At 46.3% G+C, this 288,358-nt stretch overlaps 3 protein-coding genes across 5 annotated transcripts in view; 2 read left to right on the top strand and 1 right to left on the bottom strand.

Moving 5' to 3' along the window:
* Window positions 1-110,312: 110,312 nt before the first annotated feature.
* Klhl29 (kelch like family member 29) lies at window positions 110,313-241,796 on the top strand. Its single transcript, XM_035447244.1, has 12 exons — window positions 110,313-110,597; window positions 179,814-179,955; window positions 182,525-183,037; window positions 218,287-218,425; window positions 226,199-226,401; window positions 227,576-227,835; window positions 230,682-230,880; window positions 231,010-231,192; window positions 231,397-231,577; window positions 238,168-238,361; window positions 238,673-238,817; window positions 241,613-241,796. The coding sequence occupies exons 1-12, from the start codon at window positions 110,313-110,315 to the stop codon at window positions 241,794-241,796; spliced, it is 2,628 nt and encodes an 875-aa protein (XP_035303135.1).
* A 12,146-nt stretch (window positions 241,797-253,942) lies between these two features.
* LOC113836584 (translation machinery-associated protein 7-like) lies at window positions 253,943-261,465 on the top strand. Its single transcript, XM_035447636.1, has 2 exons — window positions 253,943-254,126; window positions 261,440-261,465. The coding sequence occupies exons 1-2, from the start codon at window positions 253,943-253,945 to the stop codon at window positions 261,463-261,465; spliced, it is 210 nt and encodes a 69-aa protein (XP_035303527.1).
* A 10,468-nt stretch (window positions 261,466-271,933) lies between these two features.
* The window catches only part of Atad2b (ATPase family AAA domain containing 2B), a 126,834-nt gene continuing 110,409 nt past the window's right edge, over window positions 271,934-288,358 (bottom strand). For all 3 annotated transcript variants that reach the window (XM_027424598.1, XM_027424596.2, XM_027424597.2), the window contains exons 25-28: window positions 288,156-288,358; window positions 286,659-286,786; window positions 286,217-286,345; window positions 271,934-275,304 (exon numbers count right to left, since the gene is read on the bottom strand). The exon at window positions 288,156-288,358 is cut by the window's right edge and continues 481 nt beyond it. In XM_027424598.1, the coding sequence (XP_027280399.1) occupies window positions 275,263-275,304; window positions 286,217-286,345; window positions 286,659-286,786; window positions 288,156-288,358 (502 nt within the window). In that variant the 3' untranslated portion in view covers window positions 271,934-275,262. The remainder of the gene's footprint in view (window positions 275,305-286,216; window positions 286,346-286,658; window positions 286,787-288,155) is intronic.

Raw genomic sequence — 288,358 nt, 5'->3', positions numbered from 1 at the left:
ATAAATGGAAGGAGAAACCTAGGCTTGTGAAAAAAAGGGAGAACATATAGTGGGAAATTACCAATATGGAGCCGAGTGAAAATATAAGGGTATTTAATAGGGAAAAGCCTTACTTACAGAGCGACCTAGCCAGCCGGCGTGGCAGCAGTCTGTCCAGCAAGTACCAAAGTGAAACCGAAAGAGAAAACGTAGTTACTCTGTCACCCTGACTACGCCCTCGAAAGTGTGGTCAGGCACACCTGTAGCCAGCCCCTAAGTAGTTGTGGCTACAGCTTCCCCTACAAGAATGAGAGAAGAAAGAGGAGAGAACGAGGGGAACACCTGGAGCAAGAAGACAGGCAAACACCAGGCAGACGCCATGCAGATGCCAGCCAGCCAGACCTGGAGAAGCAGTGAAAGTAAGATATACATAAGTAAGAAAGGTAATAAGGAGGCAAAAGGTAGATAAAGAGAAACAGATTAATTTAAGTTAAAAGAGCTAGCCAGAAACAAGCCTAAGGTAGGCCAAGCATTCAAAAGTAATAAGTCTCTGTGTCATGATTTGGGAGCTGGTTGGTGGCCTAAAAGAAAGCCTGGTATAACAGGGTAATGACGTAAGCAGAGATTAATGGAAGGACTATTAATTCCTCAAATGATTAGATGATACTGCAGAACTAGACCACAGGAATGCCCTGCTTCCACACTGGGAATTGTAGGAGTCAAGATTGAACCATGGGAACTATGGACTGCAGGTACATTCACCTCAGCCACCATCTAGGATGCTGGATGGGTTGCAATGACTGTGTTTGCATATTTCTGTCATGTATGCAGGATCTTTAGCGCTTTTCAACGTACCCATAAAACTTGTGGCTAGTCTCCTTGCCTCTGCTTGCCAGAGAACTGAAAAATCTTCAGCCATGTGGTTGGGTCTACATAAGGGCTTATTCCAGGTGGATCTAAATTCACGTCTGGAATCCAGCAGGTGCAAGGGAGTAGGTGGAGTAGGCTACTGTTGAAGGCACACTAGGAAGACGGTGTAAGAGATGTTGAGTGGGTTAGTCTGCAGAGCCACATGTTAAATACATCCTCCTCCCAACAGTTACACAAACAGTGTTGTAGCAGGATTTGAAGCCAGGGTCTGAGCTTGGCAACCTGCTCTGCCTCTCCGTCTCATATGTTCGGGACTACTGACTGACTGTGGTGTGTGTTATTTCCTGTTTCCTCCCTTCAGCAGGCCTGCAGTTGGTCCTTATGGACATCTGTCTGTGAGTGTGGAGCTAGCCTCTGAATCCCGTGTAGGGCTGGGATTGATGCCCTCTACCTAACATCACCTAGCCAAGTGTATCAGTTACTTACTGTTATAATAGTGCTGTGTATTAAGCTATCCCTAAACTCACTAATTTAAGTAACAGATTTTTATTTCTCTGTAGATCAGCTAGGTCTTTTGTCCTTGTCTGGTTCCATTTATGCGTATGTGGCCAGCTGTGGGTCAGTTAGAGAGTCTTGTTTTTCTTGTCTGGGTCTCTCAAATACTTGGAGTGAATTGATAGATCTTATGCTGGGTAAAGCCAGTCTCTCCAATAATCACAGGAGAGAAGTAGAAGTAGAAGTTCACATGCATTTCTCCCAAGGCAAGTTAGAGGGTCATGCTCAAGGTTAAGGGAGGAAAGAGCCTACAAATTCACAATGTAGGGAGTCATCTCCTGGGGTCCCCAGTGTGAACATTTTGTTCTAATGGGGGACTTTAGGCACAATATTCAACTTCTCAAATGACTCTGTGTATCAGAGCATCTTTAGAAAACAGCCTGGATAGAAGGCATGAAAGGCCATGTGCTTTGTTTGGGAGCACACTGGTAAAATCTAATGCAGACTCTGCACCCAGGCTCTACCCAGTGAGGCTATGTATATAATCCTTCTGGCTCTGAACTGTCTTCAGGCCAGGGCTTCCCCACCCCCACCCCCTCAACTCAGGGACACAGCCATTAACTGGCAGGGCCTCTACTTAACAGAGCTGCTCCTCAGCAGTCATTTGACATCTCAAGTGGCACACTCCATTGCCAATTAAAAGGCCCATGTCCTCAATGTGACAAATACCAGGGAAAACAATTCTACAATTCAGAACACAATCAGGAGAACATGAAGCAAGTTCATCATGACTCCAGTGCTGGCCTTGTACTGCAGCTTTCGTCTGCCTCTCCGCCAGACAGAACATGACACTCCCAGGACTTCCAGGGTTGACTCGCTCCAGCTCAGCTGGGTAAAACAGGCTGCTGCCAGTCTCAGATAGCTAGCCCTAGCCTCTCAGGGTGGTATGAGGGGTCACGGTTGTTTTTCTGTAGCTTAGATTTTGGCCTGTCCATCTCTGATGTTTTCTTAGTTAATACAAAATAACTTTCAGACAGCCACCATCTTCTTTAAAAAAAGAAAGAAAAACAGAGGACCTGCATGAAGTCTGGTCCCTTTCAAGACATCCACAGAGAATGGGGTCTGCCTGGAGGCCTCAGGACTCATGGGGAGGGGTTGGAGGTGGAGGTAGTGTGGCAATTAGAAGCTCTGATACTGGAAAAATATAAAGAAAGTTGAGATTTCTCCTGTTTTTCTTTTACAGCCATTTCCCTTGAAACAAAGTTGCCTACCCTGGCCCTCCACATGGTTCAGTCCGCTCAAATTTGTTTTAAGTAAAATGATGATGATGATAACTGTCCCATTGAGATGCAGTTTGCACAATGTACAATTCTTCCATTTGAAGTTTACAATCCAGTGCCTTTTAATATAATCACAGATATGCACAACGTCATGGACATAGCCAGCCTCAGATATTTTCCTCTCCTCAAAAAGCAGCCTCGTCCCCATTACAAGTCATCCCCCATTTCCCTGGCAACCACTAATCTACTTCCACCTCTGTGATTTCCCTATTGTGGGTCACTGGTGTGAAAGGAATTGTGTAGCACCGGATCTTTTGTTGACCGTGTTCTTCCATAAACTAAGTAACATCTTAGAATTTTATCAGCCTGTATATATGGTGTGTATACATGTTTGAAAGTACATGGGTATACATGTGCACACAGCTTGTGTGTGTGTGTGTGTGTGTGTTGTTGTTGTTGTTGTTGTTGTTGTTGTTGTCCTGTAACTTCCTTTACCCCTTACCACCCTTTATAATGAGGCGTAGTCTCTCCCTTAAATCAAGAACTTGGAGACTCTGCCTGACTGGCTAGCCAGCTTGCTCCAGCCATCTTCAGTCTTTTCCTCAGTTGCTTGGATTACAGGCTGGCTGTCATGCCTGCCCAGCATTTATGTTGATGCTGGGAACCTAAACCCCGGTCCCCCTGTTTGTGTGGCAGTGTGTTGCCTGCTAACCTGTCTACCTGGCCCTCTAAGTAACATTTTTTTTTTTAAATAGATACTTTGCTATGAATCCTGACTTTGCAACCAATTGGCTATGTGGTTTTAAGCAAATGACTTTATCTTCAGTGTGCCTATTTTTCCCCATTGTAATATAAGAAGAATTCAGTGTTCATTCTATGGGGCTTCAGGCTGTGCCAGGGACATGGGAAGGGCTTAGAAGGTGAAGGTCCCTGTTTTTCTAGTAGTAGCTTTATCTGGGAACTCACTTACACACACATACTCTCTCCCTCTCTCTCTCTCTCTCTCTCTCTCTCTCTCTCTGTGTGTGTGTGTGTGTGTGTGTGTGTGTGTGTGTGTGTGTGTGTGTGTGTGTGTAATCCTCTCTCTGTGTTTTCATCTTTCCAAGCAAACATTTCCAGCAGATTTTCTCATATGGACCACAATGTGGCCTAGACAAAAGAGCCTTGTGTATAACTTGCAAGCCCTTGCTTGTCTATAGCCTTCTGCACATATACCTTCTTTTCCAGGGCAATCTTATGGACCCTCTGGCTCTGGGGTTCTGCTGATGAAGAAGTATGAAAATTTGTTTTTCCCGTGTTCTAGATGCCTGGTGGCAACTGATGCCCTATATGTGGCCTTGAGGAGGAGGGGCGAGTTTTGGATTTTGCACTGGTTTAGTCTGTCAGCGTTCTTGTGTTGTATCTGTAGGAAGAGTAGAAGGAATGTCTTCAACTTAGAAAACCTGTCTGTTGTTCTGCAGGCTGCTGGTAGGCGGAAATTTGGGGAAAATAACAGCTGATTCTGAAATAGTTTTGAGACTACAGGCTGGAAATGGACTTGAGCCCATCTAGGCTGTTGACCACTGACAGTGTTCTCAAGGCTGAGGTTGTGAGCAGGGTTAGTGTTACTGCAGTTCTGCTGAAAGGAGCCATTATCACACTGTTCTTCCTCTTGACAGTGTCTCACTAAGTGGCTGGTGACCTACAGCGATGCACTGACTATTAACATCAGCTATAAAAGTGACACCACCACATTTAGGGAGGTCAGAGGACAGAACAAAGGGAAATGCACCCTTCAACCCCAAACACTTGCTGGCCTCCTGTTTGAGCAACCTTCCTATGTGTTGCTGGGTAGAGCTTTGTGACAATCAGTGGACTACACTGGGGTACTCAGAGGGGGAGATCTGGAGAGCTAGCTCTGAGCCACTGAGTAAAACCACTCAGTTTACACTGGAGCTGCTGTTTCTTTGTACATTTTTCTGTCTTTTCTATGTCTAGGTTTGTCTCCCTTGAGAAACGGGTTGTAAACGTATACATACCAAGAACTGTGTTATGTCTTTTTACAGGAGTGTGCGTTTTGTCAGAAATAAGTAAATTTTTAAAAAATATGTATGCCCACACTGTTCTTTTATTGACTTGTGGGTACAGACACTGTCTCTGGAAATGGTCTGGCAAATGTCTGTGTACTGCAGCTTATCAGCTAGTTGACATAATCCTAAGGAAATTCAGCTGCAACCAAAGCAGTGTTTTTGTGACAGTCCTTGCTCCCTGGGACTCCCCACACCTGTGTGATGTGATGGAAAACCTGTCCATATATTTTAGAACCAGGGAGCAAGGTATCTCTGAAGTTTCTAGGCTTTGCTGATGGTGTGGTTCTCATAATGGAACTTTATAAATACTGTTGGAGCATCAGACAGAGCATCTCACTTCTGAATGGGGATTCTGGAGAAAAAACCCATTCAATAGAGCCATCCTTGTCTGGAGTGGGGAGCCTTCCTCAACAATGCCTGTGATCCCTGCCTCTCTGAACACTCTGAGAAATGGAAGTCAACATACCTGATAGGCCAAGGCTATGTTTTAAACTAGAGAAGCAGAATTTATGACCAGCATGTTTTCTATCATAGGTGGTGGCTTAAAAGAAAAAAAAAGTCTGTTTTTTATAAATACTTAGAAAGGACAAGACCATAAAATAAGAACTTGGTATTTTGCTTGTTGGTATGTTTTGTTTTGAGTTTTTTGTTTGCTTGTTTTTTCCTATGAAGAAGAAAATTCAGGCTCCCTGGCAACCCTAAGACTTGTTATTTCAATTATGGCTAGTCTTTTAAAAGGAAGCTGCTGGGGACTGCATTTGAAGAGAACTTCTATGTGAAAGGATTTGACAGTGTTGGGACCCAGGGCAGTGAGTTCTATACTTGGGACCCCTGTTCCTTAATGGCTAATATCCATGGAAGGGTGAGTTTGGAGGCCAAGCTGGCTTTTTAAGAATTCCACTTCCTGCTTAATTGTTCTGTGTTTTGTTTTGGGATGTCTCCTGTTTTATTAAGACCCTTTAGCCTGTGAGCCATCTTTGAATGTGATTGAATCAGCCCTCCTTTTGAGACTTCTGTGGGCTCCTCTTTGCCCAAGCATGAAGTCCACGATCCTTGACTTTGCATCAGACCCTGTAAGCGCTGTCTGGTTCCTGCCTTTCTTGTTAGCCTCCAAGCTCTGCCTCCCTCATCCCCTCCAACCCTGTCCCCAAGTAGGGAGACTCAGTGGATTATGTTGTAGGATGAGCTTAGGAAAAGATTAAGCCGGTATGTTTATTCTTTATTTCATATAGTAATTGTTTTCTTTTAAAGAATCCCATTTTTATGCTTAGTAGAATGGATTTTACTTAAACCTCCAGGCAGACTCTATTTAAATTTGTCTAGAAAATGTATAGTCTTGATGTTTTGTGGAACCTTGATATATGTTCTTTACAAAATCCTGGTTTTATTTTTTAAAAAGATGCAGATTATACATTTTAAAGCAGTTATTTAGTCAGCTCTTTCTGATTCTTCCTATAATCATATCCGAACACAAAATAATGATTCCTTTATTTCATTTGCAGTCTCTCGTGCCTGCTAGAAGTTTCTCTGTCATTTTTGCAATTTCTCCATTCTTGCTATTTTTTGCTAACCTCTCCCTAGCCCAGATCTCTTCTATGATCATTTAAAACAACAACAACAACAACAAATATTTCTTGGTGCCTCCTGCTCACCTGGCCTGTGCCATGTCATGTGTAGATCAAACAACCACACCACCCACCCTTGGCACTGGGCACCCAACTGCCTCTTTAGAGCTTTGTATCAAATTTGACACAATGTAGCAACAGGCCCTGGGGTATGAAACCTGTGTGCAATGAGTTTGTAGCCTTTAAAGATAAACTGATAGTGAATTAAAGACTACCTATAACTCCTTGAATGATCATTTCCCCAAGCCTGGGTCCTCCTCCACCTGCTGACTTGAGTCCCTTTTGTAAATGGTAGCAAAGCTGTAGTTCACTGGTGAAATTGGACCACTTGGTCTATGACCTCTTGAGAATGATTTATTTCTCCATTTAAAAGAAACCATCTGAAAAAATATTTGTAATATTTAATTGTGTGTGTGTGTCTGTGTCTGTGTGTGATTAGAAGTGCTTCTACAGGTCAGAAGAGGACACTAGACCACCCTTCCCAGAAGCTGGAGTTACAGGCTATTGTGAGCTGCCCACTTTGGATCCTGGAAAATAAACTCCAATGGGTCTACAGGGGCAGCAAAAATTATTAACTACTGAGCCATCTCTCCAGCCCCTGATTTTTTTACACAAATGTTATGCATTGTAATTTGGAGTTTCATTTTGAATCTAATGTTTTTCAGATTTTAAGCAACTTGAAAACTATGGTTTTTCTCCGTTGTATTGGTTGCTGGTTGCTATTAGCATTAACACAATTAGTACTGTCATCAACTTTGATTTGTCTGGTTTTCATGAAGGCCTGTGCTGGGAAAAAAATATAGGAATGCAATGCATGAATTTATTTAAAATTTGGAATTTAGTTCCACTCTCTTCTGAGGAGCTTCCTGAAGGCAGGCAGAAGTTTGTCATTATACACTAAGAAGATAGGTAGAAGCTGAATTTCCAAGCCCATTAATGCTGCCATGGCATGGGCAAGCATGCCCAGGCTCTTCTGACTCAACAATGGTTACAAGATGTATCATCTTCCCCAGACTCATACTCTGAAGCCCTGATCTGCTATACCTCACATTGTGGCTGTGTTTGGACAGGGGGCCTTTGGAGAGATGAGGAAGGTTAAATAGGTCATATGGGAAGACCCCAATCCATCTAACTGGTGACAACATGGAAGAAAGACCCTGAGGGACATCAGACAGAAGATCAAATGAAGATATCAGGAGGAGGCATCCAGGAGAAAAAGTCGCCTGTTGACACTGATCTTGGACTCAACAACTACAAGAAAACCAATTTCTGTTGTTTAAACTACCAAGCCTGCGGTATTTTGTTATGGCAGTCCTAGAAAACACTTGAAGCCGACTTGCCCATCTTAAAGGAGCCCCCCTTTTAGCAGTTTTCTGTGTAATAACAGGGGTCAGCATCCTCCCTTTCTTCACAGCTGAAGAAGCTAAGGCAGAGAATCCCCCAGGGCCCTTGGCACAGCAGGGCAGTGCCAGCCACAGGCTGATCAGGAGTCATTTCTGCAGAAGCCCAGCCCGGTCCCACAGGCAGAGTACTTGTGAAGCTGTGTCAGTGGCCTGGAAAGAAGCAAATGGAAGCGTTTGTTCAGGGGTCCTGGGAACAGGGAACCAGTCTTTGATCTACAGGACCCTCTCTCTCCTCTGTGGATCCTAACATCTGAGAACTAATTCTGAGACTCTCTCTAGTGGAGCTGCGTGATGTGTGTCTAGCACTCACGAGTGAGGAGCGGAAACATTCTTCTGCCAGTTGGGCAGGTTTCTGGTGATTTGTGTTCAAGTTGTTCATGTTTTTCCATTCCTGCCACACTCAACGCTTCTGCCTCATGCAGCTTTGCCACCACTATGAGGTTCTTCGACAACTTACGAGGGCTAAGATGTTGGAGTCTGCCCCTGCTATAAAATATAGGAGAGGTAGCTACTTTCAAAGTTTCTCAGGATGGCATCTCAAAAGTAGCCCCATTAGATGCTATTCTTCCACAGGCCAGGTGATGGATGAGGCTGACCTTTCGATCCCCATCCAAATGTGCTGAAGGACTCTGGGTCAAACTAGAATGGGTGAAGGCAGAAGATAGGCACGGGATTCCTCCACCTACAAAAGCCACTTCAAACACAGGCAGGAATACAGGGAGCAGAGCATCTGTGGACATCACACATGTCCAGGGCAGAACCACAATAACAAATGTATTCAAGACCCTTCCCCAGGCATGTGTTGAGCCACTGTTATGTGCCTGGCTCTATGCTATCCTGATCTGGGGTTGGAACCAGAAGGAGCCAGTGACAGTCTCTCTAGAGGACGACCGGAGGGAGAGAGCACAGGATACAGAGTAACCCTGTGCAGAATGGGTTCATAGCAGATGGGGTTGACAAGGCTGAACTTACGAGGGCTCTGAACAAGGAATGGCCAGATTCTTTGGGGGTAGGTGTACTTCCAGTGGGAAGCAGTTCTTGGGAGCCATACTGACCTGGAGAAGTGGCCTGGAGTCACTCTTTCCTTACCATTTTCTTTAGTTCTTCTCCTTGAATGGTTCTGTAAAGTTGAGACTTCCCAGAATCTTGAACTCACTCATTTTCCCCAAGCTTGATGTGGCTTTAGGGCTCTCATAAGGATTGTGACAAGGTCCCACACTGACCTCCTCAACAAGCATTTCCCAAACTCAGAAACAGCGGGAGTAAGGTCTCCATAGTCAAATGGAAGATCTGAAAGGTTTTTCTAGTGAGCTGGGAAATCAAAGAAAATTCCAGGATTCCCATTTCTGGGGAATAGTGAGGGCAGTGCTATGACTTGAATATAAAATGTTCACCATGGGTCCTTTAGCTGAAACCAGGTCTCTAACTGGCGGAGGCACCATTCTGGGGTGGGAGTTTCTCTAGTAACTTCAGTATATGGAGCCATAGCTGGAGGAATTGGTCACTGGAGAGTCCTCCCTGAGGTCCCTATGGCTTCCTGTGTCCTTCCCTCTGCCTTTGGTCTGCGTAAGGTCTGCATAAGGTACAGCAGCTCTCCACCATACACTCTGCCTCACCACACTCAGTCACAGTGCAGCCACAAGACTGTGGAATGTTTGTGTTGGGAATTTTAGTGCAGCAACAAACAGCCAAACAGCACTACCAGTGGCTGCACCCACAGACTTCAGTGCTGTGCAGGTGGCCGGCATTGCCTGAGAGACAGGACACTGAAGTTTCCTACACTGCGGACAAGTCTCCAGCTTGCCCCTTTAAGAGCCCACTTAACAAGCACACCCTGAATGTCTGTTTCCCGCTGGACACTGTTGCTCAGGAGTTGGGAAACAACTTTTGAAAGTCAATATTTTGGGCTTAAAGAACTGCATCATGTCCATCACGACTACTCAATTCTCATAGGTTAAAAGCAGCCATAGGTAGTGCATATATACCTGAATGTAGCTTTGATTTTTTAAAAAAGAGGTATTAAAAAATGGGTGTTAGGATAATTCTGGCCTACAGGATGGTTTACTGATCTCTGAGCTAGAAACTGATATAAACAAAAGAGGACATTGTCTGCATGGAGCTTGAACTGAAGGAAGGAGGAAACTGATCAAAAACAATCATAAGTTATGATCAGGAACAAATTTGAATGGCTTTCCAGAGAGGTTTAATGGAGTTGGGATCTGAATCATCATTAACTCAGTAAAAGGGAAGGGAGACACTGTGTGACAGTTTTGTGCCATGACTACAGAACATCTGGAAACCAGGAGAAGGCCAAAGGGAATAGTGCAGAAGAATTCAGAGGCATGAGATGTTCAGAGGAGGGAAAGTTGTAGCCAGTCCGTGCACATCCTTGAGTCACACCTCTCCTCCCCTCTTCATCTGAGTCGTGTGGAAAAAGCTAAAAGCAGAGAATAAATGAGATTGGATTGTAGTTTTTTAAAAAAAAAAGAAAGAAATCTCTGGCTATCAACATGACAGCAGGATGGGGAAAGACAGGGTCAGAGGGATGAGATAAAGAGACTGTGGCAAAGAAGGAAGTGGCATAGAAGCTAAAAAAAAAAAGGGGGGGAAGATGTGTTATAAAGGCTGGGTATGGAAGACAGGAGTCTGCAGGGGGCTCTTAGATGTTGGGTTAGCAATTCGATGGTTAGTGGTACTGACCTCTAAGACAGGAAGTGCTGGGAAAGCCCATGCTCCTTTAGTTTTTGTTCATTTGTTTTGCATGGGTATGTGTGTGTGGTGTGAATACATATGTATGCATTTTGGTGAGGATGGCTCACATGGACATGTGCACATGTGTGTACATATGTAGAGGCCCACCATTGATGTCAGGTATCTTCCCAGAGCACTCTCCACTATATTACTTGATAGGGTATTTCACTGAGCCTGGGGGCTCACCAGTCCTGCCTAGGAATCCTTTGTTTATGCATCCCTAATGCTGGGATTACGGGCGGCCACCATAGCTGCTTGGGGGCAAGTGCTTTATCCACCTAGCCGTCTCTCAGCCTGCTTTGTGTGTGTGTGTGTGTGTGTGTGTGTGTGTGTGTGTGTGTGTGTGTGTGTGAGAGAGAGAGAGAGAGAGAGAGAGAGAGAGAGAGAGAGAGAGAATGCATGCACATAAATGATACGCATGCACATGGTGTGGTACATGCATGTGTATATGTTCATGTGTGCGTGTGTGTGAAAGCATACACATGCACACGTGCGTGCACACATGTGTGCTTCAAGTGTGTATCTTTTTATCACTCTCCACTTCCTATTTTTGAGACAGTCTCTCATTGAAGCTGTGAGTTCACTGATAAAGCGAGACCAGCCAGCCAGCAAGTCAGAGATCCTCCTGTCTCTGTCTCCCCAGCACTGGGATTATCAGTACACGATGATCACACTCAGCTCCTCTCTCTTTTCTTTCACATGGTGGTGGGGATTAGAACTCTGGTCCTCTTGCTTGTGCAGCAAGCAACTTTACTGAGCCCAGCTCTGCTTCTTTGTTTTGAGTTATCTAGACCAGAGAAGGCCGTGATGGGTTTTAGTCACCTTTGAGACACATGATTAGAGGAGTCACGTAAGCAGGTGAGATGCACGACTGTGGCACTTGGAGGTGGAGCTGGAGACAACACATTTGGGAGGTCATCAGTCTGTGGAGGGCGGCTGTTGAACTCTGTGCAGAAGTTAGATCCCAAGGAAGGGAACAGGGTTTTAAAGAGGAGAGGAGATAAAGCATCCTGGAGAGCCCTGTTACTTAATAACAGGAAGGAAGATGCATCCTAATAGACCAGGAAGTAACTACAGTGATGGAGACAGCGGGCACAGTGCGGGAGTTAGGAATTCCCATGAACCATTCTCCCTGGCTAAGGGGTTCCCCAGTGTTGGTGCTCTGACCATAGCATTAGATAGCTCCATTATCCCCCTTGCTTTCAAGAATGGCTACCAGTGTCAGAGGCTTCTTGGGATAGCAGACAAGCTGAAGAGCAGAGACTGTCTGTTGACTTAACGTGGAGATCACTGCAGGCCTCAGCAAAAGAAAGATGGGAGGCAAGGAGGCAGACAGGAAGCCCAGGCAGTACTGCCAGGAGTTTCATTCACCATGGTGTGGAAGAGCTACATAGGACAGGAAGAAGGAGAACTGGAGGGGACCATGGAATTAGAATTTCATTTTAAGATGATGGAATAAATGCTGGAAGGTTTGTATTTCTTCAAAACACTTGTACACTTCAAAACACTTTATTCACTTTTGCAAACTCCATATCTCATTACTTATTTTTGATTCAACTGGCCCATCTTAACTTTTGAGCAGTATGTTTATTGTGGGCACTAAACTCAGTTTTATTTCCTTCCTTTCCTTATGAACAGGAATTTCTTGAGCATTTACTTTATACCAATCATGAGACAAGGTCTTAGAGGTAGACGTGAATTGGGTATAGCCTGTAGGTTTGTGAGGTCTGCTTTACTTTAATTTGCTTCACTGGCTCTTTGCCAAAGATGGCTTCTTCTTCTTCTTCTTCTTCTTCTTCTTCTTCTTCTTCTTCTTCTTCTTCTTCTTCTTCTTCTTCTTCTTCTTCTTCCTCCTCCTCCTCCTCCTCCTCCTCCTCCTTCTCCTCCTCCTCCTCTTCCTCCTCCTTCTCCTCCTCCTCCTCCTTCTCTTCCTCCTCCTCCTCCTCTTTCTCTTCCTCCTCCTCCTCCTCTTCTTCTTCTTCCTCCTCCTCTTCCACCTCCTCCTCCTCACGCTTAGGGGTATTGAGCAAAATCAGAAGATATTTTTGATTTCTCTCAGAGGGGAAGAGGTACTACTGGCACCTAGTGGGTAGAGACCAGAAATGCTGGTATCTGTCTTCCAGGGCCTAGGGTGGGGAGCCCCCATGGCCAAGAAACAAAATGTATGTATAGTATCTTCAGGGGCTCAGAGAGTAGGTGCTTGAACATGGATAGATAAACTGAAGATGAGGAGCTAATGGGAAAGAGGAAGACACAGGTATGGATGTATGGGCTGTGATATAGAGTGTGGGGCACAAGCCCAGGAGCCTCTAGGAATTCAGAATGGAGCCACAATCCGTAGTGAGGGCAGAAGTCAGTATGTAGCCCTAGAAACCATGCTAGATGTTTTGGATTTTGTCTATCAAGTGGGGAACCACTGCAGAATTCCACACTAGAGGAACCAGATGTACATCTTAAGAACAGCATTTTTAAAATAATTGTTTATTTTGTATTATGCGTGTGCATATTTTGCTTGCTAGTAACTGAAGGAGCCAAGTCTTGACTTAAGATGTTTATAAAGAAACCTGACCTAGCCTGTGGTTCTTTCTGCCTCCCCTTTGGCTCCAGGACCAGCTGCTAGCATCCACAAGACCACAGTTTATAATTCTTAGGTACCAGAACTTCCTGTGGCTGCACCAGAGATGCTACGCCTCCAGATTTTAGAGAAACAGCCACTTTAGTTCCTCCTGATTGGGAGTTCTCATGTAGCGGTTAATTTTGAGGCACTCTAGCTGCAGTAGCCCTTGCACAGAGAAGCACTTCAGGGAAGTGTGCTCATGGGGAATCACTTTCGGCACTGGCTGCCTTGATCTGTGTGTGAACCTGGTGCCCTCCTGTGACCCCTGTCCTGTGAGCTTCATGGGAGGACACCCCATCCCACTATCCAATGCATCCCTTCTCCATCTCAGGGAGAAAGATGACTTTGCATAGTAAATGTGATTGAAAGGAGGCTTCCACTCCCAGATCTATATCCAGCACAGGTCACACTTTTAAGCTGCTCTTCCTGTTAGGAGGGCTTGACCATATTGACTGCCTCTCCCTGCCTAGGACCAACTGGGAGAGACCAACGCTTATAGGTGGAAGGGACTAGTGGGGCCAAAGGAGATAAAAGTTTTACCTAAGTCTCCATTGCTCAGGGAAGCCAAGAAAGAGGATAGTCCCACCTGGCAAATTTCATTGGTAAACCTCCCATTTGGAAAGAAGTACCGAGACAGATTTTCTTGTTTAATAAATGCATCTTAATTCTTTGCATAAGCAAGAGTGGGTTTTTGATAGTAAATGCTATGTGCTCTGTGTTGGGGCAGGAATGACTTTGGAAAGTGAATATAGGCATACTGGCACCCCAAGGGTTAGCAGAGTTCCCTGCAGGTGGAATCTTTGAAATTGGCTGATCACCCGTGAGGCCACAGCCCAGAAGTATCCCTGTCTGGAAATAAAGAAAAGCCATAGGCTAGGAGCTTGATCACAGGGGAGTCCATGGGAGAAGCTAGCTTTAATTGCCAGCGCTTGCTTTCTTCTGTCTTCTTCCCATAATGATCTCATAACAGGATACAGAATTCTCTGAGCTTCAGTTTCCCATATGCAAACTGAAGAGACTGTCAAACTAAAGAACTTTGGTGTTTCTGGTGGCTTTGACAGTATATTAAATTCCAACATGACTAGGGTGTTTAGTCACCCACCTGTAGCGTTGAGAAAATTAATTTTAAGCCCAGCTTACCCAAAGAAAAGGTCTCAAACAATGTTTAGTAACCCAAGTATATGGATTTGGAGGAAGGGGTGGATGGAATTTTAAAATTTTGTTTGTTTGTACTATTTAATTCCTTGTGTTAGATATGTTTAAAGTTGCAAACTACATAAACTGTTAACTTATAAATACTGCCTTTTCCACTTAAATTTCATGAGTCATTAGTCACACTTGGCCTTCCCAGCTTCACCTCCAGTGTGTGTGGTTCTGTGTGCATTGAGAAGCTTCTGGATTCCTCTGGCAATCTCCTACAGCTTCACTAGTGTCGAGAATTAGACCTTCCTTGAAATTTTTACTCCAAATCATAGGTCCTTATTCCCAGAAGTGTATGTTTTGTTTATTGGGGGGTGCCTTATAGATGAGCATTTGCCATTTATTGCAGCAATTAACCCCTGGTTGGGTTGCTTTTCAAATGATCTTTAAAGGTTTGTTTATGGGCATAGGGAGATGACTCAGCATGCCTGCTGCTCTTACAGAGGATTGGAGTTCACTTTCCAGCACCCAGGTTGGGTGGCTTCAGCTGCCAGTGACTCCATTGGATCCAGCATCCGTCTTATGGTCTCTGTTGGCACACATATGTTCACATACTCATGCAGACATACACACATAGATGAAAATAAAATAAATCCCCAAAAGGTTTTTTAATATAAAGTGAATTATATACTTGCATGAAAATAGCCTTGTGTAACCCTGTACAATGTAATGAATAAGGAAAGTGTTTATAGCCATACTAAAATGGTGAAGTCATAATCCCAAGACTAATTAATATGGCTATGTCAAATAAATTAATTAATGGGTCCTTTTTTACTTTTATACATTCCATTAATTGATATAATTGGCCATATTAAACAAAAGGCATCATACTTTTTTAACGGATATTAAGAGAAGGGAGAAAGATGACTATGTATATGGACATAGACAAAAACGCTAATAGGCAGAATTCCCACTTAAAGTACATTAGCTTGTTATATGGCACACTGATGCATTTCTTAATTGGCCCCTTGGTCACTGATGCCTGGGAAATAGGTCTCCAAGGAAGCCAAAGGACAGAGACCAGGCTGGTTTGGCTGGGCCCCCTACTAACTTGGATCTATCTTTCCTCCATTCCAAGTACCAAAAACTATAAACCCCTTGTGACCCCCTTTCTGTGGACCCACCACTGGGCCTTTGTGTCAGTTAATGAGCTCGGAGTCATTTGGAAATATGCACTGTTCTCCACAAAAGGAAATAGTAATATAATCAGAAATGATTATATTTCAGCACTTCAGCACTATTGCTACTATTAATGTCCATTATCACTATATTACCTGAAACGTGTTTAACAATCACAGTCACTAATCAGGGTGCCCGTCCTGGAAAATGTGCATTCTCTCCATCTGGATCACACTATGTATTGTGCCATTTGCTGTTTTAAATGTTTTTCAGATAATTGGAACCTGCTACCTCAGACTTTGAAAAGCAAAGTAGCAGGTGAAGCCCTGAGAGTTTTAAAGCCAGTGCCTCCATCAGGGAAATAATGCAATTTTCATACAAAATGATTATAATATTATTCCATGATTACATGGGGGTGGGGAGTAGTCTGTTTTTGTTAGACTTTTCAAAGTACAAATTGAATCCCATCCAAGTAACCAAAGGTTATGAATCCCCAGCATGAAGAGTTTGCATTTGTCAGAGGCTCTGTCCCCAGAGTCACTGAACCCTTTGCTGACCATTGGGGCAGATACGGAGTGCCAGGGGTTTCATTCCCTGCCAGTAACCCTCGGCCAAGGACAAATGGAAGATGAACAAAATGTTCCAACTTGCTGGCCTCTGTGATGAGACAACAGGAAGATGTACTCTTCCTTTGCTCTCGGAGGCTCCCTGAGGGATTAGCTGGCTTACCCACACTATGAGGTGCTCAGCTAGGGCAGTTCCCTTTGGCTTGCTTCCCTTTTTACCTTACATCCCTAATGCCCTTCTGGAGTATCTAAGAAAGCTCTTGACATAGGCACTTACCTCACATCCTTTTCCCAGTTCTGCCTGACAAGAGTCCACCTGACCTCCCCACTCTCCCCTCTCTCTTTCCGGAGGCACTTAGAGTATTCTGTTCTCCCCCACCCCCCTCCACACCCCCATTTGTAGAGGACCTTGGCAATACCCAGAAGTCTTGGTGTTTTAAGTCATCATCTTGAGAAATGAAAATTCACAATGTTTCTTTGAGTCTGGAAGGTGGCAGGCATAATTTATTTTTCCCCACCTCTTTTCTTAAACATCACTACTCCATTCAAGTGAGGCGAGATGGATTAATCTAGGCCATATGTAAAATGCCCAAGATCAATGCCCTCGTTCTGAACATGTAGCCATGTACTCTTAGATAATTTATGTATAATTTTAATAGATTTGTCAACAGCAGCCCTTCCTCATCTAAACAGGGCTGCTTGCAGACAGACCACTTAATTTGTTCCTCAATGTTATTTTTCATACATGGTTGCTGCTCGGCCGACAGATACCAGATGATCCCATTATAAACACATTTGACATGGCCTCTGCTGAGGGGATGGGCATACTCAAGGTCTGCTACTGTGGGAAGCAGTGCCCCCTCCCACACACATAATAGTCTGAGAATAGACAGTGAGGCCCTAGTCACTACCAGTGGACACCCATGCTGAAGAGAGCTGAAGTCGGCCGTTAGAACTGAGAGAGGCCGCCTGCTAGCAATTCCACCTGCCTGTCTCTGCATATGGGTGTTTAGTTCATCCTCGAGGCTAGGGGTGCAGGGCCGAGCACTCTGCACTGGTAATAGATGCAACACAGTGAGAAGTATCCTGGTTTCCTCATGTCTTGGTGGACAGGTCTGAAGTGCTCTCCACAGCCTTTTAGCAGGGCCCCTGCCGGACTAAGTCCAGTTTGCCCACGTGGTACCCGATTACTAATATGCTCACTGTTACTCTCTGCTGTCCTTTCTCAGGTCCCCATTCTCTTATGATGCTTCCTGAATTCATTACCAAAGAGACAATTTCAATCTAAATCCTTTGTTTCGGGGCATGCGTCCCTCTGAGTAACTTCCTATTGGTCTTCTGGGCTCTCTGACCCTCCAATGCCCGGATTGGGTCCGTGTAATGCCTTCCTGGTCTTTCTGGCCCAGAGCTTTCCCAGCACCAACCACAGTCAGTCTGAATAGCAAATTGGATGGAGGTGGGCCATAAAATGGAGCAGAGGCCAACTGGGCCTGTTTCCAGCTAACTTGAGTGTTTGACTCAGGTGAGGGTTCTCTGTGCAGGTCATCCATTCAGGATGAGGACCAGAAATGGAAGGTGGTAGCTAAGTAATAACAAGACAACGCTATTTAAGGGGGCAGATGTTTCCCTCCTTCCAAAGACTAATGGGAGTGCTGACTGATTACTTGAGCCATTTCTGTCCCTTGCGGTGACTGCCAGGAGTGCCCAGTGTTCCAAAGGGAAGATGTCCTCTGGATGTGGTAATCTTCTACAGAGCCTCCTTGTGACAGAAGGAGCCACATCAACTTCTAAATTTTCTCAATGGAGTACAATGTGTGTAATGCATAATAAAATATAAATAGGCCTTTCAGAAGCATCTATGTGTTTCGTTTTATCAACCTTTAGAAGCGTAAAAGCCAAGTGCGGTTTTATATGAATTCTAGATGATATGTAGTATTTTTATTTGCTACTTCATTGCTAAATGTTTCATATAAAACTGAAGAGGAAAAAAATACACAGTCCCACATATAAAAGAAGAAGCAGATGGCTAAATGTGACCGTGGGAAGAGGCAGAGAATAGAGACCCCCCTCCTTGCTGGGGAGGGGCCAAGGTGGAGTGGAGGGAAACTCACTTATTAGCCATTTTCTTCCACTGTGTTGGGAGTAGACTATTAGTATTCATAAGAATCTACAGGTGTCTTTGTTATTTTTTATCCTTTAAATGTACATATAAATGAGTATGTATTATTTATAGATGTCTTTGCATTTAGAAACATCAAGCTTGAAAAGTAATGCGGCAAGGAATATTTGAATTAATGCTCACCAGAGAGAGGAGAAGGGGCTCTCTATAGGAAGGCTGTAGTCTTACCTAACCTCTTTTGGGGACTTTCTTGCTAGCTCTTTGGTGACAGTCAAGTGTGGAAAGACCCTCAGGTGGAAGAGAACACAAGACCAAGCATTTCTCCTGCCCAGCTGTGTGACCTTGAGTCTCTCTTACACACTTTCTTGCATTTGTTTGTCATGCCTGCATCAGGACACCACCCATGGCAGTCTATGGATGCATTCCTTCAGACTGCCCTGGGTTTGGCCTGACTCCATAGTCACTGCTGTAGTTTGCACAAGATCAATGAAGTTTTGTGTGTGTGTGTGTGTGTGTGTGTGTGTGTGTGTGTATGTGTGTGTATTATGCAGGTGTGTGTGGAGATCAAACCCAGGGCATTGTGCTTGCTAAGCAAACAGTCAACCACTGAGCTACACCCCCAGCCCCGCAGTTTTCCAAGGAGCCATGAAACCCTGCTACATCCAAGCCACTTACCTGCACATGTTGGTAGCAATCAGAAAAAGCGAGTCAGCTTTTCATTCTATTTTCATTTCCTCGGCAGTTTCTACATTGGCCAAGAAAAACAGCATACTTACAGAAATTCCTGGTAATAACTGCTTTCTGATTGGGTATGGAGAAACATGCCTGTCTGTGGTTTATTTTTTTGAATGGATAATTCATCATATCTGGATAAAAAATCTCATAATCTCCATAGACTTTCTTTCACAATTTTGTTTCCTTTGAGAGTATAGGAACAGCCTCCGATCCATTCAAGTAAAATAGTTCTTTAATGGCTGAGAAAGCAATGCCTCCCAGACCCATTTGAGGCTTAAAAGGGGGGTTCTCAGCTGTTGGCCTTAAAGGCTTAGACTCTGGGCCTGGATTTTGGAGTGCCAGTTGCTGGGCTTGGGGTGAGGCTAGAGGCCCAGACTGAATATTAATTAATTTCAGAACACACTTGATATTTAGTGCTATCATCCCCATGTGATGGATGAGACAATGTGAGCGAGAAAGAAGGTTGGGCACATGGAGTCACCCTGCTATTCAATAGCAGGTGTCTTGGGTTGCTGGTTCTCAACCTTCCTAATGCTGTGATCCTTTAATACAGTCCCTCGTGTTGTGACTCCCCCAACCATATGATTATTTCTGTTGCTACTCCATAACTGTAATATTGTTACTGTTATGAACTGTAATGTAAATATCTATGTTTTCTGATGATCTTCCAATGGTCTCCACCCACAGGTTGAGAATCAATTATTTTGGGTGGCATGTCTTCCACACTCTCGCCCACAGCACAGACTGAGCTAACCCCCTGCACCAGTGCATCTGAGACATGAAACTCCTATTATGCCATGCAGCCTGTGAGCCAGGTCCAGATCCTAAACTTGGAGAAGGACTCAGACCTCTTTGTATGTCTTTGAGAATGAGCAATGTGTGGAGCCTGAAGCCCACATGGCATTACCTAGCAAAGGTACTTTCCACTAACACTCCTCTTTAAAGCTGTTAAGAGGCCATGACCCAGAGAGGCAGGGGACACTGAGCAGCACCGGGGCAGCTAAACCAGGGTGACCCATTTCAGACCCTGGGATATTGTCTCTAGACCACTGACATACACAGATGTGCTTCTGCTCCTTTCTAGGGCACTGGCTACATGAGTGCTTGGAGTACAAACTGCAGGCACCCCTAAATAACCAGGCAAGTGTCCCCAAGAAGAGACAGGCCTTAGGTGAGAGGAAACCACTGTTCTCATTGGGCCCAGATGTAAAACATACTCATGCCTAGGCGTGAGTTCCTTTGGGGCTGATGCTAAGCTGAGCCTAGCCAGAGCCCCAGGCCCCTGGAGAATAGGCTAGGGTCCAGCTTGCCTGTCTGTGAGTTGCTTTCCTTCCACCACTTCCCCCTGCCTCCTGGCCTATTGTTTGGTTTCATTCCCCAAGACTCTGAGCAAGTCTTGATTAAATGTTACAGCCTGGCCCCAAGAGCTGTCAGGAGGAATCCAGGGGAGAAACTTGTCCACACTTGAGTCTGAGTTTTAAAGAGACAGCATCCCCAAGAGCTGTGTGGCTGTGTGGAACAGGAGTCATAATCACCCCACATATACCTAGATGGGGCTGGACAAAGGGGCACTACGTATCTCTCTACACAGGAAAAGAAGGGAGCCCACACCCACCCTGGTCTGCCTAGTAGAGCAGCAGCTGGCCTGCCTGTCCATGAATTAGGGATGTTGGCACTGCCCCGCCTCTCAGGGCACTTGAGGCAGTCTAATGAGGCAGAGGAGATGCAGAAACGCTCCAAACAGCCCACAGTGCCAGGCAAATGTGAGGCGTCATCATGAAAAGCTTAAATTTATGGGTCTGAAGGAGAAGCAACATCTGGGAAGGAATTATTGCGATTTAAAGGGAGGATGTGGGCCTGTTTATAAGTGCAGAATCTGGAAGCGATGTCTGGTTTTTTTTTTTTTTTTTTTTTCAAACTAATTCGTATTCCAGTCAGAAAACTATGGTGTGACTATCTTCCAGATGTTCAAAAGAAAATTGTAGAAGATGAGTTACATCTTGGAGGCATTTTCTGTCTTTCAGTGGGTTTCACTGAGCATCTACTATATGCCAGGTGTACCCCCTCCACTGACATCTTTGATGCTGCCATGAGCAAGTCAGGATGTAATAAGTCCTGGACTTGTTGGTGCTTTCAGTGTCCCTTTGCTGTGGAGCCTTTGGAAAGTGAGAGGTCCTCCCAGAGGAGGATCTGCCCCAGTGGCAGAGACATCTGTATAAACGTGTGGTAGGGCCCGAGGATGTGTGCTGTCATTGAGTGGTATGTCTGGGTTGGTGGATGTGTCATTGTTAGATTCTGAAGGGTTTGCTGTTTAACCAGAAAAAAAAATGGTTTGGCTGAGTATGAACTGTAAACTTTTATTACCTGAAATGCTTCAGTCTAGATTTCTGGCAGTCTTGGGGTAAAATTATAGGTCCATTCAAGCCAAGAGCACCCCATTTTCCTTACCTTTACATTCTCTTTTACCCCAAGACAATGAGGAGACTAAGGGGATGCTTCGTGGTTGACACACACAATGTGACACTCTCTGGTGTATTCTCTGGCAAGGCATACTCCAGAGAATCCTAGGTAACTTCTAGTGGGAGGGGCAGATGGGAGATAGTGCAGGGGAGAGGTTTGTGAATGGCAGGTCCCAGAGGAGAGCTGGGGAGTCTGACATCAGGACACTGCAAAGAGCCTTCTGTATCTGGACTCTTCAGGGTCCCAGGACCAGAGTGATGCTTCTTGGCTGGGGAGTTCTGTGATGAGCCCCAGGGTTTAGCACAACCCCTGTAGCAGCAGCAAGGCCACCCTGGGGAGCCTGTCAGTGTGGGACAGGCATGTCTTAGCTCAAGCTGACATCACAAAATGGCAGAGTCTGGGTGGCTTCACCATTGAAAATGACTCCGTTGTTCTACAAGCTGGAGAGTCCCAGAGATGCTCTCATAGTCCTTCTAGTGTGGTACTCTCCTGGTTTCAAACTGAAACCCTCCCTCTGTGTCCTCATGAGGGGGCAGGGGAGACCTGTTAATGACTTCATCTCTTCTGAGGGGTACCAGTTGAAGTGTTCTGTCAGATTGCTGCAGTAAAGTCTCTACCTTCAAATACAGTCATGGAGGGCATTAAGGTTTCAACATAGACAGTTTTGGGAGCACACAAATCAGTCTGAACAGTAAGATGAGAGAGGAAGTGGCCTAACTCAAGCACCAGACATATAAGCCAACGATAGCTAATGTGTCTGCTTAGCATTCTGAACAGTGAGTGCTCCGTGTGTCACAGAGGAGGGAGGGAGAGAGGAATCAGGGTTTTCATGACAGGTTGGTGACAAAAGTCATGCCCTGAAATAAGGATCTAGGAATAATGTCTTTTTGCAAAACAGTCCATGTGCATCTTCGTCCTGATCTTGACGGAGGGAGAGAATGGCCAAGACTTGACCCAAGGAGGGGTAAAAGTTAGTCCCTGGAGGTGGGGGAGGGTGACAAGAAAATCTTACACTTCAATGGCTTGTGGCTCCAGAGCTCTCTGACAAAAATCTTATTCTTCAGAACTTAATTTCTCTTATTAGGAAGAATTTAAATGTCATTTAACTCAACTTTTGTCTTGTGGGGCGGAGGATGATAATGAAGCGAGTGAGCGGGGAACGCTGGGTTAATCATCTTACTGATTGCAAAGAACTATAGAGAGTTGCTCACTGTTGACAAGCCTGTGGCAGGTGGAGGAGGGGAACTCTGAAGCAGGGCGAGGTCACCTGACCCTACCAGGATGTTTGGGGGCCGTGGAGTGGGATGTGGATTCTCAGAGACTGACTGACAAGGGTGGGCTTCACTAACACCTTTACTCTCGTTTATTCAGTTCAGGGTGGTAGCTGTGCAGCACGCCCAGGACAACTCTCAAATCCTCGTTGACAGGTCCCTGATCATCTGGAACAAAGGTTTATAAACATCTAGAGCTCCATTCCTGGCCTCCTTCCTCATTGGCTTTCCGTGTGTGACTTTGCCATGAGCCACCATTTCCTCATTTGTAAAATGGGAGATAATAAAAGTAATTGGTTCACCAACTTGCTAGGAAAGGTAAAGGAGAGAATGTGCATGCACTAGATTTTTGCCAACCTCAAGTGTCGTGGAAATTGTGTTATTTCTCTAAGCAGGCAGCATGGCCTCAGCAGACACAAACTTGCTTTGACAACTGTGTGTCCACACTAAAGCTTGCCAGGCAGGGCTCCACTAGCAGTTGAAAACAAGTAATGGATCTCATCAGTGGCCAACTCTGGACCTTAATGGAAATGGGAAATCTCTGCGTGGTGCTGGGTGAACTTTCAGGACATGCTCTGTCTTCGCATCTCCACTCTCCATTTTCAAAGCAGAGCCTTCCGGACCCCTTGGCCCGGAGAACTGTTGTGAACCTAATGGATAAACCAGATGCTTATTTTTGTATTGGCAAGATGCCTTCAGGCTTTGGTGAGCCCATGGTTGATATTATTAATGGATGGCCTGTTTTTCTGTCTTCTTGAAAGAAAGCAAGTATGAATGAGTGTTCCCTCTACAGGATGTGTTTGGAGTGGACGTCTGAGCCTAATGCCAACCAAGGCTGTTGGGGAACCCTGCATGCAAGCTGATAGGAGGTGGGATTGTGGCTAGTTTTCTCCTTTCAGCCTATACCCTTCTTTTCCTTTGCTTTCCAAGAAAGAATCTCTGTTGCCTAGCCAGCCGAGGGGTGCTGGGCTGCTGAGTGCTAGAACCGTAATTGGGGTATATGGCCAAGAGTCAGGCATAGCTGCTTTCTGATCCTGTATCAAACAGGAGAGTCCCTAATTGGTTTCTCTTCTCTGCAGGCAGTTTCTCTTGGAAAAACTGGTGTCTTTTATAGAGACATAAGGACTCCTAGGGCCCTTGTTTATAATTCTCTTGGCTATCAGTTTGGTTCGTGTCAGGAATCATCTGTACCTTCAGATTTTGAGTTGAAATGGTTCTCTCTGAGATAGGTTTTTAAATCTCTCAACATTTAACCCAAACAGCCAATCCTGGTTCTTGTTTTCATAGTGGTCTTTGTCTTGTCAAAGTCAATCTCATCTGGTTAAGTACCCTGGGAAGGTAAAGGTTATAGGTCTCATTTACAAGCAGTGACGTTACCTGTTGTGATTTTTAAAATAAAGATCATATGTCCTTTTGCTTTTTAACATTATTTTCCTTAGGATTGGAAGTTGCCCTTTGGTAAATCAATTAATGAAAGAGAAGGGATCAGTTTGTCTTGAAGTAACCAAGATCATGTGTTACAATGAAAAATTTCTTTGATGAGGAGTGAGAGGTATACTTATCTGTAAGTCTAAGGGTAAATATTTAGAATACAGTTAGGACTTCTGCTTGTTTGGCCTTACCAGCCCAGATTAGTTGGCTAGATTTCTGATATCAGGAATGATTTCTTTCTTGTTAAGCACTGTTGGTTAGTGCCAAGATATAAATACCACTATCGTACCCTTAGGGCTATTGTGCCATGCTGGCTGTAATTGTGGTTCATAGGCATTGTGGTTCATTCTGATCGTTGGAACTAGGTTTCTAATAATTTAAAATCACTTTCTATGCCAAGTAGCTCATTAAGGTGGAATGTGGATGGGTGAGTGGGTGTAATTTGTAGCCATCTAAGAGGAAAAGATGATGAGTCATGATCAAGTGTGCACTGCTGTGGCATGGGTACCATGGACCCAAGATTCAAGTCTTAAGATAATAGTATCTTAATAACTATCTGTTGTCAGCCCCAGATCTGACTGCAAGAAATAGAGATTGAGTGGGATGAAAAACAGCAAGGAAGGAAAGATACAACTAGACAAATAAAACCACTAAGACCTAGACTCAGTCTAGATGTGAGCTGAGAACAATTAAAAACCTTCTAAAGGAGAGGACACCTAGTTGGAATGGGTCAAAGCATCGTGACTTGGGGGCTCCTTGCTGGGGACATGGAATGGCTGGTGGTACTATTGAGATGTGTGATACTCAAGAGGAGATAGTGCTGATGAGATGCAGAAGGGCTCACAAATCATGTTCTCTAGTTTGAGAAATGACAAGTGGGCTCTTAGGAATTAAGTAACTTACCCGATATCACAAAACCATGTGGTTATATAAAAATTCCTGTTGTGGAGTCACATGTTTAATCCTCTCCAAAAGTAACAAATAGGTTCCAATGTATCATTTGAAGAGAGTCAAATAAAAGAACAAATCACAAAAGCTTAAGTGCAGTATAAAGATACCACAATAGTACAATATCCCAGTGCTAATAATGAGCATAGAGGTAATTACTGCCTATAAGTTGCAGGGGGTAAGGGGAGGCGGCTATTACTGGAACCTAATGGGGGAGGGATGCCCTCTCCCTCAGCTAGTGCTATCACCTACAGCTGAAGAGCACAACCAGCACTTGAAGACACAACAGGGCCCAACACATACTCAGGCTCCTATTGGTACCCACAGAGGTTGAACCTAACCAGAAGTCAGATGGTGTCACTTCATATCATAAAAAGAACCTGGCTTTGCATGTGGCTTATTCCATTCAGAACTCTTAAAGTGATCTCCTCTAGAAGGGGTGTCTGACACAAAAGCGTAGGAACACGAGGCCATTGTTGGAAGTGTACATCTTAGACTGGTTTTTACTCCCTCCCTACCACTGTCCCTTTAGGCTCCTGTGTGGCCTATGCCATATTTATTTGGGTACAACCTGGGACATGGGTGTTGTCTGGCTGGAGAGATTTGACCTGCCTGGGTGAAGGAGAAGAAAAGCAGATAACCTGACTTGGATTTCTGAGAGATTTTTCTCAGATGTCTGGTAGCAAGGATCCTCATGCTTTTGATTGACAGCCTTTACAGTGGCCCACAAGTCCCTCAGCACTATGAATGCCCACCACGGGAGCTCTACTGTCTGCTGGAATGTCCCAGGTCCAGCCACAGAGACTTTCTCATTGATCTTAAAATGATGTCCCAATCCCCAAAGCACTTCATTCACACTGGCTCTTCCCTCTTCCCGAGACTCCTGTGTGAGCCATTCCTTTCCAATATGTACACCAATGTCACTCCCTATGATGCTGACCTCTCATGCTCTATTAAAATTGTACAGAAGTTCCCAGATAGCATCCATCCAACCTGTTCTACTCCATCCCTACAAATAGTACTCACCACCTTCTAATTCATTTATTACCTAGTAAGTTCATTGTTTCTTGTTTGCTTCTACCCACTAGACCATGTACTTCATAAGGGTAGTGATATTTTTGTTTTGTTTTGTTCATTCATGCATTTCCATTGCCTAGAAAATGGCCTTATTAGGCTTCAGGCACTCAATAGTTACTGAATGAATGAAAAATGAAATGAATGAATGAGGTCCTTGAGTACCTAAAATCAGTGTGACCAATGTCTTCTAGACCTCTCTCTTCACCAACACCTATCTGCTCAGGAGCTTTCCCAGAAATGCATTGATCTTCTGATCACCATTGCTGCCAATACCTTGTGGCTAGAGTGATCAATGTCTCCGCATGCATCACGCTGACTTGGTGGAGGAAATGTATTCATGACTTTGGCTCAGTGTCAAAATTAAATGGTGACCTTGGCTCACTTTGCCTCCCCACAGAGGTTATTTCTTAATCGTAAAGGGAACACTCTGTCCTTGGGAAAAGTAATATTTCTGCCACCTTCAGCTATCAAATGGCTTTTTGATATGGCTCACGGGTGTCCCTGTCAGAGACAGCTGAAAAAGCTGAGGTGGAGAGGATCAGCAAATGGCCTGTCGTGTCGTCAGAAGCTGGCCATGAGGTGGGATTCGTTTACAATAACTTATTTACCTGTCCAAATCCTTCATACCACATTAAAGCTCTCTCCTGCTAGCCAGGACCCTGGAGTGCTAAGAGGAAAAAGGAAAATCAATTGATAATGATATATTCCATTTAAAAAAATATATTGATTCTCAGGTAATGACAGTCCTGTGTGTGCTTTTGCAGGGAGGATGCCATTGCCCGTCATAGCGATGGCTTTCTCATATATTACGTTTGAAAGAGTACACAAGGAATCGCCCTGCCTTCCCATAATAGATAGCATCTTCGTAGTAGGTATTAAATCTATATTTAAAGCATTTCTCTCCAAGGATTCCACTCTTCACCTCCTCAAGGTCTTCTTCCCCATTGTCTGGAAGAAGTAATGATTTGTTATTGTAATTCTGGAGTTTATGGCCTTTTCAACATTAAAGACCAAATTTCTTGGGGTGGGGGGTGCCACCTAGAACTGCTCTGGGTAGATTAGGCGGGAAACAAAGCCATTGTTCTTACTCTTATCCCGTGTTAATGGCTTAGTGATGGGGATTAGGGATAGCCTGTGTGGAGGATGGAAGGGTATGGCTCACTATACCCCATCATCTGGCTGTGCTATGGCCAAGTTTGGTGCCCTTGTTTGAGAGAGTCTGTGAGAGGAGGGTCAGTATCAAGGAAAACCATGAGGCAGAGACAAACATACATTAAGGGTGGGGGTTATCTTAGATACTGGAACTCAAAATAGATAGTTCACAAAAAATGATGGTTGTTCTCTACCCCAACCCCATTTCCCCCCCCCCTCTCCAGACTGTCTGGCTCCCTCGTTATGCCCATGCTTTGCTAAGTGCTGGTGGCCATCGAAGCTTTTGCATCCTGGGGACGAATCCTGAGCTCACCAGAGACGGACAGCGCAAGGTAGGTCACTACTTAACAAACCTGGAATGAGGGAGGCATCCTGCCTAGGTAAAGCCTGCTATCTTCTCATTCTGAGGGGCTAGGCAAGAGGGGAATGGAACTGGTCCTTTACTCAATGATCGATGAGAGTTTTACCACAGGTGTGTGAGCCATAGGTACCCATGGGTCCTCTGTAAGCCATCTTGACCTTGAGTGTCTGTAGGGAGCTGGGGAAGACCAGCAGCTACATGACCTTGAAGCACCTAAAAACTGTCGTTATTCTCTTTGGAATTTAAAAAGTTCAAATCTTACAGCTCAGCTTTTTTATTACTAAAATGTATTATCAGAAAACTATTATGTGTTTTTAAAGATCATTTCTCAGAGCTGAGGGTATCACTCAGTGGTAGAAGGAGTTCATAGCATACACAAGACCCCATATTCAACCTCTAACACACACACAAAAACAATCCATTGTGTATATATGTACATATACATATAGAAAGAAACCTAAAATTGCATAAGTAATATATTCTATAGAGATAAAAATTGTGGTATTTCTTTTTTCTCACGTGCATACATAAAATGGGCACATAGGTCTGCATACACACATACATGAGACCACACTGTATCCACTACTACTTGGTAAATGCTGGTTTTACTCCACAGTATGTTAAGGCAACATTTTATCTCGGTGATTAGAAATCTGTATCATCATTTGTCAAAGCTTCCTATTTTAGGTTTTATATATATATATATATATATATGTATGTATGTATGTATGTATGTATATGTATATGTATATATATATAATACATATACATAACCTACTTAATGCCCTAGAGGTAGACTTTTAAGATATTTTGAATCATCTCCTATAGCAGTACCACAGAATACATTTCTGAGAATGTACTTTGCATAGCCATTTATTTCCTGATGTTAAATTTAGAGAGGTCTGGCCTAACATTCAGGACTGTCAATCCAGGAGCGAGCAGGGTGGGAAGTGGTAGTGGGGGGGGGCATTGTGGCCTATCTGGTGAGAACATAAATCTTAGGAAAAGCAGCTGCAGCATTGTTCTGTCACCTACCAGCAAGCCAGGCACCACATATCTGCCACAGTGATGAGCCTACAACTGGACTTGCCACCTCTCACACATTTACTATCACTAAAGGGGAAGGCCTTAGCCCCAAAGAAGCAGGCTGAGGTTGAGGTGGGCTGCAGGGTTTCAGGATAGTTAAGGCTCAGCTGGCCTAGCCCTGTATTCCTGAGCACCTCTGGTCAGGAGGCTTATGCCTGGCACCAGTAGATGCTCTAAACTTAGGTCAACCACTGTTCCTTCCATGTCAGGGCTCTCTGTGAGTCATAGAGCTCTGTCTTTGGACTCAGTGACAGTGGCATCAAAGATAACATATTACTCCAGTATTCTTTACAGAGATAGAGGAGGAAAAAAGTGTATCTAGGATCCCAGGTTATAGGTAGTAGAGACTGTAATCAGGAAGTTAAAGGAGGCTACAGGCTAGGCCTGGATCAAATGCCATGAAGACACCCACCACTCAACCATGACTTGGCAGTTACTTCCTAGCACCAAAGAAGGCCAGACACAGAGAAAGACTGACTGACAGGCTCCTGACCCAGAGAGCTGGTGGGCTGTTGGCATCTTCCTTACTGCATCTCTGTCTGGGGTTTGGGGTGTAGGACTATCTTGTCCATTGTCATAGGCCTTGGGGGATTCTTGACTTCTGTGACTGATGGTTGGGAGCCATCTCCTTCCTTGCAAATAGAGGGAAAAATTTGGATGTATGCTTCACCGTAAGACAGCTTTCATTGGGTTCCAGGAAGGGAAGAGGTTGAGGAGGCCTTGAAGGAATGACTTTGGTTCCTTAAATGGTTACCCTGAGTTTGATTCTTCATATTCCCTGTTGCCATTTCAGGTTTGGCATGAACTTGGATTTATCCGAACTTGGGATAAGCATGCATAGATTCAGGATGGGGTTGTTCTGTCAGACCAGATAGAGTATACATTTCGAGGGATTTAGTATCTGTCTGCCCCAGACTGGTGTGCCTATAGTGGATCTTTGTCTGGCCTACCATTGGTGACTTCCTAAAGGGGAGGAACTGTATCTAATGCAACTCTGAACTATGTCTGTCTACATCGCACTAATACCAATTGTGAACCCAGCCAGGACTCTCTTGGAGTCCCCATCACATATGGGCCCAGTACCAGATACACTCTTTATATGTGATTGGGATACCTACTAATATCCCCAGATGATAAGAGAAAATGCTGAAGCCCACTATGGCCCCTACTGACTAGTAGAAACACTTCTGTACCAGTCCACCATGTCCTCTTACAAAAGAGGTCAATTCAGGAACAGTGGGTGGAGAGCTGCTGCCTGCCTGCTGAAGTTGGATGGAAACCATCCAGGTAACAAGAATGGTCCCAGAAGCAGTGGGAGAGAAAGCTAACATTTGTGCTACCAGGGGTGATGAGCAGGGGACACGAGTCTGTGCAGAAGCGAAGACTGGGCTAAGGACAGTAGGAACAGACCTCTGAGCTCTGAAGCAGGTGCCAGTGCCAATCTTCCTTGGCACTGAGAACAGGCCTGCATTACATCCCTTGCCTTTGTCACTGGCTGTGACTATGGAACCATCTCTCACAGTCCTTCCAAGTCCCCCACCCAGCAGCAAAATGCCCTACATGTCCAGCATCCTCAAGATCATAACACGTGCCTCCAAAGCGAATGGAGTGTTCATGTGCAGGCCCTGGGTATCTGCACTCACTACAGCTTCACTGCCCCTAAATCAATTGTATAGCCACACTTCCTCCACACCCTATCCTCTGCCAGCCTCCTCTTCCCAGTTAGGGGAGCCTCATTTCCCTGGAGTATCCAGTTCCTCTTCTCCTGTACTGGTTCCTTGTCCATCTCTGTTAGATCTTGTGGTCCTTACCCCAAGGATGGGCCATGAAGACATCTTAGTGCTGCTCTGTCCACCATATATGCTCAGCCATTCCCTCGTGTTCTTGCTGCCTTTCCTGGACCACCCCAGGGACCTCCAGAGCCACCTCCATAGTCCACTAGCTATCTGAGCCCTTGAGAAAGCAGTGTGCCCATGGCTACCATCTGGGCATGATTCCTCATGGCCTTAGCTGGGCCTTGAATCTGGCTGGTATGTTCTTGCCCACTCTCCTTCTTGGGCCCTCTATGCCTTTTCATCAAAAGTTTTCCCAAGTCCTCAGTGGCTTCCCTGCTATTTTTATGGAGTCACATAGCCTTGCCCTCCCTGGCTGTGGGAGCTTCAGATCTCTGACTCTTCTTCCCATTCCCTAAGGCAGTGTTCTCAACCATCCTAATGCTGTGACCCTTTAATACAGTATTCCACGCTGTGTGACCCCAACCATAGAATTATTTCATTTGCTACTTCATAGCTGTAATTTTGCCACTGTTATGAATTGTAATGTAAATATCTGAGTTTCAGGATATCTGATATGTAACCTCCTCCAAGGGGGGGGGGTCATGACACACAGGTTGTGAACCACTACCCTAAGGTTTTCTATCCTGTCTCTCTGTCTCTCTGCTTACTTCTCAGAGTCCTGTTGAATTAAGCGTGTCTAAAATAATGTCCCTTTGTTGCCATCTCCTGTGGGTCTTACAGGAGATCCCTTGACACTCCGCACCCCCTGGCTGCATCCGTATCCTCTACAGAGTCTCGCCTTCCTTCTTTCGCTAGAGTATAGGGTCGATCCTGTTTTCCACAGGCCCAGCACAGGGCCTGGTCAGTACATGAGTGTAGAAGATCATGTTCTGGCAGACACTGCAGAACTACAGACCATCTCCTTACAGGCAGTGTGATGGAGAGGACCCTGGAATTGGAGACAGCCCACCAGCTTCAGGTTCAATCTACCAGTAACTGTGAGAGCATCTATAGAATGAGACTAACCCTGAACTCTCCTATTAAGAGACGGAGAGAAGATGAGGGGAGGACTATGGAGAAAATGAGGGAGAAACCATGAGGGACAATGAGAAAAAAACTGGGAACAGACTATGAGAGGACACTGACGGAAGGGGTCCATCATGCCACCTGGCCAGCAGCACCCAGCCTCAGAGCACAATACCATAGCCCAGACGGCTTCACAAATCTAGAGTTCTGGGTCTGTCCACAAGGAGTTCTAATTGGATTGGTCTCACTATATGGGTATCTGGCTTGAGTTGCTGTTCCCAGTTTAAACTAACATCTAATACCTGGGCCATCAGAAGGCAGGAGAGACCCTGAGGGGAACCAGGAAGCTCAGAGCCTAGATGTGCACAGGAATTCCACTTAGCTGGTGACAGTTCGGGCGAATGGGTGCATCTTAGGTCCTTCTGTCTTCAAAACCTCGTTTGTCACCTATGCTAGAAAAAGCTTCTCTGAGAACCTCAGGATTTGTTTTTGTGTCAAAGTTTGTCTTTCTAAGTGCCCTTCCTTAGCTTGTAGGTACACTTGCCAGTGGCCAAGACTGCTGGGAACAGTTTGGAATTTGTTCACTGTGTGCTGACAGCTGAGGGCAAAGTGTGGAGGGTGACTCCAGCCTGGACTCAATGAGATGGGTAGGATGAAATACTTTTGTTTTCAAACTTGGGAGAAAAAAAAAATCTAAGATCATAGTGATCTTGCCAGCATTGTTCTAGTAAAGGACCATGCGTGTATTTTCGAGTGGCTATGCTCTTAAACTTGTGGATTTTCATCCATTATAGGTGATCTCACCCTTAATTAAAAACTGCTCAAAAGTGGGTTTTAACCCATTTTGGTGGCGTATGCCTATAAGCCCAATACCAAGGAGGCAGAGGATCTTGAGTTGAAAGGCAGCCTGGGCTGCATATTGAGATACTGCCTCATTAAAACAAATAAAATATTCTTTTAAACTTTTATCTTACCATCTTTAATGTCTCTCCACTCTCTCCACCATGACCTCTTCCTGGAACAACCAGTGCCAGAGGCAGTGGAGGCTGTAGGATGCACACTCAGTATATTGGGAAGCAAAAGGTTGCCATAGTACTCATCCCTTCCTTCCTTGAAGCAGTTGCTGGCAGCCACACTGTGTATTATTCCACGTCTGCTATCCAGATAGCTTCAACCAATGCTCTGTCCTTAATGAGCTATCCTGCAGGGAGACCAGCAACTAAGCATACTGTTACAACATGTGAAAGATGCAACAAGAATTACCCAAAATACTATGGGAGGACGTGCTTCAATGTTTCTAAGGCAGTTTCTATAATGCTGGGTACCATGCTAAGTGCTGGGAATACCACAGGAACCGTGTGAAAAGAATCCCCAACCCAAAGCTTGCATTGGAAACAGATGTGCCAACACAGCCTAGAGACCATGCTTCTGCTTCTTCTGATCTAGGCCACTCAGAAGCTCATCCGTTACAGCTGCCAATCGGTATTTTTACTCTCCCTTCTAAGCAGGCTGGGTGTGGAGAGGATGGAGATGCTTAAACATTGTTCGAAGAGCATAAGCTTGCCTCCCCACCCATGTAAGATAGAAGCAGCCTGGCAACTCTCATGGGTCCTTCCTTTGATTTGTAGCAGCTCATTTAGATAAAAGCCTCTGGTTTGTAAGGTAGCAACAACAAAAAAAGAGAGAAATCATTAAAAGCCTATTTCTGCTTTTACAAAGTAAACTAATAACAGCACAGAGGTAACAATTAACCCAGCCCCACCCCTTCCCCAGGTACTCAGGCAGATGCTGACCGTGGGAAATAAAATCAGAACACAGAAATTTTTCCAAAGGGTTTTCCTGGAGCTTAGCACTCAGGGATGTGCGTGCATGAGGCAGCCCCGGCCAGCCTGGAGCCCCACCCTCCCATTAGCACATAGAGTGGTACCCTGCCTCTCCATCCCAGAATAAATAGTGTAATTATTTATTTAACACCAATTCGGAGGCTTTCTAACATGCATTTGGAGTACTCTGCCATCTTACATAGGCACGCGCTTAGGTGCAGTTACTGACACATTTGGATCCAATGGGAGAAATCTGCCTCGTGCCTGCCAGCCACTGATGGACTTTGCCCCAGTCCTGACTCCCAGGCTAATGTACTTTGGAGCACTTTGTCCTCTTCAACCTAAGTATCTCATCTTTCCTAGCACAGTGCTTCTGTGAGAAGCCCTGATGGGGAGATTCACTCCCTGCATCCATTCAGCCCTTGGTTCCTCTCAGTACTGCTGTGGACTTTCCACTGTTTCTTGTGTCTGGCTCTTCATCTAGTTGCTGGCCTGCTCTAGGCATGTGAGGCCACCCTGAAAAGCTGAGCCAAACCCATGCACCAGGAACTTCTGACTGACTATAGACATGCTCGCCAGTGCTGGGCCCTGGGCCCATCTCATCACAGAACCCTTTTGAGCAATGACTGGAACTCCATCTCTGAGACACTCGTAGAGGTGTGGCACAAAGGAGACTTGGAAATATGGTTCATGGTTGAGGAGTCAGGACAGTCTCCCCAAACTTTGCTGTAACCCAGGCGCTCGATATACTGTCTCACATTCAAGCCACACTTAGAAATGTATATTCTACGGTCACGCATTCATCCATTCTTTCTTTCATTAAAGATACATTTCTGGCAAGCTTCAGAAGTTAGGAGCATCGTTGGCAGTCCCAAACTGTCTGGATTCAAATATGCCAGCATTGCCCCTTTCCCAGAACAGCGCATAACCTCCAAGCATCAGTGACTTCCACTGCAAATAAGGGTTCTAAATCAAATAACACCATGAAGTGGTATCCAGGCTAATACCTAAAGTGTGGCTCTATATAGGGACTTGCTGTTAGTCTAAGGGGCAAGGGCAGAGATGAGGACCTAACTCCTGCTCTCTTCAGGACCAATGCACCTTCAAAGAAGGTGTCCTGGGTGTGTCCATCCACAGGCCTCCTCTGGTCAGTCATCCTACTGCCATGGCTTGCTGAACACCTGTCATCTGCTGACCTCTGTGTCTAGGAGGTGGGGGTAGCCCTCCTCCATACACAGGGATCCCAAATAGCCACCAAGGTGTACCTAGTTCCCATCCCCCATGGAATTAATCTGTCCCCACTGATTGGAACCCATTTTCTTTACCTGTATCATGAGGAGTTGGATCCACTGGTTCCCCAAGGGGCTTGTCAGGCTCTGTCCCTTGGAGTGACACTGGATATGTCCCCATGAGAGCTTCTGGGACTCCACCACAATTAGCGCTGTGGCTTTAGAAGATATGTCAGCATGTCCTTGGGGCATCTCTCATTAACAATTATGAAGTCATTATCTGGTAAATAATTCATAACCCGAGAGATGGAATAAGCTGCCAATAAACAATAATCCATTTAAATGAGGCTTGGCAGGGTGAGGGTGTGGCCGTGGGGAGGTTTTTTCCTGAAGGGCAGCTCCCCTCTCACCTCCAGTGTCATTTGCCTTTTCCTAAGTGTCCTGCTCAGGGATCGTCACCTCTTCGAAATCACCCTTTGCTACCAACCCAAAACTGTTACCTGCCCCTGAGCTCAGGCAGGAGACAGTCTGTGTGGTGAAAGGATGCTACGTGAAAAGTGCTTTATTTATCCCTGGGTCCCACCACACTGTCGCCCCATCCCCACCCCTGTACGTGTTAGTACTACCATGGTGTTTACAGAGGAATAAACTTGGGTGATGTGTGGAGTAACTTATCACAGTCATTTTATCAGAACTGTCATGATTGGCCAGAGTGTCTCATACCATCCTATGAGTTTCACTCTCTCATCACTTGTCTAACCCTTGTCTCTGTGTGACCTGTGACTCCCCAGTGAAAAAGTGAGCATGGGAGCCCCATCTCCCCCTCCAGCCCCCTCACTGGGTTTGAGTCCAAAAGATGCCTGTATAGACTTACAAGTGTAGTCGGGTAATTATGTAGTTAGGCATCTTAGTGGTATTTGGAGGCCAAATCAGGGGTCATAGAGGAGTCAGGAGGGGATTTCTACAGGACACTAGACCCGAATGTCCATCTTCTAATAGATGTGTTGGTTTCTGCCCATTGGGCAGAGACTGCAGCTTCTGGCTGTGCTCAGGGGAGGGAGGGAGGAGGGAGGAGGAGGGAGGAAGGAGGGAGGGAGGGAGAGAGAGAGAGAGAGAGAGAGAGAGAGAGAGAGAGAGAGAGAACGTGTGTGTGAGAGAGAGCATGTGTGTACCATATATATATATATATATATATATATATATATATATATATAATCATATACCTTAGGTCTGGTTGTGATGGGTGATTTAGGATCAAGTTAGCTCTAGGAAAAGTACCCCTTCCCTGTCTGATCCATCATCTTGCCCACAGAGCTGTATCTTCAAGGCCACATCAGAGACCTGTCAGAGGCCCTTAGAGTTCTACCCTCATGGCTACCAGACCCCATTTTTTCCTTTTCCTGAATGACGGTGCAGTGAACAGGATCCTTCCCAATGCCTAGACTTAGGAAACATTCTCACCAGGTTTCTTGAGCAACTGGAGTCTTGAGCTGTTTGCTCCAAGGAATAGGGTAGGGTGGTGGATGTGTAATTGTCACACATCTGGCATGCTGCACAGACCTCTGTGGCCAGGCTGTGTGGTAAAGGTGGCCTCAGTGGTTTTCAGACTTGGTGATTTCCCAATATCTGCACTAACCAGCCCCAGGTGAGGTCTCTCCTGGCCTTTTAACCTCTCCTCATGCAACATGGTCAGGACTGACCAGCATGAGGGCAGGCATGTGGGTCACAAGCTTCTTTCTAGAAGATCCTAAAGCATCTGTTGCCCCCCCCCCACTCCTCCCATCCCCTCACCCCAACCTTTGAACTGCATTGCCTCTTGGGGGTGCTGGCCCTGACTTAACAGTCATGCTGTCACAGTGGCACATCCCCTGCCTGTTGCCGAGCCCCTTACTTTCAGGATGGGGGTAAATTCTAGCCCAGACATCTTCTGACTCGCCATGACCAATTCCAACTGCCTGCAATTTTCCACCATGAGTGTTCTAAAAAGGAAGCTGCCACCTTCATTCCTGGGGCCTGGAAAGGCTGGACCCAGTCCATAGCCAGGAAAGAGCATGAAACACCACCACCTCCCCCCACTCCCATCCTTCCTTGGTTCTAGAAAAGAATTCAGGAGATACAGAGAGACCCATTAAGACATCATAAATCAAGATAGGAGTGAGAACAAGTGTAGGAGAGGAAATGGAGCAAAGAGTGTCACCTACGTGAAATCACATCTAAACATCCCATGTATGGGCTACAGACTGCCACACACCTGCCTCCAGGCCTCCTTTGGAATAGTCTGGGATGGTAAATGTGAAACCATCTACCTTGTTTCTTGCCATACAGAGGAGAGAGTGTATCTCCAAAAAAATGTGTGCTCAGAGGCTTGCTCCAGGCTAGTACTTCCTCTCCTCAATCTGCCCAGTCCTGTGAAAGCCGGGGAATTGTCACTCCAGCCCACTGGGACAGAACTTGGTGTACCTTGGCTGTGGATAGATGGTCAAGGAAGGGAGCTACATTGCAGACAGGGTCCAAGGACACTATTCATCCCAGTAGTAGGAATGAGAGAAACTGGCTTTTGTCACAAGGTGGAGAGCATGGCATTCCTGTAGATACAGTAGAGAGAATAACCTAAGAGCCCTGGGGATAAATGCTCAATGACAGATGTGTTCACATGCATGTCTTCAGTTCTTGGTGAGGGGTTCTCTGGGCTGCTAAGTGGTGTTCCTGGAGGAGAAGCCTGCTCAGAGGCAGACTTGTTAGCCAACCATCTTCCTCCTCCATCTCCAGAAAGCCCTGGGGATGGATTGTCTCTGACACTGAAGCCTCTGCCCAGAGATCTCCAGGGAAGGAAATTCCATCAGCTCCCAAAGTCCCATTCCGGTGGCTCCTGCGGGCTTTTCTTCTATCTGACCTAAATCTCCCTTGCTGCAATTTAAGCCCATTTTCCCTTGTTTTGTTTTGAGTGGAAATAGAGAACGGCTAGTCCCCAGATGCCTCTGAAGGCGGGGTGAACCAGAAGTCCTATACCTCCTGCCACACTGAAGTGTGTTCAGAATCCTGTCCTGTTGAACCCGTCTCCAAGGCAGTCTCCAGAGAGAACAGTATTCACATTAATGACAAGGTCTCATCCTGGTAGGGTGCAGGGAGTATAGAGCTAAGTATAGCAACTGATGAGGGACCCACAGGTAAGGGTGTGGCTCTCATGGAGCCAGGAAGACAGGCTTGTGACCAGAAGAGCATAGTTGAAAAGTGAGTCTGGCTATGCAGCCAGGTTATTCATTCCTCAGGAGAGGTGTCCTGTGGAGGGGTGTCCTGTGGAGGGGATACCAATTCTAGAGGAGGCAGGGAGTTGCAAAGAGGAGTGTACTGCCTTTTAAGTAATGCCATGAGAATTTTGTCAACTTGGGGTCACAGGCTTAGGTTTGAGAAGACAGCCCTCTCCGTTGTAGCTCCCTGTCCCTGGTGCTTAGGTGGGCTCTCCCAGCTCTCCACCGCTGATGCAAGTCCCCAGCTCTGCAAATCACAGATCACTCATTCTCTTGAAGTCTGTGGGAAAGGGGCGCCTCTGGCAAGGAGAATGACAGGTGCATATTTTCTTGAGGGTTTCCATTGACCACCTGGACCACTCAGTTTCTGTCTTGGTTTTTCTGTCTGTCTGTCTGTCTGTCTGTCTGTCTGTCTGTCTGTCTGTCTTTCTGTCTGTCTTTTACTTCTGGAAGTAAGTAACCTCCACTCGTTTGGGCTAGAGATTAGCTATTTTGTAGGCCATTGAAGCCAGTTCCTAAAAGAGCCAGGCTCATAGCATGTTTGTTTGTTGACTCTGATTGGGAAGCAGTAGATCACACATAGCAACTCTGTCCAAAAAGCAACGATGACAAGTAGCCCTGATAGCACTCGGACAGCTCAGAACGAATGCGCGAGAAGAATTTTTATTTTTCCTAGGCCAATGAAATTAAAACCTCCCTCCTCTATGGAAGAATTGTAGAGAAACTGAATCCCTTTTCCTTTCTGCAGGACTGACATGTGAGCAAGGTCATTGGACCTTTTTTTTTTTTCTCATTGCTTAGTCAAAAGTGCTCCCCCCCCCATACACACACACTACTTGGCTTCAGTACAATAGAAGGGGGGTGCAGTCTGCATTGATTGGATTTAAATAATGGAATTGCCATTAATATCTCCCATAAAAGATGATTGATTCTGACTTGGATTTATGGGAAGTTGGGGCTTATGAAAGTAAACAGAGTGGCAGTCGTTCAATATGAAGGCTGGTTTATGCACCAGCTCCCCCTCTGGGCTGGTTAAAAGGATGGCTCCCAGCCTAACCTCTCCGATGCCAGCAGCTGGGTCATGAGGGTCCCTGCAGGCTTTGGAAGGCTGCCTAGGCTGATCCAGGAGACAGACTGAGCTCTACGCCTCCCTTCTTCCTTACACCAGATCTGAGACTGACACTCTCTGTTTCCAGGGAGAGCAGCACCCACTCCTGCTGTATGGAAGTCTGTTGTCCCCAATACAGCAAAGGGCCCCTAGTGGTACAGAACTTTTCCCCTACTCCTTTTGCAAGTCCCCTCAGTGCATAGATGCCTCAAGCCCTGTGACAGGTGGGTACATGGTTAATAGCATCTCCCGAGCTGACCTTTCTAGAACCTGGGAGCTTAAGTGCTGCCTGGGGACCCAGAGCAAGTTTTTCTAGCCATTCTTCCTCCTGTTTGGGAAAAGCCCTCTAAGAAAGGAGTAAGAGGCCAGCCCTGAGGAGCCTTGCTGAGTGATGAGGCTGGGGTTTCAGTGCATTGAGCTTTGAGCCAGAGTCTAAGACTCAGTGCTGGTAGCATGCAGAGGTGTAAAGCTCTCCAGTGCCAGCCATCAGTTCCTAATCCTCTTACTCTCAGTGGCCTCTTTCATCCATGCAGAGTGGTCTGAATCCCTTATCAGTTACTTCCAGCCTTCCAAATACTATTGATCTCCTGTCTCTCACCTATGAACTGGCAACTCCCAAATCTGTCCCTAAGCTCCTGTCCCACATGTCCGTCCACCCTCCTCCCAACCAAAGTGCTCCTCAGGTATCCTAGACCTGCCTGGACTCACCTCTGTCCTGAAGCCTTGTCCTCAATTGTGCCCACAACTCCTAAGGATGGCAGTGTCACTTACTCAGACCTAAGTCATCCAGGCATACTCTGGCTTTCCCTCCCTGTCTCTTCATGCCACATGCTAGATTCCTGGTTCTCCCCTACCTGTCCCCTATGTATCCTTCCTCTCCACTCCCCACAGCTCTTGACTTTCTCCATGGGTCCTCACCAGTTCTAACCCAAATGACTACTGGGCGCTCTTGCCTCTACAAGCTCACCAACCCCTGTAAAGATAACATTGTACAGCCATATGTAACGATAAATCTTTCCACCAGCTGCCTGGGTTCTACCACAGCTTTACGGCCCCCAAAATAACACACAGAGACTTATATTAGGTACATTGTTGCTGGCCAATGACTAGGATTTCTTATCTGCTTGCTCAATCTTAATTATCAACTGTAACTACTAATCTATATATTTTATGAGAACTTATCAGATACCAGCAGTAGGCATCTTCTCTTGCCGGATCACATGGCGGCTCCTGAGAAGAGAGCAGGAGGAAGAGAGCAATTTCCTGCTTGTGCCTGCTTATAGTCTGAGTCTGCCTGCTATGTCACTTCCTGCCTGGATCACAAGACTTCTCTTTACTACATTTCCCAGAATTCTCCTGGACTCCTAATCCCACCTATCTTGTTCCCATATTGGCCAACAGTGCTTTATTCAACAACCAATAAAATAAACATACACAGAAGGACTTTCCCCATCAGACCCCCATCACACTGTTCAAGTCCATCATTCCCTGTAGTCCAAGGCAAATACAGACACTTGCCTCCCTTGTGCTAAAAACACCAGAGGATTATACTCTGGTGCTTCCCGCCATCATGCCTCTCATATGCTGTTTTCTCCATCCAGAACTTCGCTCCTGCCATCCTGTCTGCACAGGCCCAAGACAGAACCATCCATGCCCTCCTTTGCTCCTTCCCCTGCTGGCCACACATCTAGGTAGAGAGGAGAAAAGAAACCTTTGATAGCCTCCCCCATTGCATATGACCAGGGCCACCAGCCTTGCACACCCAGTACCAGCTGTTTGACAGCAGATCATATTGTCTCAGCAGATTGGGCCTGATATCTGAGTTAAAGGATGTCATTGGCCCCTAGCAACACAGGAGAGAATGGTCCTGGTTTTAAGAAATGAGCTATACTGGTGAGATTTTTCTCACCTCTGGAATGGAGACTAGGGAATTAAGAGGACCAGAGAAGTCCACTGGGGCTCTCCATGGAAATGCATCTCCAAGACTCTAAGGGATGTTCTGGAGTTCTATGAATAGCACATTTGCAAATTGAAGGCTGATCGACAGGGAAACTGATGTCCCAAAGGAAGAGGTGTGTTGAGCAAGAAGAATATACTCTTCTGCTGAGTACCCTGTGGTCTTTACAGTACCCTCCTTTAACAGGAGCTGGTGTGAATGTGTTCTCTGTGGTGAAACCCATAGAACTCTAGTATAACCTTTACTGGTGTTGTGTTGTGTTTGTGGCAGGGTCTCACTGTTTAGCTCTGGCTGGCCTGGAACTGACTATGTTCATTGAGATCCACCTGCCTCTGCTTCTTTAGTGTTGGGAATAACCTTTTGGGTCCTCATTTATAACCTTTTGAGTGCCTGCTAGTAAGCTCACCAAGTAGGAATTGTTCCCATTTTCACAGATGAGTCAGTAGAGGTTCAAAAAGGTCACAGGGTGAGTGCTAAAGCCAAGTACATGCCAGTCTTTGATTTGAAGCAAGTGCTGTGCTCCCTCTTCAGCACTTACTAGCTCCCATGCTGCTCCCTTTTCTCAAAGGTGTTGACCTTTAGTCAATGTGCCTGTCCCTTTTGGCCACCAAGGTCATCAGCAAAATGCAGGCACGCACATACCTGATAAGACTTTTGCAGTGCATAGAAATAGCATTGGATTCTGAGCCCACAAACCAAAATTCAGATCCATCCTCTCTTGGATGTGTTGTATAACCTTGAAAAGGGAGTTACTTCCACCTCTCTTTCCTCTGTCTTGATGGAAACTGTCCAAGACGTAACGGGCCATTGGACAATATGATCTCCAAGGATCTCCAACATCTCATAGCTCAGCCATCTTGCCCCGCCTCCCTTCCATAATGACAGGAAGTGCTGCACAAGCAGGGAGCTAAGTTTGCCCCAACCTGGTCCTCGCCAGCAGCACTATCCCTTTACAGCCAACAAAGCTCTCAGGAGGTCCCAGGCCAGGGGCTTTGCTGTGTCTGCCACTTGCTGAACCATAGCTAGGCAGACCACAATTTTCATATACCCCCGATGGCAGCTTTATCTAATGAGAATGAGATGCTTACACATATTTTCATTTTAAAAAAATCGGCTATTAATTTGTCAGAATTATTCATATTTTACTGATGATATTTTCCATGTATCTAATCAAGGAGCTCATGAATAGAAATGAAACTATTTAAATACAGAGATGGTGTACATTGTAAGATCTTGTTTTCTCAAGCTGTTTCATAATGCAGTGAATACATTTATTTCTTCTAAAAACAGGTTTTGCAACCATCAAAAAACATTTTTGAAATCCTTGTTTAAATATGACTCTATTCAAATATGCTAAATTAGTGTGAGCAGTGGATGTGTACGGGTGTATGCGCGCACATGGATGTGTCTGTGTGGGCACTAGAAGCAAGTGCTTTGTCTTCTGGCCTTCTTGTTGGGGATAAGAGATGGTTTTCTGTTGAAAAACTTACAAACACACAATGCACACACTTTTTGGACCTAATCTTAAGGACAGATAGATGGCACAGTGGAGGTACAAATTGAAATTGGACTGAATATTATTTCAGATAATTATTTGTACAATGTAGACTTTTCAACTGCTCAGAATTCCAGCAGCACTTACCTACATTGAAAGAGGGTTAGAATCATTAAACAAAGCCAGATATTAAATATACTACTGCTATCTCTCGAAACATTAGTAAGTAATGTAAAACACATGGCGTCTACTCAATGGAAAATCTGAGAATACAAATTATAATAGTTGTCTTAAAAGACCTCTGGGAAGCTTGAGCTAAATTGCTTAATTCCATTAATAACAAACTATTACTCTAGCTATTAAAGTAACATAAGGTAATAGAGATCATGTCGAGAGATTGTGCGGGGACTCTTTCTTCACCTAGCACAAATTTATTCAGGGGCATTGATAGATTTTAATTGACTATGGCAACTGAATAGCAACAAAGGAAATTGAATGTCTTTTGAAAAGCTGCACGTTTTGTAGAAGCAAATAGCAACACCAAAATGAGGGTTTGGAGGAGCTGGGATAGGTAGGAAAGGATGCTGGGAACATCTGTCCCAGCTGTTGCTCCAAGGAAGCGTCTTCTTGTGACCCTAAGGAATGCTGGGTGGGAACAGGTCCATCACAACCAAGCATGTTTTTAAGATCTATGCAGACCAAATTGAACCAAGATCAACCCAGGCTGCTGTGAAGCATGCAAATTCTCATGAATACCCCTCAGGCATTTTTCTAAGAGACTGGACTGGAGGGACCTTCCTAGGGACTGCTGAGCTCTCTCTAGAAAACACTGCTTCATTCATCCTTAAAGCTTGACAGTAGTGTGGATGACCCCTCATCATGGCCTAGTGATAGAGTGAATGACCCTTAGTGGTACCCTGGTAGTGCAGTGTCGTAACCATGGAGCTGGAGGAGGGGGCTGTCATTCTAGATTCCTTCAACACCATCTAGACATTAGTATCTGAAGACCTGTGGTCACCACTTTTGTTCTCCATCTCTTGGTCTCCTCCCCATACCCAACTATAGTCTTGGAGTCTTTTGTGACTGTCTCCTGGCCCATCTCCATCCTGGCTCTGGGGAAGTAGAAGTGCCTGTTTCATCCCCTAGGGCTCCGACCTCCTTCACCATAGAACCCTAACTAGGTTCCTGTGACTCTAGTGCTGCCTCTGTTGGAAGGAATAATTTTTTAGAAACTGGAAGTTGTCCCTTAAGGGTGGTCACAGGAGATTATAGGAATCCCTAGTCATACCTTACTTTGCTAACTGAGCCGAGTCCAGGCCATTGTTGTCACTGGTCCCACGGCAGGTGACAGTGCTTCTGCTGAGATTTGGATTTGTCTTCTGCTGTCTGCTGGATTTTCCCGTTTGCTGTTGTAAGTGTCCTGAATGGCATCTCATGTAAAGCTGTACAGTGCTTGTCCTGGCTAGTCTTATGTCAACTTGATACACAAACTAGAGTTATCTGAAAGGAGGGACCATTAATGGAAAAAATGCCCCCATAAGATCCCGCTGTAGGGGAAAAAAAAAAATCCCTGTGTAGGACATTTTCTTAATTAGTGATTGATGGGTAAGGACCCAACCCATTGTGGGTGGTGCCACCCATGGACTGGTAGTCCTGAGTTCTACATCAAAACAGGCTGAGCAAGCCATGTGAAACAAGCCAGTAAGTGGCACCCGCCATGGTCTCTGTGTCAGCTCCTGCCTCCAGGTTCCTGTCCTGTTCCAGTTCCTTCCATTATTTCCTTCGATGATGAACAGAGATACAGCATCGTAAGCCAAGTAAACCCTTTCCTTCCCAACTTGTGTTTTGGTCATGGTGTTTCATCACAGCAATAGAAACCCTGACTAAGACAGGGTCATCATGCTGTGCCCTGGGTAGCCGTCTGCAACTGGTGTAATAACATTCTGCTGTCTCCCCAAAGACCAGGGGCCTTCTTGTCCCTATTCTTAGAGGGTTCAGCTTCTCACAGGGTGTCAGAGAGAGAGAGAGGCACTGGAACTCTAGCTCACACTGCACACCCTTTCTACAGTCCCCCACACCTCCGGCCGGGTGGTAGCTTTTTTTCCACTGTGTCAGAACTGGAGCTCTGGGGCGTGACGCTCAGAAGCAGGCTCTGACTCGCGGACACCTACTTCATTGGCGCTGAGAGAATCTAATCCCACCATGCCTGCCACACTCGCATGTGTTTGAAAACCTCCTTGGCAGGCAGGACCTCCTAATTTTTTCCACTTCTTGTGATTAGCGTTGCAGACTAATCCTAGCACCAGACTCAACACCAGCTGTTCTTCCTCCACTGCTTGTTTTTACTTATAAACCAAATCCTGGAGCCGCTGCCTGTTCCCTGTGCCCGACTGCAGCCGGTCACCCATGGCACTGACTCGGGTGAGTGATCTTTCCACCTGGATGCCTTGGCTATACCTGCCAGGTCTTGGGGTAGGAGAGGGGCATTCGGATTGCAAAGAGCATGTTGGCTTTCCCTATATGCTGAGCTGTCTAGCAAAGCAAGAACAACCTTAAATTTGTGGGTGTTTTTTTCTGCTTCCCTGCATACCACAGACAATTTTCACAAGACAAGATATATTTGAAATAATGCATGTAACATTTAGATACGTTTTCTAAAGTAACAATGGGATGCACAGGCATGATCCCATCCTACCTCTGATCTTAAGACCCAGAGGATGGCCAGATTGTTTAAAGTTACATTTCCCTCCTCTTCTGTTCTCTGCAAGTCCTCTTGAATTTGGAAAGAGGCACAGGGAAACTGCCCAGCCCTCTACCCATTAGGAGGCCATGCACCAGCTCCCTTCCTAGGGTATGGCAACGGCCTCCCACATACTTTTAAAGTGCAGGGCCTCAGAGGGTCTCCAAAGATGGAGGGGGGCTGCCCTCTTGTGAGAGTCAGGTCTGTACAAGGCCAGAGAGCTGTCTGTGCTGTGCCTTTCTCTTGTAGCTTTCCCTCATGCCTGGCCTCCCTGACAGTATTTACCAAACACAGACAAGTGGGCTGTTGCTCCTGTGCCCACTCCATGCACTGTTATGTTTCTCTAAGAGTGTCTCTAATACCTACCAATCCCTACAAACACATCAGGGAGTGTGGCTGATGAGACTTTGACCCTCCCAACACTCCAGCATCGAGGAGGGTTGTTGATTGTCAGAAATACCACATTCCTGAAGAAAGCACGTGAGATCAGTCCTGTAATTTCGGAAAAGGAAGTCACATTTATATTTATTCTGTAACCGTATAAGAATCACGAGTTTCTCATATGGTAGAGGAAAAAAATTAAATGCAAGTCCTTTCAAATGACTTAATGTCCAATCATAGTCACTCCTTCTCTGGGACTGTTTCTCTTGGTAGGAAATCCTGGCTCCCTCCAGGCCTTGGGTATCTTGGCAGCGTTGATTTCTTTCTTGGCAGCTGTGATCACTTGAGCACAGGATGAAAGAGACTCACTTTTTTTTCTCCCTGGCAGTCTGTCCATGTTTTGCCTCTCCAGCAGGCACACTGTCCATTTTGTCCACCCTCCCTGCATTCCTCTTCCTCTTACTCAGAACAGAATCTCCACTTCAGGGCTAGGACAGGAATCCAGAGTTTCCTAGGACAGGGCCATTGCCTAGCCCCTTGGGCAGTACACTTGAGCTCAAGTGGACCTGAAAGCACTCAGGTATATAGTCTTATAGGAGGCTCCCCAAGACAAGATTAGCCAGATAGGCACAGTTCATAAAATAAATAGGGAGCTTACCCGTCCTTCTCTTCCAGGAACTGCAGGTGCTGCAGACATTTAGAAGAGGGACTAGCACAGAAGACTGGGGTGTCTGGGAAGATCCCTGCACCCACCAGTGTCTTCCACTGGGTCCTGAAGGTATACAATCTTGAGCCCCCAGGGAAAGAGGGAAATTTTCAGCTATCCCAGAAGAGTAGCTGGGCCAAAGCTATCATGTGTGCAGAACATAAGGTACAGCTGAGCTCGGAGTGCAAAGTGATTGAGGGTAGGAACCTACGCCACTGTAAGGATGCCCAATTATAGAGCATCAACTGAGTAGTATTAGGGACAGCTTGGTCTAGGGAAGGGCAACTTAAGGTTTCAGGCTAGAATCCTAGAACTTTTTTCCAATTTAAAGTATACCATATGTTTTGATATACTTGTGCATAGTGAGATGGTTATTGTAGTCAAGCAAATTAATATTTGATAATATGGGATACATAGGTACCCTAGTGTGTATCTGATATGATCTGGAAATCTGCATTCAATGCAGACTTATAGTACACAATATCGTAGTTATATGTTAGCATTGAGTAAGACCCTATCAATTCTCAATCTCAAATATTAGGTGGAAGGGTCTATGTGACATTCTGGATGTAAAAGTCATCACTAAGAAATCTAGAGTGGTGGTTTGCCTAAGAATAGGTAGGCCCCATGGGCTCGTATATTTGACTGCTAAACCACCAGGGACTAGCACTATTTGAAAGGTTTAGGGTTAGAAGATGTGGCCTTGTTTGGGTGGATGTGGCTTTATTGGAGGAAGTGTGTCACTGTGCTTTGAGGGTTACAAAAGCCCATGCCAGTCCCCCCCACCTCTTTCTCTCTCTCTCTCTCTCTCTCTCTCTCTCTCTCTCTCTCTCTCTCTGACTGTGGATCAAGATGTAGCTCTCAGCTACTGCTCCAGTACCTGCATACATGCCACATGCTCTCTGCCATGTTGATAATAGACTAAACCTCTAAAACTGTGAGCAAGCCCTCAATTAAATGCTTTCCTTTGTAAGAGTTGCCTTGGTCATGGTGTCTCCTCACTGCAATAGGACGGTGTCTAAGGCATCTAGCAAGAATTTTAGTGAGCATCAGAGAGTCGGAAGTTTGGACAGAAACAAATCTTTCTCAGAGATCTCCAGACTCTCTTTGCACACCTCTACGTTTACCTCAGGCCTTTAAGGCAGAGGGAAACCCCTCCACTGGGGTGCAGAAAGGACTACAAGGATATGGAGCAAACTGGAAAGAGAACTTGACACTACTGTAACCAGCATGTAGATTTCTTCATGCTTTTGGCAAATCTAGGAAAATCGGGAACTAGAACCTATCTCTCCACAGCCCAAAACCTTCAGTAGTAATGGCACTGTTCTACACCATGCTGCATTTAGCTACCCAAAAAGTCTGGGTGTGGTTTATATAACTAGGGAGCTGAAATTCTTTTTTTTTTTTAATTTTTTTATTAGTCCAAATTAGGAACAAGCTTGCTTCACATGTCAATCCCTTCTCCCTCCCCTCCCTCCAACCCCCCACCTGCCCCCCACCACATCCACCCTCCACTCCCCAGGCAGGGTAGAGCCCTTGAGGGTGGCTCCCCAAAGTCCACCACATGATCCTGGACCAAGCCTAGGCCCTCCCCCATGTGTTCAGGCCAAGAGTGCATCCCTTCACGTGGGATGGGCTCTTAAAGTCCCTTCTTACACCAAGGAAAAATACTAATCCACTACCAGGGGCCCCCTAGAGTGTGGAGGCCACCTAATTAACATCCATGTTCAGGGGTCTGGATCAGTCTTGTGCTGGCCTCCCAGACAGCAGTCTGGGGTCCATGTGGGAGCTGAACTTCTAATTCCACTTAAGTTAAAGTAATTTTGAAAGAAATAGTCACATTGGCTCATGATTGCGGTATTAGGGCACAATCGCCGTAAAAGACCCAAGGCAAGGCCCGAGTGAGGCTAAAAATTACAGGCAGAAGATCTTTCTGTTTGTCACTCTCTGTTGCTCAAAGTGACACAGCATACAGAGAATACACAGCATGGAGTGGTGGAGGTTTGAGGAGGTCATGCCAGCTTTTCCTGAAAACCCTTCTCTTCCTGCTGCATGAAGGGTCCTCTACTTGCAGCTGCCCAAGGAAAACAGTGTGCAAGGCTTTGTTATTTGTACACTTTGTAGCTCATGTACCGAAGCTGTGCCTGTGTACCAGCTTACCATCTGGTTTCTGGCTGCTCAGGGTTTGCTCAGGCACAGGGTGGTAGGGTCTCTCACGGCCCAACTAGCTAGTCAATGGCATATTTAATGTTGCCTGCTCCCATTGCTCCCTTTCTTTGGGTGACTAGGAGGGACTTATAGGGTCCATGACCACCATTCATGAAGAATTTGCATAGCAGAGTAATTTGACAAGCATTCCAGTCATGGTCCTCTCTCTTCTGGTGTGAATTGAAAGAATTCCAGGGTGGGTATTGATTTTCTTACTCTAGAGTTGTCACACAGCAGTAGAGGGATGGTCTGATGATGTGCTCTGGGCTCTGGGGTAAGTAATCAGCATTATCCAATGTGAGCAAGCCAGCTCCTTGGAAGGGCTAAGAAATGGTTCGCTGGGTAAAGATCTTGCTGCACAAGCAAGAGGATCAGAGTTATGAATCCCAGAACCCACATAAAGCTGGGCACAGTAGCAGGCATCTATAATCTCAGAACTCAGATGAGAAGTAGAGATGTGAGAATCCTCAGAAGTTCCCGGGCCAGATAGCCTGCTTCTATGCAGCAACAAAACAAGAGGCCCTGTGTCAAGCAAGGTAAAAGCCAAGGCTGGGCACCTGAGGTTGTCTTCTGAACATACATGTTCTGTGTGATGTGTGTTTACACTCTTAGAATGTGTGCGTGCCTCCTTGGACTTGGGTAGATCTCACTGTGTAGGCCAAGCAGGTTTCAAACTTGTGGAAGTCTCTTGCTTGTTGTTCGGTCTCCTAGATCCTGGGGTTATATGTGAGTCATCATATCCAGCAAGACACAGCTCTTCAGATCCTGAGGAGTCAGAGTGCTTGTATACACCATACCGCATGAAAGTCAAAGGTGGTTCTGAGATCTTGGCTCTACAGAACACTGGGCTATTTCCTAGAAGGGAAGGGTGAAAAACCAGTGTAGCAGCCTTGCTGTGGCTACAATGCATTTTCCAATGTGCTACTTCTAGATGACTGATTGAGGTTCAGAAATCACATGAGTGGGGCACGTTGGCTTTTGCTAGGGAAAATAGCCCATTGGTTTGTTGGGTGCATTGTTCTGGGCTCAGCACTGTAAGAGTCTTGCTTTATATGATGTTCTTGTCTCTCTAAATTCTTGTTGCTGCCTACTTAAATAGTAGACCATGAGCTTTCCACTAAGGAGTTAACAATGATTGAGAATCTCTTTCTAGGATTTCTTAACATGACCAGGGAAGGAGAAAGGAAGGACGTGGTACTTAGGGCACCATCAAGGAAGGCCACAGCAGGGTATATTCGAGGTAGGCCAGGGACAGATACCCAGAAAGTCTTCATGGAAGAGAGAGAAACTTGGGGTAAGCAGGAGACTTTTGAAGTCAAGAATTAATCTAAAGAACTCTTAACTAGTCAGAAAAAAAGGTAGAGAGAGTAGAGAGGCAGGTTAAGTTATGAGAGGTATGAAGAACATTTTGTGACTGTAATTTCTACTTATTTTGGTGCGTTCTGTGTGCTATGCCTTAAGAATTTATGCTTCCACCTGGCTGCATTTTATTATATCCCAGCTTTGTGTTGCTAACAACTTAGATCACCATCAGGAAAGCTAAGTCCTCACTTCTTAGAGACACCTCACTTCTTAGAGACACCACTAATTATGACCCCTGGTCCTCACTCCCCCTCCCCTCACTTGAAAGATGAAGAGATATCCAAAAGTGATGGCATGATGTTCATGTGTTAGATAACAGCCGTACTCGGAAATCACTTTAACAGACTTTTCTGATTTAAAAACCTATTTGGTATTTTGGGAGTTGTTGTCTAGGTTTATTTTTATTTTTTTACTTCTTTTCTTTTTTTTGCTTTATAAAATGGGCAATTTTAAGTTTGGAAGTATAATTTTTTTTTAAATCCTAATTTTTCCAATGCTTTATCTCCTCAAATCAATTTGGAAGGTGGAAAAGGAAATCGAGATCTCAAATGCACATGGAGTATAAAGCCTTTTCAAGTTCATTGTGCAAGGTTGCACTCTGACATGCTTTTTGAGGTTTGAAAATTTTGATAAATCATGATTATGCCACTTTCCCCCCCCCCCTGGGAACAGAAGTGGAAATAGCATCTGTCTGCTACACAGCATCCCCGGGTCTGGGCGTGCTGTCTGAAACAGAGGTGGCCCAGCCTGGAGCTGATGAGCATCTTGATGAGCTCAAATTGCTTCCTGCACTAGTAGGGGGCAGGGCGGGGAGCCCCGAGAAGCAGTGTTAGGATGAACTGGGTCATCTTGGGGATCCGGAACACAGCAGGAGTCTCTCTGAATCAGAGAGGCTATAGGTTCAGACTCATGCCACAGATACCTGGAGCCTCCCCAGGCGGTCATGTGAACCAGCTTTCCTTTGCAGGGTAGCTAGAGATCTTGGGTTCTATTCCATGATGGGCTGTAGTGGGGACTCATCCAAGTTGAAGGCAAGCTAACTGAGAGGCACTGTGGGGACTGCTGGTTCTGGGGATGAGCCTGTGCCAGCACAGGCAGACTCTATAAGGTGAGAACTGACAGCACGGAAGTGGTCCTGCGGTGTGAGCACCCAGGGTACCACTCTGGATCAATCACATTTCGTTCACTAATTGCTCGGTGTTGTCGCTAATGTTCAGGTTGAAAGCATGGGTCAACAAAAGAGTTTAAGTAATTAGATCTTTTCCTATTTACTATACTTTTACATTACCTTTTCCAACTAGTAAAACTAGTTGTTAAATCTCTAAAATGTTGTTCTTGTTATCCAGAAATTTCTCTAACCCGCATCTCTTACCTGACCATGGCAGATGGCCTGAAACTCCTCTAAACAGTATTCTCTTTATAACCTTTATACAAAGAAAAAATGTCCAAATCTGAAGCATATGATTCAATCAGTCTTGGACAGGCCTATGCCAATCTCTATTGTATACATCCCTATCAGGAAAAAGAATGCTTCCATCAACCGCCTTCGAAGACAACATCCCAAACCAGAAGCGGTGACTGGTTTGTTTTGAACACACCTTTTAGACTGGCGAGAGCTTTTAAAACATTACCTGCATTTTTGAAACTGAATGTCTTCCTTTGCTGCCGGCTCCTGGGCATCCAGGTTCCGTTGTTGTAGGCAGGTCAGAGGGACATTCTTCTTCCCATGTTGTGAGGTCCCCTGGATGGGATTTGGAGGTTCTGAAGTCTAGTCAGTGGCATACTTCTATACCTGGAATTGCAGGTGCTCACAATCCCTCTAGAACAATGGATGGCAAGAAAGCTTATTCTGTTTCCAGGATCGCTTGCCTGCGATTGTGCCTGCTGAGTAGGACTCCAGATTAGAGAGAAAGCAAGAGAGGCCCACTCATCGGCCTGCATAATCAGCACTGAACAGATTTCTGCTCCAAAGAGAACAGTGTGTTCCTGAGACTCTGCTGTGCATGCCGAGGCTTGCTGGTGGGCGGTTCTCCTGGGAGGGAATCAGGTTTTTCAGCATCCCTCCTATCTACCACTTTCATTTTTGTTGGCTCCAGACTTTCTGGCTCCTGACAGAGGTGGTCATTCACATGAGGCCTGGCAGAGGGCAGAGGTGGCTATGACTTTTGTGCCCCTTCATCTCCTGACTCTCCCCACCTAAGCAAACAAAGTCCCATAAACCCACCCATCTGTCAGCCTTTCCTGCTCAGATCACAACCCTTTTGCTTGCCTTTTATTCTCATCATGATATGCTGATGGCCATTCCATATGCTTACAAGGACTCTATCCCTGACTGTACCCATAATCCTCTGTGGTCTCTGTCTCTGAGAAAGTCCTCAGCTACGCTGTTCTGGGTGCTGTGAACACTTCCAGATGGAAGCAGCCAGACTATTGACTTTCAAGACAGCAAGAAAGAACAGCCAGTCTGCTGAGTGATCTTAGACCCTCATGTGACCCTCTGCAGGTGATTCTTTGGGTCTGGTTCAAATGGTTAAAATCCCATTGAGACTCAGAGCTGTTAGGAATGGCCAAGATGAATTGTATGCGTGGTGTGTGTGCCTCTCTTGCAATTGTTATTTTCCTCTCTAATCAAAGGGATTTAAATGACCTGAGAATGTATGTGCTTTGTTTGAATGTCAGAGTTGTGCCCTTTGTAAAATTACCCCAGGGTGTGAGAAGGGAAAGTGTAAGCAATTAAAATGCATTGGACAGCAGCAAAAGAAAGCAACTCAGAAGCAACTGCCTGCCTGGAGGACCCAGGGGGCCTGGACCCTGGCTTGGGTATACAGGAGGCCCAGACCTGCACCTTGCTCTCTTGCTAGGGCTCTGGTGTGGCTCTGACCTTTGCCAAATCATTGCATTGCCTGGACCTCAGTCAGCCTGTCTGAATTCGGATGTTAGACTGGAGGTGGCTAAGGATGTTTGTCCCTTTAGCTGCTGGCTGTGATCACTGCCCATTAGATTGGAAATGCTTAGGTTTGAGATACTCAGACTGGCCTAAGATGTTTCCTTCTGTGGGTAGTGTGTGTGTGTGTGATTCATGCCCATTCATCACAATGTCACTGTCACTGCTGAAGGGAGCCAAACCAAGACAGCCAGAGCCCTGCCATGCAGAATGTAGCACTGTGGACTTAGGGCCCCTTCACTTTGTTAGGTGCCATCTTGCTTGTGCCTTGGATCCAAACAAGCTCCTGAGAGAGAAAGGCCACAGCTGCTACCAGTTAGGAAGGGGGAAAAAAAGATCTTTGAGCCTAGCTCCCAGACCTGAGTCCCCAATAGCTCCAGGTGCTGCTCACATTGCTATCTCTGTTTATGTTGGAAGGGCCTAGGCCATATGAATTACAGACTGCCAGGCTCTGCCCACCAACTCCTATGCTTCTCAGGGACCTTCTTATTCTATCCCACTCCCTTCGAAGGCCACAGAAAATCACTCTTGGAGATAGACAAAGACCCTGGAGCAAGAGACGTCCAGCCTCCATGGTGATTCCTGGGAGCCTAGTCCAGGGCTGCCCAAATTCAGAGTATCTGAGGCAGAAAAGTGTTTTTTAGAACAATCTGAGTTTGTGCCAGGCAATTCCAGGTCTGTCCAGAGACCAGGCAGAGTCTGACACATTTTAGAAGTGTTTTTCATTCAAAAATTACTGAAATGTCTTCAAATGTTCACTTTTGGTTTTTTTATTGTTGGCGGTGGTTGTGGGTTTGTTTTTTGTTTTTCGAGATAGGTTTTCTCTGGGTAGCCCTGGGTATACTGGAACTTGCTCTGTAGACCAAGCTGGCCCCGAAATCACAGAAATCTCTTTCTGCCTCCACCTCCCAAGTGCTGGGACTAAAGGCATGTGCCACCACCACCCAGCTAATATTCCGTTCTTAAAGAGACAGATGTCAAGGATCTATAAATCCGTTCATCTGAACAAAGCTGGAGCAGAGGTAGATGTTCTGATGGGTCAGCAGCCACAGTCTTCCAGAGCAGACTCCAAAACACAAGAGCTGCTCCTGGGGAAGTGAATATGTAGGTGTCTTCACCTGCCCTCTGACCGCTCTTTGGCCACCTCTAGTTTCCATGGTTATGGTCAGAGTGTTCATATTCAGGGAGCCTGGGGGTCAGGGTTGGGTCTAGAGGCCCAGCCTTCTCTCAAAATGGATCCTGCCCATTTCCAGCTGGAGCTCGAGAAATGGATACTAGTGGGGCTGGTGAAGGCTTCCACCTGTCTAGCACCAGATTAAACGCAACAGTTCTGACATTTTGGAGGAGGGTCATCTTTGAGCCAGCAGGTGATGGGGGGGGCTCACTGATGGCCACTCTCATCTGTCCTCCCAAACAGTCAAACTCCTCTAGCACTGCACACCTTCAATGTGCTACCCCCAACATCCCAAGGCTTCCATCTGTCCTTTATCTTGCTTGGGAACAGACACCCCCATTCTCCTTCTCCCTCTGCCCTTCCAGAAGCCCTTCTCTTCTCTTATTATGGTCTTCTAGACATTGAGGTTGAGCATTTTTCACTTTTGAGATTTAAGTGTTTACCATTGTTCCTTTATTCTTTAACTGACATGGGCCTTCCCAAGTCTAAGGCCCTCCAGGGTACTGAGGAGATAGTTGAGACACTAACATTCATGGGGTTCATAAACACTGTCCCCAGAGTATGTCCCCCAGCCCCATGGACTACTTCTTCTACCTCCAGGAGGTGTCCCTAGAATTGTGCTTAGAAATTCCCTCTACTTGGTTAGGACACTGGTACCTGGCAGCATCCTGATCCCAAGACCCACTCTGCCACTTCAGCGTTCTCAGCAGCTCCCTTTCATCAATGAGGGAGTGTATTGCCCCACCACCATTCCACTCTCCTGCCCATGTCTGGTTCCATCCATCTGCCCTCAAGGGAGACATTTTAGTTGCATTGCCTGGGTGACATTCAGTACAGGGAGCACACTGGTAGCCCCTTTACTACATCCTCAAAGGACTCTCAAAATCCTGTTGTCCAGATCACCCTAAACACTAGCAGAGAGTGGTCCAGAGAAAAATGGAAGTGCCCACTGTATAGCCTAGGTGAAGCATTGGTCCCTTGGACCAGGGCAGTGCCCACGCATCCCTACAGCAGACAGGTACTCTGAGTGGCTCACAAGACAGACCAGAGAGGAGTGGGGACTTTGGATCTAGCTATGCTCCAGGTTCACATCCCAAGTGTCTGGGCTTCACAAGATGCCTGGTCTGGTTTAGAAGCCATGCTCCAGGCCTGGAGGTCTCTAAAAGGATATTCCTTCTGTCACCACAGTCACCAGGAAGCTCTAGGCATAGCTAATTAGGTCAGCTTCTCTCCCCTCATGCAGCCTGTGTTTGACCACGAGACTGGTCTCCAGAGTGAAGAAATGACTTCAGCGTCATTCTGCAGCTCCACACCAGTTCTCCCAACAACAGGGTGCTTTGGGCTGAGAGTCCCAGGAATCCTTTCATCTTTCAAGAACTCAATGAGAAAACAGGCCAACTTTTCCATGATTGGTGGGCAGGTCCAGGTATATTCCTAGTAGTCAGAATTTGGTTATGGGTCTTCCATTACTGGACATGATGAATCAGCATTTCTTTATTTTTATTGTTTTTTAAAGATATATTTATTTATTGTGTATACAGTGTTCTGTCTGCATGTATGCCTACAGGCCAGAAGAGGGCACCAGATCTCATTACAGATGGTTGTGAGCCACCATGTGATTGCTGGGAATTGAACTCAGGACCTCTGGAAGAGCAGCCAGTGCTCTTAACCACTGAGCCATTTCTCCAGCCCTGAATCAACATTTCTTAGTGATGCTGAAGTGACAGGAAGCCTTACATCCTGACCCTTCAACCATACAGGCATATTACATGACATCTTTGCCTCACACCTGCTGTGTTCCTTAGTAAACTAAGGTCCTCCACCTTCAGTTTATAATGAAGAGAATCCCTGCTGGGAAGATGGCCACAGGAGTTTTCACCTTGACCCTTATCCCTAAGAGTCACTGCTCCCATAGTCATCACTTAGTGATTTGTATAACTCCATTCATTTGCCAAGGGTCCTGAGCTATCCTTTTTAATAGCCTGGCCTAAATGGGGGTACTGGGTGCTAGATCCTTCTTGGTAGCTGTTGATATGAAGGTGTTCAAAGGGGTAGCCCTCAAAGACCACAGAGGGTAGCAGGAAACTAAACACAGAACTGAATTCCTGGCTCCTCTCACACTCATGCTTCCTCTAAGAACAGCCAGCTCCTGCTTTCTGGGGTCCTGGCATGGATCAGACACTATCATCATGCCCTAAGCTCAAAATACCCACAGGAACAGAAGAGGGGCAAAAAGCCTAAAAGCCATGCCAGGTTCTTCACCAGGCCCTACAGGATGGGCGGCTCTCACTCCTAATACTACAGATCTGAGCAGAGTCTGGGTTGAGAGAATTCCAGGCCTAGGCTAAAGGATCTATGCACTCAAGGCCTTCAATATATTTTTACAGAATGTGGAGAAGCTATATCTAAAGCCAGCTTTGGGGTGGGGGCACAACTTGGGGTGCTGAGCAAAATCATGAGGCACCTGTGTTCTTGCTGTCATACATATAGTCACAGTTTTGTTTTGTTTTGTTTTGCTTTGGGGGGGTTGTTTTGTTTTGTTTTTGTGGGGAAGGTTCCTAAGAGCTCCCATGAGCATTGGGGTACTGTTCTATAAGGACCAAGAAAGTGGCAAAGAAGCTCCCAAAAACCCACCCCGCCCTCCAGATGGTCTAGGTAAGGAACAAACAAACCCTAGGAGAGCATGGTCCATCTTTTGGTTGTCCATCTCCAACTCTACCTCAAACGGGCCCTGTGCCAGCCCCAGGCTCAGAGCAGTGGGACACGTCTTCCTGGCCCTCCTGTGACTCTTAATCCTATGCTACTCTCAAGAGCGACTCATTTTGCATGGTTCTGTAGCACTGGAGACTTAGCTTCCCCTGACTGTCCTCCTCTAAGTCTACTTTGGGTGGAACCTCACCCATAATTTAGCCCAGACCAAGGTCTTAGGTGTGCATCTGTTGCCAGAACTGAGGGGCCAGCCTCAATGAAGCCTGGCCTTTGAAAACCACCCAGAGCAGGATCCTTCCATCTTTGTCTGTCAGGGTGCTCTCCTCACTTTGTTTCCCAGTAAAGGTCTGGTCCAAGTGTCCACCAGTTTCTATCTAGACTGGGAAGATGTGCCAAAGCCAGGTACAGAGACTATGTGTAACTCAGCATAGTTACGAGTTACCAACAAGAACCAACCAACAAGAACTCCAGTTTTTGTTGACATACAACAAGCTGTCCCAAACCTAGGGGCACAAGGAACCATTCTGTTAGTCACAGACTTGGTGGGTCATGATTTGAGCAGTACAGATCTGGGGGAGTTTGTCTTTAACCATGTGAGACCTCAGCTGGGAATGGTTCGCCCTCCATTCAGAAGGCAACAGGGACCATCCAGAAGATTCTAGCTTGAATATGAAGCATCTTCCCAAAATGATACTATATTGGGGGCTCGATGCCCAGCTGGAAGTGCTATTTGGGGGAGACAGTATACACTTTAACAGAATCTAGCTGGAGCAAGTAGATCATTGAGGTGGTTTCTTGGAGGCATCATCCTTGGTCCATTTCTTATCCCCATCTCTCTACATTCTATCTGGCATGAGAGGAACAACTCTCCCCCACCATGAGCTCCACTGTTCATGGCATTGTACCTGAACAGTTAGGACAAACAACCACGGACCAAAATCATGAGCCAAAATAAATACTTCTGCTGTTTCTGTCAGGTGTTTTTGTAACCATGACACTAAAGTAATTGCTGCACAGAGGCACCCTCGTGACTGTGGCTGAACTGATTCTCCATCATCTCTAACCATTGTCCACTTAAGAGGAGCTCAGAGCCCGGGTGGAAGATCCAAGGTGACAGATCAGAGTGGTGCCATTTTTCACAGGATGGCTTCAGAATCAAGCCCTGTCACTCATGCTTTATTGTTCAGCTCATACACAAATCAACAGCCCACCTAGATTCAAGGAAATGAAATAGACCCTGCTCCTTGCTGGCCGTGAGGTTAGAGCTTGCCAGACACCTCTGCTGCAGGTCCACCTTGCAGATGAAGCTGGAAGCCCAAGGCCTTGGCAAGGAGCCTTGTGAGTCTTTGTGTGCAGATAGATCCCTTGTGTGTGACCACTTTAGGATTCCCACCTAGGTTCCTATAGCCCTTGGATTCAATTCAAGCCATTCAGCAAACATTTCTTAGTCACTATCTTTTGTTTTCCTACATCTCAGACTGAATTACTGGTTCCAGTCTTGGCTCTGCTCCCTACCGTTTCACCTTGAACTAGTTACTAAACCTCTGATCCCGTGTCTAAAGAATATAAATAATGAGAGATAATACCTCAACCGAGAGACTCAAATGAGCTTTGGGATGTATCTAAATAGTATGTTGAATGTGATCCCTATTATACAAATAAGGGGTCTGTCACTTCTTCAGACCTAGAGTATGTGCTAGTAAATGCTTGAGGTATTTGTTCAAGATCCAGGGATGGAAGCAGTTGCCTCAGTGTCCATGGGCTGGTGAAGTACTGGAGACATATGTCATTTCTGGCTCTATATTGCAAGGATTCTTTACTGAGAACAACAAATTACTCCCACTTGGGCCATGATATGCTATAGTATCTGTATGTGGTCCAAGGGATGTAGGTGAGGAGACTGGCCTTCAAGTTCAAGGTCTTGCACTGGATTGCAAGATGGAGACTTTTTCTTCCCCCTCCTGAGTGTGTGTGTGTGTAAGTTTACAACTTATCCTCATCCATGGATTTGAAGTAGTGTAGGAGAGGAGCCAATGATGTCTTTAATTAAATATTGCCACTCCCTCCTCCTTAAGGTCATTACAGTCGATAAGGGGGAGGAGAAATATCTCTTTAGAAGGCCTTTCAAATGAAAAGGAAAATGAACCACTGAATGCAAAAACATCCTTATCTCGCCAGCATCCTCCCTTCGGCTGTGATTTAATATGTGCATAGTGCTATACAGAAATACAAAGCAGCTTGGGAAAGAGTCTCAGCCCTAAGAATCTTATAGTATTAAAACTCAAGTAATCCCACACAAGAGAAAAATACAGTCAAGTCTGAGCTTGGCTCCTGCAGACCTGAGCACCCCGACCCCTGTGACCCAGGGACTGTGGGACATCTCAGAGTCACTGCAAGCTGCTTTTGACAGTTGAATTTTATTAACTGGTTTTTTTTTTCATTACTCCTGACGGACTTGGAAATGAACTCTTATCAGTGTATTGTGGCGAGTACAAGTCAATTAATTTCTTTTAAATAACTTCAACTGGAACTCTTACTTGATTTATATTCCAAAAATGATTTCCATTCCATTCCTTCCCGAGATTATAGTCCCGGTGAAGTTAATCATACTGGCTACACAACCACCCATACCCCAGGGAAAAAACAGGATCAAGGGGAGGAGGAAATGAGAAAGACTAAGAGCCCAGAGAGCATCCTAAAGACCCTTTGTGTAGCATGAGGCCACATGACAGTGACAAGAGAGCTCAGTTAACTCTTGCCTTCTGAAAAGCTTGAGGCTAGTCCTTGGGCCTGAGGATGAATTCAGGAGTACCAGAATTATTCAGAAGATGGCGAAATCTTGACCAACTAGTAGCCAGTGATCAATGGCTTCTGTGGTTGCCATAGTTTGATGTTGAGTCACCTTCTTGTTTGGTACACAGTTTGAGGAATGGTTCCAAGGACCTCCTGCCTGACTGAGCCTGGCTTTAAGCACCTATGCTGTAGAAAGCCTGGTGTATAAAACCATCTGGTCACAATGTGTGGGTCACTGTGGATTGGGCTGTCACTCTGGGCTGCTTTGCTGTGGGTATGGCCACCTCCCAGACACAAAAAGAGACAAGCAAAGGTGTCACCTTTCTGAAAGTCTCCCCTCAGGGCTCTGTTGTTTGCCACCAGCCTAGTCTTATAGGCCATAATGCTGGACTTATCTAGCAAGTAGGAGGGGAGCCACACCCTCTCCGAGAAGATGGTGAGAGCGGCCTGAACAGCAGGTATAGTAAGTGTCTAGTAAGTGTCAAAAGGCTGGAGCTCTAGCAGGAGAATAGCTTCCACCCTCAGGGAGAAGTCAGTGGCTGGGTCCCTGGGTAGGCAGGTGTAGAGCTGATGAGAGATGCCCATCAAGCCATCTTCTGTGCCAATGCCAGGCTGCCACATAGGGAGGCTCCTGAGCACAGCAAGACAGTAGGAAAACTCCAATAAAGGATGCCGGGCAGTTAAATAGCTTGGCAAGGCTAAGTTGGGAACCAAAAAGAAAAATGTATGTATGCTGTGAGTGGGTGATTCATTTACTGGAGTTGCCGCAACAAAGAAATATGGGCTAGATGGCCAGCTCAACAGAAAGGTGTCATCTCATGATCCTGGAGGGTAAATATCCAAGATCAAGATGGAGGCATGGCTAGTTACTTCCGAAGTTTATCACAATGCCAATACCAGAGGTTTCTAGAGCATGCACTATATGTAGATGTGAGTTCTACCCCAAATAAAATGTCTCAGGCTAGAGAGATAGTTGGTCATGAAAGCTCACAACCAAAAATATATTTTTTAAAAAAATCTCTAAGAGTGATTGTAGAGATATCTCAAAGGTAAGAGCACTTGCTGCACAAACATGACAACCTGAGTGTAAATCCCTAGCACTCATATAAAAAGTTAGGCATTGCCATGCTCTTACTTGTAACCCTATAGGAGACAGACAGGAGAATCACCAGGGATTACTGACTGCAGACCTGGCTGTAAGTTCATGGAGAGACTCTGTTTCAAATTGAGGGAGAATGATAGCAGGACATCCAACTTCTTCCTCTGACTTTCACATAAGTGTGAATGGACATATACACAAGCATACATAAACACCACACACACCATAAGCACACACATGAATGGAGAAGAAAAAGGAGGAGGAAGAGGAAGAAGAAAAAAAACTCTAAGAATGTAGACCAGGACTTAATATTTAAATAAACCTGAGCTCCCTGAAAAAACGGTGCCTACAGAGGTTCTGCTGCCTGGAGGAGAAAACAAGCCCTCAAGAGACAAGTAAAGACTTCCCTTGCTGGAATGACCAACCTATAGATACATGACAGAGACACAGAACCTTGAAGATAGAAACAAGGGTCACCAGTGGACCCGGGAGGGTGAGGGAGGCCATGCTTCTTGAGTGTCCACATTGAAGGAATTCAAGCCTGGCTAGAGGTGCTGAGATGTTAGGGTCTCCATTAAAACTTCATAAAGCTAGGAACATCTCTGAGGCATGATTTACTGTTGCCTGTATCAAAAAAGCAAGTTTTGTGTTTTCTGAAATTGCTGTTTGCTGTCTGGAGACATGCTTTCAGAGCCTGACGCAAAAATACCTGACAGGGGCCTTGAAGGTTTTAGATGTTCTGTGTGACTCCAAAGCTGGCCAGACTTTATCTAAAGAGGAGAGCAATACTGGGAGGAGACCAGTAAGCAGTACCCAGGCAGGGTTTGAATGTTGACAATGACTTGTGACTCTAGTGGATGAATGTCAATGCTGTTGTTTTAAGTGGCATTCGTCCTATCTTTGTATACATGTATTGATCCAGCTACCACAGACTTGAGAGGAGACCTCATAGAGAGAAGACGGGAGGGGCTCGAAATGGAAATGAATGTGTTCGGACATGTAGAAATTAGATTGAGTTCCATAGACTTCAGCACACAGACTGACCTCTCTGTGACTCAGTTTCCCCTTCTTTAATATAGGTAGTCACCTAACATAAGAGCAGGCATCACCCAGCATTGGGGTGGGGGTATTAAACAGTTCATTACAAAAGGAGTTTAAAATAGTACCTCGACTATACTTCCTCGGTGAACGTTAACAATCAATGCGTTTTCTTTTTCCACCCAGACAAGTAGTGTTCAGAGAATTTACTCCAAGCAAGATATCATGGCTGTTCTCGGAGGACTGGGCAGTCACTAACAAATCCATTTTTCTTATCAGGATCTGTATAGCTCAGTGATCTTTCTGCTCTCTGCTCCAAGCTAAGAACAGAGAGCTTCGCCTCCCAGCCTGAAATGACATGTCAGCTGGTACAGAGCCATGTACGTTCCTCTCAATCCCCTGGGCCCAGGGCACTGGCATTGGTTAAAGAGGGTCTCTTTATAGTCCCTAGAGATTCCAGGAGGAGCTGTTTCAGTACCTACGTACTGCATTTCTCTAGCCAGTCCATGCTGCATAGGGGCCAGCCTCCAGATGCACTCTTTACCCTGTTTCCCTTCAAATCCAGTCCCAGAGAAGCCAGGGTAACTTGGAGCAGGCTAGCCACTGTCACCCCTATTGGGCCTCAAATACAATGATTTCTAAGAGGGTGGGGACAACAGCATTGGGGTGTCACTGGAGTACTGTCCTAAAATGTACTTATCCCTTATCCCTGTGCTATTAAAAACAGGGGGAGATGTTAAATTCAGTGGAGCAGTGGGGAGGGGGAGTAGGTCATAAGCAGGATTTACAGATCACATATACTGGAAAGCATTAATCTTCTAGCATATCTGATCTAATATTTCTCGGACAATCGTATGGAAACCTACTAGTGGCAATAAATAAAAACAGTTCCCTACTTGAAGCAGGTGTGGCCCTTTTAGGAGTCCCTGAAATGACTATATATGATCCTTAGATTTCTCTGAATTCAGTTTGAAAATATCTGCTTTGATCTGGGAATTATCCTTGCTTCAAAATCCCATGCCCTGCTGTTCCTTGAACAGTGCAGGAGTCAAACGACACCTATGCCAAAGAAAGCAAGCTTTGTTTTGAATGGTCACCGCAGACCTCACAGCTCAAATGTGCTGTGTCAACTTGACTTTTTGACTCTGCCAGTATCTGGCTCCAAGAAACAACTAAGGCCAGAATGGGTACATTTGTATAGCTTGATGTCATAGGCCAGACTGTCACTCAGCCCACTCCAATCACCAGTGTCCTTCTCCATCCCCCCATCACTAGGGAGGACAGTGAGAGGAATCAAAAGTGCTGTCCATTAGGAAGTGGGGACTCACTTAGGATGCATAAGGCATGGTTGGGGGAGCTGACAACCCTCCCTATAGGCCCTATTTTTGGAGTTTCACATCAGCCTACAGCTACCCCAAATTTTCTATTATTATTGTCTTAACACCACATTGGCCCTATTTTTAAAATCTGCTGCGTTTGAGCAATTTTGTCTGACGTCAGCTGGCTGCCAGCAACTCTGGCTTGAAAATAAGAATAACCAAATCTTTTAAGGAGTAATGCTGAACCTACTTCAAATGCAATAAATCACCCCCCCCCAAAAAAATCCACCATTGTTTACAATAAGTGTATCTGATTGCTGTTAGAACCTGTGTTTATTGCTTTTGTGCATTATGGTCTGTTGTAATTTGGACAGCCAGGAATTGTATTCCTTTATGCAGCATGTAGGAAGGGTTTGTAAAGAGGGAGACATCTGTAATTATGCTACCAGGGAGTGGGGCTGGGAAGCCTCCAAGGAGCATGAAATGCAATTGTCTGCTTCCCATCTGAGGAACTTCGAATTAGGTTCTCTCCACCACCCCCACCCCCACCCCCCACCCCCACCCACCCCCACCCCACCACCCCCACCCACCCCCCCACCCCCCACCCACCCCCCACCACCCCCACCCCACCCCCACCCCCCACCCCCACCACCACCACCCACCCCCGCCTCCCGCAAGAGACCCAGACAAGGGACAACAAGAAAAGGGGAGTCTTGGAGCTAGGAAGTCCTGATTGGATAAAGCCTTGGGTAGACTCGGGAAGCAGAGCATGACAGGCAAGCAAGAAGCTGGGATGACGGTTTTCCTTGGAAGATGCCTCCAATACCCTGCAAGTGTCTTCCTTGCTTCTTCTGGCCTAACAAGACAGGTACCCACTGGGCTTCTTAGCGAGGGCTGACAGCAAGGACCCAAGGAACCAATGGCAGAAATTGGTCCCTCTGAAGCTACCTGACTACACAAGATGCATGGCCATCATTGGTTAGTGAATAGATGTCACTGAATTTCTTTCAAGTAGTGGGAGAGGGCAGTGCTTGTGGTTATGGTCTGTGCCTGTCATAACTCAAAGCCCCTAGACCTTAGAAATAAGATCTAGTCTTTCTTTTTGGCATAAACCATGAGCCTCTGTCCTTGTTGCTTTTCCTTACTCCATTCTCCAACATGAAAGGCACTCTTGTCTTCTTCCCCTGTGTACAACTTGCCCACCCTTCAAGCTTGTACACATTCATTAAAGATTTCCCTGAACTTCCTCCTCTAATATCCTCAATCTCTCCAGTGTTTTGACAACAGCTCTCTGGTCTTTCAAACCTACAAGCTAGGGTTCACCTTTGGAGGGTCACTCCCTCCTATCCATGCGCTAGCCTGCCAGGCATAACCCCCCCCCCATTATTTGATGAACCAATTAATGAACTTGAGAGCCAATCAACTGCCAGGGCTCACCAGAATAATTTCTGGATATTTCTCCAAAACATTGCTCTGAACATCCTGGCCCTAGGGAGGTTTCTTATTGACTCTCCGTATCCTGAGATACCCACCAATGCCCTCCCATCTCCCCTAGGTCTCTAGGACGTGTGGTTTGGGGTGTGGCATGGTCTCTGCCTGCCCTCCACCTCCTCCTCTTGCCCCCACCCTGTCTTTTTTGTTCATTTACTTAAACCCTTCCCAGATCCTAAGCATACCACTCCTCCCTCTGTTTTCATCACTAAAGGATATCTTTTCTGCACTGGATGCCCTTCCCCCTCCTCACCTGAATGCCCCTCTTCCAGTGCTAAACTCCTCTTGTTCCCGCCTGGTGGCTACAGGCCTTCAGGGGGCCTTGTCCCTGCTCTACAACACCCATGATTCTCTGTAATTGTTCTTCTCACAATTGCAACAATCCCCTAATAGCCCCTGCAAGGGTCTGAATACCCTGTTGTCTGTCCCATCTTGACAGCCCAGGCCCCAGCACAATGCCTGGATGGAAGAAGGTCTCCCATGAATGAAGTCGTAAATAGAACTGACAACAGTGCTCAAATAGCATGCAAAGGGCAGGTTCGTCTCAACATGACATTGTTTGCAATTGTGTCCTGGCTGAGAACAAGTTCATAGGCAGCTATGGAACAGAAGAGGCCCCTCTACATAAAGGGAATAATGTCTCCTATGGCCCATCCGTGGCCCCAGTGCAGCCTATCTTCCCCCAAGGACCTCAGCCCTCCTTTAGAATGAGGAGGAAGTGTTGCCTGAGAGATTACAGCCCTGAGCAGTGTCTAACCCAGAGCTCATTTTCTTGAGTAGCTCCATGAGTAAGTGAGTTTGGCACACTGATTAACAGGTCTCCCCAACAAAGCCTAGACCCAGACAGGCATGCTTTATTAAATAAATAAGTTGTGATTCAGAAACTGTGGGTTCTAGTCCAATCAACTAGACTCTGAGCTGGATAGCAGGTCAGAGTCTAATCCCACCTTAGTGCTGAGAAGGGTTCTCTGAGGCTCCTGAATTTGAGCTTCAGGATGACATGGAATGGACCACCACTGCCACCACCACCATCACCACCACCCTGCACCACCGCCCAGCTTAGTCTTTGTAGCTAAGCAATAAGGAACATGTGGGGGAAACAAGGCAGTATTCCACTTCCAGGATGTATAAAGTGGGGCCATGACCACTCCAAGGTATGGTTGAGGGAAAGGTTTTTGTTGTAGATATGAGGGAAAGTACAGCCAGAGGAATCTGGATGAATCCAGAGCAGAGGGAGAGTAGTAGTAGATTAAACAGAGCCAGGAGATTGGACCCAGCCATGAGAGGAGGGGGGTGTGAAGCAAGAAATGATGAATAAGAGAGGAAGACAAGAGAGGGAGGGGGCCAAGAAAGGAAGGCAGAAGAGAGGACCAGGAGAGCTCATGGCTGAAATATCAGGGTTATATAGGGATGAAAAGCTGGGGAAAGGGAGGGAAGCCCATGAGCTACAGTTAGGGTGAGGGATGGGAGGTTGCAGGGGCAGGGGGACAAGCGGAGGAGAGTCAGCATGCCAGCATGGATTCTGAAGCAGGTATTTTCAACTCTGAGAGAACCTGGAGGCTAGCATGCACTTTGGTATACTATTAAACACCACAGAGAGCCATTTGTTGACAGTTTCTTTTGGACCTGACATAGGAGACCCTCATTTCTGGGGCCACTGAGGCTTACTGGGCAGGGCCAGTCAGCCAACACCCTACACACCAATTAACAGTCCCATTTCTTAAGTCCCATGTCATTATTTATCTGATTATTCTCATATTCTCTCCCTCCTTGTTTCCCTCCCTCCCTCTCCTCCCTCTGCTGTTACCAACCAATAGAGTAGACATAATCCTTTCTCTTCCATCATCATATTTATTATTACATGTGTGTATAATGCATGAGGGAAACATACCACGCCATGCATGTGGAAGTTACACAATTTTTGTGGGATCAGTTTTCTCTTCCCACCTTTATATTGGTTCTAGGGATCAAATTCACTGAGATATTGACCTCTTTCTCTTCCCCTTCCTGCTATACTGCAGACACTTTTTGCATCATGGCTCAGCAAGTTAGATTGTGGCTCTATCCACCTCCTCAGTCCATTCAGGCACCTCATGATCACAGCTGGCTTTGTTTCCACAGGAAAGTATAATCTGAGTTACAGACAGCTGGCTGTCTGGCAGACATTTTAGAATGTGTGCTGTTTATGAGCGAGGGCTTGGGAAGTAGACCCTTAGGCCAGTTGGGCAACCAGTAAATCCTCTGCCATTCTGGGCCTGGCCTAGTCTGGGCACTAGAGAGACTATGTAGGAATTAGTGGACAGACCCCAACTTGTCATGCATTATTAGTCTGGTTAGGGGTGGCACAGGGATGGAGAACCTCTTAGGCTGTGGATGCAGAACCAAGTATCATTCGTAGCATTCACACCAAGGCTCCAAGGCTGGCTCCAGGGAAGGAGAGGCAGAGGATGCTCGGTTAGGCTGGTAAAAGACGTCCTGAGAGCAGGAATCTCTCTGTAAAGCCTTCCTTTGGTCGGCTGCTTCATAGCACAAAGGCTTCATGATCTGCAGAGATGCCTCATACAGAAAACTGTGTTCTTCCCAGGCTGCTATGGCAGTGTTGAGCATGATAGTATCCTGTCTCGGTTGCACTCCTCTAGCCTGGGGCCTGCCATCTGCTGACATTCCCTTTCCTTGAAACTTAGAAACATAAGCAATGTGACAGATTTTTAAAAGAACCTAATTAATATGAACTTAGAAGGCATTGGCCTTTCCAGACTCTGTGCCCATCTTTCCACAGAGTGGGTACTGGGTTGTTGTTGCATAGTTTTGTTTTTTCTCCTAATGGGACTTCATGTCAGTGCTTCTTTGTGTCATCAGAACCTACACCAAGTGGCTGGATGGCCATTAAGGACCCCTCATTTCTAGCTTATGTACCAGCTCTTTGTGTAAAAGATGTCTGGCCTCACCCCCACCACTTTTGAAAAGCATGTCATTACATATCTTTCCCCAAAATACTGTGGTGCTCTAGTCTTTGGGCCTTATGTAGCTAATTATTAGGTTCAAAGGAAACGCCATTTCTGCAAATTCCGAAAGGCAGAGGGAACACATGGTTACCTGTGGTGTCTGTTAGCACACCAGAGCACATGCTGCCTTCAGGCTCCCTTAGTATCACAAGCACCTGTTACACACTTCAGAGTCCATGCTAGCTTCCTGTCCTTCTCACCTCCTCCCCTACCCTAAACTCCTCCAGCCCATGGGTTTCCCTCCCAGCTACTCATTCTCATTATAACCCTGTTACTGCTATTCTCTATCCCCTGCCTCTCTGTCCAACTGTCTGTCTGTCCATCTGTCTCAGTCTTCCTCCTCCCCTTCTCTCTGCTCTCCTGTGCTCCCCCCTCACTCTCTCCTACATACAATAAAAACCTTCCCCTTAACCATACCATGGCCATGTAATCAATTTATACACTAACTAGAGGGAAGAGTGAGGTTGGCACGCATTTCTTTCCCTCATGTTATATAGGTTCAAAACTATAACCCCCTTGGCTACTTCATGAAAAGGTCATTTATACTTCTGACTCAATTCTTATCTACAAAATAGGGTAGGAATACCCATGCCAGAATATTTGATCCCAGGATTAACTGAGATAACATATGTCACATGATAAATGTTCAAAAGGGGTTAGTTTAGAAGTACTAACTGTTCATTTTTAGTAGCTGTAGTAGTATTGAAAAGCACCTTTGTGAGATGAGGGCCTATCTTCCCTTATTCTTACAACCTTCAGGAACACACACTGAGCTGTAAAGGACCTTGGCCTTAGGCTAGAAACTCTTTGCCTCCGCCACTGTGTGCAGGATGATCCTGGATGGTGAAGAAGGCATTAGAGGGGGCCTGAGACTCCTCTTTTTCACACTGACCCTAGAGAAGTTTTATAGCATTCTTTGTGGGAGGGAGCCTATGGAAACATTTTCCATTTTTATTTTTCTAACTTAGAAATAAGGTCAAGCTGTGTCTGCCAGGCCTCATAGCCAGCAGATCAGAACACAGTGGTTCTCTGGGAGGGTTGATGTCTGGGCCACGGGCCTTAGGGAACATGAATGAGGCTATCAAAAAGTGGGAGCTGCCTTCTGCAAACGCTTGGGGTAGACAAAGGCATGGCTACCTCTGTCTGCCACTCCTCACTGTCTTACTCAGACCTGTGCTTCTGGCCTTTCTTTGGCCTAGAAAGACAGCTTGGGCCCTGCCATCTTTTTCAAGGATGCTAGACACTTCCTCCATCCAAGTAGGCTCCCTGCAGCCCAGTCTCCAGTGACATTCCTCCTGGTATGCCACGCCTAGCACCTCAACACTGCCTGGTCTGCATTGAGGCCTAAAATATCTGTGATCCCTCTGTGATGCCCTCTGTGCTCAGCTGTAATCCTCACTAGGCACACTCCATAGCTGTGCATCTACACATGTCCCTAGTCCTCAGTTACAAGTAGCCCCTGACCTCCATAGTCACTCCAAGCTCTGTTCCTTCTGATGAATCAGGTGACCATCTCAGAGTACGGCTGAGGGTGCCTAGCCCCAGCCATCAGAATCAAGTGGTATCTCTGTGGAGAAACACTCTGTGATAGTGACTTCCAACAGGCAATCCTCATTCCAGGCAAACAAAGGCTGAGCCTTTTGTGGGCCTCTACTGCTGTGGTTGTTTGAAAGACAATGCCCCCAAAAGGGAGTGGTACTATTAGGAGGTGTGGCCTTGTTGGAGGAAGTGTGTTGTTGTGGGAGTGGGCTTTGAGATCTTTTTCTCAAGCTTCACTCAGTGTGAGTCAGTCTACTTCCTGTTGCCTGCAAGATGTAGGATATTCAGCTATTTCTCCAGCACCATGTCTACTTGCATGCCGCCATAGTCCCAGCTATGATGGACTGAACCTCTGAACGGTAAGCAAACCCCCTCAATTAAATGTTTTCTTTATAAGAGTTGCTGTGGTCATGGTGTCTCCTCTCAGCAATAGTAACCCTAACTAAGACAGCTGCTGTCATTCAATTCCAGAGAACCAGCTCTGGGATCCTGCCACCAACTGTGGCTTAAAGTGCACTCTCAATCTTAGGGTTCTTCTCAAGCCGGGACCCAGACTGTCCCCAACTTCCTACCCAGGACCCTTTCACAGCTAAGTCTAGCTCCTTCTTGTCAGCTTGGAGGCCCTCCAAGGTCCCTGCCACAGCCCCTCGTTTGCCCCTCCTTCAGGTTCAATCCCACACAACCAAACTCTGTGGTATTTGATAACTCCTGCTGGCCAGGGCAAAAGAGCCTCCAGGCAGCTGATATGGTACCACCAGTCCAGGCCCACCCAAAAGTGCCAGGCATGAACCCAGCCCTGGCATGTCATCCCATCTGGGATCTGTCATTCAAGAGGGTGTCAGTATTAACCCTTTTAGGATGTTGCCCATACAGTGCAGAAGAAAAGCCAGGCAAAGAAGTTAACAGAGCAGAATGAGGCTGAAGACCTCCCAGTCCCACTGAAGGAGACCAACCCAAGGAAGGAGGAAGTCGGGGGTTCTCAACCTTCCTAAAGCTGTAAAACCCTTTAATACAGTTCCTCATGTTATGGTGACCCCCCCCCCCACACGCACACACACAACCATAAAATTATTTCATTGCTACTTCATAACTATAATTTTGCTACTGTTATGAATTGTAATGTAGCTGATATGCAGGCTATCTGATACGTGACTCCAAGTGGTCACGACACACAGGTTAAGAATCATTAAACTCCATTTAGATTCTAACGGAGTACCCTGCTGAATGTGTTCACTCTGCCCACTTTGGCCTCCTCGGTTTCAAGGGACCTGGAATAAGCAGCTGCAGTTGCCTGGTCTCTACAATAGGGCCGCTGCAGGAGAGGAGTTGAGAGGGCCTTTCTGTCTGGCCTTCTGGGCTCACTGACTACTGACAGGAGCACAGCCTCTGCTGGGTGGAGGAGGGCACTGAGAACAGAGCATATTGTGCTGGGCTCTAATAGTGAATTCTTGGAATTCCCCACTCTGGTGAGAGGCCAAGGTCAGGCCACTGCCCTGGCCTCTGTTTCCTGGGCCCTGAGACTGGGGTACAGCTCTTCCAGAAGAGCAAGTGCTACTGATTACCGTGAGGCATCTTTTCCTTCAGGAGATACATTACATACTCCACACTTGAGCTGTGTCATGACTGGGTGAAAGTTTTCCCTTATTTAAGGCCACTTTTTCATACACTTCTTAATATGACAAATTCCCATCATAGATACCTCTGTGTTTTAGCAAAAGGAACTTTAGCCAGAGTATTAAGATCCCCACCCCACCCCCAGTAAAGCTCAGTTCATTTTCATCTTTTCCCTCTCTGAATATTACGGCTGATAAAAAAAACACAAAGTTACATTATCATCCACCAAAGCTGAGGTGGTGTCATAGAGGACTTCAACAATGGTCCTTTGTCTCCACATACAAATTCTGTCACATCCCTGTCTCCCTCACTCAGATGTTCCCATCTTCACAGACATTTTCCTCACTGCCCCTCACTTAGAATCAACAGGGCTGGAAGAAGAAATGTATATGGCGGTGTCCTGTGTGTTTCTTCTGTTCCCTTCTGCCTGGAACATGGGATGGGGCAAGAGCCTGTGATGGGTCGTGTGCAGATTAAATGGCAGTAGGTGGATGCATGGGCTTCCTTTAGGTGGCCCTCCTATGGTAATCCAAAAGGAAGGGGCCTAAGAGAAGGCATGGGCCCAGTCCCTCCTGGCTAGCCTCCATGTAGGAAAAGGAGATGGGGTTGCCCTATACAGTGCTTTTGGAGGTAGGGTTCATGCACTGGAAGTTTCCAGGTTCTTCTCCTTCAACATGTCAAAATTCTCTAAGACCAGTGCTCCAAGTTCCCCAAGGAGTCTCCAAGTGTGGGCTGCAGATGTGGCTTGCCCTTTAGGCTCGATTTCTGGCATTAAACCCAGCTGAGCAGGCATCCACTCTTGAGCCTGCTCAGGCCAGGCTGCTCTTCTTGCTGCTGGTCTGGCTTTAAAGTAGATAATTCCATGTCTGTATCCTGGTTATGAGCTGTGTAGCCTTGGGAGACCACCTTCACTCCTGGGCGAGCCCCATCATCACTCAGTAGTTTGTACAGCTGCAACTGAACAGGGAGGGTGAAAAACCTATTGAGTGTGTCAAGGCCCTCACTGAGCTTTGGGAATCCAAGATGTGTATTCTGGAAATGGAGGTGTGCCTACCTTGGTTCCCCACCCACACACTTGACTCTTATGAATTCTTACTTTGTCATTTTTACTCCCATTAAAGACCTAAACTTTTATTTTGGCCATACTGGGGAAATCTTGTAGGAAGAGAACCAGCTATCTACTCCCCTCTTCTTCAGTGTATTGTGTATAGGGTTTATTTTCCATGGGACCTGGACAGTAAGCATCTTATAGTACCCTACTTACCAAACTAGGAGAAGAACACTTATTTCCCTGTTTCTTGAGAGGAAACAAGCTCAAGTAGTTTTAGCAAGTTGCTCAGGGACACTCAAATGATAAATATCAGTGGCTGGACATAAAGGTTATTAGGAAGCCCAAAGCCCACACTCTTAACTGTCCCATTGCCTTGCTAGAAGCATTCGTTATATGGTGGTGTATGGATTCTCTAGTGCCTGGAGAGATAGTTAGCCCACTGGCCCTTAACCAAATGGCCAAAGCTGCCTATGCTTGCTGAACTGTGTACCCGCTCTTCACAGACTACCTTTGTCTTTTCTCCTTCGCCTTTAATCTTGCTGTGGTCATTGTTCTCATCTGAGTCAACAGATTCTCAAAGGTTCTCCAGACCTGCTTGCTAGAGTTTTGTGCGGAGAAACCTCCCAGGCCATATGTAAGCAGGCTGAGACTTCCCTATGAATATTGAGCTTCTGCACTATGATGTCATGATGTCCTTTGGGAGTTCCTGCTTTTTTTTTTCTTCTAGTTTTGGATATCCAACTCAGAGCCTCACATGTGCTAGGCAAGCATTCTACCATTAAGCTATACCTCCAGCCCTAGTGGTGATTTTTCATTTTGAATCTATTAGATACTTCTTGCTTTTTAAAAGCTTAATAAGAAAATAATATGAGCCTAGTCACAGGTTGGAGAGTCATTCAAGTTGGATGGGATGACAGGGTAGATTGATTCTCCTCCCTCCTAATGCTCAATGGCCAGCCTCTGAGGAGGGAGCTTTACCTCTTTCAGCTCAAGCCTTGACATTATTCTGTAGCTCTTATTCATTATGATAGAGTCAGTTCTCTCCAGATAGAGTAAAGCTCTCTGCTATCTCAGAGTCAAAGCTCACACATGGTCCCATCTACTGTCAAATAGTCACACTTCCCAGAGCAGCTCCCAAGGTTTACATGGGATCCTGCAGAGGGGACAAGCTGCATGTGGATGTGTGGACTTGACTTGTCATTGTGTGGATTGCCATTCCTATATCACCAGCTACATGTGGAAGTGTTGGAGCTGTCCCTAGGTGAGAGCTTCATGCCTGCCCTCTGGTGTTTATAAGCACTAGAAGAGGGAGAGATGCCAGAACCAGGGAATTGGGAATAGCACAGGGACTCTGAACTGTCTGGCATTCTGACTCCCACTGACTCTTTTACCAGTATCAATTTCGATTTTATTCAGAAAACCCTTGACTCAGAACACTTGCCGCCTGGTTGCCAGCCTATGGCAGCACAGCACATCTGTGGGCAGGGGACCCATATCCCTCGGGAAGAACAGAAAGGGAACACAGTATCTGAAGAGTAAATTTCCAAATGGTCGATGATCCTTCCTCCATTCCAAAGCAAAGGGCATAAGTGCTAAACCAGGCGCTTGCCAGCACTAATGAGAAAAAAAAAACAGAGAACACAGGAGTCTCATTTTTAAAATCCCACAATTTTAGTCTTATCACCAATGCAACATAATACAGTGTGTTCATTCTACCCTCCCTGGGCTCTCCCCAGAATCCTTTTCAGCTAAGGCTGGCAAGAATGAGCCTCCCACTTGCTGCAGACACGAACTGACTCTGATTTGGATTCTGTCCCTTGCCCAGGCTTCGAATAGTGAGTATCTAGCTTGAGTGGACACGGCTTTGCCCCCTTCAGCTACCTTTACAGTTATTCAGTCCCATAAACAATGAATAGAAGCCTACTGTGTGCAAGGCATCATCTTAGAAACTAGGAAATGTCAGAGTCCAGCCGAGTTCATCTCTCAGTGTGAGCCAGTAAGCCGAGGAGGGCACAGTGATTTATAGGCCAAGCCTGCCAGCCGACCTTGTCCCAGCAAAGACTCATTTTCAACAAGCCTCTCTTCCAAGCGATTATTCGCTGTTTGTGCTGCTTGGGGCTTGGCATGCTTCTGCAATTCCTTTGACCAAAGAGAAAAAACGGAAACCTTGAAGTAAGTACTTATCTCGCAAAGAGAGGGCTGGTGCAGGCAGAGTGTTGGGGAGCCTTGCCCGGCCACCTTCGGCGCTGCACTGTAGTGGTAATGGATTTCTTCAGGGATTTCTTTAGTCAAAGCTTTACTCTAAAGAAACCCTTCCTCACTCTGGGCTTTATTTATTTATTTATTTATTTATTTATTTATTTATTTATTTATTTCCCCCCTCCTCCTCACCTCTCTGAGGCAAGTAAAAGGAAACCCTCTGCCAGGCCAGGGAGGTGGTTGTCTGTGTTGTGTGAGGGTGCAGCAGAGCCCGCCCAAACTGAAGTGCCTGGCTTTTTATCTGCATCTCTTTCCACTACACCAAACCCAGCACTGGCAGGAGGGTGAAAGAGAGACACAGGCTGAGAGGCTGCTTCACCACCTGTGAGCGCCGCTGGGGAATATGGGAGACGTCAGCCCCTGAATCGATGTGCTGACCTGCCCTGGATCAAGAGGTGCCGAGGGGAAAAGCAGCTGTGAATCTCTGTGATGGATGTTCACAGCTCACGGGTGGGTGACCGTGCACACACTGGTGCCAGGGTGGCCCAGGGCTGGCAGGACAGGGCCGGTGTCCCGTTTCAGCAATATGATCTCAGTATAGCCCAAGAGAGGAGGAACGTGAGGTCGGGTGTTTGGGGCCTTCAACTGGGAGAGGGGCTAGAGCAGGTGGAGAGACCAAAATGCAGGAGGGAACTAGCTGCTGCCAGCTGGTAGCACAACAGCTCTTAAGGACAAGCATTGCTGTATATCCCTTCCAACATCCCAATAAGACTGAGGGACTTTAAAAGTCTCTGAGGGACTTCACGGTACAAGGAGCACATGTGGTCTGAAAATATACAAGAAGACAGAGCCGCTCCATTCCCTGGCTTCTAAGCACGCTCCATGGGGTGGGGGAACAAGGGATGCCTCGGATGCAGTTTCAAAGTAAGTTCTCCCCGTGTGATTTCCATCCAAACTCAGATTATTGTTCTCAGCTTGATGACTTAGTGATGTTGTAAGAATCCACACCGGGACTTCAAGGGCATGCTCTGTTTTTAGAATACTTCCCTGAGCTGGCCAAGTGGTCCAGGTACAGCTACAGTACTGGCCCTCAGGCCAACCACATGACTGATTCCTAGCTGCTGAGAGCTAAGTATCCCTGTCTAGACATGTAGAAGGCAGGAAAGGGCCAGAGGAAACCTAGGCTCTCCGGCTTCGGGCTAGAGCCAGAGCTGGGCCTGGGAGAGGAACCCCCCCCCCACTCCTTTATCCATTGCCCACTGTTTTCCTGAGCCTGCAGCAGGAAGGCAGTGGAGATGGTGGGGTTTGGCCCTGAGGACTCCTTTCTTCTTCTCGGCTGTACCATGTGACCACAGAGCATGGCATTTCTATTTGATGCTGTCAGTGCTTTGGTCTGAGGAGAATGTCTGTGTTCCCAGATCCCTTGGCCAAGAAGCGCTGCCCAGAGCTCACTGGCATCTGTTCATGCCCTGTCTCCTTCCCTCTCCCACATGACCCAGCAGCCAAGGGACAGTTCCTTCAGGCCAAGCCATGAGACAGAGCTTAAGGGGAAGAGATTCAGGGCCAGGCCCCAAACCCCAGTCTAGCTCTGTTATGCTGGCTGAGGGGCAGTGTCTGCTTTGCTCGGAAGGGAGGACAGTGCTGGAACAAAGACTTGCTCCCTCCTCTAAAATTTAGTGAGAAAGTGGCCATAGGGCCCTAGCCCTGCTCAAAGGGAGCCTGCAGAGCCAGGCCCCTGTCTATTTTTAGGAAATGGTCAGGTACACAGTACCCAGTTGTCTTTTCCACCTGTTGGGCTCATTACAGTTCTCCGTGTCTGTTTTCTGGTCCCTGCCAGTTTTGCAGGGGAGTTCAGCAGCAGCCTAGGCCAGCATGAGGTCTCTCTCAGTGTAACTTGCCATCTTTCTGGCCCCTGCTGGCCATGTAAGTGATATTACCAAGGTCCTTGGGAAAATAGGCATTCTGTCCTTAAGCGCAGATATTGATACCAGTGCTAGCTTCCTCTGCTTTGACAGGCAGGGAAAGGCCAGGAGGTAAAGACATTTCCGGAAGATTCTTGAATTAGAAGTCTACCATAAGGAGTGTTGAGTCACAAAGCACAAGGATCCAAAGTTTTTGTGTGTATATATATATATATTATATATATATATATATATATATATAATTTAAAAAAAAACTGCACGGAGTATTTGGGGAAGCTGAGGCATGTCCACAAGCGCCTTGGAGTTCATTACCTACAAACATGGGATATTGTGGGTATTCCAGAATTTATAGAGAAGGAGGTACAGTGTGTGCCCTCGAAGGAGACTGGGCTGTGGCAGGGACTGCAGGAGGGCCAGCACTGCAGCAGAGGAGTGGCACAAGCTGGGCTCATGGCTAAGAAAATTGTGACCAGGAACTTGGAGGAGATGCAAGGCCCTGTTACGGCGAACTCTTCAGAGATGTCCATGGTAAGCTGAGCAGTAACAAGTGGGAAAGTCCAGGAATTCTAGGGAAGGTTGACGGCTGCAGGAAATGCCTGTAGGTCAATGCAGAGACACAAGGGACTTAGTGGCCTGGTGGCTGCTCTGTTCCCTCCAGAATGTCCTGGGGTTCTCTTGGTTGCAGCAGCAGCAGGCTTAGACAGTATCTTCAACCCTGCACTCACTTCAAAGGTGAATCTCTCAAGTATAATGAGCTAGAGTTTGGGGTGGAGCTGCCCTGACTGGCTCCTGGGAGTCCACTGTTAATGTCTCTCATTGGCATTACGTTGGTACTGTGGCATGGCCACAGTGGGAGTATTTATGCAGCTGAGGCTAGTGAACACTACCAAGCAGGGGCCAAGTGGGTTTTGTCTGTCTTTGTTCCTGTTGCCACCACAGCTGGGCATTAACTGTTTACCAGAACAGCTCTAGGAATGGGGACCCCATGGGGGTTTTATGCCAAGGTTAGGCACTCGTACAGTGTGTCTGTGGAGATGTGTGAAACTTGGCTTCCCCTTGATGAGTCTGGAGGGAGGGAGTAGGGTCCGGGCATTGGTCATTTGTTGGCCCACTAATCTGAAGCCAAACTTCCACATGGACTCCAAGACACAGACTAAAGGCACTACACACACACACACACACCACACACCACAGAAGGAAAGACAGACAGACTGACTGACTGACTGACTGACTGCACTCTTGCCTTTCTATTTTATCTGAGCAGACTTGCAGATTCTTCCAGCTTCTTAAATGTGACCTGCTATGTGACAGGGTGGCCTTTAACACAAATCTTGTGCATCCAGAACCAAGAATTGGGGTGTTGTCCAGACCCACAAATGCCTTCCAGTAGCTCCCCTGCGTGCCTGCAGGGCAGAGGAATCTACTGGCTTCAAAGGGTCAGCAGGTCTTGGAGGCCACTGGACTTATGCATTTAGAACTGGTATTTCAGTTGTGAGTCTAGTTAGTGCTGACTGCCAGATATAAACAGCAGGATTTGCTCAGGGCTTTTAAACTACAAGACAACCCTCAATAACCTTGTAAGCTGAGTAGGACCCCCATTGTAAAGACAAGGGAACTGAAGGCCCAGATGGGTAAGCTGGCTGGCTGCATGAGAGAATTAGATAGACCCCATGCCTTGGCTTGACTCCTGAGATCCAAGATCCTAAATTGGTGCCCTACACTGGGGGCTTTATATGATTGGTCTAGATAAACCCAGACACCAGAAGCCAGTCTGCAAACTGTGCCAGCACTGTCCCGGTGGGACTTGCTTCTCAAAACTGGACATTAACCAGCAGCAATGAATCCACTGTTGCATTTTGTTGCTCTTTTAAAAAAAAAAAAAACCTGGCTTTCTTTGAGCTGTTGTATTTTATTTTTCTATAAAGAAGGAATTAATTTTAGTCTTTCTTTTTGGTTTAAAATGTTGTCCTTTGCTTTTTCCGCCCTACAATTTAAAAGGAAACATTTGTCTGTTGAGAAAAGAAATGATAATTATAGACTAAAAATTGTTTCTATTCTGATTTGAAAAAGTGACAAAAAAAAATTCTATCGCACAGATGGGGCCCTGCTGACAGAGGGTGTTTAGCAATGAGGCCCTGGGCCAGTTTGGAGCTCAGGAGGCATTCAAGGGGACTTCGGGCTTGGTGTGGTGTTGGGGCAAAGGGCTGCTTTCTGGACTATAGTCATTCCTGTGGGGTCTTGGAGAGGCCTCATGTTTCTATGGCTTCCAGGAAAAGAATTGTGTCTATGGGGAGGTAGAGTCTGGGTGACATGACCCATGTCAGGTGAGCTGTGTTCAAGAAAAGCCAGAGCTTCCTCTGTATGTGTCTGAGCCCTGAGAACCACTGGCTTTATTCTCTTGGCCTGGCATTTTACCTTTCAGCCTCACACAATTACAATTGCTCAGTCTTTCAATCGATAAAGCAGGAAACTGATTAGACTGTGAAATTAAACTAATAATGCCTGGCTATTAACCTTCAATCAATGGGGAATGAGCTCAAAGGGAAGGCTATTTCCTGGATCCATATCACCCTCTAGATACATATATGTGCTCTTTTGAAGAAACTCTAAGGTGCACACACACACCACCTTTCTGGTCCTCCAAAGCAACGTGGTTCACAGCACTATCTCTGACCACCCTGGTGAGGCTGTCTTCATATGTCGTATGGGAGTCAAAACAGGGAGACACAAGTCTGAGGGTTGGCTGCATCCATGCAGCTTGAGCCTTAGAATGGCTAGAGACTCTTTTCAAAGCTTCTGCTGTGGGAGTGATCCCCACAGGCCCCTGCCCAACTTTGACTGCCCCTTGTCACTAGAGACTTGTCCTTGAGGTTAACACCAAGTGTCTGCCATTTGCTTTGTATCACTATAGTAGAGAGAGAGAGAAAGAGGTGGATGGATAGATAGATAGATAGATAGATAGATAGATAGATAGATAGATAGATAGATTTCTTACTGTCCTGGTCTGGGAAATCCAGGGGTCAGGTGAGGACCATCATGAGGTGTCATCCTATGGCATAAGACAGAAGGGCAACAGATCCTGCACAAGGGAGAAGGGGTGAGCACAACTCATCGTTTTATCTCATAAGGACTAACCCACTGCAGCAATGATGTCATTAATCCCTGCCTAAGAGGGAAGACCTCATAACCCAAACACTTCCCAGTACGTCCCACCTCCCAGCACTTTCACACTGGGTCACAAATTTCTAGCATCCAAACTTTGGGGAGCACCTTCAAATAATAGCATTTGGTCGCCTGCTCACCAGAGACAGCATAGACCTAAGTACACAGGGTTCTGCATGGATTTGGGATTGGATCATTTCGGTGCTTTCTAAGAATGCTTTACATTCAACTTAAGGATATGGCAATGTTCTTCCCCTTCTCCCTCACCTGTTTGTCCTGAGGTTAGCTGACCTGATGGGGAGAAGAAGCACTTGAGAGCAAAGGGGGATGCTGTAACTGTTTTCTGATTTTCGTGGCTCATCACTGAGACTTAACTTGGGAAAGGGAAACCGCATATATCTGGTTCGAAATCCAAGTACCCAGTTTGGAGTGGCTTCCCACTCTGAGCCTGTGTCTGGGGCTCATTGAGTTTGGGCCGGGGCCCCACCCCTGAGCTATTCCCTTTCAGTCAGGTCATAAGCAACCTGAGTGGCCATTACTTGCACACTACTGGTGACACCTGTCACAGTGTCAAGGCCTGCATCTCAGGTATCTCTGAGAGCCACTGCTTGGCACTCCCCAAAATAGTGAGGAAGAGTCTCTCTGAGGCCTGAACAAGCATCAAGACCAGCTCAACCACGGCACATTAGTCCCTCCAGTTCTTTTCATCTGCTCTGTCCTTCATCGCCTCGGCCCTGCAGATCACTGAGGGCGATTGTTCACCCCAGTTCATAGGGTAAACTGAGGCTGGGTCATCAGAGAGCTAGTTATTTGGTTGCCCTGGTTCTCTCGAGGGCTAGTCTTGAATTTGCTTAGCCTTTGTCCTCTTCTGGCCCAGACTTTCAGAAGGAGGGGCTAGCACACCCTTACCTCAAGCCCCCTACTCCACCCCTGTCCGTAGGTCTCCCAGCCAGCCTGTCAGTTCCATCACTGTGGAGCATTGCCAAGGATCAGACCCCCTCTCTAAAAGTGGTGATGGTATTTAATAACTAATTACTCTAATGATCCTGCAGAAATGCTGGAGACCTGTTTTAGGAGAGATGTCAATTAGAGCCATCTGCACGGTGAATAAAGGAGCCCTACCCCAGCTGTACTGTTGAAACATGTTAGCGTTTTCCTACCAGCGGCCATATGGTACTTAACGAAAGTGAATTGTTCACACTGCACAGCCCGCGCCTCCTGATGAATACTAGCATTTTGTTTTGGAAAATAGTTCTTCCATCGTGTGGAATATTTTTCAATGCAGTAAACAGCAAGTTGGAAGCTGGCAAGCCCTAGAAATGAAAGAAAAAAAAAAAAGATTTCCCATTACCTTAAGATGCCCTCCTTCAAACCCAGCCCCGCCTGCCTGCCTCGCCCAACTCTACACCCCACCTGGACTCAATTCTAAGCACCTGTTTCTGAATATGTTCTGGGATCAGGGGCCACAGAAGGTTCTCACCCTACCGGTCTCTGCTTTCCTACTCTTAGGAAATCAGGAGCAGGAGGTCTGCAGCTGTGTAGAGATGGAGCCCCCCCCCCACACACACACACACACATGCTCCATCTGGAAGGGCACAGACCTTGGTCAAGGGTCCCTCCACCAGACCCAAAAAAGTAGGGAAAGATGTTTGACCGGCTGTGTAGCTTGAGCAAAGGTACATCTCTCTCTCTCTCTCTCCCTCCCTCTCTCTCTCTCTCTCTCCCTCCTCCCTCTCTCTCTCTCTCTCTCTCTCTCTCTCTCTCTCTCTCTTTGGTTTTTTTGAGGCAGGGTTTCTCTGTGGCTTTGGAGGCTGTCCTGGAACTATCTCTTGTAGACCAGGCTCGAACTCACAGAGATCCACCTGCCTCTGCCTCCAGAGTTCTGGGATTAAAGGCATGCGCCACCACCACCTGGTGCAAAGGTACATTTCTATATGGGTCTGCTCACTGTCAGAAGCACCAGGCAGGCTATATAAAGCATTTTCCAGGACAGGAGTTTAATTCCTAGAACTGACATAAAGGCCAGGCAGGCATGGTAGCTGCCTATAATCCTGGGACTGGGGAGGAAGAGATGGGGGACTCGTGGGGCAAGCTGGATCTCTAGACTGGACAAAATCAGTGAGCCCTGTTTGATAAATAAAGTGAAGGGTGATTGAAAAAAACACTCATGGTCAACTTTGGGCCTCTACACAGACATGTACATGTGCCCCACACAACTACCACACACACACACACACACACACACACACACACACACACACACACAAAATCAGTGAAAAGCACAGGTTGACATCAGGGTGCTAAGTGAGACTTAGAGGGAGCTGAAACTGCTACTAGCCCTGCAGAATACTGGCTGAAGCCTTCTTTTCCTTGGCACCAATGTAGACAAACTTAAAAGCCATGGCTATATAGAAGCCAGACAGCTGGGGTCAGGATATGGCTACCCTGTGGACTGAAAACACACATTAGGTTTTTGTCATGTTGAATGTTTTAAAAGTATACCAGTGCCAAACTCAGGCCTGTCTCCTGCTGCTGGTCCATATCTTGCTTCATATGTGATAAAGGAGCTGGTGAAGGCTCTGACTGTTAGACACGCTCCCTGACTGTCAGACAATGCTGGGCAAGAGTACTAGTCATCCCTCCTGGAATTTCATGGCCTCTATGAACTGAAGGCCCTGCTATCAGAGCTTCCTGGAAGGAGCCATTTTAGTGCAGCCTGATCTAGGACCAGTAAGACCTCAGCAGCAATAACTGTTCTGGAACTTTCTCCAAAAGCAAAGTCATTCATTAAACCTTTTAAAAAGGCAAGTTTGGCTGTGATTGGCAATAGAGATGGTCTGCTGTTGCAGGTTGGATACATGAAAGTTTCTTCACACAGCTATGGGTCCATAAATCAGAAGCAGCAGCAGCTGATTCCATGTTACAGTAATATTCCCAGGTTCTTCTGCACACATCTTCAAAGGAAATCCTTCTAGGTTAAAAAAAAGTCTTAGAAACATGCCTTTCTTTGTCTCTTATCCATAGGATATGCCATCTAGTTTCATTTCTATGTCCAGGTTATTTCTACTTGCCTTATAGAAGACATGACCTAAAATAACTGTCATCATGACTCCCATATAACTTCTAACCAGGGCACATCAGCAAAGCCAATAAGCCCTTACTGCCCCTGTCCATGGAAGGTACATCACAACTCTGCCATCTGCCTTTCCTTTAGACCCTTCCCAGTAGAATCACACAAATGAGAACCAGTCATATGTATGACCAAGCCTAGAAATTCCCCAGAAAAGTTAACTTTTCCTACATAAAGAGAGGTGGGGGCTGACAAGGCCAGTGTAATACATGCTGCCTGGCCTGAACATGAGAACTGTGTTTAGACTCTGAATTTGATTAATTGCATTATAAAATTTCAAACTCAATTAACTTCCTATACTGGTCCCCTGGAGCACAAAAGCAGTGTGGCTCAATGATGGGAATAAGAAACATTCAGTTTGCAGGGTACTTGGCTTTGCAAAGGTTGAAGGAGCACAGACAGCAGCAAGTGACAAACCACACCCATTCTGCACCTTCCCCTGTCACCCATACCTGGTGCAGGACTAACAGGCCTGCATGGGGCATTTGTCACTAAGAGCAGACTTGGGCTCACTGTGGCATTCAAATCTAAATTTGTTTCCTTTTGAGGTTGAAATGCTTCCTTCAAAAATGAACCGTGGAAGCTGGGCCAGCCAGCTACTTGGGAGGCTGAGTCAAGAGGGTTGCAAATTCAAGGCTTGCCTGGGCTACAGTATAAGTTCAAGGTCTGTCTGGGCATGTTAGTAAAACCCTATCTCAAAAATGAAAAGTAAAACCAGACTAAGGATATTGCCTAGTGGTGCAGTGCTTGCCTAGCATTTGGGAGTTAGTAGACTCCCTAGTGCTTAAGAGAGAAGAAACCACAAGAGTGACAAGATTATAGGATTTTCTAATTTGAAGAGGTTGAGGAGGCTGGAGACACTAGTGGCCTGTGGTTTGTGGGTTGGCATATGAATGTCAGGCTGAACAAGGCTAGGTCACCCATTCTACCCACACTTGGGAAGAGGGGCCAGGGAAGGGCCTCTGTAAACTGAAGAACATTTAGGGAATGAAAAGTATTGGCTCAGCTCTGGGCCACCAACTGCAGAGGGATGGACTTTTGTTGGGAGAGGAGATGGCCCTACAGCTGTGTGGGCACAAGGGACTCAGGCTGGCATCTAGAAGGCTCAGGGAATTAAGGGACAACCGCCTCTATGTGCCTACAGCTCAGCGACCTCTGAACTGTAGAATAAGGGAGTCTGACCTTTGGGAAACCCAGAAGATTCGCTTCCTACCAGTGGGGACTGCCCAGTCCTTCTCATGCAAGTGGCATGGTGTGGAGATATTTGGGGAAGAAACACATGTATGTAAGCCTGGATACCCAAAGGCTGTGGGGAGGCCATGTGTACATAAGTATGTATGTTTGGGGGGGGGGTAGATCTGTGCATGTATTAACAAACTGCGGCTCCTCTCTGGCTGTTCTTGGAGCTGTCAGCATGGGCTTTTGGATCTAGGAACTGTGTGACTTTGTGAAACTCTCTTTCCAAGCCGTAGAGAAATGACTCATTTAATGGGATCCTTTGGGGCTGGTGTTCTTCCTACTTTAGGGCTAGGATGTACTGGCTTCCATCCCAAAAGGACTATAGCTTGTGGCATTAGAGAATATATATATATATATGCATCGTCTCCCAGGAGTCAGGCAGCTGATGCAACCCAAGAAGCTCTGAGTCAAGAGTACCACCTCTCATAGACTCTCTGGAACCTTGGCAATAGGTAGCAGCCAGGTAGACCTAGGATCTCCAGTTGGATAGGACATTCAGGGTGGGTGGAGAAATAATGTCATAGTTTGAGGAGTCCCCCCCACACACACACACACATAGGAAATGAGCAGTGTTAGTAGTAATTAGAAGATTCTCCAGGAGTAAAAGGAACAAGATCTCTGTGTTTATCTACTGTCCATACTCTTGGACATTCAAAATGCTAATTACAAGCTAGCAATGCCTGCAACCTCTGTGAACCTTTTGGGGGCTGTTTTGCATAAATAAAACTGCTCTTAGCCCAAAAACAATTTTACTAATTAACTTTATCTTAAATACATGAGTTCCCCCACACACAGAGTTTAGAAAAGAAGTATATGTGCATACATTGTAAGGTTTACACAGCTCTTTTTGTGGCTATAACATTACTTCTGCCATCTTTAATTGCAGTTTGAGCCAAGTAAGGAATCAGAGTTGGAAGTCTTTATTTGATTTGGTTGGTTGGTTGGTTTGGCATCTGTGGGGTTTGTTTTATTTTGTTTTGTTTGACAGAATCTCGTGTATGCAAGGCTGGCACTGAACTTACTAGGTAGTCGAGGTGACTTTGAACCTCTGACCCTCCTGCCTCCTCCTCTGGAGTACAGGGATTACAGGTGTGTCCGAGTATTCATGGTGTATGCAGTGCTGGGGCCCAAACCCAGGGCTTCATGCATGCTATGCAAGTGCTCTACCTATTGAGCCATAGCCTCTGCCCTGTAACTCCCCAGTTTTCAAGACACCATTCAAGGAAGACAAGAGTCCTTTTGCTGCTTTCACACATTGCCACTGCAATCATCTGATGCTTCGGGTGTAGTGTTCATGCCCACAATGCAGAAAACATAACTACATGAGACTTCAGAAGCTGCCCTGGCCTCTTCTGAATCCAAGTGTGATGTTTTGTGGACACGGGAAGTCACTAGCTGAAATGCACTAACACAATTCACCTGATCGGATAATCCAGCCCATCATGGTTTTACTTGGTGTTAAAAAAAACAAAACAAAACAAAAGCAAAAACTAAAGACACAAGCGTTCAACACTTAGCCTATGCCTACTCCTTCACAGGTGAGCATTTGATAACTGTTCTCACAATGTGCCCCTCCCGACCTGGGTTGAAATCTCAGGCATTCTTTTTTACAAGGGTTGCTTTGCATATCCCCATCTCTGAAAAGCCTTCAATATTTGCCTTAGTCTTTAAAGCATCGCACGATTCCAGCTTGTGTTCCAGCCCAGATGGTCTTCTGCTGCCGCTCTGTCTCTCCCCAACTGCACTCAGCTTCTTGCCTCACGTACCCCCTTTCCCACCATAGCAATGCCCAGCCCTATGTCCTGACAGTGTGTGCCGAAGGCAGACTTGGAGAGTGGATGTATTCTGAATTGTTGAGTGAAGTAGGGAACTCTGTCTATTTGGGGCTTAAGGGCTTCAAAATGTCCCTTGCCAGGCAACCGCAGGTGGCTAATCAGTTGCAGAATTAAAACTAAAAAGTGTCATTTGTGGTAACACGGTGCTGAAGGCATCATCCATGTTACAGCTAGATCTCCCGCCAGGCTTCGACGGCCCCTCTGCCCATTGCAGCTGCAGTGGATCTGAGAGGCTATGGAAAAGGAAGTACAGCCTGGCAAAAGACACCTTCTAGGCTAATGGAAATGGCCTGTATCCCAACTGGGGTGGCGATTGGACAAATGCATACATTTGTCAGAACTCATCAAGTTATACACTTCAGATGTGAAATCATACCTTCATAAAATCAGCTAATTAAAAAAATGTGGCTAGACTAGATAGGGCAGGTACACAGGGGCCTCTCTCTGGTCTTCATTCTGTGATCTTGCCTCTGCTGTGGGGAGAGATGGCATTGAGAAGTGTGGCTAAAGCTAGCATGTCACAGGATTGCTCTGCAGGAAAAAGGACAGTTTCTGTGTTAGTGGAACTGTAATCCTTTAAGTTATGTGCTGGGGCTCCATGCATAGACACCTCCCTATCTTCTCCAGAGGCTTTGTCCTAACCTGCCCCTAAAATCTGCAGAGCCAAGCCTCAGACAGCTTTGAGCAGGGTGTACCTGCCCCAGAGTGGGGCAGCTTTGAATTCATGTAAAACCCGAGGGACCTCTGAAGGAGATGGGATACCATGCTCCTAGAATATCCTAGACTCAGGATAGTCAACAGGTTAAAAAGGTTAAAAAAAAAAACAGGGTATCCATCTACAGATGAGTGCATAAATAATATGTGACTGCCATATACCCTGGGGTATTATCCAGTTGTAATAAGGAAATATACTTCGGTTTGGGAAAATGGTTCAGTGGCTAAAGTGTGAGCTGTGGGAGCATGGAAACTGGAGTTCAGATCTTCAGCACCCACATAAAAGCTAGCTGAGCATGGCATCTCTCCTGTAACCCCAGTTCTTGGGAGGTGGAAACGGTATCCCTGGGGCAAGCTGGCTAGCTAGACTATCCAAATCTATGACCTCTAGATTCAGTCAGAGACCCTGCTTCAGTAAGTAATGTGAAGAAAAATCAAGGGAGATACCTGACATCAACACCACACACACACACACACACACACACACACACACACACACACACACACAGTATGTCCACATGCATAAGATTTTATGATACTGTTTAATGAGCAAGATTTCTAAGGCAAGATAAAATGTGACAATGGATAGCAGTGTATACACAATACTGAGAATATATTTAATGTCCCTGAACATTTAAAAGGGCCTGGAATTTAACTTTTATTATTGTATATATCCACAATAAAAATCAAAGGTCTGAGCCCCCCTTCTGGCTGCCTTGAATTCTGATGTCCCACCAGGTCAAAGCCACGGCTTGACCAGAGATTTCGGTTTCCAGTGCTGAAAACCATGGGCTGGAAAACAGAGACTATCTGTGACTGCCAATGTCCTTCTTCAAATCAGAATGACACCCCTTTGAGCCAGACAAGAGTCCTTCCTGAACACCCAGGGTCCTTTTGTCGAGACAAAAGCATACCGTTAGAACACCCAGGGCCCTTTTGTCAAGACAAAAGCATACCATTATACCCCTGGCTAACTTGATCTCCTCATGTTGACTAGATCAGGCAGTGTGAGGCCTCAACCTGACAACCGAGGGGTGGATTATACATTATCGCTCTGGCAACTCATGGCATCGTAATTGGGGTGACCCCATGCTTGAGACCCAAGGGGTTCTAAGCGGCTGTAAAAAATTAGAGCATATCCTATAGAAGGCAGCCTGGCTGTCAGGGCATGTTGGCTGGTGCTCTATAATGCAGAGTGACACACAAGCACTTGTCACAGCAGGGAGTCTGGTACTGTCCGTGTCCTGCTGGGCACTCTTTGGGCACAGGGTAGAGGGTTTAAAGAAGGTCTCTCTCCCACCTTTGCACAGGCTAGTGTTTCATGTGTTCTTGGCATGCATAGCTTGCTCCCCTCCTCACCCCACTCTGCAGCTGCACTTTGCACACTCAGAGGAAAGAAAGCCTCAGGGGCAGTGAGTTGGAGGGGGCTACTGACCTTTGTGTTTGCAAAACAAAACAGGAATTCTCAGTCCTGATATTGCTCCATAAAAGGTTTGTTGCATTTAGGTCTTTATAGAACAAAGATCTGTGGGAAATTCCCAGGCCCGTTCTCCAGGAGATGGCACACTCCTTACCTTAGGGTTGATGTATATAAGTGCATTGCACATGCTATAAAGAACAGTATATTCTGAGATGATGCCTCTGGGTGCCACTCTCCCACAGTGTATCTGCTTTGGCTCTGAGTTCCTTCTGGGAGTCCACCGGTAGCACTCAGGTTTTCTACACTATGATTTCTACAGCAGTCACCTGCCTCTGACTCCCTGCATGCCCTGTGACCTCAAAGGAAGGGTCTGTCCACCCCTCTCTCTTTTCATTATACCACTGTGAAAGAAAGGGCATTTAAAAGCCTGAAGGGTCATGGCCAGAGATGAATGTGAGCAAAGGATATGACAAGTGTCATAATGAAACCCATTATTTTATATGATAGTTTTGCAGATGCTATGGAAAATAAATAAAAAGGCTTTTAGCCAGGGCAGCCAACTCTCAACTGGGTTGGAGCTGTATGGTGGACAGAGAACATGAGTTCCATGACCCTTTCTGTGGAGTAGAGGTAAGGGAGGGGAAAGTGTCCCCTGTCTACCTGAAGGGGCATCCTGTGACATCGACTGCTCACCGCACTGTGTTTCTGCATTAGTTTGGTGATCAGAAGGTAGAGTTTATGATATGCCAGGAGCCAGCCATTGGTCAAACTTGGGACACAGAAGAGCAGGGCTGTAGAAAGTAGGAGGCCTTGGGTATTTGGTACAGGGTCATCTGCAGACTCCTTGCTGAGCTTCTGGGCATTCCAAGGTTGACTGGTTCAAAGAAGCTTGTGTTAAAGGGCAGTTAAAGAGGCAGGGATCAGGGACAGAAAGGAGCTGGACCTGTAGACCTGGTAAGGAGAACAGGGTTGGCCTCTTGTAACTTGCAGTGTGCATCTTGGTTTGATATCACTGGGTGTTGGAGGTTTTGGAATGTGTGTAGACACCGTTAGAATTCATCCTTGCATCTTTTTGGTGTATCACAAATTTCCAATAATGAAGGAAAGAAGTTGTGGCCTGCAAAGGAAGGTTGCTCTGGAGACACTGGGGCCTGGGGACATTTTAGACAAGGGTGAGGATATGGGTGGATCATTGAGCTGATTGTGCTGGGCCCCAGTTAACACTGGGAAAGACCGGAGCCAAAAGTGAGAAAGAACATTTCCAAGTGCTTACCACCAGTGGACAGGTGAGACAGAACCCCTGCTTGGTGGTGCAAAGGACTGCAATTTGAGAAAACAAAGATGCATGGCATCAAGGGTCACACAGGGAGGCCAGCACCCTTAGTGCAAGGCTGGAATCTCTCAATTCTCCATGATAGTCAGTTGTCACACTCTGCTATGCTGATGTATCCAAAAGCATTTAGCCCAGACCCTAAACGAGGAGATCTTGTGTCCCTTTGCCACCTCCTTGCTGCCCAGACCCCATCTCCTCTCTGATGTGCAGGAAAAAAGATTCATGACTGCCCTGTGTGGTCCAGGCCCTGCAGGAATTTGCTTGTGATTTTATGGAGGTGAACATGAGGAATGATCTTGTTTGTGGCAGTGGATGTGTTATAAAGTATGTCACTGTGTCAGTTGTCTGGATTTGAGTCTGCTCTTCCCATTTGTGACAGTTTGTGCTAGTTATCTCCTTCAGAATAAGAGCTCCTCTGTGGTAAGAGAGCAGGAGGCTTTTGCCTTTTCCACCAGGTCTGCCTGGTCTGGAACCCTCTCCCAAAGCTTTGGAGTCCAGGTTGAGAAGAGCAGATGGTGCCTCCAAGAGGCTGTTCACAGAAATAGGAAACCATGGCATGTGTGCCCCCCAAATCCTGTTCTTTCTTCATAATCCCTCCCTCAGCCTTCAATTCAGAATTGTTCTTAAAAGTAAAAGACCCATTGACTATAAGATTAACGATCTGGATTATAGATCCAAAACAAATTTTGCCAATTCATGACCTGGCAAAGGCAAAGAGGAAGGGATTGGAAAATATATAAGAAACAAGAAACTTGTCGAAGCTTGCCCTGCACTGTTTCTTCTTGCTGTAACCAAATGCCTCAGGCTGGGTGATTTATAAAGAAAAAGGTTTACTTTAGCTCATGATCTCATGATTCTGGAGTCTGGGAAGCCCAAGAGCACGGTTCCAGCCTCTTGGCCTCTGATGAGAGAGCCACATGTTATAACATGGCAGAAGAGCAGAAAGGCTGGGTGGGCCCACGCAGAAGAGAGACAAATAAGGGTCAGACTTGGCTTTACAATATCTCTCATGATACTGAACCCTGCCCCACAGAAAAGGTGATCTTATGGATGCAATTCAACTCCAGCATGACACAGGCAGACCACATTCACAACATGGCAAAGCTAACTGGAGGGAAAGATGTCCCAAAGCTGAAAACTCACTATGCACACCAGAAAGAACACACAGCCACCGAGGCTGCTTAGCATAGGGGACACTGACTGGATCAGTCCCGGGGTTCTCTGTTACACTCATTCCTCTCCCACATATCAGAAAGCACATAGAAGAATCTGTCTTTTAAATGACTCGAATTCTTTGTCCTTAAGATCAGACACTGAAAGAAATAAATTTTAGAGGTCTCAAAAGCATGTCAGCACATGTGAAAGCTGTCACCATCCCTAATGAGATTGTCTCTTCCTTGTTCTATCCCCTGAGGCCTTTATACAAGCCCTGCCCCCACCATCCCCTCATGTTAGTGTTCTCCACAGGTCTAACCATTGCTGTACTTTTCCTTACTTTAGTGTGACCAAAACTAAACTCCCAATGGCTCCAAAACATGTGCGTCTCTGGGCTTCTACTACCTGTCTTGATGTCCTCCCACTCAACCTATGTACAAAAGCAGAGCAACACACACACACACACACACACACACACACACACACACACACACACACACACCTTTCTCAAACCTGCAACCATGCTCATCTCTGGTTTCTCTGGATGGGTCACCATCTGTAGACCTAAGAGTTAACTCAGCTGGCCTCCTTCTTTGTAAATTCTCTTCCAGCTCCTCCTGTCTCCACCACAACATGGACCCTCCTTAATTTCCCCTGGGCCATTTCAATCAGTGTTCAAATGTCCTCCAGTTTCTGGCTCTCCATCCTCCCAGAGGCTCTGGCAACCCTGCCCCAGCTCCTGGGAGGTGCTCTCTCCTCCCATATCTTCTCTGTACATGGGCTGCCCAATACAGTAGCTACTAGCCAGACGTTCTGTTTAACTTACTTAAAAACAAATCAGTTTCAAAATTCACTTCCTCAGTCACACAGGTCAGTTCTCTGTTTTGTTTTGTTCTGTGGGTGCTGGGGTGGAATTGAGCTACTCCCTCAGCCCTTGAGTCAGTTTTTTAAGTGCTCAGCAGCCACATGTGACTCACGGCTGCCAGTAGGGTACCACTCATTACAGCGTATCTTATGATCATAAAAAGTTGTACCAGGCAGTGGTGGCTCACTTTTCTTTCATCTCTAGCATCTCTCTGTCCCTGTGCTTCTCTCTGTAGCCTCCCTCTTTTCCAGAGTCACATCCTTCCATCCCAGACCTCATCTCTAGCAGCACAGGACTTGTCACCAAGGGTACATGAGAACATTGAATGCTTTGGACACAGCATATAGATGGAAAGCCAGCTCACAGTAACTGAAGCAAAAAAAAAAAAAAAAAAAAGGAGATGTGTTGGCTCTTGTCTCTGAAATTTCAGTAGAAGCTTTTGCACAGCTAGATCCAGTAGTTCATATGACCGCAAAACTGCTAGTCTCTCATCTGCTTCTCTTCCAGACTGGCTTCAGTCTCTGCCCTGCAGGTCGCCTCCTCCCCCATAGACAAGGAAGGGTAGCTGGGAGAGGACCAGTCTTCAGCATCCTTGATTTTTGAAGCATTTTTTTAATTGCATACATCAGATTCAGGGATTAGAATCCATTTGAGGAATGGACCGCAAATCACTGATTATAGCTAGAAGATAAAACACATTGATGAGCCTGGCCCGGTTACAGAAATTCCCTTTTGGTGACTTAGAACAACCAAACTGTATCCCACAGGCTCCACGGGGGTGTCAGGTGAACAGAGAAGGGGTGTCAGATAGATGACACCAATTCCACCACTGCCTTCTTCATTTGAAACATGTGATCTGCATGCCTGGCAGTATCTAACCAGATGACCCGTGTCTGGTGTGCTAATGGGTGAGATGGGAACTGACAGGCAGGTGCTGAGTGAGTAGGTGAGTAGATGATGAATGGATGCAGTAGATGCGTGGGTGAATGGATAGATAGAATAGATAGTAGGGTGGCTGATAGATGGTGATGAGTGGATGGATAGAATAGTGAATTGCTGCATAGAAGACTAGGTAGTTATCTGCCTACTTTCCTGTAAGGAAGGCAAGAGGAGATGGACGTCAAGGGAGTCATACCAGTGTCTAGCAGAAGATACTGGTCTCGTGGCCCAGAGTTTTCAGTACAGCAGTGGTTCTCAACCTTTCTAATGCTGCGACCCTTTAATAGAGTTCCTCATGTTGTGGTGACCCCAACCATAAAATTATTTTCATTGCTACTTCATAACTGTGATTTTGCTACTGTTATGAATCATAATGCAAATATCTGATACGCAGGACATCTGATATGAGAACCCCACGTGGGTCTTGACCTACAGGTTGAGAACTGCTGCCCTAAAGAATGGTCCAGTCCTGCCAGATAGAACAGCTCTTTGCCAGCTTACTTCTGCTGTCCCTCACTGTCCCCAGCACAAAGCCAAGGACCCAACCAGGCCTGGCTAGAGGACTGGAAAGTTGTCAAAGCTCTGTGTATCTCTTTGTTTTAGCTGGACAGTAGGAGCTGGCCAGCAGAAGAGGGTGATTCTGGGTGTCTGAGGCAGCCACTGTCCCAGGACTTTTGTTCTCAAATGCATATTTACCATGCTTACTCAGGCCCCTAGCAATTAAAAATGTGAAGGAAGGAAGGAGGAAAGAGAGGAAGAAAGGAGAGAGAAATAGAAAGGACAGAAAGAAAGAAAGAAAGAAAGAAAGAAAGAAAGAAAGAAAGAAAGAAAGAAAGAAAGAAAGAAAGAAAGGAAGAAAGGAAGGAGGGAAAAAAAGAGGAGTTGTAGCTTAAGAAAACACAAAATTGGTACTCCCAGTGGAAGCAGCGAGGCTAGAGTCTTCGTGTGCAAGAGGATTTGTGAATTCTGGCCCCAGGTCCAGATCCTGGGAAACAGTAGGTGTGTCTTCCTTCCAGGAGCCCTTGTTTCTGGCAGTGGCTATGCTGCTGGAACTGTCTAGCAAGCTGCAAAATTAATCCTGGGAGGTAATTAGCACTCCTGGGAGGGGTGGGCTGTGGGCTGCCTGTTGTTATGTCATTGTCATCCCACTAGTGGCCTTGGGAGACAGCATCCAGGTGCCTGAAGGGCTCAGGCAGGCACCTGGGGTGGTAGTGTTTCCTTTTGTTTTGTTTTCATTTCCATCCTTGTAATCTCTTGTCTAAAATAACCTCTCAGAATTTTGGCAATCACATTCCTTCTCCAGTTAGTCCCTCTTTCCATCCTTGCCTTAATTGCATCTTTCTCTGTGCCTGTGTTTATTAAGGAACAAAAATGAGCCAGGCATTTAGAGGACTTATTTCAGTCTCATTAGACCCGCCCGACTGGAAGATTGGATGCCCAGGGCAGGTTCTGCCGATGAGAGGGCACAGTTTGTTCAGGGATTAGCCCGTGGACTGTCACCCCTTAGACTCTCTGCTTCTCAGGCTAAGCTCTTGGTTGGTTCCTGCGGGGTATGTACATGCTACTCCAGTGGCCTTCTCAGGGTCAGGTTATTTGGGGAACTGCTGAACCTCCTGCTTTCTGGTCTTGACCTTTGCTGCAGAGCACGTGCTGTCCCTGGGGCTTGTCAGCATTTGGAAGGAGCCTGTCCCCAGGGAGCCAGCATCCAGCCTCTGTCCTTCATGCTTTTCTCTCCAGAGTGGAGTCAGAGAAAGGATAGGTCTTCTGGGGACATTCCTAACTGCATCTTCAGGCTTCTCACCTGACCAACCTACAAGTTGCTTGACCCTAAGGAAATGAACTTGGAAAATTGACTACAGACTGCTTTATAGGACCTTGTATCTGGGACACTTCAGGTAGAACCAGATGTGGCTAACATGGCAATTACTTAGTGGATTCAGGGTTTCTGTGACCTTGGTCTAGTGACGTCCAACTCTGTATCTTTGGTTTTTCACATGATAAGGGAAGCTTGTCTGAGTTGGTCCAGGTGAGCTGATAGAGCATCAGCCCCAGAGCTGTAATGGTTTCCTCCCAATGGGAACTTCTTTCTTTCCCAGGTCACAGTTTGGGGTGGGCTGACAGGAGGTGCTGCTCTGTCAGCACAACAGAGACCAAGCTTCCTGCTGCGACATGTCCCTGCCATTCCTGTCATGCCTTCTCCTCTGCAATGAGCAGGGAAAGAAAGAAAGAGAGTGTCCTTGCCTCCAACCAAGCCTGGAGGGACCAATTCACCTGCACACATGAACACAACCCTAGACAGAGCCAAAATTGGGCTAGAAATGTAATCCAGCTACAATCCCGAGATAGAAGATAGCAGGACAGCAGAGCTCCAGTGGCAGTGTGTGTGTGTGTGTGTGTGTGTGTGTGTGTGTGTGTGTGTGTGTGTGTGTACAGGTGCATGCACACACATACCTGCTGCTTGCAAGGGTGAAATGTAAAACACAGTCATTCTTCAGGTGGGATGCCTGGACCCCAGTAGATAGACAGATTTTTTTTCTCTTCTCTCCCCTACTGGTTATTCCCTCGAGGTATATGCAAATTGCAGACCAAAGCAAGAAATTAAATCCACATCCCTCACCTCTGAAGTTCCTTATTTCCGTGTTCCTCACAGTGTAACATTTCATTAGACCTTCCAGATGGGGAGAGAACATGCTGATTAAAAATCGGATAGCACCTACAAGCTGCTTCATTGGTTTTGAGAATGGCTGGAGTTTTTGAATGACTCAGTAGGTGTAGTTGTGTTTTAATAAATGGCTGCCTGAGTCATTTTCTTAGGAAGAATTGCACCATGGATATGTGTGCCCCCCCACGCCCCTCCCCCAGAAGAGCAGGGTGCCCACTCCAAGTGTCGTTGGTACATGTACATTGGGGATGGGATGCTTGGGGTGCTAGTAGTATTAGCACCCAGGTCCTGGGGCTCAATGGGACATAGCACAGGAATCCTGGAGTGAGAACATGAATTCACCTGTAAGGGCTTGGCCAGCAGCTCAAAAGGACATGTTCTTTCCAACTTGGGTTAACTGCCTCATGGCCAAGGCCAAAAGGAGCCACTCTGAGTCTCAGGGAGAATTCATTCTTCTCACACTCCTCGACTGTGACTGCTGCCATCAGAGGTGTGCAGCCTGGTGACTGAGAGGAGAAAGGAGAGACAGCAGAAAGCCCGGGCAACCCTGTATCAGGAGAGAAAATGGGCAAGGGACCTTGCAGGTGTGGAGTTACAGTATTCATTCACCCATTTTTACTGAGCTCTGGCACACAGCAAGTAGACCTGACAGTTGGGGATTGCAGTGAGAGAACTCAAGAGTGTCATTGCCTAGGTGCAGGTCCTGTCTCTGCCGCTTTCTAGCTGAGTGACTTTGGGCAAGTTGTTTGATCTTCCTGTGCCTCAGTTTCCACATATGGGTAGCCATCATAAGAGCTGCCTCGTGGAACTCTGATGTAGATGGAATGTGTCAGTATCTATAAAACATTGCCTACAAGGCCTGACATTCCAGTGCGGGGGAGACAGACCTCGAAGTAAATTATGTAGTCTGGAAGAAAGTCAAAGAACCATCCAAAAATAAGGCAGGGGTAGAAGTGGCCCTTCTAAAAATAGGACAGCCAAGTTGGATACAGTGGCGCATGCCTGCTATCTCAGAGGCAGAAGGACCAGGAGTTCAAGGTCGATCTCAGCTATACAGTTCAAGGCCAGCCTGAGCTACATGATATTGAGATCTGATCATCTCATAAATGAAACAAAATAAATAGGATGGCCAGAAAAGGCCTCACTGATCTGAGAAAGAGTCCTGAAGGAAATGAAGTTGTTAACCACTAATGCTGACAGGGCATTAGTATGTTTTATGAGGTCTTAAGGTAAGAAGGGTCCTGTGCTGGAAGACCTGGAGGGGTCCAGTATTGTGAAAATTTATTTTAACTAGGCAAAGATGTGTTACATTTGCTTGTGCTGTGGAATATTGCTTTGTGTAAAGGTGTGTTACTTCTGTTTATGCTGTATTTGTTTAACAATCTAAGGATGTGTATTTAATAATGTAGAGATGTGTTGCATGTGTTTCACCTTGCCTGCCTGAGGCACCTGATTGATCTAAGAAAGAGCTGAACAGCCAATAGCCAGGCAGGAGAAAGGATAGGCGGGGCTGGCAGGCAACAAGAATAAATAGAAGGAAAGAGGAAAAAAGAACTAGAGGAGGAGGAGGGAAAGAGGGAGATTCTGGATCCAACCAGGCAGTGGTCAGCCAGCAGACAGAAGAAGCAGCGAAAGTAAGTTATACAGAAGGAAAAGTAAAAAGCCCAGAGGCAAAAAGTAGATAAAGAGAAACAGGTTAATTTAAGTTAAAAAGAGTTAGTCAGAAATGAGACTAAGCTAGTTGAGCGCTGCTACAGGCCGGTCTGCTGGGGCAGAGTTGACAAGGGAGCAACAGGTCAAGATGAGAGAGTGGACACCACATACTTTCAAAGCCCTAAGGGTTTGACTTTTTCTCTGGTGATTTGGAAACCAACAGCAGGACTTGGGCAGCGTGAGATGATCAGACTTGTGTTTTCTTAGGCTTGGCTGGCTATGTTGTGGAAAATTCCCTGGGAAAGATGGGGGGAGGCTGGTTAGGAAACTGGCAGAAATCTGGGTGAGAAGTTTCGAGGCCCAGAAGAGGGCCGTCAGTGAGAAATGTGATTGGAGTCATGAGGTCACCCACAGCTGTTAGCCATGGGCTTGATCCGTAAAGAACATGTTTTTCAAAGGCCTGCAAATCTGCAAGCCAGACCAACAGGAACTGCAGCTCAGTGATGGGGAACCCAGAAGGGTGTAAAAAGAGCCCCATTGTGGAGCTGAGGTTTCTTCCTGGGCACCTACCTCCATGGCTCCTTCATGGCCAGGCTCCAATCATCTAATCTCTGAGCCTTAGTTTGCCCCTCCATAAAATGGAACCAGTGCCGTTGTGCACATGGTAACATAAGTAACATAGTAACATGCACATGGCTTCTAGACTGCTGGCATGCAGCACTGTCCTGTCAATGCTCCTTGCCTGTCCCCCTTTGCTACCTTGCTCTGGTATGAAGCACACAGCAGAGAGCAGCCCCAAGTCGGGAGACAGACAGCAAAGGTCGGGTATGGAGAAGGACAGCAAGAAAAAAAAGGGGGGGGTGTCTCCCCTTTGATGTCGTCATGAAATTTCCCCTTTCTAGGTCAGGACCATGGGACATCTGAGTGACTAGGCCACAGCATGCTGCTCTGGTGAATGAACAGTCACTTCCTGTGTGTCTGGGAAAAGGACACTGAACTCCTGGGCCATCCTGGTGGTGCCTGGCTAGTCAGGGACTACAGCTTTCTATGAGCACCCTCCCACACAAAGCCTAACATTGAGCACCTTTGCTAAACTCATTAGACACCTAGACTACCCTGCTCTGTGTGTCATGGCTACTGGCTGTAAATGGACTGCTGTGTGTGCAGATGGAGCCAGGCTAAGCCAAGGACAGATGGTCACTCATTCCGGGGGCTACTGCAGTTGAACTCTGGCTTGTTCATAACTCCCCAGAACCCACTCTGGGCCCTGACCATACATTCCCAGTTCTCCATGGGGTCTGGGTCTCTTGCTACCCCAGAGACTCTGGGTCTGAACATAAGTAGCTCTGGGCAGAAATATGAGTGAGGCTACACCCGGGACTTCTACTTAGGAAAGTGACCGAGTTGGCAAGGTTATGGGACTTCGGAGCATGGTATGTGATAAAGCCCATCAGACTCTGTAGAGTGAGAGCTGGAAAGTTTAGGGGACAAAGGATGGGGGTGCAGAGTAGCCTGGAATCACCAGGTCCCTTAGAGGAGATGAAAAACTAAAGTGGGTGGGGAGACTTGGTTGTAGCAGGATGCTAATTGAGTCCTCTATGCCAAAGTCTCAGCCTAAGTACCAGGTTGAACATGAAGTCTATAAAAGCCCCCATCAAAAGAGGGATTGACAACTTTAGGGGCCCTCAGAGTAACCCCCAAAGGTTAATCATTTGTGGTGAGATATGCCTGTAATCCCAGTACTCCAGAGGCCAAGACAAAAAGATCGTAAGCTCCAGGCCAGCTTGAGCTAAGTGATAACTCTGAAGACAACCTGGGCTACATAGCAGGAAAAAAAAATGTAGCAAGAGGAATAAAAGGAGAAAGAGAAGAAGAAAATTCTTAAACTACAAAGAAGAAGGAAGTTGAGAACAGCTGGGAGGGAATAGAAGACCACGCCCTTCCCTAGGTGAGGTGCTTCTCTGCCTGGCATCCCCTCACTTGGTCCCTTAAGCCTTTAAGTACATAATCCTCCCCATGCCTCAGTTTAATAAAAGTGCCCCTCAGAGGTTTGCCAGGAGGATGAAGGAACTGATGCATGCTGGGCCCACGGTTCAGTGCCTGCTGCAGCTTCCAGTAGTGAATATGGGCTTTCCGGGGCAGATATAGTTACAGCAGCATCGATCATAACTGAGGTACCCCAAAGTCACCCCAAGAGTAATTTCAGACAGACAGGGTAAGTTGAGATGGAAATAATAGGATAAAGAAAAGCAAAAACAAACAAAAAATACCCTGACACCTTGTATTTCCTACATGGCCATGTGATCTGCTTTGACCAATGACTGGAAAGCAATGGAAATTTTAAGAGCCGGTAAGTGAATGACCATCCCATCTTTCCCTTTGTCACAGTGGCCAGAAGCACCCGTGTGGCACTCTGCTGACCTGCTAAAATGTTCACTACTGAATATTCATTATAATCTTATCATGGTTCATAGAACCATACTGGCTTTGGTGGAACACATACAGGAAAGCTAAAGCAAGATGATGCTGAAGCTAAGACCAGCCTCAGCTAAATAATATTTTTAAGGTGATAAATTTTAAAATTAAACCTTTAAAAACAGCTGAAGGAAGCTCTGTTTGAATCTTCTCTCTGGGCTTTGGCTCTTGCTTTATTTTAATCCCCTTGTCTCAGGCATGGATGTTTCTGATCTATTTGTGGGTCACCACCAGCATGGAAAGAGTAGATCGCTGGTCTCTGCTTGGTTTGCCTCCCAGAGCTACTATGAAAGTCTAGCAAGGCGATGAGAAGCAGTCTTCAGAAACCTGGAAAGTGGGGACAGCCGCCATTCCTCAGTTTCCCCATCTGGAGCCCTTAGTCAAGAGGGATGACTACAGTGAAGGCCACTTCTCCCCGGAGTCAGATTCAGGAAAACCCAGAAGGGAGACCCTGAAGAAATGATGCTGGTGTACATGAGGTCAGCAATCCTGGGCTGCCTGATAGGGTCCAAATGGCAGCCCAGAAGCCAAGTATCCCAGCTTGGTTAATCTAAAAATAAACAGAAAGGCAACAAAAAAAATCTATGTTTCAATTACTGCACACAAGCTGTTCAAACAGCCAGCTCTGCACTGGAGATGTGAACTTGTCAATGGAGGCCGCCTCGTTTGCATGCTTGGGTGGTGATAAAACTCAACCTCACTACAGGCTACCCTCTGCTCTTGGCCCTTGCCTTTTTTTTTTAATTTAATTTAATTAAAAACATGGACATAGAATCAAGACAAGGAAGAATCGCGGGCAAGCATACACCAGGGTGGTGGCTTCTAAGCAAAGACAAAGACAACCCTGTGGTCTGAGACAAGCTGTAACTGAAGGGTGGAGAAAACATGTGGCCAGTGGCCAGGACAAAAGATGTAAGTCTCTCCTGTGTGCACAGCCCTAAGCTGTTTTCCCCTGGGACTCATTGTAGATCCTGAAGAAGCATGGGCCTTGGGTTCCTAAAGCCACAGTGATAGCCTTTAAGTGGAGGGGTCATTCTCTGTCCAGGAGAGAAGTGACTGACAGGCTAAGCCAAGGCTTGTGTCCCCAGCCCCACTATCTGTCCTCACCTGCATGCAGCCCTCATGTCCTAAATAAGACAGTCTCGTCTCTAGAGTGAACAGAGCCCAGCTATACTGCCCTGGTCTGGCTGAGGCTGGCTACTCCTTCCCCTGAAGCCCATAAAGGTTTTCAACCTTCCATCTGCACCATGCTTCTCCACATCACTATCCCTGTGGGCAGGAACCAGGGGGACTCTGGTGTCTCTCAGTGATGTGATGGGAAAGAAAATGGGCAGTGTCTCCTGGGATTTGGTGAGCGAAGGGTAGTGCATAGATTCACCCAGGTCATGCATAGGGATTTGAGTGGGAGGGAAAGGGTGTAATATCCTAACTCATGGGAGAGAAAACCACATTCACCACAAAGGATTCATGTAAGCAGGGCCTGCACCCCGGATCCCACATAAGGAGCCTTGGAAACCAGGTGCTCGCACTTAACTCTAGTGAAGGAGCCACAATGCACACTGAAGTAGCTTTCGGTTCTGCATTCGCTCTGAGTTTTACGTCCCTAGCCCTCGGAGCAATTCTGCAGCCATCAGCCCAGACGCTACTTACTTGGTGAAATAAAAGAGCAGTCGAGTCTCTCCCAAGGAAGATAATATCCTGTCATAGACAGTATGATCTGCCGGCCATGTGACGGCCGTTCTCTAATGTTTCCAAATAGACTTTTGAATAGACTCTTGTCTAGAAGAAAGCAAATTGCAAGAGCATTTTTGGCAGCCAAATAGAGCACACGCATCAGTCTTTCTTCTATGCAACTGGCTGCTGGGTCTGGTTCCAGGCACCAAGTAGGATCCATTCATCAGCCTGGGTCACTGACGGACACCATTTCCTGTGGAGCGCGAGCATGTTGAATTAGTCAATTCTCCAAGATTCCGAATAATCAGGCCTGCCTGTGAGGCAGCCAGGAGCGAGTGGGAGGCCCGCTCCGAGGAGGGAAGTAACTGCAGAATTTCTGCTCCAGAGACCTCTGTCGGGGCTTTTCAAGGCTGTGGGGGAAATAGGCCTCCTATCTCAGAGCTTCTGTCCTCTGCAGAGCCACAGGAACAGAGCAAGGAGCCAAGATGGTTATTCATAATGAGAACACTAGTTAATCCTCCCAGACCCGCCATAGCTCCCTCATCGATCCTGGTGTTTACAAGCTTCTAATTTATACATGCCTCCCCCCTTTCCTCAGTCTAGGCTGATATTATGTTGCTAACTGTCATTTCCAATATCTTTTTTATTTTTCATTATCACCATTATAATGATTTACACCAGAAGCGATAGCACAAATGCCTAGTCAATTAGTCCCATGGGAACAGTCTCTGAATCATGTATGCTTTTTTTTGAAAAAGAAAAAAAAAAAAGGAAAAAATCTTGACTACTTCAGAACCCACAACCAGAGTCTCTCAAACCAAAGGTGCTCACAGGAAGGGAGGGAATGAGAAGGTTGTTCTTTCAATATTATTCATCTGAAGCAGGCACTAGGTATAGCCTCTCCCAGACAGGAAGATTGCTTTTTTTTTTTCTTTTTTTCTTTTTTTTTTTATGAGAGATTGGGCTCAGAAAAGGAATCTGTGGCATTTTACCTCACACCTATCATCAGAAAAGCATTTTGAACATTTGTCATTTTAGGTCATGTATTAAGTCCTGTAATTATGGAATGTGGGTTTTCCCAACAGTACTTCTGCTCTTCTCCCGACACCATAAGGCCATCCTGAGTGTTGAAGGCCTGGCCCTAGGGCTGAATCCTGGCTGGCTAACCCAGATGGTTTGTGGACTGGTGTGTTCTACCTACAACCTGTTTAAAAAAATGCGGTTCTGCTCAGCACTGCTGGAGTGAGGTCTGAGATTCTGTGTTTCTCATAAGCACCCCAGTGACGGGAGGCTTCTGGCGCACTAGCAGACTCTTTGAAGGAAGAAGATAGGCCCTTGTCTCCAGCCATAGGCTTCCTCCTCTTTCTCACTTACAAAATTCCAACATGAATGCTACCCACTACCTCCACCTTCAGGAGGCTGTGAAGACAGTGTGGTTGTGAAAGAAGTTCATATGGGGTGGGGGGCAATTCTTACAAGTTCCCTCCAAGCACCCACAGAAGACAGTGCAAATGTCCTGTGTTTGCTCACAAGTTATAGGACTCAGTGGATCACCATATCTTATCCTTTAAATAGCCTTGGACCAGCCCCTCCTGACGTATACGCATTTAACACAAAGGGAAGAGAGGGGAAGCAGACAGAGTGGGCTTCTGAAGGTCATAGCCAATTTTGTGACCAGGGTTAGTTGTGACATCTTGAGGATTTCTGGGGTATACATTGATCCTCAACCACACTGAGTTGTTTGTATACATTAAATATCTGTTATCTCCTGTGTCATACTTCAGTATAGCAATTTAAATGAATACTATCCTTTTTTTTTTTTTTAGAAGGGTCAGAGAGATGTGGTCCCATAAGGCCGGGCTACTGTTGTATTAACCCATTGGGCATTTAACACAGGGTTCCCCTCCCACTTTCTGGAGCCTGTCTCACCTGCCACCTGCTACTGAGAGAGTTCTCAGTCCACCAGATGGGCTGGGGGGCAGGGAGATGCTGTAGGATTAGCTAGCAATGGAGAACATAGGCTCTGACTACCTCTGAATAACTAAGACAATACTCTCAAGCTCTTTATTACCTGGATTCATGCCACCTGGGATCCGGGAGTGGGCACAGAAGTCACAGGTCATGGCTCCAGATTCTAATTGGATTTTTGGTATTCCTGGCTTCCTTTGGCCCTGGCCTCCCCTCCCCACCTCAGCCTCAGGGGCCTAAGGGAGGCTGCTTAGCTAGGTCCAGACCCCACAGCCTACTAGAACCTTCTAGATACCAAGCCGCAGGGCAAGGCTAAGCCTTTCCACCCTGGTGCCCAGCTAGGCAGTCTCCACATAGGCTTTTAGTGGGTGAGACCTGACCAGTGGGGAGGGGGTGTCACACTGGTGGACAAGTCATGGTGAAAGAAAAGATCCTCAGAACAGAGGTGACATAGGACTAGCAATACCATATTTGTTTTACCCAGGGCTTTGCTATTTTCAGTAGAGGCTACTGCCCTTTGGGTTCCTCACCCCTCAGAGGGGTGAGGGAGGCTGGTACCAGTGTGTAGTCATCTAGATTGCCTTGGCTTCTGTTTACACAGAGAATTTGAAAATGGAGCCTGTCCCAGGCAGGCGTCTACACACGACCCCCATGACTCATGTCCATGTGGAGACCCTGACAACTGCTCTCCCTGTGGGGTACATCAACCTTGGTGTGGAGTGCATGGCCCAGACTGGGGCCTTGCACATGAGACAGAACCTGGGGTTGCCTATGTCCAGGCTCTGTAAGTGAAGGTGAGCCCTCAAAACAAGGCATATTCAAATCTTGGCACCAGATGCCTCCCTCGTCCCTAAACCTTGTTCCCACCCTCCCTAGTGTTCCATGCTGAAGAACTCTTGTCACTTTAGTCTAGAATCTCTGATCTGTGTCCTTGGATGCCCAACCATGTAAGCTATCAGCTGTAGTGAAGGAAGCAAAAGGAGTGAGACAGCCCTGACCTCAGAGGTGGGACCAGAACTCACATGGGAAGTAGGGCATGCCAGCCCATCCCTGTGACATATGCCTGGTAATCTGGACTCTGGCTCTGTAAACAGAGGGCTGGCCTGAAGAAGCAGGAGGGGCAATGTGAGGCCTGCCCCAGCTCCAGGCAGACATGAATCTTTTAGTTACTGGGGTGACCCAGGTGAGGGTCCCTGCCCTGGTTGCATCACCTGTACTTCTAGAAAGTACCAGGGCATTTTCCAGAGGCATCCTCAGCTCCTGCCGACATCCACACCAAGTCATGGCCAAACTGGCTCCTCACAAGGCACCCAGAGAATTCCTTTGTGTTGCATTCGCCAAGATGGTGTTCTGGCTGCTGTATAATGTTTTGTTCCAGAAGGAAAGCTAAAAGATGCAGAGAGGAAAACGAAAATAATAAAGATGGGCACAGGCTGTTCCAATTCACTTGGCAGCACGTCTTCCCCAAATGAGGCAATCATCCATTTTCCAATCGGGTCGGACGTCCATGGCTCATTCCTCAGCCAGCCACCTCAGCTCCCCGAGTCTGGAGGCAGCAAGGGCTCCCCTGCCTTCTGTGGATTAATCACGCCTTCAGGGCTTTCACAGCCGGCAGCCCACTCCTTCGGCATGTCTTAATGATAAGAATGAGGAAAGGGTCATTAGCCACCTGTGATCCTGTGTGCAGTGTGTACACACCACGAATGTTAATATGGAGGGCCAGCACCGACATCCAGAAAACACAGTGAGCCAATGGACACAGACCACCACTATCCTGTTTGTGTATTCAGGTAGACACAGCATGCTGGTCCTGAACATGATTTTCAGGGGCCAATGCCCAGAAATCAAGAGATACTATATGGGCAACATACACACACACACACACACACACACACACACACACACACACACACACACACACTGTGACACATGGCAATCCTTAATTATTTACTGATGAATTATTCATGAGGAAGTCTTTCCAGGCAAATCTGTGTAGCAGAGCTGCTGATCTGGTATCTAGCAAGTGTCTAACAAGTGTCCAGGAGGCGGAGCCCAGCCAGCAGCTGCTAAGAAATCAGAGGCATGGCTGGGTACCAGGGCTAAGTATGGATGTCAGTCGATTGCCCTCTGATGTCCATCCTCAGGTTCCTGGCCTTCTCAGAACTGTTGTGGTTCTCCCTGAGCTACAAGGTGAAGTTTATCCATCAAGGCAGGTCCTGGGACTAGTGACACTATCCCCAATATCATGGACATTAGCTGAAGATAACCTTCTAGCAATCTGTTGCCTCCCTGTGGCCCTGGGTGAAGCTATCCTAAGGATTCCCAGCTGCCTCGCACAGGCATTTGGGAACAGTAGCTGTGTGCATTTGCAGACAGCAGACTTACACTCAGCCTCTAGATTGACAGTTTCCTGGGAACTCTTGCAGAAGGCTGTCAGTTCCTGCTGCTGGGGGCCTATCCTTCTGTACCTGAACTATGGCTTTGACCATCCCTCAATGATGGGCTCTCCTGCACATGCAAAGGCTCGTAGGATGCATGTCTCGATCCTTGCAGTAGTCCAGGGAAAGGACCTAGTTTTCTGATGGAGAGCAGCAGGCATGTGAGGGGCCCAGGGACGGGTGATGGGTGAAGATTTGGGGAGGGTGGAAGTCAGGAACTTAGCTTACTTAGTTTCCTCAATTTGATCCTTAATGACACCAGATGTCTCCTGCAGAGGAGGAGCACAGAGCCCCTGGAGATGGGCCACTCTTTCTCCATTACTGTGTGTTTCAGACTCCTTGCTTCTGGTAGTATTGATCACAGTGAAGACTTAGTTCCATCTGTCAACAGGAATCAAACCACTTGTTTCTAATGGATGGGGAACCTGGAAGGAAGTAGATTTGTGGAGCCACCAAGGCAAGTAGCACACTTGTCCAAAGAAGCAGAACAGCCCTTTCCATCGGAGACTTTGTGCTAATGATACCCAAAAGGTGGGCTTTGTAGTTCTCAAGGATTGCCTGACTCATGCAGGGCAATTTTCTCATGCAGTATCAGAATTTTCATTCTGATTTTTCTAAGAACTGGTCAGTGTGACGTGGCTGCCTTTGGAGTATGCTCAGAGACTTAGGCCTTGCATTTGTTGTGTTCCTGCGTGTGAGACACAGTAACACAGGTAGTTATAGACTAGAGGTTGGGTTGCTAACAGTGACTAAATTTTCAGAGCAGCACTTCATCCTATTTACTGTGATGCTAACAGAATCCTCTTCCCCAGGAAGGAGAGAGTGGAAAATTGAAGGCCTGGCCCAGCTTCCTGAGCTGTGTGCAGAGCCTGGGCCCTGAACCAGAACTGGTGCCAAGAGGCAGCCAGTGGGTGCCCACATGTGAGCTGCCATGAGGATATATATGCAGGTGAAATCATGGTGGTACAGGCTTGCTCTGGAGCCATGGATTCTATAAATATGAAGCTGAGGTAAAGTGAAAGAAGGGGTCCTCTCTGTGCCTTACCCCAAGAAGGCTATGCCCTTCCTCCCTCCTCTCCTGGCTCAGCATTCCTGGGATAATTGAAGACAGTACTTTTGTGAGGAAAGAGTTTTGTCACTGAGCTTTCAGAATTAACCTGGGGCATGACCTGGAACTCAGTGTGACCTTCCTCTGCTGACTGATAAAAGATTCCCTGGACTCTTCAGGTCTTTCCTTCCTTTCTGTTCTTTCCTTTCATGACAAGCTTTCAGTTTGCAGCCCTGGCTGGCCTGTAATTCCCAATATAGGCCAGGCTGGACTCCAATCCTTAGAAATCCTGCCTCAACCTCTCCACTGCTAGGATTATAAGTGTGAACTCTTGGCCTCAGAAATTTTCATCACAAGTGTGTGTCACACAAACAGGTTCTGGCAAGACACTCCCTCTCCAAGTTATAAGGCCTGTCCCCCTCCATCCAAAGGCAAGGCGGTGGCTGCTCAGAGCCTCCCTTCTTGGTGCAGGGCCCCGTGCCAGGCTCCACCAGTGCGCAGGCAGCCTGCCATGAAAGGGCACTCCCTCAACAAGGAAGCATTTTTCTGTGTTTTGTCTGGAATTGCTTAACCAGTCTGGTCTTAGACACCGTGTCCATTCGGGACCTCCCTTCCTCCACACAGGCACTTCCTGTCCCTCCCACAGTACCATTCAGGTACATGTGTATGTACACATGAGACCTCTGTGACATGCTGGCTCTGTGCCCAGCAGGAAATACTTATGTTGCCACCTCTGGAGCTGGCACTCCGCCGACTGGCTCAGAGTAAGCTGCAAACATGTTTCTTTCATTCATTTGAAAGGGGAAATTAAACTGAGGAGTGAGGTCTGACCCAAGTGCTTGCATGCAAATAGTTGACCTTTGTTTTGAATACATTTAATGAGACCAAAACCAGATTGTGTGGCCTCCAGCTGCCTGCATCACCACCTCCTCCCTGGCATTTGAAGGAGACTGGAAGAGGTGACAAAGGTGGTAGGAGATGCCCATTGTCAGTCTTGTTTTTCTCTTACACACTGCAACTGTGGGGGCCTAGCACATGGTCCCCGAGGTAAGCAGCTACATCCAAAGAGATCCCTTTGACCTGATCCCAAATTCTCAGCTGTTTCGGGATGAATCTTGGTACAGGGGTCCTAGCTTCCCCGAGCCCCTATACCATCTGAGAGGAAGTGACTTTTCTGTGATATATGAGGCTGTGTTGTTATATGGAAATGTAAGAGTTGATTGAGTGTAATATAGTCAGGCTAGATGACATTCTGCTGAAGTAACAAGTAGACCCCACTCTCAATATTGGAACATGATACAGATTTATGTCCCAATCACGTGAAGCCTAGGGCGGGTGGGGGCAGCCTCTGCCAGGGAACAGCTGCACTATCTTGAAGATGAGACTTCTAAGGTTGCCAGGTGGCAAAGGGAACTATGGAGTCATAGACAATATTTGGGAGTGGGAGCTAAGGAGATATCTCAATTGGTAAAGCTCTCACCTTGCACCAGAAGACCTATGCTCAATCCTGGGGAGCATGACAGCACTCCTTTGTGATACCATTGCGGGGGAGGCAGATGTTTGCTTGTTGCCCAGCCATTCTATCCTTGTGGTGGGCATCAGCCTAGTGAGAGACCCTGTCTCAAAGGAGGTGGATGGCATTCCTGAAGATGAAATATGAGCTTATCCTTTATCTGCTATATGCATGCACACACACTTGCATGAGCTCCCACGCACACATCCGTTCACCCATGTGAGCACGTACATACTCACATTTTAAAGGAAGATCCCTTAAAACATTTTTATTGCACTCATTTGTGTATATGTGCACAAGCTCACATGCATGCTCACACATGCTATGGCACATGTGTGGGGGTCAGAGGATAACTTTCAGGAGTCATTTCTCTCCTTCCACCAAGTGAGACCCAGGAATTGAGTCCCGGTCATCAGGCTTGGCAGCAAGTTCCCTTACCCAAGGAGCCGTCTTGCTAGTCCAAAAGAAGAAATGATTTTACAGGACAGGGTCTGGAAAGCAGCCTCATTGCCCATCCATTCTTTTTGTCTGCTGGATCCAGATTAATGGTCCTAACACAACTGTCAAGGTATCTGGAAAAGATCTTCCTGGGTGCTTAGAATGACATAGAAAACATGGTGTGAAAGATGCGTAGCATAGTCTCTGTCTACTAGGACCCAGCTGAAGAAGGCAATACACTGAGACTGGCCAATGACAGAGCTCTGCCTTGGTGGGCAGAAATGGAGAGACAAGAGCCCAAGCTATGAGGTCCAGTACACCCTCAAAATACAGATTCATCCTCCATAACTGCTCTTGGAGGCTCAAGTCCTACTTGCTAGAAAGGTAGGCAATTGTTTTAACTTAGTGTCTCCAAATTGCCAGTGAGAAGACTCAAGGATTAATGGCTGAGGTCTCCCCTTCCACACAGATGGAAATGTTCAGTTACAAAATAGTAAGTGCTATGTATGGTCTCATGCCCAACACTGCATGTTGGATGAGTAGGCATTGCCTCTGCATTGGGAATGAGAAAAGATGCTAGAACAATGGACTGGTCCCAACTCTCCAGTGTCTTCTGGAATATCAGGGAGAGTTGAGACCTTATTCAAAAGGATGGGCTCTATGCATGGAAAAGTAAAGAATCATGACTGGATTTGTGCTTTTAAAAACAGTTGGGTGGAGTTGGGCGTTGGTGGCGCACACCTTTAATCCCAGCACTCGGGAGGCAGAGGCAGGCGGATCTCTGTGAGTTTGAGGCCAGCCTGGTCTCCAGAGCAACTGCCAGGATAGGCTCCAAAGCTACACAGAGAAACCCTGTCTTGAAACCCCCCCCCAAAAAAAGTTGGGTGGAAAAGAGCAAGCAATAGGATCACAAGGTCAGCCTAGGCTACAGAGAATTCTGGGCTAGCCTGAGCTACAGAGAGTTCTAGGCTTGCCTGGGCAGCAAAGGGAGACCCTATCTCAAAATAATGCAGTGGGTAAGAAGGCAGGATTGGGGGCAGGAAGCCAGATTGATGTGGTTGCCATGGAAAGATTACATGGAGGGAGTTGCCAGCAGATGGGGGCAGATTTGACAGCCTGTGGGGTAATGGGATCTCAGACCCTGCTATAAAAAGGTGGCTGTTTCTGAAGCAGGGCATTCCTGAGAATGTGCATTTAGGCTAAAGAATAATGAGCTCATTTGGGGACCTGTGGCATTTAGGAACCTGGAGTGCGGCCAGGTGGCATAAAGCAGGCTCAAGGAAAATGGGGAAGCACTTGGGAGAGACACCCCTGGAAAAGTAGCTTTGAGCGGCACGGATAAGGGGGAGTGGTTGAGTGAGATCATCCAAGGAGAGCCAGATTCAACAGCTGAGGAGCAGGGGATGAAGCCAGAAAGAAAAAGGCAGGTGTATCATGTGAAAGAATAATAATGAGGAAATAATTAAACAGGTCACCTGTAACCTTAGCAAGAGCAGGTTCCAGGGTAAACAGGAATCAAAAGAATAGAACTAAGTTTAAACCATTCTTCCATGGGCCTCCATTGGAAAATGTGAGGGATGGCTGTGGGGTCTGTGGGGCAGGTGTTGGTTGTTTTGAGGTTTTTTTTTTCCCACCGTGGAATACTGTAAATATTTTAAATGAATTTTGTGACATTTTTCGAATCTGGATGCACAATGATGAACTGAACAGGAAATCAGCATCCATCTTCAATGGTATCAAATCTGCTACATGTGGGGACAGGTTCAGTCCAGGCTGCCTGTGTACCTTACAGAATGGCTCCCAGAGCAGTGCCACCACATAAGCAAGCATGGTAGCAGGTTTCCTAGACTGGGAACTGGCTCTGGCTTCCATGCACAAGTCCTGAGCAATGAAGGCAGATATGCAAAGACCAGAGGAGGCTCGGGTTTTATAGACATTTTAAAAATAAGTGGCTTGTCTAGTATCCAGCAATTTCAGAGCTGGGCTAGCAGGATGGAAGGCAGGAGCCCATAGCCTAGACTGGACGTGGATGGAAAATGAAATAGGACCAAAAGTCCTTAGGCACAACCAGGACTGTGGGTGTAAAGTGCAGGGCAAACCCTCACCCTCAGCCACTCGTCTGTGCCCTGACATTGGTATGCCTTCTCCCCTTTGTTTCTTCCCAACCCTCTACAGCCCCATTTCTTTTATGACTGGAGTAACTGGTCCCTGCCTGGGTAGGAGCCAGCACTATCATGGTGATACTGAGCAAAATACAGTCCTTGGTGACTCAGAGGCCCTTCCCATACCACAGTGCGTCTAATCTCCATGACAACCCTGAAAGGCCTTCTGTTCATATACTCAGGAAACCGCGTGGGAGATGCAGGGAGTGGAGGCCAGAGTACCCAGGTCCCAGAAATGTAGCACTGAATCATAGGATTGGGATTTTGAGAGAGGACTTGACCCCTGGAAGCTAACATCTTTCAGAGACAGGGTACCCTTTTCACCTCTTCGTTCCCTGCCCTCGGGGGAATCACTTGTTGTCTGTGAGTCTCCTTGTCTGTAAATTGGGGGCTGACTGTGCATTGCTGCCTCACAGGTACTATACGGAACAAATGAGATTCTAGTCAAGGCTGTGATCACTCTCAAGTGAGCACATATGTGGGTCATGTGACCTGTGCTTGCAGAGAGTGTGGCCAGAGGTCTTCTATCACAGTGGGGATAGGAGGCAGTACTGCCCCTGCCACAATTAAGATGTGCACTTCGTGCTGCTCAGGGCATGGTGACATACCAGAGCTAAAAATTCAGACTTGACAGTAACCAGGTTCAAATCCTGCTCATTACATTCCACCATGTGCCCCTGAACAATCCATCTTCATCACCTGAGGAGTGGGGCTGATAGGTGATCGAGAGTTTACCAACTTGCTGAAACTCTAAGATTGGCTAACGCTTGAAAACCCACCAGTGAACCCAGAGCAGGGGCTGAGCTTACACTGCTGCAGGCCAAGCAGAGAGCTACTTTTAGCTTAAACGGCCCTTCCGTGTTCTATGCTCACAGGTCCGGGCTCTGGTTCCCTGTGAGAAGCTGCCACGGCCCACCGAGATGTCCAGGCACCATAGCCGCTTCGAAAGAGATTACCGAGTAGGCTGGGACCGCCGTGAGTGGAGTGTCAATGGGACCCACGGGGCCACCAGTGTCTGCAGTGTCACCTCCGGTGCTGGTGGCGGCACAGCTAGCAGTCTCAGTGCACGACCAGGCCTCCTGCCACTGCCCGTGGTGCCCTCCCGGCTGCCCACACCCGCCACAGCTCCTGCTCCCTGCACGACGGGCAGCAATGACGCCATCACCAGTCTCGTGGCCAGCTCAGCCTCTGCAGTCACCACCAAGGTAAGAACTGGTATCCTGTCTGGGTAGGAGCCAGGCAATAACTCAAGCCCAGGCCAGGATAGAGGCCTTACTCTCTGGTCTGGATCACCAGAGTCGCAGCCTCCATGGAGTGAATTGCAGTTTTTTCAGAAGGTCAAAATGGTCTCATTTACTACCACACAGTCTCTATGTAACTGACTTGTAGGAAGACCAGCAGATACCGACACCACACACGTGCTGATTGAATACTACTGGATGAGTGATATAAGAGTATTGCCAAGTATTCCCTGAATAGGAGAACTGAAAACATATAAGTCTCCCTGGGGGTCATCAGTGGCTGGGGTTTTGCAGCTGTATTAGCCACCAAGGATCAAGAGTCCATTACTGATTCATCACCACAGTGGAGATTCTCATGTCTGCAGTCCCTATGAGCCTCATGACAACCCTGTGAAGTCAGTGTGTACACATGGCTGCCTGATTGCTGAGGGTTCCCAGACATACTAGTTATAGCGCTACTGTAAGGACCCAGGACTCATACCAACAGTTGACTGCCTCGTATTAGCTCCTGACTAGACTGCCTTTTTTTTTCTTTGCAAGAGATGGTTCCAAAAACCTCAGGAATGGTGGCAAAAGCCAATGTGTATAAAATGGAATGTGGAAATAAATGTCGCCAAAGCTGTTGACTGGCTTTGGGCTGAACAGAGGGGCTCAGAATCCCCCTCTTGCATGCTGTGCAGAGCCCTTCAGGCAGACTGAGCCATAGAGGGACAGCTGGTGGCCAAGGCAAGAAACACATTCATCCCATCATCCCCTTCGGCTCAGCAGAGGCTCTGCAGGCCGTCTTTGCCTCTGCCAGCCATTCAGAACCACTTCCCAGGAGCCCTCTCGGGGCCTGCATGTGTGCCTGTGTGTGGGTGTATATGTGTGTGCTGCATGTGTGTGTGCACGCTATTCTTCTCCTGCTTTCATAAAGGTTGCAGGAGAAATTAAAGGCTGGAAGCCCCAGGCTAGCCATTGTAAGGTAGCTGTGGTGGTGGACGGTACTCTCCGGGTGCTCTATGCCTTTGTCTCTACGATTTTCAAAACTCCCTTTCAGCCCTGCTTCCCATTAATAACAGCACTGCTGGCTGCAGAGCCCGGCGGAGACCCCAGACAATGGAGCTATTGGAGGCCAGCTTGCAGCACACTGACATCTTGCTGCATTGTCTTATTGATTTTATTCTCTTGTTATGAAAACACCACCCCACCAAGGCAGGGGGGGAAGTAATACCAGACAGGAGCGGAGATGGGAGATTATTTCGGCATACTTCCCTGGGCCAGCCAAACACGTTCCTGTCCTGGGCACCAGGCCCTGGCCACTCTGAATTGGTGACCACTGTCCAGGATAGCCTGCTGCCAGCCCTGCTGGCCACATCTGGCAGGCAGTCTTCAAAGCCAGCTGTTCACCATCTGGAGAACAGCGGCCTCTGGAGCTGACAGCCAGGGCTCCAGGTGAAAGAGAAGCTGGACCTGCAGACATACTTAATGGCTTCCATCCCTTCAAGATGAGTGTCTTAGAGCCAATACTGAGTTGCATCTGGGTATGTAACTTAGGGTTCTGCCAGGTGAAGGACAATGCCAGTGGCTCTCTAAAGGGGTGTCCCGCCTCTGCCCTGGACACAGGGCACTTGATTTGCTCCAAAATAGCTCACTTTTCCCTAGCCCTCCTCCCTAGCCAGATATCCAAACCACAGCCACATGGGAAGAAAAGAATAAGCCGCAGACAGGAAAAAACAGCTGGGAAAAGGACTGAGCCAATGGCCAGCCCATAGTGGGAGAAAGAGCAAAAGGTCAGGCCTGCTATGAAGGTCAGCTCCATGCCATGTGACAGCACTAAAGGGTCACAGCATTAGGAAGGTTGAGAAGCACTGATGTAGGCAATGGTACCTCCTGTCACTCTGGACTTAACTGCTGCTGGCCCAGATGCCTGTCTTCTATCCTGTGTGTCTGCCCCCATACCAAGATCACATCAGTGGACATCCAGGTCAAAACCAGATGTCTGTCAGCAGATTCCCTGGTCAACCAGCCAGGTCTTCACCAAGCAGCCACTGAAGAGCTGGCTCTTGCTATTGGGGAAATTATGGGTCAGTATGTAAATGAATGTGTGGCCATATGAGCCGGTATCTCCCCTGGTGAAGTTATTGGTAGAGGTGATTCAATGGTAGATAAAGCTAGGCTTTGATGACTGTCTAAACTTTAATTCCAATCAACCTCTTGCTGCGTCTTGTTGAACAAACTGACCCCTCAGGGTCTCAGTTCTAGGACTGGGTAGTAGTCTCTGAGGATAGCATGCGTGGAATTCCATGTAAAGTACTCAGAACAGAACAGGCACTGGCTGATGGTCCATTGCTAGGTAATAGGGTCACCCCTTCACACCACTGACATCAGGCATTGGTCCCAGAAGTACAAAGCTGTCTGTCCTACTGTGAGGAGAGGTGTTCCCTTCTCCCATCACCCAGAAAACAGGAGGGAGTTCAGAGAAAGCACAAAAGCTGGAGCCTTATGCAGGTGGGGAAGGGGATTGAGTGGTTGCTGTTCAAATGGCCTGGAAGTAAAAGCAGAGCTAGGAGGGGAGGAGAGAGGGGAGAGGCGATGGAAAGGGCGCCTTCTCAGATCAGTACACCTGGCAAGCAGGTGACCAAGGTCGAGAATCCACTTTTTATCAGCCCAGAAGGCTATTTCCCCAAAGGAAAGTGCAGACCCCACCATCCTAGAAGGCAAGGAAAGGAAGGAGCCATGATAGGACCAGAAGCAAGACTAAGTCCCTGCTGTCCTGAGTATGTTAAGACTGCTTGAAGTCACTGACCTGGCTCTTGGTAGAGAGGACCGGTGCCACTACTCGTGAGCCAGAACCGCCCCTAAGAGCCCAAGCATGCTCACTCAGAGATAAGGGGCAGCCCTCAGACCTTTGGAGACATCCCTTTGTTGTCAGACAAGGCAACAGGATGAATATCCCATTCTTGGGTACTCAGGGCATCCCTGCCACACTCCATGCCAGAGATCCAGTGCTAAGGTCAGCCCTTGCTGTTCCAGGACTGAGGGTCTGGGCTCTTGTCTGGAGATGCGTTCATGCTCCCAGAGACTGGGGTAGCAAAAGGATGACAATTCTTTTGCCATGGCTGCCTCCAGGCCCGATTTGATTTTTCTGTGTCTTCAGTTGTCCATGGCCTAAGAATTCCTACATATTTTGTGAAAGACCAGTTGAGTAATCATAGACTCCTGGGATACTGAGATACCAGGAGGGTCTAGAAGATTCTACCCTCCCACTGCCCAACACATAGCCATTGCTCCCCCACCTTCATATGAGTCTCCAGAGCCCATGGCAAGCTTTCTTGGAGACCACCAGCCCAGCCCTGTTATTACAGCTCAGAATAGTGAAGCTCAGAGAAAACATAACTACTTCCCAAGACAGATCCAGCCTGGGCCGACTCTCTCCACCCCAGGCTGCATAGCAGCATCCATTCACCATGGAAACCATCATTGCAAGAGGGTGACATCAGCTTTTGCCATCACCAGCCCACCTAGTGACCATAAATTCTGAATTTCAGGCCAGAAAATGGGCATGTTTGCTTCTCATGTCATAGAAGGGAAAGTGTAAGCCAAAGAGTATGTCAACTCTAGCTGCACAGCTGGCAAGAGCTTCTGGATTAGGCAGACTGGAATTGAATCCTGCCATTTGCAAGTGAGGCTTCAGATTCTATGTCTACAAAATGGAAATGATAATAGTATGTTTGACATAAGGATTATGTAAATTAATATGTGTAGAAAACCCTAAAATGGCATGAACCATTGAGTAAGCATTCAATCAAAGTTCATTTTAGGGCTGGGAAGATGGTTCAGTTGATAAAATGCCTACTGTGGTCTTGTGTGGGTCCCCAGCACCCACATAAAAAGCCAGGCACAGCAGCACATCCCTATAATCCCAATACTAGGTGGGCAAGGACAGGTGGGCCCCTAGGGCTTACTGACCAGCCAACCTAGCCAAATCGTGAGCTCCAGGTTCAGTTAGAAAATCTGTCTCAAAAACCTAAGGTGAAGCATGATTAAAGAAGACACCTGATGTTAACCTCTGACCTCTGGTGCTAACTTCTGACCTCTGCACACATGCATGTATACTCACACACTTACACACACACACACACACACACACACACACAACTAGCAACTAGGTCTGTCTGCAAAGCTCTTCCTCTGAGGGAAATCAGCCTAGTGATTGCTGCTTGGGTGTTCAGGGAACTGCCCTGTCCCCCTCTGATGTGGCACGAGGTGAAACAGGGCCAGCACCACATTCCCACTCCCACTGGCTGTCTGGGCACTGAGGGAGGGCATTGCTGAGGAGAAAGCATGGCTCTATGCCAGGCCTGTTTGTGAGAATGGAAGGGAGTTACCAATGCCCTGCAGTTGCTGCTGCATGAAATTTAAATTATTCTCAGCAAACCTGCTTGACAGAGGAAACAGAAAAGGGACAGCTTCATAAAATGCAATTCTGTTACTGAAAGAATAGGCTGGAGAACCCTCTCACAGAGGCCTGCAAAATGAACATGTGAGGCCTCTCTTTCCTTGTGGTCAGGGGCATTCAGGCTGAGACATTCCCATCACCCCTTGGAGCTCAGCCTTTGAACATAAATCTGACTAAGAAGCAGCAATGTAGCCAGTGTTGGGAGCCTGAGGAAAGCTTCAAGGGGCTGGGAAATTGGTGCTCAGAGTACCAAACACCTTGGGGGGTGGTGACATTTATGAGCACTGGAGGCAGTCGGCCTTGGAAATTACTCATCATAGAGAATGCATCTGCTCAGAGGTGGCACCTCAGCTTCCTAGGGAACTTGTCTCTTAGGAGGATAACCTAGTGTCCCCGTGGGCATCTTGGGAACAACCAACCAGTCTAATGCACACCCCTGCTATCCTGTGGTTCTGGGATCTGTGAATGATGATGATGAAGCTTGCTAAGCTCTCCTGTCTCTTGTACTCATGTTAGAAATCAAGGCTGCAGAGTAATATGCTTGGAAGAGTGACTCCAACCCATTTCATAGCACATTTCCCGACTGTGGGTGATTTTCAGCCCAAAGGCTGTGGCTTGATCTACCAACAAGTATTCTTGATTTCCCTTGTGATAAATTATCAGGTCGGATAAAGCATTGGAAAACAGCTTGCACATGTTAGTACTGAGCTAATGGCTTTCGCCTGCACCTTAAGTCACGATTACAGTGTGGATAGTATCATCATCGACTTAAAACCCATCTGTCAGTCACAAAGTGTGGACAGAGATGAGAAATGTCACCTCTGCAAAACACCCATTTCCAGGCTGCTTTTTGGGGAGGGCAAACCTGAGTGGTTTGAACTTCAGTTTTTGACTAAAGAGGGAGAAGAATGTGTGTGTTACCACATTTTTAAGAGATAAACCATAAGCCAGGACAAAGGCAGTGAGGAATTACAAAGTAAAGACACAAGACACCATCAACAGGAGTCAGCAAGGTGTACAAGTTAGTTTTGCTGCATAACAATGACCCTTGGACTTGGTGGCTTGATCTCACGAGGGCTGGCTCAGCTGGGCTCCAATGATAAAATTGTCTCATTTCCCACATCCATGGCTAGTGGACAGTCAGGCCTGGGACCTCAGTTCTCAGTGTGACTTCTGGCTGGCTGGCTCAACCTCATTCGCATGGTGGTTTGGGGTTTCAAAAACAGCAAGAAGACAAGGCCAGTGCGCAGGTGCTTTTTTAGCCTTAGTGTGAACCTTAAGCCCCATTGGTCAAATCAAGTGTCAACCCCAAGCCAGATTCCAGGAGAGAGGGAGAGATACTACAGCACCACATATTAGAGGCAGGCATCATGCATCGATGGGTAGACTTGTGATCACTTTCAGGGAATAACCACAGGTCTCCAGCATGTTTATTTTGGCATGTTGTCTGCCCTCCGGCTCCTGGTTAAGGCTTTTATGCCCCAGGCAGAAAACATAAGATGATCCTACTACTCTAACCACCAAGCCTTGAGATAAGGTATCAGGATGAGATACTCACAACTTAGACATCCCAGCGTTGCATCCTGTGTATACAGAACAATGCTGGGGAGGTTTCAGACACACAGAAAGAATTATGTTACTAAGCAGTCTGGCCCCTTGGCTTCTAGGGGACCAGACCTTGAAGGTGCATTTACTTCAAGAGCTGGACCAAGACTTTTGCCCTTTATCCTGAAGGATGGTGACCCTGTCACTACCTCCCCTCCCCCCAGTTGGAGAGACAGACATACTGCTGTCACCAACACATGCACAAAAATAGATGCTAACCTACCAATTTGGGATTGTTGTTATCATTGTTTTGTTTGGTTAGTTTGTTTTTGGTTTGGTTTTGTTTGTTTGTTTGTTTGTTTGTTTGTTTGTTTGTTTGTTTTAAGATAGGATCTCAGTCTGAAACCCAGGCTATCCTGAGCCTCAAACTCATGACAGTTCTCCTACATCAGCTGCCCAAGTGCTAAGAATTATAGGCATGCACCGACATTCCTGGCCTTCTGGTTTTAAATTAAAATAAAAACTACCCTAAGGAGATGCCCTTCATAGCCTTGTCCCCATGAAAACCCACATAGAGAAACATTCTTTCAGGAAGACTTCGGGAAGAGAGTGAAATCAGGAAAGAGCTAAAAGCATGCTACAAATGTTCAGCAACCCCAGACTCAGACAGTGTGATGCCTCTTTCCCCTAATAGAATAAATCTGATACAGTCCCCACCCAAACCCTCAGAAGGGACCCTTCTTCCAGAATTTTAGGAACAACGTCATCCTAAGATCAACACAGTTATAACGGTTTTCTGTTTCATGTAATTACTCATGTTGCAATTAAACTTTTTTCTCAGTGCACAAGGCCAGTGTTTTAGCTACATTATGGGTTAAATATGCTTTGGAGAACTAGTCTTGGAAGTCTCATCACCATTTGTCACATTGGATTTTTTCATAGGGAAACTATGTTGCAAAATCTCAACAGCCACATCACTAATGAACAGAGCCCAGCCCATTTGTTACAGGGAGATGTCTGCAAGTGCCCAAAAATAGCCCAGGGAAACAAATACCAGGGTGACATCTGACACCTGGGTGTCATTTCTACTCTACTGCCCCCCCCCCCGCCCAGAATCCCCTCCATCTCAGTGAAGGAAACATGGCATGTTGACTTGTGTTGTGAATTCACCTCTCTGGAATCCACCGGCCAGAACTTCATTTTCCTCTGGTAAATAAGGAGCTCTGAGAACTAGTCAAAGTATATAGGCAGGGCATCAGGATATGCTCACACCCTTCCTCTGCTTGCTGGAGAAAGTAGGTGAATACTATGTACCCCATTGCACCATGACGAGGAAGCCATGGAGCTGGGGCTGGAGCTAGATGCGTGTGTGGGAGACAGGAGCCAGTCTGTCCCTGCACCCTGACTTGAACGATTAGCTGCTAGATGCCACCCACCTCTGGGAAACTGCTCCTGTTGGCCACCCACACCTGCTCCTGAGGCTCCAAGTGTCTTGGGTTACTCAATCACCTTGTCCTCCTACTCTTGTCCTCTTTTGTTCTTGGGGGGGGGGGCACAAGCGTGTTTCCCATTGGCTGTGGTAAGACACAGTACCTTCCATACTGAAACTGAACATCTTGAACAAGAGGGTATAACTGGTGCTTCCAGTCTATCTAGCCCTGGACCACATGTGGCACTGATAGCTTGTAGATAGCCTGGAAAAGCAGCTAAATGAGATTCACCTGACTAAGGAGCAGACTGGCATAGAGCATGGCCTCAGTTCTTGACCTGCTGCTTAAAGAATCCTGGCATCAGGTCAGAAGTGGTTCTCTGGCAGGTAGGAGGGATGGGACTTGGGGGTGGAATCGTGACAAGCTCAGGGGTCTCATCCTTGTCTATGGCAGATGTTGCTCGTCACCCGCCCAGTGTCTATTCTCTCTCCATCTACCTATCTAATGCCTAGGTCTAAGATCAAGATCCCAGTCCCAGCTGGGTTTACAGTGATTCTAAAATAGGTTATGTGATCCTGTTGTCCCTGCACATTTATTGAGTTTTGCAAGGGTCATGTGACCCAGTGCTGGCCAATATATCCTGAGGGCTTCTGGGAGAGCTTTTCTTGCCTTTGAAGAAGAGTCCCAAGAAAAAATCACTCTTCCCTCTGGATTGTGTCATTTCTGGATGCAATGACCTGACTTGGAGTTGCCATCATACTGTGAGCCTGAGGATGGAGCCAACACACTGGGATGGAAAACAGCAGGAACATTCCAGAAAACTGACACTGGAGTCACAGTGCAGCATGTCTCAGGGACTCTGGTGTGTATAGGCTAAGAAATACATGAATGGAAACTGCCTCTGCTGTAAGGGTGGCTCACAAGGAATAGTCAGCTGTGAATCCCTCCATCACCTAGACCTCACCTGAAACAGGAGCCACCAAAACAGCTGCAGTGGCTACTGTGAGCACTCACTCCCTGTCATCCACCCTGTACCCACTGCTAGATACAGGAAGTTCGCTTCCAGATACTTCCCAAATGCCAGTGTCATAGCATGGTTTTGCTGCCATCTTAATCTTAGGGAGAATCTGCTTCTGAGGAAATCTCCCAACACCCACGCGTGCGCGCGTGTGCGCGCACACACACACACACACCTCAGACTACAATTCCTCAACCCTACAAAGATCTCTTATGCCCCAGGGATTTTATACTTGCCACTTCTTCTTCCTAGAATCTTCATTCCTTTACTTGTCTGCCCAGATTTCCTATTCTAAGTATGACAGCCTAAGTATGGCTACATCAGTGGTGAAGAAAATTGCTATTATTTCTCTCATTCCTATAGCTGTATTGCTATGTTCCTACTAGAATAACCATATAGTACATATTCATTTGTCTCCTTTCATGGAAAGGTTCTCAGTACCTGTTTGAGAACAGAATGAATGAACTTATGTGTGCATTTATTCATTCATATGCCTCTACCGTTGGGCAAGGGAGGATGAATGCTTTTTACATCATCTTTACCCATCTGTTAATCAAAGAACTGTGGTGGAGCAGCCATTTGCCCAACAGAGAGTAGTTTCTGGAGCTGCCTATGATGGGAATGAAGAAGGCAGGACCACATGGTAAGCTTCTTGGCCCAGTGTTGGTACCCACATCCAGATGATGAGTGACGTTGGTGGTAGGGATTTTATACCTTTAAAGCATCTCTTTTCTTCAGGTCCTCCATCTCTCCCAAAGCACATACAATCCTGGCATTACAACCTTTTCCTTAAACATTTACATTTTCTTCAGATGGTTTTCCTACTTGCTCACAGTTCACTGCATCTCTCTCTCTCTCTCTCTCTCTCTCTCTCTCTCTCTCTCTCTCTCTCTCTCTCTGTGTGTGTGTGTGTGTATGTGTGTGTGTGTGTGTAAATGCACATGCATATCCTGTGTGTATATGGGTGCATACATGCCACACAGATGTCAGAAGACAATTTTGGGGTGTCAGTTCTTACCTTCCACCTAAGCCAAGGTCTGCTGCTGTTCTCAATATACCAGGCTAGCTGGTCTATGAGTGTCCAGGAACTGTGCCACATCACGACAGGAGAGATTACAGGCATGTTGCTATCATGTCCAGCTTTCCATGTGTTCTGGGAATCGCAAACTCAGGCCTTCACTTTTGTACAGTAAGTTCTCTACCATCTTCCTGCCCTCTGTGCAGCTTTTCACATGACCTAGTCTTATTATAGCACTCGTGCAATAATTGCTTTGCTCCAAGCACTTCTAGTACTTGGCCAACATCCTGTCCTTTAGTCCCCACTCTAACCCTCAACAGCATTGTCATTGCCTTCACTTGAGAGAGAAGACAAACTGTTTCTTGCCCACAATAACCCAAGAGAGCAGACACACCTCTGGGCAGCCTTGCCCTGGAGCTGAGACTGAGCCCAATGCAACACACGGGAAAATGCTGAGTGAGCAACTAAATGGATAAACATTTATTGACCATCTTCCTCCAAGGCTAGGGACATCATCTAAAGGCCCAGCTCATTTCGTTCTTCGGTGATCTAAAACAAGCCTGCATAGGACCAAAATATGGGTGAGATTCTATGGCCCAGCCCCACACCCCTTGGATACCAGCTGCAGTTCTCTTTGACTTGTCTGATCAGGATACACCTTTTTCTTATATGCAGCTCACATACAGCAGCATAGACACTGATCAGGTACAGGATGCCTGGAGTGTGTGTGTGTGTGTGTGTGTGTGTGTGTGTGTGTGTGTGTGTGTGTGTGTGTGTGTGTGTTTCTTTATATACATTTTGTTCCAAGATGTCATTCGAGGCTGGATGGTTAGATGTTTTGCTTCTAGGTTTTGGTAGCTTAGTTCCATCATGAGTTAGCTTGGAGTTCTGAGGCATGGGCTAGAAGATGACCCAGCCCTGGGAGAACTTCCTGGGCTGGGCCATCTTGATATCTTCCCTGAGGTGATGGGCCAGAGGAGAAAAACTCTCAGCTCCCCTGATTTATCTTCCATAACCACAGCTGCTCAAGAGGCCCTTGGCACCATGCACAGTAGGAAAGTCAGACCCTGAGGCAGGAAGGTTCAGGAGAGTGCTAGCGTCATCATAGACTATGTTTTCAGGGTCAATACCTCTAGCACCGCCAGGAGCTTCAGCTGTACTATGTGTGTGGGTGGCTACAACCTCACCATCTTCGAGAGGCTCCCTGGCAGTGAACATATTGACCCCAAGATCTTAGAAACCCTATCTCAGGAGCTAATTAAGAGTGCCAGCCAACCAGCCAAGACCCAGAATGTGCCCCTGGGTTTGTCCCACTACCATCTTCTCTGTCACTGGTATTTGCTGAATGCTTGCTGTGAGCTAACCACAGTTCTCAGTGATTTTTGCCTGTTGACACTGTGACCACACAAGTATATGAGGTCAGTGCTGTAATCGTTCTCACATAATCTCTGAGAAGTCATTTGATATCCAGGGTTGTGTGGCCAGCAAGGGTCCACCTAGCTCTGGACCTTGGCCTGAGACATCCACATCTGAGTCCTATGTCTGAGATTGAGATGCAGGACTGCTCTACTTAGGGTAGAATCTTCCCAAGTTCTAATAACGAGTCTGACTCTGAGAAGGAAATGATGGAGGAGGAAAGATTCCCTATCCAGGATGCTAGAATCTTGCCTTCTACCCAGCACACCTATCTAACACCCACCCTGGCAAAAGAACCAACTTTCTTCTCCATCATTACTGCCTCCATCAGAAATATGCTAAGGGCGTGATTTCCATTCCCTCAAAATATTAGGCTGAGGAAATTATACTGGGCAAAATATATTGTGCCCGTAATTCATATTAATGGGAATTCAATAGTGGCAACTTGTCATCTGCTAAGATTCGGGGAGAATGTTGAGAATATTGTATTATAAAAGCGTTAAAACACATTGTGAATTAGACTCCATTACAGCGCATCATGTTCCTTGTAAATAATTGAGGAAGAAAGCGGTGCTCGAAATTTGGGATGATCCATTTTTGAGGCCCCAGCAGTTTCCCCCACCAGGCTGATGGAGCCTGTTGATCTGACAGGACCGCAGGGAAGATACACACCTGGCAGGTCTGCAGGCTCTGCAAAATGAACGTTTGCTTCCTCCCGACAGAAATTAGTAACTGCCACATCCAACACTAGACTGTCTTTCTTGCCAAATCTTGGGAAGTCCAGCTATTCCATGTCCCTTGTCTCTCATCCCTGGAACAACATTAGTTTCACAGTTGGCAACCAGGTGGGCTCTAAGACCATCACAGAGTCAGCAGCTGCCTTCCCACCCCAGGCCCACTTCTGGCTTCCTGAGTGACAAGGACTAGAGCTCTAACAAAGCCAGGTTATCAATCATGTACCAGCAACTTCACCCCTGGCGGATGGGCTCTGGCTGGCCAACACCCATTTTCAGGTGTGCTCCTCAGCCCTGCTCTCCCAGCCTGGGGGCTATATTACCTTTTGTCTGTGTGTCTTGTCCCACAGCTGAAAGGCAGCTTTGAGTGTCTCACTGGGATTCTCAATGTTAGCTCAGGCCATGATGTTACCACATGGCTCCATAAAAATAACCATAGCTCCTTGGACGGGGCCAGGCTCCATCTTTTATTAACAAATCCAAGAACTTGGCTTGGAGCAGAGGTATCCCATGGCCAACCTGAGAGAATAGGGGAGGGAGTTCCAGGTATATGCCCACCACAGTTTTTGACTTTGACTGTTCAGAACACTCTGTGTCTGCTATCCTCATCCAGGGGCTCCAATACTGAAACAGCTCAGCATTAGTAAATGGCATGTTTCCACCTTGTCATGTTGTTTGTTCCACAATTTCCCCTTTGACTTCTGTCTGATGGCATGCTTGAGGGCTACAAAAGGAGGAGGAGGTGGCCAATGCCAGGAAGGCAGTCAGGTCCAACAAGTTTCTGTACACACAGCATGGAAGGATCAGTTGGTTAGCCCATCACATCAGCCAGTCCCAGTGGGGATACTGATTGCACGCACACCAGTTGTGTAAGTAATTAGCACACCTCTGTCTACACAGTGATGGGGCAGTAGCCCAGACCAATAAGATGACCCAAGTTTGAGTCCCCATTCCTCTGTATCCTCACTATGTGACTTTAGTCTGTTGGTTTGCTCTCTAGAGGGCTTGGTTTCCTCTTCTATAAAATGAAATGGCGGTCCTGTTGATTTCATTGAGTTGCAGGGGTGCTTAAATAATTTAAAGTTCTGACAATCGTGTCTAAGATGTACTCTGTAGTCTGTTATTTTGACCATGGCCTTCATCGTGTGACCTTCTCCTCTACTCATCTGTCTCCCTCCAGAATGTAGGTCCTTGAGACAAAAGACCTTGTCTTCCTAGGTTTTTGAATTGCTCATACCTCACACTTGCCTGTTGTGTGCTCAGTAAATATGTGTTGAATGATCACATTGAATTGTAGGTAGAAGGTGTAGTCATGGAAATCCACTCGCCTTGCTAAAAAAAAGAAGAAGAAAAAGAAAAGAAATAGCTGTGCACTTCTGAAATCGCATTCAGCCTTTCTTGGGTGGTGGTCTCATTTCTGAGCAGCTCCATGGCTGCCTCTTATTCTCTCTGTGACCACATGGGGGGAGCAGCCAGTTGACTGCACATAAGTCAAATCTGTATTGAAAAGCACATAGCACCTCTCTGATTAAAGGAATCCCAAACTAAGGCATTTTGCAAAACAATTGCTATGCTTCCATGAAATGAGAGATCATCCACACACTCTCTCTCACCATCTCAAATCCAAAACCCATGTCCTCAGTAGTCCCAGCTTCCAACCCATGTTCTGTGTTAGTGGTTGTGATTATAGTTGTGTGTTGTTGTTCTCTTCTATCTTGTTATTTAAAGGCATTTTCAGAGCCAGATATTATGTTAGGAGCTTTACACATTTTATCTGAACTCTTACAACAATTCCATGTGGAAAGTGTCCCCATTAACACTGGGAAATGAGCTGGGCAGTGGTGGCGCACGCCTTTAGTTCCAGTACTCAGGAGGCAGAGGTAGGCCGGTCTCTGTGAATTTGGGGCCAGCCTGGTCTACAGAGCTAGTGCCAGGAAAGGCTCCAAACCTACATAGAGAAACCCTGTCTTGAAAAACCACTGGGAAATGGGGTCTCAGAAAGCCTGGGAACTTGCTCTGAAACTTACAAAATGTGGGAGATGAGGTTTGAACTTGGACTGATCTCTCAAAGCCCATTCTTCTAGTTTCCAATTCTTTTCCCTGATATTTATGTGAAGCTTCCTTTGTCATATGCCCAGAGACAAGTTCTATGTCTGACCCTACATCTAAGTTTCCCACTATATGCCTGGCTCGGTGGCAAGGCCCACCACCTACCTGACAGTGTAATCCAGGAGGCATCTCACTTGGACTCTTCCCTCTCCCTCAGTGTCCTCACTCCTGCCCATCAACTAACAAAAGGCCACCTTCCACTGTTTCTGTACTCCATCATCCATTCCATTTCTCCTCCTGCTGCATAGTTCATCTCACCAAAGGGACAGAGAGCATCTCCCAGCTTCCTATCTTCCATCAGCCTTCTTTATAACCCAATTAATAGATTTGTACTGACATCCCCAAGCCTTGTCTCTCACCTCTGCTTGCACATGTGCACACACACACACACACACACACACATACTCTCTCTCTCTCTCTCTCTCTCTCTCTCTCTCTCTCTCTCTCTCACACACACACACACACACACACACACACACACACACACACTCACTCCCTGCTGGGCACCAGCTGCACATATTGGCTCTTGCACAAGTGATCTGGAATGGGTGTGTGTCCAAAAGAAAGGTGTCCAAAAAGAACATAGACTGTCAGGTCAGGAAACCTGGGGTTCCTGCCATTGGTTAGTTGCTTCATCATCCTGGGCTTTATCTTGCTCATCTCCAAACTGAGGACAACAAAAACACTACCTCCTAGGAGGTTCGGGTGTATTCAAGAAAAGTCAGGCAGAAAGTCTAGCCGATTGCTGGGCCAACAGTAAGTAGCCAATATATGCTAGTGATGGCAGTGACTGTAAATGAAACACAAATCTTGCCTTGTGGATGAATTCCCTTTTTAAAAAAATCAGCATTCAGACCTCAATGATCTCGGGTTCTTAGGACAGCATCTGCTGTCTCTTGTACTGGGGTACAGCCTGACCCTGCTTTGGCCCTTCACAGATGATAGCTGATGTTCATCCAAGGATCCAAGGTCTTCATCTCCCAGCTCAGCTTGTCTTCCCTCCCATCATCTTGGATCCTTCTTCCTTCACATTTTCAGCCAGGCTTCATAGTTACTTCACTTAGCAGGTTCTCACAGCTGGCCCGATTGAGTGGGACCTGTATGAAGTCAACTTTAATATTGGAGAATGAGCTCACTTATAACATAGAGATGCACCATACAATGGGCACACACACATACACACAGGCGCACACAAAAACATACACAGACACGCAGACACACACACACACACACACACACACACACACACACCTTCACCCCTATGGTGCCAACCAAGCATGGAGCTGTTCCTTAGTGCCAGCATTCACCAGAGGCCTCGCACGGGAGTGGTTCTCCTTGTACTTCCTCCAGCCTTCCCACTCCAGTAGTTTGCTCATCCGAGCAGACCACAAAATGAGGAAGAAAAATCTTTTTAGCCTGGAAAAATAGGGCTGCTGCTGTTTTACAGTGGGGAGGTTTATGGTTTTCAAACATTTTAATTAGTTTCATTTTTTAATATAAATGCACCCTGATGTTTTGTGCAGGAAGGGCACCATTCTTAAAGTCTCCGAAATAAAGTAGGAAAATGATAGATCGGCTATTAAAGCGTCACACTCAGATGTGTTATTATTATTATTGTTATTTAACATTTCTAAGCCCCAACACTCAGCTAGGAGTAGGTGAGAGGGCCCAAGGTTCTTATAGCTCAAGGGAACAGAGTGGGAGGTTTAGTGGACTCGCAACAGCTTTGTCAGCTGTCCTGGGCTGTTTTCCACCATTGGGGACCTTCTAGGAACACCAGTAGCCAGTAGAGGGAGGTCTGTGCTCCATGTTACACCCGCCTTTTGCCTCACCTGTGAGTGTGCAGAGGTTTCCCAGTGCCCTGATCCCACTCAGAGAACAGAGCTGTATTTTAGGATGGGCCGATTTCAAAGAAATTTGACTCCTCTTTGTAATATTCAAATGAATGACAAAGCAGAGTGTGGGTATTATAATACTCTCCTTTCGGTAACTTGCTACATTGTAGTAGATTAAATAGTAGCCCCTCAATACCCATCCTTCTAGGTTCTTTAGCCATGACCTCAGGGCACCTCCCTGGCTCATCTGGCTCAGGAATCAGATCCATCTTCCTCTTGGCTGTGAAAACTGGAAGGGGAGATGCCTTTATTGTCCTCAGTACTGCTTGTCAGCCTTCAAAGGGTTGCCGTCAGTTATTTCTGCTAGAGGTGGGGCTTTGACAGGTCTAATTAAGGTGAGGGTATCACCTTTAACTGGATGGGTCCTGATGCAAAGATGGGCTTTATAAGAAAACCAGGTGGATTGGTGTAGTAGCTGATGGAAGATGCCATGTGAAGGCAGAGACAGAGTAGAGTACAGGAGGTACCAGGAGCCGAGAGAAGGGAAGGATTCTTTTCTGGAGTTCTGGGAAGGCATCTAGACTAGCCAACTCCTTGACTTTGGACTTCTGGCCCCCCCAGAACCATAAGAGAATAAAACTCTGTTTTTGAGGCACCCAATCCATGGTCCTTCATTACAGCAGCCTTAGGAAATTATCGGGCCGAAGTAGAGCTCCTGAGCAGGGCTGTGAGTTCATGCCCAGAGCAGATGACCTGAAGGCCTGCCCACTGCTGTGTGGAAATGAAACACCTGCAACCTTTCCCTCCACGTGGGATGTTTTCACTGGCTTCTTACAGACTGTGTGCCTGCTTCCTGGAACATATGGACTCCAATTTGGCAGCCTTCCAAAGGGCAATTAAAACAGAAAACTGCACCACTGGCAGATACCCCTCACTACCCACAACAGTGTCCCTCAGGAAATGTCAAGGGCTCATGCGTCACCTCTGTGTATAGTTTGCTAAAGGATACAAAGCAGGGAGTGGGGGTGGGTGAGACTTCCACATAGCCTCCATTTACAGCAAGCCCTCGGTGGGATCTTTTGCTGTGTCAGAGAGAGAAGATGGACCTGGATAGACTCTAGTGCCCAGTCAAATTGAGAGAGCCACCAAGGAAGTTCTTGAAATCAAAACACCACACAGGCCAAACAAAAGCTCTAAACACTGACCACTTGTCTCTTTTTACTGTGGTTGTTCACAGTAAAATTCTCTTTGCCACCATCTGTGCGTCTCTCTAACGCTGGAATGAAAAGGGGAAAAAATGTGGTGGGTCTGTGGACATGACACTCCTCCCATTACAATTTGTCCCTGAGTGGGATCTTTCCACCTGCTCCCTGCTCAGCGACCAGAGGAAGCATGTCCGTGATCCAGGGTGGGTCCTCTGTGGTACAGAAGGCCTTAGCATGCACACACACCTGCCTAGAGGAAACTGGACCCAAATGTCAGCCAGGCCTTAGGGGCCTATTGCAGGAGATGTAGGATGCCACGCAGACTTCTGTCGGCTTTTAGCATCTGTGATATGTCTTTGCCCAGTGCTCCTGGAGTCTGGGCATGGAACTAGACTGCAGCTCACTTGTTTACCCAGCTGTAGCTGACCCAGTGCCATGGGAGGGCAGGCATCATTGCTGCTCACAGGGTATTTGCTCTTTAGCCACTCAGGACTGGCCAGCACAGCTGTGTATTATGCCCTGAAGGAAGGCATCATACACACACACACACACACACACACACACACACACACACACACACACACACACCTGGATTTGCCCACTGGGAGTTAGAAGACAGGCACCCTGGGTGTGGTGTGTCTTGCATTTGGATAGTATTGAGATTACCCAGTGTTCACACTAATAATTCAAGTCTTGGAAGTAATGTAATGGCTTTAGTATCTTTGGAGGAAGGTATGGACAATGAATTCTGGCCAAGTCTTTGATGACATTGTTAACTCCAAACTGACCAGACTGAAGCACAGCTTTTGAGGTACCATGAGCACAGAGGCCAAAGGTGTCACTGGAGTTAGGGGAAGATAAAGAAATTGAGATGGGAACAGCATTTTGTCTAGAAAGCACAATGGGGGCATGGTTCAGTCAATGAAATATTTGCCTTGCAAGAATGTGAACCTGAATTAGGTACCAGAATCCACATGGAAAAAAAAAAAAAAAGACATGGTGGCACAAACCTGTGATCCTGGACACGAGAGGACATGAGAAACAGGAAGAAGAAGTCCATGGGGCTAAGTGACCAGCTACCTTCACCTACCAGACAAGTTCCAAGCCAATGATCCCTCCTGTCCCAAAAAAACAAGGTAGACAATGCTTGAGGAAGAATATCTGAGGCTGTACTATGATCGCACACACATAGTTACTTACATATATGTGTGCTCCTGCACACGCATCCCAATACCACCATCACCAAAAACATTACTCCCAGCATGGTACCAGACTCCACAAAAGATATGGCCATGAGAGGAGTCCACATGTGCCAAAGATGCCTAGCAGGGCCTCAGCAAAGCTCAGGAATGAGGGAATAACTGGGCTTAGTTGGCCTCATCGGCAAGCAGCTGCTCTGGGAGATGAGCCCGGAAAGGTCAGGGCGGTTCTCCCAAGTGCCCGGCAACATGGCAGCTGAGATGGCTATAAGAAAGGAGATAGATGGCAGGAGGCAGAATCCCTTCCTGAAAGATTCTTGGAGTCTAGTGGTGATAGCTGCTGCTCACTGCTAACCAGAAGATTTATGTGACAAGATTATCGATGGTATTAAGCACATTTAGAAGAGAGGATTAGACCTACTTCTGGGTCACTTCGATGCCACCAGGCCCCAGTCTGGCCAGCATGTTAACAGATGGACTGGCGGCTGCTGGCTGCTGGCTGCATGGAGGTGAAGCTAAACATTTGCACAGTCACAGGAAGGGGGCGGCACTAAGGAGTTCAAGGCCAGGAGGTGGCTACATTTGAACTCAAGGGAAGGGTCTGGACTCTGTCTCTGCCAGAGCTGTCTATTGCACCCCCTCTTTTCTCTTCCCCTGTTCCCCACTCCTTGCCCCACCCCTGCCAGCCTGCCCAGATTTTTGGGTTAGTGAACTCCATTGCCAAGGGGAGGGGCCCATATGTAACTGGGAACAGGAGGGGGTAGCACTTTAAGAGGCTTCAAGGCGTGATGGAAAGAAGACAGTGCCAAGCCACCAGTCACCCTCCCAGAAATGAACTTCTGCGCAGTCGCAGCCCCTTCTCAGAAGCAGGAGTGGTTTTGCCATGGGAAAAAGTTTAAAATTAGACCAAGCAGAGCTCAGGAGGCTATGCTGCAAAAAACACTGCCTGGTGGCCTTTGGAGGCAATGGCTGCCATGTGACCCCATAGGCTTCTTCAACCTTTTGGCCAGCCAAGAGACAGAACTGTGTGGCACAGGACGGGAACAACTGACCTTTCTAGGAACAACCTCCCCCCAAAACAACCCCGGGCTTGGGAATTGCTGGGGCAACTCTCACGCATGCACAGTGACCTCAGAAAACCTTGGGTTTGTTTTCGGTTATGCTAAACTACACATAAAATGAAAGTATATGATTCAGCGTGTCCCCTAGAACTTCCAGGTGACTAGGCCACCATTAATGCTGTCTACTTCCAAAAGACCTTTATCCCCTCCCCCACAAGGAAATTCTATAGCCAGTGCAGCTGTCCCCCAGCCCCTACCTCATTCAAAAGGTTGTCATTGTCAAAGGGCATAATGTGGTCTTGGGCAATGGCTCAGTGGAAAAAGTGGTTACCCCACAGGCATGAGGACCCGAGTTTGAACCCCAGAATCCACGGTGATGTGTCTGCCTGAACTACCAGTGATAGAGACCGGCCATCCTGGGTCCACCTGGCCTGCTAGCCTAGTCTAATTGGCCAGCCTCAGACCAATCAGAGAACCTGTTTCTGAAAAACCCCACAAAGATCGACTTCCAGCTTCTGCACACATGCATTCCCCATACACATGCAGAACCCACACACACACACACACACACAAAGAACTATGGAATGACCTCAGCAAATTAGCCAGTGTGATGGGGAGAATAGTATCCTATGCTTGGGGAGCTGCTCTTTCAGTGCCTCTTCTCCATGGCCACAAGGAACTCTCTCTCTCTCTCTCTCTCTCTCTCTCTCTCTCTCTCTCTCTCTCTCTCTCTCTCTCTGTACACATGGTACTTCATTTAGCCTAGACTCCATCCTTCATCGGCCGTGGATACCCACTGTGTCTCATTCCTCCCTGTGACCCCACCCTCTAAAGCCACCACTGCAACAATGCACCTCAGCCACTCACACTGGACCGAAGGATACCAGGCCACTAATTCAGTGGCTGTTGTACCACTTCTCATTGTTTGGGGGATATAGCTCTTTGTCCTCATGTTGTCATACTTTTGATTCCCTGCACAGAAAGATGTAAAACTTAGCCTAGAAAGAAAAGGCCTTTTATGCCGCTCCTTTTAATTAGCCGCCCTGTTAAATTGCAGCAATTTTGCACGGTGCTTCCCTCTCAGCGTGGTGAGACACTCCAGTGATGCTCCTAACCCAAGCAGTCAGGATCTTGTCGCGTGCTTTTCTCCCCACTCTCTCTCAAAGGCCAATTTGCTTTTTTTCTTTTTCCCTAAGACATTTTCCTTTTTCTCCCCTGCCATTGCAAGAGGTCTGTGTATATGGCAATGCTGTGTTCACAAAGGTTAGTGTATGGTGTGGGAAGCCCCCTCTAATCTCTGATGGAGAGAGTGGAAAGATCAATGACTCTACCTCATAGTCTGAAGAAATCACCCATTCTCTTACTTTGTTGCAAGGAGACAGAGGCCACCAGTACCATGAAGACCTCTCCCTCCCCACTAGCCTCCCTGCCCCCACCCCCTTCTACCCTCTGCTCCCTGGTGGGACCTGGAAAGATCAAAGGGACAGATGACAGTGCTTGGTGCCCATTTGTCACTCCATTGGAGGGAACCAGTTGCAATGTTAACAGTCAGGCCTGGTCCCATGTTTCATGAATATTTTAGAATGTTTGCTGGCAGAATTCTAACTGTGCTGTGTCCTCGGCAGCGTACGTGTCACCCATATTCCAGAGTTTAATCGGAGCTCTGGGGGAAGGAAGCATTCTCCATTAGATTCCTTTATTATCCTAAAACATGCCGGCTAAGCTGTTCCGTGTCCGGGGTCTAAAGTCTGTGTGGTCCTCCTCATCACTGCTCCCCATTGAATCCTGACATATGGGAAGGGAAAGGGGTTTTGTTTTTATTGACTGATAATTTGGGGGCTTGGGTTGGAATAGCCTGTGACACACACACACACACACACACACACACACACACACACACACACACACGCACACAATCACACACCTCCCCATCTGCTCCCTCTGGGATTTTTTTCCCTCAGTTGGCTTCTAGCAGGTTTTTCCTAGATACTTTTCCTACGATGGATCCTGACCTGCCCTCTGTATTTCACCATACCTGTCCTACATATCCTGTGGTGGCCCACCCAGCCTGTCAGAAGCAGAATGACCTCTCACAAGGCGGCCACCATTCCGAGGAGTGCTCTGACCCCTGCACTCAGGCCTTTGGTGCAGAATGTCCCCCATCCTCCTGCCATAATCCCCACACTAGCCAGGAACAGAGCTGAGTGGGTAGAGGTCAAGTGAGGTCATCCTTGTCTCCCCTCTTTGTCAAGGGGACCCTGGCACAATTGGATATAGGCCTCAGTGCCATCACAGCCTCTACTGGTCCCCTTCAACTCCACTGGGTGCCTCAGAGGCATCCCCTGGGCTGTCTGGGCCTTAGAGGCATGTGCCACACCCACAGGTCAGTCTCCACACAGTGTTCTCTCAGCTCTCCCCAGACTTCTGCCCCAGAAGTCGCAGTCCGGCCTGATCCAAGTACTCCCAGGCCCCTCAGGGTGTTCCTCTCATAGTCAGATCCTCAGACATACCAGTGTTTATTGATTCTGTATCTCCTGGGCTGCGGCCAAGATTTGTATCTTTAACCAGCTCCCCCAGGACCTTTTATTCACTGAGGTTTGTATTCAGGGCTTGTCCAGGCCCCACTGGCAGATGCTCTGGAGGCCAGAGCAGAGGCAGAGAGAGATCGTAATCCCCCACCTCCCCACCCCTGTCTGCCCACCGCTACCCACAACGAATACACACATACACACAACATGGACCACACATCACCCCCACCCCCAACCCCAGGGAAACTGACTCACTAGGAATGCTCTGGCTAGGCATGCAGAAGGGGAGAACTGTGCCTAGAGACCAGGTACTACAGCCTCTGGGTCTCCAGCTGTATCCTAACTGCCCGCTTCCACGGTACACTGTAGCTGTTGGTTTATGTGTCTTGTCTCCTGTACCCATCTCCTGATTCCGTGTGTACTCCCAGACCCAGGGTACATCTTACTCATCCTTGTCTCCTCCTGGCCTTGAAGATGAGTGGTCAATGTGTGCTAAATTTAATGCAATCAGATTACTGGATTGAGGCAGGAAGTGCCCTGGTGGCCTTTGCTTCCCCTTCCCAGGCTCAGGCCCCGGCCAGGAGAAGTAAAAACAGGCCTGGCCTACAGTCCGCAGACCCTACACCTCCCCTGGTGAAAGAAATATTGATTCTGCTGTTTGTTTTTGCAAGGAAGCTGTCCCCACCGGGACAGCCAGATCTAGTGCAAGTGAAATGGAAACTCTGAAGAAGTCAGGCCTTGTAGCTGAGCTATTAATAGGGTTGTGGGAGCGCTGCAGGGCCAAGAAGAGCCTGAGTCTGCGTGATGCCCCTAGAGTGGTGGCTTGGGGGCCAGAATTGCTCTGGATCCCTGCCCTCCCTGACTGCCCCAGCTCAGTTCTGCTCCACTCTGCAAAACATGGTAACCTCTTTGACAGGATGGCTTTAGTGTGGGCTGGGGTAAGCAGCCTTGGCCCCAGGACCCCAGACAAGAGTTCCTGTCACCTGTTAGCCATAACAGAAGGGTCAGGGGACAGAAGGCACATTTGGGATCTGGAAGGGGTATGGGTTGGGTGGCAGGCTTTTTCCACTCTCCCTCAGAGAAAATTCTGAGTTGAGCAAAGATGGGCCAACTCAAACAGCTATCTGAACATTGCAAATGCAGAAGTTAACTCTACTACCCCAGCTACCCAGAGCAATTCTCTGAAGGGCTTCCCCCCAATTTAAGACTCTACAATCTTTAAGGGGGGTGCTGATCATATCTAAGAATGGGACAAAAGAGACTGCTATGCACGGCTGTATACACTGTACAGCCATCAAGATCCATTCTGGTCTCTACCATATGATGATAATATGCACAGGCATGCAGCTGGCATTCTGGGAGAGCCCAGCTGGCTCTGCTGAAGGGAGGCCCCCTATTTAAGCCTCTCCCTTTAAAAGAACACAAGCCCCTAGACCAGTGGTTCTCAACCTTCCTGATGCTGTCATGCTTTAACATAGTTCCCTAAGTTATGGTGACCCCCTCCCCACACACACACACATGCATACACACCATAAAATTATTTCATTGCTACTTCGTGACTATAATTTTGCTACTGTTATGAATCATGATGGAAATATATGCAGGATATCTGATGTGTGACCCCTGTTGGGGTCACAACCCACAGGTTGAGAACTGCTATAGAGAGAGCAGGAGACTCACATGCATCTATGGCAGGCCTGTCTGGGTTGGCTGAGCCTTACCACCTTTTTCTATTCAGTGTTTCTCTTATGTTTTACCTGCCCTGGTAACAGTGAGGAAACTCACATTCTGAAGTTAAAATCCAATGTTCTAAACTCTGGTTTCTCTAGAAGGCCCTGGCTTGGCTTGGCCCTTCTCCCTCTCTGTTTGTTCAGGCTCTGGCCCATGTATTCTGTGCATTTCATGCTCCACCTCCAGCTTGCCCCAGGCCGTTTCCTGTGGGTTTTGATTGGGGTGTTTTTATATATCTACCCCCACAAAAGTATGTGTGTTGCTATTCAAGACCTTAAAAACTCAGGAAGCCTTTAGTACAATAAATTCCATCCACACTCCAGGCATGTCGCCCACACCCCACATTCCTCTCCAGACCTATTAGAGTACCTGAAGGTGGCCAGGCTGAGATCCCCACCCACAGAGAGGCTAAACTTTCTCTCTAGTCCTGGGCTTCAGGGGCAGTGTCTGCTATTAACCTTCTAGAAGCCCACTGCCCTTCTAGGTCCTCATGTCTTCAATGGCCTGTGCCTAGAGCCAGGCTAGCAGGGTGCATCACCGTGAGTGAGCAGCAAACAGTGTTCTTTGTTCAGCAAAGGTGGGGTGGAACTATGATGGGACATTTGTTTATCTATTCAGACCCTATGTAAGTATTTCTTTAGTGCACTGAGAACTGAAATGGAACTAAACCTCTCTCCTTTGCATAGCGCTTTCTTGATAGTAAACAGAGACAGTTAAGATTTTTAAAAGTAGAAAACAATGTCAGGTCTTGTTTAAAGTAGATACTACAAAGGACCTAAGTTCAGACCCCAGCACCAGCATTGCTGGCTCATAGCTACCTACTGTAACTTTAGTTCTAGAGGACCCAGCGCCCTCTTCTGGACTCTGAAGGTACTTGCACTCACATGTGCACACACATACACAGACACACACACCCCTACATATAATTTTTTAAATAAAAATAAATCTGAAAAACATAAAAACTGTCGGGAAGATGAAAATCTAACCTGGGAAAAGCAGTTAGAGATGCCAAGGTAAGAAGTCAGGTTGGGACTCAACAAATAATGGAGCTGTCTGGATATCTGGGAGTGTTAGCCCCTTCCTTGTGCTATGGCATACCTTAGGCTGGATCATTTATAAATTGCATACATTTATTGCTCATGGTTCTAGAAACTGGAGAGTTCAAGACATCAGCACAGTTGTTGTCTGAGAAAAATCCTCCCCTTCTAATATGGTATCTCTTGGGTACATCTAAACCTGGCAATGGGGCCCTGATGCTCTTCAGGAAGCCTCCACACTACTGACACAGTCACCTCCTAAAGTCCCACCTTCAAATACTATCTCCTTAGGGTAGGTTTTTCTTTTAATTTTTTAAGATTTATTTTAGTCCTATGAGTGCTATGCCTGCATGTAGGTCTGTGCACCACATGCATGCCTGGTGCCTGAGCAAATAAATGGTAAGCCTCTGTGCGGGTGCTGGGACTCGAACCTGGGTCCTTCACAAGAAAAGCAAGTGCTCTTAATCACTGAGCCAATCTCTAGTCCTTAGGGTATCTTTTTAAAGCATAAGTCTTGAGGGGAAACATTCAGACCACAGCACCAGGAAGAACGTTGTAGTCTATGCCAGGCTGTCTGCTGCCAGATGCAAGGACAAAGCTGCAACTCGGTCCCTGGATCTTTCATCCTGCCCCACCTCCATCCCAGCCTTCTCCAGGATCCACACTCTGTTTTCTGGGATCAGCATGGGGTTCAAGAGCACTTGCCTTACTTCTTCTCCCACATGACATGACCCTTCACATCTCAGCCTCCTCCTCCTCCTGGAGATCCTGGTACTGTTCCTCACTCCTCACCCAGGCATCACTTCTGGTCCCCTCTTCCTACCCCTCCTGCAGGGGTGTAGACATCTTCCCTGCTCACAGCTTGCTGTGGGAATTTGACTCGACTTAAAATATGTCTGTCTGTCTCTGTCCATCTCTGTCTCTTTGTCTCCATGTGTCTCTGTCTCTGTGTATGTGTGTGTATGCACACACACATGCATACTCATGTAGACATGTGTATATTTTCATACTTGTGTTGACCACCCTCTTATGTGTCCTTCCTCAAGCACCATGCCTTTTCAAGGGCATAGTCTCTCACTGGCCTGAAACTTACCAAGTATATGTTGGCCGGCTGGCAGTGACTCCGGGGATGGGTCTCTCTCTACCTCTCAAGCACCAGGTTTAAAAAGCATGGGCTGCCACACCTGGCTTAGTTTTTTACATTGATTCTATGGCTGAAACTCAGAAATACTTTGTGGACTAAGCCATCTCCCCACCCACACTTAACAGCCTTTTTCATGAGTTTTTTTACAATTTGGTATTGTAGGTTTAAGGTCCTACTGACTCTTCAGTGACACTATGGTTGTTCTCAAAGCAAGAACTGTGGCTGTCTTGGCCTTGTATTCTTTGTGTAGTCACACAACAATGACAGGGTAGAAGCGGTTGAGGACATTTAATACCCCCAGAGAATTGGAGATTATTTTAGACTTCTGGTGGAAGGGGATTTCCAGGAATCCTTGGTTGGACAAAGAACATTACGGTTCCCAGGGGCCCTGAGATGGATGATTCAGGACTGGTCAGTGGTTCCCCATCTCAGATATGCAGAAAATCAGTAATGCCCAAGGTTTTCTCAACAAACCCAGCATGATTGGGAGTTAATCAGACACTGGAGGACTCGTGTTAGGTTTCTTCCATTCTTTTCTTCCTGGGAGACTGAAGCATCATGGTCTTTACTGGGTGGTTGTACAGACTCTTCCCTCTCCCTGAGGCCCTATGTCTCCAGGTGATTCTGGGTCCCCTGGAAAAGCAGAGTTTGGGGTCTCTATTTCCTGTGGGGTGGTATGTCCCACTACTCCTTTGTAGCAATGGTGAGAAGTAATAGGTGGACCCTAGACCCCTCAAGGGACATGAAGCCAGGGCCAGGGTGGTCCAGGGAGTCTACTGTCTGCATCAACAACCAAAACTCAGACTCTAACACCCAATTGCAAAGGGCTCCACGGGCTGTTTTTTCTACTTAGCTTAGAAACAATTCTAGGAAAGGGCCCTCGGTTTAAATATAAGGGACAGAAGAACCAGGCCACATCTGAAACATACAAGTCGCTTAGGTGCTACAAAAAAAGGGGAGCCAACAAAGCTCCCTTTCAGCCCCACCCCCCTCCCAGTCCTTCCTTTAGAAGTCTCTGACTGTGCAGAACTCTGGCCTGGCACAAGATTCCATTGACTTCTCTGCCACTTTCTCGACTGTGAGCTCAGTGCCTCAGTTTCCCTGACTGTCAGAAAAGAATAAGCATCTCTTCCCTACCTCATAAGGTAGTTATGAGACTGAAATGAAAGCCTGTGTGCAGCAGCCCTTGGAGGGTAGTTCAAAGGAGAAACCTGCTGGCAAGTGCATCAGCCAGTGATTGACAAGGTCTGAGCTTTCCACCGGGCACACTACCCTGTGACTTACTATGCTGGCCTGACCTGGAGTGGGTAGGACTTTAGGAGCAGGCTTCTTGGAACATACAGCAGTTTCTCTGTACAGCACTCGGCAGAGAGTGGTGGGGGCATCTCCATCTGGAACTGACCACCATTTTCCTGAAATCACCACTTCCTGCCCTGGACCCATTCTGCTTGGATGGTTGGTAGTCCAAGCCCTCCAAGTTCACAGTAGCCTGCACCCTGCCAGGCTATGCCAATGTCTTTTCCTCTGGTCTCTGTAAACATGTCAAAATTGCCTTCCAATCCTCCGTTCTCTGCCTGCCTCTCCTGCCGTGTTCTGGCCTCTCCTGATTTCAGCCTCCAGGAGTGAAGTTTTTCCTGCTGCTCTCCATGAGGAATTGGTGGAACAGAAAATGCAGGAAATTAATGTCCCAGCCTCGAGGCTCCACACAGCATTAGACGGAATTAAAGTAGAATAATGAGTCGATACACACACAATGCTGTTGTTCTTTGATTTTCCTTTCAAAATTCATGTAGCAAACACTCCCGCCATTCCACACCGTCTTGGGCTGGGAGCCTCGCTAGCATCCTGAATGAATTTACATACCAAATGGGTTTTAATTTTATATTTTCGCTTAAGGTCAGGACATTTATTTATTATCATTATTTATTACTGAAGCACGAGTGGTTTTAATTATTTTAGTGTCCCTCCTACAAAGCAGGATTGCTGCTAGCTAGAGAACATTTTCCGTTTCCGCTCACATAAATAATATAGTTTTTAATTTCATGAAGATTTAGTATTCATCTGCTTTGTAAATTAAAGTCATCGTTTACCACATCAGAGATGGAGTGTTTGGTGTGTCCTGGTGGACTTTCTCCACCAGCTTCCTCTGGCCATCACTTTTCCTAACTTTGGTTTGCTGGTGAATGCCTAGGGAGAAAAGCAGGCCACGTCACCCACTGCACATGATTTCATTCAGATACACTAAAGTCATTCAAGCTCATGAGTTTTTCCATTAGGGCTCCCCACTGTTGTGGCTTCTCCATTCCTTCCCACTTTCCCTTCCCATCTCATCTCTGTTGGGAAAGCTGTCATATCAGTAAGTTGTGAGCTCTTGGATCATGCCGAGATCATGCCCCAACTATATGGTGATTCCCTGACCGTCAGTCGTCTTCCTTGCCTACACATGACTTTCCTGGGATGGCTTTCTCCTCAGAAGCTACAGTGAGATGTTTGCATACTTGACAATGTTTGTCATGAGGACATTGTTTCATGCCACTGAGTCTATGTCTGCTGCCAGCATAGCCTCTGGAACATTCAGGCTGTTTGTGGTTGCCATGGAGAAGCAGAGCTGATTGGTGGTTTGAACTGTGCTATGTGTATAATAGAATGCCCTCACCCACCATCCGGGCAGAAGGCCTGTTGCAGAGCACCAGGCACTCCCTGGGCTTTGGGTATCCTCTGCTTGGACACACTCAAGAAGCTGTCCCTTAGGGCTAATATCAGGTTAAAAGCATATTAGATTTAAATGACGCCAGCTTCATTCTACAGAGGTTTTCTTGAGTCGTCCTTCAGCCTCCAGTTACCAATCAGCCCCTGGGAGACTCGGTCTCCAAGCAGAGGTCCTGTTTCCTAGTAGCTGTGTCCCCAGGGAGAGCATGAGGAACCTGAAACATCAGCATGCTTGTGTCAGAGAGAAGCCGACAGAGTTACTGGCAGCCTCCTGGGGACCTATCAAGGGCCATGCCACACTGTCCTTGAACACACCAACGCTTACATATAAACAGAAAACAGGCCTCCTCTCACTGAGTTATCCCTCTGCATCACGGAGAAGAGGAGATGTATTAGTAGATACTTCCAGGGAAGCACACTGTCATCGGGCATCTTCTTCTGAACCAAGGAGGCAAGAAGAGTCCACAGGGGGCAAAGTGTCTCCCACGCATAACAGCGAGACTTGTCTCAGAATCTAGCTCCCCAGAAGTACATAAAGAAAGAGGAAATTGCACATGCAAACTTTACTCCTCCTTCTGATTTCCTGCCTTCTCACCTTGGCACTGATATAAGAGGCACTCATGGACTGGATCAGTCATGTAGGAGCCTGGGGACCCAGGAAGTCCCTCGACTGTGTTTAGCAATAAGCAGAGCTAAGGGCAAAGTCTCTTCCTGCTGAAACAGGAAGTGAAATACCTTTGAGAGTTAGCTCACTGCATTGGACAGGGATTCTGCTTTGGGGAGATAGGGTCCTTGTGAATCCCAGATGCAGATTTAAAGTAGTCAGGAGATACTACTTGTAAAAAAAATAAAAATAAAAGATGCAGTCAGGTGTGTTGGGTATCTTCCCTGTAGATCAGACGAGGAGGTTGATATCCTCCTCCACTCTCAAGTAGGTACCATTTTTGCCACTCTCTGCCTAGCACCTCAGGGACCCTGCAATCCTGCCATGGAGATAGACAAGACACAGCAAAGGTCAGGGAGCAAGATAAGGCCACCTATAGCTATGCTGACAGCTCCGGGAAGCATCACAGCTATCCTGAAGGAGGCTGGAAAGGCAAAGATTCAGAGGGAGACTAAGGAGCTGAAGGACAGCAGGATGGCTGGAAAGAAACACACCAAGTGAGCAGGAGCAGAGGGTACCCCCTGACCCCATGAGAGTGATGAGACTACGTGAAAGAGAGGAGGAAAGGACTGAGGCTTAAAACTCCTGTAGTGAAGGCCAGGGATGGAGAAGCCACTGCTCTGGAACTCCTCCAGGTCGAGTCTCAAACTCACCATGGTCCATTACCCATTTCTAAAATGAGAATCAGCAAGGGCCCATCCAGCCCTGATCTGGTGTGTGTGTGTGTGTGTGTGTGTGTGCGTGTGCGCGCGCGCACGCGCGCACACACACACACACACACACACACACACACATCCTGATATATACCAGGAAATGGAGAACCATCACCACCCAGTAGGCTCTTTTCTGCTGACTGGAGTCCTCTTCCTGCTTCCTTCCACCAACCTTCCATACAGCTCAGGGCTTTGTCCCCTCTCTGGGATAGTTCTTCTCTGGGGCCCTGTGACCAAGATGGAGGCTTGAGTTAGCAAGACATAAGGCTGGGCTGCTCCAAAGGACACGGATCTGGAAAGAGCATCAGCGGCAATGATTAACGCCAGCTTGTGCAGGTGAGGCTGTAAATGCAAGCAGCAGTGATGGTGGGGTGAGCATTTGTTGGATCTTTACTACCTGCCAGGTGTGAGTAAGTGCCTTGCACATATCTGCATCAAATCCTGTGGGCCAGGTTGTAATCATTGCTATTTTAAGATGAAAAGCTGAGGGTTAGGGAAATTTGGTTTTTTTAGGCTTTTTTTTCCCCCAGATCATTTGCAAAGTAAGTGGCCTAACAAGATTTTGAACTCAGGTTTGGCATGTTCCAAGACAGGGTCAAATGCTTGCCAATAGCAAAAATAAAAAATGCAAGTGTCGCTGGGTGTTGGTGGTGCACGCCTTTAATCCCAGCACTCAGGAGGCAGAGGCAGGCAAATCTCTGTGAGTTCGAGGCTAGCCGGTCTCCAGAGCAAGTGCCAAGATAGGCTCCAAAGCTACATAGAGAAACCCTGTCTCAAAAACAAAAAAAACAAACAAAAAAAATGCAAGTGTCGGGCTGGAGAGATGGCTCAGAGGTTAAGAGCACTGGCTGCTCTTCCAGAGGTCCTGAGTTCAATTCCCAGCAACCACATGGTGGCTTACAACCATCCGTTATGAGATCTGGTGCTTCCTTCTGGTGTGCAGATACACATGGAAGCAGAATGTTGTATACATAATAAATAAATAAAATCTTTTAAAAAATGCAAGTGTCATTCACTGTGCTGTAAGAGTACACACACATACGTAAACATGCCATGCACAAGCTCGAATAGCCCTTTCTTGCTTGTACCCTCATCCCATGATGCACAGTACCTCTGTAGCTAGGCCATCTCTGTGAGAGCCATCATCACCACTCAGTTACAGGGGAAAAAAAAAAAAAAAAAAAAAGCTCATTGTCTCTCACTGAGGTCAGATCATAACATGGTCTGCAACAGGGAAAACTCTTGGCCTCCCATGCAGAACACCGGCTTCAGCTATGTTGTTTAGGTATTTTAGACAGGTCCCATCATGTAATCCAGGCTGGCTTTGATCTCATGATCCTCCTACCTCAGCCTCCTTCGTGCTAAGCTAATAGGTTTTCACTAAGATGGCTGGATTAACTGGGGTTTCTCATTCTAAACACCTGGGCTACCCTCCTTCCAGTAGGGGAATGGGGAGCCTGTTTGATCAAAATGGCTAATCTTGCACTTGGAATCAAGAATTATGAAGTGTCATTTTGTGTCCAGTGGATCATGGGACAGGAAGGAGAACAGGGAGCATGGGCGTAGAGAAGCCAAATGTGGCATGACACCCCTCAGGAGCTGCCACCATCCACCCAGCCTGCTTAGAGAAGGGTCCTGAGAACCTTGGCTCTTTTCCCAAGTGTTCTTTCCTGTTCCGGGAATGCTTGTTCCTGAAACCGAGACTCTGGAGCAGGTGGAGGCAAGAGAAGTGGACAACACTGGTCTCCATTTCAAAGAAGGGTGAAACACTGGCAGCAAGGACTCTGGCCTGGATGTCTAGCCGAAGGTTCAGAGCCACAGGTGCCCCTTATTTTGCCTGCGTTTTAGTGTATTCTTGTCCACTTTTCATTTCCTATTAAGTGAAGAAGAATAAAATGGACTTCACAAGGAGCTGCAAAAAAATGTCAAGGAGCTCTTCAAATGAGGAAGCCAGAGCCCTTCTCATCAACACTAACAAGAGGACAAGTCATAGGAGGAAGTGTCTGTTTCTTTAGCCACCTTTTCAATTATGCTTGACTTCTAAAGCAATAGCAATAAAATATCTTTTAAGTATATATGTGTGTGTATCCTGTTTTTCACATGTTTAAAACATCAAGTGTAACATTTACACATCATATTGTAAATGATATATTTAACTGTCACCATGGATTTTACATTATTACAATTATGATTGCTCATGTACTTCATGTGTGTGCACATGGACACACAATGTGTTTTGGAGAAGCAAATGACTTCTAAATATGAGTCCTGGAACTGCCCTCAATGGCTGATATGCGTTTTTCCTCTGGTATTCTCTGTCCAGTGCTAGGGAGTGTACCTTAGAATGAAGGAAACCTGCCTGGTCCCCGTGCCCCTCCTCAGTCCTCCTTCCATGTGGCAGATGCCTAGCACAGCTCTGCATTGAGCCTTAGCTGCCCAGGTGCCTCATTCCATGGCCTGCCTTCTGGGTCACCCAAAGGGGGCTCACATTCTGCATACATGTACCACTTCAGGCAAGGCATCACACTAGCCAGAGGTTGTCTCCTATTTTAAGTGCAGGGTTAGGGGAGAGCTGAAGAAGGAATTTGTTCTCACATCTTAGCTGGAATGCAGCCTGAGCTGGAGGTCGATGACACTGGAATAATTGGAGGTAAGAGCTGTGAGGCCATTAAGATAAATTTTTGACATAAAAATGTAGGCTGGTTCATAAAAGGTTGCAATGACAATAGGTTATAGTGACAACTTTTCAACAGTTGTATAAGCCTCCAGATGGAGGGAAATTCAGCATGATGAATTATGGGCCATCAGGATAACATAGCATCCTTTTATAGGCATGGATGTAAGGAGGAAACAAGGTTATTCAGACTGGCCCATATTAACTAACATCATTGGGAAAGCATGGGGTGGAGACAGAGTGAGAGCAATAGAGGCTCAGGGACTGTGCTCCTGGAACTGAAATGCCTTGATCTTCCAACCTGAGCTCATGGCTCAGTTCTCTGGTCTAATGAGCATCTTTGACAGCCAAATTTCAAGGCTGAACCTCAACACCCTGCTGGCACACTCCAGGGCCTTCTAACCAAGGAGATCCTGCCCCATCCCCCTGCTTGGCTATTGTGCAATTTTGTCCCTTGAGTTAAATAGCCTCTTTGGACCCCCAGTTAAGACACAGGGGATGCTTCTTAAGTGTTCTCTAGGTAGGAGACTGGTGCCAAGAAAGAAGGAAGCTTACAGAAGGTGGGTGGAGAAAGACCCGGCTCCCATGAAGTTCACCCACCTTCATATCAGCTTGCCCTAAGTCAACTAGTAGAAGTCACCAATGCCTCCAACCACCTCTACTAAGAATGTTAATGACTATATGGTGATCATCACAGTCTACCCAAAGTGTATCCAAAACTGCTGTAAGCACTTCTCGTTGTCCTGTAGAAGTTCACAACAGTCCTAATGCAGATATTATTTCACAGCTGAGAACACTGAACCCTAGAGAAACTAACCTACAGCAAGCAAATATGCAAGTGTTGAAGAGTTCAGAGAGGAGGCTTGCAATCCCCTGACCACTCATTGAGCTATAGTGACCTGTGAACACGCACGCATGCATGCACACAGGCACGCACTAGAAAGGTAACATTATCATCACATGTGCCAATAGCACATGTGAACGCCTAGGACTGTTGAGGGGTTCAACAAATAGATACAAGGCAGGCAACAAATAGATACTGATAAAGTTCATTTGAAATAGGCTTTGGATAGGAGGAAAGCATCCTTAATAGCCAAATATCCGCATTCAGTGACTATGCTCAGGGTGTGTGAATTTATATGAATGACCTACTAATGATAGTTATAAGAGATGAAGTCATTTATGTGGCTATAAGAGAGGAAAGTCTTGCCCAAGGATGGCGTGTATGTGTTTACACATTGTGTGTATGTGTATTTGTGTATTATGTAGGAGTGTGTGTGTGTGTGTGTGTGTGTGTGTGTGTGTGTGTGTGTGTGTATTCCAGCTCCCCTATCTCTGTTTGCCACAGGAAAGCATGAACTTACCAGGTTTTAATAAGTCATGTTTGTGATGTTGAGTGACCCTCCAGATCCATGCCTAAGATGACAGCAGACTCTTTAGGGACCATTGTGGGCCCCAGGGTGGGAGTTGAGGACCCCAGCCAGAGTCTGCAACAGCTGAACCTCTTTTCCCATTTTCCAATTTCTGTTTCTGGGACAGGGACAGATGAGACCATGCGGGGATCCTTTGGACTCTAAGACAAGCTGGACAAAGCATTAGTGTACCTTCCCACTAAAGCATCTCGGTAGTTAGTTTCTCACATGGACCCACCATACTAGAGCTATTTGGTCTAACCTGGAGAGAGTTTTCTATGGGACCATGCCTCTTGCACTACAAGACCTCCAGAGTCTAGGATGTATATGGGGCTCAGTTAATAGCCACTGCTTCCATCCAAGGCACTGCATGAAGCTCCCAAGACCGTGTAGCCAGTGGAGGGTAAATGGCTAGCTAGAATGGAGGGAGAAGTGATCGTGCTGACATTCCAGCAAACACACACAATTAAATTAAGGGGCTAGAGCAAGGGACCCCAAATGTGTTTCTGGATCTCTGTACAAGGACAAGCAAAGGGACCCCTTTTCTAGGGGTCCCCAGAGGCTTGCCAGTCAGTACCCCACGCCCCCACAATTGAAGGTCACTAGAGGTAAGGGCCTCTTTATCCTGACAAACTAGGGAACAGCTGTGCACCCAGTCAGTGAGACATGACATCGTCCCCAGGCCTCAAGGATCTCCTGTGTCATCCCCTCCCCCCCAGACTTAGAGCCTGTGTGAGGCAGGCATGCGCTGTCTTCATCCCTGGGCTTTTCTTAGTAACAGCCGTTGCCGTGGTTGTTCATGGCCTCCTGAAGACCCTCTGTCCTGGACAGCTGAAGGCTGTGCCTGAGTCAGCGAGTCCACCCAACCTACCAGGCCCCTCCTCCTACTGTCCTGGATCCCATGTGAGGTCAGTGGAATGGCTTTAATAAGCTACCAGAAAAGTTAGGAAGACCAGTGCTATGGCTTAAAAACAAGGGACAGCTCAAGACAGCTATCCTAAATGACAATGTTTACTTAGATGCTGGGTTCTTTCCTCCCAGTGGTCTGGGCTCTGGAAGGAAGACTATGGGGCTGGGTCTCGTGGGGTTCCCAGGGTTCGGCTTGGGGTGGAGGATGGGGCATTCCATTGACTCAGAAAGGCTAGTAATTGAGAGCTGTCTTCCCAGCCTGGTCCAGCTTGGGCTTGCCAGGGATTCTGCAGTGGCTGGAGCCCTCTGATTTCCAAGGAAAGGCATTGCAGCTTCTGCCAAGCTGGAAATAAGACAGCTGCCCCTATGCCTGACCTGATGGTAGGGAATTGGGACTTGGGTAGGTCACAGATCAAGACAGAGCCTTCCACAAGGTGGTGACTGAGTCCCTCCTCTGAGGCTTAAACAAAGGATTAATAAAGCAGGTCCAAGGGCACAGAAAGCTGGCCAATTCTCAGGACCCTAGAGCCATGGGTTATACCCAGCCTACAGCCATTTCTATGGATAATGAGGCTAAGAAGTCTGCCAGAGGTGAGGCTGCTGTCAGTAAATCCTACTCATGCCCTCAGGACTGGCCAGACCCCCTCCTCTCGTCAACCACCAAGGAGCTTCCTGGATTGTATATTGAGAGCTGGGACAGAGTTTGTCCAACAGAAGTCAAGGTTATGGAACATGAAGGACAGCGTGACTCAGGACAGTTGAGTTCTCAGGGACCTCTGGTTGGCTTTGAGCTCTGCATCTAGGGACAAGAACATTGGGCCCTGGAACTGCAGGAGCCCTGGGGTCTTCTACCCAGCTTTGCTGTGCATGTGGGCTCTGAGCCTGGGCCTCACGCAAGGCACTGGGCATTTAGAAAAAGAACTCTGAAAGAGCTGTTTTTTTTTTAAGGTGGATAGAGGAGCCAGGCCAGGGGAGACTCTCCCCTCTGATGCTACCAGCTCTGGTGCTGGCACCCATGGAAGTCATAAACTGAGTCAAAAATCCACTCACCCCCTTCCAGGCTAGGCATCATTGTACCCATCCCTGTCTTGCTAGGATGCAGCTGCAAGAACAAACACAGTTCAGAAGGAAAGGGGGTACACATTTGGCTTACCACAGAGCTTCTGGGGTCTCCCTGGATACCTAACATTGTCCCTGCCCTCCTTCCAAGAGGAATGTGCCCAGAGGTGTCCAGGGGACTTACGATGAGGTAGCTGCTGAACCATGAAGCCAGTTCAATAGGTTCAGACCTGGGCCTTAGTACCCAAGGGCCAGCATAGCCCCAGCAGGGACTCCATTGCTATCCAGTGTGAAGTACCAAGGATGCCTGGACAGCTAGAAGATAATTCCAGCTCTTAAGACTTAGACAAGTGCTGGTGGTAACAGGGCTTGCTGATAAGTGGTCCCACTGGGACAAGAGTGTCACCGGAGAAAAGAATTGATGTGATAAAAGTGGCAGATTTCACAGGAGACAGCATTCCTTCCAGGCATCAGCAGAAGCCCTGGAGGTGGACATGGGGACCTGTTCCTTCTGGTTCTGACATTGGATGTACCCTGAGGTCTCAGGCCCTAGGAGCACTGATGTCCAGCTACCAAATAGAAAGCCCGAGTCACTTTGGGGCATTCTGGCTCATGTTCATATATATGAGCAAGAAGCAGAAATGGGAACACACAGGGGGGCCTAGAACTAAGTATAAATTCTCCTCCAGCCCTTTGATGCCCCAGTAGGGCACCACTCTTCTCTCCCAGGCAGCCTTCTCTCTATTGCACGACTGGCTACCATGATTCACATATGCCCTCTGTCCTCCACAGGCTACAGTCATGGCCTAATAAGCAAATATCCTCCCTCCAATGATATGACAAAGGTCAGGCCCCTTTGATAGAGCTATAAGAAGACCCTGTGGGTTGGTCAGTCAAGCACCCTCATTTCTGGAGTGAGGCCTCTCAGACTACTACTCTGTAAGACCCTAGAGTAAGTCCCCAAGCACATAGACAACAGCAAAACTCTGTTCCCCTTTAGGTGACTTCTACTTTAGGCTTGTTATCATTGCTATAGGTGGTCCCCAGAGGAACCAGGCCAGACCTCCACAAACAGGGAGGAGCCCTGGGTCCCTATCGGGGACTGTGTTGTGAGGGATAGGACAAAAGAATCCTGTTCCTTCCCGCTTTAGTTTTTCTGTTGCGGTAAGGAATAGATTTGGCCCTATTTGCAGAACATGTAAATCCTTACTGATTAAACTGCCCATGAAAATTGACACATATCCTAGCCTTTGGGCCTGAAGAAAGAGGATTATAATGGGGGTAGGAGTTACATGCAAACCTTCTGTCAGCTTGGTACTGTAGCATTGCAGAACCTTCCCCATCTTCGACAAACTGCAAATCTTTCATAAAAGAAAATTTTGAGCATATGGGAGTGACAGCCAACCTGTGAAGAGGAGAGGGAGAGAATGACTGATTCTAAAACCTGCTTTGCGTTAGGTGTGTATAGTTGTGCGTATTTGTGACAATGTAAGTGCACGTGTGTGTGTGTGTGTGCATGTAGAAGTCAGAGTGCCACCTCAAGTGTCATTGCTTAGGTCCAGTAGCTTGGTTGGGAAACAGGGTCTCTCGCTGATCTGAAGCTTGCCAGGGTAAGCTCAGCTGCCCAGCCACCAAGCCCCAGGTACCCACCTGCCTCCAGCTCCCCAGCTAGGATGACAAGCCCCTGCCCAATGCTGAGACTTTTATCTGGGTCCCAGGGATCGAACGGGAGTCCTTATAAAGTAATTGCTCTATAGACTGAGCTGTCTCCCCAGCCACGCCCTCTTTTTTTTTTTTTTTTTTTTTGAGTTGCTGGAGACTGAACCCAAGACTTTACATCTAAGCAGGCATCCTACCACTGAGCTATATTGCCAGGCCCCAAATAGTCCTTAGTCACGTAGGTGCTGCCAAGAAAGCCTGTCCTCCCTGTACAGAACTGAGCCTTTCACAGAGCAAGTGTCCAGGGAGGCTGAGAGTGCTTTCTCTGCCCAGCTCTGATGAAGGTGAACAGGCCTCTTGATGTCACTTTAAAAGGTCTCTTGTGTGACTGTGAGTACCCTTCCTGTAGCTCCCTCTGCCACTGCCTTTTCTAACAGCTGATTCTCAATTCCCCATAGCCAGTAGATCTGAGGCCCGGTGTTAGGCACTGCCTGCAAGCATCTTGAGGGAAATGCCCAAAATTCTGTATTCATCCTGACCAATTTAACAATTAAGTGTTCGCTTTATGAAATTCCTTTTCTTATAAAACGCAATTAGCAGTTTTAACCTCCGGAGGGAACAAATCATTCACAGCTTGGTGTGAGTTGGTTTTATCAGAGCTTTTCTTCTAAAGCTAAACTGAAAAGAGAGCAGAGACAGGGGGAGAGTCACTTCTAGGAGTTACTGGTGGGTGAAAGCAGGCAACTATGGTCATGTCAGCAAAAAAAAAAGGACCCTATCACTTGCTGAGCTGACCCCAAAGGCCAGCACTGTCCTTGTATCTTAGAAGCCCCCAAAGCCCTTAGAGTTTCTCTCAATCCCTTGTAGTTGCTATAACAAAATGCCATAAACTAGGTGGTTCCCAAACAACATAAATGTCCAAGGTCATTATGCCAAAAGGCTTAGTGACTGTGAGGGCCACTTCCTGGCTCTTGGACATTGGTAGCTTCCTGTATCCTCAGCAGAAGTGGTGGCTTTTGGACTTTTGAGCTCCTTATAAGGATGCTACTGTCATTATGAAGTCTCCACTCTCGTGACCTATTCACCGGCCAGACATCCCCACCTCCTAATTCCTACACACTGGGGATTTGTTTTTCAGCACAGGGACTTTGAAGGTATCACCCATTCACATCAGAGCAGAGCATGGCCCCTCTCCAAATAAGGATATGATGGCTCAGAGGGCCAGAAAACTGCCCAGAGAACACAGGAAGTTAGAGAGGGACCAAAGATCTGGAAGAAAATCATTCTGACCCTACACAAGAATCTCTCCTCTCTCTGCTCTTTATGGGGTGCCAAGGGGAATGGGGTGGGCATGAGCAAGCCTAAGAAGTACAAGAGAACATACAATCTGTTCCAGTATTTCAGTCTTGGGCCAAATGGAAAGGTCATTTTTAATTGAATATCTGAAATCAAATCTCATCCTATCTACATACCCGGTTTCTCATTCTTGTATATGCATGCACACATATGCATACATCTCTGTGTGTGCCATATACATGTGTATGCATGTGTGTGGGGACTCACATATTTGTGTGTGAAGGCTTAACGTTGACAACGCATGTCTTCCTCTATTGCTGTCTACTTTAATTTTTGAAAGAGTCTCTCACTGAACCCAAAGCTCAGCAATTCAGCAAGTTTAGCTGGCTAGTAAAGCCTAGGAATCTTCCTGTCTCTGCCCTGTACCCAAGCCAGTGCTCACCACCACATCCAGCTTATTTGTGGGTGCCGGGGATCCAAACTCGAGTCCCTTGCAAGCATTTTGCCGGCTGAGCTTCATTCTCAGCTTTATTCTCAGCCACAGCTGAGAATAAAGAGGATTCTGGGCTCATTTCTTAAGTGAGCAAGTCCCTGTCCTCGTGTGAACTGCCATGCCCCCAATTTATCTCCTCAGTCAATTTAGATTCTCAAACACTGATCTTTTCCCAGGTAATTTGAATTGACAGAGGCAGGAAATGGGGGCGGGGCAACCAAGAGTTTTTCAGTAACTGGCCCAAAATGTCACCTTTTGGTACCCACACAAAAAGCAGCAATATCCATATCTGTGTAGAGGATGATGGAGAAGAAAAAGGCAAGACATTAAAACCATCTGGCCAGTGTTCCTCATAAGTTAGAGTAAAGCTGTATCTGTTGGCTTCAATGCCTTTACAGTACTTCCCTTTTGTGTACCTCCTTATCCAGCAAGCACTGGTCTCCTTGGAGGTGGGGCTCCGTCTCCTTCCTCTTTGTCTTATCTTCAATGCCTGCCATATCATAGGCGCTCAGAAAATGTTTGTTGTTTTGTTTTCATTCAAAGTTAGAGCCATAATTCACAAAATACACACCTCACATTTACTCTGGTAAATTCAGCCTTTAATTGAAATGCATTCATTTGGAGAACGCCATGCTGATGGGAACCAGATAGCTATGAGACTTGATGGTTTTCTGAGTGCAGCGGGCCCCTCAGGGTGTAAATTACAATATGGAGCATTTAGATACCAAACCCATTGGGGTGACGCTGAGGATAATCCATCCTCAAACAGAACACTTGTTACAAACCCCCAACTTATAGTAATTAAAAATTCTAAATCACACAATTGGGTTTTTTTTTTCTGCAAATACTTTTATGCTGTTTTATTTACCACCATCAATAATAACAGTAACCATGATAATAATAATAATAATAAAACCACTGTGTGATTAAGGTGCAGATAAGCAATTAGTAAACAAAATATTTACAGGATTTTGGAGAGCCCTGTGCCACAAATGGAAATAGGACAATTACAAAGGAAGTCAATAGGAACACTGGTTACAGAACATCCCGCCAACTAGGAGTTGAAGTCAGGCATGGGGTTCTACTTTGTGATTCAATTGACCTCTCTCTGCTCATGGATCATTTAGTCATTTGTTCATTTGACAGACATGTGCTAGGTATCACAAGTGTATTGGGCAATGTGTTAGATGCTGGGTATGTGGTAGTTAAGTGTAACTGCCCTCACTTGTGTGTATGGTCGGAAGATAGTTTCGGGCAGCTATTATATCTATCATAGCAAGGTGGCTTATGAGCTGCAGTGACCACGAAAGGCACTGCATGCTATTATTGAGTGACTAAGCCGAGACCTGTAGCTGGGTGAAAATGGGCCAGTGAAGGCAGGGAATCCCTAGAGAAGCCCAATGACAGAAGCAAGCTAGTGCCTTTGAGGACTGAGAAGTAGCTCATTCATTTCCTTGGAGAAACTGACAAGCCTAGAGGAGCAGCAGCCAGGGTGAAGTGCACCCTGAGGGCCGTGGGAAGTCACACAAGAACTTTGATGGCACAATAATCTCAGAATCTCCTCTCTGGGTGGTTGGAAATGGAGACAGGAAATAGGAAGCCATGATAGTGGTAGCCTAGATATCTGTAATAGCAGTGGGAAAGAGGGAAATTGGAGAATTTGAGAAATGGCAGATGCTCCCCAAATTCATGGTGTGTGCCAAGTCCTAAAGCAGACACTTGGCCTGTTCACTTGAAAGTCTTTCAATGAAACCTGGAAGTTTCTTATCTACATTTTATGAGAGAACTGAGACAGAAAGAAATTAAAGGAGTGCAACACAGCACCACTAACATCTGTGGCAAGTGTGAATCAGGCTCCTGTTTGGATGTGAACTCAGACCTTTGTCTGACCCCAGAGCCCACAGGCAGAACCTACTATATTAGTTGCCTTGTTTTTTGCTATAACTAAACAGCCGACTTAGAAGGAACTAAAGAAAAGCTGGCTACACCCTAAAGGCCCAGCCTTCTGCTGAAGACAACTAGAAAGCTAGCAAAATGTGATAACCATGGCATTGAAGGCTCTGCAAAGTTAATGAGACGGTGAAATGATGTTAGAAGCAATAAGGCCCACGGGGCAGGGAGGGGGCAGGAGGCATGTTATAACCAAGTTCTATAGAAGGAATTGTCAGTTCTGATCAGATACCCAAGAGTTTTTAGCAGGACTCTTGAAAATAGTCTGGCAGAGGACAAAATTGGAACCCAGAGCCAGTGGGTATGATAAACCCCTCTTCTGACTCTGGGTGGGACTCTGAAAGCCATACCTGGACTCCCTCAAGGGCTGCCTCTCTACTTCAAATCATCTTGAATTGAGGTGATCCCATTTGCTAGTGTGCCCAGGTGCCTAGCAGAAGCAAGCAATATTGTGTGGAAGGAATATGGCATCACCTCACTTAGCCTCAGAATATTTTCAAAAGCTGTATGCAAAGGCAGTCTGGAACACTGTTGCTGCATACAGGGAGACAATGTTCCCAATGTCCCAAGACTAGAAACATCAGAAAATAAGAGACACTGTGAGAGTCAGATACACTGAAGTTACCAGATTATTGTTAAACTATGTCATGCCATACATTCAAAGGATTAAAAGACAAATTTGGAGTTGTTGGGTTTGGTTTTTGATTTGTTTGGGGTTTTGTTTATTTATTAATGCTAAGAATAAATAACAGAGTATCAGAGGATTTTGGGGGGTGGGGTAGGTTGGTTGGGTTGTTTTTGTTTTTTAGTTTCTCTGTGTAACAGCCCTGGCTGTCCTAGAACTCACTTTGTAGACCAGGCCAGCCTGGAACTACAGAGTGAGATCTGCCTGCCTCTGCCTCTCAAGTGCTGGGATATGCACCATCACTCCTTGGAGGTATTTTCTCCTAAAAGAAACAAATAGCAAGTAACTTAGTAACATCTTGGACTAACATTCCAAAGGTGATCTTAACAGATGCAGCCCGAGGCAGGAGACAACCAAGAGACTGATCTTTTCAAAAATAATCAAAAGCTCACTAGCAGTGGTGCACACCTTTAATCCCAGCACTTGGAAGGCATTGGCAGGCAGGTTTCTGTGAATTCAAGGTTAGCCAGGTCTACATAGCCAGGTCCAGGCCAGTCAGGGCTACTTAGTAAGACCCTGTCTCAATGAATGAATGAATGAATGAATGAATGAATGAATGAATGATCATATTTTTTTAAAGTACACCATTAAGAAGAGAGACACAAGAGGAAAAAATACAGAAAAAGATGAGAGACACTAGAGTTACAGTAAAAATGTCTAATGTATAGAATGGAGAGAGACAATGAGTAAGGAGGAGAGAGACAATGAGTACAAGGTGGTATTTCACTCAAGAATGGCTAACACCATTCCTAAACTGTTGAAGACTTCAAGTCACAGACAGATACAAGAAGCACTAAATCCCAAGAGGGATGAATGAAGAGAAGCCACAGCAAGGTACTCATAGTAAAGCTGTCACCAGTGAAAAACACAGATAAAAATCAAAAAGGCAGGGACAAAAAGACAGTTTACTCTTAAAGATATAGTAAGTAGGCACATAACTGACTTCTCAATAGAGATGCTAGACAACCAAAGACAATGGGATAATGCCTTTAAAGCACTGAAAGAAATGGCCAGCTTAAAACTTTATGCCCAGTGAAAACTTCCCTAGAACAAAGAATATGGGTAAAAATTTTAAAGTAATGAATAAATAAAATATCCAACAGTCTACATTAAAAGATAGGCTAATATGTTCTGAAAACAAAAGAAAACTAATTCAAAAGGGAAAGTTGGGAGTCTGAGGACAGAATGAAGAGCAATAAAATTTAAACAACAGGAAAGTGAGCCTGTGCCTTCATTAACAGTGACCACACTACACAATTTGAAATACTCTTCTTGGGAAACAGTATCTTTCAAGACAAAGAATGGACACAATGAAGCTTAGACATGGGGTATATGAAAAATTATTTTGAGGCTTTTGAATTGTCATGGATGCAAGTTAGGTATTTTGAGACTTTGGTTGATCCACAGTAATTAGAATAAAATAATACAAAATACATAACCCACAAGCAGGAAAAGACAAGGAAATGTAAGAGAGTGTGATGAACAGGAGACAATGAGAAAAGTGATGACTTTCAACCTGAGGATATATGTTTAAATATACTGACCCATTCAAGAAAGCGATATGGAAATACTCAGAGTAGCATAATAAGTATATGTCTTTGATATTTTGTCTCTGAATATATTTCTTTGATTTTAAATCAAAATTGGGAGTTTTTCTTTGTTACTTAGGACAATTTTACATTTAATTTTTATTTGTGTGTGTGTGTGTGTGTGTGTGTGTGTGTGTGTGTGTCTATATATGTATGTACACATGCATGCCACAGCATGTGTACACAAGTCAGTACACCTTTTGGGAATCAGTTTTCTGTCCCCACTGTGGGTACCAGGGATCAAACTCAGTCATGGGGCTTACACAGCAAGCGTCTTTACCTGCTGAGCCAGCTTACTGACCCTCATACTAGGGTTAGAAAGAGTATTTCATTGTTATGTTTTAACAGCTCCCAAGATCAAAAGAGAAAGAAGAAAGAAAGTTAGAAAGATGTCTTCAGTCACCTCAGTTCACTTAGAAATTATAATTGCTTACATCTAAGACCATAGAACATAGCCTTGAAATATATTAAGTGAAAACTAATGGGATTCAGGGGAAATTTTTGTTTAATTCATAATCATTAGGATGTTTTGATACATTCCCTTAATAACAGAACAACCAAACAAAAATAATAAATAAGGGTACCAAAGATTTGAAAACTCAATAAATGTGACTTTTGGATACATAGAGAATATTGTATCTAAAATCTCGAGAGAATGCCCATTCCTTGGAATCACACATTTATAATTGTGTAATATTGGTTGTGAGCGCATGCCCTGTTCTGTTTGTATGTTTGAGACAGGGTCTCACATAGCCCAAGTCATTTTAGAACTGATTTGTGTAGCTGAGACAGCCCTTGAACTTATGTTCTTTCTCCCATATTCTGGAATGGCATACACCATCACACCCCACTTGGTTGTAAGATTTTAAATAATAGCATTAAGAAGAGACTGCCACCCTGGAGTACTATCAGATCAGAGACCTAAGGGCTTCCCACAGATAGTGGAGGGAAGGACATTGCAGGCTTAGGGCTGAGGCAGGGGCAGGCTTGTGGATAGAGGAAGGAACCTCAGAGTGCACAGAACCCACCATGGTAAGAAACTGCAGCTGTACACTATACAGGTGAGGGGTGCCTGGACCCAGACACTGTCAGTGGGGGGTCATAACCCACTGGTCCCTGCAGAGCCAGCTGGGTCTCCATCTGAATAGGATCCCTCCAAAATTCTGCTCAAGTCATCAGATGTCCTCGAACCATGTCTTCCTTCTCACAGCTCAGCCTTCCCTCTTGCCCCACCCTGTCACTTGTTCAGGGAAGTTGCAGCATCTGATGTTAATGAAGGGTCTTATGCTACTAGCTGGAAGCATGACCAGCCCTCAGCTGTGCTTCAGGTGGTTCTCATGGGCCTGGGGATAGACACCACCACCCACCTCCATTTCCCAGATGGAAAACCTGCCTTGAGAACACAGACCTCTGCACCTGACACTGGGCTCTGCCCATTCTTCCCATCTGTACACTGCATGCAGCTCTGCGGGTGACCAAGAGAACAGTGTGTGTCTTCTGCTTATGAGGATGCTCATCTCTGGGAGCTCCATCCATCCTCTTCCAGTGGTGGTGAGTGTGTGGAAGCCTAATGGAGCAGATGCATCTGCTGAGGGCCTTTTGCATGGACCAGGGTTGCTGAGGCAGCAGCTTTTATGACTTGACTGCCACCAGCTCTGACCCTTTTATTCCGGTCTAAGTGGCTTCACACACACACACACACACACACACACACACACATTCCTCGTTTGCAGCTGGGTGGCCATGCACTTGTCAGGGTCACTGAGCAGACAGCGCTTGTGCTGAGGACATTGGATTAAAATGACCACATCAGCACGGTTCAGCAGGACCAGCTTTGTTTGGGGCATTGCATCTTCACTACCCTCTCTGTTCAAAAAGGGCCATGGCTGGTTCCTGATCCCTGTCAACAGATGCTTTATCACTTGTCCTAAAGTCTGGTGGGACCCACTCTGTTTCTGTCCTGGAATTGGGTTTTGTATGGCCTCCAGATCTTGCAAGTCTTGTGTTCACAATTCCTCCTATTAAGGTATCCCAAATGTCAGCAGTCCCCTTAAGCATGAATAGCTTTACTAGGCTTGTGGGACCCAGTTGATGGTATGGACCTTTTAGCCCTATGCACAATGTCACACTCCCAGTACCCTTGCCTTCTCCCCAGTCACAGCCCTACAGGGCTCTAGTCACATCCTGCCTGGGAAACAAGGGCCAGTCATTCCTCTGTTCTGCAAGGGGGGGGGGGGGGGGGCCTGCAGAAGGTAAAACCCAGCCTTGAGCTCATTTGACTCTTCAGTGCTGTAACAGGAAGGCTGCAGAGGTTGTCAGGGCTCTGGCATTCTCCTTTCTTCCAAGTAGCCTTTCTTGCAAGGGAAGCAAGAGCAAGATAAAGGCAAAAACACAAACACGGCAATGTACGTTAGCGGGAGAGATTTAGCGAGTCTCTAAATATTATCTTCCATACACTCCCGAGGTAGCATGCCCTCGGGCCCTTTTTAAATCAAGATTTTATTAAAAAGAAACATGGTTGCAATCATCAAGCAAACAATTCACAAAGACATTTTCTAGAGTGATAAGAATAATAGAAGCTATTATTTGAGGGATGGGGAACAGAACTTATGCCAGACCCAGGATGTGGCTTTGGCATTTGTTATTCTGTGTATGTGATGGCTATGTGGGGTGTGTGTGTGTGTGTGTGTGTGTGTGTGTGTGTGTGTGTGTGTATGCACGCACACATGTGTGTTTGTGTGTATGCACATGCATGTCAATTTTATTAGCATATATTAATTACAAAAATAATGGGTCACATTATAAAATATTCATACATGTATATAATATCATTTGACCACATTCATTCCCCACTATGCTCTCAACCATCCTCTCCATGGTGCCCCCCACCACCTCTTCTTTGCTGTCTTGTTTGTTGTGGCTAAAATCTAAACTCCATGTGGGATAGGAGATGTAGTATTTGTCTTTCTGGATTTGAGTTATTTCTCCAGTTTCATCCGCTTTTTGGCAGGTGACACAATGTTCTTTATGGCTGGATAATACTCATCTGTGTGTATTTGCCACGTTTTCTTCAACCATTTACCCATCGGTGGCTACCTAGTCTGATTCCATCACTTAGCTATTGTGACTAGTGCTGTGATAAGCACAAATGTGCAGGTATCTTGACTGTAGGATGTTAGATTCTTTCAGTGTACACCCAGGTTTATATAGCTGGATTATGCACAAACTTAATTACCTGAGGAACTTCCATACTGATTTCCAGAGTGGCTGCATTCTCATCAGCACTGTGGGAGGGTCCTCTCCCCCCACCCATCCTCACCACCATTTCTTGTTTCTTTTCTTGATGCCTGCAGTGAAACAGAATCTCAAGTAGTTTTGCTTTGCGTTTCTCCAGCTCATCTATCATTCTTATCCTTCCCATAAAAGATAAGGAAATGGGTTCAGAGAAGCCCAGTAGCCCACCAAGGAACACAGAGCACCTGAATTGTGACTTTGAGGTATCCACCATATCAGTGTCTCTGGTCATTCACAGCCGGGCCCGTTCAGAGCTGGACAGGCAGCAAGTAAATCACTTAGAAACATCTGGCTTCCAAAGCTAAGGGTGAGCCTACTTTGTATCCCTGCTCCCCAGGCCTAGGCTTTCTCTCTGTATCAGAGTGGTGACCATATCTCAGCCTATTTGCTCAGCCAGGATTAAGCTGTAAGATGGAGAAATAGGAATACGCTGCCAACAGAGGAACACTGTCCACTTATCAGAGGTGAAGGAAACATCTCCGTGCTGTTTTCAGGCCTCTATCTCTTCTCTGCTTGTGTTGATTAGCCCTAATACTAACCTTCAGAAAGAAATGAGGGTAAACAATATGGCACATCCAAGTGTCTCATTTCCTGCCTTTTTGTAGTCCTCTGGCCAGGTGTGGCACCCGCCTCAGACCCTGAGGGAGTCACCTGCAGAGAGGTCTCTGCGAGTTCTTACAGCCCAGTGCAGTGCGTGCTGGTGTCTGGTTGTCACCACACTCATATTTAATCCATTGTGCTCTCCTTATGTCTGGCTGGTGTTTTCAGGGACTCAATCCCAGGTCCTTGCTCATGGTTCCATGTTGAGGCGGGAAAGAAGGAAAATGCATTCCATACAGGTTGTGTTATTGCTTGAGACAGGCAGTATTATTTTCAGGGATATCATGTTAAAAGGAGAAGGCTATTTTTCTTGGAAATCATTGCCTTCAAGTCCTGTGACTCTTTTTACATTCTGTAAAAGCACATTAGGCAAATACTCAGACAGGCAGCCACTTCCACCAGTGGTGGGTGGTAGGGTCCTGGGCCTGGGGCAGCTGCCACAGCCACTAGGAATAAGAACTGGCTGTGGTTACCTTCCCAGCCAGCCCACAGGCTGGATAATATCAGCAGTCCTAAAGGTTACAGCTTTGCCTGTGATGTATTGCTTCTTTGGAGAGTATTAAAGATGTTTTGAATCTATTTTTTAGGAATCTTGAAACTGCCAGTGGAACATTTCTGATGTTGTAGTAATGCATCAACCTTCAGTGTAGGAAGGCTGGGCCCCTGAGCTACCCCAGGGATCTGGAATGGAAGATGCTGTGGAAGATGCTGCCTGCCCGTTGTAGTTTTAGCAGCTAGGAAGCTGGCTAGGCAGAGCATATGCCGAGGTGTGGGAGCAGATGCGCCAAAGAGCTGTATTATTTGTTTCCTTCGAGGGGCGGGGTGGGGGTGGGGGTCACACACTGTGTCTCCAGGGATTGGGGGGCGTGGGCAGGATTTATTGGGGAGAGTCAAAGGGAAAGTTCCATCCTCATGAAATGAGTCCTCCAGCCCTGTTTAATATTCTTATTGTCTGCCTCTCCCCGCCACACACACCCCCACCTGGATCCTTCTTACCCAGAGCACAGATTCAAATAAAAATGCAACCAAAGGCAATATCATTGTGGGGGTTGTGGGAGATGGTGTGATGGTTAATTTTATGTGTCAACTTTGACGGGCCTCCCAGATATTTGGCCCAACGTTATTCTGGAGAAGTCTGTGGCAATGTCTGTGGAGGGGATTAACATGGAATCTGTAATCAGTAATCAGAAGAAAGCAGGTGGCTGGTCCCAATGTCCCTTCAGACCAGTCACCACAAGGCCAAAGTGGAATATCAAGCTGGCCCCACCTTGACTAAGGGGATCTCCTATCTAACTCTTGAATTGGGACACTGTTTTTTTGTTTGTTTGTTTTGAATTTATTTATTTTGCCTTCAACTGAACTGAAACGCCAGCTCCTCTTGGGTTTCCAGCCTGCTGGCTTTCAGACTAGATTTTATACCTTAGGCTCTCCAGGGTCTCAGGCCCTTGGACTTAGTCAAGAACCTTGCCTTGACACCAACCATCCTGGGTCTGCATTATGCCAACTGCAGAGCTCAGGACCTAACCAGTCTCCAATTCCTTATAATACACCAGAAATATAGAAGTGGCAATGATTATGGCAGGGACTGAAATATTAAGGGCTTTCCTGAGTCCGTGGTCTGGCCTTGGGAAGAGGAGTGAGTCACCAAATCCCCAAGGATTTGGCATGAGACTGGTATCTGCAGAAAGGGATTCAGTTTTCCACTCTACTCAGAGAAAGGGAACCCTTGAGAGGTGTGAATAGGATGAGGATGCTTGTTAGCTGCTCCTTCCCCTCAAGGGGGCAGCACTGTGCACACTGGGGTCCCTCCTCTGAGGCTGCCAGATGTAGTAAGCTCAGCAGCTGCAGGCTCCTCAGCCAGGGAGGGCAGTGTGTCTGTTGGTAGAGAGATGTTCTAGCTCTAGTCACTGTTGCCCAAGCTTGATGACCACCCTCTGGTCCCTCCCTGCTAGAAAGCAAGGGAAAATGTGAATGAAGCTTAGTTAGTTACTTACTGGTACATGGGTGAATATGTGTGTATTTAGGTGTGTAAATGTGGATGCAGGCATGCCACAGTACATGTGTGAAAGTCAGAAGGCACCCTCAAGTGTCAGTCCTCACCTCTACTTTGAGACGGGATCTCTTAGTTGTTTTTCCACAGCATACAGAAGGCTAGCTGACCTGCAAGCTTGCTTCTGGGATTCTCCCATTTCTTCCTCTTCTCTCCCTGCAAAAATGCTAGGATTACAGACCCTCAAGCTACAGCATCCTGTTTTTGCATGGGTACTAGGGATCCGAACTCGGGCCCTCATGTTCACATGGCAGGTGTTTTTACCCATGGAGCCACCTCCCCAGCCCCTGAATGATGGTTTTGCATAGCTAGTGTGTGGTGGTTTACAGGAGAAGACTCTCAACCTAACTTGTCCACCCCACCTGGGGGACATCTGCTGGGATGAGCTGAGAGCTCACTTCCTTGCAGTGTTAAGACTGGGCTGGGCCTGCTTCAGACCTGGGCCAGTGGGGCTTCTATGAAGGTTCTGGGTATTCCCAGAGGAGGCTAGGCCCTCACAATGACTAAAACAGAGGGCGGCGGGGGGCAGGGTGGGGTGCAGATGAAAGGTCAACTCACGTTGGTCTTGGCTGTGGCTCCTTTCCAGTCTAGGACCCAGAGTGAAGTACTGATGTTGACCATAGACCAGTCCCAGTGGGACTGAGGCCAATAGGGGTCTGTGGTGGTGGAAGAGCTTGAGGTCTAGAAGTAGGAAGTGACTGTCATGGAGAAGAACACAAGGGAAGCCTCCCCTCATAGAAAAATCAGTGTTCTCTGTCAGGACCCCATACTGACTGCCTGATTAGAAAGAATTCAGAATTTCTCTTGTCCTGGAATGGCACCAGGCAGGGACATGAAAGCATGGCCAAGGCACTGATGGAACTGCCAGCTACAAAAATCTAGACTGCCTGCCCCGCCCCGCTTCAGAGCACCATGGAGAATTTCCCAGTTAAGGCCCAGTTTGGTCCTCCCTTTTTCTCAACACTAGAATAGCTTAGCCCCCAACCAGGAGACACAGGACAGTCTCTCCTTTGACGAATTCATAATGCCTTGGAGAAAAAAAAGATGGTGAGCCAATAGGAATTCAGATCCAGTGGCACATCTGGCACATTTGTAGAAGAGATGCTATAAGCTGGATCGAGGAATCGGGGTGAGGCCTGCTAGAGGGGACTCCAGTGGATGGACACACAACAGACGGGGTCTTGCAAGATCTACATGCAGGCTGGTGAAAAGTCCCAGGCTGCAGCCAGTCATACCAGGGGCCAGCAGATCACGGGTGGAGGAGAGTCCAGGCTTGCCCATAGGCTGCAGAATTAGAAGGGTGGGGAAGGACAATGATATGACCAGTTTATGTTTTAGAAAAGTAACTACTTTGCAGAACAGAGAACAGGGATGTGATACCCCAGGTGACCATCATGGGAAGCCAGGAACAGGCAGAGGTGCAAAACAAGTACAGAGGTGGGGGATGGGTGGTCAGATCCTGGAATAAACCACAGGAGGCATCCACAGGAGACTAGTGCAAGGTGGAAGCAAGGAAAGCTGGGTTTTAGGTTCCTGCACTGGGAACAGGGAGCAGGGGTAGTTCTGGGGCATATCACAGCATAAAGAGCAGGCCTGGGCTCAGAGAGAGATGGAGAACCCACCTGGGAATAAGCTGAGCCAGTGGCACAGGCAGAATGCCAAGGGGGAGATGGGGAATAGACCTTTAGATATATGAGGTCTAGAACATAAAGGTGACAGGGCTAATAGGGCAGTAAGTCCAGCTGCATAAGCAGGGTCCCACCACAGTGTCAGCGAAGGTGGCAAAGCTCATAGAACCTTTAAGGCGTGGAGGCCACACCACTGAGACAGAATGCCAGAGCTCTACTGCCTTCTGATAAGTGCCCTCTCCCAGAACAAGCAAAGCCTGATTCCCAGCTCAAGAAGGCCATGTCCAGGGATCTAGGGAGATGACCAGTGCAGTACTCAAATTGGCAGCTAAATGCCCAAGCCCAGAGCAGGGGCAACCTTGACAAACATTACTCCAAACCCTGGCCTCCTGGCTCACAGCATGTGCACCTGAAGGGATTGGTCTTGCAAAACCTCCAATCTGTGCTCTCAGTTTTCACCCCAAAGCTGAGGAGTCCACCTGCTCAGTCTTCAGCCCCGCTGGACCTCCCTGAAGGAGGTGCTTTGGGGAGCCATTGGCATGGAGATCCCATCCGTGCCAAGGCCCGTTGCTGCTTCCCAGCTGCCACTGTTTCAGATGAGGCCCCACATGGATAAGCTGTGCTCTAGGCTAGCCTGGGTCTCTGCACTCCTTCTCTGCTGCCTTCTGGGGAGCTTGGTAGTGGCTTTGGTACAGACTGAATGGTTGCCAACTGGGGCTAGCTGGAACACCTGGGAAAAGAGGAAGTCGGGGAAGAGATAGGCTGAGAAAGAGAGAAGGAGATGAGAGAGGAAGAAAGGGGTGGGAAGAGGAGGAGAGAGAAGAGACAAGGAGGAAAGGGGAGGAAACCAAAAAGCAGGAAGGAGGGAGAAGACAGGAGGGAAGAAGAAAGGAAGAGATGGAGTTGGTGGAGAGAAGAGGGGAGTGGTGGGGAGGCGCATTCAGCTCTGGTGTGAACAAGACAGACTTCTCCAGGCAGGAAATGCACACCCTGAAAACACGAAGATGCCTAGCCCCTGAAAACAACAGAACCGGAGGTACCCCTCTCTATTTTAGAAGTCCTTCCAAAGGAGTTGTCCTGAGTGCTACTGCGGGGCAGCCTGAGATAGGGTGAGTAAAGGAGAGAGTCCTTCAGCCTGGAGCTGCCCCAACTTGCTTCTGTCTGACACTCCCCCAATCAGCCTGGGGTGATATTCCTCTGGGGCAGCCACAGCATACCCCAAGGGCTAGGAGCATGGCCAAAGGCCCACCTAGGGTGAAAGCCGGAAGTAGATGTCACATGCCAGGGTACATGGGGAGACTGTGACAACCTGTGTGTGTGAACATGTGCAGGACACCTGTGAGAGAACATCTGTGGTCAATGGCATGTTGGGGGCTGTTTCTGCTGCATGATGGCTGTGTGAGAATATGAAAATAGCGATGTTCAGAAGCATCTGGTCCAAAAGGCAGGTGTATAGCAGCAGCCCGCAGTGAGCCTTGGGTGGCCCTAGGAGCTGATGGGTACAACCTTCAGAGTCTCACCAGGCCTGGGATTCAGAGCCTGTAATTCTCAGTGTACGAATGAGGAAACGGAGACTCATATACTGAAGGAATAGGACAAACCCCTCATTACTGTATCCTGTTTATGTGACCCCTCCCCCACCCAAAAGCACTCAATGTCCTTGCCTAAAGGGCATGTCATCTCCATCTCTTGTGACCACACTCATTCCTGACCAAAAAAAAAAAAAAAAAAAACCCATCCCTACCCCTGCCAGACAGGGACCAATCATAGCACTGGGCCTCCTTGGATTGCATTTGTTCTCTTGGCTGATTCTCTGATATTGTGGAAAGCAAAGCCCTCATCCTACCTTTACCACAATGGATGGAAACTTGGCAAATTGTGTAAGATGGAACATGGTAAATCTCACCCAGGACACTGGGCACTGGCCATCTGCTCTCAGACCCAACCCTCCAGTCCCCAACTCCACCAACAGGACTTATCCTCACAGCTTTGATTCGGTGTGTGTCGCCCCTGCCTTCATGACCAGCTGGAGGCTGCCTCCTCAGCCTTCCACTTGGCAAGCTTTTAGGGCTGTTTACTGAACACCAGACACGAAGCTGGCCATCTGCATGGGGAATAAACCGCCATCGAAGCTTCAGCATGCAGCGCCCACTGTGCTCTGGGTGTTGCGTCGGGTCTTCCGCACACATTCATTCACAGTCATATGAGGAGGGTACTTGAAATAGCTGGGCTGCCTCTTAAGGGTGAGGCAAGGACGACACCAGCAATTGTCTTGGTTCGCCCCCATTCTCCCCACTCATAAATAGTAGCAGCACTTGGGCTTGAACCGGCAGCCTGAATCCAGAGCCCAATTCTTAACTGCCACCCCAATTGAGAGAATAACCTTGGGAGCTTAGGGCCTGGTGGGTGACATAGTAACCTGAGGAAATGGAAAGGGCTGGCTATGGATAGTGTGCAGGGGATGAAGCCAGCACCCCCTGCTCTCAGGCCTCTGATGATGGGATGCCAGGTCTATTTAAGGTGCCCTACAATGTTTGAGAATGGTTCTTTTTCCCTCCCTGGAGAAGCACCAGGTCTCAGCTCCCAATGCACTTACTTCAAGATGTTCTATAACCCTGTGACTCCTCCAGTGCTGGCCTGTCCCATGATATGAGGATGGCCACAAAGAGAGCCCCATGCCCACGTTTACACAGGAGTGGCTGGAAGACAACCGCTGTCTGGGGAACAATATGTTCACATGCCCCTGGTAGAGGGAGCAAGCTCTGTTTTCTCCCTCCTGTAATTGTTACCATCTGTTTCCCTGCATAGTGTTTGTTGATGTTTTCTTGTTTTAAAACTGAAATGAGTCAGATTGGAAGCTGATTTAGGAAAGAGTGTCTGGGAGGGAAGCTCAAAGTGGCCATGGGAGACTGTGTTTTGGAGTCATTGAAGAAGGAAAGTTTCTGGGGGCAGACAGAGTGTCTGCCAGCTGCTCCTGCACTGTGGGGCTACAGGCCCCTGGCAGCCCAAGTAGGCTAGAGGTGTGTGTGAGTGTGTGTGTGTGTGTGTGTGTGTGTGTGAGAGAGAGAGAGAGAGAGAGAGAGAGAGAGAGAGAGAGAGAACAGAGAGACAGAGGCAGAGAGATAGAGATCTTGCACACCCCTAGATGTGTGTTATTCTAGGGATGGGATGGGATTTTCTGACTCAGCGGCTACAGGCTGACTGGGCCCATAGTCCCAGTCTCCATTTCTGTTTTTAACATATGGATAACATTCAATAGATCTATAGGCTATCTCTCTAGAGTAATAGAAAGTGGAAAGTTTTGGCATCAATACTAAAACCCAATGAAGATGATTAAGGAGGCTGGGCTTATTCTAAACACTCAAACCTCACTTTCCAGGGTGATAACACTGTGGAGATCCCCAGCTTCTAGTAAGAAGCCATTTGTATTCCATGTGACCCCAAGTTCTAGGCTCTGATAACGACTGCCTATGCTGTACATCTTTGGGGCACTGAGAGCCAAAGTCCTTAGGCCAGTATTTCCTGGCCCTTCCCATCCTAGGAGGACCAAACATGGAACAAGACAGGACTGGAGATGTAATGGGGCCACTTGTCCCCAATCCATGCTAGCATTCCCAGTCACCTGGACTCCTTGGTTATTGAAGCAAAAGAAAGGTGACCTGCAGTGTTGCTCCTGGTTACTGGGTCTCTGAGTCCAAGGAATGGCTATTGTTTTCCCTGTAATTTAGCTTAGCCACAGAGACTACATGCCCTGGCTGTGACCTGGTAACCCCAAAAGCTTGACACTCCAGAGATCTTGAATGTAGATCCAATCTGTTTTTCACTCCTTCGACCTTTCCTGATGAGCCATGGCCTGAAGGGAATTCTTGGGTCTCAGCAACCAGAGAAAACTGATTTAGAAGAAAGACCAGTATTTGCAATGCCTACTTCTTGTAAAAGGCCCTTAACATTTGCATGTTCTTGGTTCCCCTAATAGCAATGACTGCTGCCACTTGCTGGACATCCCCCCACTGCCAATTCTGCCTTGTCCCTTGTGGTAGGGGGTGACCACTTTTCACTGAAATCTGTTATTAGGGGAAGAAATTCTCATGGCTATTTTATAGATAAGTGTTACCAGCTTACCCTGGCAGCAATAAACCTATGAAGACTTTTTTTTTTTATCTTGGCTCACATTTTTCCAAGTTTCCATTCATGATCAGTCACCCTGGTGCTTTGGACGTACACAGTACATCATGGTGGGAGCCAGGGATGAAGCAAACCCACTCACCTTATGGCAGCAGGGAACAAAACTGCAAAAGAAACCAAATCTCCATAACTACCTAAAACCTCTCACTAGGTCCCCATGCCAAGCTGGGGAAACAGGCTTTTAACACATGGGTTTGAGGGAGACGTTTCAGTGTCACTCTGATGCAAACAGGGAGGAGGGAATCAGGAGCTCAGGGTGAAATGACTTGTAGGAACTTTAGGGCCCTGTGAAGGTGACAGGAGGTAGAGGTTCATTCAGAAAGCCCATGGTGCCATGATCCAGGCTGGGAACATTCTCACCTAACATTGAATCCTGTTTGTGCCCTTGAACCCTTTCCTTCAGAGTTTCTTCCCAGGGAGCCACAAGACCTGTGCTTGGCCCTACAGCACAGACAGGGTGTAGAGCAGTGTTTAGGCACAGGCAAAGGAAACTTCTCCTGTCTGCATATTTAAGCACTTTTATTAAGTGGAACAAGCTATTTCTGAACACGAGAGTGGCCAACAGCCTTAGAGGAAATTAAAATGAACCATGACAATGGAAAATTGCACAGGGGCACGGCGGATTCTACAGAGATAAATACAACAACCCTTTCAACAGCATTCGGGAAAGACTCGAGATCATGGAGATTATGTTGTTGGGGGAAGGGGGGACTGAGGGGGAAGCTATCTAAAAATTAGAGCTCCGGCTGGTGGGGCTGCTGATTGACATGCTAGTCAGGACTGAGAGTAACTCTGTCCATTAAACACACTCCCAGGGGCTGGTGGGCAAAGTGGAACCAGAGAAACAACAGACAGATAGACTGATACAGCCATGTTTCTGAACACCCACTGCGTGCATGCTGTGTGGGTGCTGTGGATTGAATTCTATACCCCAGAATCCATAGGTTGAAATCTTTACCCTCACTGTGATGGTTTTTAGAGTCCAGAACTTTGGTTGATATTGTGGTTTACATGAGACCATGAGGGTGAGGCCCTCCTAGTGCAATGTCCTTCGTCTCTTATGATGAGAACAAGATGCCAAAATTCTATGTCTTCCTCTCTGTCAGCACACAGTCATAAAGGCAGCAGGACATCTGTAAGCCAGTAGGAGGAATGTTACCTAAACAGACCATGGTGGCACCCTGGTCTCTAGTAGTTCAGCCTCTAGAACTGTGATGGGGGAAAAAATGTCTGCTGTTAAAACTATACAGTCACATACTAGGTGTGTAACATATGTCATGTTATGGCATCCTGAGCTAAGGCAGTGTGGAACAGAGCCAGACAACCAGATAGTCGCCTCAAAGAACACCCAGGCCTTGAGAGCTTGAAAACTAGCCTATTCACAGGTGCAGTGGATACAAATGCTAGGATTGTGTTTGGATTGTGCTCTCTGATGCCAGAGACGGCTCAAGGCTGTGCCTCCAGCTTAGGTTAGTTTCTTAATAAGAATGAAATGAGTGGGTGGGAGGATGGATGCTTGGAGGGTGGATAGATGATAGATGGATGAAAAGAAAGTAGATGGATAAAAAGATGGGTTGATGGGTTGATGAATGAGTGTGTAAGTGCATAGACTGGTGTTGAATGGAAGAAGGGTTACACATAGCTGTTTACTCACCCCACTTCTCACTGTCAATCCTGAGGAAAGGAAGTCCCCTCCCATTTATACCAGGACAGAATTGCTGTTTCCCTGTACTCTGTGCCCCTTCCATCAAATCAGCTCTTAGGCTTTACCAGAGTCACTCTTAGTCCCGTACCTCTTGAGCCTGGATAGAGTCAGGGTGCCCAGCAAGACAGCCACAGCCTAAAGAAATGCTGAGTCAATGCTGAAAGAGAATTTTCCTAACTAAACAAATAAGATTCACTAGCGGCTTCCATTGTGAACCAAAAGGAAACTGAGCTAGACTGAGGCAGAGGGAGTGTCCTGCCTTCAAAATGTGCCTGGTCACATGTTGCCATCATTACAGAGACTGTGCAGGCAAAAACCCAATGAGAGAATGCCAGGCACCTAGGAACTATAAACTGAGTCCTGCATTGCATGCTTCTAGAATGTCCACATTGGGGAACCCCACTGCATTTGGAATCCCATGCTGTAGTTGATTGTAAGCTTGGATTCTGGGTCTCGAAGTCCCTCTAATAAGAGTGTTTCTACTTCTTCCTCTGTGCCTGAGGAGCCACCTGACAAGGATATCTGTGCTGTGTTGTTTGCTTCTTTGTCCTGAATGCCCCTTGGTGTGACTCTGACACAGTCCTCTCTCTTGTTAGGCCTCTAATGAGGTCGCTGAAGATGTCTGTGTCAGGATTGTGTCGCCTGGCGTTGAGTTCTGCTCTTGGTCGATGATGCACTCTCTCTCTCATGCAGAGGGTTTGAGAACTAGGAATGGTTCTGTCTGCCAAGCAAGCCTTTGTAAATGAAAAAAAAAAAAGATAATTATCTGTTGCAGCGACAACTAGAAAAATGGGAATGGTTCAGAAGGTCAGGTAGATGTGTTAGGAGGATCTACAAGAAGGGGCTGGGACTCCATTTGGGGGCCCCTGGTGACTAGAATGGACCATGCCAATGTGGAAGTCTTGGTTGATTCTAGAATGACTTCTAGGAAGGGACTGAGAGGCCTTGGTAGGCAACAGGCCAGCCCATGGCCAAACCATTCTAAAGAATTTGCTGTCTCCCCTGGATGGGTGGCTTGGAGGCCCAGAAGCCTGGTGCAGAATTCATATTAAGCTCATGGAGTTTAGGCTGAGGAAGGCCAGGCCCACTTAACATATGGTCCAGTCACATGTGTGCCCCTCCAGAGTCAGGTTTAGCACAGTTGCCCACCACGGAAGAGTTTCCTTCACCAAACTTGCCACAATGTTAAATCTGAAGTTGACAAAGTGGGTATTGTCGGGCGTGTGTGTGTGTGTGTGTGTGTGTGTGTGTGTGTGTGTGTGTGTGTGTGTGTGTGTGCATCAGAAGCTGACCCTAGGGAGGGCAAGAAGTGGTCCCACGCTTACTGCCTGCAGGGCTGGCATTTGGGAAATGTCCCATCAAAGGCCAGAATAGGGGCTTTTCTGGCCGCCTCCCTGCCCGCCCACTTGGGTGACAAGAGTGAAGACAGTCTCCAGTATGTGCTGGAAAAGCAACTGCCTGCAATGCCCAGGTGAATGGGAACCTGCAGGGTGACAGGAAGCCTCTGAGAGTGACAGGCAGGTTACAAGGAGCAGCTGTTGGGGGCGCTGTACGGGCTGATTGAATGGGGAAGGATGAAAGGCCCGGCCCAGCTCCACAGCAGCTGCCCCTTGCTCCCCTCTTGTCTGTGTGTCCGTCTGGGCCACTGGCTCCTCACATCACAGGCTTCCGCTGAGGGCCAGGCCTGCCCTGCACCTCCTGTAAAATGAAAGGGAACTGTATCAGAGGGGAGCTGGAGCCCAGGAAAGGGCCTCTTTCTTTTCAAAGACTTTCATTTGTGATAGGCTTTTTTTTTTCCTAGGTGATCTTGTTTCAAAGCCCCTTTGAAAAAATTGTGGGTTTTGTAATGGATGAAAAGTTACTTGGAAATAGGGCTAAGAAGTTTTCAGTTGAAAGTTGTTAGAGGAAAGTTGAAAGTGTGGAGTTGTAAGGGTCTGCCAGATTTATCATTTCTTTTGTCCATGAGACCCATCGTGGGAAGGGAGTTTAGAGCCAGGGGCCCAGGGAAATCTGGATGGGGCATGTGCAGGAACACGGTGCAAAAGTCAACCCTGTCCACGCTTGCTTTACGTCTGCAAAGGAAGCTGTCTTTGCTGAACTTTGAGCATATACATCTCTAAGGACTAGACTTTGATGTTGGAAGAGGAAAAACAAATGTACTCCCAGAATACTATAGAAAAGCTGGGCTATGGCAAAGACAAGGGCTACATGTGTCCTATTAGGCGGGGAAATGTCAGAGAAGAGGGGCCCAAACAGGACCTGGGCAAGAGGGGGTAGGCCTAGGGTCTAGGTTAGTGTAGACACTAGGCATAACTCAAAGTCAGGAAATGAGGGCAGAAGAAACAAGCACTGCACAAAGAAGAGGTAAAATTTAAGTGAAGCAAAGTGTAGAAGACAGAAAGAGAGGGGAAGAGAATTTCAAGGAAAAGGAACCTGGTATTAGGGATCAGAGGAAGAGGACAAGCATTACTGTAGGGATGGACAGTGAGGGGTGACTGTCATGGAGACAGGGTGGGTTCACTCAAGTTGGGTGGGTTCACTTACTTGAGATGGGTGTGGGAGCTGAGCATCAGCAGAGATAAAAGCCAAGTGTTCCTAGCCCCAGGGCAGGGTAACCGTAGTCTAAGAAGGGACAAGAGGCCCATGGAAGATGAAACAGAAGATGAAAGGGCCAGATTTTTTATTTATTTATTTATTTATTTATTGCACAGCCTAATGTTGAAAAGTCAAAGGGAAGAGGCTAAGGGACAGGGGTGGGGAGTGAAGGAGGATGAAGAAAAAGGATGCACTTTGTGGAACCAGCCTAGAAGGTGGCAGGTGTGTCCACATGTGCAGCCCCAATCTGAGATGGAGGAACTGGCCCCCATCCCGGAAGACCCATATCACACTAGCAGATGCCAAGGGGAATGTCAGAGGTGGCTAAGGGCCTGAGGCTTGAGGGAGGAAGAGAGATGATGGGAGCCAATCTGCCAGCCCCCTGGCGCCAGTATATTACCAGGGTCAGAGCAGGAAACATAGTTGATGGACACAGCAGAGAAAAGATAGACTATGACCAGCATCCTGAAGGTACTTGGCAGTGGCAGGGGGAGTCAAAGTGTTAGCCAACAGCGTAGTATGTGTGGGTGCAGACTTGACATGGCTAAGTCCACTGGTAAGGATGTCAACCCTGAAGAGGTGACCTGGGAACATTCTGACTATCCCAGAACATTGTGATGGTCTTAGGACAACATTGTGCTTCTAAAACCCTGGGACCCAGTAGAAAATAACTAGGTCATAGGGACTCGACCCTGAAGAGGCAGCAGTTCAGTGGTGTGAATACAATAGTCCCCTTCAGAGTGGTCCACTATCAAAAAAGCTTCGGCTCTCCCGAAGCTCTAGCTTCTTGTGTAGACATGTAACATTTTCTGCATATACCCTGCCTTTGTAATCCCATCCCACCAGAACTTAGCAGATCGCAGGCACCCATGCTCTTGAGTGCCTAAAACAGGAATATCACTTCCTTTCTTTAGAAGGTATACCCAATCCCCGTTAGTTTCTTTTTTAAAAAAGTTACTACATTCATCTATTTATTTATTCATTGGATGGGGGTGCATTCTACAGCACTCACATGAAAGTCAGAGGACAACTTTCAGAAGTTAGGACTCTCATCATTTGGATCCACCACATAGAACTCAGGTCATTAGGCTTGGCAGCACACACCCTCACCCACTGAGCCATATCACTGGCCCTCAGATGTTATTTTATTATTATTATTATTATTATTATTATTATTATTATTATTATTATTATATTGCAACCCAAAATGGATTAAGACAGTTAGAGCAGGCCTGGGTGAGATACTGAAGTTTCGCACCCTTGTTATTGAACTTGGCTGGACCATTTGACTCTCATCCATTCGATGGTGAGAAGAATAAAGAATTCTTCCTGGGGACTGGAGAGATGGCTCAGAGGTTAAGAGCACCGGATGCTCTTCCAGAGGTCCTGAGTTCAATTCCCAGCAACTACATGGTGGCTCACAGCCATCCATTATGAGATCTGGTGCCCTCCACTGGTGTGCAGGTATACATGGAAGCAGAATGTTGTATACATAATAAATAAATAAAATCTTTAAAAAAAAAAGAATTCTTCCTAAAGTGAAATAAACTATGCCCACCATTGGCATGTAGGAGGTGGTTAAATATGAGCTGTTAGGGTGTTTGACTGACCCAGCAGTCGCATTCACACAGTGATTCACACAGCATGGCCAATAGCTGGTGGCTCCAATTTAAAGCGTGTACAGGTGGCCCTTGGGACTACACACAAAGTCAGGGGACACAGAGCAGGGTTCCAACCAGGAGAAAACTCTGAAGCTCTGTCTGCCACTTCAGCTGAGCCTAGGTCTCTCCCTCCTTGCCAAGCCTCGCCCCACCACCCACTTGTTCAAGTCCTCCATACCCACCCAGGCATCTAGCAGGTTCATTTACCCGCCAGAGACATCATCATATTCTGTAATATGATTGGAATCTGAATATATATTTAAAATGACAAGATGGAAATTAAAATTTAAATAAAGAATTACTTTTCTATAAGTTTCTCTGAAAGCAGTAATTTAGCAGCAAATTGATAGAGAAAGGTAAGCACTGGTCCTTAAACCATCGTGTGGTTTCCGGCGGCAGAGCCAGAAGTGTCTCAATTTAACACATCATTGGTTAGTATTATTAGAAATTTCATCAGGCTCTGCAGTGTATTCTGGGGGGGGTGACTAAAAAGGGGAGGCCAGGGGCTCAGGCCTGGGGCCAAGAGAGGGCACCCTGGTTTGAGATGGTGGGAGGATCACAGGAGACCCCATCCAACACCAAGTGGGGTTTTAACTGTGGGGTTTAACTTTTCTTGATTGTAGCTCAGTAACAATCAGAAATTAAAACTGAAATATCCTTTGGTGCCATTAGCACTTCCCACAGCTATGTGAGACAACAAACCCTCTGATCGCTGGAAACCTATGCCCCGGGCAGGTGTCCTTGACAGTGCCTCCCCCACAAGGAGATGGCTCCTATGAACCACATGAGCAAGTACCCTAATCCATCCCAGTCAGGGCCCAACAAGCTACAATAGCCCCTTGAACCTCAGACTCAGGGCCCAGGCCTGGAGACATAGGCAAAAAGACTGCCCTTGCTCCGCAGGGTGGGGCCAAGAACTCCCTGAATCAATGGTATTATAGGCTTATTAAAGTGACACATTCCAGGGGTCCCCTGCTGCTCCAGAGCTACAGAATCAGAACTTGTAGGACTACAGTCCATTTCTAACAGTCCTCCCAGGTGCGTCTCACATGCCTCATGTTGGAGATTACATCAGTGGTGGTGACTGGACAGTTGTACCACTGTATTCTGGAATGAGAAAACCTGCCCATCTGGGAACATACTCATGGGCTTAATCTAAAAGCACCCAGACACCAAAAGACCTCCCACCCACACAGGAATTCCACCCTCAGCATACTGTTCCTATAAATAAGACCCTCCTTATCCAGGGTACACCACTATGTCTGAGCACCCCTGGGAAGTAGGTCCACTCAGTCCCCAGCAGGAATGCATTTACCAAACACTGACCTCTACCACTCCCCACAGGTAGACCTGGGCATCAGGAAAGTTCTAAGAGTCTTGCCCGGGTGCTGGGAGGAAAGAAAAGTGCACCATTTGCAAAGAAAGGCTGTCCATCCAGGCTCAGCCATGGGGCTGTCAGCTGCTGTCCTGTGATTGATTCCCCAGAGCAACACAAGGACTGGTGGTCAGAGGTGCCTGTCCCCCACCCACTTCTGCCATGTGCAGCACTAGCTCCTGCTATTCTCAGAAAAGCAATGGGAGTGATAACTCCAGGTAAAAAGAAAAATGAGGTGACAGCATCGGCTACTTCCAAATTCACATGCTCCCAAATCCACAGGTCTCTGCCTCCTACCTTTGCTTGCAGTGTGTGAACTCGTAGCTGTGCTCACCTCCCTAGGTGGCTCAGGCTCCCAGACCATACTCTGTTTGCAAGGCAGGTCAGATTACTGTGCCCTAACTGTTAGGGAAGCTTCCAAGTGAGGTTTTCAGATGGAGAGTGTTTCACTTGTTCAGGGAAGTCAGAAAACAGGACTCTGTCCACTACAGAGCCCTAGCTGGTTGAGTATTTATCACCACCTTCCAGAGCTAGGAGCTGCAGGAGTGCACCAAACATGTCTTCTCCAGATTGGTTGGGTACTGCAGGGAGTCCTAAGGTGAAGAAAGCAGAGCTGCAGATCAAGGTTAGAGTGTTGCAAGTGCCACACTCACCACTGGCATTTCTCTCCCTGTGGCTTCTCAGCTTTTCATCCAAGGCCACTTTACTCCCACCACCCATCTGGGGCAGCTCCAAGGGAGGCTGCATGTACTAGTTTTAGTATTTACACAGTAACCAGCCCCCTTCTGTGTTTATGTTGCCCCCAAATCCTCTGTGAAATACTAGGGGCTGCAGATAACACAGGATGTGTTTGCCAAGAGCAACACACAAGTGACTTTTGATCTCTTGTATTTTACGTTATACATAGTGGAATGTGTTATCTCATTTTTCCCTTTCTTTTTGTTTGTAGTGGCTTAACAACATTTTTTTAATATCTAGCAAATTTGTATGAGGGGATGCAAGGAAGCTGGTTGGGACAATTCTGCAGTGCCTTTGTTGATGCGAGGCACCAGGTAGTATCCACGGAACCAGTGCCTGGCCCACAGGACAGACAAGCCTTGCTATGTAGCTCTAGCTAACGTGCAATTTACCATGTAATTCAGACTGGCTTTGCACTCACACCAGTCCTCTTACTTTAGATTCCTGACTGCTTAGGATTACACACATAAACTACCATACCTGGCTGTTGTATCTTTTCTTATCCATGGCATGGCGTGAGTGCTGCCACTAACAACATGAGTGAGGCATCATGTAACTCTGCTCCCTGCAGTGTCTCTCCCCAAGTCTGAGTCATCATCAAAAATCCCTGAACCAGGTGTTCCATGGCACTGTTTGTAAATCTCTCCATTAAAGGGCCTTGACCATTTTCGAACCACAGCCCCCAGCTGAGCTTCTGGGCCTTCGTAAGAACAGAAGCAAACTGAGGCCTGGGTCAGGGGACTCCAGGCACTCTGGTAGGAAGGGTTCTCATAGCTGAGAGAGACAGCCCTAGCATGCGGTGTACCATGTGCAGTGACACTCCGTAGGTGTAGCCATATCAGCTGTATGCCCCACACAGAGGCAAGGCATCTAGGACTGCAGGTTCTAGTCTGGAAGCAGGTCTGTGAGCCATAGGTGCCATCATTGGCCACATGACTGAAGAAATGCATCGTGTGAGGGATGAACAAGGCTCTGTCCTATGTCAAGGCTGGAATGTACCATCTGATCCTGGGTCCCTTGGTGGTGATCTTAGCCCCAATCCATTTGTGTTACTCAATCCTGCTGAACTTTAATGGTGTACTGCCAGCCCACCTCTTCTGGAAGCTCTTAAGGATTTCCTGGTTCTTTCGATGTCCTTGGGAAAAGAGCAGATGATGCAGTATTTGGGATTTCCCAGTAGGCATCCGTGTCCTTAGCAAGAGTCAGCATCAGCATCCTGCACCTCTACCACAGCCAGGCACTCAGGGAGGATCACTAATCTCTGGTCATTGGTAGTGGCTTCTGTTAGCCAAGCCTCTGAGTGACCTTCAGTAGCCTCCATGGCTAGAGAGTCATTTGGTGGTCACTAGAGAGGACAACCAGACTATCCTAGGGCTCTGCTCCATGACCTGCATATTCTGCTCTTACTAAAGCATGCTCTGCAGATTCATTGATTCCTTGAACCGGTAGTGATGTCACTGCTCCTGTTGGCCCATGCTGTGGCTCCTAAACCCTGCTTTTCATCCTGAGGACAGCAATGCCAGGCATAGCACCTGCTGGGCCAGGCATGACGCTGAGCATCTGTCTTCATGGAGTTCGCCTGCCAGGACAGGGTCAACAGGACCTTCGGGGTAGTGCACTTGGCATTGTGATCATGCAGAGAGCTGAGATGAGAACAAGCAAGAACTGAGACGGCCCCAGGGGAGCCTGAGTCCCCATCATCATTCAAACCTCCCTGACCACTCGGTTGCTGCAAATGTCTGTGGTGATTTAGTGTGAAGTAGAGACATGCCCTCTCTCTGGTTGGACTGACCAGCAGAACACAGGCGCTCTGACTACTGTAGACCTGTGCATGCACAGCCTAAGTAGAAAGTCCTCTATGAGTGTTCCACTACCTCCCCAGCTGGGTGGCATCTCCCTTGACCCCTCTTGCCAGGAATCTTTGTATTCTGAGAGCAACACTGTGGACCATGTGAAACTGTGTACCTGGTCTCCCCAGGATGGAAGAGGGTAACCCTCATGCCCTATAAAGCTGCTGAGTACTGGGGGTGGGGGGGGGTGGGGAACAGCCCACTGCCAGCAGGCGCCTTCAGCCTGTGCAGCCGCCTCACAGAGCTTCAGCCATAAAGGCCCTGGGTCTTTAGTGTTCTTCAGTCTCTGAAAGGAGCAGGATGCTGTCAGGCACCGTAAAAATGTGACCTTTGAAAATTTACAAGAGCCGGGGTTTAAAAAGCTGCTGTGTTAATGATGCATCCCATTAGCATCTCATTAAAGGGAAGCTGAGAGAAGCCGGCTCAAGCCCAGTGATGGGCAGATAGGGCCACTCTGCAGAGCTTGTAGGGAAGGCTGTTCTGCCTGGCCTCTCCTGATGAGTACTGCCATATTCCTGAAGCAGAAGCCAGGGCCAGGGAAAGGCAGAAGATCTCGGTCTGGGTGGCTTCCCAGGTGCCCCAGAAAATGACTGTGGGAGGAAGTGAGAAGTGAGAGACCCTGCTTAGCCCACTTCTGCCCTATGGCTGGGAAGCTGGTCTTTCTTATACTGGCAGCCCACCCTGTACCCCAACCCCTGCTCTCCTTCCCTAAGGCAAGTCCTCCCTCAAACTGGGAACAGCCTGGATTGCTCCTAGGGATTCCAGATATGTGGGAATTCAAAACCATGAGAGGGGAGTTCAGAACTACAGACACATACAGGGTCCCAAGGATCTCTAGAATCGGCAGTCTGCATGTGACTGGAGCCTATTTGGAGCCTAGAGCTGTTGGCAGGAGGAAGAGGCCCCTGATCAGGCTTCCTGCCTCACATATATACTGGTCAGTCCATATATGGCTTGCCTGAAAGCCCTAGACATCTCCACAAAGGGCATGCTCCTGCATCTAAGTTGTTTGTGGTCAATCCACATATGACTCATCTGGAAGCCCTGGGCCTCCCAACAAAGGGCATGCTCCTACATCTAAGTTGTTTGTTGACAGATCCAAGAAAAGAATATTCACCTGATTGCTTTAATAAAATTCCTGAGCTGCAAATTGCTTGCAGCTAAAGATGGTGCTAAAGTATAATGGGAGTGGTTTTGTTTATCATTCCTAAAGGGGGCAGGGTAGGGTGGACTTCGGAGTGGCTTTTTCAATTTCAGAAACTGCTTGTACTGATCATGAAAGACACAGCCAAACAGGAGGTCCGGCATCTGGGTAATCTTCCCCATGGCCCTGGATCAGCCTAGGCACACCAGAGCACCCAGCTTCTGTTTGGGGTATATCATCATTTGCACTGTGCACTGGCATTCTCTGCTCCAGCTGAGGGCAAGGCCTACAAAGGGAATCACCTGGGTCCAAATAGCCCATATCACCACTGCCCTGGCCAAGACATAACACAGAACCCAGCCCAATAGTTATTTACCGAAAAAACAAACCAAGGCATAAAGGAGCGACACATTGCATAAGCCTAAGGAATGTGTCAGGGAAATATGTGATTTTTCAAGCTCAGAAACTCCCCTAATTTGGGGGCAAACATTAGAATCCCCAAAGATACATAGAACCTGATGACCCAAACTCAAGGGAAAAAAAAAAAAACAAAACAACAACAACAACGAAAAAGAGTTCCTGGCAGAAGTGGCGGTCTCAAGGTTTGTTTCCAGAAGTCTTCTCTCCCTGGTTAAGTTGCCATGAGGACCCAACAGTGCAGAAATGGTGAAAGGTAGAGCATTCTGAAATCTTAAGCAAAGCTGTTGTTTCCTATCTGAGAAGCCTCTGGGACACGGGCAGCAGAGAGGGGCTGGAGTGCCCCCTCCTGGCAGAAAAGGTTTCCATCTTGTCAGCAAAGAGTCTTGCTGGCAAGGAGGCTAGGGGGCCCCAGCAGTGCTCAAAGGTATCCTCTAACAAGGCTCTTGACTTACCCCTCTCAGATGCCTCTGATTTCAGAAGCCATTTCTGTGCCTCTAACCCCACCATGAGCCTGGAGCCTGGAAATAAAGGGCTGCAATGGCTACATGGCTTCTGATTCCAGATGGGGCACATGTTAAAAGCCACCCCTTCAGAGGACTCAAGAAAAGCCTCCCCCATGTTTCCTATGCCTCATCACCATTGTGGCTATGTCCCAGAACCCCATTTTATATCTCACCACCCCTGCTCAATCTCATCCACGTCACAAGCAGGAATGGGGTCTCGGATCAGAACGCTTGTCCAAGAAACTTCTTTTTTTTTTTTTTTTCCTTGGGAGACTTGCCCTCCTTTCCATGCCCTGCTCATGGAAGTGGAGCCTCTGAAGCACAGGCCAGAAGTAAAGCGCACCCTAATGGGATTACCTCTGCACTGCCCCAGGTTTCAATGCTGCCTGACTCCTGCTCTCCCAGCAGGCCCTGCTGCACACTCTGTGTGCCAAAGTGTGATGCAAAAGCTCCAGAAGCCCTGCCCAGCCTATTGCCCATACCCGTTGCTATGTGCCTGGCCTAGGAGCCAGGAGAATCACCCTGCCCAAGGGCCCCACAGGGAGCTCCGCCTCCAGCTCTATCATTGGGCCAGGCCCTATGAGAAGATGCTACAAGCATTGTGGCTTTCACCGGAACATGTTTCTGCGAGAGTCCCTGGAGAACAACTTCTGTCCCTCATCCCAGCCTACATGCTTCCCTGGAAAGAACCGGGTTCCCAGGAGCTGTGACGACTCTTCACAAAGTCACCTCCACTGAGATCCTCACTCCTCTGCTCCCAGCTTCTACCATATGTTTAAGATTTATTTTTTACTATTTATAAATAATGGCCATTGTAGAAAACTTGGCATTTGGATGTGGTGATACATGACTGCAATCCTAACACTTTGAAGTGAGAGCTAGGAAGGTCATGAGTTCAAAGTCAGCCTGGAATACAAATCCTTTGAAAAAAAGATCTGGACATGTGGGTCAATGGTAGAACACTTGCAAAACATGTGCAATGCCCTGAGTTTGGTCCTCTGAACCATTTATTTTAATCAGTGCAAAATAATGTAGACAAGAAGTTACCCATAATCCTCTCACCCAGGGATAACATCTTGCTGATATTTGGGTCATTCCCCTCTCACACATGTTGTTCCACCGCAGGATGGTTTGCATAGGGAGGTCACATGGGTGTAATCTTGTGGCCCTGCTTTTCTCATCAACATCGCACTGGGAGCATTTTGCCTTCTCATTATGAACTTCTAGAGAGTATGCTTCCTAGTAGTTCAATGAGGACTGTAGCCTAGGGGGCCACTGTCACTTGACATTTGCTTTCATTCTGAGCATCCTTTTCTTTTTCTTTTTTTCTTTTTTTTTTTTTCAGCTAATCAGAAGGTGAACTCACACAGCAAGCAAGCCCCCTTACTGCTCTTAGGGGCATGGGTTCCTCCTACCTGGGGGCATGACCTGACCTGTCCTATCAGCTTCCATCACCCCCTCCCTTCCTCCATGGGATGCCAGGCAGGGTCTCAACAGCATGTGTAGGAGCAGGATGGAGAAGATGTAGTAGTCCTCGTTTGCCACCTGATGACAGTGTTCTGTAGAGGGAACCTTTTGCCATTTCATTAGGAATTCTCACTCAGTAACTGCAAGTGGAAGTCCTGAGTGGGCACAGTCAATGCTCAGCCCATACCCTGGATAAGTGGGTAGCATTTGGGATACGGTGAGTTATTGACAGTCTGAGGTCTGAGTTGTTCACACACCAGAGTACAGCATGCTCCCATCAGTTGCAGTGGTTCCCCTGGGATAGGCAGCAGCCGTAGAGATGCCTGGTAAGGCATAGGCTTGGAGTCCTAGAGGCCAGGAGCTCATCAGAGGCCAACATCCCATGATCCTTGCTGGAAAGGAAGAAGAGGTCCCAGCATTAGTGGGACTGGGTGCGGTCTCCCTCTCCCTCTCCCTCTCCCTCTCCCTCTCCCTCTCCCTCTCCCTCTACTCCCTCCCTCCCTCCCTCCCTCCCTCTCTCTCTCCCTCTTCCTCTCCCTCTCTCTCTCTCTCTCTCTCTCTCTCTCTCTCTCTCTCTCTCTCTCTCTCTCTCTCCATGAACCAAGTACACAAAGCTCAGGTTCCAAGGATATTGCTGAGGGATGGGTTCCAGGCAGAGTCCTGGGAAAGTTTATGCTCACCATTGTCATCTATTTCCCACAGGCTCCAGGCATCTCCAAAGCCGACAATCAGTCCCAGGGACTCACGACCAGCATTCGATGGGGCCAGACGCCCATCAATCAGTCCACACCCTGGGACACTGATGAGCCACCCTCCAAACAGATGAGGGAGAGCGACAATCCAGGTGCGTGTCCACTCGCTGGATACTCTGCTCTTCTCCAGAGGTCCTGATCCATGAGCCTTCTGCAGCCCAGATATCATCAGGCTTGGGATATGTAGGACCCCAAGCTTCTCAGGTTGAACATCCAGGGAGATTTTGCCTTGCCCACGTTTAGATGAGCACCAGGATGCTCTGGCCCCAGAACTGGGATTTCCTTCTTCCACAGCATCTTGGTCCTCTTGCTGACAACTCTGACCAGAACAAAGGACCTCCCACTGCCCCTAGTGCTCCCCACCCCTGCCAGCCCACTTTGGTACAAATACCCAGAGATATGTCCCCTATAATTCCATGTCTCCTGCCAGCTAGATAAATATACCAAACCCACCAGTCACTCTACCCTAAAGCTTTAATTCTAGTCCCTTCACTTTCTGTGTCCACTCATTCTGTGTTCCTCTAAAGTGCAAAGCCACAACCCAATGCTAGTAGCATCCCACTTAGTGCTTCACCAGTACTCGCCCTTCAGCACTTCCAATTGGTCATTACAGCCCCAGAGCAGAGCTGTTCAGCCCACAGACATCATAGCCTGTCCCAGCAGTAAAACTCAAGTTTGTCACAAGGCCACTTCTTCATGATTGAGCAGCTGGGTTTGGGGACCCAAGAGCAGATCCCTCCACTCTCTCCCAAATGGGGCCATTGTGATCTCAAATGCTGGTTTTTGGGGGTATTTTCTTTTCTTTTTTTGTGCTCTGTTCCCAGTTCCCCCAGAATTGTGCCCTGCATAGTGTATCCCAGTAGCTTCCAAGTCAGTGATTAAAAACAGTGATCAAGGCTTGCGTTGAGTGACCAGAGGCCTCTCTATAGGTCCCCAGACCCTGTCAGGCATTCATCTCATTAAAAAAAAGGAGACTCATCTCCATGGCATAGCATCCAGAGCTGTCTGTGGCCTTGTCAGCCAGGCTCTGACATTTTAATGCATCTTCCCAGGTTCCCTGGCTAGTCCTGAGGAGCACTGAGTTTGGGGCGACAGGCCTTGGCCTTGAGACATCCAGCTGTACTGACTTATGTTGCTATCACCTCCTCTGTTTAGCTTGGACATGGTCCATCACCACTCCACCCCCCCCCACCTCCCGCCAGCAGCCTATTCTAGAATCTAGCCAGCAATACGTTGCCAATGTTTCTTGGCTTGCAGTTTTCCTCTCTCATCGCATGAATCATAAATATTTCCTGCACCTTATTGTGTGCCTTGTTCTGTGTGTGATCTCAAGGCTTGCAGCAGTCCTAGACACTGGTATTATTGGGCCTACTGCAGATGAGGAAACTGACGTGGGAAAAGCATGTGTGTCACTCGTCTGGAACCAGAGTCAGGACTCAGAGCTGGTTCATTCTGACTCCTTGTCCTCCCTCAATGCCCCCTGCTGGTTTGAGTGTCCCTGTGTCATTGAGCTCCTGCCCTCCCTTGTCATCTTATTTCTCAGAGGGAACCCGCAGCCCTTCTAGCCTCCAGGGGCTCCTAGTCTGCTGCTCCCCGTTCTCAGTCTACACCCAAACAAACCCCAGTGGAATCATGGAAACCAAGGTTGGATCAGGACAATGGAGGCCCAAGCCAAGATCCATTAAATCAGAGGTGATCAGACTAGAATTCCCTGTCATTGTATCTTCCAGCTTCCTCACAAGCCATTCTGGGTCACTTCAGTGTCAGTTAAGCTCCAGTTGCTCTGCCTGACCTGGGCGTCACTGGCCTTTTATCATGCATCACATCCTAAGAGGTGTCTGGCCTTCCTTGTTCCCCTAAAATCACCTTAAGAGCCAAACTGGGCTCCTCCTGATTCTAACAGAGCCAGCTGTGTGGAGGGTGTGTGAGACAGGGCCTGGAGTCCCCTCACATCTTCCAGGATTTCCCAGACTCCATCACATCTTTCCAGGTGCCTTGGAAACACCTTGCTGTCACCTGAAACCCCTGCAAACACTGTCCACTGTCAGCCTTCTCCTGCCTCCCTCCTGTCCACCACAACACAACGCATAGGCAACATCCACCACAAAGTCTGGCACACTGTCGGTTTTGTTTTCTCCCTAATATGCTTTCTGCCTTCAGTACTCAGTTCATGTTAATGGATAAAAAGCATGAGGCTTGAAGAACCAAAGCAACTTACCAGGGCCCTTAACTCATAGGTATAAGGGCTGAAATGAACATAGGTCTCTTTGAAGGCCTCCGATTATTCTCTCTCTGCTTTGTTGTGTCTCATTTCTCCCAAACAGATTTCTTCCTTCTCTGGATCCCCACAGTTATTTGTCATTTGTTCGTATCCTCTATAACACCTAGTCCTAGAACAATTTTTTTTTTTGAGACAAAGTCTTGATATGTAGCCTTGGTTGGCCTGGAACTCACTGTGTAAAACAGGCTAACCTCAAACTAGTGGCGATCCGCTTGCCTCTTCCTCCCCTCCAGAGTGCTGGGGTTAAAGGCCGAGTGCTTGGACACAAATGTCTTATCCACTGTTGTTGCTCCAGGTCCCAGCCCAAAGCCTGGGATAGTTGGTATTTGCTGAATGAATATGTAACTGGCAAAGTAACATTTCTTCCATCTCCCTTACAGGCACAGGGCCATGGGTGACCACGGTGGCCGCCGGGAACCAGCCTTCCCTGATTGCACACTCCTATGGAGTGGCCCAGCCTCCCACCTTCAGCCCAGCTGTGAACGTCCAGGCCCCAGTCATTGGGGTGACTCCCTCACTGCCTCCCCATGTGGGGCCCCAGCTCCCGCTGATGCCAGGCCACTACTCACTCCCACAGCCGCCCTCTCAACCACTGAGCAGTGTGGTGGTGAACATGCCTGCCCAGGCCCTGTATGCCAGCCCTCAGCCCCTGGCGGTATCCACTTTGCCTGGAGTGGGACAGGTAGCCCGCCCGGGACCCACTGCTGTGGGCAACGGCCATATGGCAGGGCCCCTGATGCCTCCACCTCCGCCAGCCCAGCCATCTGCTGCTCTCCCCAGCAGTGCTCCTGCCACCAATGGGCCCCCCACAACAGACTCGGCCCATGGGCTACAAATGCTACGGACCATTGGAGTGGGGAAGTATGAATTCACCGACCCAGGGCACCCTAAAGGTAAGTCCTGTCACACACCGCACTGTGTGCCTGGTCACTCCAACAGTGAGGACAGAAGTGTGTTTATGGTAGCTCTTTCATTGACCTCATCTAGCCAGAAGCTGTGGCAGAAACTCCCTCTTTAGGTGGGGGACCCAGACAGAGCCCTGGTGTAGAGGTTGTGAGACAAGCAACAGCAGGATTCATAGAGCAAGAAAAAAAAAAAGGTGGCGAGGGGAGCCTGAAAGTCCAGAGCCCAGGCCATGCTCACCCTAAACCAGACCAATGCTAGATGGAACAAGAGCTACCTACCACTCTTAATGGTCACTTAAACAGTCCATGGAGGCCTTTACCATTTTCCATCCATAAAGACATTCAAAGCACTATCTGCCTGTGCCTGTCAAGACAAGTCTTCACCAAGTAAGAGCTGGACCAGGATCCAGGCACACCCCTACCATCCTGAGAAACTTAAGGTTTCCATTTTTGAAGGGCTGTGAGTCCCTGGGAAGAACAGCTCTGGGCTGGCCTTCAGGGGACCCTTGACCCAAGACCCCCGCTCTAGGGGAGTTTCCTTGCAAAGAGCTCAAAGGTAGTTCCTTGGGAACAGAAGCTGGGGAAGGAACACACCACTGCACACCAACATGGTTCTTAGTACAAGTCACAGCCTCAGCATCAGGGCACAGGACATTAAAGGTAGGTTCTAGTCCCAGTGTTTGGGGAGACAGCAGGGCCAGGGCCGGGAAGGGAAGCTTTGAGAGTGCCTGTCTTAGATTTCCCTTTCCTTGATGCAGGGACATTACCAGACAGCTCAGGTCCTGATCCTGCAATGTGCAGAGGGAAGGTTATGAGGCCTCCATCGGGCTAGGCAGCTCCTGGGCCAGGAGGAGACAAGAGGATCTCTGCAGAGCACTTTAGCCTGCTAGGGTACCCATGCCTCCTTAACAGGGCCAGTAGGTGGTGCTAGATAGTATACCACATCTAGCCATGGCTTTTCCTCTGAACCCCTGAAAGTCCATCTGGGGCCCCAACCTCTTTGCAGGGCAATGCTGCAGTTAGTCACTCTCTGTCCACTGTTCTCCAGACATTTGTCACTGTCCTTCTGAGCCATTCTCCAGTCTTTCTGAAAAACCCTAACCACAAAGCCGGTACCTGGCTCCCTGTGGGGTTTCATTCCGAACTGTGTGAGCTCCAACGGCCTTTGTTTGGGAAATCAGCACTAGTTTTAAATGACAAAATTATAGAAAATTACATCTGAAATCTGGTAAACTCTTGCTCTGTTTAAAATTTATTTTTTATATAGAGAGAGACTAAATTGATTTCTTCTTTGAACTATTTTGATTTAGTAACCCCTCTCTTTAAAAAAAAAAGAAAAGAAAAAGAAACTGCTCCAAAAGAATAAGCACACACACACACACACACACACACACACACACACACACACACACACACACACACACAGGAGAGAGAGAGAGAGAGAGAGAGAGAGAGAGAGCACTGTAGGATCCCAGCTGTCCAAGGCTATCCCAAAGCTAGAAGCACTAGACAGGGAGAGGCCTGTTAAGTTCTCTCTGGCTTTTTAAGTTCCAGACATATATTCATATAGAGAGAGAAAAGAAACTGTACAGAAGGGAACCAGCTTAGCTGGCCCTAGAGTTTCCTGGTCTAGGGCTGGACACTGAGCTAGAATCCATCTCTCTGAACATTGCTAGAAACGGGCTTTCCCTGAACACCCTTGAGGTGGGGTAACACAGGCTGGTAAGGTAGCACTGCTGAGCCTACTTGGTCATTGAACTATGCGGAGCTGCTCTTGGGACAATTGCGGAAGGCCAAGGAGTATGGCCAGACCTCTGTGGCCCCAGCCTCACAGGGCCATTGTGGCCCCATGCCATTCATTATACCAAGTCCCATGGGGTAGACTGGGTCTGGGTGAGAGGCAGTAAGCAAAACCCCAAAAGTATCTCTTGCATCTTCTGGGGAGCCTTTGGGGCCTTGCAGCTCTGGCCAGTGACCGTGGGTGACCTGTCCACACTCTGCTTTCCATTGGTTTCCGTCAGACCAACTGTTTGCCCATATTCATTCACATATCTACACAGATATAGCCCTTGCTGGCCGGCAGATCCCCCTTGTATTTGTGAAGGAAGACAAGGGACAGTACGAGAACGAAAGCCTAAGGCTGGAGCCTGAGTGGGTTTTTATTTTTTAGGTAAATTCTCCTTTTACTACTAATCTTAAAAGCCTTTATTGCTGAAGCTATAATTTATCTGTCAGGTCTACTGTCAAACATCTACATTTAGGGGGAAAAAAATAAGAAATCCAAATTTTGAAACCAAATCTTTGCAACTTGCCATGGGAGAGTCATCATCGTGACGGCGCCACATGGGTTCGGATTTGGGTCACTTTTAATTTTGCCCCTAGGGATTTTACATCCCTGAAACTCAATTGATTTCACACTCCTAAATGACAGACAGCTGGCTCCGGGCGGGAACAGGACGCCACATAATGTTACCAACACAAATCAGAACTCTGCTTTAAAAAACCAAAAAAGGGGAATGAAGAAAAAGAAAAGAAGAATTTCCTTTCTCTGCTAGTGTCTGTTTGAAACCTTGCCCAGCATTATAATAAGATCCACCATGCACGATCTAGCTCATTACAATCCTATGATTTTTTTTTTTTTGCCTTACTATTGTTTGATGAGACAACCTGGCCTCTCATGGGGTTGAGTAATTATGCAGAGAGATCCCCCTCCACGAAGAACAGGTCTTGCCAGCCTGAGGGATGGGCCACTGGTATTTTTAGACTTCATTAGTGCCCTGATTTAAAATTTCACATTTTGTTTCTTGTAATTATCTTCCGATCGACTGAGCGAAATTTTCAGTCGAGGTTCTATTAGTCCGCCTTCCCAAAAAGGGCTTTGGGACTTTAATTTAAAACTTAACCAATTGAAAAAGAGAGGTGGTGTGCAAAATGCCTTTTGATTTGCTGTAGGTCAAGCGATTGTCTCTCATCTGTGACTAGAGAAGCCAGCATGCCTGCGCTTTGCTTTAATGAGTGTTATTTAAATGCATTGAGCACATATAGATTTTCTTAAGAAACTTACAAGATAAATCTTTCTTTCTCAAAGAACAATTTGAGGGTGGGAGTAAGCTGTGGAATTTTTTTTAGATTATATATTGAAAGGTAATTAAAAATAGATTTCATGTGTGCAAAGTGATAAGGGAGGAAAACGGAATTAGTTCCATCTGAATCTTTATAAAAGACCTGGTGTCTTAGTCTTGTCATTAGATGGGCACAGACCCTGGGCTGATCCTCTGGGAGAAATACAGCCAAACTCAGGCCTATGTGGAAACCTCAGGTCTAATGACCCTGTTCCTAGAGATCACTGGGAGGTCACAGCCAAGGTGCAGGCTGGGGCATGGTGATTTCTGCTTTCATCAGGGATTGTTGGTGGCTTAGACCAAGACTGGGAGCCTCTAAAATCCACAGACCCTGGTCCCAGAGGCTGTCTTATTTTCTACCTGGGTGTCTGGGGAGAAACAAGCTAACAGCACCTGCTCCCTCTCTTCCAGAAGAGGGACATATCTGTTCTTGTATAGATACTGTCATGGGTATGATGTAGGGGCCATGATGAGCCCCGTCTGCAGAGTTTGGCTTCTCTGCCCCAGGACCAAGGAGCTACGTGACGCATGAATTGTCCCACCCCTTTCTGTGGCTACAGTTTCTGTCCTCCCTTGCAACTGCATCCTGCATGAGCCATGGCTACTCCAACTCTAGCAGCAGCAAAGACAGTCTCTTAGGAAATGCTGAGGTGTGTGGGGATAGCTTTGTGACCAGAGGAATGGATGGTATGTGAGTGTCGTGGTTCTTGCCTGTCATCCCAGCAATCGGGGTGACTGAGGCAGGAAAACTGCCATGAGCTACATTATGGGATCCATTATATATATATATATTATACAAAATGAGAATAATTATACTACCCCCGGGAGTCCAGGAGAAGGCCGAATGGGAATTATGAGCATCCTTCACCCTTGCCTGCTCACTACACTGACATCTAGCCCAGCACCCTGTCCAGGGAGTTTAGCAGCTGGGCAGTCCTATCCAGTGATCACAAGGTCCACAGCCCTATGGCCAAGCCACTTTCTGCAAGATGGCTTGAGTTACTTTCTGGCAGAGGATGGGAGACTCTTCTCCCAGACATGGGGCTAAGGCATATTGCCCCACACACCAAGACCAGTCCAGAATACACCGTTCTCTCTGCAACCTCATAAATACTCTGGAATGTCTGAGATGCAGGAGGAAGCTATTTGTCCACACGCTGCCCATGCTACAATAACCCTCACTCAGGCCAGACCTCTCTGTGGCAGTAGCCCAGAAATGTCACCCTGAGTCTATCCAGGGTTCAAACTTGTCCTTTACTGGCCCAAGGTATGTCCTTTGAGCACAAATTCCAAAATGAGGCCAGGGTGATCTTTTCAAAACGCAGGCTTTGTCCTGCCATACCTCCTTCAAATGTCTCCAAAGGTCCCAGTTGCTCTGGTGTCTGGTGGTCACCCTCGATGTGGTCCTGGCACCCACTTGCCTCTCACTTCCTCCTTTGCAGTTCTGTGCACAGGCTGCCTTGTAGCCACTCTACATCCTGAGTTCTCGGGCTCTGCCTATTTGAGTCATGTTCCATGTTTTGACTCATTCTCCTTCCCTCCTCAAACAGACTGTGAGCTCTCAAGGTGGGATAAAGACTTCACTGGAACCCCATTCTAGCCTAAGAGCTAAAATGGCCCTCCACATCAAGAGTTATGTGGAGTGTATGATGGATAAAAGCACAAAGCAGGGGCTCCCCCCCCTCTATCTCTCAGCAAAAGCAGTCAGTAATCTCAGGCACGCAGGTATGTAAAAAACTCTCAGGAAGTCATTCTGCAGTCCCTACACCTGTCCTACACTAAATGTCTGTCCCTTGAGACTTCTTCATCTTCCCAGGTACCTCCATACAATATCTGCCCCAGAGCATAATGGGATCTAAAGTTCTACCCCAGTTTCCTCATCTTCAATAATGGCAGAGCCACTTCTTATAGTTGCAGTGAGAATTGACTCGTTTTACACGAAGCCCTTGGCACAGTCCTAGTATAATCACTATAAACGAGTGTACAATCTCTCTTTCCACCACTAGTACCATGGCCACCTTTCAGTATCCATGGCCTTCTAGGAGTTCAGGCTAATGTGATGAATCAAAGAGCAGCTTGCCTTCCAGAGTTTTAGGAGAACATGTTAACATTGTGATGTCTGAAGGCCTGGTTCCCAGGGGTCCCCTTTGAATGGCAGAAAATTGCTTTCTCCTACTGTAACATTTTATAATCTTTCACCATCACTGTAACAACCAGAAGGAACCAGCCTGTCGCTGGTACCTTCCCCCTAAGTCCAAGAACTGTTCGTCTTTGGGGTGGTCCTCCTGTGTATCCTCAGCGGGGGAGGTCAGCATCCTGTGACCTTCATCTTGATATGAGGAAGCTGAGGACACACAGGCAGGATTAGGTACCCCTCCATGGATACAGCAATAGATTGGATAACTAGAGTTTCTGATCCTTATAGATCAGCTGGCCAAGACAGGGTGTTGACCAGGCATGTATGACTGGCAGCGGCAAAGGTGGTCAAGAGCCCAGGTTGACTGCTTGGGGAGACTTCCTGATCCCTCCACACACTAACCCAGCAAACTTGTGCTGTTATCTGTTAACTCTACCTCAGTTTTCAATTCTGTAACCCCGTTCAGCTTTGAGAATTAGGTTAACATGAAGTCCAAGCACCATCCCTGGTGCCTAGTGGGCTCATAACCATGTCACCTGCTCTGGCTACTATAAATCTTCAAGAATCCTAAGGAAAGAAGGAGGTTGGTTGCCACTGCTTTTGACTCAGGAGCCAATCTCATTACCCTCACCCGGCTCCCATCCTGCCCGCACACCCTCTCCCAGGAAGCAGACATGGCTCTCAGCCTGTGTGACTTGCAGTTTTGTCCACACCCACAAGATATTTTCCTAACCACTTGAACAGAACCAGCCCAGCCTAATGTGAAGCCCTCCTTCCCTGGGCTCTGTTCTTGGGCCTGTTCTTCATTGATTGGAGAGTTGTCCGGGACTTAAAGGTTTGGTTAAAGAGATCATGCAGCTGTGAGTGAACCAGGCAAGCAACATATTACAGTCAAGGCAGCCAGACTACCCGAGACAGTGTCATCCTTGTAGCAGGAGGTGACCCAGCCACACACACACACACCCATTCAACGATGCACAGGCAGGTTGAGGATTCTGGGCTTTCTTGTGGTGCTGACTTACAGTCACTAATATATATGCCTAGTATCCTTAAAGTAAGAGATCCTGCCCTGCTCACCTGCAGGGCACAGCTAGGGGAGTCCAAATGATGGTAAGAATGAGAGGGAACAAAAAGAGGAGACATTTCCAGGCCTTTACAAAACACTGGCCCACAGAGCAGAAACCAGCTGCCCTGACCCAGAAGCAGCAAGCTAAAGCAGACAACACCAGAATGTCTAGCTACACACTAGGTCAGTGTCTCAAGAGGCCATGGGAAAACTGAAGTTATGTCACCTCCATCCCTGATGCCCACTGGGTATTTATTGAGCAACTCATATGTGTTCTTAGACACCAACTCTGTGCAGAGCCTATATGGTGACTTGTCCCATAAGCCAAACAAAAGACATAGCCAGCATGTTAGATGTATGTCCCATACAATCTCTGTCTCTACCCAGCATGAAGCCCTCGAAGTGTTCCAGATATGGGGGCAGGGCTTAGGAGAAAGGGGTTGGCTGTAAGAGAGACTGCATTTGAATGGAAGAAAAATTTTTAAAAAGGTAATGGCAATAAGAACTGTGCAGGCTGGGAAGCAAAAGGGCACTAGGGATGTAGACCTTAAGGGCAGTTAAGATGAGGGCAAGAGGGAAGGGGCAGGAAGGTAGACTAATGGAAGAAGGTTTGATGGGAGTGCCAGATAGAGATATGATGTTCAAAGATTTGTCACAGAGTCTCTCTCTCTCTCTCTCTCTCTCTCTCTCTCTCTCTCTCTCTCTCTCTCTCTCTCTCTCTTTTCTGTTCCACAAAGAAAGCCATCCTGATTTGAGACTGGGTTGCCTAGTGATTTTCAGGATGTCTGTTTCTCAGGCATCAGGCACTCAAAGCCTGAATCTATGAACAGGCTTCTTACTGCCTGACCACCCTACCTCCTTCATATGGTGTTGGTAGGTAAAAACCTGTGTTCTGTGGTCTTGCTAAATGTCCATCCATCTTCAGCCCTTCATGGTCTTAGAAGGTGAAAGTCTCTTTGAATATCACAGACTTTGATCTAGATTTGAGACACCTGGCCACCATTAATCCCAAAACCCAAAAGTTCACTGCATACCTACCTTTCTCTCTCCTGGTGTGACAGAGGTTTAATAACACAGTTCCTGGTGCCTCGCCATTATCTGAACAGGCTTCATCTGCTGATGTTACCAGTTAAGGCATGAAGAGTCAGGTTGTTTCCAGAATTTTCCTCTTCAGAGGCTGGGGTCAGCTCTGAGCGTGATGCTTAGAGTGATAGAGTGTGTGAGATGCCTGCTGCTTCTCCCTGCATGGTGGGGAGGGGCCGGATGAATGGTACACCACATCATGAAGCAGAACTGGAGAAAACACGGCACAAAACCAGTTCAATGAGAAGCGATTTGGTTGAAATTACATTCCATTCAGGAGCACACTCGCTATTTTAGAAATGTAAAAGGTAAAAAATAATACAAGTGTAGTATTTCAGGGACACAAAACATCGTGTAAATTGCTTGAAGAAAAAAAAAATGGCCAAGAGGTTGACATCTATTGAAATAGTTGTTATTGCCTGTTTTCTTGGTGAACTTCTTTAAAAGGAAAAAGAAAGTGTGTGTGTGTGTGTGTGTGTGTGTGTGTGTGTGTGTGTGTGTGTGTGTGTGTGTGTGTGTGATTGTGTGTGTGTTACCTCAGAGAGAAACTCAAGAGTTTCAGTGCATCAACTTTTCTTTGCTCTCCTAGTCTCCCAGCAGCCTGGTGGACAACCAGGCACAGCGCTGTGAACTACCTTACTGGCTCCTCCTCTTCCAAATGACTTCCCACTTGCTGTAGCCCAGTGCCTCAGATCCAGTCTCCAGGCAAAGCCAGTGCACCCCTGTTTTTCACCAGCTTCTGCAGGGTCAGTGTCAGGACAATCAGCTCTAGTGGGACAGCTGTCATCCCGAGACACTGTAAACAGGATGGCTTCAACCACAGAATGTGTCCTCACACCTGCAGGAGCTAGGAATCTATCAAAGTCAAAGTATAGGCAGGGCCGCTTTCTCCTGGTGTCTCTCTCCTGGATGCTGTGCCCTGATGTGATCTCTGTTCAATGGAGTTGTATCTGTGTTGTATAGTGCCTATTAGATTACCCTCATAATCTTCTATAAGGCCCGTCTCCAAATGCTGTCACATTGGGTGTGGGGGCTTTAACATATGTCTTTGAGGGGATTCCATTCAGTCTGTAATAGTCTGTTTTGGGGAGTTTTGTTGTTTTGTTTTTAAATAAGATGTAGACTTGGCTGTCCTAGAACTTACTATGTAGACCAGCCTGGCCTAGAATTCATAATGATTCTCCTCCCTCTGCCTCCCAAGTGCTGGGACTAAAGGGATGAGTCACCCAGCCTGGCCATAAGAGTCTTTAAATCCTTCCAATTAGCAAGTGGAAAAGGTGACGCGTCACCACAGCACACTTACCACGTCCTTACCACTTTTTCACCTTTGTGGTCAGGGTTAAGTTAATCTTTCCGCTGATATCCTAAAATGGTTTATCTTTAAATCATTGGGGCTAGGCGTGTCTCAATGAAACCTGTTTTCCCCCCATTCTAACCCTGTCCCAGATGTGTTCTCTGAGCAGCTGCCCACCTCCCTCCCTTCAAATAAGAATCTTTTGGGTGACAAACTATTCATCCTTTGCAACCCTCTCCCCCATGACCACCATGGTGGATAGATAGTAGGGAAGGTATTGCCTGAGCCATCATTTAACAGAAGTGCTTCGTTTTCCCCCTGGGGGATGGATAAAGTTAAAAATTAAATTGAGAACCCACAAAAGTTGATTAACCAATTTATTAAGGGGTGCAATAAAAAGACAAACTCACAAATACAAAGCAAAGCAGACACTGCTGCTGATCCAGCCAACTTTGCCCAGCCATTCTGCCTAGGGGTGAAGAGCACTGGCTCTGACCACCACACCAAGAGAGATGGAACACACATTCCTAGCCCACCCAGTTCATCAGGTTGCATACTCAGAGAAAACCTTGTCCATGGCTAGTCTCTACCAAATGTCATTGGCTAAACGGATCAAGTTCCCACAACAAGAGTTATCACCAAAGTATCACATTCCCAGGAATGCACTAGAAAATTCCCAGGGAAAGCAGCCCATTGCCTGAGTGGCCTGGGCAGTCACTTCCCCTGCTGCTGGGAATCTTTCATCCTAGAAGGCTTCTCTCCTCCTACAGACAGAAGCTCAGGATGAACCCAGAGTCTTTATGACTGTGAACCTGCAGCTGGGACAGGGCCACGTACCCCATAAGATCTGTATGTTCTCAAAGGCAGGGCCATACTCTCACCCAAGGCCACATCCTATGTGGTGCCACATGGGCTAGAGGAGTGATGATCCTTGAATATATTGATAAGGAGAAACTCATCCCAAAGGGAGAGGGAAAGATGATGTGGGAAAACCCCTAACTCAGGGACACAGGGACCCTCACCCTATAGAGTCTCACAGTCGAAGCCTTCTCTGGAAATGTCTGCTTACTTAACTTGGTTTTCCAAGAATATCGAGTGAATGGTCAACCATGATCATCCATTATTGCCCAGAGTCAGGAGTCAGTCTCAGGGGCCTGAGATACCTTGCTATCTATTCAAATGTGTGCTCTAGAACCTTATAAACCACTGAATTAGTGGGGGGGGGGGCGATCATCTCATGGTAATTCTGTAGACTCCCTATCTCCCTAGCCTTGTGAACAGTAAGGCTGGAAGGTCTGGGAAATTATTATTGATCCAGAAATAATTCCTGTATTTTTGTCTTTATGTTCGTGTGTGTGTGTGTGTGTGTGTGTGTGTGTGTGTGTGTGTGAGAGAGAGAGAGAGAGAGAGAGAGAGAGAGAGAGAGAGGGAGGGAGGGAGAGAGAGAGAGAGAGAGAGAGAGAATGTGTGACTATGTTTATGTGTATGTAATGTGTGGCACATGGTGGTACACATACTTGTACATGGATGCAGAGGCCAGAGGATCCTCCTCTATCATTTTCCACCTTATGTCTTTGAGGCAGGGTCTCTCATTGAACCTGGAGCTTGCGTTTGTTTGGCTAGGCTGATGGCCAGCAAGCACAGAAATCATCCTGTCTTACCTTCTCTCTGCTGGGCTTACAGTGTGCTCAGGACCACACTCCTTCTGTTATATGAATACTGGGATCTGAATTCCAGTCTTGGATTGGAATGCAAGAGCTCTTAACTTCTGATCTGTGTGTCCAGGCCCAGGTCTTTGTTCTACACGTGGGTGTTCATTACCTCCAGTTTTCCCTGTGTAGTGTCACAAAGCAGTTCAGTAGACATGTGATGTCCCACCAAGGTCTTTCTAGTAATGATACCTATCAAGGAAATGAAGCTGACCTTGTGGAGTTGTCTCAGACTATGGTCAGGGATGACCATTCCAGACAAGATGTGGGTTGAGCTGTAGATGTAGCCTTGTCTTCCAGAAGGCTGTGTTAACGGGGACAATAGTTTTTACACATTTACCTATCATTGTACGTTCTTACTTATCCACTCTGTATTTGTGTATTCCTTGTAGTTCTCCCATTTGGGCAGATTCCTAGATGAAAAATGAAGATTCAGACAAGGGATTGATGGCATAATAAGAGTAGATCTCCAGTGACTGTGTCCTTCCTACCAACCTGTAGGTCCCTGTTGTGTTGTCACTAGAGCTAAAGGTAGATAAGTCCCATGATGACTGTCTTATATATCCTAGCACCAAGTGACTGATATTTCTATATACAAATTGATGACTATTGGGGTTCTTTGTTCATGGATAGATAGATAGATAGATGGATAAGATAGATGTATGAAATCCTCACAGTCAGTCCATAGGGGGTGCTGGGCTATTTGAGGATGCTGCAGACAGGAGCACTGGCCCCAGAAGTCACTGGAGCCTAGGAGGCAGGCAGCCCTGGGAACTCTGTCCTGTTGCTTCGTCTCCCACGCCTTACTCAAAGTATTGCCAATGCAATAAAGTTAATGGAGCCAGTCATCCTATGAAGGAGCCAATTCTGAGCAAAGATGATACATCTTTGAAGTTAATGAGGTCTATTAATTGAGCTTATGCCCTTTTAAATGAATGAAAGTCTTGAAATCTACTAAACAGCAGCACATCCATTTAGAAGTCGTTATTGACGCCTCATGTCTCTGTCACCAATGGATGAGGAGCCACCAGTGCAGAGCTATAGGAACTGGCTTCCTGCCGACATTTAGCACAGCCTTCAGCTTCTGGGAAGCTCAGCAGATGCCATGTCTGGCCAGCTATTCACGTCTTCAGCAAAGTCTTCCATTCAGCCCTTTACAGCCATAGAGGTTGGACACCTCTGTGACAAATAACTGAGGGGTGAGAGTGATGTAGCTGATCCATGGATTGCTTCAGGAGTTTCCACTAGGGCCTCAGCCTCCAGATAGGATCTCAGGATTAGCTGGGTGATGCTGAAAAGGACTATCTCACAGCAAATACTACAGAAATGACTGCTGCACAGTGGAACGCCTATGGGTGGTTCCTGGACCGCACAAGACATATAAAGAACTGGCTGAACAGAAACTTGAGCTTGGCTGCAGCCTGCATGACAACCAGCACATCATCACCCTAGGCACCCCTGAATATGCACCAAAGTCCCATTTCCGGCTCTCCCCAGTTATACCATTCACAGTTGCTTAAGAGCGCAAAGTGGCACTTGTTGTGCCCACAGAACATCTGTTGAAGACAAACTTCTGTTTGTAGCTTCTTCACTTCAAAAGACTGGCCGTGTTATAAAAAGACGGGGACCATCTGTCCCTCTTCTGGACCCCAGTGCCTCCTGGAAGAGATCACTGTGCAAGAAGGCAAGTGAGAAGCCAGCGTTAACTTCAAGAAACTATTTTGGGGCCAGAAGAGAATAGTGCTTTCCCGCCGAGGGAACAGGGCCCATACACGAAGGCCAGCTTGCAGGGGGATGTGTGGTGGCAGATGCTGACCAGGAGGAGGCCACCTGGGGCCCAGGGGAGATTCCCACATGTTCCACCATCGCAGAGACTGGGAGCAAATGACATGTGGGGAGAACATGTGGGGGAAGGTGAAAGGGAGGGGCCACAAGGTGTAGCAGGCCCAGACAATGCAATGTCCCAGGCAGTTTGCAGTTGTAGGCAGTCAGAAGTCCCTCCATCTGCATCCCTCTACCCAATTTGGAGTTCTAGGCCTTGGGAGCATCTCAAGCTGAGTGATCTCCCAGTAGCTCAATGCTGAAGACTCCAGAGTGTAGACGTGCCCCAAAGATTTGCAAGGCCTGCTTGGAGTTTGTCTGTCCTATGCCCCTCTAGCAGAAGAGACAAAGGGCCATATAAAGCTACATACAGTACTACAAACCAGTAATCCTAGCCCTTCAGAGGCTGAGGCAGGAGGATCATGAGTTCAAGACCATTCTTCATGGCATAAAGAGACCTGTAGCACAAATAATAAAAACCCAGAGTCAGATATTGAGGTTCAAGCTGAAGATCAGAAAAACAAAGTGGCCAGCCACTAGAGAGTGTTCACCTCTACCAATGTTCAGACTAAAGGGGCAATCCACCAAAACTCAAACTGCTCCCAACTGTACTGCTGCTCAAGCTCACTGAGACTGCCATGCATTCCTATCTCTTCCAGCCTTATATTCCTCTTTCTACCCAGCCAAATCACTCCTGTCTCCACCTCCCTAGTGCTGGGATTAAAGGTGTGAGCTCTGATCCTCTTTTAGATTGATTCACTCTCATATAGCCCAGGGTGGCCTTGAACTCACAGAGATACATTTACCTCTGTCTCCTGAGTGCTGGGATAAAAGGTGTGTACACCACCACTGTCTGGCCTCTATGGCTGCATAATGTGGATAGCATTGCACTCTGATCTTCAGGCAAGCTTTATTAGATCATAAACAAAATATCACCACAGAGACCTGTCTAACAAAAGACAGGAAAAAAAGAAAAGCCTTATTAATTCCAGCCAAGGCTAGATAAGCCCTGGGTTATAGGAGGTGGGGTGGGGGTAACACAGATGGAACTTACAGAGGGGGAACATGAAATTTCTAAGAAATGGAATCTCACAGGAGACTCCTGGCCAGAACCTTTATGACGAGGAGCCTGCCAGGCCCCGTCCCTACCCTTGGTGTTCCTGCTCATGAATTCTAGACATCCATGCAATTCCCTGGACCTCCAGCACTTCACATCAAGAAAAACTGTGTTTTCTGCCATAACCTGCAGATTCCAAGAAGCTTTGGTCTGTGGACCTAGATCTGGGGTTTCCTTTATTTCTGACAAAAACCTACTTCTGACATCGGCAGAAATCAGGGATGAGGGTGGAGGCCAGAAGCGGGACCCTCTGAAGACACCCCTTGGTTTCTTGTCCTGTTAGTCTCTGATAGGACACCCCTGCTGGCTCCTCCTAGTCTTGATGAACTAACACCTTTGGCTCATCCTAGGGAAGGTGCATAAGTTTTTGTCCACATCCTTAAATGTTCCAAATTCTCCCCACTTGGGCGATTACTCACAGTTAGATTCTGAGGACAAAGGCAGTTCCTGGCAGTAAATTCAAGGCTCTCAGAATCCTAAAAGGTCACATTTCTTTTATTCTTGCCTCTTTTCAGCTCTTTTCTGTGCTTATTGATTTCTTCCGGCACATAAGAAAACACAGTAGGCAAAGCCCACTACTTCCATAGAAATAAAATATTCTGCAGTCAAACCACACACCATAAAGGAATAATTGCAGTCTGTATATATTGCTAATGGACATCTCTCAGCAATTCCCTGTCTCATAAGCTTTAAACACAGACATTAGTATAAATATGCAGAAATCCCCATTCGGGCAAATTACTCTACATTTCTGAGCAAAAGGAAGATTAACCATGTGCTGATATCTTTGCCAGAGCTCAGCAGAGTAGAAAAAAATCCCTTGGCCCTCCTTGGGAGAGAAGCTTGAGACTCCTTCCATGGGAACATGGTGCAGAGCTAGAGGCCTGGCAGCATCTCCTCCCCTAGGCAGGTCCTCCTCTGGAGGACTAATAGCTCAGCTTCAAGAGGAGGATAGTGCCTCCTCATCCTCCTCCTCCACATTGGCTCACTGTTACCACAGGAGGAGAGTTGACCACCCTGTGTCTGTTTCCAGAGTTTTCCGGGCTCCAGAAAGGGACTCATGAGCAGGTGAGGATTTTGTTTTGTTTTGTTTTGTTTTCAACCCACTCTGTAGACCAGGCTGGCTTTGAACTCAGAGATCCGCCCACCTCTGCCTCCCTAATGCTGGCATTAAAGGCATGCACTGACACCACCCCGCAGGGATGTATTTTTCCCCTGACCTCTCAGCTACCTGATAAATGCCTCTGGGATGGTCCAGGCCTCTGAGGCAAATGGTCCCTGAGGAGTCTCAAGCCAGCTGATGGTGAGCCCCAAGCCAAGAACCCATCTGAACCCAGTACTCCCTCTTCCCCTGCCCCCCTCCAATTCTCCTTCCTGTCTGGCCTTCACCCCTCTTACCCTATTAGCCTCCTCTGCCAGGCTTACTCTTACAGAGAGCCCTATGTTCCCAACCAAGCCTAGCCACCTTGTCTTGCAGTGCTCCCTTTGCCAATTGTGAGGAAGGCCCCTCCCTTTTCAGAAACACCTTTAACCCCAGAAAACAAAAGTGGGGAAGATGGCCCAGTACAGGCAGTCGAGTCTGGAGTGACAGGATCTGACCTCCAGACTGACTGATGAGGGAGCAGGCAGCAGAGGTGGAGGGGGCGCAATCTAATTCTGGGGTCTCCTGTAATGTTCATAGAGGTCTCCATCCCCCTGCATGTGCTCAGCACTGGCTGGTATGTCCCCTTTAGGTACACTGGCCTCTGTACCTCCCGCCAGGGGAAGGGCTGCCATGAGGGCTCCCTCAGGAGCTCCCAGCTTCCTGATAGCCAACACAGCCATGAGGTGAATTAGGAGCTAGTCAGGAGTCACAGCTCAGGCCGGAGTGTGGCATACGAAGTCTGGGTATTTGTTTTGTATTCAGTGCCTGCCTTTTTCCATGGGGAACTGAACACACAGAGAAAGGACTCCACATTGATAACCTGAGCAGAGAGACTTGGGCCTCTCAGGGCTGCAGCCTCATCTGTCTCTGACTGGACACTATTGGAGGGGCCTGAAAGCAAGGTTTCTCTCATGAGAGACATGAGGGGAAGTTTCTTTAGCATTGCTTTCTGGTGGAAATTTGGAGGCAAGTAGGCTCAGCACGGGAGAGAGAGCCCTCTCCTCAGCTAACCCTCAGGGACACGTGCAGACTCCACCCTTCATCTTTGCCAGAGCATCTTGACAGTCTATTTTCATGTCTGTCTCCCCCACCCAACTGTGAATGACTTTAGAACACCCCCGCCTCTGGCCAATTTAGCAACTTTATGTGATATAGAAAAAAGGTACCCTTTTCTCAAGACCCTTGCCTACCACCTACCAGAAAACTGTGAGAGTAACTCAAGAAACCCCTGAGGACTCTGATGGAAATTATGCCCCGCAGTTGTACTGTGTGTGACTTGACTGATCTGTGAGCTGCAGCCCCAGGGGGCTATGGAGCCTATTTCCCTCCAAAAATGTTTTTCCAAGCTCACTATGCATAGTGACCCATTTAATCTCTATACCTATGAATTAGGGGATATTGTGACCCCCTCCCCCCATCTACAGATGAAGCTGTGGCTTGGAAACATGACATTAATTTCCTCTGTTTATCCAACTGGTCAGGGACAGAGTAGGAATAGGCACTAGGCATCCTTTATCTCAGAGCCTAGACTTCAACCTATATTCACCTCACTGCCTCAGTGTTTGGTTCCAGGAATGGCTATGGGGGTGTTCCACATTCCACGTGTCTTTATTCCATGTGACACCACAAAGGGGCACCACCTCATTCTTGAGAAGTAAGCTTCAAATTAATAGTGATATCCTCATAGAAGCACAGAGTGGCCCACCCAAACCTGAAAGAGTGTCAATCCCCCATGAGGACACCTGGCCCATTATCTCTTCCGCATCAGGGCTCAGCTCACTGACCAGCCTCCTGCGCATACACACACCCCCTCCCACCCTAGTCAGCTCCTCCATGGTCTCAGCTTCCTTGGGTGGCTGTCTCACCTGCTGCTTCCTGGCCATGCTTCATTCTGCACACAGGTGTGTTTCCTTAGAGATTTTAATCAGGCCCTCTCCCCACCCAAATCCTCCAGAAATCCTCTTGGCAAGCCCCTCAAGGAAGTTACCGCCTTCTCCACCTCCATGGGCCCTCCATGGAACAGTCATTGCTCTTGCTCAAGATGACATCCCCACTATACCTTCATCCTGCCTGTAGCCAGAAGCCTCCTTGAACCCCACACAGAATGCTCAAGACAAATGCCAGCCTAAGGTACCTGACTCTCTGCTACCCATCCTCTCCCAACAGGACCTCCTTTAGAGAGAGCTCAGGAGAGAAACTCAGGAGAGTTTCTGAGTGGAACCAACAAGAGCTGGTTCTCATAGCCAGGAGTGGGGAGAGGGCCAGAGAATCATACCCCAGCACTCAACTTATGACCCATCAGAACTCTGTGAACTCAACTAGTATCCTGAGGCAGGTGGCAGCAGAAACCCCTGTTGACAGGGACCAATCAGAGCCAGGCAGGCACTGCTTACCCTCTCCAAGGCGACGAGGGAAGTTCTAATAGAAATTTCTAAACACCCAAGAGAGCCCCTCAAGAAGCTGCACGTAGTGCATAGTCTCAACAGCCTTCCTTACTGAGCAAGCCAGGCTCTACCATGCTCTAGCTGGGACCTGGCTTATGCACTGGAGAAAGGGACAAGAAAAGGTCATTTCAACAGATGTGCTTGGTCTTGCCCAGTAGAGAATATGGGTGTCCCCAATAACTCTAGTTCTATGAGGAACTTTGGCTGCTGGGAGAAGAGAGGAACCCTGTAAGTCACTGAGCCCCAAGGTTCTTATAAGCCATCTGCCCAGAGCTAGTGGTCTAGATGTAGCCATACCTGTGTGAAGACACCACCCACTCCCTCCCCTGCATCACTCCCCAGCCCTAGTGAAATAGCTGCACTGCCCTGCCCTAGAGAAGGGCTCATCTGTGGGTCACCAGATACCCTGGAGTGAGAAGTCTGCTCCTAAGTGGACTCCCCCTGTTTGTTCCATATTGTTATTCCCACTGTCGGCACACAACCATGCCCAGTAAGCACTTGCTGAATGCATGTGAGCATGAACAAATGAACGTGTGGCTGGAGGAATGTGATCAGGGCTAACCTGCAGAAGCAGAGGTGGCCAAAGGCATCTGGGCAAAAACTCACCTTCAAGAAATCTGCTTTGCAATCATCAGTTTCTATAGGTTTTCGTAACTTCATTCAAATGTTGCCCTTGCTTTCTCGTTGACTAGGTTTGGTTTGGTTTTGTTTTTAAGTTCTTTTCATGGATCCATGCCCTGTGCAAGAGTGTTAGGATAATGCTTGAGGGGACCATGGCAGATGAGGGTGACTGAGGAGGGACACAAACATGCCAGGCAGACAGAGCTTAAGTGAGAAGCTTTATTAGAAAGGGGAAGGAGGGGGAAGGAAAGAGAACAGAGGTAAAGAGACAGAGACAGAGACAGAGAGAGGACAGAAGAGAAGAGGGAGACAGGAAAAGTCCTGTCTGCCCAGGGGAACAGTGGGAAGAGAGAGCAGGAAGAGAGCTGGAAAAGAAAGCATAAGTGGGCAGGGCCTGTCTTTTAAAGGGGTCCTTTGCACCTGCATGCAGACTACACAACCATGGTTCTCTGGGCTGACCAGGGTATTGCCTGAGTGCATTCTGCCAGGTGACAGGGCCAGGCCAACATAATGCCTGAATCCTTACACAGAGCCACACTACACAAAGCAAAATTCAAATGTTCTTCCTTGTCCCCAGGGGGTTTGGTGCCATAGTAGAGGTTGTAGACAACATAAGCCCTAAGCTACTAAGGCCTTGATTGCTTCTGGTCACTGGCACAAGCCCCTCTCAGTGAAGCAATAGTGCCTTTCCTTCCTTCTTACTCTAATGTCCCTTCCACAGGGTAGAATCTAGCTCACCCTGACTGGCTCCAGAGTACCCTTAGGACCTATCTTGACTCTTCTCAGGGATCGACGCTCCCACCCCCAACCGCAGCAGGCTCCGCCAACCTGTCCTTCCCCATGCCCGCAAGTGTCTAGATCCAGCCTGACCCTGATCCGCGAGATCCCATTCGGTGCTTCTCAAACACCAGGCTTCATATTCCCAAGTGAACCCTAAACCTTCCTGGGCTGCCGCACCTGCCTGGCCCTAAGGAGTGTGTGCAAGGTGACCAGGAAACAGCAAAAGACTGTAGCTCAGTTGTTAACACAGTTTGATCCTGGTTCTGAGCAAGTTCTTTTCTCTGGAAGCTTCATTTTCCAGCAAACTTTACAGTTACTCCGGAGGGATAAAAGAGATAAGGTGGAGATGAAGGAAGAAAACATGCCACCTCCTAGGGAAGGCTCTTCTAGGTCCAGGACACAGGTGAACGCCCCGGTTGCATGACGCGGGTGTCATTCTAAGTGGCCTCTTTCCTTTCATTGGGGCTTTTCACGCGGGAGCCCTGCCCTCTGCCAAACCTCCAGCCCCAGCCCTAGCTGGCGCAGGCGCAATTGGCAGGACAGCCCCTCCTGGTGACAGTGAGGCACCGCCCACCCCGCCCCTGGCGCAGCCGTCACGTGCTGGCAAGTCCCCACCGGGAGGTTCCCGCGCAGGGAGGTAGCGCGTCTGCGACTTCCTATTTGCATATGCGCACGCCGGATATTTATATCTTCTCCTCAGCCAGTCTAAGTTATTGATGTCTTAAAGTGACTTTAATCTGAGCCTTCTCTTCTTCAAATGGGCTTTTGATTTCCGGAGTGATATTATACATGGCTGTAAGCTATTGACTGAGCGATTGCGTTGTGTTTTCAATGTGCTGATGCTGGGAATCTGTGATATAAATAAACTTCCTCTGGTAGAATCATTATAAAGCACAAGCAGCAGAAATTTATGGAAAGAACAGATTAAATGCTTAGACTTAAATTCTTCAGCGTGCGGCTTGCCCTAAACTGCTGTGTCTGGAATTTGGGCTGCTGATTCAGGTGGAAAAAATCAAACGGACACATCGCTTGTCGGTGCATTTTTACTATGATCTATTGTGTTGCCAAAAGAGAAAGCTCAAAACCTGCCATTGATAATCCTGGTTAAAACTCGGGGCATAAATTATTAAGACGTGTAGTTTCTTTTCGGAGTGGTTGGGGATTGGGGCGGTAGCGCAGTAAAGAAATACAACATCAATATGCGCTTATGCATTGTAATGCGGGACATTTTTATGCCCACAATAAAACATTCCGCCTACAACTATGTTTATGAAAGCAACAGATAGAAAGATCCATAATGCCACTTAATAGAGTTAATCACCTCCCATCGGAACGTTTTAAAAGGCTTTTTATTGCATGTTGAAAAGCTCTGACCATAATTAATACCCTGAACACTGTCAGGTGCCAGTCAGAGAGCTGGAGGCAGAGAAAGGAAGTTCATAGCACCGTGGAGCCGAGCAGATTCTCCAGACTGCTGCTGATGTCTGAACTCCAGGTTTTAAATCAGGAGTCCAGCCTCCTGGGCTAGGCTGTGTCAAGCCCCTGGGCTCTCCATGGGGCATGGACCTTTGAATTTTAAGTTCTGGCCCTAAGATGTAAATTCTATTCTCATTCTGATCTTAATGTTTCTAGGTTTGGACAGCTCTGAACTTTCAACAGTAGTCCAATGACCCACGTAGGGGTTCTGAGGTCCTAAGTATAAGATGGTATCACTGCTCAGAGACTGTCTCTTAGTTTTTTGCTAGCTTGGTGACTGCTGTTAACTATGGAAATTGATAGCATGCCCAAAGCTGGCCTGCCTTTGGTTAGCATGTGGGTGAGGTCAAGTCATACCCCAGATCCATTGGGATGGGGAAAACGGGAGGGGGGCAGACAATCAAGCAGCCTATAGTCTCTGAAATGAACATTCCCCTTCTAGGGGCAGGGGGCACCTTACCCCCTTTGTCCCTTACCACTTAGCAGCTGTGTATCTGGAGGCAGCCAATCTCAACAGCCCAGAAAAGCTGAAGAGGTGAAGGGTCAGCCTGAAATAATTAATAAATAGAATCTGCCTTTAAGAGTTGATTTAAGCTAGCCAGAGAAAGTAGTGAGGAAGGAGACAGCACACTCTCCCCAGTGCCTGGGCACTGACTTGGGGTAGAGCTGGACCCAGCTGGCCTTCTGAAAGGAACTTGCTGAGTGTAAAAACTGCTTTCTTCATGGGAAATGTTGAGCCAACAGGAACTGAGAATGAATGACCCGTGATGTCAGCAAGGCTGATCTGTCTCCCAAGTCAATGTAGTAGAACTTACTTCTGCTCTAAAATTATGGGGTGTGCTAGGGCTTGAGTGAGTGTCACTGGGGTTTGGAGGGGTGACTGGAACAGGTCTTTGCTGACTCAGAGTCATACTTGAATTCTGAACTGGGTTCTGGATCTACTGATACATTAGTTACAGAGTCCTATCCAGGCCTAAATGGGTTGAGAGTGCTCTGCCTCTCTTGCCACAAGCACTGAGGCCTGTCTATTCTGTCCTTCCTGAAGATGAATGCCAGAATGGAGTCAGGCCACATCTTGCCCTCCCCAGGTTATATACGTAGTCACAGGAGAGCTTAGATAATCAGGCATAGCAAGATGAAGTGAAATCTTCCTCCTGTCAGTTAACAGAAATATATTAAGCACCTACTGTATAAGACTCTTGCCTTAGGGAACCTTGCCTCTCCATGTCCTGAAGCCTTCCAAGCCCTTGTGGCATCTACTTCCCAGATGCTGCATCTCAAGAAATATGAAATTGTGTGTGATATTACAGAGCCATGCAGAGCAAGCTGAGAGACTAGGGGACACTACTCAGGTGTGGCCTCAGATTCACCTCTAAACTCTCCCCAGTTACTAAGCTCCTGTCCCAACTCCAGCATTAGTGCAGGGATGTGTCACGTCAGTAAGCTTGGTGGATGAGTAGATGTGATCTTGACTTGGTTTTCTTCTGAAATGTGTCCCCTGATGAGACAAATGAACTATAGGGTATGACCAGGCAGAAACTATGAGTGGGCCACTCTGTCTAGATCAGCACTGAGCTTAGCCAACCAGTCCTCACAACAGCTTCCAGGAACCATCAGCTACCATGTTGCTTTCTCTGACCACAGGCCTGGTAGCCTTGGCATGCCCATTGGGTAGCTGTTCATGATCCTTCCCTCACCAGTGGCCTTGAGTGAGCAGTGGGGCATGGGGGCCTGGGGAAGAATCTGAGGTGGACAGAGCTTGGTTCAGTAAGGTTCTCTAGGACTTATGAGATGAGTTTGCTAATAGATATGTCATCCTGGGAGGTCGTGATACCACTTGTCATCAACCCAGGCACCCTGCCTGGGGTTCTCACCAAGAAATTGTAGGTGGCTGCTTGCAGGCAAGTGAGTGATTTGCAGGACCACAAGAATATTTGCATAAACATATGTATGAAAGTGTGTATTTATTTGCATTCATTTGCATGAATTGCTGGCTCTTGGAGCTGTCGAGCTGTCGTTCCTTAATTTTATTTTATTTTTTCAGTAAATGTCTTAGCACTCTGAGATTAGATCTGGACACTTGAGGAGTAAAAACAAAAAGGCAAAACCAACAGCAGTTCACAGCCATAAAAACCTATGGGTCTCAGATTTTGTTGTACATTAGCTTCTCCTGAGCAGCTCTTGGAAAGCCTGTGCTAGGCTGAGGAGATGGCTCTTCAATAAAACACTTGTTGTGCAAGCCTGAAGACCAGGACTCATTAAAGCCCAGATGACCATGGCAAGGGAGATAGATGGAGATGGGGAATCTGCTAAGGAAGGTAGCTAGTCAAGCTGGACAAACGCTGAACTCTGGGTTCAGAGGGAGGCAGTCTCTCTCTCTCTCCCCCCCCACCCCACCCCCCACCCCCGTTGAGGTTGGGCCTTCACCTGTGCACGAGCACACACACACACACACACACACACACACACACGTTCACCTTCCATATACTGTTGACTCGAACTCTGGGGATGGAGCCTAGGATTTTTTTTGTTGGGGGATACAGGGTCCCTCTATATAGTCTTGACTGTCCTGGAACTTGCTATGTAGATCAAACTGGTCTCAGATGAATGTTATGCTCAGACCCATCTTGTGCCGTGCCTCTGAGAATACTGCCTTCCTCCCCTTCACTTTCCATGTCATGGGTCACTTCTGTGTCTCCCCCATCCCACCCACACCCACACCCTGACACAGGCCCCAGCTCACAGTAATACTCTATAAATGCTGTGTCACCTGTGACTGAATACAACCTAGCTCATCTTTCATCATTTGGATCTGAGCAGGGGTGGTGCCATATACTGCACACCCCACCCATCCTCAGCCAGTTGAGGCACAATGGCCAGAGCCCAGTGTGACTACTTTGCATCTAGCCCACCCTAAGCAGAAACCCTCAGAATCATGCTCACAGATATGTATATAAGCATGGGTCCATTGACACAGGATGGCAACTATTGAGTGACTATAGGCCATGAATTTGTAAAAGGTAGATCTGTGAATTTAATATAGAATTTTGTGAGTCCATTTACCAGGACTAGCTGATTGCCAAACTAGAGACCTGCAGAAAAATGACCTGGACAAAAAGAGCTGTGATTAAATCAAGTACTGAAATAACAGGGAACAGTCCCAGGCTAGGAAAATCGATCCAGAGGGCCCAAAAGCACAGGCTGTGTCCCCAAATGGTCCTCCCTGCTTGTGCTTGGGGTCTCCAACAGTAAGTTGTCACCTGGAGCACAGCATATGTGGCTGTGTCCACAATGGCTTCTGGGACCCATGATTTCAGATCCATAGTGAAAGTCAGCATTTCTACCCACCAACACTTGCCCAGAAGACAGAATTATAGAGAAGAAGGAATAGACACTGGTAAAGAGACACAGCCGCAGCTGAGAGAGTGGTACCTCATCGCCTGATAAAAACACTATGGACTATAGCTAGCATGATGGGTGGGGTGGGTGAGCTGCCACAAGGGCTCTGAGTTGATCTATCTGCAGTCATATGAGGCACTGGCTCCTCACCTGCCTCCCTGTCGTCCCATGGGCTATCGTACCTGACCCCCAACTCTCTACAGGGCCTGAGCCACTCACTGGAGGCACATCTCTGTACTTATTAGGGTCCCCTAATTTTCCTGGAATGGCAGCAGATGTGGCTTGTATGATATAAAAGACCATTAGCTTTGTGCAGAACTGGAAAAGACCCCAGGTTTTCATCTCCCGAAAGGGCAGGAGGTATATATGGTTCCCAGACCTGACCTGACCACAGACAGCAAGGAAAGTGGATATGGATGGAGAACCATGGACAGACAGTCTGTGGAGGACACCAGTGCTGCAGGAAAGGGTCCTTGTGCCTCAACCACTAAGGTTGAGGCACAAATACACACACACTCTCCCCTCCTACCTCCTGATCACACCATTCCCCCTCCACAGAATACAGAGTTGCTGTTAGCCCCTGGCGTTCAGGGTTTCTGTTTCATTTCCCTGTTGACTTGGATCCTTGAACCGATCGTACTCCCAAGCTCTGCTTCACTAATTCTTGCAAATCCTTTAAAACTATTGATTTATTGTTGGGATGGTGACTGTCAGAATGGCTTGGAAATAATGACTCGTGCTAAAGCAGATGGAAAAGACCTGTGGAAGGATTTCCCTTTCCCTTCCCACTCTCCTCTGCTGCCCCCACCCCATCCCTGAGTCATCTTGACAGCTGCCCTGTTACTGGAATGGGTAACTGCCTTTCCAAAACCCAACTGACCAGATGTTTGAAGAACTAGATCCCCAACAAGTATCTAACAAAATAAAGTTTTGTGGGACATAGGTTTCGAATTTAAACTCTTGAGGCTGGGTCCCTGACTGTTATCAGCACCATGCTCTAACCAACTGAGCTAACCAGCCAGTGGTTGAGCTAACCAGCCAGCAGTGGGTCCCTGACTGTTAAGACTATTTGTCCCCTAGGTGAGGACACCATTTCCTTATCCAAGTCATTGTCATTCTTCTATTTCCATCCTACTCTTGAGTTCTGCATTGGGAGCAGACCCCTGGAGACCTTCATGCACCCCTCTCAATACCCCACATACAGCTTGTATGGGAATCTAACAGACAGGCAGGTGGGGAAATGGGCTTTAAGTTATAAAGAGGGATAGGGTGTGTTTAACAATGACTGAGGAGCCCATCCCCTCTGGGAATGCAGGGTCATGAAAAGAAGCAGGGCTTTCACAGGCTTCCCCTCCCCCGGGTTGCTGGCCAGCCACTATGTCCCAGACAGAGGAAGAAAGTCACATAATGGCCTGCTTTTAGCTCTGAGTCTGTCCATGCAGAGTCTGTCCATGCAGAGGCTGTGCTGTACTGGTGGATGTGGTGATGTGCCAACTCCCCACTGTGCTTTGGGAAAAGATGTTTCGAGTTCATGCTTGCCAGAAAAGGAGGCAATAGTCAGGGTCTTCTCAATGCCCTGGAGCCAAGCTCTACATCTGGAAAGTTCTGACTGCTTCCCCAAGAGTCCCCTTCTGTAGCCTTCAGAGTCCAGACCTCTCCCTCACAGCTCACTCATGTTGCTGGCAGCAGTTACTACTGGAAGATGCTCCATCTTTCCAGACAGCTAGCTTCAAGTCCCCCAACTATCTATGCCCAGGGTCATCTATGTAACTTCTTAATTCCATCTCTAGGCTTAAGATCTATGGGCTTCTGAGGCTGTAAAAATGACTCTATGGTTAAGAGTGCTTACTGCTCTTGCAGAGGACTCGAGTTCAGTTCACAGCACCCAAAAGTTAGTACCTCCAGCTCTGGAAGGTCTGACAGTCTTCTGGACTCATTGGGCACCTGTACTCATGTATGTATATACCACACACATATACACATTTAAAAACTTAATGATTTATAGGTTCCTTACCACAGCTTATTTAGCCTTTCCTGATGGTGTCAACCTGTACCACTAGCCTCATTTCTTACCATCCCTTTCCCCAGTTGCCCCTGCTTGGAATACAGTAATGCATGGCTCAGAGCCTTTGCACACACAGGTTGCTAAGAAAATCTCCTGTCTTCTACCTGCAATAAGTTCCACTCTTAAGATCAATCTAAGCTCCCATTCCCTGTGAGTGTGCACATCCATTTGCATACTTGTGTTCTTCCAGCATCCATAGATTCTGCCATAGCATCATTAATGACTGGCATGTCTGCCGTCAGGAGCCTGGGACACCAGCCACAGAGTCCATCTTGGACAAAAATCAGAGGGAAGGCATTTGCTAGAGCCCAGGAGCTGGGCTGGGGATTAGAGCAAGAATGGAGGTCACAGAGCCAGATCAACCACAGTCCCCATCCTTTGGGGACTCTGGGCATTTTGATGATGGCAACTAGATTCCTTTTACTCCAGGACCTGGCCCAGAGCAGGCCCTGTGAATGCACCTCAGGCCACACACAGTAAGTGAGCTCAGAGCAATGCATCACCATATGTGCCAAGGCTGTATGCATTCTAGGCAAAGGCTGTAGCACTGGGCTACATCTTCAACCTGCCTCCTGTACACATAACTCTCTTCTGGTGACATAGGCAGCAGTTACTCCTTTACTTCCTGGCCAGTTGTCCCTAGGTAACCTGCACATAAAAGCCACCAGTGACTTCAGTGTCTCAAGGGATAGCACTGGCCCTTTCAAGCCTTGGAGCCTTCTTCTTAGCTTACACTCTAGCTACTTGGGGTATTCCCTCTGAGTCTTTCTTAGACAAGCACCACCCCGCTTTGGTGCCTCCCGGGTCCCTCAGGCAGAACCAGGCATTCCTCCTCCTCCTCCTCAGTACTTGTCCCCATTGGCACAGTCATTTCAGTGTGTCTCCCAGTAAATCTTGCACTGCCCCAGGGCTGTATGTATGTGCATTCATTCACACGTGTTCCTGGCACACACCCAGTACCCTCGGTATGCAGCACACAGGAGGCATGTTTCATGAATACACCAGTGAGGATGTGTAACACTCCAAGTTCCTGGAACTCAGCGTGTCAGTCAGCCTCTGAAGGAGATGTCAGTTCCCCAGTCATCACATCCACAGCCCCTGGGAATGTTAGCTAATGTGGTTAGGGAGCTGCTTGGAACAACCTATCTCTATCTGTACTGTGGGGTGTATGTAACTCTCCAAGGTTCTGAACTTGGCTCTTTCTCTCAGCCCCAAATAACTGTCATGACTGCTCTAACTACAGTCTCTCCAGTAAAAGATTTTCCCCCATCCCCCAAAAGCCCAGCCTCTCTGTGGGAAAGACACAGGACCTCTGATATATACACTGTAGGCCAAAAAGTTTCATAAAGACGAGAGCATTTCTAAGAACATGAGTGATGTCCCCACTCAACTTAATATCTGGGACCATATCTGAGTCTCACCCTCCCCTGTCATCACAACCTATGCCCTTCGAGACACCACCCTCCATTGCTGTATTCTTAGATCATATAAGGATTATAGGAACTCCTTTCTCCCTAAATGCCCACTGGCTGCCACTAGCCCCTCCCATACCCTACATGCCAGCTTCCAATCACCCCAAAGCCCCCAATGTCTTGATTTGGCTCATCTGTCAGTCCACTGCCCTGCAGCTCTCCACACTCCAGGAGGTCACCCCCAGAGCCCTACCTCTCCTCTGTAGACTCCTTCCCACCCCATCCTTGACCTCACTTCTCACCCAGCTTCTCCCAAGCTTTAGACTTCTCCAAATGTCTCCCAACACAGAATCTTCATGATGTTCTCGACCTCTCATCTCAGAATGTCCCTTTCTCAGCTTCCACCCTCCAAGCAGAAAAATGAGTCAAATAAAAGCATCTTTAGCCAGGTGGTGGCGCAAGCCTTTAATCCTAGCACTCAGGAGGCAGAGGCAGGCAGATCTCTGATTTCAGGGTCAGCCTGGTCTACATAGTGAATTTTAGGACAGTCAAGACTACTCAGAGAAACCCTGTCTCAAAAAACCAGAGGAGGGGAGAGGAGAGAAAGAGAGAGAGAATGAGAGAGAAAGTATCTTTAATAAAGGCTAGAAGGTCTAACTGCTGCTAATGTTGACCTAGCCAGGAACTTCCTCTGACTGTAGCCTCCGGGTTTTCCCAGTAGCCTGCCTTGCTTAGCCAAGGACTACCTCATCACCCTGCAGTGGAAACCACCATCTGATCAGGTTCCTTAGGCTGGGGCTGGGTCATGACATTTGTGGCAGTTTGAATGAGAAATGTCTCCCATAGGCTCAGTGTTTGAAATGCACTCCCCAGCTGGTGGTGCAGTTTGAAAATATTATGGAAACTTCAGGAAGTAGAACTTTGTTGATGGAAGTTTGTCACTGGAAGTGCTCTTTAAGTTTTTGTGGCCTGGCCACACTTCCTGTTCTCTCTCATTCTCTGTGATCAGTCTGCTTCCTGACAGCCATCTTGACCCCACACCCCTGCTGTCATACCTTGTCAACCATGATGGATTAAATCCCCTCTGAAAAGCTTCTTGGTTTGAGTATATAACACTCTACCCTTGCCCTCCCCCTAATTCCTTCCCAAATGATCCCCCAGGCATGGTCTGTTGATTCATGCAATTGGTTATTGGATTACATTTAGGTAAACCTTACCATCAAGGTGGCTAGAACCCGGAGTGGGAAAAGGACCACTCCTCCCTAGCCCCTGTGTCAAGGCCACGGGCAGCGGCTGCTGCTCAGGGTCAGCTGAGTTAGTTGGTCCTTCCTACAAAGGTCATTTAAGGTTCTTCTAAACAGCTAGAGCTGAGCAGAATTCAGTTTCAGTCTCTTCCCAAAGATCTAAATCATGAATGGAGCTGTGCTTTTAGCAATGATACATCACCCTTCAAATTGTGGGTTTACCACTCTTGTTATTAGCATTGATATCTCATAGGCTTAGAGGGTCTTGACTTCTACAATGGGTCTATATGCGTCAACACAGCTAGATCTTTTTACTAGTTCAGTTGAATTGTGTTTCAGAACATTCTGACCACTTCCCACAACTCCCCGTGTGTTCTTTAGCCCATCTGAATTCCAATCACAAAAGGGGTATGTGTGCCCACACACACACACACACACACACACACACACACACACACACACACCTGGGTACCATGTACTCCAGGGCCACAGAAACAAGCCATTCAAATTGCAGCCTGGAGAGGAGACAGGTAGACAACAGAGTCCTCTAGAATGAGGCAACCAAAGATCTCTACCTGATACTGAGGCACCAACAAAGTCTCTTGAGACCACAGGAGAGAGCAAAGCATGATGTGATTGAGGGACCTCTATGAGAATCCCTAGAGGACACTGCATAAAGCCGAGAGGCTCGAGGGACTTGTAGACTCTTAAGTTTAAGAAATAACTTGGTCAAAAGAGAAGGAAGTGCTGGGCATAGACTCAGAGGATGGGGACATAGAGAGATGATGAAGCTGTAAATAAGAGTAAGAGCAGACCCTTGAAGGTTCTGTGAGTCCACAGAGAGGAGTTTAACAGTAAGGACATCCCCAGAAGAAGAAAGGGCCCTTATGGTAGCAGACTGTAGTGACTCAGGGATGACATCAAGTTTTTCCAGGCATGTTCTCCCCAGGCACAAACTAGCAATTCCTGGGTGATCCCTAGGCCTTGGGATAGAGTATCAGTCCAGGGGAATATGGGGGATGTTTCTACTCATTTTGTGAAGATTTCAAAGCAGCTGTAAGGAGAGCTGGCTCCAAGTACTTCATGGATGGCCTGGCTATACAAAGCATCCATTGAGGAGGCCGTTTGTGCAAGGCTCCCATTGTCCCCACAGTGTCAGCTCAGATCCAGCTCCTGTGCTCCCAGATGAATTACCCTCTGGACATGCATGACACAGTCTTCACTGGGCTTTCTCAGTGTATTTCCCAACTGCTCTGAGTGTATAATGTTTTCAGGTCCTTTATCATATATGTGTCATAAATACCAATGGGACCAGGAGCATTTATCACTTAGCTGGGTTCCTGCTTGAGCTCTGAAAAAAAAAAATTATTTGGCTGCACAACCTTTCTCAGGGCCCTGATTTAATGGTCTTCTCTGCAGAAAAGCCACTAGAATTCTTTGCCTTTCAATATTTGACACCCCTTTCTCTTTATTACCACCTCAGACAGCCCTTCTAGACCAGCTGGAATGAACCTATTAGTCTTTGACAAATAACTTGTGTCATTTGGTGAAAAATATGCAGAAGTTTGGCTTGGTTCTGTCTGTGGTTGCATTCTCCTTTAAATAAGCACACAACTCCAGGCAGACCCTCTTGGTATCCCCCCGGTCCCTCTCATGCCCTACAAAGCTGGGGTTGTTTCTATGGGGTTGTTTCATCCCAACCAATTATAATCAGGCTGAACACTAGGGTGGCTGGAGATACCCATAACTGTGTGGAAGCATTAGCCTCAGAGCGGCATCAGTCACAACAGATGAAAAGCATCTGCTCACATAGGATGTAAGTCAGGAGGAAATTCTGACACACAGCACAATGTAGACAAACCTTGAAGGCACTCAAGTAAAATAAACCAGTTCTGGGGGTGGGGGGGGGACAAACGTGTATGGTTTCACTTGTAGGATGTCTCCAGGGATGCCAGTCACAGAGACAGACAGAATGGCAGGCAGGGACTGGAAGAAAGCAGCTAGAACAGTTATGGTTTCGTGGATATGCAGTTCTAATTTAGAAAGGGTTTCTAATAATTAGTTGTGAAACAGTGTACCTGTGTGCAACACCACTAAACTGTACCCTTAAGAGGTGGGCATGATGGAATGACTACACATTTTTTAAAAATTAACCTCACACCAAACTAACAAAGGGAAAATTGACACAAGCAAGTTCTGAGTTCATGAGTCCATCATCTCTTCCTGCCTTCTAAATCAAATGGCTCCTGCCAGCTAACCAGCAATTCTCAAACATACTGGCTAAAATGGAAACTCGCTTATTTAGAGTATGGGTCTGGCTAGGCAATTTGAGGGTTAAGTCAGACTGCTATGGCAGCCAGCGGCTGGCCAGTCTACATGACACTCTAGGATGACTTCATCTCTGCTCTGTGCTATCTATCATCCTCCAACAGGGGATCCCCAGTTTGTTTATGTGAGGTGATGGTAGGGATCTCCAGAGGTTGCAAAAACCAGCTGTGGTTAGCACCCATATAAGGTCCTTCTACTTCAGTCTACGATCCAAAGCAAATCATAAAGTTAGTCATGATTCAAAGGGTGAGAAATGACCTCTGTCTCTTAATAGTAGAGAATTTTTGCAACTTACTGTGTGGGTTGCACACATGTCAGGCCCTGAGCTGAGTATTGCCGGTAAAATACACACACATACACACACACACACACACACACACACACACACACACACACACAATGCAGTCATGTGCAGGAGGCAGACATGTAAATAAATTATATACAAGGCATAGTGTGCTGCAAAGAAGGCAGCTCGGGATGCTGGGAAAGTGTGCATGGAGAGGCAGAGGGCAGGAGCTGTAGGAAGAAGAGGCAGGGAGGCCTGGGACCAGGACTGGCATGGGAAACCAATGGTCGTCAGCCAGAAGAAGAATGAGGGAAGACAACGTGGGCAGAGGGGAACACATTTGGAAGTCAGATGCTGCTGGGGGCACGGGGACAGTAAAGGAAAATGGAGAAGCCAGGGATGGAGGACATTTTACTCCCTCTGCTCACCTTTGACGGGGCCATTTAACCAGAGCTGTGGCTGTATACTATATGGAGCTGCAGTACAGAGGTGGCTTGGAGGAAGGCTGGCTGGAAACTGGGAAGTATGCTCTGCTTATGTGCTTTATGCCAGGTGGTCATAGTGGGAGAAGAACCCCTGACTGGGCGGGGGGAGGGGGGAGTGCAAGGCACAGGGCAGCCAGCTCTGTAAGCATGGCAGCTGGTTCAGTAAGCATAGGGGTGAGGCATTCCACTCAAAACCAAGAAGAACAGAAAATACCCCCACATGCCAGCCAGCAGGAATGGAAACCAAAGCTATGGCCCTCCAGATGGACTCAGACTATTTAGCCCCCTCACTAATGTGGAACCACTGAGTCTTTGCCTGGGGAGGGCCCAAGGGCCTTTGGGCCCACCCTGAATCCTGCAGTTACAAGGTGCTGCCCGGAGCTCTGAAAACCCAGCCTCTGGTGCAGGTTCCACCCAAATCATGTAGCTCTTCCCATACCAGGCCCAGCTTTTTGGAGTGTTTCCAAGAGACACCTCAAAAATTCAGGAGTGTTATTCGGCTCCAAGACAAGTGTGAAGAAGACACTCAGCTTCCACCCAGGCCAGTAGGTCCTGGCTTACTCCTGTGGATTCAGGGTGTGCTCCTGACAAGTATAGACTGTGATGCCCACCCTCCCTGCCAGCATGCTGCAGGCAGTGGCAAGCACATACCAACTGATCAATACTTGGAATGCGCTGGGCCTGCTGTGAAGAGGAATCCCCTGGTGAGCACTTTCATAAATTGAAAAATTCTTCTGGAAGTGAATAATCGTCCCCAACTATTAAATCAGATTTCTGAAGAGGTAGAGCCGTAGAGCACAGAAAACATGTGTAGAGAGAGATGGCGCCTGAATCCCAGACACATGCCAGGTCCGGACCTGAATTTGGGATTCCTGGTGGTGCTGCTGGAATTAGGGATGTGGCTAGAGTCTTTGCCAGAACCTTGACCTATAGGGAAAACCTTTGAAACATCAGAACACAGCAGGTCCAGGAGTGGGATGTTGGCCTGGTGCCAGCACTAGCTAACTCCACAAGTACATGGGGCTGAATCTACTTTCCAACACAGTATGATGACCAGGGAGCCACAGAGCTACTTAGTCATACAGGAATTGGAGGCCCACAGGTAGGGGTAACTCACCCAGGGCCACTTAACTATCCCATGACAAATCTAGGACCCAGGAGCTAGACAGATGACTGGGTGGTTGAGTATGCATACTGCTCTTCCAGAGGACCAGAGTTCAGTTGGCAGCACCATATCAGGTGGCTCACAACTGCCTGTAATTCTAGCTACTGGGAATCTGATGCCCTCTTCTGGTCTCTGCAGGTACCTGCTCTCATGTGGGGACACACACACTCTTAAATTTTTAAAAAATATTTTAAAGCTCTAAGAGTTTGGAATCCTCGCCTGAAGATTCCCCCACCTTTACCTCCACCCCTCTCTTCACTCAGATGACATAATCCACCAGGCTCACTCAGATGCAGGCTCTGTAAGAATCCAAGCATCACAATTTACATGAGCCCTGCCTGGCCCCACGGGTCCATCCCTGAGTACCATAGGCTCACCTCCAGCCTAGGCCTCTCGCTACTACCTGTGCCTTATCATCTCTTTCTCTGCAGGTTTACTCCAAACCAAACTCTTCCCCCCGCCCTTCTCAGATGTCCCTTTGTCCCCCTGCTATCCCATAGCAGCTGAGGCCTAAATGCCTTCTCTGGTGTTCAGTGCCCATTAGGCCTCTTCATCTTTCAGTGAGATCATGGAAGGGTTCCACCATCACCAGCAGTTTGAATCTACTTCAGTGACACTGGGCACAGTAGGTGCTAACCATACACCACATCATTAACTTTCAATAAGCAAGGTTGCTGGGAATCCTTTATTTTACCTTTCCAAGGCTGCATATCTCACAGAAGGCAGAGTTCAGGTTCACCCTCAAGTCTGTCTCCAAAACCAAGGTCTCTGGATATTGGCTGTCTTCCTGCCTCCCATTGGGTTTCCTAAATCACTCTCGTCCAGGCTGGCTGTCAGATCACTAGAGAACAAAGCTAAACCTCTCTCTCTACTTCCCTGCACACAATCCTCTGCAGCACCCTCGGGCCACAAAACGAAGCTCAAGCTGCCAACTGTGGCCTTCCAGCTCTGCACTCACCTATACCCACCCATGATGGGGGTTGTCCTTCTGTTCATATGCTTCTCTTACTGGTTGATGAATAAAACACTGTTTGGCCTATAGAGGAAGGAAGATAAGCGGGACTAGGAGACTAGGAAAATTCCGGGAAAGGTAGGCAGAGAGAGACTGCAAGGAGACGTCATGTATCAGAGGAAGGAGTAACAGGTCCGGACCCTTCTCCAGTAAGTGGAAATACTTAGATTAATAGAAATTGGTTAATAACTAAGAGAGAGCTAGCCAGTAAGAAGCCCTAGCCATCAACCAGCAGTTTACAAGTTAATATATGTCTCTGTGTGCTTATTTGGGGCTGAAGAGAGGGTGGCGGGACCTGGCAGGACCAAGAAATTCCAGTTACACACCCACACAGCCCACACCCTCCAACCTTGTCTCTGGGTCCTGTGGAAGGTGGAGGGCCCAGCCAGAGTCATCCACATGCACACCTGTGAGCATTCTCCCATAATTCCAAGTCAGCCTACTATGTGGTTAGGGGTCCCATGGCTTAGCATGGCCTGTGGCTTGGGACAGTTCCACCACCTCAGTCCCCAGCAGACACAGCCCAAGCCCAGTGTATCCTTGTGAAGAAAGGCCTGCCTTACTGTCAAGCTCACCCCGAACTGGACTAGATCATGTGACCCCCCTGGGGTCTACAGATAGAAGTAGGAGCTTCAGTTCCCCGTTGAAATATATAAATATAGAGGCTCAGAGAGAAATAGAGGACCAGCCACAGGTTGGGGTAACTTACCCAGGGACACCTAACTACCCTGTGACAAACCCAGAAGAAGAACTAAGGGCTAGGAGAATCTCAGCATTCAACTGATACTGACCCTATGTTCAGGCTTGAAGTCAGGAACACCAGAGGGTAATTCTAGAAAGCCAGCTCCACTCAGCATAGTCGTGAAGGGCTTGAAGTGATAATAATGGGACTTCCCTGTCATTGTCTGCCTGATGACAGTCTAAGTCACCCTGACACAAAGGTCTAGGCCTCTGATGTCCAGCCACTACAGCCAAAGGATGAGGGGTCCTGACTGCAGCCAGATGTGGTGGGGCTAGTGAGAAATGTTTAGCCAAAGGCCCGGCAGGCTCTTCTCTCCTCCTCCCTTCTAGCCCTTGGGGTGGGTCTGGGAGAAGATGTTGACATCCCTAGGTCTGGAGCCCACAGGCCTGGATTCTGTCTGTGCCAGCCCAGGTGGCCAAGACTCCAGGCAAAGGTAGGTATACACTGGGGCAGGAAACACCCTCGTCCCATCCCCAAGCCACTCCTAAGACCTCCACAGGCTGCAAAGTGGCTTCCTATTGTCAAATGCACAGGCAAGGCTGGGCACCCTGGAAGGCTAGCCTAGAAAATGGGGCTGATGCAGAGAAGCACCCCACCCAACCCACCTCCACCCCTTGCTTGCTTGCTTACCCAAGAAGTCCCTGAAAGAGTGAGATGGAAGGAGGCACTTGCCAAGCCCTTGATGGGCCCTTCTGTTCTCTGGCTTCCCTTCCCAGGAAACCTGTTTCATGCCATGGCTTGAGTGTCTAACAGAAGGGATGCTGTTTTTGCAGGGTTTGTGGGTTTTTGCTCCTCTGAACCATGTCCAGCCCATCTTACATCACAATGCCATGCTTTACTTGATACATCAGCACCATTGGCATTTGGAGACCTTATTCCATGGTTCTAGGATAGATTTTTTTTTTTTTTTTAGCTGTTTGTGGTAATGTATTTTCTGTTTCCAATTGTCAGTATGGGAATCTATCCCCACTCTACTCCCTGATCTTTCAATATCTGGGTTTGATTTTTTCTTAATCATATTTGGGTTTGGTTTGGTTTTGGGGTTTTTTTTTTTTTTTTTGCTTTTTTTATTTGTTACTCCCCTGGTTATGTAGCCCCTCCCAGTGGCTGCTTGTTTATGCATTGTTTGTGACCTCTTTTTGACTGTCAGTGTTCAGCCAGCCTTGCCAAGAAACAATATCAAGTATTTTCTATTTCTCTACTTCTTGAAAAAAAATTAATTAAAAATAAAAAATAAAAACCTCTTAATGGGAACCTGGCCCTGTCTGTCTTCTCTATTCTGCAGAAATGTTGAAGGAATTGAACCAGCAGCGCAGAGCGAAAGCGTTTACAGACCTGAAAATTGTTGTTGAAGGCAGAGAGTTTGAAGTCCACCAAAATGTTCTAGCTTCCTGCAGCTTGTATTTCAAGGACCTGATTCAAAGGTTTGCCTTCCTTCCAGCTGTGGTCGGGTCTGTTCCTTCGTAGGACGCTTTTGTGTCGCTTTTCTCCCCTCTCTTGCAGGTTCCTGAAGTGTGACTCCCTGTCACAGAGCCAGTAGCCATCTCTCCTCTCCCTCCCCAGTGCCCACACACACACATGCACACGCTTACACACATGCGCGCGCGCGCGCGCGCGCGCGCACACACACACACACACACACACACACACACACACACACACACATAGCCTCAGAGCAGCCACTGTCCTTGCTTGCACTCACTGCCTCACTGGCCACCAGGAGCTAGCCCACATTAGGCCACACACACACCCCAAATCCCATGTTCTTAGCAGATCACAAGCCCTTCCTGAAACTAAGAGTACTATAGGCTCCATTTGAAGGGACCATTACACACTGCTCCATCCCTCAGGGTCCCCAGATCCATCATCACCACTGTTGATGGTGACCCTATTACCAGGAGAGCATATTGAGCAGGCCATCCCCACTGAGGGACATCAGGCACCCCAGGGACTGCTCTTTCCCAACTTTGAGTCAGGGAGAACAGTGTGTAGGCCAAGCCTCATGCTTGAACCCTGGGCACTAAGTGAAGACCAGGTGTGTCCTAAACACGGTCTCTCGGCCTTCACCTTCCCCCAGCCCACCCTGGCCCCATTGGCTATTTCTCATTTCTACCTGGATCATTGTGAATGGTGCCTGAGTATCTTTGTTTTTCCATTTTGTTGATTTAAAAAAAATAATTGTATTTTTGCTGTCTCATACCCTTGCAAAGATGTCAGGGCCACCTCCTAGCTCCTTAGTGAGGGAGAGCAGCCAAGGGGCCAGCCCAGGGTAACGCTCACGTTTCTCTCACCCATCAGCAGATTAATGCCGCTGCTCATTTTGCCTTGCAGCCTCTCCGGGGCGGACGCTGAGCCTGGACAGAGCTCAGAGTGGGAGGACAGGACCTCTGCTTGCTTCCCAATGCTGTGTTTGGACTTGCCAACTAACCCCAGAGCGACTGTGTTTTGTTTCAGGATGGCATCTCCTTTCCTGTCCCTTGTGTCCTTTGGTGTAGAGCCAGGCCTCCGGGTGTGTGAGGTCCCACTCGGCCTCATTGGCCAGGTGCCACACAGGAGGGGCAGGCTCTTTGTGACATCCCATTTCCTGGACAACTCCGTCTCCTGCCCCCATGCTTAGGTTCCCTGTGTCTGAGGGCAAGGGGGTTAGAGGTACAGTCTGGGGGAAGAGGAATGTCCAGTGGCTCCTTCAGTCCAGGGGCTCTTTTTTTAGGAAGTTCCGGGAAGCAGTGGCTAGCACCTGGCTACAGGAACATAGCTAAATAATCCAGGACCTTGGGCCCTGATCCAAATGGGCGACAGTATATGCAGTTAAGGTAGATCAGAGGTCCAGCCCTGGACTTGAACCACATGGGGAAAGGAAGCCTTTAAGTGCCTTTGAAGACACAGCAAAGCCAAACTCCACCACATGACAGGGATGAGGACCCAATAGGTGGGACCTTCTTGGACAGACAGGAGGAGGAGGAAGACCCTTCCAGACAAGGAGGGTAGGGACAAAAACAGATATGAACCAGGGACAGGAACAGGTTGCCTCCCCAGAAACAGACGTTAGCAAGCCCCGCCTTCCCACTGACCTCCTGGGCTTGCTGTGAGGTGAGGGGCAGGGTGCACAACTACCTCAGTAGCCCTGATGGGAAAGGATGGGCATTCCATCCAAGCAGTTGCTGGGAGAATGAGGGCATCCTTGGGAGTCAGGAGACCTGGGCCCTACACTTGTCTCTGGCACTCATCCTGTGACTAGTCTGGTCACACCCTCGCTCTTAGGCCTCAGGCTTCAACAGCTATAAACCAGAAGTTAGTCAAATGATGGTGAAGGGGACAGTCAGTAGTAGATGAACAAGACCAGCCTGGTGAGGCTTTACAAGTTTGAATGCCAAGACATGAGAGAAGAAGGTGTTGGGAGTCATAGAAGGAAAGAGAACCATAGAGTCCAGTGTCAGGTGTGAGCTGGGGTAGATGGCAAGGAGAACACAGGACATGCTGTGTTTTTAGGGCCTAGAGGGCACCCAAGTCCCTTAGTGGTAGGTAGACAGGCAGATGAATCTGAGCGAGTCATGGCTGAGGTCTGGGGCCTTCAGCATGCATGAAGTAACATCAGGAATCAAAAGAGAAACGGAAGCTGTTTGTAGCCATTTTGAATTTCCTTTCTGTGTCCTGGCTGCCATGCCCATGCTGCCATTCATGCTGCTGGCTGCAACAAATGCTTTTAAAGGAGGGAAGCGAGATCCTCACGGGAAGATGTTATCTTTGTGAGCCACAGGGCCCCCAAATCTTCATGGTCAGATACTGTCACCATGTTATACCAGTCCCCTTCACATCAGTGGCCCTCAAGCTTTAGCATACAATGGTTGCAGCCACTGGGACAGAGTGGGCCAAGGGTTCCTTTTCAGGGGCTGTCGTCTTATGAGGTGAGAGAGCAAGGACAATCTGTGTCTCAGACCTTTTATGGGTCAATACTAATCTGCCTTGGCTGAGCATTGTCAGAGCAGGAGACACCCCTGCCCCTTGCTGTAGCAGCACCTCAGAAATTCATTCAGGATTCCTTTCCACCACCAACCTAGGTCCTGTGTCCACTGCTCCGTCCCCATTCTCAGTGTGTCTGCCTTTCCTGGAGCCATGCAAAGGACATAAAGGAAATCTCATTCCTCTCTGCAAATAGGCAGAGTCTCTCGTGGGCCAGAGTCCAACCCAAAATCCTCAGCATTGGTCAAAGCCTACCCAAAGTCCTCAGCGATAGACAGTACATGGATCAGAAAAGGGATGCATGAAACAGACTGTGAGGAGCCTGGCCACACATACACACCACACAGTGTGTCTATGTAAGACCGAGCAGAAAAGCTGGGTCTGCCCAGTGTGGCCTCCCACACAGCAGTCAAGTCCCTTCCACCTCAGCTGTCTGACCTACCTTACCTAGGCTTTTTTCACATTTCTCTTGATGAGCTAGCCCCTTTAAGCCATCCTTCACCACTTTCTTTTTTTTGACAAGATTGCCACCTGGTGACAAGTTTTCTAGATGTTAGCTTGAGGAGTTGGCATGACTAGAATCTGCATTTTGCAGATGAGTGTCTTGAAACCTCAGGCATTTAACTGACAGAGATATTGTCTGACACAGAAGCCTTCTTACCACCCATTCTCTAACCTAGAAAACCAAACTGTGCTTTCTGTCTGTAGGCAAAGTCTGAGGGAGGAAAGGGAAGTTTCAGGGCTGACACCATATACAAGCAGGGCATGTGCAGTGTACATGTGATGTTAGGGACACTGGCCAGAGAGCCTGCCAAGGACAGAATTCCGCTTTAAGACAGGCACTTGTGTGAATACCTGCAAGGGGCCTGGGCCCTCTAGATGAGGCCTGGAGGCCGAGGAGGCCATGGACAGGAGTGCAGGAGCCAGCAGCAAGCCAAGGGCAACAGAACCCACTGGCCTGCTCCACCTGACCTTTGATGGGCCAACTTAAGTTCCATTGGGTGATCAGAGGGGAAACTGAAAGACAGCAGATGGGGACACTGCCTTTGGACAATGAGGAGGGACAAAGAGCTAAGACTCTGCCTTTGGGAGAAAACCAGAGACAAAAAACAAGGTACTGCCTTCAGATGATTAGTGAGCTACTCATCCCTCCTTTCTCTGCTCATGTAATAGACGGGAATCCAGCAGTGGCTCTGGATTTGGACTCCCAGGCCTAGAGCATCTCACCCGTTGCCTGCACGGTCTGCCCTGGCTTTTCTTCTCTGGACCATGGCAAAGTCCCTTCATTTACCCTCTGGGCACAGAGAATCTCTCACAATCCACAGGTGCCAGAGAGACATTAATCAAGCCAGTCCCTTCCACTTAATGGTCGTCTGGCTAGGCTACAGGCATCAGAGAGGACGTGACTATCCTTCTTAAAAGATGGCAGTGACGTCTCTTGCCAACACTGGCACTTCAAACATATCTCTGAGTCACAGCATGGGAGAAAATACCTAGCAACTGAGAAAACCTGTCCCTTACCATACCAAAGAGGACAGAGACCTTGAGCACGATAGGCAACCCTGTAGCTGAAGGCCCCACCTCACATAGCCTACTGGACCATGTGTGATATGTGAATTTTCTTCTCTTTCACATTGGATGAAAACAATGAATTGATTTTTTTCCTAACCTTATTTTCACAAAGCCTGATGCTAAGCTCTGGGCTTTTCCTTCCTTCTTCAGCCGTGATGTGGGAAGCTAGAGTGGATACTGAGTCCATGACCCACCTCACCAACTGACATGGAGCTTTTCACATACCAGTGAAAATATGTACCCTGTACCTCTTTCCCCAGGTGCCTGTCCCCTTTCTCATCTAGAATACACAGGTGTACCTTGAATACAAGGCAGCAAGAAGAGGGATTAACACCTCCTGGGTTTCGGCACTCTCAAAGTGGTCCAAGGCCTGCATAAGTCCACAGGGCCCAGTGGGACTTGGGTATGCACAAACACAGTGCTCTGAAGCTAATGACATGGGGCAGGGGAGGAATTACATCAGACAGATGGAACAGAGTGCCAGCTGTGTCCATCACCAGCCTATATCTGCCACTCACCATTGCCCTACACTTCCAGACAGTGCCCAATGCCAATGTGCATTGTGCAAACACCTGGCCACACAGGCAGATGAGGGAGGGACAATTTATCCCAGAGGAGTTATCTGCTAAAAGCATGTTCTCCAAGATCCAACTAGTCAAAGATAGGCAACTCGGACAAGTCCATAGACCCAGCCATGCTGAGCAGCCACTGCACCAAGGAACCTGGACTCTCCCAGGTAGCCCCACTTAGAAGAAAGTAACTTCATGTAGTTCTAGTCTCCTGCTGGAACCCTCAGACAGTGTATTCTGGAGCGCCACACTTCTGCCATCCCCCCAAGATTGAGAATCACACAGTGTTACTATTGTCTATTTCTGTGGTTCTGTACATCCTCGTGCCATTGTGTCATGACCCTCAGAGGCCAGCCACTCACTCTAAAACCAGCCTAAGACAGAACATTCTTCATACCTGTGGCGAATGTAGCCTTATAGCCATGATCATAGTTGCCCATCAGGTGAGGTGTCCGCTAGGGGACCTCTGCTCAGAGTAAAGAGACCTAAGGAGTGCTAAGTAGGAGCCTACAGTCATCTAATGACTAGAAGCAATCATTGCCAGCCTTTGGTGGCCATTGCAGATCTCTGAGCTACACATGAGCCACACAGTGAATGCTATCTGTGTGCCAAGGGGATATCCAAACTCCCATGCCTCTTCTAGAACTTTAAACTAGGCTACTAATAAAGACCTGTGTGACCAAGTGGAAGGGGCTAGCTTTTCTAGTCCTAGGAACCTCTTGCACTGCCATGCAGATCATTTGTCCAATAGAAGACAGCCACAGCCATGCTTTCTATGGCCAAGGTCCTCTCGATTGAACTCCATTACCAATGCTCTTCAGCCCCTGTACTTACCCTCTCCTTCCTGGTGCACTTCATAGTGCAAGAAGCTCTATCTCCAAAATACTCTTCCAGGCTCAGCCTTGAGAAGCAGCAGGTAGTTGCTAGCAGTATGGCAGTACTAGCCCTTTATAGCTATCATTCCAGCACTAGGTCAGCCAGGGTTGTGTGTGTCTGCATCTATACTATGAAGACCTACCTCAGCTCTTCACTGGGTTGAGCTCCTTTGTCTCAGGACTCGGGGACACACTGAGATGGCAATTGTTGGTGGCAGCAGTGAAAGGGATCTTGGGAAAAGGTGAGCAGCCCATGTTGACCCCATCAGCCCTGCCATACTGTGACCCAGCATGACTTGTACAGAACCTGAGGAAGTATGGAGATAAGGCCAGGCCATTAGGATGAACACAGAGGCAGCAAAGACTTGGAGCATGAGGTTGACCAGATAGCCTCTGAAGGCTGGGATAATTAGGATTTATGGTGTCTCCAAGGGACACTTGAAAGCTATTTTTATACCTAACAAAGGCATCCAAGCCTGGGAATCTATCTCAACAGCAAGACACAGGTGTGTGAAGTCACCTAAGCATTGAGTGAGCATGTGTAGGCTTAAAAGATCTCAGCCCAGAACCTCTGTGTGGCCAGTACTTTGCCTTCTCTCCTCCTAGGCTTGCTCAGGCCATAGAAGTGCAAGGCCTTAGGACCTCAGGTCACATGAACCGTCTGTGGTGAAAGAACCCTAAACTCTGGCTCAGTCTCAGCATCCCAAAGTAACCTGCATACTGTGGGTTGTTTCTTGGCTTTGAAGGCCTTAAACATTTGAACTCTGGTGGTAAAATGCAAGCACAGTTGTGTAGAAAGATCTCCTGGGGAGGTGTTTTTCTAGCCCTAGCCATGCTAAGCCTCAACAGAACTTTAGGCCTCATCCACTTCCATCTTGTTTTGCAGAATAGAAAGCCAAGGGCCTGAGAGGCTCAGGATATTTGTCTGTCAGTGGCAAGCAGGGTACCCAGGTCCCTTTGCTCCCTGCTAGTGAGTGCTCTATCCATTCCCCCAGCAGCTGTCCCAGGCCTCTTTGGGCAACCTATCTTACCAGGCATTGGTACACCTCTACCAATTGGTGTGCCCAAGGGACCAGTCTCAAGAGTCTTGGCATCTGGCTTTTGCAGAAGTCAGTGGGGAGGCAACAGAGCTCACTGCCCTGCCACAACCCCGGTCAGGCCAGGCTCAGTGAGGGAAGCTGGCCTGATAAGAGCAGCCAAACTGGAGTGGCCAAGGCAATGGCCTCTGAGAAACCTGCCTCCTGACTTAACGCTCTGGGTGTTTTTTTTTCTCCCGGCCTCACTTCTATATTGGTTTGTTCTCGCTTCATCTTATCTGTTTCCTTCCAGGTCCAGCTATAGGGAGCGGCTGCAATGGTTTTGTATTTCTGTAGACACCAGATATAAACATACTGATATATTTGTGTCCCTCCCCTGCTCCCTACCCCAGTTCACAAGCCCGATGCACACTCTACACGCAGGCCACTCTGACCTCTGACCCCGTGTTCCATGTGGCAGGAGGGCACCCCCGCCCCGGGCCAGGCCCCAGGTCATGGCTGCTGGCTGTCTGTGGCGGAAGTCCTTGGTTGTTTCCCTCTCCCCTTCCCAGCTCTAACCATTCTGTCCGTCTATCTCGTCTTGTCTTCAGTTTCAAAGCAATGTCATGAAGGGCTTCCCTTCCATGCCTAAAAGGAAACAATATGTTTTTTGAAGAGGATGGGGTTGCAGGGAACCTGGGCAGCCTTCCAAGGCCCTGGGTCTTCAAGACATGTTCAAAAGAATGCCTACTAATTGACTAGGATGGCAGCCAATCAGGAGCCTTTGAGCTTCAACCTGAAGGAGATTCTTCCATGTGAGGCAGTAGGTTCTCCTTGTCAGGGCATGCTGGTACCATTTGGTGTAGGCACCAGGTCCAGCAGGTAACTGAACCATATTGTTTCCCTTTACGGCTAGTCCTGGTCTTTGTCCCCATCCACGGCTCATGCTTTTTGATTTGCATCTTTTTTGCATGGACATGCTGAGTAGTGATAAGCAGGGTTTTCTGTTCTCTGGGGCGCCTCTGGTCAGACCCTTCTCTTTCAGATCCTGTGTCAGGTCATTAGGTTCAGGTGTGTCATTGCTGTGTCCTTTGAGTCCTAAGACGAAGGGCATGACTGAGGTGTACAGGGAGCTCTGGCCCTGTGAGGAAGCGGCAGTGGCCGCAGGGGTGGCAGGTGAGGACACCCTGGTCTCTGTGCCTTAGGTCAGTGCAGGACGGCAGCCAGGGCAGCCGGGAGAAGTTGGAGCTGGTGCTTTCGAACCTGCAGGCTGATGTCCTAGAGTTACTGCTGGAATTCGTCTACACTGGTTCGCTGGTCATCGACTCAGCCAATGCCAAGACTCTGCTTGAGGCAGCCAGCAAGTTCCAATTTCACACCTTCTGCAAAGTCTGCGTGTCCTTTCTCGGTGAGCTGACCAGTGGGCCTTTACATCACCTGGAGAAAATGGTGCAGATCCATGAAAAATTCCCAGCCAGCAAGAATTGAGCAAGGAGGGTTGTGTGTCCCAGATCATACCAGGATATCTAGATTTCACCTGAGCACATGGGTGGCTTGATGGAATGGAATGCACTGAAGGGGTCACTGTGGCTTTGCCAAAACCAGTGGCCACTACAATGTGTGAACAGCCTATGCAGGCAGGGAACCTGACAACTCTTCCCTGGCCTCTAAGCCCTGAATCAATCAGCCTTGTAATCTATTCCCCTTTAACATACTGGTTCCCAAGCCACAGAGAAGCATGGACAAGCCAGTGCATCCTATCTAACCCTTGGAAGCCCAGAGCTGTTTTTGCGAGACATGGACATTGGTGATGGGCTCATTCTCACTTCCTGCCCAGAGCATGCTCACTTTACAGCTTGGTGCTGCTCAGCTAGGCTAGGAGTTGTGGAGTAAGGCGATGAGGACAGCGTCACACAAAACCCTAGAGCCTGGGGTGTGGTATGCAGAAAGAACAGCTAGAGGTTGGGAGCAGATCGGATGAGGACTACTGAGGAAGCTAATCGATCTGGAAGGGTCAGGAGCCATGGTGGCAGAAATGAGACTCATACCCAGTTCTAGCCCGAAAGAGCCATTAGCCAGATTTCAGAAGAGCCAGCCACCAGACTCCAGGTAGACTAGGGGAATCTAAGGACCATGGGAGACAGTGGATTGATATGTAAGGGCTGCTATTCATGAGATTTAAAGGTGTCTGTGACATCGACATGCCTGCCATGATGGAAGACACTGTAAGTTTTAAAGTGGCTGCCTCCCACAGCCCAGGACCAAACCCTGATGCTCCAGCCCTCCCTTCATGGTCAGGGAAGAATCTCACACCATTCCCTCACAGCTGTGGTTTTTCTGCTAAGGTCTGCAGGGGGTAGAACTAGGCCCTGGGGTTTTCACATGAGTCAGGGCAGAAGAAAACCTGAGAAACAGATCTGGGGCTCAGGGTCACAGGAGGTAGGCTGACTATGACTATAGGTGCTAGAGGCAGGGTGCAAGGAAACGGAGCAGGTGCCGAAGAAGATGCAGGGATGATAATGGGAGCAAGAGGTGATCCTTCCAGGACCACTGGGTCAGTGATCATTTATTCTTCCCCCCAGAGAAGCAGCTGACCGCCAGCAACTGCCTGGGTGTGCTGGCCATGGCTGAGGCAATGCAGTGCAGTGAGCTCTACCACATGGCCAAGGCCTTTGCACTGCAGATCTTCCCTGAGGTGGCAGCCCAAGAGGAGATCCTTAGCATCTCTAAGGATGACTTTATCGCCTACGTCTCCAATGACAGTCTCAACACCAAGGCCGAGGAGCTAGTCTATGAAACTGTCATCAAGTGGATCAAGAAGGACCCAGCGGCACGTGCACAGGTAGGGCCTGCTCCACCCAGTCCCTGCAGGGGTGGGTTCTGCTGCAAAGATGGAGGAAGGTGAAGGGGGCAGGGCTGCATGTCTCAACAGCAATGATTATATAGGAGTCAGAAATAACAAGAGTCTAGTACACATACATACCGCCTCCACACATAGGGGAAAGAGGAGGTGAAAATATAATCAGTCTCCAGAGGGCTCTTAAGGACTTCCACTCCTCCTAGCCCAAGTCTCCAGTTTTTCCAAGGCAACATAGGGTCTGGGTAGGAGGTACCTGGGCTCTTCACAGGAAAGTAAGTGCCTGAACAGGGTGTATGAAATCCCAGAATGTTAAAGCACATACTCTGGCTATCAAGTGGGTGGAGAGCACACAGAAACCATTCTGGAAGTGGGACAATACTGTGTGTGTGTGTGTGTGTGTGTGTGTGTGTGTGTGTCTGTGTGTGTGTGTGTGTGTCTGTGTGTGTGTGTGTGTGTCTGTGTGTGTGTGTCTGTGTGTGTGTCTGTGTGTGTCTGTGTGTGTGTGTGTGTGTGTCTGTGTGTGTGTGTGTGTGTCTGTGTGTGTGTGTGTGTGTGTGTGTGTGTGTGTGTGTGTGTGTGTGTGTGTGTGTGTCTGTGTGTGTGTGTGTGTGTGTGTCTGTGTGTGTCTGTGTGTGTGTGTGTGTGTGTGTCTGTGTGTGTGTGTGTGTGTGTCTGTGTGTGTGTGTGTGTGTGTGTGTGTGTGTGTGTGTGTGTGTGTGTGTGTGTGTGTGTGTGTGTGTCTGTGTGTGTGTGTGTGTGTGTGTGTGTCTGTGTGTGTGTGTGTGTGTGTCTGTGTGTGTGTGTGTGTGTCTGTGTGTGTGTGTCTGTGTGTGTGTGTGTGTGTGTGTGTCTGTGTGTGTGTGTGTGTGTGTGTCTGTGTGTGTCTGTGTGTGTGTGTGTGTGTGTGTCTGTGTGTGTGTGTGTGTGTGTCTGTGTGTGTGTGTGTGTGTGTCTGTGTGTGTGTGTGTGTGTGTGTCTGTGTGTGTGTGTGTGTGTGTGTGTCTGTGTGTGTGTGTCTGTGTGTGTGTGTGTGTGTTGTGTGTGTGTGTGTGTGTGTGTGTGTCTGTGTGTGTGTGTGTCTGTGTGTGTGTGTGTGTGTCTGTGTGTGTGTGTGTGTGTGTGTGTGTGTGTGTGTGTGTGTGTGTGTGTGACAGGAGAAGACGTGAGGTTACCAGAGGAGACAGAAAAACCAAGTGTTCGTTCACAGGAGAAAAGAAAAAGTATTCCCAGATAGTTACCCGAGTCTCTGGGAGTTTAATAGGTCCATTCATACCCAGGAAGCCCCAACTGCAGGCCCTGTGCAGAAGGGAATTGCCATTCGTTATTGTAGCAAGGAGCCTGCAAGTCATGGTGGCTGCAGGAAGCCCTGGGAGGGGCCAGAATATAAAACAGCAGATGGGGACATTGGTGGATGTAAAAGCCTAACCAGGTAGTATGACAGAGTCAGGAAAGCCAGACCCCAGAACACGTTGAAGCCACTCAGTGATGGGTCCGAAAGGCTGTCACATTTCATTGGGCAGAAAAGGACACAGCCAAGTATGGTTACACATGCCTGTAATTACAGCACTTAGAGGTAAAGGCAGGAGGATTAGGGATTCAAGGCCAGACTTGACTACTTCTGCCTGAGCTACAAGAAACTCTGACTTAAGGTGGAGGGCAGGGGAAGGGAGAGAAGGGGAGGGGAGGGTGGAAAGGGCGGGAGCGGTGCAGGGAAAGGAAAGATTGGAGATAAGGATGAGCAAGATATGGGATACAGAGATGGCTCCCTGGCCCACCTCAACCCCACCACTGAGTCCTTAGGGGCCATGAGAAGTATGTTCCTCGTTTGATCAGGTTGGCAGGAAGCAAGTATTTTTTTTTTTAACCGAGAAAGGAACTAGAGTTGTATAGATAATGGCAGTAACTGCCATAGTTCTCTGCAACCCTCGAGTCTACATCCACAGCCCAGAGTGTGGTATGAGCTCAGCCAGTGGACCCAGAGACCCTGGTCTCACTGCTTCCCATCTTCTGAGTGCTACACCCCTCCAAAAAGACCCTTTGCACACAAGAATAAACCCCATGTAATTCTTTGAGTGCCACAGCGCTTCTCACTCTCCCGTGCCTCTGGATGTCCCCCACCCCCACCACTCTTCAACCTCAAACATATCTCCCCTGTGACACTGCTCACTTCCACAGCCCTAGCTAGACTCCTATCAGAAGCAGGGTCTCATCAGCCTCCACAGCGGCAGTAACAAGCTTAACATATGGTATAGATTGGCTCCCAATTACTCCTGCCAGTCATTCTCCGGACGAAACAAAAGTGGGTGGAGTGGTGAGCAGTTTGCCTGTCGCAGGGGAAGTTCACATCAATTCAGGAAAAGCCTTGCATGAAGGATAAGAGGGTCCAGAAGCTGAGATGAGACAAGGTGACACTGCTAAGGAGCTTCAGTACTAAGGACACACAGGTGTCACAGTCACCTGACAGTCGTCAACTCATTTAAGACCTTCTGGGTCCTCCCACCTGGTTCCTGTCACACTCACACCTCTTCAAGACACAAAACTTCTGCACTCGTGGTTTCAGCCAAGTGTGACATGCAGTCAGGATCTACGATGTAGATGGAGTATGGAGTGTGGAGACGAGAGGCTGGAGGGATAGAGAGATAGGCTACTCTGGGGCCAGCTGCAGCCACCACATCTCCAGTTAGCCCTCCATAACCCCCCCTCCATTGTCTAGCATGCCAGGCTGGGCAGTGTGCACTTCTAAGACACACCCAGATGGGGAGTTCTTCTCCATTCAACCCATAAGAGGTGGCTTCCTCTAAGCAGAATCGGCCTCTTCTATCCCACAGTATGCAGCAGAGCTCCTAGCTGCCGTCCGCCTCCCATTCATCCACCCCAGCTATCTGCTCAATGTGGTGGACAATGAAGAGCTGATCAAGTCATCAGAAGCATGCCGGGACCTGGTCAATGAGGCTAAACGCTACCACATGCTGCCCCATGCCCGGCAGGAGATGCAGACACCCCGAACCCGGCCCCGCCTCTCTGCAGGTATCAAGGGACATGCCCAAATCCCCAAATTGCAGATGCCATGGAATCAGCTGGCTCCAGGTGGTCCCCCAGGCAGGATGCTGATGAAGTAAGGGTGTGTTCCAAGGATGCCCATCCATGTCCCTGCAGGTGTGGCCGAGGTCATCGTTTTGGTTGGGGGCCGTCAGATGGTGGGGATGACCCAGCGCTCACTGGTGGCTGTCACCTGCTGGAATCCACAGAACAACAAGTGGTACCCCTTGGCCTCACTGCCTTTCTATGACCGAGAGTTCTTCAGTGTAGTGAGTGCCGGGGACAACATCTACCTCTCAGGTGAGGCTCCCAAGGGCTGGGCAGGAACTGGGATGGGTTTCCCAAAGGGACCTCCGCCCATACATGGGGCTGACAAAGGCTAAGGCTCCAGAGTATCTATCTGGTCTGTGGATGAAGTCTGCTTCTGCCTGTGGAGCTGGGTATCCTGTCCTCAAGCCTGTCCTCAGCCCCCACTTGCTCTCTGTACCCCCATATTGTCCACAGGTGGTATGGAATCAGGGGTGACGCTGGCTGATGTTTGGTGCTACATGTCCCTGTTGGATAACTGGAACCTGGTCTCCAGAATGACTGTCCCTCGGTGTCGCCACAATAGTCTCGTCTATGATGGGAAGATTTACACACTTGGAGGACTTGGCGTGGCAGGCAATGTGGACCACGTGGAGAGGTAAGGCAGCAACAATCCCTGAGCTGGCATCTCTCAAAGCCACTGAACACTAACATCATATCCCTCCTCCCCTCCCAAGACCTACCTGATACCAGTTGTTTACAGACTGGCCCATTCCAGGCCCAAGGACCAATCCTGGATGGGCATGAGTGAGCTTGGCTAGGGGTGCACCATACATTGGGAGTACCAGCCCAGAGACATATCAGATTGTGGGAGAAAAGCTGGAATCAACGTCCCAAGTATGGGCCATGCCGGTGGTTGTGCCATTTTGTCCTTCCAAGTAAGGGTGGCACACATCCTTTCTGCATCCCACACATGCCAGGTAAATTGGTAGCAACACATGGAAGAGACACCACCCACCAATCTAAGCAATGTAGGTGCACAGTCTGGCCAACCCTCTAAAATTCTCCAGAGGAAAACTATGAGCCAGTGAGCTCCAGATTCGAGGTTAGTCTGCCTTTTGTTAAAAGTCCCAGGGAGACTGCTCCGATATAAGAATGGACAGGTCAAGCCAGGCATTGGTGATGCACGCCTTTAATCCCAGCACTTGGGAGGCAGAGGCAGGTGGATCTCTGTGAGTTTGAGACCAGCCTGGTCTACAAGAGCTAGTTCCAGGACAGCCTCCAAAGCCACAGAGAAACCCTGTCTCGAAAAACCAAAAAAAAAAAAAAAAAAAAAAAGAATGGACAGGTCACCTTGGGACCTGTGGGAAGGGACCATTAGTTAGCAGTGCAGGAAGACCTCAGTCTTGCTTCAGGAGAAACTAGTGCCCCAGACAGTGGCACAAGGCTGACCTGGCCTCAGGTAACAGTCCTAGTTATGATCAGTCGATCATAAAGTCTCCCTCTTTCCCCTACCCTGGCCCACACCATTAGCTGCCACCAGCAAGCACACTTTGCAGCGTGACATCCTTTCTGCCTGTGAAGCCACACAAACCCCTCAATTTGAATTTTTTTCCCCCTGGGTGGCTAATTGGACACTTGATGAATGTTCCAGCAAAGACGGTTTCAGAGTGAGACAGGCTCTGAGTGTTCACTGTGGGCTTTTAAGTCCCCCAAGTGGAGCCAGAGATGGCTTGGTAACAACATTTAATTGTCATATTGATTTGATGATAATGGGAAATCCCCAGGTGATTATGAGCATATTAATACTGCACTTGGACCCAGACCAGCCCTAACACTGGGGGGTCTTCAGCATAACCTGCTGCATGTCCAGGTATACCCTTGGGCTCCCCCAGAAGCATCAGCTTCCAGTCATTTGTCACCCAGTAATAAACACATGAGCAAGAAGACATCTTTTATGTAGGAGTCCGCTGAGCTGGATGCCATCCTGCTCTGCTTCTGTCAGCTATTTTTAATCTCCTAAGATGCTGATTACTCATTTTGCAAAGTTCTGCTTGTTGATAAATACAGGGATTTGTTGAAAGATCAAACGCATTGACGGAGAGAGAACGATGGGCTCCCAAGCTCTGGTCCTCTTGCTTTCCTTGGGCCCTGAAGCAGTTCTCCAAGGTCCCGGGGGCTGCCTGTACCAGTGTTTCCTAAGGAGCTCAACCTTCCAGATGGCTGGAAAATAAATGTCAGCTCCAAGCACCTGAGAGTTAAGTCCACCCCCAAGAGGCCCACTGGATGAAAGAGCAGCTGGGGATCACAGAAAAGCCAGAGGGATCCCAAAGAATCCTTGGCCCATGAAGATATGTCATCTATGCTCATAGGGTAGGACAAAGACTGAGAGAACCTCCCTAGGTGTACCCATGCAAGGGAGTAGAGCATGCGAGAGGTACAGGCACCCATTAGCTACTAAAGAGCAGGCCCCTTTGGGTAAGTCAGTCTCTGTGCCACATGGCAGCAGTGATGAGAATTCAGGGTGACAGGAAGGTCAGTGTAATGGGGACAGACACGAGGGTGCTTTGTTCCACAGTAAGCACTAATGGTACAAATTGCTATTATATTGATAATGAATGAGATATACAGTGTATTATAATTATATTACATTACTGTGTTACAGGAATAGAGCAAGATTACATAATTATAGATTAAAACAACAGCACCATAGACAAACCTGTATTATATCATTATATAAATAACTGGGTCTAATATTTTACAGCAATATATTGCAGGAGCTGTGGTTACTGCATAAATGATAGTGGAACGCCTCACTCAGCTAGGTCATTTGCATGTCATTAGCATATCCTTCTCAAGCAGGAAGCTGACAGATTGAGCTGACGGGAGGGCTCATGGCTTGGCAATCAGCCACCTGGAATAACAAACTCTCAGGAAATTTGTGTTTGGCGGAATGTGTCATTATGCCGAAAGACTGAGGACTAACAACCACATAATCTTTCTCATCCCCCAGCTCTTTCTGTGGGAGCTCTTTGGCTTGCTGCCATATTGGCTTAAAAAACAGATATCTGAACTCTGACACTGCCCCATTACATATTAGCTATACATCTTCTATCTATGACTGAATGGCATCAGCCCTTGCTGCCCCGTAAGAGACTTCGGCTTCTTCTTCTATCCAAGTTCAGAAGTGGATGTCACTTGGCTGTCCCCTCCCCACACACTCAAGAACCAGAGACACGGTGCACATAAGACCCTCTTCCTAGAGGACCCACCTCTGAGCTAATGATGGCTCTTGTCCAAAGAAGGCTCATGGGGGAACATGAGAACTGTGTACTTGTCATAACCATATGCTAACCAAAATCCCTGGTGTCACAGTGAGCAAACTCAGGCCCATGCCTTGGGTGCAGACACATACAGAGCAGCTCCAAGTGTGGGAAGCCACAAATATGCCCTGTTAGTAGGTCTAAGGAAGTGTTGGGGCAGCTACAGTCAAGCAGGAGCACTGAGGGCAGCTAGGTCCTTGGATCACTGAACAGAAATGCTGGCTAGTGGGTTGATGGAGCTTGTCCTCCAAAAGCAAACCTCAGGGACCACAAACAGCCCCTTGCCCAGCCCACTTAGCTCCCATTCTCCAGCAGTGGTTCCCTGCCTCATCTCTCTCAATGTGTCTAGACTTCATCTCACCTTGCTCCTTCATCCTGCACTGTATGCGAAGCAGCTCTGCCTTCTCCCCTCTCTCTCTGGGGCTGGAAAATCCTAGCATCCTACAGTGGTCCTACTACACACTGGAGACTAAGCCTCCAGCCAGCCCTACACACTGCCAGGTACTCTTGGGTCTGCCTTAGCAACCATTTCCTCTCAAAAGCAGGGGCTCGCTCCTCTCTCCTCAAAGCCCAGATCCCACATACAGGCTCACTGACTACTTTTGGCCACCCCACCTCCTGCTTACCAGAGTAAGTAGGGCCATGGACTGAGAACTCACATGTCCTGGAGGTACAGTATTTGCTTAGAATACAGATGGCCCTGAGTTTGATTCCCAGCACTCCATAAAGAGGGGATCACTGTCCACATTTATGAGTGTGCCACTGGGGAGATCTCAGATATTATATTCATCCTTGGCTGCTTAGGAAGTACCACATCACCCTGGAGTTCATGTGTCCCTTCCTCAATTAAAAAAAGAAAGAAAAACATCTTTCATGTGTCTTGGATAACTCCAGCTGTGCGGTTCTCCAATTCCACTTTGCTTTCTCCTGCACTCGTGCACACAGCTCCTTCTGCTTTAATTGGTGTCTGCTGTCTCTGCCAGAAACCTTACAGGATCCAGGGGCCTTCAGTTCTTTGTCCCGTCCTACAAAGACAAATAGCAGATCCCCAAGGGGTGAGGGAGGGCTCAGGGCTCTTCAGAGTTCCCTGTGATCCCCAGCTGTGTGTTCTCTCTCTCTCTCTCTCTCTCTCTCTCTCTCTCTCTCTCTCTCTCTCTCTCTCTCTCTCTCTCTCTCTCTCCTCTCCCTCTTCCTCTTGCTAAGTAGGATCTATGTTACCCAGGCTGGCCTTGAACTCCTGGCTCAGCATCTGAGTGCTGAAACTGAGTTGTGCATCATCCTCTCTTGCTTATACTGCAAAGTCCCCTTGGTACCCACAGAGGACTAGTTCCTGTAGGAACTAGTAGACCCACATCTGTAAGTGCTCAAGTCCTCATATAAAATGGCATAGTATTTACTTACAAATACTTGTGCACAGCCTGCTGTAAACTCTAGGTACTTCAAATCATTTCACACACCACTTACAATATCTAATACAGTGCAAGTGCTATGTAAAGAGCTGTTATACTGTATTGCTTTTGGAAATAATGGAAAATCTGTACATGTTCAATACAGATACAGTTTTTCAGCTATTTCCTATGTGCAAGTGACCTCATCTACAGATGCAGAATGCACAGATTTGGAGTCTGGCTGTTTAGTTAACTTTTGCTCATTCCCTTGGGCTTCACCCTATCTACACAAAAATGTACTTAACACCCCTCCACCTGTGCTGCCATTGAAAAACCAGTGTTGTGCCAGACTCCATTTCTGTGGGCTCAGGAGAAGCAACTGATAACATTTGGAGAACCATGCAACCCAGTTATTATTAAAAATTAGAATTCCATCTTAACACTCCTTATGATTCATCGCTTCCTGGCTAGCCACCGTATTTCCCTGTGCTCTGCCTGAGGTGTCACATGACTGTTGGAGCTGCATGTGGGAAGACAATGTAGATAGCAGTGACCACAGCACAGAGGGGCTTCTCTTGGACCCCCACATCCTGCTGGCTGATAGGGTCAGACAGGTGGAAGGGTTTATGTCACAAAAACCAGCAGGTGTTACCAGGATGTTTTTCTCATAGAGGTGGCTGATAAACACTAATGAGCATTCTACTAACAACTCCACCCACAGACGGAGGATTCTGTGTTCCTTTCTAAGTACCCCCATCTGCCTTCTTCAAGGCTCAGTTTCTTTAGAGAGAAGTCAGCATCTGCTGCCTCCATCTCCAATGTACTCCTCGCTTCCACTCTGACACATAATGCCTTGTGAGCATCTCACTTCACCTATAGTGCCAATGACCTCAAGGAACACCATGGCCTGCTCAGGACTTTACCCCACCACCCACACTTGAGTCCCTTCGTCTTCTACAGCATAGGTGCTGACTGATGACCTTCGCTGACTGCCCCACCCCTCCCAGCCGCCCGTCCCAGCCAACCCAGAGTGTGCGCTCAACATCAGGACCACTTGTACTCCCCAGTGCATCCCTTAGCTCTCATTTCCATCTCGGTGCTGGTGACCCCAAAGCTAACTATTCAACCCAGATCTACATGTCCAGCTGCCCACTGCACAGCGCTGACATGTTCCCACAGACACTGATTAAAATTAACTCTTCCTTCTCTAGCAGCCTCCTCCCCAGTTCTTCCAAGATGAAGAGTCCCCAAGGCACCCCATGTAGCCCTGTCCCTCTCAGCTACAACACCCTTACAGCAAACGTACCTCTCATCACCTCTATGCCCAGTCCCCCACTCATATCATCCTTTGACCCATCGCCTGTTTCTCTTCAAGCTTCCTGTGGATGATTAGTTTAACTAGTCCTGCCTCCTCCCTGAAGTACCTTCCCCACCCTGCAGTCACAGTGGTCTCTAATCTGTTTTGATTATGTTATTTCCCTGTTTAAGCCTTCAGGGATTTCTCACTGTTCCCTAAACAAAGTCCAAGTCCCTAAGCATGGCACACAAAAGGCCTTCTAATCTACCCTACCTCCAGCCATGATGTCCCTCAAATACCACTGTGCCCACATTTATCCCTTTACTTTCAATTAGCTTATCTTAGGTTTTCTATTGTTGTGAAGAGACACTATAACCACGGCAGATCTTATAAAGGAAAACATATCATTGGGGTGGCTCACTTACAGTTTCAGAGGTTTAGTCCATTATCATCATGGTGGGAAGCAAGCAGCATGAAAGCAGACATGGTACTAGAGAAGGAGCTGAGAGTTCTTACATCTTGACCCGCAGGCGGCAGGAAGTAGTGTAAGACAGTGGGTGTGGCTTGAGCATATATGGGACTTCAAAGCCCACATCCATAGTGACACACCTCCTCCGGCAAGGCCACACCTACTCCAACAAAGCCACACCTCCTAATAGGGTCATTTGCTTTCAAATCACACTTCCTGAGTCCATTTGCACCCGCCCAACCTCCACCTGACTTTGATAGCTCATTCACCCTCCAGCCCCTGCCCCAGCCCCTGGCCATTCTCCAGAGGCTGGACCCCACCTATGAGACCCCACCTATGAGAGAAAGTGGGTGTCCTGCTGTGCACATGTTGCCTCCCCCATCACCATACCACACCATCCTTCATGACCACTAGATTTTGCACGTTTGATGTGAATGTCCTCCCCACTGGGCCAGCAGCTCCTTGAAGGCAGCAATGTTCTTCCACAGTGGATTCTGGGTGCGCCATCACCACAGGGATGCTCACTCTATAAGCCAGGGCAGGATCTACACAGAGGTTGGAAAGGGAGCAAAGGCCCCACTGCAGCTCGAAAGGAGGCCTGTAGAGTCAGTTTGGAGCGATGCCTGGAAGTGGCTTAAGCCTGGGTCCCCATCTGAGGGCTTAGGCTATGCCAGTGATGCTGAAAGCAGAATGCAGATACAGGATTCCAAGTGCTGCTGCCCCAGGCTGTGGCCTGCATTGCACAAGGTCTATCTCTTTCTCCTTTCACAGGTATGACACTATCACTAACCAATGGGAGGCAGTAGCCCCTCTGCCCAAGGCAGTGCATTCAGCAGCCGCCACTGTGTGTGGCGGCAAGGTCTACGTGTTTGGTGGGGTCAATGAGGCAGGCCGAGCCGCAGGTGTCCTTCAGTCCTATGTGCCACAGACCAACACATGGAGCTTCATTGAATCCCCAATGATAGGTAAGAATCTGGGATCTCCCCAGTCCAGGCCAGTGGGGCCCTCACAGTCCAACATCCCAGATAGAGTTAGGCTAAGTCCAAAGAGTCTGCAGAACTAGTCCAGTGGTAGGTAGTAGGTAGCCCCAAAGCCCAAGTGCAACGGGGATGCCAGTACCTAGAAAAGGGCAAGCCAGTCAAGACTAGGGGTGCTCCTGGACCCCAGCCTGACCTCAGGAGAATCAGTGACACAGTGACACTGGAAACACTGCTGGGAAAGAGAGGAGGGAGGCCAAGACCACAAACCTTGATCACCTGTTGTTCTGTCCTCACAGACAACAAGTACGCACCTGCTGTCACCCTCAATGGCTTTGTGTTCATCCTGGGAGGAGCTTATGCCAGAGCCACCACCATCTACGACCCAGAAAAGGGCAATATCAAGGCAGGCCCGAACATGAATCACTCTCGCCAGTTCTGCAGGTGAGGAGGAGGTTGTGGAGGACAAGGGAGAGGTGCATGGGTGAACCCATGGGCAGAAGTGTGATTACAAGGCTCAACACTTCCTCAAACCAGAACAATTGCAACCTGGAGCAGTAGCCTTCCCCATCCCCCACCCACAGAATAGATGTCAGGACTAGAGAACAAGATGGAGCCCATAAGAGTGGCTGTGATAGGATCCTGTGGTAGCAGCTGGCCCAGGATCCCCAAACTGTGGTTTTGTAAGACCTTATTGAGCTCACACTGGAAGAGACATCAAAGCCACCCTCTCTTCAGTGAGAAGCAAGGCCAGCTCTCCCCCAGGGTGCCTTCAAGAGGCATGTAGGAACAACTTGGCCTCTGAGGGGAATGTTCTGGTCTCATGTGTTACCCCCATGATGGCCCAGGCAAGAGCACAAGCTACATCTGCCCCAGAGTCTCAAAGGCTTACTGACTAGCTGAAAGCTTGTGGAGAAAGAAGAGGGAAAACACAGGTTGGCTCCTAGCACCCTGACCCCAGGTCCATGAGACACTATTCCTTGCTCTTCTGGTCTCCTTCTCCTAAGAGGAACACGAATAAGGGAGACCTCAGATATGCCATTTGCAGAGCCACAGCAGGTTCTTTCCGAAGATACCTTATTGTCTATGCAGAGGCAATGATTAAGTTTTCAGTTATCAGTAACAAGAAGCATTTATTGAGTACCTATTGTTTCAATAGTTACCACAGAAGATATCTCTCACTCCTAACATGTAGCTACAACTTGGGTAAGTAGCTTCCCCAGCCCTAGGAAATCCTGTCTCCTCTGGTGTTTAGACCAGAGAACTTTGAGGCTCCTGGTAGAGTTCCCATTCCTCAGGTTTTTAACTGTCCTTCAGCTCCACAACCAAAATCTCCTTCTGACTTTCCTAGCACTGACAGTGATGTCTGGACTACTGAGTTGATGAGGAAGAGGCCCTTGTTTCACCTGAAACTACAAATAACAGGAAGCAATGAATGCCAGGGGTGGGTGGAAGCTGGCTTTTGTGAGAGAAACAGGGAGATAGTCAGCCTTTAAAAAAAAAAAAAGACATGAAAGCCCAGAGTAGCAAGGAACTGGAGAGGAGCACCGTGGGAGCCTCGGTGTCCAATAAGAAATCTAGATTTGGGATGTGTTCTGATCAGGACCTTGCAAAAAATGAGTAGAGCCTTGGAAGACTTCTGGATCCGTTTTCAAGAAATAGTCGAAAAGAATTGGCCATTTGATGGAGTAAAGGGGAAGTCAGGGCTAGAAACATGCTAGAAGCAACAGCTGAAATGCATTAAGAATTAAGTGCAGCAACTAACCAAAGGGCCAGGCTCCTGGAGTACAATCAAAGTGAGGGAGGAGCGAAATATGAACAAAGGAATCAAGACCATGATGGGAAACCCACAGAATCAGCTGAACAGAGCTAGCGAGAGATCACTGACTCAGGACTGACAAATGGAAAACCTGCATAAGACTGAACTAGACTCCCTTAATATAGGTGACAATGGTGTGACTGGGACAATATATGAGGCCACTGGCAGTGAGTCCAAGACCTAACACTAATGCACAAACTGACTTAGTGGAGGCCATTCTAAATGGATACTTTGCCCAGCCTAGACACAGGGGTGTGGAGGGTGGAGAGGGGCCTTGGTCCTGCCTGAACAAGATGATGGGACAGACTTAGTAGACTTCCCAGGGGGCCTTACCCTCTCTGTGGAGCAGATGGAAGGAATGGGAACTGGCATTGGAATGTAAAAAATAAATTAATAAAAAAAGAATTTTGTTTGCCTCTACTTAGTGAAAGCACAGTATCCTAAGTGGAAAATGCAATGTCTAATATGGTGGAAAATGGAATGTCTAAATAAAACTATTTAAATTGGCACCAAAAAAAAAAAAGAATTAAGTGCAGGGCTGGAGAGATGGCTTAGTGGATAAGAGCACTTGATGTTCTTGCAGAGGACCCGGGTTCGATTCTCAGCACCCACATAGAGTTTCACAGGTATCTGTAATTCCAATTCCAGGAGGGGGGATTCAGTGTCCTCTTCTGACATCTGCAGACACTTGGCATGCATGCTTGTGCAATACACATCTCCAAGAAAAACATAAAATAAAACAAAGGTAATTCAACGCCATTTTTAAAAAGTGCAGACTGAGCAGGACACTGGGCTTTTGGAAGCACTGACTTGCATAACAGGTCCCAGGCATCGAGTGTCACTCAGGCAACAAGTCCAGGCAGACCCTGCAGAGCGTGCAGCCCTTGAGTCACAGGTGGAAGCAGCCTGGGTCATATGTGCTGTGAGACAGGAAGAAGGTGGGACTCTAAGGTCCCTGGGCAGAGGGGCAGGGCTCCCCATCATAGGGCAGCTACTTGGTTTGATCTGACCCTTGTTGTTCTGTCTCTTGGCATTTTGAGTCATGTGCCCAACTCAGAAGGCTCTGCACACCCAGTAGGCAAATAGGCTCAGTAAAGGCCCAGAGATGGGCAGGCACCTGTGTAAGAAGTGACCCCCTTTGCAGCTGTCCATAGTCTGTCAGCAGAGCTGGGAGAAGAACCTAATGAAAATGAACATATCTCCCCTAAGAACAGTACCACATGACACCGGTGCCTAGTATTCCTGTAGAAAAAAATGTCTTTATTTTGTTGTTTATTGGCCCAGGTTAGGTGGCAAAGAACAAGATCCCACACCACCTATGCAAGAGCATCTAGGGGCCCTCTCACCAGGACGGTGTTGGGATTCTGTCTCCAGAGCCAATATCAAGGCCTAACTCTCTGCCCCTCTTTCCCTCTGATAGTGCTGTGGTGCTTGATGGTAAAATTTATGCAACTGGAGGCATCGTGAGCAGCGAGGGACCAGCTCTGGGCAACATGGAAGCCTACGAGCCCACAACCAACACATGGACCCTCCTACCCCACATGCCCTGTCCTGTGTTCAGACACGGCTGTGTCGTGATAAAGAAATATATTCAAAGCGGCTGACATCAGCAGACAGCCCAGGACAAGCCTATGGGACGAGTCTGGTGAGGCAAATGCCACACCCCATGGTTATCTTTCAACACCAACGAGAGGCCCACAAAACACAATCAAGAAACTCACTGCGCTAACATTTCGAATATTCTCTACATTGAATGTAGAAATTCATCCTCGCCTTTTGGGTGAAGCGGGGCCAAGCGCTCGGGCAACAGGAACCTGGAACACACAGAGCCAGGGCTCGCTGGCTAACCAAGGCGCTTGCTCTCAACAGGGGGCGCTCGCTCTGCCCGGTGCAATAGTTTCACATATTTTTCAACTGGGAGAGAAGCTGTTTTTTTCCTTCTTGCAGAGCAAGCTCCATCCCTAAACCACCATAGATCAGTTATCCTGTGACAATATTGGGCATCAGGCTCTTTTGGAATAAGGTCAAAGTGTCCTTATCACTTTGATTCCTGCTTTTGTTTTTGTTTTTTAAACCAATCTACACTTTCAAGTGGCCGAGAGAAAAAACGAGGGATGGGACTGTGCAGCACCAAGGCCTAGGAAGGGACTGGTTACCACCAGACAGGAAAGAGGGCCAGCTGTGTGTGTAGAGCCAGGGCTGGCAGCCACAGGGATCGCTGGGTAGAGCTGCCTGGCCTTCACGGGTTTTTCTACCATGTTTTTGCTGCAAAAGGAAATGGTGGATGTGCTAGCTTTCTTTTAGCCAGTATGAATTATTTAGATTTCCAAGGCATTTTCTTGATACACAAAAGGCTATTTTTAAGTACTGAGAGGAGGAGGCCACAAGAGGGACAACGCTGTGGGACTTCCCAAAGCTCTTTGTAGGTAGTGCCAGAGGCGGGGCACTTGCTCTGATTTTTTCTATGTGCAGAGTAGAGGATCTCTCCTGAGGTGGGCCATGTCCCCACTTTATTTTTGGAAAAAGTTAACTCCCAGACATCCCTGAAAGGCCATGCCTCATGGAGGCATTGTCAGGGGCAGAAGGGTCTATTCTAGAAGAGTGTAGTTCTGGCTTCTGACACCAGTCCAGCTCCCTCCATGAGGTAAAGCTGAGGACCTAGGCCCAGGAAAAGGACTGAGGGAGGGAGAGGGAAGAAATGTCCACAAAGCACAGGAGACTATTTTTGATATTTATAGCTATATATTCAAGGCACCTGCCACGAGAGCTCTCAGGATGGGGACAGCTTTCTTAGACGAGCCATGACAGCCACGGCCTGAGGGGCAAGAGTAGAAACACTCTTCTTGTTGCCTTGTACAGTAACCTGAGGAAAGGGAAGCCAAGAGCGAGCTCCCAATGAGGCTCAAAAGAGAAAGGCCTTCCCATTAGTCTTAGACCCTCAAACCTCACCCGGTCATCAGTTTCCATTCCAGGGCAGGAAGAAGGCCGCCACCACCGCCACCGTGCTGTTTAGTTGAAGTTAGTACCAAATACACACCATTTTTCTACCTGGGAAGTCAGCTCGCCATCACTTCATAAGAACCATTGACAAGAGAGAAAAAGAGACAGGACACACTCTCCATCATTCAGTATTGGATGACACAAAATTCCAGTCCTAACTGCGGGCATCAACTTCTAGCATTGCAAGTGTGGCTCCCACTTGACAAGATACCGAGCTTCGTTATGCAGTTTTTAATATTATTTATTATTTAAAAAAGTAATAAGCACAAAACTACATACATTGTATGTCATTTAAAAGTATTTATGTCAAACAGGGTGCAAGTGTGAACCCAAGGACTGGAGCACAAATTTCTAACTGCCTGGGGCAGGGCGAATGTGAGCATTGGTGTGCGTCTGCCTCCAAGGGAGGTGTTAGTGGTCAACAGGACTCCGCAGATGACACTGAAATTCCGTTTCTCTCCTCATCTATCACACTGGAGCAAAACTGGCTATTTCTGTGAATGATATAAAACAGGGTTCTCTGTACTGGTATTGTATATAGTATATGTTTATTGTTAAGTTGTTATATTATAATAAATATATTTATAGATCTAGACTCAGAAGCCAATGCAATGTCTTTGTGTGCCATTGTCTTTGCCTCAGTGTCACGACACCCCTGTGCAAGCCTGTTATTACCTCTAGTTACCAAGAGTCTGTGTCCTCTTATAGAAGTCCATGTAGGTTGTGAGGATTGGAGAGGACCATTTTTGCAAGAGGACAGAGACAGATAAACAGTAAGTAACCAGTAAAGGACAGCTGAAGGTCAAAGTTGAAAGGCTTTATGGACCCAGGGAAATTGGCCTAGACTATTTATTCCCTTAGCACCTATGCTCTTCTCATCACAAACATGCATCTGAAAGCTCCATAGCTGGCTCCCCGCATCCCACCCTTTCACTCCTACACTGGAGCCATTTAATGTTCTCAATTCATCAGCTTAGTGAGAGATACAAGATGCTTCCTCTAGGAAGAAAATCAGATGTGATTTTCATGCTAAGACCCAGGTAGGGTGGCCTCCCTGCTTCCACAGTTGTGCCTGAAAGGTTCTCTAGTCTGCCACACAGACCCTCTTTGCTGTGCCCAGGACACCTAGGCAAGGTTTATTGAGCATGGGATGTGGAATGCCTCTCTCTGTCAGGAAGGAAGTTTTGAAGGAGAGAGTAGATTTTCCAGCATCATCCGCATGAAGCAGCCATGCCCTTCATCCCTAAATCTTGCCAAGGTCTAATGTCTCCTTGAAAGCAAAAGCCTAATAAGGTCAGAAGAGGAGGTGAGAGGAGGGATTCTCTTGAAAACTTGGTTGTAGGGAGAGACTCTGATTACAGGTACCATTTGAGCGTGGTCACAGGTATGCAGCAGGGTGTAGATAAGAGTGAGGGAGAGCCGGCATAGGCTCTCACTGGGGGCTCACACACTGCAATATACCTGTGACCATGCCCATTTGGGCCTGGTCAGCAGTACCTGTAATCAGGGTCTCTCCCTACACTTGGTTGAAGCCTTGGGATGAGTGGACCATACATCTATCAAATGAATATTTCCCTAGGAACAGCAATCCTGCAAGGACAGATGAAGGCTGACTAAAGGGTGCCAATGGTAAAGAGCTATAACTTGTGATAAAAGCAGTATGCTAGTGCCATTCTTGTCTATTCCATTTTTTTTAAATCAAGGCAAATGTTCTCATGGTCCATGAAGAGTCTCTGTGTTTTAGACCTAACTCTGGTGGTAAACAGATTCCATTCTACCATAAAAAGATGAGCTCACTGGATTAGGAGACCCACCCTGAGAACCATCAAGGTACAACCACCTGATCTAACAAAGATGGTAAGAAGGCAGTCCACGTTGTGTGTGGATTTTTTTTTATGAACCTCAATACAAGAGAGCAATCAGGAGAAGTCTCTATTGCCTGTGTGATAAAGAGTATCTTCATTAAAGAGACCAGGTAATGCAATTGGAAAATGTTAGTAGAAATAGGTGTTAGATTAAAAATAGCAATAACACTAAAGGTGCTGGCAAATAGAATCCAAATGTTTAAAAAAAAATCCCAACACTGAAACTCAACAAAGCATGAGGCTATTGCAGCTATTGTAGCTATTAAGTTAAACTCCCTAAACCCACCTATAGAGAGAGCTGTGCTGAGGAGGAGACTCTACAGTAGGGCCAAGGGCTCTGCAGATGGACAGCAAGGCATCAGGCACCCTGTATTAGGAGCCAAGGAGCACTGAGTAAATCACTTCTAGACAGCTATAAAGAAATGACATGAACCCTAGGAAAATAATGCCAACAGGGTGTGTGAGAATGACTAGTACTCATCTGTTGACACAAATGGTGTGCCAGCCACCACACGAAGCTCACAAAGCAGGAGATCCTCACAGTTGAGGTATGAAAGACACAAAGGCAAAGAAAATTCATATTTGTACAAGACTGTAGCTTAAGATGTGCGGCTATGTATGGAAGATATATATGCATGTGTCTAGATGTACATAGAAGAACCCGCTTCACAAGACCACCTAGAACTTCTAAGTTCTAGCAACTCTGAGACCAGGGTCCTTCTTCCTCCCCAAGCTACCTCAGAAACCCTTACATTCATACAAATGACCAAGTGTGCAGCCCTATTGTTGTACTCATGGAATTGCGAGCATATATTCTTTTCAAGAATTTATATAACTATAAGTAATTATATAACCACTTCTATAATAAAAATGTAGATATGCTATGCATATGGTTTTTTTTCTTTTTTCTGCAGTGCTAGAGGATCACACCCAAGGTTGTATGGGAAGCAACTGCTCTGCCACTGCACTGTGTCCCTGATCCCTGTGAAGTGCTTCTGTTTTAATGAGAGACAGAAAGTAATGTTTCCCTGAGTTTCAGTCTAAGGAATTGTGTGTGTGTGTGTGTGTGTGTGTGTGTGTGTGTGTGTGTGTGTGTGTGTGTGTATGTGTGTGTGTGTGTGTGTGTCAGTCTAAGGAATTGTGTGTGTGTGTGTGTGTGTGTGTGTGTGTGTGTGTGTGTTTGCGTGCGCACATGTGTATAGGACCACCAAAAGCAGTAAAGAAATCAAAGTATTCAAAATAAAGTATCTGAGAAAATTAAAAATAACAAAACAGATCACCAAATATTAGAATTCTGGAGTATATTACCAAGATCCTGTGAAAGTCACTGATTCTCATTTTCCTCCTCTTACTCCTCTCTCTCTCTCTCTCTCTCTCTCTCTCTCTCTCTCTCTCTCTCTCATTGTTTACTTTTTGAGACAGGTCTTATTAAGTTGCCAAGGCTGGCCTTGAACTAACAACCCTCCTGCCTCATCCTCCTGAGTAGCTGCAGTTGTAGGTCCTCGACACTAGGCTATGATGTGCAGGTCTTTAGACCACAGGAACATGCTTGTATGGTGCAGCTGCACACAGCATCTCACTTATGCTCTCAACTGCCTCGGCAGCACAGTGTACCATCGCCATACTTTATAAAGTGAAGAAGGTAATCAACACAGAGACAATCAGAGGATATGAACGGAATGTGAACCTAGTCCTGCCACAGTCCTGAAGAGGATACCCAGGTAAGCCCACCAGACTCTGAGACTTCAAGTCAGTTGGTGGCCTGTCAGTGTCAGGGCAGCTCAGTGAGCACATGGCTCCCCAAGGCATCACTTGCTTAGCTCTTAACTCCAAAACCAAATCTCCTTCTTTTCCATCACCTGTATTTAAACTCAAAAATGTTCACAGAGAGACTAGCATTTTATTAAAATACCACATTAAAACATAAAGACCTTCTATTTTATACTTGTCTTGACATGAACATTTGTGTTAGCAGACAAAGTTACAGCCAACTCTAGTCATAAAATCTTGGGACTGTGGGGAGAAAGCTTTCTAATAATCTACTTTTTGTTTGTTTGTTTGTTTGTGAGGATGACTAAGTACAATAAATGTGGAAATCAGTATAGCAGACCAGTGATCTGGAATGGAGATTTAACTGTGTGATAGGCAATTGCTTCCTTTTAAATGTAGCCCATGAAATGCCTTTAGTAATGTATGGTAAACTACAAAGCCACCAGACAAATGGATGCTCCCTTTTAAATGCATGGAAAAATCTGAGACTCCTTACCCCAAATCACCTTTATTTCAGCAGCCACTAATTATAATGTTATGTATGGACTGTCTTGTTTGCTTTCCTTTCGTCCTCTCTCTCTCTCTCTCTCTCTCTCTCTCTCTCTCTCTCTCTCTCTCTCTCTTAAAGGCAGGTCTCTATATAGCCCAGGCTGCCCTCAAAATTCCTATGTAGCCAAAGCTGGTCTTGAATTTCTTACCTCCCTGCTGCTGCCACCCAAATGCTGGGATTACTGGCATCTGCTACAAAGTCAAGCTCTTGCATTTATTAAAATGTCAAAATAAAAAATTAATTAATTTTCCAGTCTTTCTCATGAAATCTTAAGCTACAAACAAAGTAACATACAGTGTTTAGAAATGCCAGAATTTCATACTAACTGATTTTACTTTTTGGTCGAAAGAGAATATTGGAAAAAGCTCTGTGCTACAATGGCCACCGAAACATGATGAGGGGTACTCATGTGCTTTGATGGAACCCAGAGTTTCTTGGGGCTGTGGTTTCCTCTGTGGCTTTTGTACTCCAACAATATACAATTTCAGACCAATGGTTACTGATTTACCATTGCTTGGGAAATTAGAAGTTCAAGGACATAGTTAGGGTTTCTGTTGCTGTGTATAGACATCATGACCATAGCAACTCTTATAAAGAAAAACATTTAATTGAGGCTAGCTTACACTTCAGAGGTTTAGTCCATTGTCATGGTGGGGAGCATAATGTCATGCAGGCAGACATGGTGCTGGAGAGGAACTGAGAGTTCTACATCCAAAGGCAGCAGGAAGAAACTGCTGTGTAAGTGGAGGTTTCTCTGTTACACCATGTCCTGCAGCTGATTTTAAATAATCACTCAGAGGCTTAATATTAATTTAAAAAATGCTTGGCTGAATAGCTCAGGCTTATCACTAACTAGCTCTTACATTTAAATTAACCCATTTCTATAATCCATGTGTTGCCACGTGTCTTGTGGTTTTACCTGTGCTCTAGTACGTCTTTCCTCTGGCAGGTGGCTCACATCTTCCTTGACTCTGCCCTTCTTTCTCCTTATATCTCCATTTGGCTTTCCCACCTAGCCTTATTCTGCCTGGCTATAGACCAATTTTGTTTTATTGTTAACCAATGAGAAGAATACATATTCACAGCTTACGGAAGGACTATCGCACAGCACTGCCACACTGGCCTGGCTTGAGCATCTGAGATTTCCAAGCCCACCCCCTAGTGACACAGTTCCTCCAACAAAACCAAACCTACTCCAACAAGGCCACACTTGCTAACAGTGCCACTCCCTATAGATGTATGGAGGCTGTTTTTATTCAAACCACCACAGGCATTTTATAATTTGGATCAATTATATTAAACGGTACCTCAGTGGGCATTTCTTTCATTATTGTCTGAGTCCCTTATACCTATGGATTCATAAACACAACACTTTGACAAGTCTCTTCCTAGTGCCTGGCCCCCTCAATGCACTGGCTTTTTGTTGTTGAGCCAAAGTCTTGTGTATCCCATTCTGGCCTCTAACTTGTTATACAGTCAAGGGTGAGGGCGATCTTGAACTTCAGATTTCTCTGCCTTTACCTACTAGTTCTAGAATCACAGACATATGCCAACCCAGGGTTTCATGCATGCTAGGTGAGCACAGCTGCATCTGCACCCGTGTTTCCTCTTTTTAGTTTGTGATGTGTTCCATTGTCTCTTAATTTAACAGCTAAACCTTGAGTTCACTCCTTTTTTTCTTTTCTTTTCTTTTCTTCTCTTTTCTTTTCTTTTCTTTTCCCCAAGACAGGGTGTTTCTGTGTAATGGAACTCGGCTATCCGAACTCACTTTGCAGACCAGCATAACTCAGAGATCCACCTGCTTCTGCCACCACTGCCCAACTTGCATCCGTAGCACCCAAGTCCTTCTGCCAGACCCTGAAGACAAACTCCAGCCCTAGTGAGCAAACCATTAGCCTCCTCTGCAGCTTCTTTTGGGTGGAGAACTGTGGGTCCAGGAGAAGCCCATTCCTGCTTTCATCTGTGACTCTCCTGAACCTGCCGTTCCAACCTGGTATATTTCCTACCCACCATGCTCTATGTGGCCAAGCTTATCTCATCAACAGCTGACACATGGGGGGCGGGGGTAAGGCTGGGAAGACTGGATGGAGTTTGAATCCACATAGAACAAATCAAAACAAAACCACCCTGGCATGGCTACAAATGCCTGTGTCCCCAGCACCGAGCAATGGAGACAAGCATTCTGTATCTCCTAGCCCAGTCTCTGTGGCAGCCAGAACCCCAGAAGGAAAACTCCCTTTAGACTGACCAGACCCAGTGCCAGGTGAGCTCCAGAATGAATCAGCCTCCCCCTCACACCACCACAACTGCAGTTACCATAAGAGGAACCGAGTGCCCTAGAGGACTGCATGAAATGTACATATGACGAGCTGGCTGGGATCAAAGAACATGGCCCATATCTAAGCCATGATGCTTACTGCCACCAGGTCCCTCTGGGCGTGCACATGGCTGTGGCTGCTCATCAAAGTTCCTATAAACCCTACAGATCATGAGAACACATTTATTGTCACATGGTTCTGAACATTGTTAGTCTGAGTTGGGGTCTAGGAGCTAAGACAAGGCATCCATGTACCTGTGTTCCTCCTGGAAGCTGTAGGGAGAATATAACTTTCCTGTATTGTATCTGTGTAGTAAGACCCCTTGTGATTACAGTGTAGCCCCACAACAGTCCCCAATAACCTCTCCATCTCATGGTTAATCATGTCTTCAATGTCTTTTCACCATGGGAGGTGAACTTACAGGGAGCCATTTCAGCTTACCAAAGGGATAGGACATAAAAGCACTACCAAGCTTTTGAAACATGACTCTGACGATAGAAGCATAGTCACAGAAACCAGCCAGGATTTCTGGTCTGAACATAACCAGGTTGATTGTTTAAAAAAAAAAATAGGTCAGCCCTGTCCATAAGACTGTAATCAAGCTCAGCATCTCATAGATGATTTTCAAAATGGCCAGGACACAATCCAAGATCACCTGACATTTAAGTAACTCATAGAAGAAAAGGAAATAAATGAGCGCACACCAACCATGCGGTTGTACCGATGCTGAAATGATTTTAAGAAAATTAAATTTTTAAAAATCTCCAAGACTGAAGAATAGAAAGAAAAAATTATTAAAAATGAGCAGAGGGGGATTCGTCAGCCCTGCTCAGAGACATCCGATGCCAGGGATCTGCTCACCAGATCTGAGCTCCCCAGTGGGATCCGGCACACCCCGACACAGCCAAGGCCCCGGTAACAGTGCTGCCTCCATCCACAAGAAGAGGACAGACATCAGAGTATTGGAACTGTTTGCATCTACCAGAAGGGAACCTTGGTCCCATAGCCACCAGGAGAGGAAGAGAATCCTGCTACACCCACCAGAAGAAAGGGTGAGAAGAGGACAATGTAAACGCACATTCAACAACAGAAAACCCAATATGACACCACCAGAGACTAAGAACCATACATCAGCAAGACCTGAACATCACAATGCAGATGAAGCAGAAGAGAATGACCTTAAAAACATCTTCATGAAAATGATAGAGGACCTCAAAGAGGACATGAGAAAATCCCTTAAAGAAATGGAAGAAAGAACAAACAAAAAAATACAAGATATCAACAAATCTCTCAGGGAAACAGGTCAAGACCTAAAAACTGAAATAGAGACAATAAAGAAAGCACAATCTGAGGGATTTCTGGAACTAGAAAAGCTGGGTAAACGATCAGGAACTACAGATGTAAGCATAATCAGCAGAATACAAGAGATGGAAGAGAGAATCTCAGGAAGTGAAGATACACTAGGAGAAAAAGATTCATCAACCAAAGAAAATCTTAAGTCCAACAAATCCCTAACACAAAATATCCAGGAAATATGGGATACCGTGAAAAGACCAAACCTAAGAATAATAGGTATAGAAGAAGGAGAAGAAATCCAACTCAAAGGTGCAGAAAACATATTCAACAAAATCATAGAAGAAAATTTTCCCAACCTAAAGAAAGACATGCCAATGAAAATACAAGAAGCCTACAGAACACCAAATAGACTGAACCAAAAGAAAAGGTCTTGGTCCCACAGAAAATCCCTGTCTTGAAAACCAAGAGAGAGAGGGAGACAGAGAGGGGGGAGGGAGGGAGGGAAGGAGGGAGGGAGGGGAGAGAGAGAGAGAGAGAGAGAGAGAGAGAGAGAGAGAGAGAGAAACCTAGATTATCTTTTGGGGGTGGAATGAAGACAGACTCTACAAATTTGAACTGAGCTGAGTCTGGTGGTGCAAACCTTTAAACCCAGCACTGGAAAGGCAGAGGCAGCTGAATATATGTGAGTTCGAGGCCAGTCTGGTCTACATAGTGAGACCCAGTCTCAAAACTAGAACAAAACAAAGTAGAATTTGAACTAAGCTGGGCATTATAGGCCTTCTGAAATCCCAGCCTCTGGAAGTAGAGGCAGAAGAATCAGGAGGGTTCAAGGTCATCCTTGGCTACCTAAGAGAATTTCCAGTCTGAAGGTACAGGAACTTAAAGGTAAGACACTATTTCTGAAGACACCATACACTTCTGCCACAGGACTTGGAGGAATCAAGCCATAACTGACCCAGAAACCTCTTTCCTGAGAACTGGCTCTCATAGTATTAGAAGATGCTGTGCACGAAGCATCTTGCCTCCTGGTTGTTAAGCCTAAGAACCACAACAATGAGCAACTTTGCAAGACATCCCCAGTGGTAATATGGCACTTTTCCCTTGGGACTGACCAACAGCTGTCTAATTGGATTTAAGGTCTTTTAGGTCAGTGCAGCACTCACCCATCTTCAAAGTAGCTTCTTTCTACGACAAGGAGGGCTACTGTAGAGACCCACAGCTGGACAGAGCTCAGAGAACAGGGGCCCAGGCCCAGTTAATACAGCTACAACATAATTCCTGCACTTAAAGCTCCTGAAACATTGCAGAAGAGGAGGCAGAAAGATTGTGGAAGCCAAAAGACAAGGACACCAGTTGCTAGGTAGTGTCTTCTCAACATGACAGGGAAGCTACACCCATAAAGTCTCAACAATATGATTGCCTAAACAAGATCTACATAATGACAACACCCAAACACATAAAATAAAAATAAAGGTTAAATTTCATATTTTTTCTTTAATAAAGAAACAACAGATAAAAAAAGAAAAGGTCTCCTCAAAACATAATAATCAAAACACCAAACATACAGAATAAAGAGAAAATATTAAGAGCAGCAAAGGAAAAAGGTCAAGTAACTTATAAAGGCAAACCTATCAGAATTACACCTGACTTTTCCATGGAAACTCTGAAAGCCAGAAGGTACTGGATAGATATTCTACCTACACTAAGAGACCATAGATGCCAGCCCAGACTACTGTACCCAGCAAAGCTTTCAATCAATATAGATGGAGAAAACAAGATATTCCATGAAAAACCAGATTCAAACAATACATATCCACCAATCCAGCCCTACAGAAAGTTCTGGAAGGAAATCTGAAACCCAAGGAAGTCAACTACAACCAGAAAAATATAGGCAATAGATAATCCACTTTACCAACAGCCAAAGGGAAAAAGGGATAGAATCCCACACATAATTTCGCCACCATCACCTAATCAAAAACAAACAAGAATGAACAATCAATGGTCATTAATATCCATCAATATTAATGGTCTTAACTTACCTATAAAAAGACACAGATTAGCAGAATGGATAAGAAGACAGAATCCATCCTTCTGCTGCATACAAGAAACACACCTCAACTTCAAAGACAGATGGTACCTAAGAATTAAAGGTTGGGGAAAGATTTTCCAATCAAATGGACCCAAGAAACAAGCGGGGGTAGCAATCCTAATATCCAACAAATTGGACTTTAAACTAAAATCAATCAAAAGATATGAAGGTCACTTCCTACTCATCACAGGAGAAATCCATCAGGACCAAGTCTCAATTCTGAACAAAGGCATCCACGTTTGTAAAAGAAATATTACTAAAACTCAAATCACACATAAAACTGCACACACTTATAGTGGGAGACTTCAACACCCAACTCTCACCACTGGACAGAAACACCAGAAACTTAACAAAGAAACAAAGGAACTAATAGAAGTTATGGCCTAATTGGACTTAACAGATATCTATAGAACATTCCATCCAAATACAAAACAATTTACCTTCTTCTCAGCACCACATGGAACCTTCTCTAAAATCGACCACATTCTTGGCAACATAGCAAACCTCAACAGGTACAAAAAAAATTGAAATAACCCCCTGTATCTTATCAGACCACCATGCTTTAAAGTTAGAATTCAACAACAACTCGAATTACAGAAAACCTACAAACTCATGGAAATTAAGTAACACCCAGTTGCACAATTCCTGGGTCATGGAAGAAATAAAAAAAGAAATTAAAGATTTTTTCCTACAATTCAATGAGAATGCAGACACAACATACCCAAACCTATGGGACACTTTGAAAGGAGTGCTAAGAGGAAAGTTCATAGCGCTAAGTTCATAGTGCCCACATGAAGAAACTGGAGAATAACCACACTAGAGAATTAACAGCAGGGCTTAGGATCAGGGATCTGTGGATGCCATGTTGGGCCATGAAGGTGGCAAAAAGAAGCTCCTGAAACACCCCAAGAAGCAGGCCAAGGAGATGGACAAGGAAGATAAGGCTTTCAAGCAGAAACAAAAAGAGGAGCAGAAGAAACTCAAGGAGCTAAAAGCCAAGGCCACAGGGAAGGAACCCCTGGCCACAAGTGGAATTAAGAAATCTGGCAAAGGGGCTGGAGAGATGGCTCAGAGGTTAAGAGCACAGACTACTCTTCCAGAGGTCCTGAGTTCAATTCCCAGCAACCACATGGTGGCTCACAACCATCCATTATGAGATCTGGTGCCCTCTTCTGGTGTGCAGATATACATGGAAGCAGAATGTATAATACATAATAAATAAATAAAATCTTAAAAAAAAAATTCAAAGTACATGATATCAAAAAAAAAAAGAAATCTGGCAAAAAGTAAGCTGTTCCTCTTTTCTTCCATGATGATGACCCTCCTCCATCCCTATTTAAATATCTGGATTCCCTACTATAACATCTTTGCCACCTGCAGCTAGAATGAAGTGTTATCTTGGAGCCTATTGTACATTGTAATAAACTTTTGTAAAAAAATTAATAAATAAAATGAATAAACAAAAAAGAATTAACAGCACAACTGAAAGCTTTAGAACACAAAGAATCCAATACACCCCAGAGGAGCAGATGCCTAGAAATAATCAAACTGAGGGCAGAAAACAATAAAATGGAAACTAGGAGAACAATACAAAGAATCAATATAAGGAAGAGTTGGTTCTTCGAGAAAATCAACAAGATAGAAAAACCCTTATCCAAACATACCAAATAGCAGAGAGTGAATATGCAAATAAATAAAATCAGGAATGAAAAGGGGGACATAACAACAGACACAGAGGAAATCCAGAGAATCATCAGATCATACTTGGAAAAACCTATATTCATCAAAATTCGAAAATCTAAAGGAAATGGACAATTTTCTGGACAGATTTCACTTACCAAAATTAAATCAAGAACAGATAAGCAACTTAAATAGACCTATAACCCCTAATGAAATAGAAGCAGTCATCAGAAGTCTCCCAACCAAAAAAAAAGCCCAGGGCCAGATGGCTTCAGTGCAGAATTCTACCAGAAATTCAAGGAAAAGCTAATACCAATTCTCCTCAGAGTATTCAAACAATAGAAGCAGAAGGGTCATTGCCAAACTCTTTTTATGAGGCTTCAATAACCTTGATACGAAAAGCCACACAAAGACACAACTAAAAAAGAGAACTACAGACCTATATCCCTCATGAACAATGATGCAAAAATTCTCAATAAAATACTGGCAAATCAAATCCAAGAACACATCAGAGAAATCATCCACCATGATCAAGTAGGCTTCATCCCAGGGATGCAAGGATGGTTCAACATACGAAAATCCATCAGTGTAATCCACCATATAAACAGACTGAGGAGAAAAAACCACATGATCATCTCACTAGATGCCAAAAAAGCCTTTGACAAAATCCAACACCCCTTCATGATAAAGGTCTTGGAGAAATCAGGGATAACAGGAACATACCTCAACATAATAAAAGCAATATACAGCAAGCCGACAGCCAACATCAAATTAAATGGAGAGAAACTCAATGCAATTCCTCTAAAATCAGGAACAAGACAAGGCTGCCCACTCTCTCCATACCTCTTCAATATTGTCCTTGAAGTTCTAGCTAGGGCACTAAGACAACAAAAGGAGATCAAGGGAATACAAATCAGAAAGGAAGAAGTCAAACTCTCACTCTTTGCAGATGATATGATAGTCTACATAAGTGACCCAAAAAACTTTACCAGGGAACTCCTACAGCTGATAAACACCTTCAGTAAAGTGGCAGGATACAAGATTAACTCAAAAAAAAAAATCTGTAGCCCTGCTATATACCGATGACACATGGGTGGAGAAAGAAATCAGAGAAACATCACCCTCTACAATTGCCACAAACAACATAAAATACCTTGGGGGTAACACTAATCAAAAAAGTGAAAGAGCTGTACCACAAGAATTTTGAATTTCTAAAGAAAGAAATTAAAGAAGATACCAGAAAATGGAAAGATCTCCCATGCTCTTGGATAGGTAGGATCAACATAGTAAAAATGGCAATCTTGCCAAAAGCAATCTACAGATTCAATGCAATCCCCATCAAAATCCCAACACAATCCTTCACAGACCACAAAAGAACAATTCTCAACTTTATATGGAGAAACAAATGACCCAGGATAGCCAAAACAACCCTGTACAATAAAGGAACTTCTGGAAGCATCACCATCCCTGACTTCAAGCTCTATTACAGAGCTATAGTCCTGAAAACAGCTTGGTATTGGTACAAAAATAGACAGGTAGAACAATGGAATAGAGTTGAAAACCCTGATATTAACCCACACACCTACAAATACCCGATTTTTTGACAAACAATCCAAATATATATGCTAGAACAAAGAGAACATCTTCAACAATTGGTGCTGGCATAACTGGATGCAAACATGTAGAAGACTACAGATAGACCCAAGCCTTTCCCCCTGCACAAAACTTAAGTGAAAATGGATCAAAGACCTCAACATAAACCGAACCTGTTAGAAGACAAAATGGGAAATACCCTTGAATTAATTGGTACAGGAGACCACTTCCTGAAAATTACACCAGTAGCACAGGCACTGAGATCAACAATTAATAAATGGGACCTCCTGAAACTGAGAAGCTTCTGTAAGGCAAAGGACACAGTCAGCAAGACAAAACGGCAGCCCACAGACTGGGAAAAGATATTCACCAAACCCACATCTGACAGAGGACTGATCTCCAAAATATACAAAGAACTCAAGAAGCTAGTCTCCGACACACCAAACAATCCAATTAAAAAATAGGGTGCAGAACTAAATAGGCAATTCTCAATAGAGGAATCTAAAATGGCTGAAAGACACATAAGAAAGTGTTCAACATCCTTAGCCATCAGGGAAATGCAAATCAAAACAACTCTGAGATACCATCTTACTCCTGTCAGAATGGCCAAAATCAAAAACACCAATGACAGTTTATGCTGGAGAGGATGCAGAGAAAGAGGAACACTCCTCCACTGCTGGTGGGAGTGCCAACTTGTACAGCCACTTTGGAAATCAGTATGGCGACTCCTCAAGAAAATGGGAATGAGTCTACCACAAGACCCAGCAATTCCACTCCTAGGCATATACCCAAAAGAAGCACATTCATACAACAAAGACATCTGTTCAACGATGTTCATAGCAGCACTATTTGTAATAGCCAGAAACTGGAAGCAGCCTAGATGCCCCTCAACCGAAGAATGGATAGAGAAAATGTGGTACATTTACACAATGGAGTACTACTCAGCAGAAAAAAACAATGGAATCTTGAAATTTGCAGGAAAATGGATGGAACTCGAAGAAATCATTCTGAGCGAGGTAACCCAATCACTAAAAGACAAACATGATATGGACTCACTCATATGTGGATTTTAGACATAGAGTAAAGGATTACCAACCTATAATCCAGAGAAGCTAGTAAACAAGGAAGACCCTAAGAAAGACATACATGGTCCCCTGGAGAAGGGAAAAGGGTCACCATCCCCTGAGCAAATTGAGAGCACGGGAAGAGGGGGAGGAGCTAAGAGAATGATAAGGGAAGAAGAGGAGGGATGCAGAGGACATGAGGGAGCAGAAAGGTTGAGTCAGGGGAAGAATAGAGGAGAGCAAGATAAGAGATACTATAATAGAGGGAGACATAAGTTTACAGAGAAATCAGGCACTAGGGAAATGTCTGGAGATCTACAAAGATGACACCAGCTAACAATCCAAGCAACAGAGGAGAGGCTACCTTAAATGCCCTCCCCGGATAATGAGATTGATGACTGACTTATATGCTACCCGATAGCCCTCATTCAGCAACTGGTGGAAGTAGAAGCAGACACCCACAACTAATCACCAAACTGAACTGGAACTCAGATGCAGAGAAGGATGAGTGAAGAGCAAAGAGGTCCAGACCAGGCTGGTGAAACCCACAGAAACAACTGACCTGAACATCAGGGAACTCTTGCTCCCCAGACTAATAGCTGGGATACCAGCATGGGACTGAATCAGACCCCAGGAACATGGGTTTCAGTGAGGAAACCTCGGAAATCTATGGGACCTCCTGTAGTAGTTCACTACTTATCCCTAGCATAGGTGTGGACTTTGGGAGCCCATTCCACATAGAGGAATACTCCCTGAGCCAAGACACACGGGGATATGATAGACTCTGATGGCACCCTATGGAAGGCCTTACCATCCAGGGGTAGCAGAAAGGATATGTGATAGGTAGGGTTTTAGTTGGGGTGGTGGTAGGGGAGGACGGGAGGGAGAAGGGAACTGGGATTGTCATGTAAAACAATCTTGTTTCTAATTCAAATAAAATATCTAAAAAAAACAAAATGAGCAGAGGGGCCAAAGTGGTTGCTCAGAGGTTAAAATTATAGCACTCACTGAACATCATGAGGTCTGAAGTTCAAATCCTAGCAACTGTGTAAGAAGCTGACATCCAGCTGGGCAGTGGTGGCGCACGCCTTTAGTCCCAGCACTCGGGAGGCAGAGGCAGGCAGATCTCTGTGAGTTCAAGACCAGCCTGGTCTACAAGAGCTAGTTCTAGGACAGCCTCCAAAGTCACAGAGAAATCCTGTCTCAAGAAGAAGAGAAGAAGAAGAAGAAGAAGAAAGAAGAAGAAGAAGAAGAAGAAGAAGAAGAAGAAGAAGAAGAAGAAGAAGAAGAAGAAGAAGAAGAAGAAGAAGCTGACATCCTGCAGACATCTGGAACCCTAGCTCCACTGGGGACTTCTGACTACCAGTCTAATGGAGAAAAATGAGTCCTAGATTCAGGGAGAGACCCCACACCAAGAGAATCAGTAGGAAATCATTGAGGAGGATACCTGACCCCTGCTTCTGGTCTCTGTATGTGCATGTAGGCATGCACACCATACATACATACATACATACATACATACATACATACATACATACATACATACATGTGGACACACTCAAACAGACACACATAGACAAAACTCTTGAACAATGAACTGTAACATAAGTTCTAACTTGTCTTAATAATAAGAGCCCACAGTCAGATATGGAGGAAAATGCTGAGAGATCAGAGAGAAGGAGCAAGCCAAAGCCACCTTTACCTCACTAGCTTCCCAGCAGAAAAGAGACCAAGTTCCTGTTTCCTCCCACTTATATTCCTTTCTCCACCCAGCCATCTCACTTCCTGTATGTCTACAGACCTCTATGGTTAGCTAGTGGCAAGCTTCACCCTCTAATCTTCAGACATGCTTTACTTGTACAAACAAGATATCACCACAATAAGCACAGGCTCAGAATCCTGCAGGATAATAGAGAAAGGTCCAACACCCATGTTACTGAAACCCCACCAGGACTGGAGAAAGATGTTGGTACAGACAGAGAATTGGAAGAAATGATGACTAAAACTATCCCAAATAGGCAGAGTACCTAAACTTACAGACTCAGAAATCAATAAAGCCCAACCTAGATGACCTCAGAGAATGCATGCCCAGACACGATGCTTGAAAGTTAATGTAAAAAAAAGTCTTTAAAAGTGTAGTCATAGAAAACATACTACATTAAAAAACAACATACTACATAAACCACAATTCAAATGACAGCTTGAAATATTAAAAAGAAAATCACAAATGAAATCAACAAATTGAAAGTGCATTTCAATGCCAGGCACAGTGGCACACACCTGTAACTCCAGCACTTTGGGAGGTGGGGGTGAGATCAGCAGTTGAAAGTCTATCTGGTGAGCTCAAGGCCAGTCTAGACTTTCCTTGTCTCCAAAAAGCCAATCAAACAAGGAACATTTCAAAATGACCTCAGGAAAGCATTAAGAGGATAGGAGTTACACACATGTCAAGCTGCCACCATGACTAGGCATGTAAACTTTGGAACTGGACCTGGACTGCAAAAATACATCAGCATTCTACAGTGAATATTACAGCTGTCACAGATGATTTTTCTCCATAGTAAAGGCTTGGAGACCAATGATGTATGATCTACTGTGATGGTCAGTTCCAACTGTTGGCTTGATTGCATTGAGAAATACCTATGATATAAATGGGGCACATCATTGGGTATGTTTGTTGATGGTATTCACAGAGGGCTTTACCTGGAGCCCATCCTGAATGTGTGTGGCATCCTATGGGCTAGGGTTCCATACAGAATAAACAAAGGGTGCGGGGAGAGGCCAGCAGAGTACTGATGCTTTCCTTTCTCCACTTCATGCCAGCACAAAGGACCAAGCCACTCCCAACACTCACCTTTGTCTCTGTGGTAGATTGTAGTCCTCTAACTCTGGGCTAAGATAACCTCTGCCTCTCCTTCTTTCTGTCAAGTATTTGGTTACAGCAAGGAGAAAAGTAACTAATACATCCAGAGACAGAAAGCCTGATAGGTGTGCTTGACCCATGGCCCACAGAATGAATGCAGCAAAGGATAGCTGCTACAAACATGGCCCAGGACCCAATCATAAATTTAAAACATGAGATTTCTTTTTGTAATGCTCCTGCACAACACTCAAGTTCAACTTCGTAGATGTATCTGGTAGCAACATCCAAAGGCTGGACACCCCTGCCATGCTAACTTTCCTGCGTCAATGGCTTTTCTTTTTCAAACACCCTGTAAAAGCTGCCTTTGTCTTCTCGTTCCCTTCACAAGTCCTGCACAATCTGAGCTTCCCTGGGATATCCATTCAGGCCTATCTGAATCTGTATTTTTCAAACTGACATTCCCAAGAGTCCAAACAAAGTTCTTTTATGGTTCCTGGGCTTCATAAACATTGTGCATCTCTTACCAGAAGCTGTGAATTCTGTAGGGCCCTCAAGTGACATTTGAAAATGCTGGAAGAACAGAACTGTCAACCCCAAATTCTCTATCTAGTGAACACTTCCTTCAGAAATAAACTCTCTGATGAAGAAAAACTAAGAATTTGTCCTTACTAGACTTGCATCAAAGAAATTATTTAAATTACATTAATTTATTCATTGGTCTATGTGCATGCTTGCTCATTCACACACATGCACACACACACACCATTTACACACACATTTACACATACACCATTTACACATACACACAATTTATATACATACTCCATTTGTACACACACACCCCATTTACTTACACATACACACACACACACATACACAACATTTACACATACACCATGGTGCAGATGGAGAGGTCAGATTATAACTTACAGGACTCATTCTCTCCTTCCACTATGTGGGATCAAACTCAGATCATTAGTCTTGGTGACAAGAGCCCTTTATTTGCTATGCTATCTTGCTGCCCATAAAGGAAATTATTTAGAAGAAATAATGAAATGTGGGACTATAGTATGGAAAGAAAAACAGTAAATGTCTGTGTAAACATAATAACTTTTAAAACTATTATATTTAATTATTTTAATTCTTTTTTGCCCCTAAGTTCCTAAAAGTATTGGTGACAGTTGAAAGGAAAACATTGTCTGGGGGAGTTTTCAGTGTATGCAAATATAATTCATATGACAACTGTTGCATCTGGATGGAAAATTTCTATATTTTGTATATGGTAGGAAAATGTTAATTTTAAGTAAATTGTGAAAAGTATGTAAAGGATCAAAGATATGAGTTGTTCAGAGATAGTCAGAAACCCAAGAAATGAAAATGGAATATTAAAGCTAAATAACCCAAAAGAATAAGCAGAATAAAAAAGGAGACACAAGCAGAAAACATAATAAAATGGTAGAGTAAAATCCAAATATATGCATAATTACTTTGACTGGAAACCCTAGATCATGACATTAACACAGCTACTATGCCCCCTTCCTCCCCTCTATGCTACCTCCACAGAAGATAATAACAAGTGTCAGAGAGGTTGTGAAGAAGCTAGAACTCTGTACAACTTCTGTGGGAAAAAAAGTGGTTCAGCTGCTAAGGAAAACAGTATGGTAATTCCTCGCAAAATTAAAAATGGAACTACCATATGATCCAGTGATTCTACTTTTGGACATACCCATAAAAGAAATGAAAGCAGGGACTTCAAGGGATATTCATAGCATTATCTGCAATAGCCAAAGACAGAAGCAGCCACATGTCCGTTGAAGGATGGGTGGATAAACAGAATGTAGAGTATTACATATAATAGGATATTCTTAGACTTTAAAAGGAAGGGAATCCTGAGGGGAGTTAGTGGGGATAAAACTTGAGGACATAATGCTGGGAGAAAGGAGCAGGATGGAATCCTCCTTATACGAGAGACCAAGAAGAGCCAAATTTAGGTTAGACATGGAGGCACATGGCTGTAATCCCAGTACTTAGGAGGTCTGGAAAGGAAGACTTGAGTTCAAGGTCAGCATGGACTATGTAGTTAAGTTCCAGACTTGGCTGGACTATATAGCAAAAATAAATAAAATAAAAATATGTTAAATAAAATAAAGAGAATAGTCAAATACCTAGAGAAAGAAAGTAGATAGGTGGTGTGTTTATGTTAGTTGTTGGTGCCCCTCCTTGGTGATACTCAGATTTACCTACTTCATATGACTCTTGGGACTTAAACATTCAGTGTATAGCCCTAGAATAATGGCAGCCTTATTGTTTCTTCATTGGAGAAAGAAATTACATATGCTGAGTGAAATTTATATGGGGGGCATGGTTTTGAATCAAACTTCTGCAAATCACTTACACAAAGTACTGGGTAACTAGACAGAATAACGAAACAGGCAAGTTCAGAATTAAAAACCAATGATTGAACAAGCTTGAAGAAAACCAAAACTCCTGGAGATTGTCAGCACATAATCAAAAGAAGCTCTATGTATCTGAGCAAGCACAATAAACAAAGTCTCTGCTCCAACCCTAATCAGCCTGACACTAAGCAACCTGCCTTGTTCTATTCCAGCTTTTTTAGCCCTTTGCTACCTGTAGAACCAGCTCCTCCACTCAGCTCCCAGAAACACCCATTCTATTTACCAGAATGAAATGTTATGCACTTTAGAAACAAACAAAAAACATAGCCAATTAGATCTTTAAAATTAAATTTGTTACAATTTTTACTTTTGACCCTTACATGGAAAGATGAAAGGCTAGGTGCAGAAAGTAAAATGGTGGGACAAGCAATACCATTCAAATACTTCCTTAAAAATAGAGTGAAGCCCAGACTTTTCCATGGAAACTTTGAAAGCCGGAAGGCCCTGGATAGATATTCTACTTACACTAAGAGACCATGGATGCCAGCCCAGACTACTATACCCAGAAAAGCTTTCAATCAATATAGATGGAGAAAACAAGATATTCCATGACAAAACCAGATTCAATACATATCTACCAATCCAGCCCTACAGAAAGTTCTAGAAGGAAATCTGCAAAACAAGGAAGTTAACTACAACCAGAAAAATATAGACAATAGATAATCCCACTTTACCAACAGCCAAAAGGAAAACGGGATAAAATCCCACACATAGATTCACCACCATCACCAAATCAAAAACAAACAAGAATGAACAATCAATGGTCATTAATATCCATCAACATTAATGGTCTTAACTCGCCTATAAAAAGACACAGATTAGCAGAATGGATAAGAAGACAGAATCCATCCTTCTGCTGCATACAAGAAACACACCTCAACTTCAAAGACAGATGGTACCTAAGAATTAAAGGTTGGGGAAAGATTTTCCAATCAAATGGACCCAAGAAACAAGCGGGGGTAGCAATCCTAATATCCAACAAATTGGACTTTAAACTAAAATCAATCAAAAGAGATGAAGGAGGTCACGTCCAACTCATCACAGGAGAAATCCATCAGGACCAAGTCTCAATTCTGAACAAAGGCATCCACGTTTGTAAAAGAAATATTACTAAAACTCAAATCACACATAAAACTGCACACACTTATAGTGGGAGACTTCAACACCCAACTCTCACCACTGGACAGGAACACCAGACAGAAACTTAACAAAGAAACAAAGGAACTAATAGAAGTTATGGCCTAATTGGACTTAACAGAACATTCCATCCAAATACAAAACAATTTACCTTCTTCTCAGCACCACATGGAACCTTCTCTAAAATCAACCACATACTTGGCAACATAGCAAACCTCAACAGGTACAAAAAAATTGAAATAACCCCCTGTATCTTATCAGACCACCATGCTTTAAAGCTAGAATTCAACAACAACACGAATTATAGAAAACCTACAAACCCATGGAAATTAAGTAACACCCAATTGCACAATTCCTGGGTCGCAGAAGAAATAAAAAAAAGCAATTAAAGATTTCCTAGAATTCAATGAGAATGCAGACAAAACATACTTAAACCTATGGGACACTTTGAAAGCAGTGCTAGAATTTAAGTTCATAGCGCTAAGTGCCCACATGAAGAAACAGGAGAATTAACAGCACAACTAGAGAATTAACAGCACAACTGAAAGCTTTGGAACACAAAGAATCCAATACACCCCGGAGGAGCAGATGCCAGGATATAGTCAAATTGAGGGCTGAAATCAATAAAATGGAAACTAGGAGAACAATACAAAGAATCAATATAAGGAAGAGTTGGTTCTTCGAGAAAATCAACAAGATAGAAAAACCCTTATCCAAACTTACCAAATAGCAGAGAATGAACATGCAAATTAATAAAATTAGGAATGAAAAGGGGGACATAGCAGCAGACACAGAGGAAATCCAGAGAATCATCAGATCATACTTGGAAAAACCTATATTCATCAAAATTCGAAAATCTAAAGGAAATGGACAATTTTCTGGACAGATTTCACTTACCAAAATTAAATCAAGAACAGATAAGCAACTTAAATAGACTTATAACCCCTAATGAAATAGAAGCAGTCATCAGAAGTCTCCCAACCAAAAAAAAGCCCAGGGCCAGATGGCTTCAGTGCAGAATTCTACCAGAAATTCAAGGAAAAGCTAATACCAATTCTCCTCCAAACAATAGAAGCAGAAGGGTCATTGCCAAACTCTTTTTATGAGGCTTCAATAACCTTGATACGAAAAGCCACACAAAGACACAACTAAAAAAAGAGAACTATAGACCTATATCCCTCATGAACAATGATGCAAAAATTCTCAATAAAATACTGGCAAATCAAATCCAAGAACACATCAGAGAAATCATCCACCATGATCAAGTAGGCTTCATCCCAGGGATGCAAGGATGGTTCAACATACGAAAATCCATCAGTGTAATCCACCATATAAACAGACTGAGGAGAAAAAAACCACATGATCATCTCACTAGATGCCAAAAAAGCCTTTGACAAAATCCAACACCCCTTCATGATAAAGGTCTTGGAGAAATCAGGGATAACAGGAACATACCTCAACATAATAAAAGCAATATACAGCAAGCCGACAGCCAACATCAAATTAAATGGAGAGAAACTCAATGCAATTCCTCTAAAATCAGGAACAAGACAAGGCTGCCCACTCTCTCCATACCTCTTCAATATTGTCCTTGAAGTTCTAGCTAGGGCACTAAGACAACAAAAGGAGATCAAGGGAATACAAATCAGAAAGGAAGAAGTCAAACTCTCACTCTTTGCAGATGATATGATAGTCTACATAAGTGACCCAAAAAACTTTACCAGGGAACTCCTACAGCTGATAAACACCTTCAGTAAAGTGGCAGGATACAAGATTAACTCAAAAAAAAAAATCTGTAGCCCTGCTATATACCGATGACACATGGGTGGAGAAAGAAATCAGAGAAACATCACCCTCTACAATTGCCACAAACAACATAAAATACCTTGGGGGTAACACTAATCAAAAAAGTGAAAGAGCTGTACCACAAGAATTTTGAATTTCTAAAGAAAGAAATTAAAGAAGATACCAGAAAATGGAAAGATCTCCCATGCTCTTGGATAGGGGAAGTCAGGGGAAGAATAGAAGAAAGGATATGTGATAGGCAGAGTTTTGGGGAGGGTGGTGGTAGGGATGGACGGGAGGGAGAAGGGACTTGGGATTGTCATGTAAAACAATCTTGTTTCTAATTCAAATAAAAAAATCTGAAAAAAAGTAGAGTGAGGTGCTGGGTGGTGGTGATGCATGCCTTTAATCTCAGCACTCAGGAGGCAGAGGCAGGCAGATCTCTGTGAGTTCGAGGCCAGCCTGGTCTACAGAGCTGGTTCAGGACAGCCAGGGCTACACAGAGAAACCCTATCATGAAAAACCAAATATACACACATATGTAAATATGTGTATATATATTTATACACAGAGAGAGAGAGAGAGAGAGACACAGAGAGAGAGAGAGAGAGAGAGAGAGAGAGAGAGAGAGAGAGAGACTGAGGTAAAGATATGAATGACAGGCAAAGCAGACTCCTGAACTGTGCAGAATAGACAATGACACACAGTGACAAAAGGCTCTATTTGCTAAGGATACACAACAGTTCTAAAAGTGATGCAACTAAAAATGGAGCTTCAAAATACAGGGGGCAAAATGCAGCAGAACCAAAGGGAGAGGTAGACAAAGCCACAATTACATTCAACAAGTTCAACATACCTCTCCCAGTAACTGATCAGACAGACAGAAAAATCAGCAAGGGTACAGAAGACCCAACAGCACAGTAATCAGTGCAATACTTAGAAGACACTCCTGCTAATGACAACCAAATACATTGTTTTTTTTTTCAGTGACACATAAAACATTTGCCAAGAAACACCATACTTCTAGCCACTGAAATCAGAATAAATTTAAAATAAATAGAACCATATAGAGTGTATTCTTTGGCCATATCAGGATTAAATAGGATATCAGTAACACGGGAAATGTCAGCTACTTCAAAGTTAAACACCACACATGTACCTAAATAATTTAGGAGTCAATGGAGTTATAAGGAAAAGCAGAAATATTTTTTGAGACAGGGTCACTATACCTGGAGCTCATTGATTTGGTTAAACTAGCTGGCCAGCAAGCCCCAGGAATGCTTTTGTCTGTTTCTCTGGTCCTAAGATTACAAGGGCATTCCTTGCCTTCAGCATTTTACATGTATGCTCATAATCTGAACTCTGACCTTCAAGGCTTACATAGCAAACATCTTACTGAATTATCATCACAACCTATTTTTAAATAAATTTAACCAAATATACCCAAAATATAATTTTAACACAGGCAATATAAAAACTATTTAGATATTGCATATCCTTTTAATAATATACCTTCAAAATTAGTGTGAACTTTATATTCATAGTTCATTTCAGTTGGACTCATTTCAATCATTCATTAGCACAGTTCCAGACCCAAGTTCCAACAGAGGCATTGTGGGTGGTCTAAATAGCTATCACTTCCTTTCCCTGGGTTGCATCTTAATAATTCATAATTGATTTATACATTTGTTTTTAAGAATTTCCCACAGTTGTTACATTTTACAATGAAAAGACAAACTCAGTAAAGTATGTGAGAATACTAGAAATTAACAGATCTCTTAAACTTCACCACTTGTGGGCTTCTAAATTAAACACTCTTACTCAAGACAGACACTTGTAGTCTCTTTTGGAATGCTGACCAGCTAACCATTGCCTGTCTTTCCATTCTCCTTTTGTGGCACTACAATATTGTGGGGAATAACTGGGCATGCTGTCAGAAACCCAGAGTCCACATCAAGGTTGTGCTAGTTAGTTGTCCGACTTTCACATTAGCTCCTTGGCAGGCTTCACGTTGCTTTTCCGTGTTTAACAAAACCATTTCTCAACTGTGCCCCTCAATAGTTATGTTCTTTTGTAGCAGGTTTTCTTTTTGGACCACCAACATGGAAACTTTATTTTATTCGTTATGAATGCTCAGCCTTATCTTAGCTCTTATTTTAATCTGTTTCTTGGGGCGCTCACTCCTCCCTCCTTCTCTCTGTCCTACTTGCAATGCTTCTTATGGCTGGCTGGCTGGCAGCTGCCTGGCTTCTGGCCCAGGCTGTGTCCCTCTTTTCCTATTCTCTTCTTTGATCTTCTTTTCTCCACCTCTATCCTCTCTTCCCACCAGCCCTGCCTATCCCTCTCCTGCCTAGCCTAGCTATTGGCTGTCAAGCTTTTTATTTAGCCAATCAGGTGCCTTAGGTAGGCAAGGTGAAACAAATGCAACATATCTTTACATAATTAAACTAATGCACAAAAACAAATGTAACACATCTTTTTATCATTAACAAAGACAGCAGAAACAAATGTAACACACATTTACACAGTTAAATAAACCACAGCATAAACAAATGTAACACATCTTTGTATAGTTAAAATATTCCACAACACTTTCTTTTTTCTCAGTATTAAGGATCTCAAAGTTGCCACATACCCTTATAATAGAGACATATCTTACCTCCTCCACAGAAGCATCCGACAATGCTGTATTTGGAACTCAGGCTTTCACCTTGAGCTGACACTACTCTTTGCTGTGACTCTTTTGATTAGGCATGACCAGTATCAGTCTCAGGCATCATCTACCCACTGCTTAAACAGGGTTCTCCCTCTACTTTCATTCTGCCCTGAAAGTACTGCTTAAGTGATGATTCATACTTGAGGTTTGAACAACCACTTGCAACCTCCAAAGTCTTCAGCTCTGAACTGTTCAGAGCTTTAGATATTGTATTTATCTAAATGTCTGCTGGACCTGGATGCCACAATGTCCAATACTACACTCACTCTAATTTGTTCCAGCCCAGGTTATTACTCATCTTCCTGATGACCCAGGAGGAAACTAGGAGCAACTGCAACCAGTCGATGCCAACATCTAGTCACTGGCTCCTAGTAATTTTGCTCATTCTTGGAAACTCACATTCTTGTCATTTCTACTATGCTTTCTTCTCTATTCGGAACCTGTAGCTTCTCTCACCTGGAATAAAAACTAGCATTCGAAGTCCATCTAAAACTAACACTACATTCTCGTTTTGTTCTAAAGCAAACTAGAACTGATCGTGGTGACCCAAACTTAACATTTGCCTTTGCCTGTTTCTGTGTCTTTTGCTTTTGCTTTTGTTTTGACACTGGGTCTCATGTAGCTCGGGCTAGATCCAGATACACTCTGTAGCCAAAAATGGCCTTGAACTCCTAACCTTTTTGCCTCCACCTCCCAAGTTCTGGATTACAAGTGTACACCACCACCACACCTGACTTCTGTACTTTTGCTATCCTGTTTCCCTTGCATGGAATGCTCCCCCCTCCTCTTTTTTTTTTTTTCTATACTTCATATTTCAAGATGCTCTTAAGACACCATACCCACCAGGAAGAAAACTTTCAAAACTACCAAGAATGAATTCTTTTTCTCTCCTCCAGCAATGGCTCAACTAAGCTGTCATCATTGCATTTAACCAATTTTATTTTTAATTTTTCTTACTCTATTCAACAGCTCTTTATCATTTTTTTTTTTTAGTTTTAAAACAATCTTCTCGTTTTACATACCAATCCCAGTTCTCACTCCTTCCCTCTTCCCGCTCTCCCCACCTTCTCCCTCTACCACCGCTTATCCACTCCTCAGAGAGGGTAAGGCTTATCATGAGGAGTCAACAAAGTCTGGCACATCACTTTGAGGCAGGACCAAGGCCCTCCAGCTATATCTAGGCTGAGCAAGGTATCACTCCAAAGAGAATGGGCTCCAAAAAGCCTGTTCAAGCCCTAGAGATAAATCCTGGTTCAACAGCTCTTTCTAAGAACAGAGGCTATGACTGGCTTCTTTGTAAACCCCAATGCCTAGCCCATACATGGCCTAGGGAAGACTTTCTTGATGAAAGAGGTAAGTTATGTTCCTCTTCATAAATTAGTACTACCTTAATGTCTGAGATTATATTTTCATCATGTCACGGTACTTTTCAAAAACAGTTACGAATCACCGCAGGATGGAATACAAGCATTTTTAGCATTGACTTCCACAAGACCCAAGTTCCCTGTGTAGTTTTATCTCACACTATACTTCCTCATCCTGTACTCTATTCAGTTTTCCAAACTGGCCTCCTGACCTTTCCCTGCTATCCCCCCACCCCCACCACTGGAAATTACAACCCCTCACAATGCTGGTCCTTTTTACAAAGCAGCTCACTAACAATTATTTGATGGTGCTGTATGATTGATTCTAAGAACACTGCTGTTTGTGCACACCTGACTGATATCCACCAAACGTCTCCATGTCACCAACAGATGGCTAGTAGGACAAAGACTTAGGCTTAGATCGTTTCTTCAGGTCATAAAACATTATCAGTAACACAAAGAAAACACTGCTCTTCTGCTTTAGCTGTTTTTGTCTCTGGTCCGGTGATTCTCAACCTTCCTAATGCTGAGACCCTTTCATACAGTTCCTCATGTTGTGCTGACCCCCAACCATAAAGTTATTTCATTGCTACTTCACAACAGTAATTTTGTTACTGTTATGAGTGGTAATTTAAATATTTGTGTTTTCCAATGGTCTTAGCAACCCTTGTGAAGGGGTTGCTTGGCCCCAAAGGGGTCATGACCCAAAGGCTGAGAATCACTGCTCTAGTCCCACCCTCCTTCATCTTATAGCTCTCTGAGAATGAGAAATGAGGGATTGGCTACTACAGGGTTTCTTTGCTGGAAGTTTTACTGCTTCTGTCAGTCAACTGCCTAATCTGAAAGAGTTCTAGACAGTGACAGAAATCTAATTAGAGCAATTTCAGCAAGAAAACCAGATGTCTTGAGCCAATGAGATAGCTCAGCAGGTAAGTGCTTGCCATACAAACCTGATGACTTGAATTCAATTCCTTAATCCCAGAGTGGAAGGAGAAAACCAACTCCCAAAAGTTACCTTCTGAATTCCATAAGAGCACCATGGCCCACACATATCCCCTCCCCAACACACAATACTAGAGAATGAGAATCAGGGTGTCTTATGATGCTTGATGTGCAGTTTTTGAGGCCTGCCAAATTAACTCCTCCAAGTGACCATACACAGACAAGACATATGCTTTTGGAATAAAAAGCACTGTCAGGAAAATAGTGGGCACAATTTGGCATCAACAGTTGCCATTAGGTCAAAAGAAGGAGGAAACCTGACTGCATCACCCCCAAGCATTCTAAAGATAACTGTGCTCCTAAAAGGAGAGAGGGAGATGGCTGTGAAAGTCTCACAAGAACATTAGTTCCCTCTGAGTTCCAATATACAATGTACTGGGCAGCTGGGAGGAAGGATAAAGGTAGAAGGGAACAAAAGGAGTGTATACAGTCAAACCCCTTCAAACTATCTCAGGAAATAAATGCATCCCAAGTAAGATTTCTATCATGATAACCAACCAAACTACAAAATGCCAAGATCAGCTCTTAAAAAGAACAGAGTAACATTAACCAGTGTTTGTTCTGCTTTCTGTTTCTCTTAGCAGAATTGAGGCTACTTAAATACAGAACATATCATCTTTCTATCTCACACAAGACCACAGTTAATGAAGTCTACCTAGCACAGTGCCGGAGATGTAAGCACATAACATATTTTTTGTAGGGTAAAAGAGGAAATTCAGATTAAAAAAACAAAGTTCAAAGGTCACTTTAGTATAGAGATACCATGAAATAGTTAGACCAAGATTAATCTCTGCCTTTACTGCAATTTCCTATGGGAACTAAAACTGGACAAATAAAATTCAACTTTATTTCCAAAGTCCTAAATGTCTGCTTGAGCCTCACAAGCAATTTCAAGGTCTTTTTTAAATGAACATTCAGATATAAAAACAAATTTTGGGAATAATCTACTTATTCCTGTCCAACATAGTTTAAACAATAACCAATTAAATTAAAACTATACTTTCTCAATGAGGAACAAGAAAGCCTTTCAGCTAAGAAATCCAGAGGCATGCTTAAAGTCTACAAGAATACCAAACAAGATTTCGGGGGTACTTCTCAGCACAACATGCACTCATGTAAAACTACTCACTTCAGGAAGAAGAGAAGCCTGTACATGCAGCCAACAGCACTCACAATCATGCTAAAGAAAGACATGTTTTTCTTATCATCTTTATTCAAGTATTTCACAGCAGTTATATTACAAATTACAGTAAATGTTCAAATTCCAGAATTCAAAAATTAAATAATTTACTCCAAACTAATGTAAAATGAAGTCAAATGCAAAACATCAATTTAACACAATTCTAAATTAAACTACAAACCCAAAATAGACCGTAGTTGATGAAGTCTACTTAACCTACAAAGTAGACATACATGACCAAAAGCAATTGGACTCCCAAGGTCTAAACAACCAAATGTACAAAATATAAAAGATGCAGGTACAAGCCCAAATTCAAGCTTCCAATATGGTTACAAATAATAATTATAACAGCAATGGCATTCAGCTACGGGACCTGACACTGAAGAAACCTACTGATTAGCACCATAGCTGAACCAACTTAATCATAATAAGGGAAGAAATTACCACCCCACTCCCTAAAAATGAAATCCAGTAAACCTACAAATACATTGGCATATGAGAAAAATCAAGTCATGAAAGGACATTAAAAAATTAATCACAGGTAAGATTCAAGCTCAAAAACACAATTTATTCCACAGCCATCAGTTTCAAACCTAATGCAGTTCCATCATCTTCAAGAAGCTCCCAGGGTCCTCACAGCTGAGCATGAACTTTTGTTTGGCTGGGCTGGGATACATAATTTATTTATCTGAGAGCAAGGTTTTACACAGGAGCTTTATCACTTATAATGCTCACATAGGAAGTAAGAACAGAGGTCAATTTGTACATTATTTTTGCCAATGTTATACAGCAAATATTAAGAACTTTACAGAAAGGTAAACAAAACTGAGTCGGCTTGGATAATTTCACAAGCTGCTTTAATCTATAGAACCACCAGATATCTGTAAAACTGGTATAGTATGTTTCTCTTTGGGGAGGAAAGGGGCCTGAAGAGTTGGTGCAATTTCAGCTCATTTTTCCCCCCTTGGCATGAGACTGGCTTTGTCTTTGAGACCTAAACTGTTCAAAGTGGCAGTTCCTATACTGAGTTTGCCTCTGATTTCTCCACCTACATCAAGGGTAAACACAAACTAAGACATGAATTTTTGAAAGCATTTTTAATGCGATACATAAATAAATGTCCCTTGTCAAACTCACTGATGGCTAAAATCTTAATTCACGTGCAGGATTCGGAAACCTACTTAGAACATGTGCGGTTTTCCTCCTTTCACAATTCTGCTGTTACTTGAACAGAATGCTTCTAAAGTAGAGAAACTGGAATAAATACTAAAGAAGAAAATAGCGCAGCAAGAACCTGAGACTTGCAAAAACCCTTTTACCAGAAACTCGCTACAAAAAATCTGCTACATCTTATTTCATCAAATCTTTAAATTCTGTAACAATTTCCATCAAAATACAAAATGCTAATGTATTAGACAGTAAAATAGCTTGCACTGGTATGATGGTAATAAATACTAAAGAAAGCATGAAAATCCTCCCAATAATCAAATTAGAGGTTTCAAATCACCTCCCCTTTAAAATGGTTCATCGTTAATCATACTTGCCCACCTTAAAAATACAGTGTGTCTACATGGTAGCATCTTGAATTACATGACTAACTAAATATCATGAAAACCTCAGACCAGGTATAAAGAAAACAAGGACCCACATTAAAAAAAAAAAAAATTAAGCTAGAAGACTGTGAACGTAAAGGTAAATGCAAAGAAGCACTTGGGATTACTGCAGTAGCCGAGGCCAGCGAGAGTTCTCTGCACACCATAACAGCCAGAGACAAGGAGACAAGTACCTTAGCTTCAGCGTGTAAACGGTGGCAAAGTGATTACAGGACCCTGTAAACACTGTTGGTAACTAAAAACAAAAGGCTGAGGTAGCTCAGTATCTCTGCAGTAGTCCTCGACCATGTGCCCCAATTAAAACCCAAATATGTGTTGCATATATTGGAAAGACACACCTGCAGCTAACGGCTATAACAAAGGAATATAGCAAGCCAATTTGTCTGCAAAATTTTCTGTATTTTTTCTAAAAATTATCTCATAAAAAATGTCACTGCATTCCCTTTGCCTCTTTGCAACTGCCTAGACTGTGTTTCCAAATTTTTAGAAAGTTTTGTAAAATTAGTAACCCATAATTATTTTCAGGTAAGTACAATCCACAGAAATCACTCAACAAGATCCAAACTGATTCCAATCAAACTGAAGCATTGTGAAGATGTGAGCATGGGACAGGGTTTAAATGTTAACACTGTTATTCAAGGACATACCAGAGCTCACTTGCAATTATACAGAAAATGAGTTTTACAGAGTTTCTGACAAATTTCTCTTTTCTGTCCATTTGGCAAGTCCTGGCTCTAAAACAAAACAGTAACAATTGACTACACATGAAAACCATTTTTCTCTGGTAACTGCAACATGAATAACTATTAAATTGCATCTGACAGAAGAATGGCCACCAGCTATTTATTTTCTGGTCATCATTGTCAGCAATACAAAGAAGTGTGTGGGGTTTTGTGGACTGTGTATCATTTGTTGCTGTTTTAGGTGTGTTTCTTAACCAGAAACACACCATAGGAAAGCTTGACAACCTAGCACATCACGTGGCTCACCAAGTATCTTGATTGTTTTGAGAACAAGACAGGCATTAAGTACAGAGTACTGTTGTTTCTTAACGACACCGAGTATCAAAACTTATTTTCAAGGTTGTGACCAAAGAAAACATTCTAATTAATTTGCTACAAATGAGCCTGTCCATTAAGCCTCATCTTTCTCAAATGAATAAAAAGGCACATTAAAGGCAGTTCTAAAGAGCCTAACCTAATTTCACCCAGTTTCTTCAGTTGTCCACCAGAATACACCATAGCCAATTCTAAAACAGGTCTTAGTCCATTACCTGGGGGTGGGGGGTGGGATATGATCAGAGATAGAAAAGAGGAAAAAAGAAAAAGAAAAAGCAGGTCGCCCACGGTTTCCAACAATTCAGCACAGTTAGAACTGCCCCATCCAGTTCCCTCGGTTTGCTGGTCTGCTCCCTAAGAGACTCTCCAAGAGTGCAGAAGAGAGGGGCAGAGCGAAAGCAGTTTCTGTAGCACCAGAATCTCCAAGCTGTGGGGTTGTATTTTTTATTTGTGGAAAATACAACATGTTTCTGAAGTTTTGTTTGGTTCTTGTAGGCTGGTTGGTTTCAGGTACCTGAGACAATAGCACCAAATTCAACAGAGAAAGAATGAGTGAGCGAGCACTTTACACCAAGGCTCTGCACATAATTGGTGCAATTTGAAAGTGAATGGCTCAGAAGACTGCTCATCAGGAGCAGATTGTAGAGGATAAACCACTCATCTTGACAAGTTCATAGGAATGTCTCAAACATATGAACTGTTCTTTCCATTTCCTGTAAGAGAAAGAAGAGCATGTTATCCACTGTGGAAGACAAAGGAATTCCCTACCATGAAAGAGTCACATTAAATTAAACTTTTAGACAAAGAATTTGAGATTCAAGTTCAAATTTGAATATTTTTACAGCTCTGCTGTAAAACCATCTGCCCATGACAATTCTAAGTACTTCTTATTTTATTCTTTGGCAATGGGGATGGCAAAGATAGCATCATTCAATGGCAGATACTGCACTAAGAAATATATTCCAAATATATTATATAAGCAAATATAACAGGTACATAAGACATATATTTATGCCCATATGAAGTGTACATACATATATATAGCTTAATTCCTACAATAACGTTGAAGGACTGTAGAAAGGTATCATTATAAGGCCCATTTTGAAAAATAAACAAACCTATGGGAGGCACAGAAGAAAATGAATTATCTGATGGCCACTAAGTGGCAAGATCAGAATTTCATTTTGTTGTTGTTTTGTTTGAGAGAGAGGCTCAGTAGGTGGCCTCAGCTGGCTAAGAACTATGTATCCCAAGTGGGTGTCCAATTTACAATCTTCCAGTCTCAGCCTCCAAAGCCCTGTGACTGCAGTAGTGCACCACCACACCCAAAGTCAGAAGTTAAATACAAGAAAACTCAGGCCAGAATCTGGGCCATGCTTACTCATTACACCTTACTGACTACTAAAACAAATGGAATGTTCACTGTAGCAAAGCTTATGACAAAAGGAGGCTGCACCTTATTCCCACATTCCTCCATTCTATCTCCATTCCCAGAGGAACAGGGAAAAGGCTAGAGGGAGCTGCTGCTATCATCACCACTAGCAAAACCATTCACTGCTCATTCTACCAATCCTCCCGCTCCCTAAAGTAGGCCTCCAGATTATAAAGGTTCCAAATCTCATTCAGAGGAATATGCAATTCATTCAAAGTTTTTGGAAAAAGAAAATGTAGAGTTAAAAAATAAGCCAAGTGGTGTTGGCTCATTCCATTAATCCCAGCATTTGGGCATGTGAGTTCCAGGCCAGGCTGGTCTACAAAGCCAGTTCCAGGACAACCAGGGCTACACAGAGAAATTGTCTGGAATCCTCCCCACACTCCCCCAAAAAAAGATACACACAGACAACCGTAAACTACCTACATTAGGATAGGCAAGCACCAAATACATCTTTTCTACCTTTATACAGTTCCAACAAAATCTGATTCTATACCAATATTAAACAGATTATTATCTGATTGCTGGGAGGGAAAATCAAACTATAAAGTAAAATATACAATGATAACAATAATAATATACAATAATACAAAAACTTTTATGGGCAGTTAGACATTTTAAAATACTGGAAGGCATTCAAATGACTGTCAGATTCAAAGCGCCCTTCCCCCAAAATGGCATCACTGGTAAAACTGTCCTAAACAGTAAACAAAAGTAAACAAAGGATTGCTGTTGGGTAAACAAGCCTAAAGGTTTCTGTTCCCGGGAAAAGCAGATCTAAAGTGTTTCTGATAAGTTTTGAATCCCTGGTTATTGGATATCCACCGCTGCTGATACAATAAGCCAATCAAACAGAATTAATAAATCCAGGTTTAATGAAGAGAGCAAAGCACTCCTGGGGGGGGGGGGGTCGGGCTTCCATCTAATCATCCCAGACACCTTGGGTATATGGATGCCAGGGGTTGGCTTGGAGCTTCCTCCACAACAGTTCCTGTTTATCAGAAACCATCCTTAACCCTCAAGGAGCCTCCCTTCACCTTCCCCCAAGGTTAACCACCTCTGGCAAGAGTACCTAGTTCTGGATTAATCCTGACAGCCTTTATCAGCTCAGATCTCCACACTGCTCTCTTAAAAGCTGCTTACTTTCCACCATTTTGCTCTTTTCTCTGTCTCCCTCAGAGATGGCCTTGGCAGTTTGACCCCAATAAATCTCACTTATAATACCCTCCTGATGGCAAGGCATGGTAATGTTTTTATTTTCTCATTTCTGGAAATGCCTACATATTATATAACTTATATAGCTTTGAAAAAATGACACTCATAAAATGTGGTTATGAAATAATTGAGAATTCCAGGCCAGCCAAGGCTACACACTAGGATCCTATCTCAAAACAAAAACAAAAACAAAAAACAAAACAAAAGAGTTGAATTTCACCAGTCTAGAATCCAATCAAAGTAAACACGTTGTGTTTGGTTGTGTTTCTTTTTTAAAAAACTGCATAAACTTATCATGTGTGGCATATTTTAGAATATACTTTTGTATATGTGTGTGTGTGTATATATGTGTGTGTGTGTGTGTGTGTGTGTGTGTATTGTGTGTGTACATATATTTACTTTTGTCTCATCAATTCTTAGAAATGTGAACTTACCTTCTAGTAGTTCTAAGTTTTCAATTTAATTAAAACTATTAATTATACAAATTAGCATGATTCACTGTTAGTTTCTGCTGCTGCCACAGTAGCCTGCTTCTGCCACAGTTACATCATCACCTGTGGCCAGGTGCCTTTCCACAGTCAACTAGGTGACATGTGCACTCTTTAAAAGTTCCCGCAGGCACAGCTTGCTCTCTTTGCCTCTTTACCTTCTTGTCTCTCTTGCCTCTTGCTCATCTTTGCCTCTTCTTTTTCCTCTTGCTTCTCTTCTTCCTCTTGTCTGTCTACCTTTCTCAAGTCCCCACTGAACACAGCCTTTCACTCTCCCCCTTCCCCAGTATAACTCTGATAACAGAGTAAAAACTGTTTCATGGGATGTGTTTGCTTAGTGGCATATCTTGTCAGGGCCCACTGAAAGGTACCCACTCTCATACTGCCTTTATTTATCCTTTCAGTTTCCATATATACACATATCATGAATTGATGGTGTCTGTAGGGGGCATCTTTTGAAAGCATTGCTAAGAATACGTTAAATGCTAAAACTATATTGGGTAAAAATTGGACTATGGTCACATAGACCAGCCATAAACTCCTATACTATTTGACCCTGACCTCAAGGTTATGCCTGGCCACTTAACTGCTCACACTCTGCTTCTGCAAACAATGCTTGCTTGCTGCAGATGTCCAGAACTGCCTTTCTGTTATAAGTCACAATTCCCATCCTTAACTTTAAAATCTCAAACAAACAGGAGGTCAATAAAGACTCCAATTGGCATAACAGGCATCTTGGGAGTTTTTCTCTTCAAGTACCCCTTCTTCTCTCCACTCAACCAAGGAGCAGTTATCTAGAACTTATGTACAACCTTTTTTGTTTCCACATATAAAAAGAGAACATGTGATACTTGTGTTTTTATGTAGTTGGCTCATTTCATTTAACACGATCCCTCTCCAGTGCTATACAGCAAAACTATATTACTCTTTATGGCTGACCAATACGTGTGTGTGTGTGTGTGTGTGTGTGTGTGTGTGTGTGTGTGTGTGTGTGTGTCTTTATCCACTCATCTGTGGATAGTAACTTGGGTTCATTCCAAATCTTGGCTCTGGGGAGTAAGTCTACATGTGTCTCTTTTCTATATTCTGGTTTTATTTATATCCATGTCAAAACAATCATATGGTTGTTCTAATTTTTTTTAGTTTGTTTTTTTTTTTTCAGAAATATCTGTATTATTTCCCAGAGTGGCTATACCAATAGTCCCACCAACAGTGTCCATTTTGCCACACCATTGCTAGCATTTGTAATTTTTTTCTATTTTAAAAACTACCATTCTAGCTGAAGTGAAATGATGACTCATCTGTTTTAATTTACATTGCTTGATGACTAATGATACTAAGCATTCTTTAATATATTAATTGACATCTATCTGCTTTTTTGGTTAGTGTCTATTCAGATCATTTTCCTATATTTCAACTGGGTTACTCTGTTGATATTTTCTTTGCTGGGTAACATTAATTGTCAATTTCTGCTTTTGCTTTCTGTGTTTTTGGAGTCCTAACCAAAAAACTATTACCTGCACCAATATCTTAAAATTCTTCCTCTACACTTCAGCATTCATAGAGATTTTACATTATGATGTATGACTTGTTTTGAGTTTTTAGATAGGTTGACTATTAAGGCTTCAGGCTTTAGTCAGCTACATGTGGTTATCTAATTTTCCCTGTACCATTTGTTAGAGAGACTGCCTTTCTCCAAAGGATATTTTTAACACTTCTTTGAAAAAAGCTGTTCATGCACAGATTTATTTCTGAGCTTTCTATTCTGTTCCATTAGTCCCTGATGTCTGTTTTTATGCCAATAATATGTAGTTTTGGTTACTAAGACAGTCTTAAAAACACTACTGTGTTGTCTACAGCTTTATTCTTTTTTGCTCATGATTGGGTAATCTAAGTTCTGCTGTGAATCTACATGAATTTTATTACTGTTTTTTTTCCCTAGTTCTGTGAGTAATGTCACTGGTATTTTGGTAGGAATTTCATTGAATCACCATATTATTTTGAGTAGTATAAACATCTTGATATTAATAATTCAAATCCATGAACATAGAGGGTTTATCAGTATTTTGTAATTTTCATGATGGAGTTCTTTCACTTCTTTAAGTTTATTTCTAGGATCCCCACCCAACTTGGTTACTCTTCAAAAATTCATGATTGGTGTATAAAAAGCTACTACCTGGGTTTCTGTATTCTGCTGCTTTACTGAATCATGCATCCAAGGTCTTCTGTTATAGTCTTTAGATCTTTCTACACAGTTCTAAGAGTCTTTTCATGCCCTTGTTAGGTTTTTCTATGTAAGAATCTAGGTGCTTGAGTAAGAGTGACCCCCCCATAGGCTCATATTTGAATGCTTAGTCACCAGGAAGTGGCACTCCTGGTGACTAAGGATTAGAAGAATTAGGAGGTGTGGCCTTGTTGGAGGAAGTGTGTCACTGGGGGTGGGCTTTGACAGTTCAAAAGTCCATGTCAGGTCCAAGCACTTGCTCTTGTACTCTTGCACCCCACCCACACAAGCCTACAGATCAAGATTAGGAGGTGTGGCCTTTTTGGAGTAGGTGTGGGAGGAAGAGTGTCACTGGGGATGGGCTTTACGATTTCAAAAGTCCATGCTAGGCTCAGTTCTCTCTTTCTGCCTGTGGATCAGGATGTAGCTCTCAACTACTTCTCCAACACCATGCCTGCAATGCCTGCCACCATGCTTGCTGCCATGATGATAATGTACCAAGCTTCTGAACTGTAAGCAAGCCCCCAATTAAATGCTTTCCTTTATAAGAGTTGCTGTGGTCATGATGTCTCTTCATAGCAATAAAACTATGACTAAGACAGAATCATGTCATTAGTATATAGGAATAATTTCACTTTATTTGTCTTTTAGTTCTTCTTGTCTAACTGTACTCTCTTCATAGCAATAAAACTATGACTAAGACAGAATCATGTCATTAGTATATAGGAATAATTTCACTTTATTTGTCTTTTAGTTCTTCTTGTCTAACTGTACTTGCTAAAATTTCTAGTGATCTTTTGCATAAGTGCAATAAAACAGACATCCTTGTCTTGTATCTGATCCTAGTTAGAGGAAACACTTTCAGTTTTTCCCCATTGTTCTGGCTAGTTTTTGCCTGGTTGACACAACCTAGTGTAACCTGGGAAGAAGAAAACTGATTTGAAGAATTGCTATATCAGACTGTCTTGTGGGCATGTCTGTGAGGCATTTTTTTGACTGATGATTGATGTGGGACCCAGGAGTAGATGCTACCCATAGGCACATGGCCCTCAGTTGTATAAGAAAACAAACTGTGGTAGTGGAGAGATGGCTCAGCACTTAAAAGTACTTGCTGCTCTTTCAGAGGTCCTGGGTTCTGGACCTCTATGATGGCTTAACCATCTGTAACTCCAGTTCCAGTGGATTCAGTGCCACCTTCTGGTCTCTGTGGACACTGCATGCACATGATAAACCACATACATGCAGGAAAAACAACCATAAACATAAAATAAAAATAATCTTCTTTAAAAAGAAAAAGGCTGAGTAAGCCATTGAAGCAAGTCGGTAAGCAGTGCCCCTTTGTGCTTTCTGCTTCAGTTCCTGCCTTGGATTCCCTCAGTGGTAAACTACAACCTGTAAGCCAAATAAACAAACCCATTTCTCTTCCAAGTTCCTGCCTTGGATTCCTGTAGCCTCTGGGGAAACAAGATAGAGGTAACAAGTCAAGAGCTTCGAGATAAATTATAAAATAATAGAAATGGGTTAATTTAATTGTGAGAGCTAGTTAGTAATATATCTCAGCCAATGGCCAAATATTAAGTAATGTTGAGCCTCAGAGTGAGTATCTCATAAATGGCTGCAAATTAGGCAGAACACATTAAAAGCTTCAACTACAGATTTCCTCAATGGTAAGCAACAACTTTTAAGCCAAATAAACCCCTTTTCCTCCAAGTTGCTTTTGGTAAATGTTTTATCACAGCAAAAGCGAGGCAAACTAGAACTGAAGTTGGTACAGGGAGTGGGGCATTGTTATGAGATGTGACCATGATTTCAGGAGGATTGTGGCTGATTTTAGAGTTTTGGGCTAGAAAGCCTTAACTTTAGTTAAGATCTTAGTAAGCTGTTGAGGTGGAAGCTCAGAAGATAAGAATGCTGAGAGAAATGTAGATAGTGAAGGCCTAGCTCATGAAGTTTCAAAGGTAAATTTTGAGAGCCCCTCAAGGCCATCTTTGTGATATATTTGAATTAAGAATGTGTGGTTTCCAGTCAGCTGGGACTGAAGAATCAGCTGTGATTAGTAAGAGACCAACATCACTAAGGTAAAGTCTTCTGGGAAATATTTCTTCAGATTCAGCACACAGAAGCTGTGGTCCAGAGTCACAGGCCCAGGGAGCACCTCAAACTGGCAGTTGAACTTGTTAACATTTAACAGGCTCCCACATGTTACTGGTTTTTGGTGACATGAGAGTTGTAGAACTGAGGGGATCATATGAAAGCCCTGGAGGGGCCATTGGTGAAGGTGCAACCTCAGTTGTATGGTGATCCTAGCACACTGGAGATGCCAGGACTGTGGGATGATCACCAAGCACAGTACCAAAGCAGTGCACATTTCAGAAGGCAGAACTGGAGAGGTGGGACTACCCAATCCCTTTGGAGCCCAGATCATGTGCCTCAGCTGCTGGTACTGAATTATTTACATGGGACTTTGGTTTTGCTTTGATCTGGTTATAACTGCACCCTAGTTCTTCACTTTAGAAATAAAGGATGTAATTTCTTTTGGAATTTACAGAAGCCAACAGATAAGAGACTGAATTTTTAAAGAGAACTTGGACTTACAAATTGTTGGAATTTAAGAATTTGTAAAGTTATACTGTGTTTTATATGTGATGTTACTATTAACATTGAGATCTTGAGGACAAGAAAAGTTTATAAATAGTGATACTGTTTTTCTGTTAAGCTGAAAAAGGGTCAATTGTACTGATCAGTTTGGTTAACTTGGCACAAACTACAGTTACATAGAGAGAACCTACAACAAAGGAACTGCCTCCATCAGACTGGCTTGTGGAGTATGTCTGTGGAGCATTTTCTTGATTACTGTTTGATGTAGAGGGAAGTGCCACCCTTGGCAGGTGGTCACAGGTGTATAAGCGCAAGCTGAACAAGCCGTCTGGCAGCAGCCAGTAAGACAGTATCCTCCTGTAGCCTCTGCTCCGACTTCTCTATTATCTGTGAGCCAGATGGCCACCCACATCAAGTTGCCTTTGGTCAGTATTTTATCATAGGAAGACAGAAGCAAACTAGGACACCCATTCAGTGTGACAATACCTATAGGTTTGTCATACACATGTATAATGAAGTAATATTGAATTTTATCAAGATTTTTCTGCATTTACTGGAAAAATAAGCTTTTTTATCCTACATTCTATTCATAGGGACATATTACACTTACTGAATTGCAATATGTTGAACCATCTTTACCTCCCTAAAATCAAACCAACACGATCATGGTTCATGATTTACTTGTTTGTTTTATTTTGTTTTCTGAAACAGGGTTTCTCTGTATGACAGCCCTGGCTGTCCTGGAAATCACTTTGTAGACCAGGTTGGCCTCAAACTCATCGAGATTTGCCTGCCTTTGCCTCCCCAGTGTTGGCATTAAATGCACCACCTCTGCCTGGCTTAGTTTATGATCTTTTTGATGGGCTGTCAAATTTAGTTTATTAGTGTTCTACTGAGGATCTTTGCACTGATGATCATTATGATATTAGTCTAATTGTTTTCTGTCATTGTCAGGTTTTAACAATAAGAAATGCTAGTCTATGAAAAAGTTTGAGAACACTGGTGCTAGTTAATTCTTTAAAAATTTGGTAAGATTCAGTATTGAAGCCATCTAGTTCATGGAGATATTTACTACTGACACAATCTCAAAAAAAAAAAAAAAAAAAATCCTTGAACTGGCAAGATGTCTCAGCATGTAAAGAAAGGCATCTCCAAGCTTTAGGACCCTGAGATCAATCCCTGAGACCCATATAGCAGAGGAAGAGAATCTACTCCACAGGTTATCCTTTGAGCTCCACATGTGCTTTGGACACTGTCACTTGCATGCTGGCTGCTGTGGTAGTACAGAGAGGTCTGACACATCTATCTATCTTCCAGTTACAAGTGTAAATTCAAAGGCTTCATGGAGAAACCATAGCACCTACAACACTTTGTGACACTCAAATCTAGTCTTGTCAGCAATGTACAATAAGACAAAGTACAGGGACAACTACTGAAGATTATCTATATAGGGTAGTGGAAGCAATTTGTATATGTGGTTTTTTTAATGCTGCTATTGCAGATGTGTCCAAGAGTAGAATCTTAGATCCACATCAACATCTCAAACTGTGTGGGTAGAGGTAGAGGCAGCATGAGATTTTTCTCTCTCAACTCTTGTACTGCCCACCAGGTATCAAGATGAGATGTGGGGAGTGGGACACAGTTGGGTCTAGGAAAATTCATCTCAACTGGGATTAAAGGCATGCACCACCATGCTCTGCTAAAGCTTCTGGTTTTTTTGCTTCTAAATCCCAGCAGTCTTCCATGGTCACTCACTTCAATATGAAGCTATATACCTATTGCTCTGGTTCTTTGGTGTGGTGGAGCAAGTGAGAGCCCTAATCAGTCATCTTGCCCTCCAAAATAATTTTAAATGTGTCGGGGGCTGCATAATATTTTAGAAGTATGTTCTACCCAGCCAATAGAAGTTCTAAGAGCTCAGAACTTCTATTGTCTTGTAGATATTGGCTGATTACCACCAATGCCTGGCCACAGTGGGGAATGGCTCCTGTTTCTGTAAAACAAAAGACTTGGGCCAGGGCAAGTCTACACCCACTCCTACACCAGACTTGCTGGTGTGGAGTACCTGAGGGCTTGAGCACATGCTGCTTAAGAGGAAATATTTCCTGTCAGCCCTTTAAACATGATAATAGATGTCTTCTGCCATTATCTTCCCCCCCTCCCCCCTCCAGCTTTTGGATGGTTACTTAAGATGGTGATTCAATAAACCATGGCCTTCAGTATTGACTGGGAGCCCTCCTGTTATGATTAGATGTCTCTGTCTCGTCTTTGTTGGGTAGCTACACCTTCCTGCACCCATACTCCTCTACTCAGGGTTGGACCCGGGACTGTTTAGCTGGTTCCAATCACAGCCACAAAGAAATCAATCTAGAATAGATGGCCCCAGCATCGTGGAGCTAATTAATACAGACCGGACCATGGTATAAATGCCACCTTGTTTTGACTGGAATCTAATGCTCCTAAGGCTGGTAGGTGGTAGAATGCTTGCCTAGTTTATGCAAGGTCTGACTGATGTTCAATCCCCAGTACAGCAATACAACAAATCTAATGTCCTTATTACTAACGAAAAATAACCATATCCACTCCACATAAATCTTTAATATCCTTAACATTGGAAATGTTCCTTTTAAAACAGGAATTTTTCATGCTTTGCATCCCAAACACCTAGCACAGTATCTGGTACAGGAGATTCTTGATAAATATTTCAAGCTAGACCATCATGATAAAGAAAATCTAAATTGTTCAGCCCACTCAGTAGACATCTGTGAGCAATTCAGTGAGTAGATGTGGGATTACATTTGCTAAGGTGACATTAAAAAGCAGGAACACACATTAGATATGTCAAATATAAGAAAAAAGACAATCTTCGGAAGAAGAAATACACAGAAAAGGACAGGTCTATGTTTGAAGCATGTTAAGTTGAAGGACAAGTGCTGTCCCTCTGGCTCTTCACAGGACAACGTCTGATCAAACCAAATGTTTTAAAGTTCTTTTCCAACTACTAGTATACCAATGGGTGGCAAACAGGCTTCATTGCCTTTCCTACCTTCATATACACACACATACACACACACACACACACACACACACACACACACACACACACACTCTTCCAAACTAGCCTCAAACCTGCTTTGTAGCTAAGGATGACCCTTTTGTCTCCACCTCTTGAACCCTCCTCCCTCTCCAATGATAGGGACTGTACGGTGAAGGAACACCAACAGGCCCATGAGTCAGTAACAAACTAGAGGAGAGAATAAAGACAGTTATTCTGTGTCCTCACCTACCCAGAAACCTTTTAACAGACAAGGAACTTGCTATCTTATTTACTGAGGAAAAAATGGTAGGGAAAGGCTGTATTCTTCAGACTGTATCATAATAATTTTTTGCCTTATTCTTATAAGTGTAAGAGAGCAAACCCAAGATCTCACACATGCTAGGTAACTGATGTACTACACTCAGCTTCAGACTCAGTGCCCAGTTTTCTTTATAGCATTGTTCTGTTTCTTAGTAAAAACTAATGGACTTGGCACACATGTGGTACACATACATACAGGTAGGCAAAACACATTAACATAAATCTTTTATAAATGGACTTAGATAACTTCTCCTTTCTCCTTTAAGATAAGCAAAAGCACATACCCCAGGGATGAACTAAACACACTTACCTCCACAAGCTGTGATTTGTCATAATCTTTACGATGGCGATAGATGCACTGACTAAGAAGGGAATACAATCTCTCAAGTTGATCAACTGTCAGGTTGTTGCTTTTATCTACCAACAAATCAAGCAATTTCTGGAGGGGGGGGACATGTGAGAGAAATCCAAAGAAAGAAGATAAGCTGTAGTTGATATCTATCATTGGTTAAACTGAAACCATTATAGTCAAATGTCTAGATAAAATGACACCTATGGTTAGAAAATTATAGACTTTGGCTTACTAAATAATTTCAAACCCCCAAAATACACTTAACTCCCAGTTGGGAGAAGTCCTGGGACTTATCCCTAGCTTAAGGTAATAATTACCAAAACTAGTTTTATTAAACTGACTTATAAATATCAAATATTATTCCAGTCACTGAAAATGGACTGCGAAAAGCTAAGCATACCTTTAGTCTCTCATGATCAACTACCAGAGGTGGCACAGGTTCTGATGGCTCTTCTGGAACCAGTTCCAGGCTTGTTGTTTTTGCCTGCTCCGAAATTAATTTACGGTATTTCTTTATTTTAGAAGCACCTATAATTGATAAGAGAAAAAATGTACTATAGTCAATAAAAAGTAAAAAGAAAATCATTATTAAGCAAATATAAATTTTGTTCATGACAACTTTGGAGTACAGAACAATATATTTTTTTAAAAAATGATCTTTATTTTAGGATGCTTTCCTTTGTTATTAAGAGTAAATAACTCAAATTAAAGAGAACTAAACCATAACTATGAAAGCAAAGTAATAATGGAATATCATTTGATACACATATCCAAGAAAAAGAAATAGAAAAACTACCTTGACTCTAAGTACTTGCTTATAAAGGGTAAGAGATGGCTCAGTCAGTAAAATGTTTGCTTTATAATCATGAGGACCTGATTTTGAAATCCCAATACTTCAGCTACAAAGAAGGTTATGGTTACACATGTTGTATGGCAGTGCTGTGGGAGACAGATTTAGGATCAGTGAGAGACCCTGTCTTTAGGGAATAAGGTAGAGAGTGACAGAGCAGGATGTCTGATATCTTCCTCCTGCCTCCATGCATGAACATGGGTGTGAGTACCTGCATGTACACCCCTACACACACATACACATACACATACACATACACATACACATACACACACACACACACACACACACACACACACACACACACACACACCAAGGACTGCATCCTTTCTCCACTACCATACAAATCAATTTGATTTAGTTGGATCTGAGACACTCAGTCTAAATACACTGCAATATGTATTAGTAACCAGGAGAGGCAGCTAGTTAGTAATTGTTACACTAGTTATTACTAACCCCAGCAATAATACCATTCTCAAGTTTAATTTACAAAACTAAAAACCACGCATGGGGAATTAGCTCAAAGTTGCATGATTAAATGAATAAGAACGGCTTGTGTAACTTTCAGTTTGTGTAACTTTTTAATCTCCACCTGCCTCACCCAGCCTAACAATTCTCCTGTTGGAATTTCGTCATCTTTGCACCTGTGAATTGACCTGGCTTTCAGTTACAAAGCTTTTAGGATAAAAATGGCAATCAGGCCAGGTGGTGACGGCACATGTCTTTAATCCCAGCACTTGGAAGGCAGAGGCAGATGGATCTCTGAATTTGAGGTCAGCCTGGTCTGCAGAGCAGGTTCCAGGACAGCCAATCAGATAAGAGGAAGAGTAAAAGGCCACGATAGCAGTACATTCTGGACCATGAAACCTTTCAGCAAAACTGAGTATGTTCACCATTTTTTATGTAATTGGCTGAAAAATGTTGATGGAGATTCCACTCTGAGAAATCAGTTCACCTTAATTTTTGTTACTAAAAACCAGATAAAATATGCAATGAATTAACTCTGGCATTTAAACCTTCAGAAAATTTTTAAAACTTTAGCTCTACCTTCTTTATCCAGTTCTGTATCTTTAACCTCCACATCAGGACCAGGTTCAATCTTCTCACTACTGCTACATTCCAGTACTTCTAGTTTCTCAGGATCATCATCTCCATGATTTTCATTCACAGTCTCTGGTTTGTCTTTTAGCTGTTCCTCCGAAGGAATCTTCTGTTCAGAACTAGACTTTTCTCCACCACCAGAGAGAGGA

Source organism: Cricetulus griseus, chromosome 7 (genome assembly GCF_003668045.3).
Source record: "Cricetulus griseus strain 17A/GY chromosome 7, alternate assembly CriGri-PICRH-1.0, whole genome shotgun sequence".
Lineage (NCBI taxonomy): Eukaryota > Metazoa > Chordata > Mammalia > Rodentia > Cricetidae > Cricetulus > Cricetulus griseus.
Note: the sequence above shows the minus strand (reverse complement) of the source record. Positions and strands in the feature narration are given on the sequence as shown.

Excerpts from the sequence above, each read along its gene's own strand:
- LOC113836584 (XM_035447636.1), top strand. The coding sequence starts at position 253,943 with ATGTTGGGCCATGAAGGTGGCAAAAAGAAGCTCCTGAAACACCCCAAG. Across the intron at positions 254,127-261,439 it reads AAGTGGAATTAAGAAATCTG|TTCCTAAAAGTATTGGTGAC; the intron begins GCAAAGGGGCTG and ends TTTGCCCCTAAG.
- Klhl29 (XM_035447244.1), top strand. The coding sequence starts at position 110,313 with ATGTCCAGGCACCATAGCCGCTTCGAAAGAGATTACCGAGTAGGCTGG. Across the intron at positions 183,038-218,286 it reads CGACCCAGGGCACCCTAAAG|AAATGTTGAAGGAATTGAAC; the intron begins GTAAGTCCTGTC and ends TCTATTCTGCAG. Across the intron at positions 231,193-231,396 it reads GGACAACATCTACCTCTCAG|GTGGTATGGAATCAGGGGTG; the intron begins GTGAGGCTCCCA and ends TATTGTCCACAG.